At 46.4% G+C, this 287,691-nt stretch overlaps 5 protein-coding genes, 1 long non-coding RNA gene, 1 other non-coding gene and 1 pseudogene across 8 annotated transcripts; 7 read left to right on the forward strand and 1 right to left on the reverse strand.

Annotated features, from left to right (window-relative positions):
• Positions 1-8,775: 8,775 nt before the first annotated feature.
• LOC104974328 (uncharacterized) lies at positions 8,776-17,240 on the forward strand. 2 transcript variants are annotated; one of them, XR_009490724.1, is made up of 3 exons: positions 8,776-15,021; positions 16,325-16,450; positions 16,950-17,240. It is a non-coding gene; the product is annotated as an uncharacterized lncRNA (long non-coding RNA). The 2 variants fall into 2 exon arrangements; XR_001501976.3 differs by lacking the exon at positions 8,776-15,021 and having other exon boundaries at positions 15,028-16,450.
• Positions 17,241-34,893: 17,653 nt separating this feature from the next.
• Positions 34,894-213,034, forward strand: PTPRJ (protein tyrosine phosphatase receptor type J). Its single transcript, XM_059875172.1, has 25 exons — positions 34,894-35,346; positions 156,562-156,583; positions 157,731-157,877; positions 163,766-163,966; positions 166,537-166,779; positions 167,696-167,914; positions 169,596-169,862; positions 173,063-173,320; positions 177,611-177,868; positions 178,630-178,905; positions 182,506-182,796; positions 186,260-186,391; positions 188,232-188,442; positions 188,552-188,676; positions 191,944-192,031; positions 193,208-193,249; positions 193,785-193,793; positions 193,896-193,983; positions 194,732-194,822; positions 196,098-196,171; positions 196,274-196,408; positions 200,526-200,645; positions 205,831-205,991; positions 207,485-207,620; positions 209,373-213,034. Exons 1-25 carry the CDS (start codon positions 34,906-34,908, stop codon positions 209,529-209,531), a joined length of 4,194 nt encoding a protein of 1,397 aa, XP_059731155.1. The 5' UTR covers positions 34,894-34,905; the 3' UTR covers positions 209,532-213,034.
• TRNAG-CCC (transfer RNA glycine (anticodon CCC)) lies at positions 194,302-194,374 on the forward strand. The gene has a single exon. It is a non-coding gene; the product is annotated as a tRNA-Gly (tRNA).
• On the reverse strand, positions 231,580-232,492 carry OR4S16P (olfactory receptor family 4 subfamily S member 16, pseudogene; annotated as a pseudogene).
• Positions 247,667-248,596, forward strand: OR4B1 (olfactory receptor family 4 subfamily B member 1). The gene has a single exon (NM_001389952.1). The coding sequence runs from the start codon at positions 247,667-247,669 to the stop codon at positions 248,594-248,596; it is 930 nt and encodes a 309-aa protein (NP_001376881.1).
• Positions 248,597-262,462: 13,866 nt separating this feature from the next.
• OR4B1H (olfactory receptor family 4 subfamily B member 1H) lies at positions 262,463-266,915 on the forward strand. Its single transcript, XM_002693587.4, has one exon. The coding sequence runs from the start codon at positions 262,514-262,516 to the stop codon at positions 263,471-263,473; it is 960 nt and encodes a 319-aa protein (XP_002693633.2). The 5' UTR covers positions 262,463-262,513; the 3' UTR covers positions 263,474-266,915.
• Positions 266,916-278,342: 11,427 nt separating this feature from the next.
• On the forward strand, positions 278,343-279,272 carry OR4B1F (olfactory receptor family 4 subfamily B member 1F). The gene has a single exon (NM_001390154.1). The coding sequence runs from the start codon at positions 278,343-278,345 to the stop codon at positions 279,270-279,272; it is 930 nt and encodes a 309-aa protein (NP_001377083.1).
• Positions 279,273-286,388: 7,116 nt separating this feature from the next.
• OR4X2 (olfactory receptor family 4 subfamily X member 2) lies at positions 286,389-287,318 on the forward strand. Its single transcript, NM_001390172.1, has one exon. It carries the CDS (start codon positions 286,389-286,391, stop codon positions 287,316-287,318), a length of 930 nt encoding a protein of 309 aa, NP_001377101.1.
• The last annotated feature ends 373 nt before the right edge of the window (positions 287,319-287,691 follow it).

Here is a 287,691-nt window from a genome sequence, read left to right on the forward strand (position 1 = left end):
TTCTCGTTGCAGAGTACAGGCTCTAGGCATTCGGGCTTCAGTAGTGGTGGCGCATGGACCCAGTGGCTCCAGGGCGTTTGGATCGAACAGGTATCCCTTGTATTGTAAGACAGATTCTTAACCACTGGACACCAGGGAACCCTTCTATATATCATTTAAAAATTGGGTCTCAGTCAGGACTCCTCTAGTAGTATAGTGGTTAAGACTATGCCCTTCCAAGGCAGGGGGTGCCCATTTGATCCTTGCAGAGGGGAACTGGATTCCACCTGCCTTGCAATGGCCAAAAAAAAAAAAAATTTGGGTCTCAGTCTGTAACATTACTTCATTATCTTCATGTTGTTTGTTGGAAGAAATTTATAGGCCATTCAAAGTGAGCCCATGAGACTTCATGTAGATCCTTCTCCTGTTGAGAGTCCTTCCTTTCTTTCAATCTATCTTATCTTATAGTATTTATACGGATCTCTGTAATTTGTCTAATATTCTTTTTTGAGTTAGCAGAGTAGAAATCAATGACTCAATCCTGATTCCCCATTAGAAGCACCTGGAGAGTTTTCTAGAAACTTCTATAGTATAGTATGCAAGCAATACCCCAATATAATAAACATGTTTAGGGGTGGGGCTTGGTACTTTTCAAAAGAGCTCAAGTGATTGTTTATGCAGATAAACAAATAAATACACGATTATAATAATTTCTAATATATCATTATTGCATATCCTTCCTAAACGTATTGATTTTTTATTTTTAAAACTCAAAACTACCCCAAACTTTCGTGATGTTATTGCCAAAAATGCATAACCTGAATTTAATTGTTAGGAAACATTTGACAGAACCAGATAGAGGAATGTTCTACGAAATACCCAGCCTGTGGTCTTCAAAAATGTCAATGTCTTGAGAGAGGAAGAAAAATTTTGAAACTATTCCGGAGTAAATAAAACTATAGACAGCACAACCAAAGGTAAAATGGGATGCAAGGTTTTGTTCTGCTCTAAGGAAACTGTTGTGGAGAAGGCAATGGCACCCCGCTCCAGTGTTCTTGCCTGGAAAATCCCATGGATGGAGGAGCCTGGTAGGCTGCAGTCCATGGGGTCTCGAAGAGTCGGACACAACTGAGCGACTTCACTTTCACTTTTCACTTTCCTGCATTGGAGAAGGAAATGGCAAGCCACTCCAGTGTTCTTGCCTGGAGAATCCCAGGGACAGGGGAGCCTGGTGGGCTGCTGTCTATGGGATTGCACAGAGTCGGACACGACTGAAGCGACTTAGCAAGGATACTGTTGAGATAATGAGAAATCTGAACAAAGTCTGAAGATTTTATACTATCACATGATCATCAATAAAGTATTTAGGGATAAAAGGGCTTATCTTGTCTGTAGTTTAAGCTCAAATGATTCAGAAATAATATGTATGTATTACATATATGTGTGTGTGTACATGTGTGTGCGTGTGCAAAGAGAGAGAAAATAATAAGACCAATGTGATCAGTTGTAAATATCTGGGGAATCTGGGTGAAGACATAGTGTATTTCTTGTGTTATCCTTCCAACTTTTTTGTAACTCTGGTATTACCTTAAAATAGATACGTTTTGTTTAAACCCTAAAACTTTTACAAAATCCTAAAAATGGAAGAGAGTAGGGACAGAATTTAAAAATGCAAAGAAACCATTTTTTGTTGTTTTAAAAATAATCCACAGCTATAGGGAAAGAGATCTTCCTTAAGAAGAGGCAGTTGTCAGAATAAAGGCGAAGCGAAGGAGTTCTGGGCTTCTGTTTAAGCATCTGCTGATTTCAGGTTCCAGCAAGTATGCTGGCAGAGTACCTCCAATAGAGGGCGGTGCAACATTATGAAGAATAAATCACATACCACGGGTTTTGGACATTACTTCAAGTGGATTCTCAAGTGTTTCCAAATAGAGGCACCGAGAATCTTAGAGCTAAATCTATCTGCATCCCATTTTACAGATGCATAAACTGAGACTCAAAGAGGGGAAGAAACTTGCCCAAAGTCATAGCCACCAGTAGCCCAAGTGCCTTGCAAATAATAGCCACAGCTATGATTTATGGAAGGCTTACTCTCTGCCAGGCGTGGTAGCTAGTGAGCACTTCACATGCACTATTTATTCAGCCACACCTCCACCCCATCTCTTTCTTTTTTCCCTCCAGCTATGTAGCTGAGGCTCAGAGAAGTCAGTAACTTCCCTGACGGATGGCGCCACTGAAGGGCTGTGCTTGTAGCTAACGTGGCATATTCTGTGCTCCAGTTTTGCTGGTGTACCCACCCTACCCTTGAAGGGGTAGGAGAACTCATAGGGGAAGGAGAACACAGCCATCAGAAGAGGAATTGATCTCAGCTTCTACTGACAGATACACACACACACACACACGGAACCAGAGATCTAGTGAGGAAAGAGTCCTAGGACTGAAGAAAGCAGAAAAGGCAAAAAAGTAAAGAAATTTTAAAATTAAAAAAAAAAAAAAAGAAAGCAGAAAAGGAAGGTGCCATTGAAATAGTGGAGCGTCAGTGGCATGTGGGAATGAGTGGTTTTAGAGATGGTGAAGAGAAAGCAGAGAGTGGTGGCGGAGAGAAAATGAAGGGGATGCACACAGTCTTGCTGGGAAGGCGTGAGTCTAATATGTTGGCTCCTCCTGTCTCTGCTACCCTGCACGCTAAGTCGTTTCAGTGGTGTCCGACTCTTTGTGACCCCGTGGACTGTAGCCCTTTGGGCTCCTCTGTCCATGTGGATTCTCCAGGCAAGAATAATGGAGTGGGTTGCCATGCCCTCCTCAAGAGGATCTTCCGACCCAGGGATCGAACCAATCCTCATCTCTTATGTCTCCTGCATTGGCAGGCAGGTTCTTTACCACTAGTGCCACCTGGAGAGTCCAATGTCCCCTCTAATGAATCTGTCATTAGATGGGTTTAGATGGATGGTGTTAGTTCTACATCCAGAAACATCTGTGGTCCCGCAACTTCGCTCCATCTGCACTGGCTTGCCCTGGCTCAGGCTCCATCACCCCTCACCTTGACTTTTCAAAAGCCTCTGAGCTGGTCCCCTTGCTTCTTCTCTTGTACTATCCACAACTCACACGCCACACTACAGCCAGTCATGCAGCAATCACGTCACTCTCCTATGGACATCTTCTAGCAGCTTCCCATGCACTCAGAATAAAATCCAAAGGTCTCACCAGGCTCTACTTGAAAGGGCCCCTGCCTCCCTCTCTGACCTCATCTCCTGCTAACCTCCTCCTGGCCTCAGGTTACTTTAGCCATACTGGCCTTTGTTCCACCCTGAGCACACGTAAAGTTTGTTGCCACCCGTAGGGCCTTTGCACTTGTTCTCACTTTTGCCTGGAACAGTCTTCACAGGTCTCCACTTGGCTGTCCTTTTCTTCTCCCTCAGTCCAGTTCAGTTCAGTTCAGTCACTCAGTGTCCGACTCTTTGCAACCCCATGAATCGAAGCACGCCAGGCCTCCCTGTCCATCACCAACTCCTAGAGTTCACCCAAACTCGTGTCCATTGAGTCGGTGATGCCATCCAGCCATCTCATCCTCTGTCGTCCCCTTCTCCTCCTGCCCCCAATCCCACCCAGCATCAGGGTGTTTTCCAATGAGTCAACTCTTCACATCAGGTGGCCAAAGTATTGGAGTTTCAGCTTCAACATCAGTCCTTCCAATGAACACCCAGGACTGATCTCCTTTAGGATGGACTGGTTGGATCTCCTTGCAGTCCAAGGGACTCTCAAGAGTCTTCTCCAACACCACAGTTCAAAAGCATCAATTCTGCGCTCAGCTTTCTTCACAGTCCAACTCTCACATCCATACATGACCACTGGAAAAACCATAGCCTTGACTAGACAGATCTTGTTGTTAAAGTAATGTCTCTGCTTTTCAATATGCTACCTAGGTTGGTCATAACTTTCCTTCCAAGGAGTAAGCGTCTTTTAATTTCATGGCTGCAGTCACCATCTGCAGTGATTTTGGAGCCCCTCAAAATGAAGTCTGACACTGTTTCCCCATCTATGTCCCATGAAGTGATGAGACCAGATGCCATGATCTTTGTTTTCTGAATGTTGAGCTTTAAGCCAACTTTTTCACTCTCCTCTTTCACTTTCATCAAGAGGCTTTTGAGTTCCTCTTCACTTTCTGCCATAAGGGTGGTGTCATCTGCATATCTGAGGTTATTGATATTTCTCCTGGCAATCCTGATTCCAGCTTGTGCTTCTTCCAGCCCAGAGTTTCTCGTGATGTACTCTGCATAGAAGTTAAATAAGCAGGGTGACAATATACAGCCTTGACGAACTCCTTTTCCTATTTGGAGCCAGTCTGTTTTCCGTGTCCCTCAAGCCTTCCCTAAATGTGGCCCCACAGGGACCCCTTCCTGATGACAGGATGAAGGGGGTCCCACCGCCTATCACTGCATCCTGCCTTGTTGGCGCTATTATTATCAAAGCATCAGGAACATTATCCTTATCTGAAATAATCTTGTTAACTTGTTTACTTGTCTCTTGTCCCCTTTCCCCGTCTTTCTACGATGTATTCTTGTTCAGCACAGCAGCACCTAGAGTAGTGAGTACCAGACACATGTAGGAATGTAAAACATAGCTATTGAATGAATGAATGAGTTGAATTGGTTGAAGCAGAGAATTCTTGTGCAGTGAAGCAGGGTGGGGTGGAGAGGTCTGTTTGAAAGGGTCAGGATGAGATTGAGGAGCGTCTTGAGTGGTAGACTGACCCTTCTATGCGTGTGCTGTGAGTAGCGGGGAGGCACTGAAGGGTTTTGATTTCCTAAAAGCAGGGTTTACTCATGTAGTCTACAAGCAGCGTGTAAGATGGTCTACCCGGGGGGCCCTGCAGTGCAGCAGACGTAGGAGACACGGGTTCAATCCCTGGATTGCGAAGATCCCTTGGAGGAGGAAATGGCAACCCAGTATTCTTGCCCAGAAAATTCCAGGGACAGAGGAGCCTGGCGGGCTGCAATCCATGTAAGGTGGTTGGAGAGGAGAGCCTGGAGATGACTGAGTTAGGAGACTAGTGCAAACCCAGCCAATTATGGTCTTCTTTTTTTTTTTTAAAACTAAACGAATTGCCTTGACCATATAACACAAATAATTACCAGGACTCATTGTATAGAATTTACTGTGTGCTTTTGTTTGTCTCAGAAGACCCACCTGGAGCATCCCCCAGTGGTGTGAGGTCTGGAAGAAGACTGGAAATGGAATCAGATGGACAGACACATCAATTTCTTCTGATTCTGCAATTATGGATAGCATCATTTAAACGGTTAACAGTCAGGTCATAGGATTTAAGAATTTAAAAGTCTGAGCCCCAGAAAGGACCCAGTTCACATCTTGTCATTTTCACCTATAAGGAAAAATGAGCTTAGAGAAGGGAAGTGACTCGTTCAAGGCCAGGAGACCAGGAGAGCTTGCTTTGTCTTCCAGAGACCCGTCATGTCTACGCCAAGGTCCCTCACCTAGAATATGCAGATCAGATGAACAGGATGAAACGGATCCTGTGTGAGGGCTTTGCAAATTGTGAAGTGAGGGGCTCATGTGATATTTTAGTTTTGCTAAGTCACTTTGGTCATGTCTGACTCTTTGCGACCCTAGGGACTATAGCCCACCAGGCTCTTCTGTCCATGGGATTTTCTAGGCAAGAACACTGGAGTGGGTGTTATTATTATCTGGCCATGACTGCCAGCTTGACTTTAACTCAGGTTCAGATTCTTTCTCCCAGCACATCTTGCTTAGTGCCAGCTAGTGCAGGGTCTGTTCTCAGCAGTGGAGACCCTGCAGTGAACACAACGCTTGCAAGCCCTAATCCCCACAGTGCCTACTTTCCAGGCAACTGCCAGTGTGGGTGTGCTTGCTGTGTGGTGATCAATGCTGTGGAGAAGAGCAGAGCAGAAGGGGGAACGGCAAGTGGCCAGAGGTGGGAAGAGGGGCTAGAATTACACACAGAGGAGGAGGTCAAAGAGGGTCCCTCAGAGAAAGTGACCCAGATCCCGGACTGCACCCAGCACAGTGCGGGGGGGGGACTTTTAAAATTGAAATAAAAATTTTTTTGTGGAAAGAAGTATATTTGTTCTTGGGCAGCAGAGTCTCCAGGGAAAGGCTGACTTTGCTCAGGTCTGTGGCAATGGCCCTCTGACACTGGCCCGGGGCACGGGCTGCAGAAATGAAACCTTTGTCATCAGCATTCTTTTAGACCATCAGATGCAACTTTCTGCTTCCTTCTCACAAACCAAACCCAAGCAGAAACCTTCGGGGGTTAGCAGAAATGATTTGCATGAAGACATCCTCAAATCTTTAGGTAGTTCCGCAAGCAGGCAGGAGCCCACACTGCAGCGCTGTGTGTGCTCAGCAGCGCCTGACTCTTTGCAACCCCGTTGTGTCTGAAGTGCAGTGCTTGGCTCCCATCCACTCCTCCAGGCAGCCCTAGGAGGGAACGTTATCATTCCCATTTTGTAGATGAGGAAACTGAGGTTCGACACTTGCTGAGTGTCGGCATAGCTGAGAAAGGACAGGCCAGAGGTTTAAACACAGGCCAGCCTGGGTGTGTGCCCCGTGCTCTCTCTGCGAGGTCACAGCCCCTTCCCTGGACTGAGGGCTGCAGTGGTTTTGAAAGCAACTTCTGAAACCTTTCCCAGAAGCAATTCAGAAATGATATAGCCCAACCCCTTCATTTTGCAGATCAAACAAGTTAACAATACGAACGTGCGCCTAAGCACCTGGTAGCCATGAATGGATGTTGGTTTCCTGTCTTTGCAGATCAGAAACCAACAGTTTAGAGAAAAGAAGTTACTTCTCTGAGGTTTACAAGGCAGCTTAGTGGCAAAGCTCATAGACTAAGGCAGCCTTGGGACTTCTACATGTTTTCAATTCCCTCCGTGCCCCTTAAGGCCTTAGAGGCGAAACGGTGTAGTGTCAATGACAGAGAGAGAGGAAGAGCTGTCAGGACTGGAGAGCGGTGATCCTTTAAGACTTCTACTGAAATGATGCCTACAGAGGAATGGGTGGGGTGGGTGGAGGTCTGGGGCCAGTAACCGGGAGTAGCAGGGAGCTGGTGGGCTGATGCTCAAAGATAGCCATGCTTTCTCTTATGATGCATAGACTGGCACCTGTCACATTGGACCTGCTCTTCAAAGTGCTTTGCTTTGAGAGGCAGGGTGGTGGCGGGCACTGCCAGCTGACTGTGGGCTGGTTGTCTCGGTTCCACATTCTCATTCACGGGTTGAGCCTAAATAACAGTAATAGTTAATAGCTAACAGTTTCCCGGGTGGCTCAGATGGTAAAGAGTCTGCCTGCAATGCAGGAGACCCAGGTTCAACCCCGGGGTCAGGAAAACCCCCTAGAGAAGGGAATGGCAACCCACTCTGGTATTCTTGCCTGGGACACGGGGCCTCAAAGGCTGAACACCTGCACGACTGCTGCTGCTCTTACTTCAGACACCAAGCCTGACCTGTTCTTCCTCCAAAATAAATAGTTCTTGTAGCTCTACCCAGGTTATCCCCCATGCCAAGGATCTCCAAAGCTTTGGGGACTTCCCTGTAGCTCAGACAGTAAAGAATCTGCTTGTAATGCAGGAGACCAGGGTTCAATCAATGGGTCAAGAAGAGCCTCTGGAGAAGAGAATGGCAACCCACTCTAGTATTCTGCCTGGATAATTCCACGGATAGAAGAGCCTGGTGGGCTACAGTCCATGGGGTCACAAAGAGTCAGACACGACTGAGCGACCAACACTATGGCTGTAACAGTTAATGAGTCTGCGTCAGGGCTGGGGAGCTGGGGTGTATATGTGGGAGGGGGCTGGAGTGTACATGGGGGGAGCTGGGAGAAGGACCACTCACGTCTGGTCAGAGTGTGGGGGGTGGGTTAAAGCTTGGGGGAGGAGGCAGGCTTACGTGTCATTTTCCCCGCATCCAGTCAGGTCATTCGAGTTTTCTTCCTGGTTCACAGACGAGAAGGCAGAGGCTCAGGGAACGTCAAGGTCACATAGCCAGTGAAGGTCAGAACTCTAGTCTGTCTAAGCTCTGTTTCCCAGTTTTACACTGGGTATGTGAATGTGTATGTGTACAGAGGGGCTTAATTCCTTCTTCCACTTTAACAAGAAAATGCCACAGGGTTGGGGGGGGTGTTGGGTGGGGGGACTGGCCGGGGAGGGGAGGCTCCGTCTCCGTTACTAGGAGTAAATGCCCCGAACTTTGGGAGGAGTCTCTCTCTGGGAATTTCACCAGGATGGGGCTTTATACAAATGCGAGGCAAGTCCCCGCCCACTGTCCTCAGGGAGAAGGTGGGGTCGCCCCAGTCTCTACACAGATGGAGTGGAGAGTATTGAGTTCGCTTTCATGATGTGAATCTGTGTCTTTTTAACCACCCTTTACCCTGGAGAAGGAGTGAGGGGGAAAGTCTTCCCAGAGAGAGATCCCAACGGCGGGTTAGGTGCCTCTGTGGGAGGTCTTTGCAGGCTGAATAATGGGGACGAGGAAGCTGCCTCGACCCATGCGACTGGTTTGAGTCATCCAGTCATTCATTAATTCACTGAAGCTCTGCTCGGCTTTGGGAATTTACTGGTGAGTTGCCCTCAGCTGAACTCTGGGAGAGTTAAAAGGGCAGCAAAGCAGCTCAAAATAGGATAGCTAAGATTGGAACTGGCGGGGACTTCCCCGGTGGTCCGCTGGTGAAGAACCCACCTGCCAAATAGAGACTCAGACCTAAAGGACAGACCTCTGGACACAGCGGGGGCAGGAGAGGGTGGGAGGGACTGAGAGAGCAGCACGGAAATGTGTGCATTTCCATAATGTGTACATGTCCGTAGGTACAGTGGACGGCTAAGGGGACCTTGCTGTGTAATACAGGGAGCTCAACAGCCCGGTGCTCTGTGACAACCGAGAGGTGTGGGAAGGGATGGGAGGTGGGAGGGAGCGTCCAGAGGGAGGGGACACATGTACACCTGTGGCTGATTCATGTTGATGGTTGATGGCAGAAACCAATACAACATTGTAAAGCCATTATCCTCTGATCAAAAACAAAACAAAAAAGGATCCACCTGCCAATGCAAGGGATGCTAGTTCTGTTCCCAGGTCGGGGAAGATCCCACCCCACGTGCCTCAGAACCTCTAAGCCTGTGCGCTGCAACTAGGGAGCCCAAACTCTCGAGCCCCCGAGCTGCCGCTCCTGAAGCCTGAGTGCCCTAGGGCCCCCTGGCCGGCAGCAAGAAAAACCACCTTGAGGAGAGGCCCACACACCACACTAGAGGGTAGTCCTCACTCACAGCAACCAGAGAAGAGCCTGCATGCAGCACGGAAGAGCCTGTGCAGCCAAAGAGAAATAAATAAATACAGTTTAAAAAAGAAAAAGATCGGAGCTGACGGTTAGACTTGTGCAGCCCACCTGGAGTCTTGACGTCAGGGAGGTGGGAGAAGGAGGTGCTCTGGGTCATGTCAATATTTGGAGAGTTTGAGATCAGGATGATCTAGTGGGTGATGAGATAAATTTCCAGTTAGAGTCTGGAATCAGGGAAATGCAGTTTAGACATGTGTTTGGTTGTTAGTTGCTCAGTCGTGTCTGACTCTTTGTGACCCCGTGAACTGTAGCCTTGCCAGGCTCCTCTGTCCATGGGATTTCGCAGGCAAAACTACTGGAGTGGATTGCCATTTCCTTCTCCAGGGGATCTTCGTGTTTGGTTAGTAGAGGCTATTTTAAAATTTGAATTTAAATGCCTTTAGGTGAGGATCCCATTCCCAGCTTCCGGGGTTCTCACCACTCCTTATTGGCCACATCAGATTTATGTATTTACATGACCGGCTATCTGCCCAGCCCTGTGGCTAACAGAATTTTCCACCCGAACAGTGGATGTCTCTAAGTTCTGAGAGTCTATTAATTCAAGTAGAAACAAACCAAAGGCAGATTTGCAGAATTTAGTATAGTTTTAAACTCTGAGCTTTTCTCTCATTCTCATCAGAATGAGAATAATGCCAGTCTTTACGGGTGATCTTCATTGATGACAATGATAGTTGGTGATAAATAATAGTGAATAAGTTGGCATCTATTTCCACTCGTTCCACATGTTTATTGAGAGCTGCTCTGTGTTAGCACTTTTCTAGGTCTCGGGAATACAGCAGCGAAGAAAACAGACAAAAATGGAACTTGAATCCCAGTGTGGGTGGAGGGAGACAGACAATAGAGAAGATACATCATTGTATTAGATGGCGATAAGCACCATGGAGAAAAGTTGGGAAAGAAGGTAAGAAGTATTGGAAGAGGACGGGTTAGATGGGGTGGCCATTGTGGGCTGCACTGAGAAAATGAATATTTAGTGAAGATCTTGATTTAGTGTGGGAGCTGCCTTTGGAGCGAAGACCTAGGCAGGAAAAAGCAAGGGCAGAGGGTTAGAGGCGCCCCGTGGGCACACCATGCCCAGCTCTGAGTCACTTCTCTTCCGTGAGGGAGGTGCTGTCATTGTTCCCACTTGCAGATGGGCAGACTGTGGCGGGAGAGCCTAAGAAAGCTCCTGTGGGTTCATAAGAGGTAGAACCAGGCTTCTAACCCAAGCGGCCTAACTCGAGATCTTGTGCCTGTAAATGCTAAGCTGAAGAAATTAGACCCAGGTATGGAGGATTTACACCTCCAGCTATAAGCAGCCTTCCCAGCCCTGGAGGAAAACCCTGGGTGTGGTGGGAGGGGAGCGAGTGACTCGGGCCTTGGCTGGCTTCCTGCTGAGTCACTGCCGATGGGCTGTGAAGGGAGGCGAGGGGCACTCAGGCCTCCCCTCCTCACACTGGTCGGTTCCTGCCTTCCCGGGGAGACCCTCCTGGCAGCACGCCTGAACCACACATCGTCAGTGGGCAAATCCGTCTGACTTTCCTAAGAGCTCTGCTGCAGACTCGTGGGCTCCATTTGCCGGTGTGGCCCCGTGGCCAGCGAGAGGGATGGGCCCTGGAGGTTGACCCTCGGCCCAGCCCAGCCCAGCACCCTCCAGCACGTCCCGGATGGACGCGTTCTGCCTCTCGTCAGACCGGCTGGCTGTCATCTTCAAGAACAGCTGTGTGCTTGCCCCACCGCTACAGACAGCCAGATGCAGAGGGCAGCCACCCACACTGCCCTGGGCCTCGCGAGGCTCACCCTCTTGACATATTCATGCAGGCAGACGGCAAGGAAGGAACCCATAAGTACTGTAAGGTGTATATCAAGTTTGTCAAGATTTCAAAACAGGGACTGACAAATAATAGTAGCTAGCACGGACTGAGCACTGGTAGGTTCGAAACGCTTACCATAGTTTATCTCATCTTCATAGTTCCCTCACCACCTAGCAAGGGAGGTGCTTCCTGTTTTATAGAAAAGAGCCTCAGCGAGGCCTTACCCAAGAAAGGGCCAGGAGGACAGTGGGAATGGAATCCTGGCGTCAGGAAAATACAGGCAGGGGCTTGGTTCCCCGGAGAGCCACAGGTTAAGACTCTGTGTTTCCACTTCAAGGGGCATGGGTTCAGTCCCTGGTTGGGGAACTAAAGACCCCACATGCTACGTGGCACAGCCAAAACCAAAGGACAGAGGAGGACAGTGACAGATGAAGCTGGACAGGACCAATGGGACCAGGGGCTTGAGATCGTGGTGACAGGGAACCACCGAAGATTTTCCACGGCGTTTCTCCTTGGTGCCCCAGAGGTGTTGCATCCTTGTTGCTTTAGTTTAGGGTGACCTTGGAGCTCAGATAATGGAGACTGAACACAGTGGGAAGAACTCAGACTGCCTGTGGGGTGACATCCCTCCCTGGCTCCTTGTTCACCAAGCATCCTCTGTATCTGCTGAACTTCTACAGAATCTCCTTAGGTAAGAATTGTAGGGCTTCCCCGATGGCTCAGTGATAAAGAATCCAAATTGCCAAAGCAGGAGACGCAGGTCCCATCTCTGGTTGGGGAGGATTCCACATGCTGCAGAGCACCTAAGCCCGTGTACCACAACTACTCATCCTGTGCTCCAGAGCCCAGGAACCGCAACTACTGAGCCCACCCGCCACAGGTGCTGAAGCCCACATGTCCCAGGGCCACTGCAATGAGAAGCCTGTGTACTGTGACGAGAGAGTAACCCCCATTTGCAGCAACTAGAGAAAAGCCCATGTAACAAAGAAGACCCAGCAGAGCCAAAAATAAATAGGTAAAAAAAATTTTTTTAAAGAAAAAAGGTGTTGCATTATCTTAAAAAAAAAAAAAAAAAAGAATTGTGTGTTCCAGGAATGTGCTGTGCTGTCCACAGCTGGCTGATCCTCTCCACCCTGGCCATGCCCACCTCCCCTGATTCACCTCTTCTCGTGGCCTTCATCTCCTTCCTCCCCAATTCTGATGTACACTGAAGTTGTTTCTGTTTAGCTAGCATTTCCACCGCTTTTTGCTAAACTTCTCCTCTCTGTGCATCTTATGAGATCTATTCAGGTTGGCTCACAACACCTTGGAGAAGGCAGTGGCACCCCACTCCAGTACTCTTGCCTGGAGAATCCCATGGACGGAGGAGTCTGGTAGGCTGCAGTCCATGTGGTCGCTAAGAGTCAGACACGACTGAGCAACTTCACTGTCACTTTTCACTTTCATGCATTGCAGAAGGAAATGGCAACCCACTCCAGTGTTCTTGCCTGGAGAATCCCAGGGACAGGGGAGCCTGGTGGGCTGCCGTCTATGGGGTCTCACAGAGTCAGACACGACTGACTCGACTTAGCAGCAGTAGCACAACACCTCCTTGCAGTGGACATCATTGGGTTACCTACCCAGTCTAGTCTCCTTCCTGCCTGGCTTAAGAAACCCCAGTTTTCTTCTGGGTGACCACGTGGTCAGCCCCAGGCCATGGGTCTAAACCAAAGACAGCACCGTTTCCCACTTTCCCAGACTCCCTTGCAGCTAGGGTATCCGTGTGACACAGCTATTGACAATAAGACCTGCAGGGAAGTCTGCTCCGAGGCTTCTGAGAAAGTTTCTGGTTTTTTGACAAAGGGAAACGGGCCCTGCCCCAGGGCTCCTGGGGGCAGCCTTTCCCACTGCCCTCAACGTAAATACAGTCATGATGGCTGGAGAGCCCTGCAAGCTGGGGGAGCATGTCAGGTGAGGGTTGACAGCAGCCATTGTCTGGAGAAAGCCTGCCTTCCAAGGTGAGTGCGCCTCAAACATACAGAGAAGAGCAACAGAGCGGCAAGGAAGAGGAAGAAAAGTCAAAGTCTCTTTTTTTGAATGTCTTGATTCACACCTGAAACCAGCACCACTCCTGGAATTCCAAGTTATGTGAACAATACATGCCCTTCTTTGTTTCTTATGTGTGTTGAGATGGGTTTCTATTATTTGTAACCAAAGGCCCAGGTCTTCCATCTTGATAGCACATATTTAACAGGTCTCCCAACCTTCCTCTTTCTGCAACACCTGCGACCTCGATGGGCTGTTAGGATGTGAATAAGGGCTCCAGTCACATGTCATTCTCCTGCCCACCCTCAACCTGAGCACCCCTCCCCATCACACACACACACACACACACACACACACCTCTATCTCTACCCTCTTGGTCAAAACTGGCCCAAAGGAATGAAGAATGGGGAAACCCAGGGTGTCACCACATACCATTCTGAGCTCCACAGTGTGCCCAGAATGCACTATTTTGTAATGCCTTTGTTTGAGAAACACTGGAGTTAAGAAATGGGTGTGAGAGAAAAGTGGTCTGGGTGGGGTGCACGGGGTCTGTGTGATCCGGGAGGGACCTTTGAGAATGTGCGTCTCTTGTCTCACTCATTTGTTATTCAGAAAACACATTAGTGTATATATATACACGCATATGGAGAAGGCAATGGCACCCACTCCAGTGCTCTTGCCTGGAAGATCGCATCGATGGAGGAGCCTGGTAGGCTGCAGTCCATGGGGTCGCTGGGAGTCGGGCATGACTGAGCGACTTTACTTTCACTTTTCACTTTCATGCACTGGAGAAGGAAATGGCAACCCACTCCAGTACTCTTGCCTGGAAAATCCCACGGATGGAGGAGCCTGGTAGGCTGCAGTCCATGGGGTCGCTGAGGTTCGGACACAACTGAGCGACTTCCCTTTCATTTTTCACTTTCCTGCATTGGAGAAGGAAATGGCAACCCACTCCAGTGTTCTTGCCTGGAGAATCCCAGGGACGGGGGAGCCTGGTGGGCTGCCGTCTCTGGGGTCGCACAGAGTCGGACACGACTGAAGTGACTTAGCAGCATACACACATATATTTTGCTACACCTCATTTGGCTTGTGAGGTCTTAGTTCCTCAATCAGGGATTGAACCTCAGCAGTGACAGCGCTGAGTCCTAAGCTCTGGACGACCAGGGAATTCCCTGTGCTGTGCTAAGTCCCTTCATGTCTGACTCTTGAGACCCTGTGGACTGTAGCCCACTGGGTTCCTCTGTCCATGAGCTTCTCTAGGCAGGGATACTGGAGTGGACTGCCATGCCCTCCTCCAGGGGATCTTCCTGACCCAGGGATTGAACCCGAGTCTCTTATGTCTCCTGCACTGGCAGATGGGTTCTTCACCACTAGAGGCACCTGGGAAGCCCGTGGAAGTCCCTACGACAGTATTATTAACTGCAGTCAACATGCTGCACGTTACCTGCTGTGACATTTATTTTCAGAGTGGAAGTTTGTGCCTTTTGGTCTTCTTTCCCCATTTTTGCCCACCCTGCCCCCGACTCCCACGCCCACCCCCCACCTCTGACACCACGCATCTGTTCTCCACACAACACGTTTTTCTTTTGAGCACCCATTTCGTGCCAGAGTCTAAAACCTTCCCTGCTTTCTCTCCGTGGATGAGGAAATGTGAGGTACCCTGTATGAAAGCTGCAAAAGAAAGAAACCAGCTGGTGAGTCTCCACCTTCTCTCCTTCTCAAAACGGAAACGACCTTAAAATGAAACAGACGAAATCCAGATTGGCAAGAGAGCCTTACTATTGAGAGGGATCTGAGATACTAACACAAGGCGTCACGCTGGGAGTGGGAACCTCCTTTCCTGGAAACCTTCAGGATAAAGGTCTGAATCGCTGACTCACTCTTGCTAGGCACGTCCGTGGGGTAACGCAGAGAGCAAGGGCTTCTGAGTGAAGAAACTTGGGTTGGAATCCTGATTCCTTTCTTGAAAAGGGTGGATTTTGACAAATTGCTAAACCTCTGAAGCTCAGTGTTCTCTGAGTTATTGGGAGCATTTTATGAAGATAATAAGTAATTTAAAAAATTGTCTGTGCTGTTCTTAGTTGTGGCACGTGAGATCTTTTGTTGCGGCATGCAGGATCTAGTTCCCTGACCAGGGATCGAACCCGGGCCCCCGCCTTGGGAGTCTCAGCCACTGGACTACTAGGGGAATCCCTATGGAATGTTTTTTTGAGGGCTGACTATATTCTGGCTCCGATCCAAGTGCTGTATGTGTCTTAACTCATTAAACCTTTACAACAAATGAAGAAATTGAGGCTTAGGAAGGTCAGATGCCTTGCCAGTCAGTTGTAAAGCCTGGCTTTGAACTCAGGGAGCCTGGCTCCAAAACTTGTGCATGTAACCAGGTCATTTACTGCCACTCTTCTTGGTAAAATGGAGATGACTCCTTTGTTTCAATCACTAGAAAGGATAAGAAAGTGGTAAGATGCAAGGGCTCTGGAGCCACACTGCTCTGGGGGTTCAAATCCCAGGTTTAGAATCTGCCTGCCAATGCAGGAGACATAAGAGACGTGGGTTCGATCCCTGGATGGGGAAGATCCCCTGGAGGAGGGCATGGCAACCCACTTCTGTGTTCTCGCCTGGGAGATCCTATGGACACAGGAGTGTGGTGGGTTATAGTCCATGGGGTCACAAAGACTGAAGCAACAACAGCTGCAGTTACGAGCAAATCGCTTCACTTCTCTATCCCTGCCTTGATTTCCTCATCTGTGAAATGGAGCTGAAAGTAACACTCTCTGGCCTTTTGTGAGAACTGAGGGAGTTAACCCAATGAACTCTCTTTTTAATTTATTTTTATTTATTTGGCTGTACCAGTTCTCCATTTGCGGCACTCGGGATCTCTCGCTGCGACATGTGAACTCTGAGATGCCGCCTGTGGGATCTAATTCCTCGAGCAGGAATTGAACCCGGCTCCCCTGCAGGGCGAGCACAGAGTCTTAACCACGGGCCCACCAGGAAGTGTCAAAACAATAGACTTGCATCATACCTGCTGCCGGGTGAACACTCAGTACCTGCTGCCTAGTGCTGTGTTTCAAGTCTCTCTGTTTCCTCAGGGAGGCCCCGCTGTCCACCCCCACCCAATGTGAATTATGTCCCCACCTCTGAGCATCCTGCTTCTTTCCCAGACAGCACTTAGGATGACTTGCGATCATGTATAATAGTAGCCACTTCACCGTGTTGTTATGAAGATTAAAGGAGATGATGTGAGGAAAGCACGGAGCTTCGTGGCACATGTTTGGCTCTTGGCAAGGGTAAGCTGCTATATTATTATCACCAGCTATTTACACTGGATGCCTTCCTTGGTTGAAAACACTGATTAGTGACGTACTGACAATTTCACCAAATCTAAGCGTTATTCACTCAGCTGCGTCCGACTCTTTGCGACTCCGTGGACTGTAGCCCGCCAGGCTCCTCTGTCCATGGAATTCTCCAGGCCAGAATACTGGAGTGGGTTGCCATTTTCTACTCCAGGGGTTCTTCCTGACCTAGGGATCAAACCCAGGTCTTCTTCATTGCAGGCAGGTTCTTTACCATCTGAGCCAAAGCACCCATCAATTATAACCCACACCATTACTAATGGATTTCTAAGAAATACAAAATCATGGCATAAAGCTTTCTTATCACTTAGAATTTCCATTTCGTGCATATCGAAAGAGCTCTTTTAAGTCTTATTTAGACACAGATTTTTATTGTATATCAATCTGCTCTGTTTCCCTGCTTTTTAAAAAACACAATAACTTTTCATTTCAGTGCCAAATCAGCATGAAGTCTTTTTGAAGACGTTGTCAGCAGAGATTAAACCAACGCCTGTGGTGCTGACGCTGCCCAAAGCTTAAGGACAAGGATGACAAGATGCGGAACCGTGACCAAGTTCGTGCACACGCACTACATCACCGCCATCTCCCGGCTGCTTGCGATTTGAGATGCCGCCCGTTACTACACACTTGGTAACGGCCTTATTTCGGAGACGTTAAAATTATGTTGAAAAAGGTGTCGTAAGTTTGATGGAGTACAATATGAAAATTTGAATGTCCTCCCTAACAGTTGTGTTGTTTCTTATTTGGTGTTTCAAAAGCCACCGTGGTTTAAGTCAAACCTATGTAGGTTTTCCCTCTAAGTAACGGCTTCATCTTTAGCACTGAGCTTTTTTTAAAAAAAGTTTTATGTATTTATTTGGTGGTGCTGGGTGTTAGTTGCGGCATGCAGGATCTTCAGTCGCAACTTGCTAACTCCTAGTTGCAGCATGTGGGATCTAGTTCCCTGACCAGGGATCGAACCTGGGCCCCCTGCATTGGGAATGCAGAATCTTAGCCACTGGACTGCCCAGGGAAGTCCCCTAGCCTTGAGTTTTGATTCACGCAATGCTAGCTGCTGTAAAAGATAAACCCGAAAACCACATTGGTTAACACTCTAAAGCTTGATATCTTGCATGTATAAAGTCCAAATCAGATGTTCCTCGTTGGCGGCAAGGACTTCATGTCGTCATTCAGGGATCCAGATACATAGATTTTGCCAGTTCCAAGAGATCAAGGCTGCCCTGGGGCTGGAAACATAGAAGGTTTTATGGGCTGAACCTGGAGGAGGCAGGCACAGAATACTTCACATTCCACTGTCAGATCTTGATCATATGGCTGCACCTACGGGAGCCTGGGAAATGTTCTGTGGCTGTGTCACCAGGAAGAAGGGGAACTGAGTTTGGTAATCAGATGCCAGTATCTGCTCTGGGCTTTGTAGGAAGTTCAAGTCCTGTGACGGCCATGCTGTGTAAGTTAATTCATTTCACCCTCACAGCAAACCCCCCAAATGGTTACTATCTTCATTCTACAGGTAAAGAAGCTGAGGCTTGGGATTTCCTTGGCAGTCCAGTGGTTAAGACTCCATGTTTCCAATGCAGGGGTTCGGGTTCAATTCCTAGTCAGGGAACTAAGATCTGACATGCTGTGCAGTGCAGCCAAAAAGTAAAAAGAAAAAAAGAAAAAGAAACTGAGGTTCAAAGAGATAATTTGCCCAAGGCCACATTATTCCATAGTTAGGGAGCAAGTATTGAGGCATTTCTACTTATGTTCTTCCATTAAACCTGCCTCCCTCTTTGAACTATCCAAGAATGGTGAGGGAGAGCGTGTCAATAGTTCTTCTCAGATGGAGCTGATTCACATACAGGGTATAGTTTGTTTTTTTTTTTCTGAGGCCAGTGATTTCACCTTTAGTCAGTCGCCTCTTGGGCTTTCCTGGTGGCTCAGTTGTAAAGAATCCACCTGCTAATGCAGGAGATGTGAGTTGGATCCCTGGGTCATGAAGATCCCCTGGAGAAGGAGATGGTTACCCACTTCAGTACTCTTGCTTGGAGAATTCCATGGACAGAGGAGCTTTGCAGGCTATAGTCCATGAGGTCACAAAGAGATGGATATGGTTTAACGACTAAAGAACAGTCACCTCTTACTAGTGGACAGGAGGCAACAGGGTTTGCTACCCACTAACAGGATCATGTCAGACTCTTTGGGACCTCATGGACTGTAGCCTGCCAGGCTCCTCTGTCCATGGAATTTTCCAGGCAAGAATACTGGAGTGGGCCCACTGGAGTGGGCCATTTCCTACTCTAGGGGATCTTCCTGACCCAGGGATCAAACCTGAGTCTTCTGCATGTCCTGCATTGGCAGGTGGATTCTTTACCAACTGTGTCACCAAAAGTATAGTTGTACTGGGTACATGACTTTTTCAAGCAATCACTTTTTTTGGCTGAGCCTTGAAGCTGGCATGCATGCTCAGTCACTCAGTCATGTCTGACTCTTTTTGAACCCATGGACTGTGGCTCGTCCTCTGTCCATGGGTTTTTTTTTTTTTTTTTTTTCAGGCAAGAATACTGGAGCAGGGTGTCATTTCTTACAGCAGAGGATCTTCGAGACCAAGGTATCAAACCCAAGTCTCCTGTGTTGGCAGGTGGATTCATTACCACTAAGCCACCTGGGAAGCCTTACCTTGCAGGATCTTATTCCCTGGTAGCTCAGCTGGTAAAGAATCTGCCTGCAATGCAGGAGACCCCAGTTCGATTCCTGGGTTGGGAAGATCCCCTAGAGAAGGGATAGGCTACCCACTCCAGTATTCTTAGGCTTCCCTGGTGTCTTAGATGGTAAAGAATCCGCCTGCAATGTGGGAGACCTGGGTTCAATCCCTGGGTTGGGAAGACCCCTGGAGGAGGGCAACCCACTCCAGTATTCTCACCTGGAGAATCCCCATGGATAGAGGAGCCGGTGGGCTCAGTCCATGGGGCTGCAAAGAGCTGGACACGACTGAGTGACTAAGCACACTTCCCTGACCAGGGGTTGAACCCATGGCCTTGGCGGTCAAAGTTTGGAGTCCTAACTACTGCACCGCCAGGGTATTCCTGGGAGTGATCATTTTGACAATAGAGATCTATCTATAGATATAGTCTATCTGTCCTAAGTCACTTCAGTTGTATCCGACTCTTTGCGACCCTATGGACTGCAGCCCTCCAGGCTCCTCTGCCCAGGGGATTTTCCAGGCAAGAATACTGGAGTGGGTTGCCATGCCCTCCTCTGGGGGATCTTCCTGACCCAGAGATCGAACCCGAATCTCTTATGTTTCCTGTACTGGCAGGTAGGTTTTCTACCACTAGCACCACCCGGGAAGACCCTATAGATATAGATGTTGATGTAAATGAGATTGTAGATATAGACATTAAAAGGAGACTTAAAAGTAAAAGCAGTATGGCAAAAACCATCACAATATTGTAAAATAATTAGCCTCTAATTAAAATAAATAAATAAATTAAAAAAAAGTAAAAACAACCAAATGCAATGTGTAAATGCTGATTGAGTCCTAGTTTGAAAAACCAGTATTTAAAAAAATTATAGGAATAAATGTATATATTTGAGCATGGGCAGAGTATCTGGTTCTATGAAGGAATTATTATTGTGTTGGTTGTGATAATCTGTACTTCTCTAGTGGCTCAGATGGTAAAGAGTCTGCCTGCAATGCAGGAGACCCAGGTTTGATCCCTAGGTTGGGAAGATCCCCTGAAGAAGGGCATGGCAACTCACTCCAGTATTCTTGCCTGGAGAATCCCCATGGACAGAGGAGCCTTGTGGGCTGCAGACCATGGGGTCACAAAGAATCGGACACAGCTATGTGACAATCAGATTGTAGCTAGGTAGACAACTGTCTTTAGTTTTTAGAGGTGTACTGAAGGGTGAAATGTCATGATGTTTGTACTTTAAAACAAATCAATGACAAAAACAGTAACAGAAAAATAGATGAACCAAATGTGGCAAAACTTTAAGAACAGTTACATGTTGGTAATAGGTATGAGTGTGTTCATCACATTTTTTCCCCCATGATATTTACTGTTTTTTTTTTTTTTTAATTATTGATTGGTTTGTTTGTATCCCTGGTACACAGTTGGATTTTATTTATTTATTTTTTTTTCCTGCTAAACTCAGTTCTCACTGATGTCGTTGGCTCTTATCCGTCATTGCTGGCCTGAGTTTTGCTGGTTCTGGCTGCATCTCTGGCTTTCTAGGTTCCCCCATTCATAGACCGGCCCTGCCCTTGGTCTGTCTCTGGCCACAGGAAGCAAAAGACTGCTGGTGGCCCTGGTGCTCACCACAGCCTCGGCGTGAGCCTGCAGGGTCTCTCACCCTCCCCTGTGACGTGCTACCATCACACTGTCAACCCCTGGAGGGCAGAGACTTTGCTTGACACTTCCGGCTAGCTGCTAAAGCACTTGCCACCATATGCAATCAGGGCTCTGAAATCATTTGTTGATTGATCCCTTGTATTCATCCCCTTCTTGGCCCCACTTCACACTTTTTTGATGAGAGATATTTTCATGTGTTACTTTCTTTTCTCCTATTACTTTTTAGTTATACAAGTAACACACGGTCATGGTAGAAAACTTAGAAGATAGAAATAAACTAAACAAGGATTAAAATAATCTGAAACCTGGTCTTCCATTGTTATCATTTTCATGCATAATTAGCTTTTCTTCATGCATATGTTGAAATATTTTTCTGGGAATTCCCTAGTGGTCCTGTGGTTAGGACTGTACCTTCACTGCTGAGGGCCCAGGTTCAATTCCTGGCTCGGAAGCTAAGATCCCACAAGCTGTGCAGTGTGGCCAAAAAATAATAATAATAAAGTAAGATGTTTTTCACTCTATAAAATGGCATTATCTTTTCCTTCCTTCCTCAACAGAATATTGAGAGAATATTCTTCCAAATCAGTAGGTACACATCTATGCCATCATTTAAAATATCTGTATTCTGTTATTAGCCTATCCCATGATTTATTTAACTAGTCCCCTGTTGGCAGGCATTTAGGTTCTTTCTAATTTGCTACTGTATTGAAGAGCCCTGCTTGTATCTCTATGCCCATGTCAATCATCTACTGGTTCATTCAGTGGTCTTTTATCAAGCCCCTGCTGGGTGTCAGGCTCTTTTCTAGGCACTGGAGAAACAACCACAGTGGATTTTTGCTGGGGGTAAAATGCCCGTATTTGTTTCCGTTATTATTAAAGACTTTTAATACACATGGGCAAACTGTCTCAAGAGAGGCCGGGCGGGTTTCGTTCCCACTTGCGGTGTGTGCGTGTGTCTAGTGCCCTGTCCACGGTGGTGCTTCTGGCTGGCTCCACATGGCCTCTGCAGGAGGTGCCCAGCAGTGTGGCAGGCTTCCCGGTACTCTGCCCCCCTGCTCGGGGTTCTTTCCTGGGCCACACCCCTGCCTTCCAGAGTCGGCTTCCCTGACTCCCTGTTCTGGCTCCACGACCCTAGTTTCCTGCCTGCCTCTAAGCGGGCCTTTGATTTTGAGGTTCCCTGCAGATACTTCCTCCACCTGCCTTGGCCCCATGCAGTGCTCCCCACAGTCAGCCACCATGCTTAGCCCCTGAATAGAGGGCTCGAGCAACCAGAGGGCAAGAAGCAGGCAGGATTCTGGGGCGTCACTGCTGACGGCAGGTTTTTCCCTTCCTCTGCGTCTCTGTCTTCTTTCAGCAATACCCTCAGAAGCCAATCAGGGGATCTCCCCTCATCTGTGTGCAGAAAGAGCTGGTACTGAATCTTGGCCCTTGACCCAAATCCTTCCAGGAGAGCAGGGGCGTCCCTTGGCATATCCATGGATTAGTGCAGAGTGTGCAGCCGTGTATTTGGACTTGGCCTTGGGGACAGAGGGATCAGTGGTCCTGAGGAGAGGCGTTCTGTCCTGAGAGTCGGGAGACTCAGGCCTGAGCTCTGGCTCTGTGTGTCCTGTGTGACTGTAGTGGACAAGTTGTGGTGTGTCTGCTCAGCTCACCGATACTCCTGTCTGTGCATCAACCACCCAGTGGGGTGGCCTTTGATGGCCATTTTCATATTGGGTTGGCCATAAAGTTCATTTGGGTTTTTCTGTAAGATGTTATGGCTACTATAAGGGCTTCCATCATAGCTCAGCTGGTAAAGAATCCGCCTGCAATGTGAGAGACCTGGGTTTGATCCCTGGGTTGGGAAGATCCCCTGGAGAAGAGAAAGGCTACCCACTCTAGTATTCTGGCCTGGAGAATTCCATGGACTATATAGTCCACGGGGTCACAAAGAGTTAGACGCAACTTTCACTTTTCACTTTCATAATACGACCCTGTCTCCTCAGCTACATTGGTAGGACCTGGGGTGGGCGTGGAGTCCAAGCTGGGCTAATCAGCTGCCCCCTGGAAACTGTGATTTTACATGGTCTAGGAGTCACTGGGGAAGCCATGGGGCTGCCCCAATGGCTCAGCAGTAAAGACTCTGCCTGCAGTGCAGGAGCCACAAGAGACATGGGTTTGATCTCTGGGTCGGGACGGTCCCCTGGAGGAGGAAATGGCTACCCGCTCCAGCATTCTTGCCTGGGAAATCACATGGACGGGGAGCCTGGCGGGCTACTGTCCATGGGGTCGCAAAGAGTGGGACGCAACTGAGTGACTGAGCATGAACACATGCAGGAGTCACTGGAAGAACTGAAACAGAGGTGAGGAAAACTGGAAGGAAGCGCACACAGGCCCGGTGAAGGGCGGCCTGCGGGAGTGGAGCGAGGGCAGAGACCACTGTCCTGGGCTCCCGGTGGCTTTCCAGGTCTCGGTGCCAGGCTGGGGGAGGCGCTGGGTGGGGGCAATGGTCTGTGAGACACCCCGATGCTCTCAGAATAAAAGCCCCCTTTCTGCTAAGCTCTCTCTGTAATGTGCAAACCAGCAAACAAAAGTCTTCCTTAGGATGGTGCATAGGGCTAAACGTCAGTCTTTCTGAGCCTCCCTTTTCTCATCTGTAAGATGGGAACAGGGACAGAGTGCTCTTCTCAGGAATGTTGAGAGGCATTGAGTCTGTGGGGCTGGGGGCCCGCGTGTATCATCAGAACCTGTGCCCGACCGGTTAAACCGTCTTGAGTATCAGCCTTGACTGTGTGTGAAAGAACTTTGGAAACGTTACGACCGCAGAACACCGCATGTATCTGTGTGCATGTACCCGTGTGTGCAGCTCTGTCTACATCAGTCCCTAGTTTAACTTTTCCCTACAAACTTCTCCATGACTTTACTATCTTTTTAAAGGAAGTTTTTGTTAATATTTATTTATTTCGTTTTTATTATTTACTTGGCTGTGCCAGGTCTTGGGCATGCGGGATCTAGTTCCCTGACTAGGGATCGCATCTAGGCCCCCTGGCTGGGAGCACAGCATCTCAGCCATTGGACACCAGAGAAGACCCTCTCCATGGCCTTAGACGGTCACTGACCTCCTTTAGGGGCTTCATTTGTTGTTGTCGTCCAGTCGCTCAGTCCTGTCTGACTCTTTTGCGACCCCATGGACTGCAGCCCGCCATGCTCCTCTGTCCATGGGGTTTCCCAGGCAAGAAGACTGGAGTGGGTTGCCATGCTCTCCTCAAGGGCATCTTCCTGACTCAGGGATCGAGCCTGCGCTTAGTGCATTGGCAGGCAGATTCTTCACCATCGAACCACCAGGGAAGCCCAACGGGTCCTTCGTTTACTTGTAAAATCAGGGGTCAAATGCATGACCTCTAAACCCCCTTCCTGCTCTGGGAGTGGAAGGTTGAGCTGGCTGGTTAACACCTGGGTGTGGTCCAGGCTCACAGAGAACACAGCTGCCTCAGGTCGCTGCTGAAGGCCAGGGGGCCAGGGGCCAGGGATCCTCCCGGGTGACCTGCCAGGGAGAGTCAGGGAGCCAGGCAAGATCCTTTCGCCGATTTGCTCTGTTTATGTTTATGCTTCTGCTACGTGGCTGTCTTGCTCCAGGCCAAATGAGTCTCCCGGTTGTCACTGTGCCAGCAGCGGCCCGAGCAGAGAAAAATCTAGCTTTGCCAGAAAAACCAAGATCTTGAGGACACTGGTTGTAGCCTTACCTCCAATCGGATTATAGCTCGTGTACAAACCCTTTCTTTCTGCTGGATTCTTCTGCTTTGGACTATGGCCAAGTAAGAAACAGGCCCAGGATCAGCCCAGCCCAGTTTGCTTTCCCAGGGCCCGGAGGCTCAAGGCAAAAATACTTCATGTTCTGGGGATTTCCCTCGTGGGCCAGTGGTTAAGACTCTGCGCTCCCAACGTAGGGGGTCGGGGTTCGATCCCTGGTCAGAGAACTAGATCCCGCGTGCCACAACGAAAGATCTGCTACTAAGACCTGGTGCAGTCAAATAAATAAATGCAAATAGATATCAGAAAAATTCTTCATGTTCTGTACCTCCTTGGTAACTGGCAACTTCAAGGCTTCACTAAATCAAGCTTATTGACATTTCTTAACAGCCCAGAAATGAGTGGAGGTCATTTGAGAAGGGTGGAGCCTCAGATTGTTCTGTCGGCCATACAGAGGAGAGGGAGAATGTGAAGAAAGGTGGCAGAACCCAGCCTTTATTGCCGAAGCCCTGCTGATACACAGACCAGCTGTGTTACCATTCACAGGTCACTTAATCTCTCTGAGCCTCAGGTTCTTCTTCAGTTTCTTTATATGTAGAATGAGCAGATTGGACTGGATGGCCTCCGAGCTTCTTTGTTGCATGTTACAATGTTTACAATTGTACCTTTACAATTTACTTACTTCCCCTGATCTCAGAATGAGTAACCCTGAGAGCAGCAATAGCATCTTTCAGTAGAGTGGAAGCAAGTCTCAGGAAATAAAAAACAAAGCCTGATGAAAATAACAACAGAGGAAAATGACAGCAGCAGATGAATAAGAATCAAGGCGGATGAGAAATCTGTCTACAGGTCCCTGTCTTGAAATCCTTCATTTACTGGGTGCGTGCAGGAAATTCAGGAGTATCTGTCTCACACTGTCCTGGGCAAGAGGCTGAAGGTTAAAGGACCATGTGGGAGACACAGGGTAGGGAGTGGATTCTGAAGAAGGACCTCCTTAGGCCAGGGATGTTTGCCCTGGGAAGCAGTCTTGGAGTGGTTAACACAAGCTTTGACTTCAGCCAGGTTTCGTGTGTCTGCTTCTTTTTCTGCCTCCTATGTGTTGTTGAGTAAGTTACTTAAACCACGTGCTGTGGTTTCCTTAACCAGAAAAATGGGAATCATGATAGCACATATGGTACAGGGTGTGGGTTACAAATATTCAGATAAATAAGGATTAAACGAGATAAAATATATCAAGTAGCTTACACATAGCTGGGTACACAGTCAGCTGCCAGTGATGGATGTGATTATTAGGTTTTTTGCCATTTCTTGACCTTGGATTATAGTTTCCAAGTAAGTAAAACAGAATTCTAAACATGCTCTGCTTATGTGTGGTAATCTAGATCTTTTAAAGTTCTTTTTCCTTCATTGAGGGGGGAAAAAAAAATCCCAACAGACTCAGAACAAACTTAGTATTTTTCCCAAACTGGTTGGAGGAAGCTAACTGTCCTGGGTCACCTGTGTGCTTCTTAGTGCCGAGTCCAGAACTCAGAGTCTTTGAGGCAGGCCCAGAAATGAGCATGTGAACAAGTTCACTGATCAAGGTTGAGTCAGCTCTTCTTTTTTCTTCGTTTGGTCTGCCCTGGATCTTCTTGCTGCGAGTGGGCTACTCTCTAGCTGCAGCTCGGGCTTCTCTTGTTGCGGAGCAAGGGCTCTGTAGTTGTAGCACGTGGCCTTGTTGCCTTTAGCGTGGCCATGAACAGGGATTGAACGCTTGAACCTATGTCCTCTGCATTGGCAGGCAGATTCTTTTTTTTTTTTTAATTGGAGGATAATTACTTTACAATATTGTGACTGCTTCTTCCATAGGTCAACATGAATCAGCCGTAGGTATACACTTGTCCCCTCCCGCCCCATCCCGCCCCTCTAGGTTGTCCCAGAGCACCGGCTTTGGGGTCCCTGTGTCCTGCAGCACATTTCCACTGGCTACCTATTTCACATACGGTAGTGTATATGCTTCAGTGCTACTCTCTCAAATCATCCCACCTTCTCCCTCCCCTACTGTGTCCAAATGTCTGTTCTTTATGTCTGCCTCTCCATCGGGCAGCTGGGATTCTTAACCACTTGACCACCAGGGAAGTCTGAGAACCAGCTCTTAAGGAGTATGCTGCCCTGCCAGCCAGCGGACCAGGTCAGTGCTTCTCAAACTTTGAGGTATGTAGGAATTTGCTGGCAGTCTCGTTAAAATGCAGACTCTGATTTAGTAGGTATATTAGTCAGTGTTCTTCTAAGAAAGAGAACCAATAGGAAAAAATTATATGAAAATATATATATTAAAATACACATGTACATGCCTGCTAAGTTGCTTCAGTTATGTCCAACTCTTTGTGACCCCATGAACTTTAGCCCACTAGGCTCCTCTCTCCATGGGGATTCTCCAGGCAAGGATACTGGGCTGGGTTGCTGTGCCCTCCTCCAGGGGATCTTCCCAACCCAGGGATCAAACCTGAGTCTCCTGTGGCTCCTGCATTGTAGGCAGATTCTTTACCACTGAGCCACCAGGGAAGCCCTATACACACACACACACACACACACACACACACACACACATAAAACAAGGTATTGGTTCATGTGATTATGGAGGCTGAGAAGCGTCATCTGAAAACTGGAAACCCAGGAAAGCTGGTGGGTGAAGTTCCAAGGGCCAAGAGCTAATTAATGGTGCAGTTTCCAGTCTGATCCTGAAGGTCTGAGAACCAGGAGCACCAGGGCAGGAGAAGATCACTGTCCCACTCCAACAGTCAGGCAGAGAGAAAATTCAACCCTCCTCCACCTTTTTGTTCTATTCAGGCCCTCAACAGATTGGATGAGACCCTCCCACACGGGGGAGGGCCATCTGCTTTACTCAGCTCATTAATTCCACTGTGAGTCTCTTCCGGGAAGCACCCTCAAAAACAAATCAGAAATAGTGTTTTCCCAGATATCCGGGCCTCCCCGGACCCCCTCATCAAATTAACCATCTCGGCAGGTCTAGGGTGGGACCAGAAATTCTGCATTTCTAACAAGTTCCCAGGGGAATGTCATGCTTCTGCCCAGTGGACCATAGTTTCACTTGCCAGGTTTTCGAGGCTCTGTCACTGTGATGGTCACGAGTACCATTCGCTAGACGTTTCTGACTCTGCTTTCGGGGCACCTGGTAGGATTGTACTTCCTGGCCCCTTTGTAGTTGAGTGGGGCCATATGACTCGTTCTGGCTAATGATCTGTGGGCAAAAGAAGTCAGGGTCACTTTTAGGACAGACTATTTAATTGCCGGTTCGATGGAGAAGGAAATGGCAACCCACTCCAGTTTTCTTGCCTGGAAAATCCCATGGACAGAGGAGCCTGGCAGGTTACAGTCCATGGGGTTGCAAAGAGTGGGACACGACTGAGCGACTTCACTTCTTCGATTCTCCAAAGCTTTTTTTTCTGTTTGCCGCTGCTACTGGCAATGTTTCAGATAGCATCTGTTGGAGCAGACAGCCCCTGGGATGAATGGCATGGAGCCTGGCCCTCAGCAGGCCTGTGAGGACGTGGCCTGAGAAGAAGACACGCGTGTTTGTGGCTTTCAGTCTCCCATATTTGGAGAGGTGTTTGTTACTGCAGCATAACCTAGCCCACCCTGACTGATACACTTATTCTAACCCATGTTGTATAAAACAAGAAACCAAGCCCTTGGGACGTCCCTGGTGGTCCAGTGGCTAAGACTCCGAACTCCCAATGTAGCAGGCCTGGGTTCCATTCCTGGTCAGGGAACCAGATCCCACAGGCCACAACTAAGACCCCATGTAGCCAAATAAATAAATATATATTTAAAAGAAAGAAAGAAACGAAGCCCAAGAAGAATGACTTGTCTGTGCTCTGACACTTGGTCAGTGAAATACTAGGGTTCTGACTCCCTACTTTCCTTCCTTTTTTGTCCCATCAATGACCATGCCTTTACCACTTGGATCTTCTGGAATATGTGCCAGGCACTTTACATGTGACATTTCCTTCTATCTTCACCACAGTGAATTATCATTCCACTCTTCATATTAGGAAACAGAGGCCAAAGTTACACAGCAAACACAGGACTTGAACCTCTGACCATCTGATCCAAAGTACATGTCCCCCTCCCCCATTACATCATCCATCTCAGATCTACCAAAAGGATAACTTTAATAATGGAAAACACCTACATGCTATTTACTTTATTCCAGGCAGTACTATTAGTGATTGAACTATTTTAATGCTTGTAAAAATCCTATGAGGCAGATAATGTCATCAAGAACATCCTCATTTAGATAAGGCTATCAAGGCACAGAGAACTTAGGTAATTTTTCCAGTGTTACACATCTAATATGTGGCAGGACCAGGATATGAAGCCAGGTAGCTGACCTCAGGATCCATACTCATACCCATTAGACTTTATTGCCACGACCAAAGATCAGGCATATATCGGTCTAACATGATATGTATGTGCACGTATATACCATTTATATACATAATGTAACTATATTGCCAAATATGATTTTTGCTTATTTAAATTTAGGGTATTTTCTTCTCTACTGGCTGGACTTCACTGTACAATCGTTCCCACACGAATTGATTTGCTAACTGAAGGGGCCCAGGTGTTGTATACATTGAGCCTAGTGTGATTAAGATTTTCTTTTCAACCCGGAAAAAAAAGAACATTTCTTTTCAAACCTGAAAAAAATTAATTTATTTTTAAAAAGCCTGGAAGAACCCAGCTGCCAGGAAGCCCTGGGACCCTGGGCCTCCTGCTTAGTCTCCCTCTTCTTATCTTTATACCTCTCAGCCCTTTCTTTGTTGGAGGTGATGTTTTCAGCTACAGGCTTGACAGCCTCTTGCCCGCTGCCTGGCACTTCTGGTCTTTGTGTGGAAGTCATTCTCAAGCCCTTGACAAAAGCCTCTTATCCCCTAGGCTCCAAGTCTCCTTGCCAACAGACTCCCTGTGTTCCCAGGTACCCCGGAACCCTGGGTCTTTCTTTAATTTGTTCTGCTAGAATGTGAAGGTACCAGGCTCCCGGGGAGCTTGACTCAAGACCTAACAGCCGAGAGTACAGAAGCCAGTGGGCTCATCCCTGTGGCTACGGAAATGTGGGAAAGGCAGGGGACTCTTGAGAGCAATGACTCTCCTCTCTCCACACTCTGAAATCTGTCACGTGCTACTTTTTCCTTTAACTCAGCTTTGTTTTCTGTCTTAGCATAACACACACACACACACACACACACACACACACACACACGGAATATTACTCAGCCAGAAAAAGGAACAAAATGGGGTCTTTGTAGTCATGTGGGTGGACCTAGAGACTGTTATACAGAGTGAAGTAAGTCAGAAAGAAACAAATATCATTTATTAATACATATACATGCTGCTGCTGCTAAGTCACTTTAGTCGTGTCTAACTCTGTGCGACCCCACAGACAGCAGCCCACCAGGCTCCCCCGTCCCTGGGATTCTCCAGGCAAGAACACTGGAGTGGGTTGCCATTTCCTTCTCCAATGCATGAAAGTGAAAAGTGAAAGTGAAGTCGCTCAGTCATGTCCGACTCTTATCGACCCCATGGACTTCAGCCTACCAGGCTCCTCCATCCATGGGATTTTCCAGGCAAGAGTACTGGAGTGGGGTGCCATACTTCAGCCTACCAGGCTCCTCCATCCACGGGATTTTCCAGGCAAGAGTACTGGAGCGGGGTGCCATTGCCTTCTCCATGCATATACATGGAATCTAGAAAAATGGTACATACAGATGAACCTATTTGTAGGGCAGGAATAGAGAAGCAGATAGAGAGAACGGACCATGTGGACATGGTGCGGGGGAGGGGAGGGTGAGATGACTTGATTAGGACAGATGTACACACACTACCTACCAGCTAGCTGTAAAACAGAGCGCTTGCGGGAGGCTGCTGCACAGCACGGGGGCTCAGCTCGGGGCTCTGTGATGACCTTGAGGGTGGGATGGGGGTGGTGGTGATGGGAGGTTGGCTCAAGAGGGTGGGGACTCACTTCTTTGTACAGCGGAAACCAACACAACATTGTAAAGCAGTCATACTCCAATAATAATAATAATAATGATAATAATAAAAGACATATGAACATGCTTAACGTTGCAAGTACTTGAAGTCAGGAATGAAAAAGGCCTTGCCAAGGCTTGGTGCAGGGCAGGTGATTCAGGCCCTCTTCTGGGAGGAACTGAGGTCTGGTGGACAAACAAGGAGTTCTAACCACAGCCCAGTTATTAGTCCACAGGAAACATCCTGTTACTCTTATAAAGATGAAGTGCTACTTTTTTATTTTTTTTAAAGAACTTTCTAAAAGTCTTCCTTTCCATTCTGATTCAGTTCAAGTCTGTGAGGCAGGAAGGTCTCAGGGCAGCCATGCCTGCAACATTAGCTAATCAGACTCCCAAGAAACATTCCATTCCGCTTAGGAGGGCTTTGGAGAATGGTTTGCTCATCGTGGCTTTTAAAATAAACTGAGGGTTGCCAGGCTGAATGGACTCCCTGTGGGGCCTGTGACCTGGTTCCAGGCCGGTGCCCAGGGTGCTTGCCTCCTGCTAGGTTGGCAGACCTCTCATTAACCATGGTTGCCTTGCCTGTGTCCCATTCTCAGGGGATGAAGTGGAAAGTCTTGTACCTTCTGTCCCTTTCTGTTTTAAAACTGGGGAGACTGAGGCCCAAGAGAGTCAGGAGAAAAGTAATAACAACAGCCAATGCAGAGAACACTTTATATTAACTTACCTACAAAGGTCAAGGCAAGGGTCACCATGGCATAGAGGCAAGTAAGATACAGCTTCAGATCCTGGTTTTGACTCTCTGAAGCTGTGTGATCTTGTGGAAGGAACTAAGCCTCTCTGAGAGGTAGTTTTCTGCTCCTCACATATTGATAATGACACCTATTCTAAAGAGTGGTTGTGAGCAGTAGAAATAATGGCTGTAAAGTACTAGAGTAATGACTGGCACCTAGATAGTACCTGATGAATGGTCTTGATTATTAGTAGGGATGCAATGTGGGCCAGCCACAGGATAAATAGTGTCTTCCAACTCTTCATGGACAGAGAAGCCTGGTGGGCGGGTCAGTCCATGGGGTCACAAAGAGTTGGACATGACTGAGCATAGCACACAGCACAATCCTGCTTCACAACAAGACTGACCTGAGAAGCTGATGGAAAGTACAGATGTAGTCTAAGGAAAGGCACTGGGATGTATAACAAGCTACTGGGTGACTCTTACTGGCCCATTTTGCAACACACCCAGGAAACCTTCCCTCCAACCTCTTGCTTGCTTCAGTCTCTTGTACCTGGCCCCATATTCAGCAAAGATTTTGCTTGAGGGTAGACATGATTAAAAGGTCAAATATCATTATATACTCTCAAAGAGAATGTGCCTTGAACTTTACACAGTATATTTCTTCCTGGAAAGCTGCTTGCAAATAGAATTTGGTGTGTGCGTATGTGTGCATGCGAACAGATGTATATTTAACACCTAAGTTTGCTATTCAAAGGAATGCAATCAATTCAGCTAAATGAATATTATATGTGTGACTTTTAAGTGCTGAGGATTCAGTGACCAATAAGAGGCAGGCCCTGTCTTCAAGGGTCTTACTTAGGGTCCAGAGTGGTAGATACGGTTAGCACAGGGACCACACAGGGAAAAGGGTACCCAATTCAGGGTTGGGGCACCTGGGAAAGTTCTAGGGGAGGTGACATGGGAGGAAGAGACCTCTACACTGGAACCTAGTCTCAAATCCTTCTGGAAAGAGAATGGTCCTTCCCTAACTCATCCCTGCGGAAAAATGGACTTTCACACCATGTTGCCCTGGATTCATTTACACAATCAGGCAGCTGCACAAATACCGGGTTCCTGCCATGGGTAAGGCTCTGAGCGAGGTGTTGTAGGGCAGCTAGGGAGAGAAAGGCCCAGTCCATGCCCTCAGGGAGCTTATACAACACCTGTTTATGACCCAGCAGGATTATTGAGGTCTTAACTCCCTTTCCTGAAAATATTGTGTATTTTCTTTCATCGCCTCGTTGTGGAGAAACGCAGTTCTGGCCAACACAACCATGAACATCATATTTCATCCAGGAGATAATCCAAGTGTGCGCAGGCATCCCCAGGCTGCTTGCAGACTCTCCATGAAGTGGTGGGAGGCTTCTGAGGTGGCCCAGTGGTAAAGAATCTGCCTGCCCATGCAGGAGATACAAGAGATGCGGGTTGGAGTCCTGAATCGGGAAGGTCCTCTGGAGAAGGACGTGGAAACCCACTCCAGTATTCTTGCCTGGAGAATCCCATGGACGGAGGAGCCTGGCAGACTACAGACTGAGTGACTGAGCATGTATACACATGAAGCTGTGGAGGCCTGGATGAATTCTTGGGGTCCACAGGGTCTGTGAGTATATGGGGCAACCTGAAGACCTGGAAGCACCTAGGGTAAGTGATGCTTTCCTCCCCTGCCACCCCCCCCACCCCCCGCCGCTGTCATCAACAGGAATGCTTTTCAAACCACTTGTCTCTGCCCTGAGAAGAGGAAGAGTCAGGAAGGAACAGCATTCCTGGTGAATTACGATCAGTACACCATGTCTAACCAGTCCATCCTAAAGGAGATCAGTCCTGGGTGTTCATTGGAGGGACTGATGTTGAAGCTGAAACTCCAATACTTTGGCCACCTGATGTGAAGAGCTGACTCATTGGAAAAGACCCTGATGCTGGGAAAGATGAGGGCAGGAGGAGAGGGGGACGACAGAGGATGAGATGGTTGGATGGCATCACTGACACAATGGACATGGATTTGGGTGGACTCCGGCAGCTGGTGATGGACAGGGAGGCCTGGTGTGCTGCAGTTCATGGGGTCGCAAAGAGTTGGACACGACTGAGCGACTGAACTGAACTGAACTGGACACCATGTTTACACGAAAGATGGCAAGGTGTTGCAGTAAACATGTGAGGCCCCCTTGCCTTATGCTCTCTGTGTGTGGTGCCCTGGGAGGGAAGATGGGCTCCCATCTCCCAGATGGCAAACTGGAAGCACGAGGGGTGCCTGGAGGCTGTGCTGGCCACCTGGTGCTTTGCACCCAAATCTAGCCCACACTTACCATGTTGCCTTTCAAAGTCTCCTCTCTATATGAACCCCTCAACCTCGCATTCACTGCTTCTCAGAAGGCCAAGCCTGAAGTATCCACCTCCTGTTTTTTGTTTTTTTTTTGCTAAGTTGCTCTCACTTCCTGGGCCCCTGCCCCGCCTCTAACTAGCTGGTGAAATTCAACCCATCCCTCAAAGCCCAGCTCACGTGTCACCTCTCCCTCTGGTTGGAATTCACCTCTGTCTCCCTACACTCCTTGTTTGGCCTTTTCACTCATTACTTTTTCTTGGGCAACAGGCTTAAGTCTCTCAGATCCTCACTTCTCTCCTCTGTGCTCGGGCATAACATCTGCAGTAATCTTGAACCCTTTTCGGGTAGCGGACTTCTTTGAAAATGTGATGAAAGCTGCTGGAAGAGCTACTGTTGACGGAAGCCCACTGCGTGTCAGCGTCAGGCCTGGGGTTTAGGGCTTTTCCGTTCATTATTTCAGGTGATTGTCAAGTCTCTCTAGCCAGGTGCCAGTATTATCCTCACGTTACAGGTGAGGAAAGGAGGCCTAGAGAGGCGAAACGCCTCTCCGCAGGTCACACAGCTAGTACCACTGGCAGAGCCAGGTTTACCCCATGGCAGAGTCGGGTGTTAATCTCTGGATCGGCTCCAACGCCCCGCTTTCAGCCTCCCTGGCCCGGGGATGGGGGCGGGGGCGCGGGTTAAGACAACACACCACATGTCTCCTGCAGTTTACGGGTTCATGCACCTCTAAGCCACCCACTCGTCAGGTCAAGCAGGCCATCGCTGGGGTGCCATCCTAACGCAGGCCTGGCTGCTCCCTAGGGAGGGATCTCGGTCCACATCTGGCGACCCAAACGTGGGGGCCCCGGAGCCGGGGCCGAGGGTACAGGCTCGTGGTTCGGGAGCCGCATCCCGGGTGCCGAGTCCCAGGAATGTGGGAGGGCTGAGCGGAGAGGGCGGGCGAGGCGGGGGCGCTTCCTCTGCCCGCCAGGAGGGGAGCCGCCCGGGCGCGCGCGGGTCGCGCCGCCGCCCCCTCCCAGCGGCCCGGCCGGCCCGGCGGGGGCGGGGGCTGCAGCGGGAGGGCGGCGAGGGGCCGCGGAGCTCGGCAGCCGCCCGGCCGGCCCGGGCGGGAGGAAGCGATGAATATTCAGAGGGGGAGGGGGAAGGGAGGGGGCTGAGCGCTCGCCGCGGCTCCCTGCAGCCGGAGCCGCATGACGCGCGGAGGAGGCAGCGGGAGCCGCCGGGGCCGCGGGAGCCGGGATCCGGGCGCCGCGCGCCAGGGGTGGGCGCCGCTTGCTCCGCCCTGCGAAGCCCCTAGGCGTCCGGGGACGCGTTCCCCCCGCCGCAGCCGCGCCGGGCTCCGCCGTGTGGCCGCCGCCGCCGCCGCTGCCATGTCCCCGGGGAAGCCCGGGGCGGGCGGAGCGGGGACGAGGCGGACCGGCGGGAGGAGGCGGAGGCGGAGGCGGCGGCTGGAGGCGGTGACTCAGGCGCCGGGGCTCGGGCGCACGGCGGGGCCCGGCTCGCGCGTCCCGGGCACGTTCCAGGGCGCGCGGGGCATGAAGCCGGCGGCTCGGGAGGCGCGGCCGCCTCCGCGCTCGCCCGGGCTGCGCTGGGCGCTGCCGCCGCTGCTGCTGCTGTTGCGCTTGGGCCAGGTGAGCTGCCGGGTGGTGGGCGCTCGGGCGGGGGTGGTGGTGGCGGGGGGGGCGCGAGGAGGGGGGGGCGGGACTGGAAGCCCTTGCACCTGCCCGGGTGTGTCCTGATTGCGGGGATCCGGGCAGATGGCCGGGGTAGGGTGGGGGGGGGCTCCGCGTCCCCGGGGCCCTCCCCTCCTGAAGGCCGGGCTGCGCGCCGGCGACCCAGCCCTATCCGCGGCTCCCGCGTCCCCGAAGGAGGGCGGCGGGCTCGGGGATCCCGGAGGGAGGGGTCCGGAGCCTCGCCGTGGCCGCCCCCCGCGCGGGCTGCAGGCAGTCTTTGGCCCGGCCCGGCCCCGAGCTGGTCACATCTGGCTGGCGCGGGCCCGGCTCGCCGGGCCGAGGCGGCCGGAGGGGGCGTGTTTGCGGAGAGCTCCGACCGCGGAGCCGGGCCGGCCTGGCGGAGCGGCGGCCGACCTCCGACCCGGCCTGCGGGGGCCGAGGGGCGGGGCCGAAGGGCCGCGGCCGGGGGGAGCCCGGGCCGGGGCCGGGGCCGGGGCCGCTGCGGGTGGTGGGCGAGGCGCGGGGCCTCCGGGCCGCGGCGCTGCTTCTGGGGAAAGTTGCAGCCCCGGGAGAAGGTGGCCCCTCGCAGGCGTGCCTCCGAGCGACGGTCCTTCTCCCGGAGAAGCTGCCTGCTTTCCCTGGGTGCTTAATTCGTGCATTGTGGGCGCCGGCTTTCCCTACCCCCCCGTGCGCCCTGTTCTCGAGCTTCGCCTTTCAGATAATGCTGTGCCTGGCGTTTTGGCGATCCATCCCCCTGAAAAGCGCCGTTTCCCCTTCATGGTGTTCCCAGGGGGTGAGGCAGGGCAGCTGAGCGATGTCCCCATTTCACAGATAGGGAACTGGAAGGAGAGAAGCGAAAAAGCAGAATCGCCCAGCCCTGCCGCGGCAGCTGAACCAGTGCGTTCGTCCCCTTCTAGGAGCCTGCTACGGTCTTGAACCAGCGATGGAAAGGGCCTTGGCGTTTTTGTGAAGGAAAAAATTCCCGCTAGTAAACTGATTTCAACCAGTATATACTAAAATATGGGGAAAAAAAATGTCTCTTGTTTTATACAGACAGCAGCTCTAAGAACAGGATGTTTGAAACCTGGGAAGCGAGTTATTGACTGGGGAGGGAACCTGGCTTCAGGGAAAGCTACCCCCCCCCCCCCCCCGCCCCATCCCGGGTCCCTTCCTTTTTCTTTCTTTCTTGAAATTGAAGTCTAGTTGATTTTGAATATTGTGTTAATTTCAGGTGTACAGGAAAGTAATTCTGTTATACATATCCACGTATGTATCTTTCTGTATATTTTTGATTCTTTGCCGTTATGGTTTACTACAAGGGAAAACTTTTCAAGCACAAATAAAACGATTGCCTGAGAACAGAAACATCAGCCTTGGGGCAGCAATGCAGCCCAGCAGGCAGGACAGGAAGGTAGCTAGGGCCTGGGGGCTCCAGTAGCTCTCCGCACCCAGAGGGCTCTCTGGTTGTCAATGTCCCTTCAGTTTTCCTGGGCAGGCTTTGGCCAGTCTCTCCGGAGGGCCTAGAAGGCGCAGTGACCTCCTGCAGAGAATGTGTGATGAGGTGTTTCGGAAGACCATCTCCAGGGCCAAGTTCAGTCTCCTCCATTCTCAGTTAATTGCTTTTGTAGGATGGGACCACCTGCCCCATGGGTTTCCCCGGTAGCTCAGTGGTAAGGAACCTGCCTACAATGCAGGAGACGCAAGAGAAGTGGGTTTGATCCTTGGGTTGGGAAGATCCTCTGGAGGAGGAAGTAGCAACCCACTCCAGTATTCTTGCTTCGGAAATTCCATGGACAGAGTGGCCTATAGTCCAGGAGGTCGCAAAGAGTCCAATGAGACTGAACACACACACACACACACCACCTGCCCCATGGGCTTGTCTGAGGGGCTTTCAGTGGCCAGTGTCTGAATTAGCCTTATGAACATGAAAGGGCGTCCAGGTGGGCTTATCATTAAGGTACGGTTTGTATGGACTTGCTCCTTGTCCCTATAAAGAAATTCATGGAGAACAGTATATGAGATTAAAAAAAAAATCACCTTATATTGAAGATCTCTTGTACCAGCTACTTCATTTATTTTTAGTTTACTTTGGTGCAAATGTATCTTACAGTGTTTCTCATTTTGCATGGGCCATAGTGGTTGCTAGCTCTGTTTGGAATCAGCGAAAAGTTTCTTGGGTAAATTTATTTCTTGCCCAATCCTTCCTTGTGTTTCAATAGCATTTTGCCATGCGACACTTGTCCCCTATTCATATATTTCCTTCCTCTCTAATTTGTTCTGTAGAAACTTGAGGAGTCTATTTCTCGTTTTTGGATGCATTATAAAATGGGAAATGTAAAAGGCTTTCTGAAAAAGCATCTTCAAAATCCACATTGGACAGTTCATTTTGATGTTGGATATTTCAGGGAGTCAGTGCATTTTTTAGCTGGACCAGACTTCAAGTTAGCTCAAATTCCTTTTTTTTTCTTTTAAAGATAAGGTTTTTGAGGCCCAGGGAAGACAGTGATTGGACTGAGGCCACCTGGCAAGACAGTAGAGGAGTTGGGATGAGATTGAAACCTGTGTCCCTTGCCTGTGTCTCTGATTTTCATGATTTTGTTATTGTTGTTTTTGCCATTTTCCACTTTGCTCTTAATTTTACTATAGGCACAGCGCTGCCTCACTGTGTACTCCTGAAACTGTGGGTATGAATAGAGTTTTTCATTTTTCCATCTTTTTGTGGGATCTTCCCGGGTCAGGAATCAAATCCATGTCTTCTGCCTTGACAGGTGGATTCTTTACCACCGAGCCGCCAGGGAAGCCCTAGAGTTTTCCAAGTCAAATCATATTTTCCATGTATATGTTTGGCTGATCGCCTTTACTGTCCACCTGAAACTATCACAACATTGTTATCAGCTATTTACTCAAATATAAAATAAAAAGTTAAAGTCAAATCATATTTGAGATGGAAAGTCATATTTGAGGTTTTCAAAGCTTTTACATTTAGGAAATGTGGGTAAAGGGTCTGACTGTCTCCCTAACACTTGGTTGGTTTAGTAAGGCTTGGATTGTGTGTGTGTATGTTTTAAAATGAAATCAACGGTAGCAGGTTGAAAAAATGGGCAAGTTGTGGAAACAATGCACTCTGGGCATTCATGAGGACAGATACAGAAGCAGGAGAGCTGAGATGCTAGAACACTCAGTGTTTAGTAGGGCTGGAGAAGCGATTTTTGAACCTGTTTTCTCATCCCCTTTCTCCGAGGCAGGAAGGATGGCTGGGGTTGATTCCAACATGCGGACTTGACTGGTTGCAATGACTTCACCCGTTCTCCTAGCATTTTTGCACCCTAATTTTGGTTTGTATATATGTTTTAGGCAATGTGACAAAGCTATCCACCCCTCCTCCCTTGGTCTCCTTCTCTTGAGAAAAGTAGTTCTACAGATTCTTTTTGAAATCAGTTTGATCGTGGACTGCTTTAAAATGAAAAACAAAACAAAACCCGAACTGGTGATTGATAGCTGTTTTGTTGGTCTTATGGTGTTTTGGGTTTGCTTTTCTTTTATTTTCTTGTTTCCTGGTGAATAATAACTGTTTGTGTTTATTATCTACTGTAGCTAATCCTTAAGTCTGCTTGCCTACCTGTTTCATCCAGGGTACAAAAAATATTTTGACTCCTTCAAAATTGCTTATTAAATTCTCATAGAGGCAACTTTAAACATTTTTGTTTTGCTTCAGGACAACAATGGAAAAAACCGAATGATTATGTTTTGTTTGCAGGCAATTTAAGAAAACAGAGCAAATTGGTTTATGGTTAGACTGTGGCTTTGAGCTGACTTCAACCTTAGCCCTAGGATAAAGATAACCCTGGAATACCCAAGGTTTCCTAAGCAAAGAGAATCCTGGCTCCCGAGTGAGCAGTTTTGGTCAGCAGAGAGGTTATTTAGCTCCTAAAAGTAATTTTGCTTGGGATTGAGACCCAGGCAAAGTTGCTGGGATTAAGCAGCACATCATCAGCAATTACTTACTTAGTTTATTTACTGCTTGGCTAGGGGAATTATTTTGAGTGCAGGGTAAGAGGCAATTTTCTGTGCACTTCCCTTCTAATAGAATGCTGCTGCTAATACTGTAATTAATAGGTAGCTTTATATGTGGCAGGTGTTGTGCTAAGGGTTTTAATGCACTATCCCGTTTGACCGTATCAGAAATAACTGAGCAGGAGGTGCTGTTCATGGTCCCATCTTATTTTTTAAAATTTTACTTATTTAAAAAAATTTTTGGCTGTACTCTGTGACTTGTAGGATCTTAGTTCCCCAACCAGGGATTGAACCTGGGCCCTGGCACTGAAAGCATTGTGTCCACTGGACTGGACTTCTGGGGATTTCCTGGTCCCATTTTATCTGGGAGAAAACTGAAGTTCTGAACTTACCGAAGATTCATCATAATAGTGTGTGGCAGAGCCGTGTTTGCCGTCTCTGGCACCCCAGTTTACTGTCCCGTGCTGTGAGAATGCGTATTTTACAGAGTCTTCGGTGTTCAACTGGGAGAGGAGGCGACACAATTGAACCTACCTGCAAGAGGGAAGCAGACTCGGAGAGACCAGACTGACCATTGCTGGGCAGGGGCCGGGGCAGAGAGATGGAGTGGGGGTTTGGGGTTAGCAGACACAAGCGATTATATACAGAATGGATAAACAGCAAAGGCCTATTGTAGAGCAGAGCGAGCTATATTCAATATCTTGGGATAAACCATCATGGAAAAGAATTTTAAAAATGTTTATATAGGTATAACTGAATCATTTGGCAATACAGCAGAAATTAATACAACACTGTAAATCAACTATACTTAAAAAAAAGCAAACGGGGGAGGAGGGAGAGGAGGTGACTGACTTGTGAAGGACAGGCTTGTAGGGCCTTCCCCTACCCCTGCTTATGTTTCTTTGGGAGCCTGAATCTGCAAGGTGGGCCTGCCTTAGTGGAGACAGAATGGGATTTGGGATGGAAAGGCCTGGGTTTAGGTTCCCCCTCAGTCACTTAGTAGCTGCATAAACTCGGGCAAGCCACTTAACCTCTGTGACTTCTCATTTCCTTATCTGGAAAATGGGACTAATACTTCCTGCTTTACCCGGTGGTTGAGAGGATCAAGTAAGATAGAAGGGGAACTGCTCCGTGAAATCTAAGGCTCAAGTTCAGTGGGGGCCTCTGCTATTATCTGGGGGAGAGGATGTGAGGCTTCAAGTCATTTATTCATTGAACAGGTATTTATTGTCTCCCATGGTGATGAACTCGGCTCACATAACATTAAAAATAGTAATTATTCATTTTAGGGAGCTTTTAGTAAAAATGTAAGTGAGATGTCAAATCCATGTGTGTCATGGTAAATAAATTTGTGTAAAACTTAATAGAAAGTTGAGCTGAAGGAAAATATTGAGGGGACTTTCCTGGTGGTCGCCTAGTGGCTGGGACTCCTCACTTCCAGTGCTGGGGCTGAGGGAGCAGGATTGATCCCCGGTCGGGGAACTAGATCCTACCTGCTGCAACTAGAGATCCCACATGCCCAAACAAAGATCGAAGATCCCGTGTGCCCCAGCTAAAACCTGGAGCAGCCAAATAAACAAATACTTAAATAATATATTTTCAAGAGAAAAATATTGAGTAAAAATAACGATGTAAATAATGGTGTGGTTATGGCGCCCTTGTAAATGTGATACATTTCTTAAACGGGGGACACACTGCATGGGGCACAGGCAGTCGTGGCGAGCGAGAGAGGCAGCCTGGCTTTGTGTCTCTTACAGGCTGTGGGGCTGGCACGACTCGGATCACCCCCAGCTCACCAGTCACAGTTGTCACACAGGCTGTGCTGGTGGTGTCCTTGCTGCCCCCTGTCCCCTGCCAGAGAAACGGCTGGCCCTGGGTTTGCCAGGGAAGAAGTGGTGTTGAGAGGGACAAAGTGGAGACCCCTGGAAGCTGCAGCTTTGTCAGACCAGAGAAGTCTGCAGCAGTTTTTCACCTCCTCCTATGGCTTTCCAGTGGGTTTTCTGGTGCCCGCTGGGAAGACAGGAGCTGCAGGAAATTTGCTATCGCTTCCTTATCAGCCGTAGGATTCCTTGATAGTCACCCTATTGTTTCAGCCTTTCCATGGCATGTAAATGCCTGGGTGAGGGGTGGTGGTAATGAGACAGCAGATGGGGGCCACTTTGAAAGCCAAGTAGTGTCAGCTCCCACAGAAGGTCTAATTTTAAACATGCAAATAATTTTCAGTTCCACTTTTCCTTCTTCCTGTTAGAGGGAAGCTGTCCCCTGTTGCCTTCTCTGAGGCTTGAGCAGACAATGTTGTTATTATGCCACAAACTATCCCCTTCTCCACAGCAGGGATGGGGTGGTGTTTTTCTGAGTGCCTGTGCTGGCCCCAGCCCAGGGTTATTTCATGGCTTCTGAGAAGAGATGTGAGTGAATATTAAAACTTAGCACCAATACCGGGTCTAACACAGTGGTTCTTAATCTTTCTGGGGAGGGCGAGGTTTACAACCCTAACAGAGTATTTATATGTAAAAGCGGACTCCTCTCCCTAAAAGTAATGCACATATTTACAATTTTGTATCCAATTTCAGGAGTTTTACAGCCCCTTTAAAATAGCCCATGAAGCCTAGGTTAAAAACACTCCAATCTAAAATTGTAACAGTTACAAAAGTATCAGTTCTCTTCAAAGAGCTAATAACCATGGTGTGTATCCTTGTTTTCCTCCTAGGGAAAAAAATGTTTCTATGTAATATATTTAAGTATCTTTATTCATCTTTTAAAAAAGTTACATTAAAGGAAACCTTATATATACATTGTTCTCTACTTTTAGCCTTTTACTTTACTTAGTTATCTTGAAGATTATTTCATATCTGGACCCATAGTTTTAATTGATTCTTTTAAACGCCTAATATTCTGATGTGTGACTTTACCACGGTTTATTTGGCCATTCCGGTCAATGGACACTTTAGTTATTTTCTGACAATCCCCTCCTCCCTTTTTTTTTTTTTTTTTTTACAAATCATGCTTCAGAGAGTGTGTTTGATACATATTTCTTGTAACTTTCAGGAGCCATAGGGTAAATTTCTGATTTTAGGATGGCTGGCTTGGAACCTGCATTTAAAAATTTGATAGCTGTTAAATTTTCCCATTTGTACCTGCACCAATAGGCTTGGAGAGTGTCTGTTATCGCCATACTATAAGCTGAACTGAGGATTGTTAAGTTTTTAAATGTGTGCCTGAGAGGTAAAAAATTATATCCTGTTACTTTTAGTTATATCTTCAATTTTGAGTTAGTTGAGCATTTTTTCGGGCTATTTGCATTTCTTCCTTCCTTTTTTTGGGGTCGGGGGGGAGTTAACTCCCTGTTCATTAAAAAAAGATTGTCTTTTTGTTATTTGTGTGCAAGCTCTTTGGAAATGAAGGAAGTTAGTCCTTTTCTCTCATTTGTGTTTCAAATGCAACAATATGATTCAAATATAAGTATATCTAAAATATGACTATTTTTGCTGCAACCCTTGTCCTTAGGAACTGAAATTTAAATAAGACCTCTGGGTGATAAAGAGAGGATAGACTCTTTGTAGCAAGACTGCCAGGTTGGAATCCTAGCTCCACCATCTAAATAGCTGTGTATTTTGGGCAGGTGCCTTAACCTTTCTGACCCTTGGTGTTCACATTTCTAAATTGCGTATAACAGTAGAACATCTCACAAAGGGTAGTTGGATAAGTTAAATGAGATCACATTATGTTAAAGTTCCTTGTAAACTGATCTCGAAATATAAGAACACTGTTTCATTTATTCAAGGATTAGATTTTTAAAGTTAGAGCAAAAGGACATAATTCTGAATTGTAAAAATTGTGTCACAAAATTTTAAAATTGAATTTGAGATTAAATCCACAATGGATAGTATACATACACACATACATATATATATATGTATGTATCTATATACCTATATATTTGTGTGTGTGTGTGTGTGTGTGTGTGTATATAAATGTATAATGTGAAAAAAATGTATAATGTGAAGTGGTGTAGGCTTCTCTGCTAGGATAATTTAAATTATATTTCTCTTTTGACAAGTTGATATACTTGAATTAATATAGGTTAAATGAGCCAAGATGTGACTGAAGAGTGGCCAGTGTGATCTTTGTCCCCAAAGAGCATAGGACTATTGACTGTGTCCCTTAAAGAAACAGGGTCTTCGTTGAGCATCCTTATCTCTGTGACCTGGCCAGCTCTGACTGTGGCCACCTCCTATCTCTGGGGACATTTTCTCTAGGACCATGAGGAGTTATTTTATGCTGCCAACTGAAAGTTTGAAGGCATTCTTTTTGGCTCTAATTGCAGAAGATGGGAAGTTGAGAGAGTCTGTGCCAACTGGTCCACCTTGTTTCCATGGTGACAAGGTGATGCTGTGGTTCCTGCTGCTGGCTGAGGGGCCACCATGTTTCCATGTCCATCTGTCGTGGGGGTTACTCCTTCCCCACTAAGCACGGACCACACTCATGGTCTTATTTTGCTGAGACACTGGCATACTTTACTATTTATGAAAACTAACATATTATTTTTAACCTATTTGGTTTGCAAGGCCTTCAACATATATGATTCATTCAGTTCTCACAGCATCCCTGTGGATTTCTCATTGTTATTCCCATTTAAGATGTGACTTGGACTGTGCATTTCAGGTGCCATCTGTCTGTTGTGCAATAATAATGTACATTCACTGTATAGCCCAGTTTTTAACATTAGTCAAATTTAGAATTAGCTTTCAAGAGGCTAATTGGCCAGTTGAGTCCTCTAGTTTGGTTCATTCATAATTATTAGGTTGAACCATATGAAATTACTGGTTTTGGTCCTTTGAATCCCGGCAGTTATATATGGTTCCATCTAATATGTTCCAGGAAATGTTCTTTTATAGTGAAGTTTAGAAAACCAAATCATAGACTTGCATGTTGTAAAGTGGTATGTTTGAAACCATGGGACATAAAATCAGTTTAGTGAGTTATGATCAGCATTAAAAAATGATAGAATAGAAAATATTGGCATCTTCTGCAGTGGGATGGACAAGAACTGCTTTATGAAAGCATATATATATATATTTGTGTGTCTGTGTCTGTACTGAATTGCATATAAATTGGTTCATCACGGCTTCAGTCGTTGCCAAGAACACCGGAAGCCACTGTTACAGGGAAAGGAGAGGTGGAAGGTGTTGGTCAGGGAGTGGAGGTGGTTTCTGTCTCTAAAGACAGTGGAGAACTAGTATAATGTCCCCAGATATGCATAATCAGTGCCCATAGATGACTGAAGACCATTGTGCAGTGGCTGGTACAGGAAGGCCCTTAGGAGGGGAGTGGGTTGTCTGGCAGCTGAGGAGGCCTGACCTTAAGTAGCTGCCCTTCTGGAAACTTCGGGGGGACCACCCCAGTGAGACAAGTTATTGGCCATGCCCTGTGTTCTTTGGTGAATGGGTTTGGTTGGGAGCTGACACTCTCTGTCTAGTGTGTTGTGTACTTTGAATAAAAACTTAGGACCTTCTCCGGGGAGCTGAGACTCTGAGGGGTGGTCACTCGTCTGTTGAGTAGTGGGACTCAGACTCACAGCCTGGCCTTTTTTTTTAACCTTCAGGCCATGCTGCCCTCAATCCCCTCATGCTGGTCCCCAGTTGCCTGGAGGACCCTGACCTAGAGTTTGACTTTATTCTCCTATGAGTCAGTTCAGGTTTTTTTTTTAAATATAAAAAATTTGAAAATACAGATAAATAAAAAAAGAAAGCAAGATTATTATCTGTAATCTCCGCTCCCTTGAAATTAACTCCTGGTACTGTTTTCTGATGAGTGATCTTTGTCTTTTTTTTTTTTATGCTCGTTCTATCTATTTCTACTAAAATAGGGTTACCTGCTATACATGCTTTATAATTTATATTTTTCAATTTTTAAAAAATTGGGGTAGATGCATTTGTAGGGTGTATCCCAGGAGCCCACAGCATAAACATGAGGCTTCTTCCTGGAAGCTCACTGTTACTCAGTAGAAAGTCTTTTGAAAAAAAAAAAATTTTTTTTTTTTTAAACAAACATGGTTGCATTAAGAAAATTTTCAGCAAATACAGAAGACAGCAAAAAACATCTCTGTCCCTCTGGGGTATGAGTTTACTTTCCTCTGCTATTCTCAGGGGCGTTTTGTAAAGTACTGATAGTATGTTGCAAACATTTCCCCCTTGAGAGTAAATACTCTTGCCTTTTCTAACTTTTAACTGTTGCATCTCATTGCATTGTATGGCCCTACCTTAGTTTATCTCATTCATCTTGTGATTAGTTGTCTGCTGCTGCTGCTGCTAAGTCGCTTCAGTTGTGTCCGACTCTGTGCGACCCCATAGACGGCAGTCCACCAGGCTCCCCGGTCCCTGGGATTCTCCAGGCAAGAACACTGGAGTGGGCTGCCATTTCCTTCCCCAATGCATGAAAGTGAAAAGTGAAACTGAAGACGCTCAGTCGTGTCCGACTCTTCTCGATCCCACAGACTGCAGCCCACCAGGCTCCTCCATCCGTGGGACTTTCCAGGCAAGAGTATTGGAGTGGGGTGCCATTGCCTTCTCCTGATTATTTGTCTAGTTTGATTCTAACACGTTTTGCCATGATAAAGACTATTTGGATAACTTTGTGGTTAAATCTGAACACATCTGTTGATTTGGGGATACGTGGTGATAATAATAATAGCTACCATAGGTTGAATAGCCATTATGACTTGTCAGCACTCTGTATGTGTTAACTAATACAATCCTGTGATGTAGGTACAGGGAAGGAAACTGAGGCCAGGGAGTTATACTCTGGACCATGGCCACAGCCTGTGCCAGGACCTCAACCAGCTAGTTGTGGGTTTCCTTGAGGACGTAGGGAAATCTGAGGAGCATTGCCTCCAAGCGCCAGGGTGCGATTGAGTCTCCTGGAAGGACAGCTGGGCTTGAGGGCCACTTTCGCAGGTGGGAGAGCCACCTTCCTGGGGTAGGGGGAAAGGCCCATTGACATTTGCTGCTCAAGCCCCATGACTTGGCAGGAATGAAATGCTTCCCAGAACCGCAGAAGGTAAGAGTGTCTTGGCCATGGATTTTAGATCCTGAAGCTCTAAGTGGTAAAGTGAAAGTGAAAGTGAAGTCGCTCAGTCGTGTCCGACTCTTTGCCACCCCATGGATGTAGCCTACCAGGCTTCTCCGTCCATGGGATTCTCCAGGCAAGAATACTGGAGTGGGTTACCATTTCCTTCTCCAGGGGATCTTCCCGACTCAGGGATCGAACCTGGGTCTCCCGCATTGGAGGTAGATACTTTAACCTCTGAGCCACCAGGGAAGCCCCTCTAAGTGGTAAAGGCTACCTGAAACTTTGGGGCCTTGGCTCAGATCAATTGATGACATAATGGCATGGCTTTGGGGCCTTGACCTTCCTTTTGTGAACGAATTTGGATTTCATAGAGCTTGAAATTAGGCATGGATGACATGCCTTTGGGGTGTCCCAGGAGAAGAGCAGCATGGCAAAGGGCATGGGCTTTGGCATTAGCAGAACATGCATCCAAATCCATGTTCGTCTTCTGCAGCCTTGTCTTGGAAACTTGCTACAGCACCTGGAAAATGGGTCATAATTACCAGGCCACATGTTATTAGGGTTAAATGAGGGAAGGTGTGTGAGATTAAACCCCATCCAGATTGTGGCTTAAATGTGTGCTCCCAACTCACCCGTAGTATCACGGTGCTTCCTGACTTTGGGCTATAGTTGCCATGCATCCAAGGAGAAGACCTGCTGTGTAGGTGTTGAGACAGTTTCTGCCTTGGTGCCCGGGAGTAGTATTGTCTAGGAGTGGTCACCAGACCCTACTGCATGGAAAGAAATTGTAGGGGTACAGATGGGAGCTCTTATTTCAGATGACATGTTGGCATGTCTGAAGATGTGGGCATATATTCACTGTGAATCACAGTGATCTCTAAAAGAGAATAATGTTAATTAAGCTGGAGCAGGAGATCATCAGACAGAGGGGTGGAGAGAAAGAGGTCACATACAAGCAGTTAGAGAGAGTCAGCCCTTCCTGGAGGAAAGTAATGGTCCCGTGTGCCTTTTCTCCCTGCTGGTGAGGCCATGCCAGCCCGTTACATCCTTGCTTCAGGCAGGAAACATTTAGCTAGCACTAATCTCACCTTTTAGATCTAGCACCCTGCAGCCCAGCCTGTCTCTCTAGGGTTGCTGTATCCATCCCGGCGACCTATGGCTTGGCTTCATCATCCAGCACCTGTCTTCAGACTTCCTGTCCGAATCCATTCCTCAAGGTCCTCTCCTCCTGCAAACCGCTCTACCTGATACCACCTCTGATTCTGCATTCTCCTTAGAGTTCAGACCTGATGCTGAAATTGTTTCGTAGCTCTGACCGGTGCACCTCTCCAGTCAATCATAACCTCCAATTTAGCTTCCTTGTATCTGGCTTCTGGGAGTCCATCCCTGTGAGAGTAGATGTCAGATGGCTTGAAGTCACTTTGGGGACAGTCTCACCAAACTCTGGGCTTGTTTCTGGAACTGAGAGACAGTGTGTGCAGTTGTTGAGAGCCAGGCTCTTGAGGAAGAAGACTGCATGGGGATTCCATGAGAAAACATGTTTTGTCATGTTGTTTAACCTCCCTGTGCCTCACTTTGCTCATCTATAAAATAGTGGTGGTTGTATGACTCAGCTCTAGGGCTGTTAGAAGAAGCAGGTAAGATAAGGTAGGTATTGCAAAGAATTAGTCACCGTATGTTAAACATCAGTAGAGATTCCCAGGGCGCTCAGTGGTAAAGAATCCGCCTGCCAATGCAGGAGATGCAGGAGACACATGTTTGATCCCTGAGTTGGGAAGATCCCCTGGAGAAGGAAATGGCAACCCAGTCCAGTATTCCTGCCTGAAAAATCCCATGGACAGAGGGCTACAGTCCATGGGGTCACAAAGAGTTGGACATGACTGAGCACCCACACACATGCAACCAAATATCAGTAAATGTTACAAAAAAGAAAAGGGACCATGTGCTGGATGGGGGTAAGACTCAGATGCTCGGCCTCTGTCTGACCATAAAGTCTGTGAGCAGCCGTTTGATTTCCTTTGGAAGAGGCACATGTGGTATTGAGCCTTTGCTGTCCCCTGGAATCTGGCCTTTAGGCTTCGAGGCTGTCTCCCAGGGTCACTGGGGGTGAGTGGGGACAACTACTATTCCTTTAGACCAGGGCTTCTCAACCTCAGGTAATCGCTTATTTGGGGGACTAGTGTATGGACTGTAGGGTGTTTAGCAGCATGCATCCCTGACCTCTGCCCATTGCCTCCCGCAATTTGTGACAATTAAAAAAAAGTCTCCAGCCATTGCCAAATGTCCCCTGGGGGGTAACACTGACTTAGTAGGCGGGCCCAGCTGTCCTTCCATTCCCAGGTGGTGATGTCACTGACTTCATCTCTTCTTTTTTTGACTGGACCCTTTTAAAAGTCTTTATTGAATTTGTTACAATATTGCTTCTGTTTTATGTTTTGGTGTTTTGGCCAAGAGGCATGTGGGATCTTCCCTCCCCGACCAGGGATAGAACTGCACCCTGTGCATTGGAAGGCGAAGTCTTAACCCCTGGACTGCCAGGGAAGTCCCCCACTGACTTCTTCTTGTGAGACAGTAGATCTCAGCTAACAAGTGCATTTACAGATGTGATGAATCGCCGCACCGCTGGGTCTCAGAAGATGACTCCCATTCAACCTCTGCTTGTGCAGTGAGTACCTTTCAGGGGTGCCATGCAGGTCAGGTGCTGTCCTGGGTGTCTCGGCACCCAGGAGTCAAGTCCTATGCCAGGCTCCTCCCTGTGTGCTCAGGCTCACTTTCTTCCTCTGCAAAATGGGAATAACTGACACTCTTCTCACCCTGCCCGGTGGGACAGGAAGCCCATGTTAATGTGGTAAGTGTGGTTCGAAGCTTTACTGCAGGGCATGTGAAGTTGAAGGAAAGGCTTAGTGTTTATTAGGAGTGAAGCCAGATGTGCCAAGTTCCGCACAAGAGATAGACCTGGTCAAAGGGAGATCACATTACACAGAGGCACTGCCAAGTTCCCCCTCCCACCACCTCCCTAGAAGATTTTTCAGCTTTTTGAATGTTTAGCAGCCCCAGAGGTAGGCATAAGCCTAGAGATAATGCCTTCAGAGCCAGTGACAGGGAGACCGGCAGGAACAAGGCTGGAGGAAGAACCCTGGAAAACCCGCTGAGATGGTGGCAGTGCCAGCCCAGGGCAAGGAGGGTGGAAAAGGGTTCGTGCATGGGTGCTCAGTGGTGTCCAGCTCTTTGTGATCCCACAGACTGTGGCTCCCTGTCCCTGAGATTTTTCATGCATGAATACTGGAGTGGGTTGCCATTCCCTTCTTCAGGGGATCTTCCTGACCCGGGGATTGAACCTGCATTCAACGTAACCTGAAAGGTTAGGTTTCTGAAAGTCTGATATTGACGCAGCTGTTTGAGGACACGTCACTTTGTGAAGCCAACAAAAGGCTCCTCCCTCAGTGTCGGTTACACCTGGTCAAGATGTACTCTTTCTAGTGGCTCTAGTCTTGTACCCAGATTCCAGCAAGTTCTCCCGAGGGGCCACTGGATTGCCACATGCAGTGCTGGGCTCCCTCTTCATCCTTTTCATTCTGGCCATTTCAGAGCTGAGGCACAAAGAGGTGAGGGGACTTGCCCAGAGCCAGGGATGGGGCTGTTCAGTAATCTTTCTGTTGCTTTGTGATCAACAGCAATATAAATAGCTTTCAAAACCTGAATTTTCCCGCATTGCCAAATGGGGCTAATAAACACCTCAAAGGATTCTGATTGAGATGCCATGAGAAAATGCATGGGGAGCCCCCAGCCTGGTGCCTGGCTCCAGAAGGTGCTCCATAAATGCCAGCTGCTGTCGCTATTATCATCTCAACTATCAGTGATAACACAGGGCACCAACTTGGATGAGCTTTTCCAGGAATGGGAATGGCTTGCCTGATCTAAGCATATAGTCAGTCTCAGGCCCTGTTCAGTGAATGTTTGGGGGGTGCACCTGTCTGGAGGGGACAGGGGGATGTCATGTAGGGAGGACAGAGAGCCTGAGGTTGAGAGAAGAGAGCAAAGGAAAGCAGAATCTGCTCTCAGGGATGGACTACGCGATCTCCATCAAACCAACTGAGCTCATTGCCATGCTATTTGGTGGTTGAGCATGGCTTATCAGAAGATAAAAAGGATCATCATCTCGAAGAGTGAGAAAGGACCTTAGGGACATTAGGCTAGGACAGATGGGTTCCAGTTTGAGTTCATTTTCAAGTGGTTGATAGCGGTTGTGCCAGCCCTGCATGGCAGGGTTCTTAGACCACTTGGGATGGCCTCGCTCCGCTGGAGAGAGTGCTGGGATCAACTAGTGATGTCTGTCATGGCCACAACAAGGCAAGAGGTAGCACACAGGCCATTTATTTGCTCTCGTTGATTTCAGCTGAGATGCTGAGGCCTAAGTACTCACTAGAGGGTCACCCAGCAAGTTGTAAAACCACAAAAATCTCTTTTGTAAGGGATCTTTTAAGGGTACCTAATTCTTGGGTTTCATCTCTGAGAAAGTGATTTTTTGCTGGACTGTCTTTAGCGAGAAGGAACTTGCTGTCTCAAAAGGTGGCTGGGTCTGTCTTTGGGCACCTCTCCTGCGTGCGTGCTAAGTTGCTTCAGTCGTGTCCGACTCTTTGCCACCCTGTGGACTGTACCCTTCCAGGCTCTCTGTCCATGGGATTCTCCAGCAAGAATACTGGAGTGGGCTGCCATGCCCTCCTCCAGGGGATCTTCCTGACCCAGGGATCGAACCTGCATCTCTTATGTCTCCTGCATTGGTGGGTGGGTTCTTTACCACGAGCGCTACGTGGGAAGCACCTTTCCTGGGTGCACTTCTACCACAGAGGGGGAGAAGGCCTTAGAAGCCACTTCTGGTGGTCTCTTCCCCACCGTGGCTGCATCAGAAAATGCTGATTGGAGGCCCCCTGCTCCGACCTGGGATTTGAGCTTCTGGGCGGGTGGCCACACACCTTCCCCAGCTTTGTTGTTTTGTTATTATTTTTCCAGATGCCTCACGAGGTATTAAAGTGTGGCCAGGGATGAGAACCACTGAGACCAAACCTTTTTGTTTTGGAATCAGAGGCCTGGAAAGCGTATGGTTGTCTAGGTTTAGTGAGGCAGGGGAAGGAAACTAGGGTTTCTTTCTTCACAAAGGGCCAGCCATATGCTAGGCTCTTTTAATGTCCTGCAGAGGCTCTTTTTGTCCCATAGAGGTGCGTAACCCCACTGTTTAAACCCACGTGGCTTCATATTGCTCTTGGTATAAACCCATATGGTGTGTCTGCAAGACCCGAAACCTTGGGTCTGGATGACCAGACCCATCCTTCCTCTCTGACTCACCCTGTTCGCCTGCCCCTTTTTGCTGATTCCATTCATGCTGGTTCTCTTACAGCAGACACTGGTGCCCACCCTGCTTTCTCCCTTGGTGGGTTGGGAGGACAGGCTACAGCGTTCTTCCCCAGATCCTTCTGGTTCCTTCTCAGGCTTTAACTCTGACTTGCCCAGACCCCTCCAGCACTTTGTCCTGCTTCATTTCCTCCCTGCTTACCAGAAACTATCTTACTGGTTTGCTGTTTCTGTCTCTCTTGTGGTTTAGCTGCTGAGTTGTGTCTGACTCTTTGCCACCCCACGGGCTGTAGCCCACCAGGCTCCTCTGCCCATGGAATTACCCAGGCAAGAACTTTGGAGTGGGTTGCCATTTCTGTTTCCCTATTCCCTGGAATAAGAACTTCAGGAGGTAGGGACCCTGTCTGGTTCTCTGCTCCATGTCTCATGACTTGGACAGAACCTGCCTCAAAAAGATGCTTGGCAAATGGATGAATTAAAAGAACAACCTTGACATAGACCTGGTATTAATTATCCCCAAGTTACAACCAACTAGGATCCCAGTTAACTGCCTCTCAGTCTCATGTAATTTCCAGTGATCTCATATTTTTACCTTTAGCCATGACAGCCCAAATGTGTGTGTTTGTGAGAGTGCATGCTCTAGTTAAAAAAAAAAAAAAAAAAAAAAAAAGCCCAGATTTTTAAGTCCTTTGGACTTCAGTTTGAATCCCAGCACTGCGTCTTACTAGCTGTGTGATCTTGGGAGATTATGGCACCTGTCTGAGACCCAGTCTTTCTTGTCTGCAAAATGGAATGACAATCAATATTAATTGATTAATAATTAATTGATAAATTATAAATAATAAATTGCTAAATTAATAAATAATCAATATTAATTGATTAATTAATGTGCTAAGTCGCTTCAGTCGTGTTTGACTCCGTGCGACCCTATGGACTGTAGCCCACCAGGCTCCTCTGTCCATGGGATTCTCCAGGCAAGAATACTGGAGTGGGTTGCTATGTCCTTCTCCAGGGGATCTTCCCGACCCAGGGATCGAACCCGCATCTCTCCCATCTCCTACATTTGCAGGCCGGTCCTTTCCCACTAAGGCCACCTGGGAAGCTCAGTGTTAATGCTTAGTTGGCATTGATTGAATGCTTTCTGTGTGCCAGGCACTGTGCGAAGGGCTTAATGTGTTTGGACTGAGCGAATCCTCATGACCACCTCAGGAGGAGGCTCTCTTCTTGCCTTCATTTTATAGGAAAGGAAAACCGAGACCCAGAGAGGTTAGGCAACCAGCCTGAGGTCACACTGTGAATCCAGCCAGACGCGAGAGTTCAAACTTCGGCAGTTTGCTTCTAGAGTCAGGGTGTTTTGAATCTATGAAACCATATCCGGGTGGCCCAGATGGGTGGTGGTGATGAGTCCCCAAGGCTTGTGCAGGATGTTGAGCCCGGGCACTCAGGGAGTGTGGGCAAATGAGTGCATTTCCTATGAAAAAAACAAAACAAAAAAACTCTTTGCCTCAAATATTTTATCAGGTGCCTACTTTGTGCCTGGCATTGTGACTAGGGCCAGTAAAAAAAAAAATTAGAAAAGGTCTCAATCCTATCACTCCAACTCATCAGCCTTTTATGCCTGATTACTTGCGCACTTTTTGAGGTTGTGATGGTTTTAACTGGACATGTGCTGGGCCTGGGTTGGCATCACCTTGCTGAGGCATTTCCTGGAAGGATTTGCCCTGTTCTGATAAATGGAAGTGTGAACAGCCATGCCTGCATTTCCAGTGGCTGCTACACTTTGGGGTGAGCAGGCCTCAGGGTTGATGTGAGACTGAGAAGCCTCAAGTGAGTTTGGTCTTTTTTTTTTTTTAAATTATTTTTTCCTAATTATATTAGAGTGGCATAACAACATTAAAAGAAGCTGGAGAAAGGGGGAAAAAAAGCCATGTATCTCTCCTTATCACGGAACTACTATATTTTAAAGCAGTTACAGCTATGATTTAGTCCATGTGGCTTCTTGTTTAAAATAATTGTGATGACTGCTATTAATATATTCAAAGTGGATAACCAACAAGAAGCTACTGTATAGCACATGGAACTCTGCTCAACATTATGTGCCAGCCTGGAAGGGAGGGGGCTTGGGGGAGAATGGGTGCATGTGTGTGTATGACTGCATCCCTTCGCTCTTCACCCGAAGCTATCACAGCGTTGTCAACCGGCTACACGCCAATACAAGATAAAAAGTTGAAAGTTTCGAAGAAAATAGATAAAATAATGGTGATCACAGACAGGAACAGTTTCAGACCTCTAATGTCAAAAGGCCAAATGAAGAGCCAAACATTTTTCCTTGGTGATACATGGATGATATAACCATAATTTTTAATAGCTGCCGGATACTGCATGGAGTGGATGTGCTGTAATTCACTTAAGCTCTTTCCTATTTAGAGTTTTAGGCAGCAGCCAATTTCCCCGTTACAAGTAATGTAGGGACGACCGTCTTCACACCTGTCGCTTTTTCTGAGAAACAGAAATGATTTCTTCTGGATTAATTTCCAAGCATCTTTATAATCTTTGACACCACCTGCCAAATGACTTTCCAAAAGGGGTGTATTATTTATATTGCCATTAGAACGCATGAGACTGCCTGCTTCATTACGCCCACACTGGCACTGGGTGTTATCATTTTTTAAAGACAGATTTTAAATTTAATATTTGCATTTGCAGACATGCCAACTGGGCTGTGTGGTGGCTGGCTGCCTCATGCCGCTTTTGACCATGTGTGACTCATATAGAAGCTGTTTTGTGTAATCTTTTAAAAAAATTTGTTAATTTTTTTTTTGTCTAATGCTCAGGGAAAATGTCAGGTCACTGTCTGTGCTTTGTACCAAAGTCTACACTTGTCTGGTTCAGTTCAGTTCAGTCGCTCAATCGTGTCTGACTCTTTGCGACCCCATGAATCGCAGCACGCCAGGCCTCCCTGTCCATCACCAGCTGCCGGAGTTCACCCAAACTCATGTCCCTTGAGTCGGTGATGCCATCCAGCCATCTCATCCTCTGTCATCCCCTTCTCCTCCTGCCCCCAATCCCTCCCAAAATCAGGGTCTTTTCCAATGAGTCAATTCTTCACATGGGGTGGTCAAAGTACTGGAGTTTCAGCCTCAGCATCAGTCCTTCCAATGAACACCCACGACTGGTCTCCTTTAGGATGGACTGGTTGGATCTCCTTGCAGTCCAAGGGACTCTCAAGAGTCTTCTCCAACACCACAGTTGAAAAGCATCAATTCTTCAGCTCTCAGCTTTCTTCACAGTCCAACTCTCACATCCATACATGACCACTGGAAAAACCATAGCCTTGACTAGACGGACCTTTGTTGACATAGTAATATCTCTGCTTTTTAATATGCTATCTAGGTTGGTCATAACTTTCCTTCCAAGGAGTAAGTATCTTTTAATTTCATGGCTGCAGTCACCATCTGCAGTGATTTTGGAGTGGTTAGGTACCTAGAAACTTCTAAGCACAGCCAGAAGCCAGCCGGGCCTAGTTGGGTATTTTCTGATTGGAGAGATGATCAGCTGTATTCATTTCAGTTTTAGAGCTGCCCTTAGAGATGCCTGCTCTGCAATATCTCAACCTTAAACTTGAATTATGTGATTGTCGGGGGGAACATAGGGGAAATGAAATGTTATTGAGTGCTTCCTAGATATCTAGGCGTTCCTGGTTACAGCTTGAAAATGGCAGCACGTGCTAGCATGGCAGGCAGAGAAAGTTGCGTTCAAATCCTCGATGCGCCCCCTGCCTCCTCCCCTCTTCCCCCCCGCCCTGCCCCTCCCTACCTGTAAATCAGTCTGCTAGTGCTGAGGTCCGGAGAAGGCAATGGCAACCCGCTCCAGTACTCTTGCCTGGCAAATCCCATGGACAGAGGAGCCTGGTAAGCTGCAGTCCGTGGGGTCGCTAAGAGTCGGACACGACTGAGCAACTTTACTTTCACTTTTCACTTTCATGCACTGGAGAAGGAAATGGCAACCCACTCCAGTGTTGTTGCCTGGAGAATCCCAGGGACGGGGGAGCCTGGTGGGCTGCCGTCTATGGGGTCGCACAGAGTCAGACATAACTGAAGCGACTTAGCAGCAGCAACAGCAGCAGCAGTGCTGAGGTCAGGATGAAGAGCCCTGTTATCAAGGATTCAGCCCACAGGAAGACTTGGGGATCTCCTTTTGGTGTTGACAGAACAGAGGCCCGAGGGGTGGGGACAGAGCAGAGGGAAGCAGGCCGCCCCAGATGGCTTTCCTTTGGGAGGTTCTGGTTTAGCAGGAGAGATAAGGTGGGCCGCTGGGTCAGCGTCAGGTCACGGATGGGACGGCCCTCAGAATAACGGCCAGGAGCTGAGACAGAAGGGAGGCCGAACAAGTTACCCTGGTCCCTGATCGGGGTTGAAGGTTGGGCACCCAGCCCGGCAGTGGGGAGGACTCCTCCTGGGTCCAGCGAGGGAGTCGTAGTCGGCAAGTTCGGTGTGTTTGTGGCAAGGTGGGCTGGGCCCAGGCTGGAAGGTATCTGGTATCTGAGTCCTTTAGACTCAGACTTGTACAGCCTGAGGCCTTACAGAAGGATTTTCTTACAGATTTTAAATACTAACTGTTGTGTGTGTGTGTGTGTTAGTCGCTCAGTCGTGTCCGACTCTTTGTGACCCCACGGACTGTAGCCCACCAGGCTCCTCTGTCCATGGGATTCTCCAGGCAAGAGTACAGGAGTGGGTTGCCATTCCCTTGTCCAGGGTATCTTCTTGTCCCTTGTCCAGGATCGAACCCTGGTCTCCTGCATTGCAGGCAGATTCTTTACCCTTTGAGCTACAGGGAAGTCCTAACTGTTGTTTTGTTGTTTTTTTTTCATAGTCATTTAAAAATTAACAGCTGTATTGAGATGTAATTCATGTACCACAAGAGCATCCTTTAAAAGTCTCCAACTTGGTTGTTTTTAGTGTATTCAGAGGCAATCGTCTCTGTTACCTAGTTCCAAAATATTTGTATTACCCTGCCCCGCCCCTACAAAATAACCCCATGCCCATTAGCAATCACTCCTGATGCTTCTTCCTCCCAGCGCCTGGCAACCACCAATTTGCTTTCTGTTTCTAAGAATTTGCCTGCTCTGTGTGTTTCATGTAAGAAGAAGTGTACAGTATTTGTCCTCTTGTATCTCTCTGGCTTATTTCACCGAGCATGATGTTTTCAAGGTCCACCCTTCTTTGTTTTTTGGACTGCACCGCACAGCTTGCAGGGTCTTAGTTCCCCAGCCAGGGCCTGAACCTGTGCCCCCTGCATTAGAAGCCCAAAGGCCCAAACACTGGACTGCCAGGGAATTCCTTCAAGGTATTCTGGAGAATAGCAGCACCTCATTCCTTTTCATGGCCAAGTAATGTTCCACCATAGGGACCCCACCCCCACCCCCACCCCAGGTGTTATGTCTGCTTTCATGAATTGATGGGCATTTGCCTTAATCCCTCTTTTCAGCTGTTGTGAATAATGCTTCTGTGAACATTTGGGTGTAGGTTTTCCCGCAGACAGAGGTTTTCATTGTGGGAGGATTATGAACTGGGGAGTGGATTCAGAGCCTTTGAGCAAGATGGTCTGTGAGGAGGCCCGTGTTGTCTCCACCCTTAAGCCAGTCCAGGGCAAGCTTAACGTTCTTCTTTTCTAAGACCCTCCGAAGCAGAGTCCGGTCTTACTCCATTTTGACAGATGAGGATACTCAGGTTCAATGAGGTGAAGTTAAGTAGCCCAGCTAGAAAATGGTAGGTTTAGCTCAGCCGGCCGGCAGGCCACCTGCTCCTGGAGATCAGGTTGTGGCGGTGCAGAGTGGCAGGGAGTGGGATAGAGTGGGGTGTGTGTGTGCACCGGTGTGAGCCAGGTGTGTTGGGAGGGGAGGCCTTGTACAGGCATCAGGGGCAGGACCTGCCGTGCAGCTGCGACAGTGGAGAGAACCCTGAGCTGGAGTCATTGAGAGCCAGTTGGATTCTTGGCACCATCTCTGTGACCTTGGGCAGATCTTGTCTCCTCTGAACTTGAACTTCCTCGTCCGGAACCTGGGGCTCTTCTCCCAGCCTCCTGCCTCCCTGAAGGCTGAAATGAGCAAGAAGCAGGTGGAGGGTGGGGAGAGAAGGGCAGAAGGGAGGCGAGGAGGAGAAAGGAAGAAGGGGGGGACCAGAACCTGCTGGAACATGTCTGGGAGGGAGGCGGCGGGAAGGGACATGCGGCAGGTGCAGGCAGGCTCGGGAGGAGGTCGCCAGCTGGTCTGGGAGGAGGAACATCCCTGACCATCTGGGGGAGTCCCGAACCCTGGAAGAGCTCCTACCCAGAGGTTAATGAGCTGGTTGTCACCCTGGAACTGTTGATTTTTCCTAGTGTTTGAATTGGAGCTTTCGTTTCCAGGAAGAGTCTGGCACTGACCTGCCCTCAGCATCAGTGGCCGCCTCCAGCACGTCCCTTCCTCATTCTGCCTGCACATCACCTTCAAGCCACTGAGGCTTGCCCGGGTCCTTGAGGTCACTCGGGTGGCCTCTCCTATCTGGGCCTGTTTCTGTTCCAGTGGCAGAGCCGGCTGTCCCCTTTATCAGTGACTTGCAGCTTACCGGCGTTTTGTGTAAAGCTTGTCATTGCCAGTTAGAAAATAAAGATAGAAACCTCCCCTTTGGAGTTGGCATTGCACTGACTTGCTCTTGTTCTGACTCCAGTATTTTGCTGGATTGTTATCAATCAGTCACTTTTTTTCCCCCCAAGTGTGACAAGCACATTGGTCTTAAAATGAGAAGCTAGGCTTTTATGTGATGCAAGTCAGATGATTTTTCCTTAGACTAAGAATCCTGCCCTTAACCTCTATCAGAGAATGATCTGATGTGTTCTGTTTTGTCCTGACCTCTGAGGACATAAGAGATGTGGGTTCAGTCCCTGGGTTGGGAAGATCCCCTGGAGGAGGGCATGGAAACCCATGGCAGTATCCTTGCCTCGAGAATCCCATGGACAGAGGAGCCTGGCAGCCTACGGTCCATAGAGTTACAATGAGTTGGACACGACTAAAGTGACGCATGAGGACACAGGGGACTTCGGTGTACTGTCCTTCCTCTGCGTAGTTTCTGCCCCTTTGCCTCCAGGCAGCAGCTGTTGGCTTGGGGCTGCACTTATGAGCTCAGATCATGGGGTCCAGTCACTGTTCATTTATATAATTGGTCAGGCCCAAGGGTCTCCTTCCGAGCAGGAAGGGACCTTAAGGATCACCTCATCCAAACCTTGCCCTTTGCAGATACTGAAAGTGAGGCCCCAAGAAGGGAAGCCATGTGCCCTCGGTCACACAGCTGTTCACAATGTAAGCCTGGCTTCCTGGCTCCCTCAAGACACTGTCTTTCTTCCAAACAGTAAAGCTCCCGACAGTGAGCACGCCGTGGGGCCTTCAGGGAGCATACCTATCTTTGACCCGTTTCTCTAGTAGATGCAGAACTGGTTTTCTGGAGGTGAATTCTGTCACATGCTTGGCGATCTGCTGGGGAGAAGTCCATGTTTTCTGCGGAAGAGTTGGAGGTGTCCACTGGAGTCTGGCGTCTCTGCACTTTTTGCCATCTGGGGAGAGATTGAGCGTGCTTAGATCGTAAAGGTGTTGGCTGCCAGATGGTCCTCACCCATACCCCCAGCTATTGCATTTATATCTAATAGAGCAGGGGTTCCCCAACCTCCAGAGTCAAAGACCTGATGGTCTGAGGTGGAGCTGATGTCATAGTAACAGCAATGAAGTACCCAATATGTGTCATGTGCTTGAATCATTCCAAAACTATCACCCCTCCCAGTGCATGGAAAATATGTCTTCCACGAAACCAAAAAGGTTGGGGACCACTGTAATAGAGAACCCAGCCCAGCAACCAAAACTGGGGGCACTGAGTTGGGAAAGAAAAAGAGTGGTGTTTCTTTTAGAATAAAACTTGCTGATGTCGTTTTGAAAGTCATTGTCTTACTCATCCTTGCTGGAGATAAGTCACATAATGGGTGGTATCTGGGGTGCTGTTTCCCCTGTGAGAGCACAGTGAAGTGAACCTTGTGTGGGCTGGTTGGTTAAAAACCCAGAAGCCATGGGTTGGAAACAACCGAAATGTGAAGCATTGGGGGAGCTGCTGAAACTGTGCGCTGCCCTGAGGTCATCACAGATGTTTTGAAAGAATGCTCTGCGAGCTGGGAAGATGTTCATCACGTAAGATACTTGAAGGTATGAGCTACAAAATAAGGTAAAGCAGAAACATTCAACCCGACTGCAAACTCAAAAACGTGTTTTGCAAGGATACAGCAGTACACCATAGTGTGTTTTTTTTTTTTTTTAAAAGAAAAATACAACAACCAAAAAAGCAAGTTAGGCAGGCCTAGGCCCCTTGGGCAAGTCATCAGACCTTCCAAACTCAGGCTTCTCATCTGTAATTTGGGAGATGTTCCTTGCCTCTGGGTTGTGGGAGGAATTCAGTGAGCTATTCGGGCCTTCAGAGATAGGGCTTGCCTCCGCCTCTGGTCTTGGACCTTAAGTCTTCATGCTGTTGTCGAGTGATTGGACCAGACCCAATTATCTGCTGCTTCAGGCCCATCAGAGCTCCCAGGGCCTTCTGGATCCTGGACCTGCATGCTGGGGGCTCACACCGTCACTTTGCTTGTTGTTTCCTCCACGCGCTGTGCCCTTTCTGGCCACCAGGGCCGTACACGTGCTGAAGTAACTCTTGTGTTTCTGTCTTCCTGAGTAGACTGGCTTCCACCCGGGGCACCGTGTGCACAGGGCCTGGGGCCCAGGAGGTGCTTAGTCCAATGTTTGTCAACTGACTTGAAGAGATGGGACTTGAATTAGGCCTCTAAGTGCAAAGTGGGGCTTGGTGATCGAGGTTGGAGCGTCATCCTAGGAGCCAGGCAGGGCAGAGGGCAGTGGTGGTCATCACTCCTGCCTGTTCAGGGACCAGACCAGCTGGGCACAGCAAGGGATTGACATAGGCACAGCCTGCCTTTTTTTTTTTTTTTTTTTAAAATTTTATTTATTTATTTATTTTTGGCTGTACTGGGTTTTCACTGTTGCATGGACTTTTCTCTAGTTGGGGCCAGCAGGGGCTTCTCTCTAGTTGCGGGCTGCCAGCTTCTCACTGGGGTGGCTCCACTTTGTCGTGGAGCAGAGCTCTGAGGAGTGCGGGCTTCGGTTGTTGTGGCTCCCGGGCTCTAGAGCACTGGCTCAATAGTTGTGGTGCCTGAGCTTAGTTGCCCCGTGGCATGTGGGATCTTCCCAGATCAGGGATGGAACCCATGGATCCTGCATTGGTAGATGGGCTGTTTACCATGGAGCCAGCAGGAAAGCCCCGAGGCACAGCCTGCCTTTACTGTTCATTGTCACTGGGCATCACTGCCCTTTGTAAGACATTCAATGGGTCAGGCTCGATCAGTCTTGCTGGCTTTTGTACCTTGGGGCTGTGTGTGCTTGCTTATAAGAGAGACCCATCAAGACCAAGCCTGTGGGGTGGTCACATATGTATGGAGGCTGCTGACATCCTGCAGAAGGTGAGACCCAGCTGGACCTGGAGGCAGGAGGCAGCCTGGGTTCTCTGTCTCACTTTACCACTTCCCTGGGCTTCTTAGTGGTAAAGAACCCTCCTGCGGATGCAGGAGATACTAGAGACGCGGGTTTGATATCTGGGTCGTGAAGATCCCCTGGAGAAGGGCAAGGCAACCTACTCCAGTATTCTTGCCTGGAGAATCCCATGGACAGAGGAGCCCTGCGGGCAGGCTACGGTCCATAGGGTCACAAAGTCACACATTTCACACAACTGAAATGACTTAACACCCCCACACCCCCTAGTTACTAGATCATGTCTTGAGTGGAGTGACTTCAGGAATGAAAGCAATGCTTGCCAGCATGTCCCGAGTGCCATCTACGCACAGTTATCTCATCTAGTTCTTACGGCAGTGGTGTAATTCCGAACGTGTCCAGTCGCATGTGTGTGGTTGCTGTCCGTGAGGCAGCAGGGAGAAGTGGGGACTCAGAGAATCTGCCCTGTTTGAAGGGGAGCCCTCCCCTTTTTAAGAGGACACATTAAAATGCGTCAGGCAGTTTTTTGGTTTCTTTTGGCCAGACAGCTTATGGGTTGCTAGTTCCCTGACCAGGGATCAAACCCAAGTTCTGCCAGTGGCCAGTGAAAGTGTCACATCGTAACCACTGGACTGCTACAGAATTCCCTTGTTGTTTTTTAAAATTGCAGTAAAACATACGTAACATAAAATTTAGCATTTTAACCATTTAAAAACTTATTTAAAAGTTTGTATTTATTTTGTACGTTTCAGCCGTTTTTAAGTGTACAGTTCAGCTCTGTGGGCACTCACTGTGTTGTGTGCCCTCCACCACCCTCCATTCAGGCCCTGTATTTTGTGCTTTATAAACACCACCCCACTTAATCCTCACTAAACCTGCTGAGATAGCTCCGATTTTTAATCCTCATTTGAGAATTGAGGAATTTGAGCCACGGACGGGTTAAGGCACTGGTCAGTATTGCAACTGGAATTCTAACCCTTAGGGGACCCAGAGTTGTCAGTTACTCTGATTCTTTTTTTTTTCTTTCTTTTTTTCCAGAAAAGCTGGAAATAGCTTTAAATGTTAAAACTCCTGCTTTTAAAAAATATTGACTCAAACTAACCAAACAAAGCACCACGGAGGCCAGACAACAGCCTCTTCGTTACTATCTGGGCAGGGTTCTCCTGGTAACTCATTGACACCCATCCCACCTGCCTCCAGGAGGCATTGGGATGGTCGATGGGCCAGGTGCTTCCGGGGTGACGCTAGTGGTAAAGAATTTGCCTGCCAACACAGGAAATTTAAGACATTGATTTGGTCCCTGGGTCTGGAAGATCCCCTGGAGGAGAGTATGGCAACCCACTCCAGTATTCTTTCCTGGAGAATCCCATGGACAGAGGAGCCTGGTGGGCTACTGTCCATGGGGTTGCAAGAGTTGGACACGACTGAGACGACTAAGCACACACACACACACACACACACACACAAGGAGATAATGTAAGTAAAACTTTGGGTAGCTTGTGAGGAGCAAGCAGGATGTCTGATTTGGGGGTTAGTAAGAGTAGCTAAATACGCATATTGAGTGCTCTGTATGTGTCAAGTCCTGTTCTTTCGAGAGCCCTCCAGGGTCAGGGTATTGTTCCCCTCCTTTTTCAGATGTGGCACAGACAGGTCAGGTACCTCTTCTGAGGTCAGGAGCCGTGGAGTTGGGATCCGAACCCTGGGAGTGGACTCCAGAGTGGGGCTCTGTTACCACTGTGCTTATTGCCTTGGAGCCCAACTCTGAAGAATTACCAGGGAAGGGGAAGTGATGAGCTTCTATTTAAAGCCCAGAGCAGGGCCAGACACTTTGCCAGGCACCTTCTCTCACTTTATTTCATTTCGCTCTCACAACAATCAGGTGGAAACTGAGACTCAGAGAGGTCTAGTCACTCTCCAAGGTCCCATGGGGAGAGAGTGCCAAAGCTGGGATTTGAACTTGGATCTGAGAGACTGCAAAGCCTGCACTATGCTTTCCTCTCCTTGAAAAGTGGAAGTTTAGTCTCAGTCAAGTCTGACTGTTTGCGACCCCATGAACTGTAGCCCGCCAGGCTCCTCTGACCATGGAATTCTCCAGGCAAGAATACTGGAGTGGGTAGCCATTCTCTTCTCCAGGCGATCTTCCTGTCCCAGGGATCAAACCTGGGTCTCTTATGTCTCCAGCATTGCAGGCAGATTCTTTACCATCTGCACCATCAGGAAAGCCTTTCTTCTTCATGGAAAGGTAGTAATCAACTAATTTTCAGATTTAAAAAATGTATCTGCTTAAGGGAAGAGCGCTGAAAAGTGCAGTTAGAAGGTTTAGGGCGGCTCAGGGGAAGCCCCCGAGAGCAGTTTCCCTCACGTGTGTTTAGGTGGCTCCTTGGGGGTCATTCGAGTCCAGATCTGCTGCAGTTTGGGGGCATGGGACAGGGAGCGTGGAGCTGGGGTGAGGGCTCCGCTGGCCCCAGTTTCCTCTTTTTTTTCTTTGTTTGGAATTCCGCTAACAACCCTGTAAATTAGCTTGTTTGGATCCACATCCTCCCTCTAAGTGGTGCTGATTGAAGGAACCACGGCCCCAAGGTGGTGTTTTCAAGGTTGGCATCTCAATGGCTTGGTGGGAAGGTCTTCAGCCACTGTGTTGATGGCCCCTCCTCTTTATTCAGCACGGTCCCTCGAGGCTGGCCCGTACCAAGCCCTGTGCTGAGTCCCCGGGGATTGAAAAGGCGGGGGACGTCCCCGTAGTCAAGGACTGAAGTCAAGGACCTCGTGATCCAACGCAGGAAAGAAGGAGCTGCTGCTCTGCCTGTTGTAACAGCCGATTAGCCATCAGAGAGGACCTTCTAGGCAGCAGGAACCACACGGGCAGATGAGGGACGTGCAGGGCATAGGGGAGAGAGACATGTCGGCCGGGCCTTGGAAGAAGAGAGCTCATGGATCTCACCCACCTTTCTGTCCCTGGCGCTTAGCCCTGGACCTGCTCACCAGGCTTCTGAGAATGAGTCAGGGTTGTATTTGAACTGTCAGGCCCCAGTGGGCAGAAGGTAGATGACAAGAGAGAGATGTTAAACCTTTGGGTTCATGTGCACCTGGCCACTTTGATTTCTTTCAGACCCATGGACTGGGCAGCTAGAAGTAGGAGGACCGTGACTCTGTGGCTATGTGGGTCCACGCTAGGCGAGGACCACAGGCCACAGCCTGCCAGTGGCTCAGAGGGCTCAGAAGGTCAAGGCCAGGGCTCAGTTAGAAGCCTGGGTCGGTACTTGGTCCTCAGTGCTAGGTAGGCCCTTAACAGCTGCTTCTCAAATGAGTGGATGGACACCAGCACCCACCCGGGATGGATCCAAGTCTGGGAGCAGCCCTCTGCTGCCCGGAAGTGCTCAGTAAATGCTCATTAGTCATTTCTTGCCTGGCAAGCCCTGTGGGTGCCCGGGAGAGCCCTGGTTTGCTTGAGGGAAGGGTCATTCAAATGACCTGGCCTCCAGCCCGCCCGGCTCTCTGGGAGCTCAGGGCAGGGTGGCACCTGTGGGCGTGGCGGCGGGAGCAGCAGCCAGGGAAACCTGGTGCCAGGTGGCCTCTCAGCTTAGTGAGCTAAAGGGAAACACGTGACGCACCCTGCAGGCTGTCCCCCGGGACTCCTGGACGGACACCCGCCCTGGCCTCCTCTCCCTGCACCCTCTTCCATGAACGTGCTGCCCGCCCTGGGGGGTTGGGGGATGGTGAGGACCCTTCCCTGGCCCCAGACTCAGATCTTTGCTTTGACATGGGTGTTTCTCTGCAGGCTGGTGACCCTGAGCCAGGAGGCTGGGAGTTGGTCTTGCTGAATAAGCGGGTTCTGGAATGTTCAGGGGGTAGCCAGAGTGTCCATGTGTCCAGACAAGAGGGAGCTGCTTAGGTCTGAAGGATCCATTCAATTCTTAAAAATGCCATGTGTTCCAAAGTCAATAGGTGGTGGTGGTGGAGGGGGTTGGCTTGGAGACCAGGGATGCTCTTTGTTCCCTGGCGGTTATGGGACCATCTCTTATCTCTGGGGTGGCCCGCTTTTCCTTCTTAGGAAAAGTTCGAATCCCCTGGGGTCATGAGAACACTTGTGAATCTATTTCCATTCTGTGGGGGGAAAAGAGGTTTTTGGTTAAGAAAATTTGGAGAACTCTGGGCTAAACAGAATCAAGCAGATATCTTTCTTGCAAGACTTCCAAGAACCTTCTGTGTGCTTCTGACTCTGAGAGAAGAGGGGGATATAAAATGCTTATTTCCCCCAGTTTTTTGTTTTACCTCATATCTGTTTATCTCTGTTATTAGAAATACCTCAGGAGGCTAATGTTTTCAGGAACCTGCTGCAGGAAATGAATCAGTCAATTCAGCAAACGTTTATTGGGTAATTACTATGTGCCAGTGGCCATCATAGATGCTTGTGATAAGTCAAGGGCAAGTCCAGACCTAGAGCCCTGTGCTGGAGGAACTTATCTCCTTGTGGAAGTGATGACGTGATCTCTGTGGAGGACCTGCTGTGTGTCAGCCTGTGAGTTATCACACGTTATCCCGGGTAACCCTCACAACAGCCTGGTTGGGTAGATGGACCACTTTACAGTTTAGGCTGTAACCGAAGCTCCCAAGGGTAAAGTGACCGCCCTGCTTGGGCTGAGTTGCAAGAGGAGCTGGTGAAGTGAGGAACACCGGGCAGAGATTTTGGGGTCTGTGGCGAGGATCTGTTGCTATCCTCTGGTGTTCGTTTTTGAAGGTCTGATGGAGAAACTTTCCCAAGAGTCTCTGAATCTGACAGGGGAAGACGTGCGTCTCCTGAACAACTGGTTTGTTTTTCTCTCTGGGCACTGAGGATCTCATGACTGATCGTGTTTCCTTTTGGCTTTGGTTACTAAGCACCTGAGGGCTAGGTGTGTGACCTGACTTGACACTTGTGCAGAAAGAAACTGACCATACGGTATACTTGTCTACGTGTTGGTCTTGCCTCTGGCTTTATTATTTTCCTTATGCTTATTTTTCTCTTGGCCTGATTCCCTTGACTGTTTATTTTATTCTTTGGTGTTGTTTGTATTGTTTGCTGTAAATACCTGGTGGATGGGTATAACTAAATTTAAAAAATGCTGGTCAGGTGCGTTGTGTCAGATCCTCCAGCTAGCTGGCCAGGGGAGGCAGGCTCCAGCTCTGTCCTCCACACCCTGTGTCTTTCCGGATGAGGATCCACCAAGACACAGTTCTATTTGCTTTTGCAGCCACCGTTCTGTGGGTTTCAGCAGAAACCAGGCTGGCTGAATTGGAGGTCTTGAGTGGCTTGAATTGACCTGCATGTCACACATGTGGCTTGAGCAAGACTCTGGGCCGTGGATCCTTTCTTGAGGAGAGCTCCTGAGCCTTCCCTTCCTGCTTGTGGTTCGGAGAGTTCCCAGGGGGACAGACCCTCTCCCCGCCTTGGACAGACAGATGAGCACCGGATGCTTTCTGCAGCTACCTCTCATTCATTATCCTCATGGCAACTCTGGAGAGCGTCAGGAGGAGCAGGTGGTATTGATGAGAAAACAGGCCTGGAGAGGCTAAAGGACTGCACCCACTGTGAGACACCTGAGCCTGCACCGCGACGTAAAAAAACCACGCGGCCCCCGGGAGAGCTCCCTGAACCCTCCCTGTGTCGGCAGCGTGGGAGTGGGGAAGAGCTTAGGACTTGGGGTTTGGATCACATTGGGCATGAGTCTGGCACACACAGCTGTGCATGCCTATGGGTAAGTCACTTTTCCTGAGCCTCAGAAGCCTCATCTCTAAAGTGGGCACCCTAATTCCTGCCCTGCCAGCCTCACTGGATGAAGGAGGAGGCGAGCATGGAAGCATTTGTCTGGTGTTAGCTACTGTGCGTGCGTGCTCTGCTCCATCTTCACCGCGCTGGTGATGGAGAGGGTGGCGATAACGATGTTGATGGGAATGGCGGACGTCATAAGAATGTTACTTCTTTACTCATACATTATCTTAACCAATGCACAAAGTAAGCAGATGGGTGGGCGATATGAGAGTTTCTTTTTGCTGGTGGAAAAAAATTTGAGTAATTTGTTTAAAAAAAGATTAAGTAATTTGCTTAAAGGCACAGAGCTATTAAGTGGTAAAGCCAAGATTTGAAGCCAAGCAACTGACCCCACAGCTGAACTTATCATCACAATCCTGGGAAAGGGCAGAAGCCTGGGGCCTTTTAGGGTGATGGTATTATTATTTTAGGGTGATGGTATTATTGCACATCAATGTGAGAGGACCAGTAAGGACCACCTGGGGAAGCAGTTGGTGTGGGTGGTCCCTGGAGGGGCAGTGGGACCTGGAACAGCCTTGGGCAACTGAACTCCCCTTGGAGCTTCTTATTTTTCACCTGTAAGATGAGATAATAACACGCTTCATGGTGTTAATGAGGTGTTAATGAAATAGGGGATGCATAGATGCTTGTACCTTGCTATAAAATTGTTTGTGACATGTGAATGACATTTTGCAGACACGGAGAGCAGATGTAAATTAGTCCTCATGGCCCCTTCCGTTTCTTAAAATCATCTCCCTTGCTGAGATGGTGGGATCACCTGTAGTATGCAGATTCTTCCTTCAACCAGTTTGTTGAGAGTCCGTGTTGCAAAGTCTTAGGAAAGTGCTGGCTCAACAGGTAAAGAATTCGCCTGCAGTGCAGGAGAGACAAGAGACGTGGGCTCAGGAAGATTCCACCCCCCCCCTCCCCGCCCCAGAGGAGGAAAGGCAAACCACTCCTGTATTCTTGCCTGGACAGAGGAGCCTGGTGGGTTACAGTGCATGGGGTCGCAGAGAGACAGAACTGAGCAGAGCGCAGCAAAGTGCCAGGCAGGCCCGAGGTACCCACCCAGGGGTGCTGCTGATGCGGGGGGCTGGGGGCAGCGTCGGAAATTGCCCGAAGCCCTCGGTCTGCCTCGGAAGAGGTGGGAAGACCCTTAGCAGTGAAGCCCCTGGGATGAGGCAGTGGGATCCCAGGGTTCTCAGGTGGGAGGGAGAAATCTCTTTTCATTTTGAGATCTTTTCTCTTCCCACCTACAAGTAATAATAACACTTTGGAAAGTTATGTGAAAAGCGGCTAACTGAAAATATAAATACAGGCCCCTAGGAGATTGGAAACAGACGCTGGAGAAACAGGTTCCTTGGGAACAAGGTGGCTTTTGTCCGAGCCAGTCGTGGGGCGGGGCGGGGGCGGGGCTGGCGAGCCACTCCCAGCTTCTGAAGGGGGATTCGGGCGCGCTGTTGAGCTTGATGAACTTTGGCTTTGAGTAAGGGATAGCCCTGTTATTTCCTGCTTTGTTCTGTCCCAGGTATGCAGTGACCACAGCCCTCATTCATGCAAATGGAAGCTGCCCGAAGGGGCGGGCTAGATACTGGGAGGAGAGAACTGAAGCCTTCCTTTTCTCCAGTCTCCAGTTACCTTCTCTCCAAACTTCTGACGGTGGTGGTGGGGGTGTGTCTGTGCGTGTGCGTGTGCGTGCGTGCGTGCGTGTGTGTGTGTGGACAGGGACACCTGGCTTGCTGCAGTCCATGGGGTCACAAAGAGTCGGACTGAGCCACTGAACAAAGGCCCCAGACTGAAGAAAGGCCCCCCGCAGTGGGCCTTTGAGGTCAGGCTGTCCCAGTCTCCCCCGTTCTTTTCCTGCCTTGGGACGACCTCTGTCCAGGAATACGGAGGTGGCGGAGGTGAGGCGGACCCTTGGCCTCGACAGGAACACCGCAGAAGTGCTCTCAGGGGAAAGGAAGCGTCCTTCCTGGTTCACCCTCTCCTGCCTGGCCCCTCTGGACAGATGCACATGGACACACGTGTTTGGACTGGAGACCTCTTCCCAACCCCCCCACCCCCCAGCCCTGAAAGCAAAACTGAGGGCCCACAGCCAAGGAAGCTGCAAACCAGGGGGAGCTTGGCACCCTCATCATAACTGATTCTGGCTTAAGGTGGTGACCCTGTGCTGTGCTGTGCTTAGTTGCTCAGTCGTTTCTGACTCTTTGCGACCCCATCCATGGGCTGCAGCCCACCAGGCTCCTCTGTCCATGGGGATTCTCCCGGCAAGAATACTGGAGGGGGTTACCATGCCCTCCTCCAGGGGATCTTCCCCACCCGGGAATCAAACCGAGATCTCCTGCATTGCAGGCAGATTCTTTACCAGCTGAGTTCCCAGGGAAGGACCCTAAGGAGTGTTATTTTGGGGAAGCATCTTTGGACTTAACTCCCCTCGCCCGCCTCCAAAACGTACCCAGCACCCACCACTTCATTTCTCTGAGACCAGGAAGGGGTCCAGCTCTCTCTTGACCATTCAGCAAACCCATTTGCCCAAGCCTGAAGGTAAAAATTCACTGACCCATGCGATAAGGGTAAAAACATGCTGTGCCAGGAGCTCCAGGAGATAGTGAAGAACAGGGAGGCCTGTGTGATGCAGTTCACGGGGCCGCAGAGGGTCGGACGGGACTTGGCGGCTGAACGCCGATGACAGAGGGAACCCACGGTGTGTTTCTGCTCCCAAGGCCTCAGCCTGAGACACAGGAACATTTGGGTCTCCCCTGCCAGTGTGTTGAATGCTTGTCAGCTTTCCCTTCCTGAGTCTTCATCTTAGTAAATTATTTGAGTAAGGCAGATTTGCTTTGGAACGTCAGCACCTAAGTCTGCGCCATCAGACAGCGTGCAGCTGAGAGACCCATGCAGTTCTTTAGAATTCGCAGCCTGTGTTATGTACACAGCGGCGGACCTGGGTGGTGGTTATGTGTGTAACCCCTGACAAAAAAGGAACCATAAATTTTGCAGGAAAGAATTTGTTTTGGTTCCCTGTTCTTTTTGCTTTATATCACATATTGTTTAAAAGAGGGATTTTTTTTTTTTTTTTTGGCTAAAGGAAAGGGAACTGTGTATATGAGATAAGTAGACTAAAATGAGATAAATAGTTGGGTTCTGTCATGTGCGAATCAAAATGGCATGATTTCTGAGGTCACTCTGGTTCTGTCCTGTTCCAGTATTTCTCTGAAAATTAAAACATAGAAACTATGGGCAGGTCCTGCGATGCTGGTTGGATGGGGATTTATAATGGCATTCCTTTCTGTTCGCTTTACAGAGCTGAGTTTGGTGAACTTTCAGGAGATTGTAGCCAATGGTGATCCAGAGACAATAAATATTGCTTTCTGGGGAGGTCTCTACCTCGTGTCTAATTTGGTGACCGTTAAATGGTGGCCAAATGGCCGAACCCATTTTGCAAATGTGGAAGTGGCTGGATTTGAGTCAGTCATCTCTGCTTGCGGCATGAAATACCCTAATTTTTGGTGGCGGTGGTGGAGGGCGTTGGCACAGAAAGTCAAGATGCTTTCCATTCCCTGCTGCTGTGGGAATGTCTCTCATCTCTTCCAACCCTTCATTTGGTGTGGTCCCCTTTCCTTCTTAGGACATCTGGGGTTCCCTGGGGCGTGGGAACCTGGTCCACATCTGACCCCCACTGAGCTCACGGTTGGAGGTCTAATAACTGGGCTTGGTGCAATCTGGGTGCAGACCAAATACTTGGTGACCGCAGCTGGCCCAGCCCAAGTCCCTGAGGTGGGTCAGAAGCTGAGCAGGCAGAGGTTTCAGAACCCTCTGAAAGTCAAGCTGTGTATTAGTTCCGCCATTGCTTGCTGTCAGCTTGTAGCTTCTGGAGCTACCATTGGCGTGGATGCGCCAGTGAGCTATAAACAGGCTGTGGGCAAGTTCATGAAACAGTAAAGGAGCTGGGGGGGGGGGGGTTTGGACAGTTCACCTCTGGATTATCTGACTTTATTTTATCATGTGCCAGAGTTGACGATAGATCCCCAGATGCAGAGAAAGACCGCAAAGGGCAGGCTGAACACTGATGGCTTATGTTTTAAAGAAACAGCCGGGCATTTTCTTGCATTGAGTGGCATCACCGATTCAATGGACATGAGTTTGAGCAAGCTGCGGGAGATGGTGAAGGACAGGGAAGCCTGGCCTGCTGCAGTCCATGGGGTCGCAAAGAGTCGGAGATGACTGAGTGACTGGACAACAACAGCGAGGCATTTTATTTTTCTGTGGTAGGAGGGTAGTCTGCCCGGAGCCCTTAACAGGAGGGTGGGTTTTGTATGCAAGCCTCAAGCTTTGGGGCATCAGAGGTAGGAATGAAGCCAAGAGCCGTGTGCGAAGGACACATGCATTGTGAATAGACTGAAAGGTTTGGGCTACTGTGGAAGTTACGTGTGACTGCCTCATCCCACCCCTCACAAACAGGGAATGCCCGAGAGAAGAAGCCAGCAGACGTCTTGGAGGGGCGTTCAGCACGGTTAGGCTTCCGTTGCAACCTCCAGTGTTGTGGGTGTTGTTTTAATTTTTTGTTTTTGTGGTTCATTTGCTTCTTAAGGGACACTCTGGGTGTATTTCCTTTGTCAAATGGTTAATAGCCCAGTATTCCCTTTTCTGCCTACTTTTCCTTCTGGCAAAGTGCTTAAGAACCACGCATCTAAAGCCTGGCTCCCTGGGTTCAACCCCCTGGTCCGCCCCTCATCAGCTCTGTGACCTTGCCAAATTCCTAAATCTCTCTGTGTTTCGGTTTCCTACTCTGTGAAATGGAGGGCATAAGAGAACTCGTGTCCTTAAGACTGTTGCGGGGATTAAATGTGTTCACCTGTAAGAGAGGGCGTAGGGAAATGCTGGGCACCTGGTCGGTTTTATGCAAGTGTTGGTTACATGAGCTGATTAAGCTGCCGTGTGGGCAGTGGAAAGTGCTGGTCGGGTGAGTCCAGAAACCTGGCTTCCGGCCTGATTCTGACAGACTGAGGTCCTCCGGCCGGCTGGGCACTTTCCCTCTCTGGGGTTCTGACTTTGCACCTGTCAGATGAAGACATTTGGCTTGACGAGTGCTTTTCTGGGACTCTGTGGTAAGGGGTAAGAGGGGTGGGGGCAGCCCCACAACAGAGTGACAGAGGCTTGTAGATCTCCGTTTTTGCTTCAGCTGGAGCAGGTTGGGTTCATTGCATCTGTGGATTTTGGTTCCTGGGGAGGAAAGGGTTCTTTTGGGGGTTGGTGTGTGTGTGTGTGTGTGTGTGTGTGTATGTATGTGTGTGTGTGTAAGTGTAAGAGAGAGAGACAGGGGGGAAACAAAGAGGTATGGAAGTGGCTGAACTCAAGGGCCCTTCCTGGGGAAAGAGGCAGGGTGAGTGGGCCAGCCAAGGGGAAGTTGTCCAGGGAGGGGTGGGCCTGGTGGGCGTAACAGAGCCTGGGGAGGGCGTCTGAAGGCCTGAGGTCAAGCGGTACAGGATGGGACTAAATACAGAACGGTAGGAAATGCTGCCTATCCAAGTGGTCTGGGCTGGTCTCCTTACTTGGGCGGTACAGATGACTGCTTGTTTATAAGGTGACCAGACTTTGGAGAAGAAATTAAGAGCCAGGAAACCAAGAAAAATGACTATTAGACGTGTAGAAATTCAGTTTTGTTATAGCTTACTAGTTCTTGCTGGAGGTCATCCCAACTTGAACAAAACAGTTGCTGCCTTTTCTAGCATTGAAACCAGAGGGTGTCTGCCAGTCCTTAATACTTCTGTTTCCATCCCCCCCTCTTTCCTTTCCATTCTAATAATCACTAGGAATTTCCCTGATACGAATGCCCATTCATTCCTTTATTATCACTTAGAGACGAGGCGCTATCTTGCCAAGTGGAAAACCCATTCACAGGCTGAATGGGTCTAACTTTCTCGAATGAGAGTTTTCCGTGAGATTTTGAACTTCATTCTTCCTAAAATGGGATTTAATGTTTCCTTTTTTTTTCAATTGTAGTTTTATTAGATCTACAGTATTTTTTTTTTTCAGAGGGAGGTCCTGATGATTAATCCAGCAGAAGTTAGATGATTTATGCCGCCCCGCCCAGGCTACTTCTTTGATTAAAAGCATCTTTCAAAACCCTGCCTTAGGGACGTCCCTGGTGGCCCAGTGGTTAAAGCTCCATACTACCAGTGCAGGGGGCGCAGGTTCAGTTCCTGGTCGGGGAACTAAGATCCCACATGCTGTGGGACCAGAAAATTAAACCCCCCCAAACAACAAAACACCAACAATCCCTCCCACATACCGCCCCCCCCCCCCCCCCAACCCTCCCCAGCACACACACCTCACCCAGCAGGTCTCCTACCTGGAGCCCAGCCTCTGTTCACATTCCTCCTATGTTAGTGACTTCATTAATCTGTGGGGTTCAGTGTTTGAACCCTTGACTAGGCTGTTTACTCACTGAAGACAGGAGTCATAGTTCCATTTCTTTTCTATTAGTATTTTGCTGCCGTGACCAACCTTCTCTCTCTTTCCAGCCTCTCTCACTCTGTCTAAGATGAAAGCAGTGGAGCAGATTTCCTGGAACAGACAGCTGATTCTGATGGGAGTAAGGGCTGGGGACTGAACCCCGACCCTGTCCCGAACAGGCCGTGCCTGCTGCCTCGGTTACTGGCCAGCGAGTGTTGAGCCTCTGCTTGCAGAATGTGCGTGGATTGCTGTGTTTCGTGACTGAGCTGCGTTGTTATTGCCTTCATTCTGAGTGGCATCAGAGCCAGATCCGCCTGGACTTACTGCAGGTTCCCCCCCAACCCCAGACCTGGCAAACGCACGGATCCCACCTTACTCAGATGTTATTCCTGACCTCTGCTTGGAAGGCCTGGCACACAGTGGGTCATCAGGGAGAGATGAGTTGGTAATAGAAGGGAAAATAAAGATACCTTGCGTTTCTTCTGAGCTTGTTGCCCAGCTCTCTGGAGGGCCCTTCTGGTTTCTTTTAGCCGTGCTATCGAGCAGGGCCTGAGAGTGTGTGAGGAGAAGTGAGGTGCCAGCTCTCTGTGGGTCAACTGTGGGCTCTGGGGGCAGGAGTGGTACCTGAGGCTGAAGGAATCAGGAATATCTACTAGGCCCATAAGTCTAGCATAAATGTGGTTGATGTTGCAACTCGGAGGGCTCTGGGGGTGTGGTAGGTGGCCTGGTAAACGATAAGTGGACAGTGGAGGTTTGCCCTCCGTCCTGGAGATTCGAGAGAGGTGACCGTGTGGAAAACGGGTGGCTGTGTGCTCTGCCAGCGGGAGCAGCTGCCAGTCAGCTTCTTTGTCACCGTGTAGAAGTGTCATCCTAGAAAAATTCAGAATTTTTTTTTTTTTTAAACCTATGTCTCCTAATTTTTGAATGTTGGCAACCGTGTCAACCACAGAGTCACGCCTGCTGGCTGGCCTCAGAGTGGGAGGGCCAGGCTGATGAATGCCAGTGGCCCCCAGGGGACACACGTTTGCCAGAGGGTCAGTTTGGGAGGGTGGAAGTCACCATCCAGATGGTGACATACCGTGATGGCCACGGAAATGGACTTGGCATTTGGGGCGGGTGGAGCAGATGCCAAAGGTTGGCATCAAGGAGATGTTAACGACAAAGGCCGAGTTCTTTGCCCACCAGAAAGTCTTCTGGTCCTTGTCTCCTTCCCTGCCCCGTGCCTCCAAGGGCTCCTCCCTGCCCCCTGGAGCCTCAGTCTGCCTTTTCCAGTCTGACCTTCAGGGCCTTCCTTGTGTGGTGTACCTGTAAATGTTGCTCCCGTGTCAGAGAGTGGCCTTGACCAACTGACACGCCCGTGGCGTCCCACTGGGCTCCTCCAGGCTTCCCGGACCGCAGCCGGGCGCTTCCAGGACACGCCCACGGTTTCTTCCCTCCTGGTTTCACTCATGCTGTCCCCTCTGCCGGAATGCTCGTCCCTCCAGTGTATGGGCGAGTCCACGGCCTTCCCCGCTCTGTAAACTGGGAATAAACCGGGTGTTTCCCTTAGCTACCACGGCGTGTGCTTTTCATCTGCACCCCTGTCCATGGATCGCGGATGTTCGAAGCTCTGTCTCCTGTGGTAGATGGTGCAGGCTTTGTGGGAGGGTCCCGGTCTCACTCGTCACTCTGTACCACCCTTGGCGCTTGGCTCAGGACAGCGGTCAACAGGAGTTTATTGAATTAGACGCTTCTCAGTGGGGAAATGGAGATTTCTTAAGAGGAAGCTGCTTCAGGTCTGCAGGGAGCAGAGGGTGGGATACTGCCTCGCGGGCTTTCTGGACTTCAGAGCAGGCCCTGCCTGCAGGACTGTTGGGTTTCGTTCCTTTTTCTCCCCCAAAGCTCTTCTTTAGGGGCGCTCTTAGTTCCCAAGCTCACAGGCGTCCAGGGTCCAGGCATGCAGTGGCAATCAGAGGGGCTCCCCTGGTGAAAGAAAAAGCACCCCACATTAATAGCCCTTCTTCACAGCTGTGCCGGCCTCGCGTCTTGGAGGCGGAGGTCTTTCCAGTTGCTCGGTTGTCTGCTCTCTCACTTTGCTGGAAGCACAGGGTCTTCCTGGTTTCTCTTTCCATTTTGTGCTGCTGACAGAGGCATGGATGCCACAAAATGTTGCTTTTATGGCGGATAAATAAGCTTGGAGGTGGGTGCTGGCCTGAGTGGTGGTGCTGGGAGCAGCCTGGGGACTCCTCTGTGCCCCCTCACACCACCTGTCATCCACCCTCAGCCCAAGGATGGGGACCTGGCACGCCCACATCCCCCAGGTCTTCGCAAAAAAGTGGAAATCTGGGCTTTTAATGGGAAAGCTCTTAATTGTTAGCTTTGTTTCAAAACATTGTGAACCAGACATCCATGGGCCTGATACAGCCACGAGCCCCTCCTGGTCTTTGTTTGGGATCCATGGCAGGGAGGGAAGTTAAAGCTTCATGTGAGGGCTCCTGAAAATAAAGGGTAGTTTGGAAGTGAATAAAAGCAGAGAAGATTTGCAATGATGGATGTGGGATTTCTTACTGTGTTCTGGTGCGTGTGGCAGAGGCTTGTCCCTGCGATGTGTGGGGCCTTTGAGCCCTGTGCTGGCGGTGGCCTTGCTGTGTCTGCCTCAGGTCCTGTGCTGGGAGCTGCCAGTGCTGCTGTGAGCACAGTGGATGCGTCCTGCCTCGTTGGCCACCGCTCCCTGTGCCTCGAGGGTGTGGGCTGCTGCTCATGGGTCAGGGGAGCCTCACACCTGTGTGCATTGCTTAGCCCCTGTGAACTCATGCAGACTGCTCCAATTACTTTTCCGTTTCCAGAGCCATGAACAATAACTTAATTTTTTTTTGAAAGGGAAAAATGTCAATGAGTGCGTGCACATGGTTGTATAAAATTCAGATTATACAGAAAGACCTAAAGAGGAAATTACTTTTTGCCCTTTCCTCTCTTCCTCTCCCAGTTATTTGAATTAAAAAAAAAACTGACTAGTTATGTGACCTCAGACAAATCCTCTAACTCCTCCAAACATAGTTTCCTTATATGTTATGGGATAGTAGTAAAACATGGGCTTCCCTGGTGGCTCAGACAGTAAAGAATCTGTCTGCAATGCAGGAGACCCTGGCTTGATCCCTGGGTTAGGAAGATCCCCTGGAGAAGGGAATGGCTACCCACTCCAGTATTCTTGCCTGGGGAATCCCAAGGACAGAGGAGCCTGGTAGGTCGATGGGATCACAAAGAGTCAGACAAAAACCTAGCTTATAGTATTATTATTTTTCCTTGAGCGTGGATTAAATGAGATGATGTGAAATCCCCCAAATCCTAAGCACACAGATTATTTTTTTTTCTTGTGTTGAGGATTTCTTTGGCAATCTCATTTGTAATTACCACATGTTTGTCTTTGATAAACACACATGTTCAGCTGCATAAGAGAAATAATAAAAATGTTAAAGCTGAGCAGTACCATTTTCAACTTGAAATCCTGTTCCTCCTCTCTTCCCATGAAGGAATCTTAACATTGCTTTCATACCCTTGCATCCTGAAACTCCTGAAGACCTCTGATGACTGGCTGTCAGTAAGACCAGAGGACATTTTTCTCTTAATTAGAACAGGACGTGGGATCTTGATTGTATGTTCCTTGCAGCCAGAAGGTAAATCGTGTGGAGCCATAGAAGGCGCCCAGGCCCTGGTGTCGGAAGACCTGGGTCAACTCCCGGACTCCTCTGACCTCTCTGAGCTCTTCCCATCAGTTAGACGAGGAGTCCCGCCACCTACGGGGCTGCCGAAGCCTGCGGAAGCCTTGGTGGATCTGAAAGCGTGATGTGAATGATTACCCACTGCTGGGCTGAAGTGTTTCCCGCAGGCATATGGGAAGCGCCCCTAGTGTAGCAGATGCCGTGGGTTCAAAGACGTCATAGAAGCGGTCCAGCCTGAGTCTGGCCCAACACGCTGGTGGGGCGCAGTCGGACAACCCACTCCAGTATTCCTGGAAGATCCCATGGACGGAGGAGCCTGGTGGGCTACAGTCCGTGGGGTCGCAAGAGTCGGACACCGCCACCATATATGTGCAGATGTGGCCTGCAGGGCGTGCAGGATTGGAAACACGCGCCTCTTCTCCCTTGTCGGTGTCTTTGTGCCTCTCACAGTGTGGTTATCCTGCCTTGCCAGTGTGCTTCCAGGGATTTAAAAATATATTTTCCATGCAGTGTGGCTCCTTCACGCAGACCATCTGCCTGTCCCTTCATCTGTCCAGCGCTGGAGCGCAGGGACTGCCTTGGTTGGCACATTTCGAGGGTTATTATGCTCATGGTTGGTCCTATCCCCACACCCCGGTGACTTTTGTACCTAGCCCTGTGTTAGAGGGAGCATCCCCATGGCTCTATCATGGCGTTGTCATGAGGATGAGCACCCAGCCAGGTGCCCGGCGCTTGGTCAGGGCTCGGTGAGTGACCACTGCTGCGTCCAGCTGGTCAGAGCAGGCCAGGCGGCAGAGAGTGACTCGGTTCCCCCAGCACCTCTTCCTGCCCCCTGCCAGGATGTTCCCCTGACTTGGTTCCTTTTTTGGGGGTGAGATTCTTGTCCCTCAGCTCTGGATTTCCATGGGCCATCAGTTTCAAAACACGATGAGAAATAAAACACAGAAGGGGGAAGGGAGAGAAGGGAAGCCAAGCAGCCCAACCGAACTGGCCGCTGAGCACCTCCACGAGACTCCTTGGCTGGGCTTCAAGTGCGTCTTAAAAACTTGAAGTTAAGCCCCAGATACGATTTTGTTTTCTGACCCTTTCTTTGTCTACCTTGGCTTCTAATTAGTTAACCAGTTAATGGATTCATTCAGCACACGCCCCGTATTCAGTACCTGCTCTGTGTCAAACCCCGTTTCTGTCCTGGGGATACTGACATGCCCAGAACAGACCACGCCCCTCCCTCATGGAGCTTCCGTCTGCTGGGGAAGACAGGTGGATTTCAGGCTGAGAAGTAAGATAGGGTGATGGGAGGCAGGTACTGTTTTACATATGGCAGCTGGGGCAAGCCTCCACAAAGGGGTTCAGGAAACAGCGAGTACAGATGCTTTGAGGAAAGACGGATTGGCTTGTTTGTGGAACAGCAAGGAGCCAGCTCTTGGGGAGTGGAATGAACCAGGAAGGGGGTGTGGGTTTTCGACTTTTGAGCTTGAGATACTTTTCAACATGAATGTGGAGGTTGAGTAGGGTGTTGGTAGCAGGTTCCTGGAGTTCAGAGGAGCCACGGAGTCTGGGACTGGATCGCGTGAGATTGGTCGCACTGGCCAGGTGGTGCACACGTCCTGTTTTGGTGGATCTTCAAGAGATACAGGTGCCTGTCTGCGTCATTCATTGGCCATGGATTTGCATCTGGACAGAGTGACCAAGGACCAGTCCCTGTGTTGCTCCCCATCTGGTGTGGAAATCCCTCAGAAGGATGAGACGAGTACAGTGGAGAAGTCACTGATGAGTCTGTCCTTGAGGTCTGGCCTCGATAACTGTCTGGTGGGTGACCACTGATGGTGGTGGCCCCACTGGGATTGCTCAGCAGAACAAGAGCATTTGACCTGTACTAGCCAGCTGAGTTTTCAACAAGTGCATTCTTTATTACTAGCCTTCTCTCCAAGGTGAATAGGCCATGTACCAAGCAGGGACTCGGCAGGATTTCCAAGCGTGAACTCTGAAGTGCTGACAGTTAACAGCTGCCAAGTGGCAACAGCTGCCAGTTGTCAGGCCCTTCTTGCTTGGTCAGAAAGCAGCACCCAGACTTGGCGTGGGACTCCCCTTTTCTCCTCCAGTCTGTCCTGTCCTCGTGCTAGACTGGTGTGGACCTTCCTGCTGGCCATTCCCTCAAGGTGGCATGTGAGAAGGATGTGATCTGTTGGGAAGAACTTGGCTGCACAGGCAAAGACTTGAGCTAGAAAAAGAACAAAGGGTCATTCATTTGATGCTTCCCATTAACCAGTTTTTTTTTTTTTTTCTTAAAGGAAACCTTCAAGAAAGGGAGATTCCCAGGCCATCTTTAGAATTTAGGCCCTGATTTCACATCATAGAATTGTTTCTCTTGGGGGAGGTTCAATGAAAGACTTAAAGAACTTAGTGGATATGAAGACATACTGTAGATGTTAGGAACTGCTGCTGTTGCCTTAAAGGATACCCCTTTCCCCAGATCCCTGTTGATTCATCTTATTTATACAACAAATCCGTAGACTAGAGCCTGGCACATATGTATACACTGTGTAAATGCTGTGCATATATTAACTCATTTACCCTAGATACCAGTTGGGAGGTAGGTGCTATTATTTCATCTGTTTTACAGATGAGGAAATAGACACAGAGGTTAAATAAGGTCACCCAACTAGCAAGTGATAGAGCTCAGACATGAACCAGAGGAGCCTGGCTGTGGCTCCAGGCTTTTCACCTTATTGGCTTTTCCGCAAATCTTTAGTAAAGAATAACGACAATGGCCATATCCATAACTGTTGCTCTTTTATACTGTCATGGTGTGGTATATTTCAGAGGCTAAGACTCTTCATCCCCGCATCGTCTTCAAAGCCCATTTTTCAGAGAAGGAAACAAAAGGCTCCGGGTCGTTAGATAACCACTCCGAGTCTAAGGAATGGCGCCAGGATGCCAACTGTGGTCTGTCTGGCTTCCGAATCCTGCTTTTTCCTCAGCACAATGACTGTCCTGCCCTCTGCACATAATACTGTCCTGCCCTGGGTGACTCATGGTCCCCAGTCACCACCTTTCAGACTTTTGTGGCCCACGGCACCAGTCGGGCTGCAGGACGGGACAGTGGCCCGTGTTTCTCCAGGCCTGGCTCCTAGGCCACGTGAACACCCGCCTGCCCCCCGCGCCCCCCCCCACCCCCCCGCCAGCCCCCATCTCCAGGGAGGCTGGTGAAGTCGGAGCTTGGACTTGAAAGCTGTTAATCCAGCTGGGCCCCCTCCATATCCTCTGCTCTGTTTTATTAAGCTCAGGGTTTTCCTAAAGCACCCCAGATCTCCTTTTCCTGTGTGAAGAGATTAGGCCAACACGCACACACCCGGTGTGTGCAAGATTAGGCATCACACCCAGTGTGATATGCAAGTATCTAGTTTCTGGTCAGCACTGGGATGAGCAGTTTCTCTTGACGTGCCCGGCCCTGGAGAAGCCTTGGGAGGGTGGGGACCATCTGTGCTGTCCTGTAAAGGAAATTGTGGTTTCTTTCTTTCCTTTTTTTTTTTTTCTTCTTTTTTTCATTTATGGGAAAGGGAGACTTCTGTCTCAATTGAGTCTTTGTGGCATTGCATTTCAGAGAGTCACAGAAAATGTTCTATGTAAATGACTACGAGCCCTGATGAGGGCCTCAATGGATGCCATTGTGTCATATTGCTATTATTGGCGATTGCAGGATTCTAAATGATATTCTCATCAGGCTGAAAAAGTTCAGTGTTAGCAGCGAAACTCGGGGTTAATTATACTGCTCTGAATTAGAGCATAGAATTAAGTTTCGAGGAGAGCTGGGCTCTTAATCTCTCTCCTCCCCTACCCCCACCCTCTGTCTCTTCAGGGTTGCTGTTGGAGTTTTGATCACAGTATTGTTTAACCCGTGTTCCAAATTTGTACTTACTGGCATTTTGCTCTGCATGAGTGAGTACCCTTTCTGGTGTTGGGAAACACAGGACCAATTTATAGGACGGTTGGAGAGGGGGAGAAGGGGTCAGCTTCCTAGCGCGTCCTTAGTCCCTCTCTGCCTAAGAAAGACCGAAGTGTTAGGGGGCGTGCGGGACCCCCTGGAGAGGCTCCTTTAATTTAGCTCTTGTCTCTCCTGCCTTGGAATTATTGGCTGCTCTGATACCGACTCACCTCTTTGAAGAAATGACACACTGACCTACATCTCAGCTGAAACAGATAGAAGCCTCTTCTCTCTGTTCTGCCCCTTCTTGGCATTCCCTGGGCGACCCGCAAGGGAGGCCTGCGAGGCAGGCCCTCTTGGGTTTCTTGCCCTCTTGGGTTTCTTGCCCTCGACTTCTCTCTTGCCTGTTTGAATTGCAGAGCTTGGCTCTTCTTTGACTCGTTGCTGATTGTAAACTTCCTGCATTCCTTCTGCTCCCTGCTTTTGTCTATAAATTTCATGTTGCCTGCATCTCTTCTGAACCTACATCCCCGTTCTCTTTACTATGTTACATGGGCTATGAATGTAACTGTTACATTAAAAAAAAACTTAGAAAAATGTTTTTTTGTAGCAGTAGCCTCTTAGTTTATTGTCTATATGTATCATTATTTAACCACTTCATCACTTTTCAAAAAATTAATTTTTATTGGAGTATAGTTGCTTTACCGTGGTGTTAGTTTCTGAACCAGCTATACTTACACAGATAGCTCCTCTGTTTTGGACTTCCTTCTATTTAGGTCACCTCGGAGCACAGAGTCGAGTTCCTAGAGCTGTACAGAAGGTTCTCGTTAGCTATTCACCGCTTTAGGTTTCTTTGTTTTTATTTTGGCTGCCCAGCTTGTGGGATCTTAATTCCCTGACCGGGGCTCGAACCCATGCCCATGGTGGTGAAAGCACCCAGTTCTGACCACTGGCTCCCCAGGAACTCCCCACCACATCACCGCTTTTGGATGTTTAGGGTGACTCTTCTCTTTCTTTCTTTTGCTTTTGTCAGTCGTACTATATTGGCAACTCGCCTAGGACCAATTCCTAGAAATGAGCCTACCGAGAGTACGAACAGAAAAGAAGAGAAAGCATTTATAAACCCAGATCCGTCTGCCTCCAAACCTGGTGCTCCTTCTGCCGATCTTGGTTCTCTTCGACCTGCCAGGAGATCCAGAGCCCGCCCAGAGGGGCCAGGCACACGCTGCTGTCCCTGGGGGCCCCACTTCTCACGTGGACGGGTCACAGGCACTGAGCTCTGGAATTCTTTCTCTCTCTCTTATTTTTGGAGTTTGACGGCGGTGAACGGTTCTCTGGGACAGCACCGGCTCCTGTCCTGCACAGCAGGTACCGACAGCACACGTAAGAAGACCACATCATTAACACGTGGCCCTTGAAAGAGTAAAAGATAGGTTTTTTTTTTTTTTAATGGCTATGCTTCACAGCAAGTGGAATCTTACTTCCATGACCACAGCTTGATCGGCAGGACCACGACCCTCTGCACTGGGAGCGAGGAGTCCTAACCATTGCACTATCAGGGATTGCCATATCGAATGTAATTTATTCCTCCCAGTGCAGACCCCTTGCAGAGTGTCCCAGCCCTATTTGGAAACATTAGTTTGCAGTTTTCTCAGTTGGTGTGGTAACATATTTTCTATATTTATAGTATGTAAAACAGACGTTCTGAAGCACAGCCCTGACTGAAATGACTGTCTTTCCCACGCTGTGCATCCTCTCAGGACCTAGAGAGAGTATGAGGGGGGGAAAAGGGGTCCTTTGGTCAAACAAGCTGGGGAAGAGCTCTGTTCTCAAGCGAGCCCTGGGGGACTTCCCTGGTGGTCCAGTGGTTAGGACTTTGCCTTCGAATATAAGGAGTTGTGGGTTCAATCCCTGGTTGGGGAGCGAAGATCCCACATGTCTCGTGGCCAAAAAAATCAAAACATGAAACAGAAACAGCATTGTAACAAATTCAAAAGACTTTAAAGATGGTCCACATCAAAAAAAAATCTTAGAAAAGAAAGAGATTCCTGAAGGAGTCTCTTGGAGACTCTTGGAGCTCAGCTACGCTGCGATTAGGAAGCCTGTTTAGTTCCGTGGAAGCCACTTTGTTCCTCTGGACACCTGTTGATATCTTGTGGCAGAAGCAGCATGTGCAACAACGCTGAGCCAGGGATAAAGTCCAGGCTCCTAGCGTTTCACCTTTTCGCTTCCCATCCTTTTCGCTTCCCATTGTTTTCACTTCCCATCCTTTCTGGCCCCTGTGCATCTACAGACACCATTGTCTCCGCCGTCTGTGCCCTTTCCCTTATCTAAACACAGCCAAGTTCAACCATATCTTCACATGGTCAGATTCAACCCCATTTGCAAGACTCAGTTCAGAGCCTCCTTTTTTTCGCTTTATCCTTAGACATTCTCTGTACACTTTGCCTCTGGGCCCCTGCATCCTTATAGCTCGCTATGCTTTGTACCCGCTGTGTGTCATGACATCCCAGCCGGTACTCCATTTATTTGTGTCCACGTCTTTTTAACTGATGCGTCTCCTTGAAGATAAGACCGGTCTTCCTGTCATGGCTTCAGTGGGACAGTCACATTGTCTTGCATGTAGTAAGCTCTCAGTAAATGCTGAGCGGATGTTCGTCGTGTTGGTTAATGCTTCCGCGGAGGGGGCGCCTGTCAGGGGTGGTCACAGTGGAAATGTCCCACAGCAATGTCTGTGCTGACCTCAAAAAACCGGTCACCGAATGAGACGCAGAATCTGCCTTCTCCATTCAGCATTGCTGAGGAGGACAGCTTCTTTTTTTTAAAAAAATTTTTTATTGTGGTGAAGATCATATAATATAAAACATACTATTTTAACTAATTTAACTGTACCTTTCAGTGGCACCAAGTACATTCACCTTGTGCTGCTCTCATCACCATCTCTCTCTGGCATTTTTTACTTTCCTGAACTGAAACTCTGTCCTCATTAAATACTACCCAGGCCCAGGGATGGAACCTGGCTCTCCCGTCTTGCAGGCAGATTCTTGACCATCTGAGCCACCAGGGAAGCCCCCTTCACTCCCACTCCCCCCACCCCCAGCCCCTGGCATCTATCAATGTACTTTCTTCTTCTTTTTTTTTTAAATAATTTTATTTATTTATTTTTGGCCGTGCTGGGTCTCTGTTGCTAAGTGGGCTTTTTCTAGTTGCGGCGGGCGGGGACTACTCCCTGGTTGCCGTGTGCGGTCTTCTCACTGCGGTGGCTTCTCTTGCGCTGGAGCACCGGCCGCAGGGCATGCGGGCTTCAGTAGCTGCGGGGTGCAGACTCGTAGTTGTGGTGCCGGGCTCTAGAGCGCAGGCTCAATGGTTGCGGAGCGTGAGTTTAGTTGCTCTGCGGAATGTGGGATCTTCCTGGACAGGGATCGAGCCTGTGTCCCCTGCATTGGCAGGCAGATTCTTTACCACTGAACCACCAGGGAAGCCCTACCAATGTACTTTCTGACTCTACGAATTTGACTATTCTAGGTACCTCACACAAGTGGAATCGAACAGTATTTGTTTGCACCTACTGAATATTGGAATGCATGTTTCACGTTAACTTAATGTATGTCCTGCAGATTATATCTTCCCCCCACCCTGTGCTATAGAGTAGGTTCTCATTAGTTACACATTTTTACATAGCTGTGTGTATATGTCAATCCCAATCTCCCAGTTTATCCCCCACCTCCTGCTTCTGTTCCTTTGCACAGCCTTGCTTCTGATTTTTTTTCCCCTGATCAGTTACAATGAAGGTTTCATTTCTAAGACTACTGGTAAATGATCTTCACCTTCTTGAGCAGCACCTAGAGCATAAAGTCGTTAGCACCTAGTTATCTCTATAATCCTTCTACCTAGTGAGTTAGGTAGGGTTACTCAGCTAGTGTCGAAAACTGTACCCCAGAGAGGTTAAAAAATGGGCTCAGGCATGGTCATATGGTAAATGGCAGTGGTGGGAATTAAACTCAGGTGTGACTCCAGAGTGCTTAATACCACATAACTCTATTGCCTTTCACCAGATGCAACAAATACTGTGGTGTGTGATTTATAGATTTATTGAATCGCTCTGGAGCCCTCCCTCCCCTTCCTCTTTTGAATAACACCATTTCTTCTCTCCTGGGCACCATATCTGTGGCTTTAAATGTGGCTAATTTACTCAGTTTTACACAGTTTCTTAATTCTACTTATTCCCTCACCCTTCTTCTTTGTGAAGCTTTATCGAGAAACCAGCTGATGGGAGGATAAAGGGCTCCTAGTGCCAGTTTGACATTAATAGTTGACTCTCTCCCCCAATCTGCCCTTTGCCTTCTCTTGGCATCACCAACACATTCTAACCTCATGCCTCTCCAGATTCTAAGTCTGAGACCTGTTTTCTTTGGATACGGACTGCCCGTAGGTGTTGATTCTTTTGGAAGCTCCCAGATAGCATATGCGTGCACGCTAAGTAGCTTCAGTCGTGCTGACTCTTTGCAGCCCTGTGGACTGTAGCCCAGCAGCCTCCTTTGTGCATGGGATTCTCCAGGCAAGAATACTGGAGTGGGCCTTGCTAAACAACCCAGCGCCAGGAACTGTCACCAGCTCCCTGAGAGGTGTGTGTGCATGTGCACGTGTGTGTGTGCAGGAGCACACACACCTAGTGAGATGTAAACATTTACAAGGAATAAAGGACGTTCTTTCCCCAGAGCTGAAACCTGGAGAGTCTCCAATGTATACAGCGTTGACGGTGATTCCATATGTTTTGTTCATCTCTATGTTTTTGCAGCCTCCACAAATTTATTTTCCACGCTGCTGCCACCAGCAGGAGAGCGTTTCCACGATGCAGATCTGACAATCTGACCATGTCTTTCCATGGTTAAAATCTTTCTTTGCCCCCCGCCCCGCCCCCACCCCCCCTACTCCCCCCCCCCCCCCCCACACACACATGGAGCCCTCAGGGTGATTGGCCTGTTGGTTGCCCACTTTCCAGCCTCTTTTATATGCTTCCTGTAAGTTTGCTCCAGCTGGGATGTATTCCAGGTTGTTTCTGAGTGTATGCGGTTCTCTCTTCTCTAGGCATTCCTGGCTGGCTGAGCCTTCTGTACCTGTCACTCGTCTCCCCCTGGCTAATTCCTATTGGCCACTTCCGGAAATCTATGCCCAATCAGATCCATCCCGGGTCCGCCCTTCTGTTGCGTCACTGGGCTCACTGGGCTCTGTTCCGGTTCGCTTCCTCCACTCAAATGGACCATTCACACCTTGCCTTCTTCATCTCTGTACCTGGCACACAGTCGGAGCTCAGTAACGGTTGAATGGAGAATTAGTCACAAGACTTTATTTCCTGTGAAAATGCAGAGAGGTGGGAAAATCTGAGCGTTCTTGTTCCTTGCGCTTTCCCAGATTTGCTTGATAGTACACTCTGCTGGTTATCCAGTGTGCGCTTTCCCAGCGCTTTGGTTACCCTTGCTGTACCCACGTATATAGTGTTCCTACTGACCCCATCACACACGTGCAGAAGCAGGGGCTCCGTTTCTCAGATGAGAAGTCAGTAGACCATGGCTTCTCAGCATTTCAAGGCACTTTCTGCCTTTAAAGCTGAAGGGCCTCACCACCGAGGCTCAGGGAAATGGTGACAATATTGTGACAATATTTGAAACAGAATCTTGGGTGCTTGGACCCTGAGAGAAGTTGCCAGTTGCCAATCCCTCTGAATGTAAAGGGAGAAAGGGGGATTTTCTTTCTCCAATAATTTGCATTTACATGAAGGCCAAATTGGAGTTGTTTATTGACTCAATAAATACACTATCTCTTTGAATAATTCAGAATCTGATGGGCCTATTAGCCTGAGTTCCCCTTTTGTGAGCGACAGAGGCTGCTGGATGCCACATTGCAGAGCTGGGGGGTTATCTTATAAGGGGTCTCTTCAGTCTGGGTCATATGCATTTTTATTTGCTCAGTAGGACGTGACGGAGGCTCTGAATAGTCAGAGAAAGCATCTCTCTTGTGCTTTTTCTCATGAATAGAACACTCTGTGTCCTGAGCTGTTGCTCCACTGGGGCCAGCACATGGTGTATTTTCCTTATGTTTGAACCAATACACTTTTCCATTTTGGGGCAATCCAGGTAAATTCTGGTGCTCCTGGGTGGCAAGGAAAGCATTTCTTTTCTTTTGTGTTTTTCCCTCCTGTCTTGGTGTTTGAAAAATAGATTTTGAGTTGCATGACTAATCAACATATTTATTAGAAATTAATGTTCTGCCAGTAATCGGAAATTCCTTCCTCTCTTCCATGCTCTCAAATCAGAACAGTGCTGGGGCGGGGCTGGAACTCGGCGGGGGGTACGGGGGGTATTCAGATCCAGAGGACAGCAGTTCAGAACATTGGAGACATTTGCAAGAATAAGTCTATGGCCTTGGGCTCTGATTCTTTTATTTGTGTGTGTGTGTGTGTGTGATGGGGGTAGGGTGAGAAAGAGAGGAAGATTGATTGGGAGGAGACTGTTGCACTGAGTAGAACAAGACTTCCTGAAACATGGGACCCAAAGAGACATCATAGTAACCATGTTTCCCAGCCCTTGTGTCAGGCTCAAGTTCTGGTAGAAGTTTTTCTTATGTCTTGTGAATTTGTTAACGTGAAAAGTCTTCTATAACTGTGGACATGTGGCTGGTAGACTGCTTTATGGAAAAGAATAAACCCCTACAGGGTGGGTCCTGACCTGTGAGCTGGTCTTCAGTCTTTGACCAGTTCCCTTTTGGGTGGAGCCTTCTCTGCCAGCCTGATAGTCATAAGCGGCGGCACGTTTAGTCTGAGGTCTTTTTCTTTTCCAGGAAAAACAGAACCACACCCATCTGACCAGGAAGACCTGGGCCGAGCCCCAGGAAGACTGCCTCTCTGGCTGGAGGGCTGTGGGAACTGAGGCAGACACGTACAGGAAAAAATAACAGTTTCTCATCTTTAGAAAAAAGTTCAGTGCTCACTTGACTAGAACAAGTGCCACCTGTATGACACCGTGGAAGGTCAAAGCAGAATAGGGAAGGAAATGGTTGAATAATTCGGTTTTTTTTTTCCTTTCTTGAGGTCTTCCCCCCCCCCCCCACTCCTTTCCTCCCCGTCTAGAGGGCTGTTTCACAATTGGCAGAGTCCAGTGGATCTTGAGATTATGGGGGTGGGGTCTGGGAGGGGGCTCAGCCATGGCTGAGTCCCAGCTGCGGTTCAGAGTGCTGCTTTGTGCCAGCCCATGCTTCATCCTCAGAATCCTCCTCTGAGCTGAGAAAGTGGGGGCTTAGAGGGTGGGTCCCAGGGTCTCATGGCTGGTATGTGGCTTTCAGATCTGTGCTGGGGTTGGGGTGGGGGTGGCAGGAGAAGCCCCAGACATTCAGAAGGGCATTTGTGCAGCTCCTCTCCCATCTCTCAGAAAGGACGCTCATCACCTCACCTGCTTCGATGCTCTGGAAGGTTCCAGAACCAAGAGATCTGTCTGCTCAGGGGGGCTCCCTGGAGCTTGGCTGCTGTCCTCCTCCACGGGGGACTGGCCATGCAGGAAAGGCAGAGAAATCCGGTGTGCTGGGCTGCGGGAGGCATGGGCCTTGGTGCACACAGCCTTCTTGGGGACGGGGCGGTCCACACTTGTGCTTTTCACTTGTGCTTGTTTTGAGACACGCACGCTTCTTGCTCGAGTGGGGCTGAACTGGCTCCTCGCCCAGCTGGACTTGGGTTGACTTCCTCAGTGGATCCCACCTGGGGGGTGTGCTTTCCAGCGTGGGCTGTGGTTCACAGCTGCTCTGCCGTCAGGCATGATGGCCACTGGGACCCTCAGAGGAACTGGGTGGCCCAGGGGCCAGGCTGGGGCGGGATGGTTGCCTGTCATCTTCAGCCTATGCTCAGAGATCTCCCAAACCAGCTGGCTTGCTAGTGATGCTGGACAGAGGAGTAACTCATTTGAGTAAGGCTTTCATGCGCTTCGGTGGGGTTTCAGTATGCGCTACAGGAACCCGTGAGATGAAGAGGTCGGGTGAGGTGGCTTTCTGCCCACTTCAGACATGAGGACGTGGAGACTTGTTAAAGACCATACAGAAGTTGGAACTCAGCTGCTTTCCTAAGGCTGGGGTTCCTTCCACTACCCTGTCTGAACCAGAGAGAGGACACACGCCAAGTCAGGCCTTCAGTTACCAGAGCTACACTGGAGGAGGTGGCCAGATGGGCTTGACAGTGCCCTGAGACAGTGGGAGCCATCGCTGCTGTGTCCCCAGCCCCTGACAGAGCCTGGCTGACGCGGGTTCTCAGTGTGGTGTTGCTGGGGCCTCGGAGGAGTTCCTAAGCCCTGGGGGAATGACGCTGATGGAGTGATGCTGATTACTCTGCACCTTTCAGATTGTTTCTCTTCCCTCTGTGACCCCCAGATTCTTTCCTGCCCGCTTGTTTCCTCCTTCTTGGGATAGCACCTCTTACCCCCGCAGTGGGATGGTCTCTGAGCAGCACCTTTGAGATTCCCATCCAGCTTTTCCTTTCCCCCACAAATTTTGGGACTTGGGACTGGGAGAGAGAACTTTCAAGCCCAGTGCACGAGCTTGAGGGGGCTTCCCAGGTGATGCTAGTGGTAGAGAACCCGCCTGCAAGTGCAGGAGATGCAAGAGACTTGGGTTGGGAAGATCCTCTGGAGGAGGGCACAGCAACCCGCTCCAGTATTCTTGCCTGGAGAATCCCATGGACAGAGGAGCTTGGCGGGCTACAGTCCATAGGATTTCATAGAGTCAGACACAACTGAAATGACTTAGCGGGCACGCATGAACTTGAGGTCTGGATTTTGTGGCTGGCTTCTGATGCTTATAGACCCCTTTGACCTGGGAGGGTGTCCTTGTAACTTTTTTATTTTATCAGCTTAGGAGAGTGGGTTCCAGGTAAGTTTGGGGAGCTGCCTGGGGCTTCCCACTGAGCAGCGAGAGAGCTGGGCGTGAACTTGAACTTTCACTGCAGTGCTTTCTCTGCGCTAGACTCTTTTGTCCCAGACCCCAGTGAGTGATCTTCGACGTCTTTTACGATTTAAGTCTCTCTGGTTTCTGCTGCTTGGGGCTGAGCAGGGGAACTTCTGTTTAGGGCAGAAGGATGGTGGGATGTCTCTAGGTAAGATCTCGAGGCCACTGGTGCAAGACTCTTGCGGCTCTCAGGTATTTTTCTATTGAGAGTTTGGTTTTCTTCCCTCCCCTTCACCTCTCTTTTCTCCACCCACCTTGTGTTTTGAGCCCCTTGTGGCTTTCCTGGGGTGGAGACAGGTAGAGGCGAGCAGGTGGAATATTTGCGTGTGGAGCTGATCCCCAGACCCCTTGCGTGGGTGTGGCTGGTGGTGGTCCAGCTGGCTTGGCCTCTTTTCTGAGTCTGCAGGCTGTGGCCCACCCACCCACCTCTCCCTGGAGGGCCCAGGGGCCGGCCACCTGGTGCTCACAAGGGCGGCTGTGCATATGTTCTTGTGGCCGAGGAGAGAGGGAGAGTGCCGCCTGATCACGTGCGTACACGTGACCGTTTTACAGCCTCATTCTGTTTGTGATCTCGTGTGCACTGAAGGTGGGGTAGATTGCCACTTACTGGCACCTGTATGGAGGCCCTGCCCTGGGCACTTTCCCATCCATGAGCTCATTTAATCCTCACCATAATGTGGGGTGGGGGGGTGTGTCTCTCACAGAGAAGGAAACAAACAGAGAGCCCTTTGCTTGGAGGTTACTTTCATTCTTCATGCAATCTGTAGTTACGGAGTGTCTGCTGTGTGCAGAGTCCTGGCCTAAACCTGGCCTTGATGCATGAGACCCACAAAGTCCCTGTCCTCGTGGAGCTGGGACTCTGGGGGTGGAGCTCCCTTAGTGAGGTTTGTGAGTGGGGGCAGTGAGACGGGACTGGAGGCTGGCAGAGGGACTTAGGGTTTTAGCCCATTTTGCTTAGACACTTCATATTCCATCACATTACCAGCCTTCTCCCTGGTGTCCTCCCCACTCCCCTTAGATTATTAGCATGGTTTACCTATGTGTGAACCTAGGCTCAGAGAGGCTGGGTAACTCGTCTGAGGCCGCCCAGTAGATGAGCTGGAATCTGAAGACGACCCTGGGTGGATTTCTGCCATCTTACACTGCCTACCTGTGCATACGTGTTTTCATAAAGAGAAACAGTTGGCAGAAGAGCAGCAAGTCCTTCTGTGAGCATTTGGTTAAACTCTCAAACATGTCCACTTCAGAGTTGCTCCTGTGTAAGGGTGAGCTCTGTGTCTTATTTTGTAATCGGGACTCATGGATATGGGGGGTCTGAGGTCTGAGCACGTGGTCTTGGCCGTGTCTCACAATCTCGCTCCAGTGGAGAGTCAGGGTGAAAAACCTCTTCAGATAAAGGCCTCACTTTTGTTGCCAACAGGAGCCCGTGGTAATTTTTAAACCCTGCTCAAACTTTCAGAAAACAGAAGTCTGGAAATTCCATGTTGAGCCACCAGTGACTTCCTGGCACACGTGCGCGTGAGCGTGACACAGGGATCCGGGCAGCTGACGTGGCCGCAGGGCGGACGCCCTGGTGGTTCTCTTCAGAAGCAGGAGTTCCTGGGCATGTGCAGTTCAATCTTCTCAGGAGGCCTCCAAGTTGCTTAGGACCAACTTTATTTGGTTCTGGTTGTCTGTGGCCTTGTTGGGGGTTGCCTTGCAGCGAGCGGACGTTGTGGGGGCCCTGTTTGAAGCCCCCGAACACCGAGTTCTCGCTTCTTCTTGTCACATGAAAGGGCACCCTGATGGGGGGATGGGCTTTGCAGTTCAGTCTGCTGCTTGTTCGCTCGGGGTCTGCAGAGGAAGCCTGACTAATCCTTTCCTTTGCTACCAAATGCCGCTGCCGTGGGACTGTCTGGTCTCGGGCCCCTTCTCCTTCTTGCTTTGCTTACTTAGTCATCACCCCCATCCAGGACGTCTTTGGGGGTACAGGTGACCCCAGGAAACTCTGCTTGGAGACCCCCTGAGCTGCCCCATCTTGCTCAATGTCCCACGGGGCCCTGCCCTGCTTCAGGGAAGCCTTCTGCAGCCTGGCTGCTCCCCAGCTGATGGCGGAGATGGCTCTTGGAGTTTAGAAGACGTCTCAGCTTTGCCGATTGGTCTCTCCTGAAGTTTGTGTTTGTGATGCGTCGGGCACTGGAGTGCTGTGAACCCTTTGTGTGCATAACCTCTCACTGTCTTCACCAAACCTTGGGAGGAGAGTATTTTTATTGTCCCCACTGGATGGCTGAAGAAACAGAGGCTTGCATGGAGGCAGTCACTTATACCAGCTCACACAGCCACCTGTGGAGGACTGCGTCTCACCGGAGGAGCAGAGTTCCACTTAGGAATGTCCTTCGCTTGCACACGCGAGTGCGAAGTGGCTTCAGTTGTGTCCCACTCTTTGCAACTCCTCGGACTGTAGCCCGCCAGGCTCCTCTGTCTATGGGATTCTCCAGGCGAGAATACTGGAGTGCGTTGCCATGCCCTCCTCCAGGGCATCTTCCCCACGCAGGGATCGAGCCCTTGTCTCTGGCATCTCCCTGCATTAGCAGGCGGGTTCTTTACCACTAGTGCTGCTTGGAAAGCCCCGCAGACCTGAGGCAGGAGTTTTATTTTAAGGTTCCTTCAGCTTTTCTCTCTTAAGCCTTCTAGTTAAGATAGGGCCTCTCCGCCTTGGCATTCCTGACATTTGGGGCCAGATCATTCTTTTTTTTATGTTTAACTTTTTGGCCACGCCACGTGGCTTGTGGGATCTTTGTTCCCCAACCAGGGATCGAACCCGAGCCCCCTACATTGGAAGTGTGCCATCTTAGCCCCTGGACTATGGGGGGATGTCCTCTGATCATTCTCTGTTGTGGGGACATCTCTGGCTTCTACCCACTTGATGCCAGGAGCTCCCTGTCCTGCCCCCCCACCTCGCAGCCTCCAGTGTGACCACTCAAAGTGTCTCCAGATGTTGTCACATATCCCCTGGGGCAGGGGTGGGGGTGGGACAAAACTGTGCCCAGTGAGGACCACTGGATTATAGTGACCTCTTCAAACCTTAAACCAGGATGTACATTATTTGGGGATGGAGCAAGATAGAGCATTTAAAATCAGGACTGTCTCAGCAAACTTGAAACTGCAGCTTTAACTATAGCGTTCTGTGTGGGAAGACTGACTGACAGCAGGCTTTATGTGGGGATAACCTTTCAAGATGAAATTTATTTATTTACTTTAAAAATATTTAATTAAATAATTTATTTGACCGGCTTCCCTGGAGGCTCAGTGGTAAAGAATCCGCCTGCAATGCAGGAGCCGCAAGAGACACGGGTTCAATCCCTGTGTCGGGAAGATTCCCTGGAGGAGGGCACAGCAACCTCCTCCGGTATTCTTGCCTGGAGAATCCCATGGACAGAGGAGCCTGGCGGATTACAGTCCATAGGGTTGCGAAGAGGCGGACACGGCTAAAGTGACTTAGCACGCATGCACGCACAGGTCTTAGCTGGTGGCATGTGGGATCTAGTTCCCTGACCATGAATCGAAGCCGGGCTCCCTGCACAGGGAGTGTGGACTCTTAGCCACTGGACCACCAGGGAAGTCCCACGATGAAATTTAAATTACCCTGCATACCTCTTGGAGGCCTTTTATGGAGTTCCCTTTAAGTCTTTTGTCTTTGCTGGTAGCTTGTGGGGGAAAAAATCGTAGTCTTTGATTTATGCAAGTTTTGAGGCTCAAGGCACTTTCTGCTGGAAAGAACGGGCTGAAAACGAGAAGGGCCTCCCTCAGGCCCCGGGACACGGAAAGCGTGCTGTGACGGAGCACTCCTGTGTTCTCCATACGCCCCTGCGTGCTCGCCTGCAGGTCTCATTGGCGCCGGGGTCAGGTGTGCTGTGTGTACGCGAGCCCACGTGAGTTTCTTTTCACACGCACAGCTGGCAGACCTGTCATGTTTTGTCCGGCATGGTTTCTTCTCCTCCGGGTGCAGCTCCTGTGGGTTCACACGTCCATCCTCAGAGGCTCCAAGCTGACCTGTGCCAGGCTGCACCTGAGACCACAGAGCAGCTATTTGCAGGGATCATGGAACAGGGGAGCACGTGGTGTGCCGCGATGCCTCGCACGGAGGAAATTCAGTTTATTAAAACCTCAAATGGAACAGTAACATTGGGAAAGATTATTTTTTCAGATGATGCAATCAGATGATAAATCCCATTTCTGTGGCTCTGTGGAAGACTGCTCTCTCCTGTTAGATCATAAGTAGGGTGCTGTTTGCAACACCCCTTTACACATGCTTTTTTGGAAACACATATATTAGCCAGGTATAGTCTGTCCCTGTGCTGCAGTGGGCAGCCTCCGGGGGCTGTACCAGTGGCCTTGTGTTTAGTACGGCTTACGAGAGTGGCTGGTTTTCAGCAAATGGTTCTCTTGTCAGTCTTGGTAACTCAGGGGAATTTTGCAAAAGCGCCTGGTGCGCATTTCTTTTTGCAGCACTAATATAACACCCCCAGGGGTGATATCTAATTAACTGAGGACATCTTTTTACCCATAAGGACCCATCGTTTTTTATTCCCAGGGCTTAAGTCTCCCCTCCAATAGGAAAAGTCATAATAATAGCTACGGTAGGCGTTCTGCTCTCTTATTAGGAGTGTCATTAACTGGGAAAGTTAACCGCCCAGCACAGGGAGGCACAGCAGAGCTGGGATCCCGGCCCTCAGGGCTTTCCCGCCTCTGACGGCCTTTGTAGATACAGAACCAAGGGAACAAGGAGCGTTTAAAAAAGAAATAGAAATCCCTTCTTTTGCCGTCTTGAGGTCTACATTGTTAGCATTTTACCGTTCCCTTATGACTGAGCCCCCAGAATGCTTACGAGACTGATCATATTGCATGTGTCATTCTTTATTTCGCACGTATAATTTTTGTATCTCATCTGCCTCACTTTGAGTTTTGTTATGAGCACTTTCTCATGTTGACAATTGTTCTTTTATCATTTGCTAGCTGCATAATATTCTAGCGTCTCTTGTATTTTATTTATTCTATTCTGGAGCATTCGGTGTTTATGATGTTTCATGATCCTCAAGGACTGTCACTGCAAGGCTGCTCTGACACTAGGGCTGTGTGTGTGTGTGTGTGTGTGTGTGTGTGTGTGTGTCTCGTGTGTGCGCGCTTATGTGCAAGTTTGTGCAGACTGACTCACAGCGTAAGGCTGTGTGATCGGGCATTGGGTTCCAGGCTCGAGCTGGAAGCTTCTTACATTTGACTCCCAGGCCAAGCTGCTTGTGGTTTTCTCTTTCTTCCTTTTTGGTTTAGAGGAAGTCACTTGGTCATATTCCCCCTCCCCTGCCGGCCACCTCCCACAGAGTAAGGAAAATGGTGTTTCTGATGATTGTGTTTCTCCGTAGTTGTGGAAAAAAAACCTGCTCCTGGTTTTCAGGGAGGTTTTCCAGGTCACTGCGAGGTGGGTCTCAACTAGATGACCAGACTTATTTTAATGACAGCTGAGCGCAGTCAAGCCCTGCCTGGGAGCCGGTTTCTGGCCCAGATTCTTGGCATAAGCAGTTCCGTTTACTGGAGGAGCCCTGAGAAGGAGACACAGTGCTACGTCTGTCTTACAAAGGAGGAGACCGAGGCATATGCTCAGAGGCTGGGCTGGGATTTAAGGCCAGGCTCAAACCCGGGCCCCTCTGCCAGTCCTGTCTCTTCTGTCCCGGGCTGTGCCTTGGTATCCAGTGCAGCTCACAGCTGGGGGCGATTTTGCCTCCCAGGGGACGTTGGGCAGTTATCAGGAGACTTTTTGACGTCATGATTGCGAGGCAGAAGATTTTAAACTTGCTGTTGGACTTCCCTAGTGGCTGAGCGATAAAGAATCGGCCTGCCAATGCAGGAGACACGGGTTTGGTCCCTGGTCTGGGAAGATCCCACAGGCCACGGAGCAACTAAGCTCCTGTTGCCACAACTACTGAGCCTGTGCTTTGCAACTACAGAGCCCACGGGCCCTAGAGCCTGTGCTCTGAAACAAGAGAAGCCACCACAGTGAGAAGCCCGTGCACCACAACTGGAGAGTAAACGCTGCTCTCTGCAGCTAGAGAAGAGCCCGAGCAGCAGCGAACACCCAGCATAGCTGACAATAAATTAAAAAAAAGCTGCTGTTGACAGCCGATGGGTGGAGCCCGGGCAGGCTGGTAAGGACTCTGCCTGCACAGGATGGCTGCCCACATGATGAACCGTCCAGCCTCTGATACCAGCCGTAGGAGCGGGGGCGTTGAGAGGCCCTCCTGTGGGTGGGGGAGGGAAGAAAATACAGGCTTCTCGGGGGGTAACCAGTAGGGGGTGGAAGAAAGTGGGCTTGGGAGAGGGAGCCCTTTTCCTGGTTTTATCATCTTACACAAATTACACAAACTTCTTGAGGCTCAGCTTCCTTATCTGAAAATCAGGAAGTAAGGCTTGACTGGCATGTCCAGCATGGGGTCAGGAGTCAGACTTCCTGGGCCTGAATTCTAGTTCCTTCTGTGAGTTTGAGTGAGTTACTTTAACTTTCCTAAGCCTCAGTTCTCTCATTTGTTGAACAGGCAGATAATAGTCATACCAAAACGGGACGCATGTCTGTGTTCCGTTGCTCAGTCGTGTCTGAGTCTTTGTGACCCCATGGACTATACAGTCCGTGGGATTCTCCAGGCAGGGGTACTGGAGTGGGTAGCCTTTCCCTTCCCAAGGGGATCTTTCTGACCCAGGGATCGAAGCCAAGTCTCCTGCATTGTAGGCGGATTCTTGACTGTCTGAGCTGCCAGGGAATCCCAGCAAAATGTGATAAAGAGAGTGAAATGCATTAACATGCCAGCTGAGACCCAGTGGACATGGGGAACGTTAGTGCCTTGATGGTACTGACAGCGGTGGAGAAGGCACTTGGCCAAGTCTGGGGGTGCAGAGTCTGCTTCCTGAGGGTGGGGTTTTGTCTCACTCTGTGCTGTCTCTCTGGAGTCTGGAATTGCCTGTAGGTCCTCCCCTGGAGCCCATCCTGTGGGGCTGAGTTTAGAAAGACATGAGATATCGCATCTCCAGTGATGTGAGGCTTAGTGTTTATTCTTGGTCTACAAGGTAGCTGAAGAAACTCCAGTCCTTTGGCCACCTGATGTAAAGAGCTGACTCACTGGAAAAGGTGCTGATGCTGGGAAAGATTGAGGGCAGGAGGAGAAGGGGGCAACAGAAGATGAGATGGTTGGATGGCATCATGGACTCAATGGGTATGAGTTTGAGCAAACTGTGGGAGAGAGTGGACAGGGAAGCCTGGTGTGCTGCAGTCCATGGGGTCTCAGAGAGTCAGACACAACTTAGAAACTGGACAGCAACGCAAAGTAGTGGAGTTGTGATTCAGCTGTGAGTGTGCCCTTGGATTGGTGGTGGACGGTCTTCAGGTCCCTCAAATGTAAGAATATGGTTCTGTTGGGGCAGGCACTGGCCCTTTTCTTTCCTCGCCAGGACTTCAGGAGATGCTGGCCATCCTCTGGAGCCCATAGATGGTCTTACTCTTGGCTTCAGCCTGAAACCGAGGTGCTCCCTGTTGCAGCCCTTGGGTCAGTGCCAGCAAGTCCCCCAGCCCTACCATCCACTGAACCTCCCCACCTGGCTTGACAAGGGTTTATGCTTCCTGGGTGGCAGAAGAGCTCCTGAGGCCAGGAGGTGCTGGGGATCTCACGTATCTGCATCCCTTCCCTGATGCTTCTGATGGGAGTGACTTGATCAGGTGGAGTCCAGATCTGAAAGGGTGGGACAGATGCACCCAGGAGGCAGAGAAGAGCTTGGGGGAGCATCACGCATGCTTGCCCAAGAGGGCTGGTTCCACATTACTGCCGTCAATGAAATGTCCTTCATGGATCCCCCAGGTAACAGGGAAGTGGTACCAAAAATCTTACAACCCAGTGAAGACTTGGCAGAATTATAGAAACTGGTGAAGCTGTGTCTCACAACACCTGGCCTTATGCAGTGCTCACTTACGTTAGCAGTGCCGGGCACCAGCCTACAGTGGCCAGGCAGCCATATATACGAGGGAAGTGAGCTGGGGGCACTGGTGTTGAGCTGGAGGGGTTAGGTCTCCCACGGGGCCGCCCCTACTCAGCCCCAGCCCTTGTATGTTGTCATGTGAGAATATGGCTTAGTGTTAGTAGATCTTTTGCTTCTACCCGCCCCCCCCCCCCACTAAGAAAAGCGCATGCTCAGTCCCTAAATCAGTCCCTACGTCTGACTCTGTTTCCCTGTGGACTGTAGCCCACCAGGCGCCTCTGTCCATGGGATTTGCCAGGTGAGAATACTGGAGTGGGTTGCCATTTCCTTCTCCAGGCGATCTTCCCGAGCCAGGGATCAAACGCACATCTCCTGCATTGGCAGACAGATTCTTTACCCCTGAACCACCAGGGAAGCCTGAGAAAAGTAGGAGATTCTGTTTTGATGGAAGATATTCGCTTTCAGCAGATACCCCTCCAGAGTGGTCGGGACCTGTCGTTTGTAGACTGTGGGTTCCTTTGGTCTCAGTGGACTGCATTCTTGCCTGGCCGGTTGCCTGCAGACACGGAGCCTCTGATACAACAGTGATTCTTGGAATGTAAGGGGCCCGAGACGCCCAGCCGATCTCTAGGGTTGACACCCAGTCCACCTCCTGCCTTTATTCCCTGGCCTCTGTCCCCTCCGCCTCCTCCTCCCACCAGTGAGACAGTCACATCCTCTCTAGAATATTTCTGATGAATTCCAGCCCTGGGAGGCTTGAGGGCTGGTCTCATGACCAACATGTGAAGGACAGCGTCACCCCACCCTCCCCACCTCGTATCCATAATCGGGCCTCTGAGCTCCATACTTCAAGGCGGGTTAGCTTCCAAAGCCTGCTGACAAATACCCCTTCTGTTATCCCACGCGCAGGCTGGGGGCACCAGGGTCCCATTCCACCGTTAGGCCTCAGGGCCGGTGGATGAAGGTAGGTCCCTGAAGTCAGGTTCAGTGAAGGCCACCGGGGCAGCTGGCCTTGGTCTGTGATGCTGACCTTAGGACCCAGTGGGATGCTGCTAGCTTGCCTGGCTCAGCTGGGTTGGTGCTGGGAGTAATAAGCAGGGTTGAAAACGTGATGCGTTTCAGTCCCCCTCGCTCCGATCCCTCTCCAGGTGTTGGGAGAATGTTTTTCCAGCTCGGTTACTTGCTGGCACGCATAGGTAAATATCCAAGGTGTTCCCAGAGAAGCTGGGGCTGGATGTTGATTTTGCTCCCTGGGATGTGTTCTGGGGAGGAAGTGGGCTTTTCGGTTGTGGTGGGTATAGGATGTGGTCTAGGGAGATTAGAATCATGCTGCGGATGAAGTTAACAAGAACAGTGCAACTCTTTTCTTTTTCCTTTTATACTTTTGGGCTTAAAAGACTTCTCAAAAGGAGCTTTGTGTATCAGGGAGGTGCCCTTGATTCTGCATGTATTCTAAACATTTGTATGGAAGCTAGAAGCACACTCATTGCTCTATTTCATGCAGTAGATGTATTTCTGGCAGGTCATTTGTAAGACCTGAGTTCAGCTTCTAACTTTGACACTTAGTATAACTTAACCTCACACTGAATTTCAGATTGGGGAGTAAAAAGGGGACAAAACTCATAGAGGTTTCAATGCGTTATTGCATGTAAAGCACTTATTGTACAATTCTTGGCTCAGAGTAAGTATATTTAGTAATGGTAGTTATTATCCTAATTATTAGGCCACGTGGTATGATGATGATGATGATGATAATGGTGATGATGATAGTTATTGTGGGCTTACTATATGTCAGTTATTCTTCCAAGTACTTTGCATCAATTAACACATTTAGTTCTCACAGTAACTCAATGAGGTAGGTGCTGTTACAAATGCTGTTTCATAGGTGATGTAACTCGGGCACAGAGAGGTTGAATAACGTACCCGAAGTCACCCAGCTCATAAATATGAAAAGAGCAAGGACTTAGGAATCAGAAGCCCTTGGCAGCATGTCCTGGTGTGACAGTGTGGTCTTTCGCCAATTGCCTACCTCTGGGTGGCCTTTCTTAGCTATAAAAGCGTGCTCCTATGTCAGACCCCCCTCGCCTCCTCACCCTTCATCACTTTGTGCTTGGTTGTGGGTGCTTAATAATAGATTTGCTGAGTATTCATTTGCTGACTGACCGATGTTAGGGAGGGGTAATGAGGTTCCATTGGTTGTTATTTTAAATGCCCCTACGCGCTTATTGTTGGGGTTTAAACAGCACACCTGTTTTTCAGATTTCTGAACCACTAAAGAGAGATACCAAGTAAAAAAAAAAATATATATCAAAATATCACCTTTCTTACTGAGAAAGGCTTGCTTGGAGGATGTGGCTTAGGTGTGGGATACCATGAGCTTCCTGATAAGAGCTCGATGGTAGACAGACGGACCCACCCAGCCACGAGCAGACTTGAGCAGCCAGGGGCCTCCTCCACGGGCTGATGGTGGTGGCAGCGGCGGCAGTGACTCCTGGGTGGAGGAGCGGACCACCAGGGCGGGATATGTCACTTCTGCATGGGGGTGCGGGTGGGGGGAGGCCTAGAGGGAGAGACAGACTAGATTCAGGAGTTTTGAAGGAACATCTTTCTTTCTGATGTGGACCATTTTAAAAGTCTGTATTAAATTTATTACAACAATGTTGCTTCTGTTTTATGTTTTTGGATTTTTTTTTTTTTTTTTCTGGCTGTGAGGCTTGTGGGAATCTTAGCTCCCTAACCAGGGAATCAAACCAGCACCCCTTGCATTAGCAGGTGAAGCCTTAACCACTAGACTGCCAGGGTAGTCCCAGGAAGATCTTTCTTTTTGGAAACTAGAAGCAGGGAAGAAGGATACTGGCTACAATGACTATTGAAAGAAAAATTCTTCTCCCCCTGCGAAAAGCCCCAGTAACCAAAAACGACCCTTGCTCATGGTTCTAGCCACTTTCTGGCAGCACAGTTCATGTCTGCTCATCTCTGCTTGCTAGACCTAGAGCCTTTGGGTCACCCTTGACATTTCCCTCATACCCTGAATCTGTACCTGCATCGGTCTGTGGGCTCAACCCTCAAAGCAGATCCAGAATGCAAGCCATCATTGTCTCTCACCTGGGTTTTTGCAGGGGCCTCCTTTCTGATCTCCGTATTTCTCCCTTCGTCTCTTTTCCGTCTGCTCTCTGGGAAGCAGCCACAAGGAACTGGGAGCCAGGTCACGACCCTCCCGCTTACCACCTCCAGTAGACTGCATCGCTCCTCTTGCAATGACAGTGTAGGCTCCAGGAGGATTCTGATCTGGTTTCTGGGTGGATTCATCTCCAGCCACCAGGGCAGTGCCCGGCACGTAGTAGGGCCAGAACACGGGCCTGTAGCAGCTACTGGAGTTTTTGCCGTGCGCACTCGGTGTAGAGCAGGTGGCGACGGCGTGCGTTCCATAGCCCTTGCTGTATGCCCCGCACGCCGCCCAGGCTGCTCTGCAGTCACCTGACAAGGCGGCTACTGTTAAAAGTCTCCATTTTGTGGGTGAGGAAACCGAGGATGAGAAGGCAGAAGTGGCTGAGCTCGGGTGATACATCTGGCATGCCATGAAGTGAGTGTCAGCGCTTGGTATCACCTCCGACAGTCTGTGTCCTAACCACTGCCCCGTCTGTCTGCACTGGCAGAAACCTGCAAGCAGCCTAAATCCAGTTTTGACTGAGGCTGAAGGGGAGCTTTGCTCGTGGTTAATGCGGTGCTCTGAGGTCAAGGGGTTCTGGGAAGCCTTCTCCATGGAAGGGATGCTTTGTAAAGTGAAGATGCCTCTGGTAAATGGAATAATCCGCCCCCTCCCCTCAATTAGCTTCATTTTCCAGTTAACTATAATATATCAGGCTTTCTAAAGAGGGCATATGCCTATTTTATTTTTCTCTCTAGGTCTGGGAAGTAGATTTTTGTTATGAGTAAAATTAAAAATGACTGAGTCCTAGGGTTACTGAGAATTCAAGAGATGGACTAATAACTTTATCTTTTGAAAAACATTTTTGAGAAACCCTATTTATAACCACGAGGCAGGCTTCATGAAACTTTTTTTTCCATTAAAGTGTCTATGGCATACCATACACAAAGATTGAGCTCCTGTGAGCTGCTTTTCCATAACTTAAAGAAAAGCTATATATTTTTTTTAAAAGGATCCAAACTCATGTTGCCACACAAACAACAAAATAAACCAGTATGTGCCAAGAACAAACATTTGCTTTACCCACCCACAATCTTGGAAAGATACAGGATGGAAGGAGAAGCCGGAAGCCAGTGGGGTAGTGCCAGATTGTTTTGGGGGCTCCTGTTAATTTTAGCAAGTCTGGAAGAAGCTCTTAAGCTTTTGTTTTTATTAGAACCACCACCTCAACAGAGTTGTCAGAAAAAGTATTTTCGTGAAGATTCGCTGGGCTCCGTGTTCCTTGAGCAACGGCGAGGCCTGGGCCCCTTAACAGGAGGACATTTCTCCCCTGCCTCACTGTCCCATCCCCACTTTACCACAGCAGTGTGGGCAAAGGAGTTTTTGAATCTCCTGTGTGACCAACGGCTTTTCAGGGAGCTTACGTGGAGGTGGTGGGGTGCCGCTCACTGCTCACACCTGCCCCAGGAGCCCCCCTCTGCGGGGTGAGTGCCGTGGGCCACGTGGGGTCCGTCCTGGCCCCACCCCATGGGCACGCTGCTGGGTTCCCACTCAGTGCCCAGTCATTCTGTCTTCCACTTGACAGAAGCCGCTTCTCCCAGTCTCACTTGCCTGGGTAGGCAACCACGTGACCCTGTCCACGGCTGCTTGTTGGGGTACCAGGTGGGGCTCCTGGGAAAGCCCTGAAGGGGGACTCACTCTGGTTTGCTCCTCGACGGTGCCCTTCCGACAGGGGTGTGGATGCTGTGCATGGAGGTGCTGCAGTGATGCTACAAATAAATGCATAATAAATATAATAATACTTATTATTTAATGTAATCATTATTTATATTTATACTTTAGTAACTATAAGCTAAAAATAATGTAAATATTATTATATAATTGTTATATAATAATACTTTTTATATAATATAAAATAATATAATAAATACTGCTGATAAAAAATACAAAGACAGGGAGCCTGTGTGTCAGGAACTTTTCTGAGCCCATTTTATTAACTTGTTTAAGATGGGTAATATAATCTCTGTTGGGTAGAGGAGGAACCTGAGGCTGAGGAGGGCTAACGCTCCCCGCCTCCCACCGGGCTACAGACTAGGTGGCAGAGCTGGGACCCTGGTACCGGATTTTGTATCCATCCCCTCTCTGATGCGCTGCCTGTCACAGCGGTGCAAATTCTGGCCTGAAGAACGGAAGCAAGAAAGAGCCTTGAGCAGCTGCCTGTGTCCTGGGCTGCCTGCTCTGCACTGCTCCCACTTGGGGCACTTGCTGTTTGGGAAACATAAACGTCTTACTTGTTACCAAGGGCCGATGCTTTATAAAACTGATGGAAACACTCCAAGTTGTGTGCCTGTGGATGTGCTTCTTAACCTTTCTTGTCTGTGCTTAGTCACTCAGTCATGTCCGACTCGTTGTGACCCTATGGACGGTAGCCCGCCAGGCTCCTCTCTCCAAGGGATTTATCCAGACAAGAGTACTGGAGTGGGTTGCCAGCTTCTTCTCCAGGGGTCTTCAGCCTTTGTTGGTCTCAGTCTTTCATCTGTAAGTTGTGGATGAAAATGGTGCCAACTCTTAAGTTGTTTAGAATAGCGCCTGGCACGTGTTCATGCCCTGCTGTTACGTCATCGTCGTCAATGGCGTTGGCAGTGATCCCTATTGCTGTACCAGCCTCAGCAATAGGGGGATAGAAATAGCCCATGAGGGGCGATGGTCAAGGTGCTGGAGAGGCATTGAGGAAGAGGGCTGAGCACTGAGTGACAGGACCCCTTGGCTGGCTCGTGGACACCGTTGCTTCTGAAGCACTTTCTCATATCTTTTCCTATTTAATCGCCTCCTGCCTGCCAACTTTGCCCACAGAGCCATCCCTAGGTGGAGCTAGCTCTCCCTTATCAGTCTGGGGCTGAGATGTGCCCCTGAGCAGGTCTCTGTGTCCACACCTGGATGGATGCAGGGGCCACAGGTGGGCATGGATTCCAGGCTACAATGCAGCAACAGGAGACAGGTCAGCGCGGACTTACGGGCAGGGATGAGGGTGTGGGGCAGCGTCTTCAATGTTTCCACTGTACAAGACAGAGAACGGGTTCCTTTACTTTAAAGTCCACCTTTGGAGACGTCAGCTTTCTCCACGCCCCGCCGCCCCTGCAAAGCGGGAGGTTTTGTGTGTTTTGTTTGGGGTCTCCTGCATGGCAGGCGGGTTCTTTACCGTCTGAGCCATCAGGGAAACCCTCTGTTTTGTTTATGGCTCTAAAATAGCAACTGGCACGGCAGTGTAGGTGCTCGGTGCATATTTGTCGAATGAGTAATGAGAGGAATTGCTTTCCTTGCTCAGTTCTCATTGAAAATTCAGTTTTCACATAAAGGGCAGTGTCATGGACAGGCTGACGCAGGGGGCCTGTTTGCGATAGCCTCAGTCTTTCCCGATGGAGGGAAGTGCACATTTTTTAGCTGCTTTTGCTCTGACCGATACACTTGGCTGCCTAACAAAAAGCCAGAGAAGAACCAGGATTTTTAGCATCGTTCAACATGCTTGCCATTCCTCCCGCTTTGCGAAATCATGAGCTAGTTATTTCGAGTTCACATGAAGGTCAGAACTTGATCTGCAGGAAGGAGGTTCCCCTTGGTTTATGCTAAGAGAACTTTTTCCCCCTTCTGTTTATTTTACCCAAAGGCTTCTGTTTCTCTCCCAAGCTAAAAATCTGCCATTTGTTGTAGAAAGTTCTCAGCTTATGTATTTTTTTTTCTTAAAAAAGCTCATATTTTGGCTTTAGTTTTGATTCTTAGTGAATTTTTTTTACCGCCTTAGTTGATTTTTATGCTTCTTGCAAGGCCAGCTCATAAGTGGGCGCCTGAAGTTCCCTTTCAGTTTTAGAGGTGACTTAGAAACCATTTTCCGAGGCCTTCTAAGGGCTGCTGCCAGCTCGCGTGGCTCTTCTGGTTTTAGCTGTTCTAAGAGCACACAGGGACAGGGTCTCGCGAAGCCCGTGGGCTCTCCTGCCTTCCCCTCCACCCGTTTTGTTTCTAGTGACTGAGACAAATGAATTCTCTTTCTCCTCCATGTGTACTTTTTTTTGGCCGGAGGGGAAGCCGGTGAAGTCCCTTGAGCCCTTGCACTGCCACAGTCTGTCTCCTGGGGACTAGAGGTCTGGGGCTGGGTTGGCTCAGAAAGAGGGGGGCGTTGGAACTTTGGGGGAGACTGCTGTAGGGGCCGTGCGGCGGGGCGGAGCCTGGGCCACAAGGCTGCCTCAGCCCTTTCTGCTCATCCAGGATCCTCAGAGTGTTTTCCTACTGAGCAGGGGGGGAGAATCAACCCCAGGGGTCAGCGAAGACAGGAACTGGGGGAGGGGGTTCTCCCCATTCTGGGGGGGCTTTGGCCTGCGTCCTCCAGCGGGCTTGGTCACTGAGCCCTGCCGGCTCCTCCAAGGCCCCTCCTGGGGGAAGGCGTCCTTCCCGGGAACCCATGCTTTCCTCTGGACTCTCAGGTCTTCATTCTTTCTTCCTGTGGTGCCCGTCAGCTTTTCCCCATCACACAGCTTTGCATTATATTCTGGAAACTTCTGCAAGTCTTTCTTCCTGTTTGTAAATTGTCTGTCTTCTGTTGGATTTTAAAACTTTTGAAAGTAAGTGTCCTTCTGTGTTGTCTGCTTTGTTTGTAGGGCTCAGATGACCAAGTGTGTTCAGGCCTTCTCTTACTTATGAACAGTAACCAGGGCGGACCCTGCCATGGTGCTTCCTAAGAGCCAGGCTCTGTTCTAAGCCCTTTGGACCTACTAACTTACCCTCACCCCATGCACTGTGCTCTTATCAGCCCTGATATATCGAGGGGAGAACTAAGCCAGAGAGAGGTTAAACCCAGGCGGCCACACACTTGCCAAATGCAGAGCTTGGATTTGAACTCAGGCAGGTGAGCACCTTAAATCAGGTGTTTAAACCACTGCACCGCACTAGCCTTTGTATTAGCAGCAGGATTTGGACTTACCATTCTTATTTCTCAAAAATGAAAGCTCCTGGGAACTTCCCTCATGGTCCTGTGGCTAGGACCCCGTGCTCCCAATGCAGGGGACCTGGGTTCGATCCCTGGTCCGGGAGCTGGATCCCACATGCCACACTCCACTAAAGATCCTGCGTGCCACAAGGAAGACAAGTGCACCAAATACAGGCCCACTGGAAAAGACCCTGATGCTGGGAGAGACTGAGGGCAGGAGGCGAAGGGGGCAACAGAGGATGAGATGGTCGGGTGTCCTCATGACTCAATGGACGTGTTTGAGCAAACTCCGGGAGACGGTGAAGGACAGGGAAGCCTGATGTGCTGCAGTTCGTGGGGTCGCAAAGAATTGGACACGACTTAGCGACTGAACAATAAAAAAAGAAAAAATAAACTGTCCTTTTCCTAAAAGATTCAAAAGTAATACCACAGGAAAAACCTAAGTGATGCGTATGAAGGGAAAGTGAGTGCTCTCCCACCCCCTGGCGCTCTTGAGGTGGACCGAACTGCTGACGGGATGCTGTCCATACAGACTCCCCATTTGGGATCCTTTGTGTATTTCATACATCGAGTGTAACATACATAATCATGCTGATGGGCCCCACCGTCCTCCCACAGGTGGTAGGAAGGCAGCTCAGGTGTTGAGTCCACTCCAGGCACTCTCTGATGCCGAGGAAGAGTCTGAGTTTGAACCGGATGATCTTCCATACAGACCTGTGGGCGCCTCCCGGGGTCATAAGTAAAAGGGGAATAGGTTTCAAGCAAAGACAGTAAAATGCAAATCTGCAGTTTCGGTTCAAAAAACCTGAAACTTGCGGTGGGGACATAGAAAATAAGGAAGTAGAATGATTGTCTTTCCCCCACCTCTCCCTTTTTTCCCTCTTCCAGAGAGTAGGGGTTGGGAGGCCTCCTGGAAAAGACTCCAGGAGAATCCTTTCCTGCGATAAAACCAGCCCCTTCCCCTCCCCCAGGGCAATTACGGAGCATCTGGCCTGGAACCCTGGAAGCATCCTCACCAACCTGGAGGAGATACCATTCTGCAAACAATGGGGGGAAGGAAAGGAAAGCAATGCGTTTGCCAATGCTGCAGATGACTTCCTCAATGCGAGACTGGCTTGTGCTCAGGGAATCCCTAATGGGAGGTCCCGCGCTTATGGCCTTTGCTTTCACTCTCCACATCCTTCAGTCCAGGAAAGTACATTTCGAGGCGGTAGGGATGGGCCCTCTGGCTGTGAATTCAGATGGAAACTTGAAATGGAAGGGAACCTTATCCTAGGAAGCCTCTCTCTCTTTCTGGATTGGACTGGTCAGGCAACAGCAATTATCCAAACCACAGCTCAGCACCAAGAGGGAGACCACAGGAGAAAGAAATGTGAGCAAGCGGTTCGTGTTTTTCTCAGAGGAGAGTTTTTTATTCACGGTTTTAAGGACTGGTCCAGTAAGCGTGCTTCTTCTGGTTTTCTATCCCATAGCAGATAAGCAGGAAATTGAAAGGAATAGGAGAAGCCTATAGGGTATCTCCAGGGTGGAAATGGGAGAAACTGGGGAAAGGTGAAGTATGTGCTTAAACACCTCTACAGCCCCTGGGGACCCTTAGTGCTTGATTTCTAATCAGAGTGTGGAAGGCCCTATCTCAGCTCCCCTAGGAAACATTAACCCAGCACAGGCAGGGACAGGCTGCTGATAAGATGACTTGTCATCCTCCAACGGTGAAGTGATGACTGAGGTGATATTATTATATCAGAGTTCAGTTCAGTTCAGTTGTTCAGTCGTGTCCAACTCTTTGTGACCCCATGAATCGCAGCACGCCAGGCCTCCCTGTCCATCACCAACTCCCGGAGTTCACTCAGACTCACGTCCATCGAGTCGGTGATGCCATCCAGCCATCTCATCCTCTGTCATCCGCTTCTCCTCCCACCTTCAATCTTTCCCAGCATCAGGGTCTTTTCCAATGAGTCAACTCTTTGCATCAGGTGGCCAAAGTACTGGAGTTTCAGCTTTAGCATAAGTCCTTCCAAAGAACACCCAGGACCGATCTCCTTTAGAATGGACTGGCTGGATCTCCTTGCAGTCCAAGGGACTCTCAAGAGTCTTCTCCAACACCACAGTTGAAAAGCATCAATTCTTCGGCTCTCAGCTTTCTTCATAGTCCAACTCTCACATCCATACATGACCACTGGAAAAACCATAGCCTTGACTAGACGGACCTTTGTTGGCAAAGTAATATCTCTGCTTTTCAATATGCTATCTAGGTTGGTCATAACTTTCCTTCCAAGGAGTAAGCATCTTTTAATTTCATGGCTGCAATTACCATCTGCAGTCCAAAAAAATAAAGTCAGCCACTGTTTCCACTATTTTCCCATCTATTTCCCATGAAGTGATGGGACTAGATGCCATGATCTTCGTTTTCTGAATGTTGAGCTTTAAGCCAACTTTTTCACTCTCCTCTTTCACTTTCATCAAGAGGCTTTTTAGTTCCTCTTCACTTTCTGCCATAAGGGTGGTGTCATCTGCATATCTGAGGTTATTGATATCAGGGTACTCAGTTTAAGAAGGCGAGATGGGGGAGTTCAGAGGTTAGCATTCAGTGCTTTCACTGCCGTGGGCCCGGGTTCAATCCCTGGGAACTGAGATCCTGCAAGCCACATGGCTGGGCCCCTCCCCCAAAAAACATGTGATACATAGATACAGACTTCCATCATTTCTTCTATTCCTCCTTTGGAGAAGCAGAACAATTGAAATAGATGTGTGAGTGACAGCAGTTGGATACTGGCCTGCTCTAGGCAGTGGCAACGGAGTCAGCATTCCTCAGTCAGCTGGGATAGGTGCAGAAGTGTTACAGAGTCAGCATTCCTCAGTCAGCTGGGATAGGTGCAGAAGTGTTACCGAGTCAGCATTCCTCAGTCAGCTGGGATAGGTGCAGAAGTGTTCAGGTTGCTGGGAATAGCCATGGACTTGTCAACAAGGGGTTGTGCTTTCCTGGCCCTGTGAGAGCCCTGTGATCAGAACGGAGGTGGGAGGAGAGCCCGCTTGAGCCAGGCATTAAAGCCGGCTCTGCGCATGTGCATGCTCAGTCGCGTCTGATTCTTTGCAGCCGCCATGGACTGTAACCCACTAGGCTTCTCTGTCCATGGAATCTTCCAGGCAAGAATGTTGGAGTTGGTTGCCATTTCCTACTGCAGAGTGTCTTCCTGACCCAGGGATTGAAACCATGTCTCCTGCATCTCCTGTGTTATTAGCAGGCAGATTCTTTACCCCTGAGCCACCTGGGAAGCCCTGAAGCCCCGCTGCTTGCTGTATTGATTGGCTGCATCCCTCCCCTTTCTGATCTTCAGTTTGCTCATGCATGGAGTGAAGACTATAAAAGTTCTACCCTCAGAGATCTCCTGGGAAGATGAAATGAGAAAAAGTATGGAAACTACCTTTGCAGACTGCCCGGCATAGTCTGATAGCTGCTCTTCTTATCTGATTCTCCTTCACAATCGAAATCTGCCCTGGGTGATGGTGGGGAATTCCAGGGTGGCTTTGGACGGGAAGTGATCTTTGAATCCAGTCTTGAAGTCCTCTAGTAGGTACAAGGGAATAATTCTCAATGGCTGTGATAAAAAGGACAGTGAATTTTTTACCGGGCCACATTGCCCGATGATGGTGGGAACAATACAACTTGACTGTGTAATACTTTGGTTTTGGACTGCGGTCGTCGTGGGTGAGGCCAAGTGAAATAGAATCTCATTTGGAGCGTGGGTTCCTGATGGAAAGTCAGGGCTGTGGCAGACCTGCTGTTTGGTTAGGATCACAAGTGAAAGTCATCATCCCTTGAGTTGTTCCCAAATAGTGTCCAAGGTGGTATTTATCTGCCACACTAGGGACATATGCCATCTTTCGCTCTCTTTTTTTTGGCCATACTTGCGGCATGCAGGATCTTAGTTCCCTGACCAGGGGTCAGTCCTGTGCCCCTTGCATTGGGAGCTCAGGATCTTAACCACTGGACCACTGGAGATGCCATTTCTTAGTAAGTTTCCTCCATGGTTGAAAAAAGTGCCATCTGTGGTTGAGCATCAGATTTAGGGGCTGCTGCTGCTGCTGCTAAGTCACTCTAGTCGTGTCCGACTCTGTGTGACCCCATAGACGGCAGCCCACCAGGCTCTGCCATCCCTGGGATTCTCCAGGCAAGAACACTGGAGTGGGCTGCCATTTCCTTCTCCAGTGCATGAAAGTGAAAAGTGAAAAGTGAAAGTGAAGTCGCTCAGTCATGTCTGACTCTTAGGGACCCCATGGACTGCAGCCTACCAGGCTCCTCCGTCCATGGGATTTTCCAGGCTGTATGAAAACTCTATATCCTTACGTTTTAAATGAGGATGGTGAGAAATGGTGCGTGGGAATTGGGCTTCGCTAGTGGCTCAGGGCTTCCCTGGTGGCTCAGATGGAAAAGAATCTGCCTGTAATGTAAGAGACTGGGGTTTGATCCCTGGGTTGGGAAGATCCTCTGGAGAAGGGCATGGCATCCCCCTCCAGTATTCTTGCCTGGAGAATCCCATGGACAGAGGAGCCTGGCAGGCTACAGACCATGAGGTCGAGAAGAGTCGGACACGACTGAGCAGCCGAACAGCAGCTTGGGACTCACTGAGGCTACAGTTGATTTGGGTTTCACAACAGATGATGGGTGGAATAGCTGCTACCATTTAAATTATGTCTTTTACTTCTCCCCTCCTGTCAAGATGTAGTTTAATTCACCCCAATGATATCGTTATATGATGGAACATCAACATGGGCTTTTTGTTTTTGCTACTGCTGGTGGTCTAATTTTAACTATGAATACGTCAGTGATAAGAGTTTTTGTTTTGTGTATTATTCTCTGTGGAAAATTTCTTAACGTATACTTCATTGTTTTATTCCTTGGCAGTTTCCCAATAGCAGCAAATATCATTCATTCTTATTGTTCAGAGGAGTGGACTATTTTTATATTTTTCCATCTGAAGTGCTGTGACCTTTTCAACCATAAAGGGAACTTTGATGATTTAGTGTTTTATGAGGGCTGTCACCTGACTGTGCTCATTGCCTTAGACGTATATTATCACCTGTTTTCTGAGAGGTGGGGGGACTTGGTTTTCCTGGGTTTGCATAGTTGTTGGTTCACTGGAATTGCAGATATATGAGAAGAAGGATTACAGACCATCGGGTTCATTCTCCTTCTAGCGCAGGGAACCTTCCACAGAATTCTGAATAGATTGAATAGGTCATGATATCAATGACTAGAGCTCAGTGAAGCTCTTCTGCAAAACAGTATGAAAAGTACATAAATGTAAAAAGCATCTGGTAAAGCTGGTAAAGAATCTGCCTGCAATGCCGGAGACCCCAGTTTGATTCCTGGGTCAAGAAGATCTGGAGAAGGAATAGGCTACCCACTCCGGTATTCTTGGGCTTCCCTTGTGGCTCAGCTGGTGAAGAATCTGCCTGCAGTGCAGGAGACCTGGATTCCATCCCTGGGTCGGGAAGATCCTCTGGAGAAGGGAACGGCTACCCACTCCAATATTCTGCCCTCGAGAATTCCGTGGACTGTATAGTCCATGGGGTCGCAAAATGTTGGACACAACTGAGCGATTTTCACTTCACTTCACAAGTATCAAGAAGTATAAAGCTACTATTAATATGTCCTTGGCACTGTGGTGGTTAGTACTGGGTGTATTTTTTTTAATGATCTCAACAACCACCCTAATGGAAATAGCACCATATCATATCCATTTGCAGGTAAGGAAATACACAGCTAAAGTCAGGAGTTTTAACCTAAAACTATCTAACCCAAAAGTCACTGGTCTTTTGTTCTGCTTGACTCTTTTTGATCTGTAGTTGGTGGGCCTTCAGCTCCTGGGATGTGAGATGATGTTAGATGCTACCCAGATGAATATTTATTTCAGTAGCCATCTCTTTTAAAATGTATTAGGGAAGAAAACCCAGAGCACAGTGAATGTCATGGTTTCTTGAATAGCATTACATAGGGTGAAGCTACATTTATTTCAGTAAAATCTGTAGATTAATTCACAGAGAAATATTCGATAAAAATGTGAGTGGCTTGTGACTGTGGCAGAAATGATGGTGACGGTACTTGAACGAGTGAAGCAATTTCAGTGATGCATTTGGAAATTAGAGACTGTTCCACTCTTACTGTGGTTCTGCTGGTCGGAAAGTTCTTACAGCGGGGTGGTCTGCATGCCGGCACCTTTTGCCTACGAGTTCTGTCTGGTTCCCCTAGCTGCTAAGTCACTTCAGTCGTGTCCTACTCTGTGCGACCCCATAGATGGCAGCCCACCAGGCCCCGCCGTCCCTGGGATTTTCTAGGCAAGAACACTGGAGTGGGTTGCCATTTCCTCCTCCAATGCATGAAAGTGAAAAGTGAAAGTGAAGTCGCTCAGTCGTGTCCGACTCTTAGTGACCCCATGGACTGCAGCCCACCAGGCTCCTCTGTCCATGGGATTTTCCAGGCAAGAGTACTGGAGTGGGGTGCCATTGCATTCTCCCAGAGCCCCCCACAAAGAACCTGCATCCACTTTCCTCACTCCTTGTAGTATTTTCTTCTCTGGATTAAGCATTCCCAGCCATCTGCGTCCCTGTGCGCCTCGGTCATTCGTGCCCCAGGACAGCATTTCAAAACTGCGGGTGTCCCGCTTGAGATCAGGCCACCTCCTGGGACTTCTAGAAATGCTGCTTCTGCGATGGTGACCTTCTACAGCAGGTGCTCCAGGGCAGTCTGACCTCTTACGCATCGACTCGCCTCTTGATATTTTCCTTGTGAACCACTCACCTCAGCTTTCTCATCTGTGAAATGGACAGACAGCATGTAAAGTGCTTGGCACAGTGTTTACTATACAAAGACTACTGTTGGTACTGCCAAGTCACTTTGCTGCTCATGGATAACTTTCTTTGATCATGCCTTCTTCAATATGAATGAGTTAACTGTAACTGAAAATGTACAGCTTTAAGACTTTTGGCCTCGTGGTGGAAGGACCCCTTCCTGATTCCCTTTTATCAGATTTTCCTTTCAAAAAAAAAAAAAAAAAAAGGGATGTTTAACATCTTTTCACTTTCGAGTTCAGTTTCTCTCTTCTCCTTTTTTCTGGCTGATGGTTGAAGTTATTATTTAAAAAAAAACGTTACATACATGTGACATAAAATAACCCAATGTAGCTGAAAGTGTCCAAAGGTGTTTCTTGCATTCTTAATAGACCCATTTACTTTATAAGTCCTTAGGGTGTTATATTTGAGACCGCTTGCAACCTTTATGTATACTTTAAAGAGCAAAATTATGCTCACAAACATATTAACCTCTTTTTAAACCACAGGGGGGAAATTCATTTCTAAATTTAAAAAACTAGGAAAAAAAAGTGTTTGTGTTAAGTCGCTTCATTTGTGTCTGATTCTTTTCGACTCTATGGACTGTAGCCCACCAGGTTCCTCTGTCCATGGGATTCTCCAGGCAAGAGTGGGCAGGAGTGGGTTGCCATGCTCACCTCCAGGGGCTCTTCCTGACCCAGGGATCGAACCCATGTCTCTTATGTCTCCTGCATTGGCAGGTAGGTTCTTTACCACTAGCACCACCAGGGAAACAAAAAAACAAAAAAAGGGTTTAAAGTACTTTAAACTTGAGAACTTCAAGTTTCTGTTCTATGCTGCCAATTTATTTTTGCAATAGTAATTATTTCAGCTGCCTGTAGTATTAGCATATAGGAACATTAGACTAATTTGTTCATGAGTATATTTAGAGCCTTTTACTTGATAAGAATCGTATATATCATGCCTGAATTTGTAATTACCCAGCATGCTGTGCTTAGTTGCTCAGTCGTGCCTGATTCTTTGTGACCCTTGAACTGTAGCCCACCAGGCTCTTCTGTCCATGGGGATTCTCCAGGCAAGAATACTGGAGTGGGTTGCCATGCCCTCCTTCAGGGGATCTTCCCAACACAGGGATCAAACCCATGTCTCCTGCATTGTAGGCAGATTCTTTACAATCTGAGCCATCAGGGAAGCTCAGAACCAAATTAATATACAGTATTTAGATTCTGGGAAATAATGCCTAAAAAGACTAGCATTATTTAAGTTGTGCCAGAGTCTCTTCCCACCTGTTCTGTGAACCTGGGCAAGGTATGTAACCTTTCTGAGCCTCACTTCCTTACTTATCACATGTAAGTAACTCACGATGCAGTTTGGGCGAAAATCAAAGCCCAGTGTGACAGTCATGGAGGCTTTGAACCTTAGTTCAAAGTTTGGACCTTAGTTCTTAGGTCAGTGCTTCAGAGGACTTTTGACTTTCTTGTTTGGTGTTGTCTAAAGTGCAGTGTGCCATCATTTTTAGGTATTTTTGAAAATACTAAAGCACTTACTGGAATAATTGATACGAGTATGGAATTTTACCAAATTAGGGCCAGGAGTCAGTGCTCTCAACACGGGAGAATCTCACCCTGCATATATTTTAATGTAGGTTTTGCATGTTCAGCAAGAGCTGTAAAGGTACAGCGAGGGCAACAGTACTTGCCCCCAGCCTGGAGTTTTCTTTGCAAAGAGAGGAGTGAGTGGGCCCATATCAGTTTCAGGAAAACATAAGGAATACTTGGAACTTAACTGGATTTCCAAGATTCTCTGGTTTTGGTTTACAACCTGCAGCTGTGTTCCGGCCTCTTCCATCTCTTCTAGAGAACTCCAGGAGGATATTTTGATGTATGGTCATGTCCCTTACCTGCTCCAAAGCCCTTGTTTCCTGCCTCACTCCCCTAGACAGAGGCCAGGTTCTGGTTGAAGCAGCCTGATTGTTGTTTTCTGTCTAAATGGCAAGTGCTGGGCCTTCAGTGTGGGATGCGCTGCCTTCCCAGCTGTGTCTACTCAAGTCCCGGTTGTCTGGTCTCCATCTCGAAGGTCCCTTGTTCCTAAACTCTCCCATGGTTTCCCCGCCCCAACAAGGCATATGTTCCCTTTTCGGGGGACTGTCCTCGGAAGAATGTGGCAGGTTGACCTGTCTTCACATTACCACCTGTGTGTTTACATAGGGAGTGACCTTAGGTGGGTCCATTCATGTCCTTAGAGCTTTAGGTGAGAGCCTGACTCCCATGAGGAAGCACAGCTAGGACTCCTAACATAGCTTCTCTCCATGCATTGCTGTCTGACCTCTTCTGTTACCCTAATGGCTTTTATGTTTGCTGTTAAGAGTTTTGTTTTTGTGTTGTTGTCATCCAGTCACTAAGTCATTTCCCACAAGCCAAACCACCGCCCTACTAATTGCCCCCGCACTGACAGAGAACAGAGAATGGGCTGGAAAAGAAAGTCCACAGCGCCTGGAGTCAGTTCTGGATTTGAATCCTGGTGTGTTTAATTGCTAAGTTGTATCCGACTCTTTGTGAGCTTATGGACTGCAGCGCACCAGGCTTCCTTGTTCTTCACCATCTCCTGGAGCTTGCTCAAATCCATGCCCAATGATTAGTCAGTGATGCCATCCAACCATCTCATCCTCTGTCAACGCTTTCTCCTCTGCCCTCAATCTTTCCCAGCATCAGGGTCTTTTCCAGTGAGTCAGCTCTTCACATCTGGTGGCCAAAGTATTGGAGCTTCAGCTTCAGCATCAGGGCTTCCAATGGATATTCAGGGTTGGTTTCCTTTAGGATTGACTGGTTTGATCTCTCTGCAGTCCAAGGGACTCTCAAGAGTCTTCTCCAGCACCACAGTTCAAAAGCATCAGTTCTTTGGTGCTCAGCCATCTTTATGGTCCAGCTCTCAACATCCATACATGACTACTGGAAAAACTACAGCTTTGACTATATGGACATTTGTTATCAGCGTGATGTCTCTGCTTTTTAATATGCTGTTTAGGTCTGTCATAGCTTTTCTTTCAAGGAGACATGTCTTATAATTTCATGGTGACAGTCACCATCTGCAGTGATTTTGGAGCCCCAGAAAATAAAATCTGTCATTGCTTGCACTTTCCCCCCATCTGTTTGCCATGAAGTGATGGACTGGATACCATGATCTTTGTTTTTTTGAATGTTGAGTTTCAAGCCAGCTTTTTCATACTCCTCTTTCACCCTCGTCAAGAGGTTCTATGGTTCCTCTTCACTTTCTGTAATTAAAGTGGTATCTCTTATTGTTTTTGTCTTATTTTATTTTAATAAGTTATAATCTTGTGAAAGAAAACTGTCCTTTCTTTGTTTTCCCAATAGTGCCTAGCATAATGCTTTTACATAGATACTCTGTTGATGCCAGTTTCCATAGAATCAAGTTGGTCTGGAGTTATTCCAGTTAAGGGATAAAATTGGAGAGCGCTTGTGTTCAAAAGGGCCTTCTTCTCCCTTTTCATCCTTTATTTCTGTCTTCTCCCCATCTTTTAGCTTCCATTTTTACTTCTTTAGTACTGAGAAAGTGCCAGGCTCACTTCAAAGAGTTGACTTCAAAGCCCGCCTTGGCCGAGAACTGCTTGCCACTGACGCCTATAGGGGTTGGCGTCAATGGAAGACCTTGTGTTGGTTGCATTTGAGAGTTTTTTGAGACTTCTATTTTTATAATCCTTTTAAAGAGATGCTATAGAAACATCTGCTTCTTAAAAAAAAAAGGCACAAGCCAGTGTAATTCTAAAAAAAGTTAAGATGTCTTAAAAAAAAAAAAGCTATTTTACAGTTGGTGAAAAAAACCAAATCTTTTTCTTTAAAAAATTACTTTTTTTGGTCTGTCCTACTTTTATAAGGCTGAGGACGGAAATAGTCTTATGTGCAACGTTTTCCAAGATGGCTAAGCAGGGCTGCAGGTTGCAGACCAGAAAGCGGGGCTCAGGCCTGGTGAGACCTCATACTCAGTTGTCCTTGGGGCTGTGGGTGTGGGCTGGACAAGGAGAGGCAGAGACCAGGGATCTCCTGCCATCGAGCCTTTGATGCGCTTGTATGTTGACTTTTTGAGGCTTGGAGTAACTGACTCTTGCAGGAATGAGAAATGGAATCCTCCCAGCTTCTACGGTAGTCCCCCAACATGCTTCCTGAAGGCCTACTGTGTGTCCACACTGCTGAGCCTCCCGCAGCAGCCCTAGTGAGTGTCTGCCTGGGCCAAGAAGCGCTTTGCGACCTGACGTTTGCCCCCTGCTCCCCCCTTGCCTTTGCAGGACTCTCTGCAGCCTAGAATGGCGCTTTTCCTGCCCTCAAACCCTTATGTCTTATCGGCTTGCTCACCCTTGGAGACCTGGATTAAGGGGTTTGCCTTTTATAGAGACTTCCTCCATTTTCTCCTGAGCTGGTTGCTCCCCCTACTCCCCTTAAAACAGTTTGGCCACACCGGGTCTTAGTTGCGGTGTGTGGTCTTTAGTCCCCTGATCAGGGATTGAACACAGGCCCCCCAACCTTGGGAGCACAGAGTCTTAACCAACGGGCCACCAGGGGAGTCCCACAGCTGGTGGCTTTGTTCTCCACTGTAGCGCTGTGAACACCAATTAGAATGTCCATTTTATTCTTTGGTAATTATCTGTTTGTACTTTTATCCCTGCTAATTGTAAGCCATTTGGTTTCCCTGGTAGCTCAGTTGGTAAAGAATCTGCCTTAAGTGCAGGAGACCCCGGTTTGATTCCTCGATTGGGAAGATCCCCTGGAGAAGGGAATGGCTACCCACGCCAGTATTCTGGCCTGGAGAATTCCGTGGACTGTATAGTCCATGGGGTCACAAAGAGTCGGACACGGCTGCGTGACTTTCACTTTCACTGAGGGCTGGATGAATGGCATAGTGAATGCTATATGAATGGAGACTCAGTTGAGGTTAGGTGATCAGGGGAAGTTTTGAGGACAATCTCAGAGTCTAATCTATAAAGATGGATGCAATTTATTTGCCAAATTGAAAAGGACAGCCTTAGGTAGTTTAGGCTCTTAGGAGACAATGTGAAAGATATCTGGGAACCTGAATGAGCCAGGCCTCACGTGCCAGCAAAGATGTTTGGCCATTTACAGGAGGGGAATGAGATGACTACAGTGGAACTTGTCGGAAGATCTGCCCAGGTAGGAGCAAGCAGGATGCGATTAAGGTGTAGTCAGATGTGCTAGGGAGGCCCAGTGAAGAGTGTTGGTGAGGTCTGGGGGTGAGGTGTCAAGGGTGTAGACCAGGCCTGCCACCTGTTTTTGCATGGCCAGGGAGTTAAGAAAATATGCCGTGGCATGGGGAAGTTATGTGGGCGTCAGTATCCATAAGTCAAGTTCTTTTGGAACACAGACCTATCCATTTGTGTATTTTCTGTGGTTGCTTTCACACAAGCATGTCAGCCTTGAGTTTGCGACAGAGATCACGTGGCCCATGATGGCTAAACTAAGTACCATCCAGCCTGTGACAGGATAAGCTTTTTGACCCCTGGAGTAGACCAGCCGGGGTGAGTGAGAGGGAGTGGAAAGGAGAGGAAAGGTCAGGATCAAGGGACGTTTTAGAGGAAGATGCAACAGAGTTAAGTAGTTGTGCTTCCCTCCTTCTGGAACTCCGTGTCTTAGTGGTGGTGCCTAGATGTGGGCTTCGCCAGGGGCAGGGGGCAGAGGGCAGGGAAAGGTAAAAGGATTGTGCTTTCACAGTGGGGGGCCGGGGTTAGTCTTAGAGTAAACCCAAATCACTGGGTGGCTTCAAGTCCTCCAGACCGAGGACAGCTTGCTGGCTGCTGGTGGGGCCGGATAAAAAAAGAGCGAAGCTGGGACTTCCCTGGCGCTCCAGTGGTTAGGACCCTGTGCTTCCAGTGGCAGGAGGTGCTGGTTCCATCCCTGGTTAGGGAACTAAGATCCCACGTGTCACACAACCAAGAGTGAAGCTGAGCAGCCCACACTTGACTGATTGGGGGGCTTTTGGGGTAACAGTTCTTCTGAGAGGTCGGGAGAGCTGTGGAAGGGGAGCAGCCCCCTGAGGCTCCTTTCTTCCCAAGCTGCAACTTCTCAAGGGTGTGTCTGTGTGAGACCTAAGTGATTGGAGCTCTTTGTCTCTGTCTGGCTGCTGTTGACGCTTCTTTTCCCTGCCTTTGGGGATGAGAGAGGAAGCTGATGACTCCCTTTAGCCTTGGGTGCGGACGAGGCTGGGAGGTCAAGTTCCCTACTGTCCCGTGCCTGCCTGCTTGCAGGGGGAGGGTCACCCACAGAGCTTTTTGAGGATAAAAAGATACAAAGAAGCCAGGGTGGGAAGGGAGACTCAAGAGGGAAGCACAGGGTTCCGAGGCATATCCCTCATCAGGGAAAAGGCATGACTTCCAGCCAGCCTTAGGGGTGCTGAAAACCATGAGTCAGAGGGGACATGCACACCAGTCCAGGGAAGACCCTGAGGACTTAAAGTCTCTTTCCATTGTTAGAAAAATGGAGTCGTTGCTCAGGAGATGTTAGGGTCAGGTGTAAGCCTCTGGTTTGCAGGGGAGAAACTTGAGCCCAAGATGGATGTATTATATTTACAAAGCTGGTTGGTGATGGGTGGTGGTGTTCAGTTGCTCAGTGGTGTCCGGCTCTTTGCAACCCCATGGATTGCAGCACACTAGGCTCCTCTTTCTTGCATTATCTGCCCAAACTCATGACCATTGAGTTGGTGATGCTGTCTCACCATCTCATCCTCTACTGCTGCCTTCTCCTTTTGCCTTCCATCTTTCCCGGCATCAGGGTCTTACGTTTAATTGCAAACCTTTCATTATTATCGTTACTAAATAACTCTTAACCATTTGAACCTGTACCACATGCCAGGGGCTCCACGTGTAGACTTACCTTTCACTGCAACCTTGGGAAGAGCTGTTGTCTCTGCTTTACCGATGAGGAAAGCAAGGCTTGGAAAGGCTCGTGGCCTGCAGCCTGGTAACTAGAAATGGTCCGCTGACCCCAGTCCGTCTCACTGCAGGGGCTGAGCAGCTTCCTGTTCTCGTCATGTTCAACCCATCCTCCTTTTTTTTTTTTTTGGATTGGACCATTTAAAAAGTCTTTATTGAAGACTTTGTTACAGTATTGCTTCTGTTTTATGCTTTGGTTTTTTTGGCCCTAAGTCATACGGGATCTTAGCTTCCCAACCGGGGATCAAACCCATGTCCCTCACACTGGACCGCCAGGGAAGTCCCCATCCTCCATTTGTATTCATTCATCAATGTGTACTGAGTGCCTTTAAGAAGTCAGGAGGGTACTGGGGCTAAGTGAGGATGGGTGGGGTGCCATCTTGGTTTTGGCTAAGCCCAGGGGAATGCCAAAGGCCAGCCAAGGTGGGGAATGATGGTTCCATAGCAGCCTCCTCCCCACTCTCTGGGCCTCGGCTCCAAGATCCCATCTTCTGTGATGCTGCTTGTAACCATCCCCTCCCGGCAGAGCTGATTTCTCCCACCTTTGAGCACCCTTCACGCTCTGTCTTCAGCACATCACACTGTATCGTGTCTCCTTTGGATGCTTAGACTGGGAGCATGTGCATTTTTTGTTTTTAGAAAAAATTTTTTTAAATTATTTTTTTAACTGCACTGGGTCTCCGTTGCTGTGTACAGGCTTTCTCCTCTCAGTGAGCAGGGCTACTCTACCCTGCAGTACCCAGGCTTCTCATTACTGTGGCTTCCTTTATCGAGGCTTGTGGGCCCTAGAGCGCAGGCTTAGTAGTACATGGGCTGAGTTGCTCTGTGGCATCTTCCTGGACCAGGGATCGAACCCCTGTCCGCCGCATTGCAAGGCAGATTCTTAACCACTGGGCCACCAGGGAAGGCAAGGAGCGCGTGCATTTATCTTTGCATTCCTGTATCACAGGTGGCAAATGTTGAGTGAATGAATGAATATGGATCCGGATCGTCCCTGGTTCTCAGACTTGATTTTGCAAATGAGTCACTTGAGGAGCTTGCGAAAGATTCACGCTCCTGAGTTCTCCCCCTGCTGGCTCCTGCTAGGTTGGTGGAACCCAGAGTCTGACTTTCCCTGTAGCACCAGGTGTTTCGGATGTGGGTGGTCCGCAAGCCGTGCGTGGAGCAACTCTGGCACAGGTGCCGAGCCTTCTGGAAGAAAGACAGGAACCGCACGTTAAAAATAGCACGCCATTCATTTGCTTCTGTTGGGATGCCAAGTGTCCCCTCCTGCCAGCGACAGGTCCGGATGTGGGCCAGTTCGCTGCCCAGGGAAAATGAACAGTGTCTTCTTCGCAGTGCCCAGAACGGTCTGAGTCAGTGGAATGTGCCGCCAGCCAGGCAAGCAGAAGGGAACTTCTACTTCTTTTTTAAACCTTGGTGGGAATGGTGCTGGCCAGGCGGACCGGGAGGAGAGGAAGCTCGATGTGGGCTTTGGGGTTGGCTGGCCTCGCAGGGCTGGCTGTACTTTGGGTGGCCGCCGAGGACCACTGCTATATATGCCCCTTTCCTCTTGAAATAGTCACTTCCCTGCCAGGGTGATGTGTTGCTTGGCCGCCTCAAATGTGTGGCTGTTATTCAAGGGGGCCTCCTGGGATGTTAAAAAGAGCAAATTAGGCCAGGCCGCAGCCAGGGCTTCTCAGGAAGACGAGCGAGTGGGCTGTGGCCCCTGTCACACCTCTGACTCATCGTGAGGTTCAGAAGCAGTGGCTTCTGGGTCCTGGGCTTGCTTTTCCATCTGTAAAATGGGTGGAGTGAAGGGGCAGAGCAATAAAGCTCATTTCTTCTCCTGAAAGGCATGTTTCACGGCTAAGACTGAACACAGGGCTCTGTTGTTAATCTGATGCCATTGATTGAGGCTCAGGAGGCTTGCAGTTAACCCTTCTGGGGAACATGTGGTCAACAGGCTCAGCCTCTGAGTTGGTGTTGTGCTGGTGACGGTCCTCCAGGATGGAAGCTCCAGAAGGGCAGGCCCTTGCTCTTTCTTCTTCATCTCTGTACCCTCACTGCCTCATACTGGCCCTGGCATCCTAGGTCTCCACGAACACTTGGAGAGCTCGTGGCTCCAAATATGGGTGCCTACTGAGCATCAGGCTCTGTCTATCTGTCTTCTTCATAAGTTCAACTTGCTGTCTGAGAAGGAGGATTATGATGATCCAGGACACTTTTGGGGGAAGACACTAAGCTGCTATCGTTGCTCTAAATGTCTCATCCATTTTCTTTTCCTTACTTGAAGGAGTATCAGAGGTGAAGGAAACGGTGGTGGTCTGTCTGGTGAAATGAAGCGTGCAGGGTGGGTCAGGGGACTTGGGTTCAAGTTCTGAGTTCATTATGTAACAGGCACGTTATCGCATGTTAACCTCTGCTGGGCTCAGTTTCCTCATCTGAAAAAGCGATGAATAATACCCGCCCCAGATCACTCTCATGGAGTCATGTGAGGCTCAGGCTAGATGGCCAATGTGCCGTACAGGCGGGGGAAGGGATCCTGTGTGTCAGCAGGGAGGCTGTGGTCAGCCCGCTGGAGGGGCAGAAGCCGCTCTGAGAGGTAACTGCTGAGGTTTAGCCCTCCTGGAGCCACTGGAAGGGAATCCAGCCCCAGTGGTGAGCTCTCAGCACTTCTAGGGCACGTCACCCCCACCTCCCCGCCCCCGCCCATGTCCGCAAGTATTTTTGTATTTAAAAAAAAACAACAACACAGCAACCCATATTTTATTGTGAAACCCTTAAATTAGCAAATCCCAAGCTGGCTGAATTAGGCCTCCCAGGGAACCCACATGCCCATGTGCAAATATATGGTATGGGGTTTCATTTCCCTCTGGCACTTAGCGTTACCTGACATTATTATGTGCCTTTACTGGTTTGCTTGTGTGCGGTCTGCCCTCCCCACGAGATTGTGAGCTACACGAGGGCAGGGCTCTGCCTCGTTCACTGCGGAATTCCCAGCACCTGAAACAGATGTAGTGGGTGCCCAGTAAATAGTTGTGGAATGAACGAAGAGATACAGACCCACATTCACGGGGTGTGAGCTTCTTTGGTTCTCAAAAAGTGGTCCTGGGACCTCTGGGCTTCCCTGAGACCCTTTCAGTGGATCAGCGTGGTCAAAACCATTTCTGTAGTAGTGTTGAACTGTGGTCTTTTCATTCTCATTCTCTCTCGGGTACAAATCTCAGTGAACTAATATTTTCCAAATAACCGATGCACGATGGCACAAAGCCATGCAGGGTAAAAAGGACCATGCAAAGTGCAGTGAGTACAAAGAGCGATTGATTTTCATGTAACGGAAGATGAACAGTCACTGACAGAGTTTCAGATTCCACGTCACGGCTGACTTTAAACAGCTACCTGTCACTTGTCGAGTTTTGGTGTAGCGTCAAAGAAAAATATCCACGATTACCGAGAAGGCTGAGAAAATACTCCCTGTCCCAACGACAGGTTTGTGTCAGGCCAGGGTTTCTTCATCGACTTCAGCTCCCAAAACCATACTATAATAGACTGAACGCAGAAGTACATGTGAGAATCCAGCCTCTCTTACGCTACCAGACGTGAGACACTTGCAACAATCTAAAATAATGCCACTCCTCCCATGAATTTTTTTTCATGTTGGAAAATACCGTTTCCATAATGATTTTTATACAGGTAATAGAGACTATATTATAAACATATATAATATTATAAACAAAAAGTCATTAATAAAAGGGGTCCCAAGACCAAACAGATTAAGAAGCTCTGGTCCAGATGGAGGCCCCCATGGGCTGCTGAAGGCACTGCGCTCATCCGGTAGCTCCCACAGGGATGCTCGCCCAGGTGGGTGATTGGGTTTATGGAGCATCCCTTACGTCAGGCATGCCTGTCTGAATGATGTGCTTGCCTTCTACCCATGTGGCCTTGGGGAAGTTGCTCTCTCTCGGGGCCTTGCTTTTCTCGTTTGTTGAAGACTGGGACTAGGAGCAGGTGAAGAGACCGTGTTGGGTCTCTTTCAGGTTCTCTTCATGTTAGCTCTGCTCACCCCTTGCAAAGAGATGGTGAGGGAATTGAAATGGGGAGAGAAGGTTTCAAGGAGAAGAGGAGGCTTCAAGCTGAGCAAGGTTTGCCTATGAGGCTGGGAGGGATTCAGACGAGGGGGATATCGCATCCGGCTGATGGGCAAACGCAGGCTCTCTGTCTGAGCCCCGAGTCACGTGGTCTGGGTGGAGGCACAGTTACTTTGATTCTGGGCCCCGAGCCTGTGTCCATCCAGTAACCTGGAGCTTTTCGTTCTTTTCCCCCAAGAATTCCCTGGCCTCACATGGGGCCTTTCCTGGGTTTACAGAGCAACCGAGGTCAGTGGCCTGAGACCACCTGGCCTTTGTAACCGATCAGCTAGTGTGCAGGAAGACACCGAACGTGTGTGTTCATTTTAATTGCCTTTCTATAACTTCCTGCTGCTCTTCTCAGGGCAACAGTGCTTTTTAAAATAGGCTGTGAATATGTTTCTTCATGTTGAGCCTTGAAATAAGTTGCAATCTGTTTTTTTTTTTTTTTCAGTCTGAATATATTTCCTTATCATGGTGCCCCTGGAGACTTGCATGTTGTTACTATTGAGTCACTCAGTTGTGTCTGACTCTTTGTGACCCTGTGGACTATAGCCCAGTAGACTCCTCTGTTTTCCCAGGAAAGAATACTGGAGTGGGTTACCACTTCCTTCTCCAGGGAATCTTCCCTACCCAGGGATCGAACCCATGTCTCCTGCATTGACAGGCTTATTATTATTTTACCAGTGAGCCACCAGGTAAGCCTGGAGAACTGCATATCTTGATGGAAAATGGACAAAAATTGGATATGGAGAATTAAATGACTCAATCCATGCAAAGCACTGAGCATCTTGCCTGCCTCAACAACAACAAGAAATAAAATTAAAGTAATACATTATGATTGGTACAGTTTCTCTTTAGCAATCTTGGTAATTGACTTCCGCAACTCACGTTATATCACTTTATTCTGCAGCTAAAATGCATCGAGGTCTTCCAGCATGCCAGGCAAAGCAATTAATTTTATGCCCTAAGATGAATGTGGCTATAAATGCATCTGACAGTGATTCCCATACACTGGTCTGCAGACCAGTGCACAGCCTGTGCAAAGTTTTCAGGGGCCTGTGTTAAAAAGAGAAGAACAAGGACAGCATACTGAGATTCTCATGACCCTACCTCAGTTCAAAGGAACATTCTTTCATCAGAATATGTCCTCCCTATATTTTTTGGGGAAACTATTTCTTTTCGTGAAACAAGAATGACAGACAGTAGGTGGTAAGTACCCCTAGGCAAAATAAAGAGCTGTGACTCTCAGGTTGACCCTTAAGGTTTTGTGTGTTTAATGTTCGAAACTGCATTGGTCTGTGAAGTCCAAAACCCTGGTAGATAAATCCATAAAATGTCAGAGCTAGAAGGGACCTTAGAAACCAGTCAAGGAATGTTCTCCACTCAAGTAAGGAACCTGAGACTCAGAGGAAGTACATGACCTGCCCAAGGTCACACAGCAAATCTCAGGTGAGTCAGGGCTAAAACCCAGAGAGGATGACTGTGAGCACCGGTTTTGAGTTAACCACACCTGTGTTCAAATTCTGCCTCTGATCTCTTCCCTGTGAGATTGGGGTATCCTCCCAAGAAGTTAGCTAACATGCAGACTTAGATGACTGGGTTTAGGAGAGATTTCTGGGTCAAAAGCAAAGGAAACCCTGTTTCTCTCCCTTCCCCCTCCTTAGTAAAATAGGTTCTTATGTTGTCAGTGAGTGACATCAGAGTTTTATTTTTAGCCTGGTTCCTGCATTTACTGTTTGTGATTCTAAGTAACATCAGCTTCTAGTTGGGTTGGTTTCTTAGCCCTCTCTTGATGATCTTTCAACTGTGGATGGACTTCAAAGATCTAATTTGAGTCTTCCTGCCCCTAGTTTCAGCCCAGGTCCTAGGAGGACGGGATAAAAGGGCTTTCCCTGGATTCTATGCTGTGTACACAGATCAGGCATTCTTCTCTTTCTTGAGAGGTCCTGCCTTCCTCTCCTAAGATGATTGACAAGTGTTTTCTCTCTCATCTGGGGCCTTACCAGGCAGCCTTTTAACAAAGATACCACAGAGTAGCGAGCATGGAGAAATTCTCATGACATCCTGTCAGATTTAAAGACCAAAGAGCATCCCATGCTCCTTCCTGAAGCCTTGTAATAACTGACGTAAATGATCTGTGGGAAAGGAGCGGCCCTGGCCTCGGCTGAGCTGTACCGTGCTCTCCCAGTGACAGCTTAGTGACTCCATGTGTTCACAGATGAAGGGAGCACAGCGACTTGGCCAGTGGCCCCCTGTGCCCCTGGCTCGCTGCCATAGGCGCCTCCTCGAGGCCAAGTGATGTTTGCAAAATGCCCACCTTCGCTCTTGGTGTGCGGTGGGTGCCGCATAGGCGGTGGCTATCGTGGCTGGGATCCTGGATCCAGATAGCCCTGCGGGCTCCTCTCTACCTGTCATTTGAGCATCGTGGTCTGCAGGCCCTCGTGTCCTTCAGGGTGGATGAATGAGACACCTCTGATGGGCCCATCTGTGCACCAGCTCAAGGCTCACATGTGGCTTCTATACTCAGGCTTGTTATGCTTGGCTGGGGGCGAGCTTAGCGAATGAAGTTTCCAGCCTGGTGTGTCATATTAAGAAAATTTATGTTGTGTTGGTGTCAGCCAAACCAGCCGACGTGCTTTGCTTTAGTAACTTTGCGTAGGGTTTATCCTCTATTCTGTATTCAGCTGACACACGGAGTCTCTTAATTTCAGAGCTGCTCCGTTCGTTGTCCCTGGCCAGCGTGTTCTACAGCCAGGGGGGCTGTTCCTTGCATCGGAGACCGCTTTGAACATTTTTAGTTTGGTGGTTATTATTCCCCACTGTGTTCTGCATGGAGTTAAAGTCCTGTGTTTTTTAAAAATTGTGAAAGGAAGCCCTGCCCTGTGTGCAAAGGATGCTAACTACAGAAGCGTATTGAAAAGAAGCCTCCTGTTACTGACCACCTGAGGAGACCGCTGTTAATGACTGGGTGTGTGTGTTCTCAGCACTTTTTTTTCATGCAAAAAGATACTTTAGTTGATGTCATCCTGTACGCATATAAACTCTTAAACAGAGATGGTGTATTTTATTAGAGAGCTGCTGTGAGGTTTTAGTAAGATAACAAATGTGAAATGCCTTAGCACAGGGCTGGCATCTAGTTCAGTTCAGTCACTCAGTCGTGTCCGGCTCTTTGCCACCCCATGGACTGCAGCACGCCAGGCCTACCTGTCCATCACCAACTCCCGGAGCTTACTCAAACTCATGTCCATTGAGTCGGTGATGCCATCCAATCATCTCATCCTCTGTCGTCCCCTTCTCCCGCCTTCAATTTTTCCCAGCATCAAAGTCTTTTCTAGTGGGTCAGTTCTTTGCATCAGGTGGCCAAAGAATTAGAGTATGAGCTTCAGCATCAGTCCTTCCAATGAATATTCAGGACTGATTTCCTTTCGGATGGACAGGTTGGATCTCGTTGCAGTCCACGGGACTCTCAAGAGTCTTCTGCAACACCATAGTTCAAAAGCATCAATTCTTCGGCGCTCAGCTTTCTGTATAGTCCAACTCTCACATTCATACATGACCACTGGAAAAACTATAGCTTTGACTAGATGGACCATTGTTGGCAAAGTCATGTCTCTGCTTTTTTAATATGCTGTCTAGGTTGGTCATAGCTTCTTCCAAGGAGCAAGTATCTTTTAATTTCATGGCTGCAGTCACCATCTGCAGTGATTTTGGAGCCCCCCAAAATAAAGTCTGTCACTGTTTCCACTGTTTCCCCATCTATTTGCCATGAAGTGATGGCACCTAGTAACCATCAGTAAATGAAAGGAGTCTGTATGGGGGACACCGAGTGGAGGGGGCTCCAGGCCTAGTTCTGTTACATCCTAGCTCCAGGACCTTGTACCACCAGCCACTGGAGCCCTGGCTGCAGTCCATTTCCCCATGTGGGAAATGGGGCTAACCACAGCGTACCCCCGGATAGCACATACTAGATCCTTGGAGCAGTGCTGTCTCACAGCCAGCTCACAGTAAATGTTGGCTGTTATTAATCAAGAGTAGCGTAGGAAAACCCATTTTTAGACGTAGCAGGAGTTCAGTCCCCTGCTCTCTAGCCGCCTGGACGTAGCGGGTCAGAGGAAGCTCTGTCACTGCGCCTGTTGAGTGGCTCAGGGTCAGCCGGGAGCCGCCCGTGAGGACAGACGGTCCATCACCTCCTCTGTACCCCAGGCCCCCCACGGAGCCAGCGGCCTGGGCCCACCTCCATCCTTTAGCCCCCAGTGGAGGCCCACAGCCCCGATGCTTCTTCCTCTTCTTCCTGACACACCCTTTCCTCTGCCTGGTCCGCTTGTTACCTGAGCTTCAGGGAGGAGGAAGGAAAAATGGCCTCTTCTTCCCAGAACCCAGCCCACACTGGCTTCCCTTCTTGAAGCTCCTGGCCGGCCGACTCTCCCTTCTGTGTCGTCCTCTCGGGTCAGCCGTCGAGAGAGGCTTTGCTGTTATGGTGTCTCTGACCAGAGCTGGCACGTTAGCCCCTGCAGAGGCAGGCCTGGGCCTCCGGGCTGGCCTTGTGAATCCCCATGTCCTCACTGACTGTGACCAGCGCGCACTGGTACCCCGACCCACCCCGATCTGCCTGGCCTGGCTGGTGGTTTTACTGAGTGCCTGAGAGTTGCCGTTGCCTCTGCTCCATCACACGGCGGTGTCTGGAAGTCAGTTCACGTGGCCGGGGATGCTGCGTGCGGCACGGCCTGGGGCCGGGTTTGCCTGGCTGGGTTTCCTCTGCTGCAGTCCTGCTACCTGGGCTCGGCTTGGCTGTGGTTATGCGGCTGGGTCTTTGTATTTTGAGTGAGGCCTCTGTCCTGCTGGTGCATTCTCCCCAGGTCTTCCAGCATTTGAGGAAGTCCACCCAGACTGCCTTAGTCTCGAGGCGAGTGTCTGGGGGGTGGTGGTGAAGTGCTGCCCAGCTAGAGGTTGCCTAGGAGACCGTATTCTGCAGGTTGACCCAAAAGTGCTCAGGGGAGGGTGCTTACCTGTTTGCCTCAGAAGATTTCTTCAATCTGCAGCTAAACAAACTCCTCCTTGATAGAAGGTGGGAGGATGGGGAGGACTTGGCGGGGAGAGCTGGAGGAAACATCCTACAGGCTAATGACATGGCCTTGGGCGATTCACTTCCTGTGTTCCAACCTTGATTTCCCAATTTGTGAAATGCAGATAAGAGCATCCCTTATCTCATAGGAGTTACTAGTATGCCATGGATGAGTTTCCCAATGTATGGGAAGAACTCAGTGAATGCCTGCTGCTGCCATGATATTGTTGACATTATCAGAAATTTGCATTTTATGACTTCCCCATGAGGAGTTGTGTGTATGTGTATTTAAGAGGTTAGGCTACCAAATAAAACTCTTTCTAAACCTCAGGACAGGATGGGTCTTACTTAGTTAGACTCCATAGTGGTGTTTGACAATGAGGGGAAAGCCAGAGACCCTGCTCATGTGTTAAGGGCGGGTCTGGACTGGCCTCTTTGAAGTGAAAAATATAGTTGTTCATGTGACTTTTCTTCTCCCTTTCTGCTCCAGATTTGACTTTTTTTTAAAAAAATTATTTTTTAATTAGAGGAAAATTGCTTTGCAATGTTGTGATGGTTTCTGCCGTACGACAATGCAAATCAGCTGTGATTATACATATATCCCCTCTTAAGCCTCCCTCTCCTCGCTGCCTCCCACCCCTCTGGATGATCACAGAGCCTGGCTGGGCTCCCTGTGTTATATAGCAGCTTCTCACCAGTACATGGAAGTGTATATATGTTGATGCTAGTGCCTTCATTCTTTCCTTCACATGATTGAAAACTTGCTGAAAGGCACCTGCTTCCTTAGGGCTGCTGTCAACAGGCAGTGATGTAACCAGGTGAAGTCTGTTTCAAGAGATTTTGCTGTTTGCTTGTGGTTGTTATTTCAATCAGAGGGTGGTGTCCCCTCCCCCAACCGCGGGACAGGGCCAGGCTTGTGTGCTGCTGCTCAGGGCCGACAGAGGTGGCTGAGGATTGGAGCGGAGCCCGGAGAACCGCTGGTCTGTGGGGTCGAATCGCGTCTCCCCTGTGAAGCGAGCATGTAGGTTGTCATCTTTGGCAGCAAACAGCGTTATTTTGGGAGTCCCCCGAGGTGCTGTTCAGACATGCAGGTGCTTCTAGAAAGCCACTGCTGTGGGAGACAGAAGTAGTTGTCAGAGTGATCAGGGAGTTCTGATAAACTGGCTTAAGTGTGTGCTTTTGCAGACAGGAGAAATCTGAAGTCTGCCAAGGGCTGGTTGGATCGTTGAAGAGTTTCTGTGCAGTTAGAAGGCAGGGGTGACAATATCACTTTATGGGCAAAAGAGCAGAGGCCTGAACAAGGTGAGGTGTCTTGACACCAGGGATGGAGTAAGTCTGGATCCAGGACTCCAGACGCACAGAAATAGTGTCCCCCTCCCTTTAGATCAGTTTGGGTGGGTGGTGGGAGGGTAGGTGGCTTCTGATGTGATCTGTTCCCAGGAACCTCCTGCACTGTCTTGCGGTGGTCCCATCAGACAAACCACCTGAGCCAGCCAGCCAGGCATGACCAGCCAGCTCCTGACTTTCTCTATTCCTCTCTCTTCTCACTCCCCTTCTTTTTCTCCCTCCTCTCTCACTTCCCTTTTTCCCTCTGTTTCCTTCAAGGCCAGTGGTGGTCCTCAGGACCTTCCCACCTCCATGCTGAGCACAGGCTGAGGCTCTAAGCTGGCTCTAAACTTCTTTTCATATGCTTTTTTTTTTTTTTTAATGTGAACCATTTTAAAAGTCTTTATTGAATTTGTTACAGTATTGCTTCCCTGGTGGCTCAGCTGGTAAAAAATCTGCCTGCCATGCCAGAGAACCCGGTTTGATCCCTGGGTTGGGAAGATCCCCTGAAGAAGGGAAAAGCTACCCACTCCAGTATTCTGGCCTGGAGAATTCTATGGACTGTATAGTCCATGGGGTAGCAAAGAATCAGACTCAACTGAGCGACTTTCACTTTTACAATATTGCTGTTTTATATTTTGTATTTTTTTTTGGCTACAAGGCATGTAGTTCCCTGACCAGGAATCGAACCCACACCCCTTGCATTGGAAAGCAAAGTCCTAACCACTGGCCCACCAGGAAAGTCCCCTAAACTTGCCCTGTTGACTCCTAGTGAAGAGGGTCTGCTAAATCCTGTAGATGATGGCTGTTAGGAGAAAGCTTTGGATTTGCTTTGACAAGATACCAACCATTTGTATGCTCCTTAGTAACAAATGATGGGCAATATTTCTTATGACAGAGGGCCACCCACCTTTCTGTTGCCACCTTGTCAGGTGAGAACCTCTCTTCTAGAAGCTAATGGTTTTAGCTGCCATTCAGGTAAAGCAATTGGTTCTAAAGTGCCCATGAATGTGCATGGGTCAGCTTATAATGATTTACCAAGCATGATAAATGACCAAGCATGTTATTCTGGTAATTACCTTATTATATAATATGGCTGGATGGCATCACTGACTCGATGGACGTGAGTCTCAGTGAACTCCGGGAGTTGGTGATGGACAGGGAGGCCTGGTGTGCTGCGATTCATGGGGTCGCAAAGAGTCGGACACGACTGAGCGGCTGATCTGATCTGATTTGATATTTCATTTATGTATCCAGCCAATGGGTATTTATTGGGCACCTGCTAGGTGCTAGGCACTCAGAGGGGAACACAGGAACTGGCAAGGAGTGCCCATTAACCTACACTGTGGTTGGGGAAATGAGGCAAACACCAGATACCCACAGGCGGGTGCTGACGTGTGGCCTTGGGCGCCTTCCTCCTGGCCAAGGGCGAGGCGGCCTGGCTTTGTCTTCCGGTTCTGACCTCCCACCTGGCAGGGCTCCCTCTCTAGTTCTCCTGTGTGATTGGAGAAGTGCCCGGCCTCCAGTGATCGCCTGATAAGTGTTGGCTGCTGTCAGCCTCAGTGGTGGCGGTGGATTGTGTCAGTGGTTTAATCATTGTTATCATGTAATATATGATAATTTGAAAGAATTACAAGCTGAGTTACAAGCACAGGCATAGAGTGCACTGGGAGTAACCACCCAGTTATTTCATTTACCTGTGTTCCTTTTGAGGCCGTCACTTGCCTCCCCTGCAGCCAGATCACTGCTGTCCTGAATGACGTTGATCACGTTTCAGCATTAGAAAATATTTAAACATATGTTGTTGTTCAGTTGCTAAGTCATGTCCAACTCTTTGCAACCCCATGGACTGCACCATACCAGGCTTCCCTGTGCTTCACTATCTCCTGGAGCTTGCTCAAACCCATGTCCATTGAGTCAGTGATGCCATCCAACCATCTCCTCCTCTATCGTCCCCTTCTCCTCCTGCCCTCAATCTTTTCCAGCATCAGGGTCTTTTCTAATGAGTCAGTTGTTCGCATTAGGTGGCCAAAGTATTGGAGTTTCAGCTTCAGCATCAGTCCTTCCAATGAATATTCAGGACTGATTTCCTTTAGGATGGACTGGTTGGATCTCCTTGCAGTCCAAGAGACTCTCAAGAGTCTTCAACACCACAGTTCAAAAGCATCAATTCTTTGGCGCTCGGCTTTCTTCACAGTCCAACTCTCACATCCATACGTGACCACTGGAAAAACCATAGCCTTGATTAGATGGACCTTTGTTGGCAAAGTAATGTCTCTGCTTTTCAATATGCTGTCTAGGTTGGTCATAACTTTTCTTCCAAGGAGTAAGCATCTTTTAATTTCATGGCTGCAGTCACCATCTGCAGTGATTTTGGAGCCCCCCAAAATAAAGTCTGACACTGTTTCCACTGTTTCCCCATTTATTTCCCATGCAGTGATGGGACCAGATGCCATGATCTTTGTTTTCTGAATGTTGAGCTTTAAGCCAACTTTTTCACTCTCCTCTTTCACTTTCCTCAAGAGGCTTTTTAGTTCCTCTTCACTTTCTGCCATAAGGGTGGTGTCATCTGCATATCTGAGGTTATTGATACTATATGTCAGTTACCTCAGTAAAGCTGGGGGAAATAAAAACAACTTTCAACCTTGTAGGCTACTCATGTTTCTTTGTACTGCCAGCTTAACTTTTTTTTTTTTTTAATTTATTGATGCTGTTAGGAATAAAACCTCTGCTCTCTATTTAATTTGGATGAATTGTTAAACTTGCACCATTTGCAGCTACACAGCTCTGTGAATCAGAATTGTGTTGATTTTTGTGCAACCAAATGAAACCCAGAAATGGATGAGATGTAACACGTGATTTCAGATTTTTGTGTTTGCCCAAGTTGCCATTAAAAAAAAAAAAAGATGAATACTTAGTAATAAGTAAGTGAGTGATATACATATGAACTATAAAAATAATTAAGGCTTCCTAATAATATTACCCACCTTATCTGGTTTTATTTGGGTGTTAATTTGTCAAGAGGGTTTTGCTGTTCTAAAATAATAAAAAGAGGAGCCACTGATTGCCAATGGCTCCGGCAATGATGATGGTCCATGATGAAGTGTTCTTTGATTAAGTGTCAAGATGAATGGAGCAAACCTTTGACAGGCAAGGCTGCAACCGGAGAGAGCCCAGCGTTAACTGCTGACCTTGCCATCTCAAGTGAGCAGGTGCTGAATGAGTTGAGTTCTCTCTCAGCCCTTCTTTTTCCCTGGTGGGTCATTGGCTTTTGAGTAAGATAGATGCATGCAATAGAAGAACTGTTAATAGCATTTACTCTGTCTTAATCCTTTTTAATCCCATTCATATTTCAGTGTCTGAAACTTGGCAGGATGTCAGAAGCCACAATGCAGGCAGAGAAATTTTTCTTTGAACAGCAAGGACCAAGTAAAATTGTTTTCCTGGTATTTAATTTGTTAAAACGTGTGAGACTGGAATATGCCCTCTAAGATCCCAAAGAAAGGCAGCCAAAAGATCTTGTCAGTATGACCTTCCTGGAGTTTCTTCTTATCTTCATTTAAGAAATTGCCATAAAATCATTTTATCAGGCTTACCAAATATCACAAGATATTCCTGGCATATTAAATTTACTTCATAACTTTGACAAACGTTGACAGACAAGCATTGTCGGTCTGATGTCAAACCTGTTGGGAATTTGGATCTTTTAACTTGTTACTGATAAGACTTTAGCCTCTGTTTGGGCTTGTTGGCCCAAATTTTTCCCCCTTCTTCTTTTCCCCCAACTTGATTGAAATATAATTGATAATATAACATTGTATAAGCTTAATCTGTGCAACAGGTTACTTTGATGCAAAATAATTACCATCATAGCATTAGCTAATATTTCAATCCCATCACATAATTACCATTTCTTGATATAAATTTTTTTTAATTGAAATAGAGTTGATGTACAATGTTTGCTAAGTCTCAGTTGTGCAGCAAAGTGAGTCAGTTCCGCTTATCTATCAAGTCTTTTTCAGATTCTCTTCCCTTATAGGTTATTATAAGATGCTGAGTGTAGTTCCTTGTGCTGTACAGTAGATCTTTGTTGGTTATCTGTTTTATATACAATAGTGTGGATATTTTAATCCCAGAGTCATAACTCATCTCCCCCTACCCCATTCCCTTTTGGTGACCATAAGTTTGTTTTCTGTGTCTGTGAGTCCGTTTCTACTTTATAAAAAAGACTCACATGTATCATTTTTTTTTTGGATTCCACATATAAGCAATACCGTATGATGTTTGTCTTTCTCTGTCTGACTTCAGTTAGTGTGATAATCTCGAGGTCCATCTGTGTTGCTGAAAATGGCCTTATTTTAACTTTTTCATTAGTAGGACTTGGCTGCTTCCTTAAATATCTTATGTAAAGAATTTGGAGACCCCCATTAAGACACCAGGAAGACTGAGACACCCGTCTCCATCGTAACTTGTCAAAGCTGAGATTGGGTGTGCTGGGGTTTGCTGTCTGCTGTGCTGCGTGTGTATCTTAAATCTGTATTGTGGCCCTTACGGATGATTTGGGGGTGTAGAAACTCTTGGTAACACAACAGCTCCTCAAAGGCTAGATTCTGGATCCGACTTGGGGTCAATGTCAGGATAGCAGGAGGACGGATGCCCAGGACATGCTGTCTTCGCCTTCCAAATGGCCTTCCGCTTCTCATGCTGGCCTTTCCTGGGCGGAGACGGGTCTTGTCTGCCCTCTGAGTTCCTGCCGAGCCCCGGGGTGAGGGCTGACGGGGTGCTGGCAGGGGGACGTCCAGCCCATTGTGGGAGAGAAGGCTGAGGGCTCCGAGAGGAGCATTTGGGCTTTGAGTCAGTTGTGTCTTTGAAAAAAACTTACCCATTTTTGGACTTGTCTGTGGAAGCAATTAGGGGGATCACAGGACCGTTTCTGACTCCTGCTTCTGAACAGTGTCTGTTCAGAAAAGTAGAGAACAGTCAACTGGAACAGGATTATCTGAGCACACACAGAGTCCTGTTGTCTCAGAGGCATGCCCTCAGACAATTTGCCTTTTAGTGAAGTTTTAAGCCCATGAAAGGAAATAAAAAGTGTTTTATTTGATGGCAAAGAAAGATGGACTGGACTTATGAGACTTTGAGCATTTTAGCTTTTTCTTTGTTAATGCAAACTTTGGAAGAGAGTAACTTTTTATAGAATGCAATTTATTTGTACAATGTGATAATTAATTGCTAATAGTTAATAATTATCTTCAACTGGGTAAAATACCAGTGTGTGTGTGTGTGTGTGTGTGTGGTGTATCTTTTGTTTAAAGCTAAACATTTCCACTCTGAAGATAAGTGTACCTCAGGGACGTAACCAGCTAACAGTTATTAAGCATCTATTTTTTTCCCCGAGACCTTACAGCGGTTCCTCCTTGTCACCACTGCGGGAGGTCAGGCAGCATTATTTGCCACCTGAACATGTGGACACTGAAGCTTCAAGAGAACTGGTGACTCCCCCAGTGCCGTACGCCTAGTTGGTGGTAGAGTGGGGATTTGAACCTGAGTCTGACTTGCAAAAACCATTCTTGTAAAAGGCTGACTCACTAACTTTAGGCCTGGCTGGAACCCAGCCCAGTTCATTGCAGTTTACAGAATTTGTTTACATCCACTGTGTCTCTTGAGCATTGCATCTCATTTCCTGAAAGCTCATAAGGAAAGTCAGGGGCTCCATGAATGGGACCTGTGATGTACTATATGAACAGGTGGTGCCAGTCAGTGGGCAGGAAAAGGACTTTTTGAGTGCTGAGTGGCAGAGCCTGGGTCTTCTGACCTTGGTAGGAAAATGGTTCCAGTTCTTGGTCAGTGAGGAAAATGAGCTCTTCGTCCCAATTCCTACCTAGACCGTTGGGATTACGCACTAAGGTTTGTTGGGTGGCTGGATTTGTTAGAGGCAGAACTGGAGGAAGCTGGTGAAAGTTTGCTGTGCATCTGAGAAAAACCCTCCCTTTGATGCACCTTCTCTGCCAAGTACAGTTTGGTTTTAGCCCAGTTAGAACCTATGGGGTGACCTCAGTCTGAGTTCCAGAAGACCTGGCCCCTTTCTTGCTTAAAGACCATTAAAGGATGTCTTCAGTTTATTCTGGATTGAATTTTCCTCAAACCGGACCAGTGCACCCAACTCCCTCCCTGGAGTGAGCCTTCAGGGTTTTCCTGGGAGATCGTGGGCTGTGGCTGCTTCAGACCAGAGGGGGCTCTCTGGGCTGGATCATCTTTTCTCAGTGTCCCTTTAAAATGATGTAAGCTGGTGGCTCTCAAGGGCTTCCCAAGTGGTGCTAGTGGTAAAGAACCCACGTGCCAAAGCAGGAGACATAAGAGACACAGGTTCCATCCCTGGGTCGGGAAGATCCCCTGGAGGAGGGCATCTCAACCCACACCAGTGTTCTTGCTGGAGAATCCCATGGACAGAGGAGTCTGGCAGGCCACAGCTCATGGGGTCACAGAGAGTCAGACATGACATGACTGAAGCGATGTAGCAGCAGCAGCAGCAGTGGCTCTCATAAAAGTCACCTAGAGAGCTGGTTTAGAACACAGAGCCCCAGGCTGCTTGAAGTAGGACAGGAATGGACCCTTTGTGTTTTTCACTAAGTTCCCTGGACGGTCCTGAACCAGAGTGTGAGAATCACATCCACAGGCTTTCTTGTCACTTTTTTTTTTCTCACTCTATCCTTGGCTTCAAATGCTGTCTTCCCTACTTTTCTGCTGCCCAAATCAAATCGGATTTCCATGCCTGGACCCTCTCCCCACTGTCATCCTTTCAGCTACTAAACTTTAATTTTTAAAATGAAAAAATACCAAAGTATAGTTGGTTTACAATGTTGTGTTCGTTTTGGCTGTACAGCAAGGTGATTCAGTTATGCATATCTGTACCTGTATCTGTATCTATTCTTTTTCAGATTCTTTTCCACTGTAGGTTATTACAAGGTATAGAATACAGTTCCCCGTTCTACATGGCAGGTCCTTGTTTCCTCTGTGTAAACTTCTTACCATCCAAATGTCTGGTGGTCGGCCGGGTCAGGCGCTGTGCTGGCCATGAGTTAGAGTCCCCAGTGTCATGGAGTTTCCAGGCCAGATGGACAGTTATGATAACAGTAAGCGGAAAGGCGGGGTGCCAAGCATCCCACGGAGGAGAGCTCAACTGTGCTGGGGGAGGGAGTTTGGCCAAGTTGTCCTGGTACGAGGATGAGCAGGAATGAGTCGGGTGGAGGAGAGAGTGAGACAGCTCTTGCCTTCTAGGGTGTGGGGTCAGCACAAGTCAAAGTAGGGGATGACAGCACAGCTTAACAGGGGATTTGAGGTATGTTGACACATGGGAAAATGTACATGCAATGTGAATCCTGCTTTTATGACTCATACTTTCCTTTACAGAAGGCATGGGCTACGTCATTAAAAAAAAAAAAGTATGTTGAAAAGTTCAGAAGAAGACGTGAAGTGGAAGAAGTAGAAGGTTGAAATCCTTACCAAATGAAGTGGTTTCCACCTAAAGGGAGGAGAACAAGACCGTTGTTTATTTCTTTGTCTCCCTTGCTAGTCTTTGGAAAGAGATGTGTGTTTTATTGGGCTGTGTTGGGTCTTAGTTGGGCATGTGGTATCTTTGCCGCCAGGTGTGGGCTCTAGCTTCCTGACCAGGGATCGAACCCAGGACCCCTGTGTTGGGAGCATGGAGTCTTAACCACTGGACCACCAGGGAAGTCCTTCCCCTTGCTGGTCTATAAGCAACTTGAGACCGAGGGACTTTCATCTCTGTGTCCCTAGAATGATCGTGCGGCCTGGCGTAGAGAACTCAGTCAGTGAACAGTGGGTGAATGAAGGAGTTTCAGATGCAGGAACAGATGCAGGCCCTCTCTGGGCCTCTGTTGCCTCAACTCCAAGTAAAGGTTTTATCCAATATTTGTGACTGATGGCCCATATTCCAGCTGCTTGCTCTTGGGGCCCTGAAGTTCACACCCATGCATCCGAGTTTACCCACTAGTGGCCAGGCCAGCTCTGTTCTGGGCATTGGAGATCCAGTTAAAACCCACCAATCAGCCAATGTGGAATGAGCGTGGAAGGCCCTATGTTGGGCATGGGTGGGTGTCCGTGTGTGAGTCCCCCTCATTGTAGAGATGTGGATGAACCTAGAGCCTGCCATACAGAGTGAAGTAAGTCAGAAAGAGAAAAACAAATATTATGTATTAACACACACACATATATGTAGAATCTGGAAAAACTGTGCTGATGAGCTCTTTGCAGGGCAGGAATAGAGATGCAGAGGGAAGGGGAGGGCGGGACGAACTGAGAGAGTATTGACATGTATATACCAATATGTGCTTCCCTGGTGGCTCAGGCGGTAAAGCGTCCGCCTGCAGTGCAGGAAACCTGGGTTCCATCCCTGGGTTGGAAAGATCCCCTGGAGAAGGAAATGGCAACCCATTCAGTATCCTTGCCTGGAAAATCCCAACGACAGAAGAGCCTGGCGGGCTGTACAGTCCATGGGGTCGCAAAGAGTCGGACACGACTGAGAGACTAACACACACACATGTAAAATAGCTAGGGAGAAGCCACCGTGTAACGCAGGGAGCTCAGCTTGGTGCTCTGTGGTGACCTAGAGGGATGGGATGGGGGTGTGGGAGGGAGGCTCGAGAGTGAGGGATGTATGTATACACACAGCTGATTCACTTGGTTGTATAGCAGAAACGAACACAGTGTTGTAAAGAAGTTACCATCCGATTTGAAACAGAGTTTATTGTCTGTTAAGATAAACTGGCTTCCGATTAAGTGCCGAAAGTCAGGATCAGTTTGCAGATGTACAGGCTACCAGAGGGGCTTCTCCAAGAAAGCAGTCCTGTAGCCAGTGTGTTTTGACCATCAGCCACCATCCTCTGTCGCCAGGGGACCCGTGTGTGCTGTGCTTAGTCGCTTCAGTCGTGTCTGACTCTGCAATGCTGGGGACTGGAGCCTGCCAGTCTCCTCTGTTCATGGGATTCCCAGGCAAGAATACTGGAGAGGGTTGCCATGCCCTCCTCCAGGGGATCTTCCTGACCCAGAGATCAAACTCGTGTTTCACGTCTCCTGCAGTAGCCGGCGGGCTCTTTACCACTAGCACCACCCGGGAAACCCCCATGGACTCATACTGCAGGGTATTCCATCTCTCAGATACCCCGTTTTCATGAAGAAGAGTTTTGCTCCTTCCCATGTCTTATCAGCCAGTTGGAAATTCTGGCCAGCACCGAGAGATCCTGTGTTCTTAAGCCATGCTGGTTGATCTCTAGCCAAAAACCAAGAAACAATGGCAATAATGATAGAATTGTCCTCTCTCGAACATATGCCTTATGCCAGACATTATTTCATTTAATTAGCTTAATTCTTTAGGAGGGGACTGTTGTAATCTCTATTTTCAGAGGAGAAGGTTAAACTTCAGCTTAGTACTCAAGCTAGTAATTGTCAGAACCAGGACCAAAACCCAGACCACAGGCTCATGCTCTGACCTTGCTGCAGGCCTGTGCCGACGGCCTGTCCCGCGTAAATATGTGATTTAGGGCAGTGGTCGGCCAGCCTCGCTCCCACAGCCCAGGTCCAGCCACTGTCTGTTTTGGGGTGGCCTGGGAGCCAAGGGTGGTTTTTTACACTTTTAAGCGGTTAAAAAAAAATCAAAGAGAAGAATAATATTTGATGACAGGCAAAAATTATTTGAAATACAAATTGAATACTCATAACTAAAGTTGTAATGGAACAGAGCCGTGGTCGTTACTCTGCATGCTGTCAGTGGCTGATTTCCCGGTACAACAGCAGAGCTGGAAGACCTGCAAAAGCCTAAAATATATACTGTCTGGCCTTTTACTGACACAGTTTGCCAACCTCTGATTGAGGGCATTCATCAGGCTTTAGGAGATGTTGAAAATCGGTCACCTCCCACTGTCTTCACCCTCACCATTTGTGGGTAGGCTGTGCTGATAATGATTCCTCATTCTCTTTTCACTGCTTGGGTATTAAATGAAGGTGTTTACTCTGTGACCTCACTGGCTTGATAGTACCTGCCCTGGGGGATTCGCCCAGGTGCTGGTTTATCAAAGATCTGTCTTTTAGAGAAGACAGTGGTATGACTTTGCCTTGAAAAATCTTTTTTGTGGTGGTGGTGGTTGTATTTTGGTTACTGTTAAAAACTGATTTGGAGAACAGTTGTCTCCAAATGCAACAAACAGGTGTTCCAGAGATGGATGCACTTTTTAATTGAAGGAGAATATGGTAGGCAGGAAAATCTCTGTAAGAACTCTTATCACCACCACCTGTGATTATGTGAAGGCCACCCTGAGACTGTCCTGGTGGGTGGGGAGGACCCGGGCTGGGTCCTGTGCTCTCATTTTGCTGGCCTCGTGGGGAGTGGGGTGGACGGTGGGTTTGCTGACAGCATCTTTCTCCTCTGGCGGAGGCAGGATGGTCTTGGTGCCGCTCTGGCCGTGATGGCCGGCGAGAGTTGAGACTGCAGTCGGTCTGAGAATTTCAGCCCGAGTTCTTCCTAACGTGCACCAGAATCCTGGACTCCGGCTTGCTCTCTCTGCTGTCCTTCTTTCTGCGTTAGCTGCAACACTCCCTGGTTCTGCTTTTTCTTATGCTTTGTTGCAACAGCTCACCCCTCCCCACGCAACACCTCTTGAACCTTCCCTTCCCAGCTCCTGCTCGGCGCTGATAATGGTAATACTAGCTAATATTTATCGGGCCCCCGCTGTATGTTAAGTGCTTCGCATGGATTGTATCATTTAAGGCTTGTCAAAGTCATCCTGCGCGGTAAATACTGTTTAAACCATTTATTTTTTAAGTTATGAAAGTTATCAAACACACACAGATGAACTCCAGGCACCCCTCTCTCGGGTTCTGCAGACTCTTTCGCCCCTTCCCTTGCTCAGGAAGGTGGTTACTGTAGTCACTGAAAGAGGATAGGGAGCTGGCTCAGGTGCGTGCAGCTGGTCAGCTGGATGCCAAAGTATCTTCTCTCAATTCCTGTGCCCTCCCACTTGCTGACTGATCTTTGCTGCTGTTTAGGGAGTGCCTACTGTGTGCTACTTAACCCCCACGTCAAGCCTATAGAGTAGACGATAACTTACAGGTGAAAGAGTTCCAAGAGGTGAGCCCCCTGGCTCCAGACTCCTTACTGATAGCTAGCAAGACCAGGATTCAAACCAGTCAATCCTAAAGGAAATCCACCCTGAGTGTTCATTGGAAGGACACGTGCTGAAGCTGAAGCTCCAATGTTTTGGCCACCTGATGTGAAGAATTGACTCATTGGAAAAGACCCTGATGCTGGGAAAGATTGAAGGCAGGAGGAGAAGGGGGCAGCAGAGGATGAGATGGTTGGATGGCATCACCGACTCAATGGACATGAATTGGAGCAAACGCTGGGAGCTAGTAGTGAAGGATGGGGAAGCCTGGCGTGCTGCAGTCCGCAGGGTCACAAAGAGTTGCACGTGACTTGACAACCAAACACACCAGGATTCAAATCCAGAACTGACTCCAGGCCCTGTGCATTTTCTTCCCCACCCATTCTCTGCCCTCCTCTCTTGGGCAAGTGCAGGCGGAATCAGTGGGGTGGTGGTTTGGCTTGTGGGAACCTCTTGCTGCAAACTTGCTAGAACACAGGGTTACTTCAGAATGAACTCTAGAAGGGTGTGAGGAGCTTCTGGGCCTGTTGAAATCTCTGTTGGTCCTTGTGGCCTCGGAGACAGAATCCACCCTTGACCTTTTGGCCGTTTTTCATAGATAATGAGAGACCCCTTAACATCTGTGGTCAGTTGAAGGCAGAGCTCGCCAGGCTAGCACTTGGGAGTCCCAATGGTCAGTGCTCCTCTGGGAGAGAGGGGGAGAGGTGAGGGGGGCTGGGGAGCTGGGAAGGATGGGCTGTGGATGCACCCAGGTAGGGGGCAGTGTGGGGATGGGGAGGTGTCCACGAGAAGCTGGCCCTGAACACAGCGGGCCCTTAGTCAAGGCTGAAAAGAAGTGTTAGTTGCTCAGTCATGTCTGACTCTTCGCGACCTCATGGACTGTGGCCCACCAGGCTCCTCTGTCCATGGGGTTCTCCAGGCAAGAATACTAGAGTGGGTTGCCATGCCCTTCTTCCAGGGGATCTTCCCGACTCAGGGATTGAACTCCAGTCTCCTGGATTGCAGACAGATCCTTTACTGTCTGAGCTACCAGGAAAGCCCTAGTAAATGGTGGCTCTTAGCTATTTTTATCAGTGCTCTAAGGTGGATGGGTGGTGCTGGAGGGAACCGGTGGGATTTATGCAGTGGTTTTATTCAGATTCAAGAGTAGGAAGTGAAAATCTTCAACTGAGAGATGAACTCCCTACTCTGTTTTTCTCCTTTGGGCGGGTGGTAGTGGCATGGGGGAGCAGGTCAGGGGACGAGCGGAGAATTTGTTGTCGTTTTGTGTCTCAGGGTCTCCGACTCTTTGCAACCCCATGGACTGTAACCCGCCAGGCTCCTCTGTCCATGGGATTTCTCAGGCAAGAACACTGAAGTAGGTTGCCATTTCCTCCTCCAGGAGATCTTCCGGACCCAGGGATCGAAACCCTGTCTCTGGCATTGGGAGGATGAATTCTTTACCACTGAGCTGCCAGGAAAGCCTGAACAGAGAATTTAGGGGCAGGCAAAATGGTCTATTTTGCATCTGACATTGGCCAGAGGTCTCTTCCTAAGAGAGAAAGTTAGAAAGTAAATATCATGAATAATTGCAACCCATGAATTTTACAAACTGCACTCCAGTTAGTAGTCAGAAACTCACATGTGGTGGACCTGTGGGGAATACAAATGAATGGAATGTGCCAGTCCCTGAGAAGTCCCGGTGCCTCTCCATCTCTTATATGCTCTTGTGTGATAGAGAAAATGAGGCGTGTGAGCGCCATGTTGCTTGGCCACTGCCGCGAGCCCTCAGCATTGAGGTGACGATGCTAGGGGGCGGCGGGGAACTCCATGCACTTACCCCAGTGAGGGGGGCTGATGCGCAGAGACAACTCTTTCCTTTTGTTGTTTAGTCACTCAGTCGGGTCCGACTCTTCTGCGGCCCCCATGGGCGGTAGCCCACCAGGCTCCTCTGTCCATGGGATTCCCTAGACAAGGACGCTGCAGTGCACCGCCATTCCCTCCTCCAGGGGATCTTCTCTACCCAGGGATCGAACTTGCATCTCCTGCATTGGCAGGTGGCTTCTTTACCGCTGAACTACCAGGGAATCCTGACTCGTTGCTTACATGTGGCCAGATCTTCTTTGCCTTGTTTTTTTCCCTTTGAGAAGCTAAAAATCAGTACTTGAAAACATGCTGTCTCCTAATTTTAAAGTATTCACTTAAGATTTTAAGAAACACTGTGGCAAAGCATTATGTCTTATACCATAAATATATATAATCTTTTTTTGGACAATTATATCAAAGTTGGAAAAAAGGACAATGGGGGAAATAGAACAGTGTTCTAATGGAGGTAAATTAAAAAAAAAAAAGCAACAACCCTGTAGATTAGATAAAACATGTCAGCGAGCTAGATTTGAACCGTGGAGTTGTAACTTCAGACTCCGGGATTTAGCATGTGATGTGGGGAAAAGGTTCAGACGGGGGCCTGGATCTTGCCAGCTCTGATGCTCTCGTGAGGTGGGGAGGTGAGTCCTGCTTTGTGCTTTAGTCTTAGGGCTGGGTTATGTTCGTTTGGCCTCCATCATGAAGTCGAAGGGGAGATTGATTACTCGTTTACAAACCGTGTCCCTTGAGGCCCATCGGGGAATCCATAAGTGTTTCCTGTGAGATTCCTTAAAAAAACACGCCCCACCCCATCTCCAACCCCTTCCAATAAACTGTAATGCAAACACTTGTGTGTTACACCAACTTTTAATACGTTGGGGAATACAGGGTTTCGATTATGCATCTATTATATTGAAAATAGGAACAAGGTAACTTGAACTTTGAATGTATAATGAAAAGATTGCTTTTACCCGAGGGCACATAGATACACATGGACATTTATACCTTCATAGATATATATGATATGTGGAACTCTATGCATGTAGTTCTTCATAAGATTCTTTGTAAAATAAATAGTTCTGCTGCTAAAAATACCCATGGAAACTTCTGGCCTGGGGTTTCCAAGTTCATCTTCAGCTCTGCATCTCAGAGTTCACATAGCCTCACCAAAATAGCCCCTCTAGTTACTTTTTCCTCTCTGCTTTGGAAGGGAAATGTTCATCATGCCTTCAGCTGCCCCAAGAGGCAAAAGATGAGCCAGCTGGTGTTTGCCAGGGTAGTTGTCGCTGACTCCTTGTGTCAAAGCCTCACCTGACTTTTTTTAGGGCACAAAATTATGGATTATGCTGACCCTTCTCCGCAGTCTCTCTCGATGACAGTGTCAAGTTCAGAGAGTCAATATTTGCCTATGAGGCAGAGTGAGCCAGCCCACTCTCATCTGGCTTTGCCCGATGTCTTGTACTGTGGGGACCGCTTGCCATGTTGCCTGTTGGACTGCCTCTCCCCACTTGGGACTCTAGGATGGAAATGGATGCCAGGTGTTAAGGTTGCCCTACAATGTCACACCTGTCTTCTGGGAAGTTTCCCATAAAGATGTTTATTGCCTGGCTTCTGGGTTCGGAGGGAGTGTTCCGCCTTTCCAGCTTTTCTGTCTGATTTACCGTCTTCTTTAAGTGAAGGCAGTACAGATTTGTAAAGCTTTACTCAGATATAATTGATGTACACAGTTGCATACTGGGCCGCGTGGCACGTGGGACCTTAGTTCCCCTGCCAGGGATGGGGCTTGTGCCCTCCTGCAGTGGAGTCTTAACCACAGGACCACCAGGGACCGGGGAAGTGCCAGTGATTGACCTTTTTATCCCACTTTTAAAGGGAGATAAACGGAAGATAAATTATCAATCCTGATAATCCGTCAGGATTGGAATGTGTGCCTGCACCGAATCCCATAAAATGCTGTTTGATTTTGAAAAGCGCTTGACGCAGTTCGCAGTTTGGTTAATTACGTCAGTGGGTAAAAATAACTATTGTCATATGGTGTGCGGGCTTGGTGTTAGAAGGATAAAGAATCTATTGTTACCCATTGTGTTATTCAGTCACTTATTACCCACCCTGAAACTCTGAACGTGTGTAATAGAAAACCTGAAGCTCTGTCACTTGCTGAAATCCAGGCTCTGTGAATTTATCCTCAGACTCTGCTCCTTTTGAGAATAGTGCAGAATCCTTCTTCATGCAGCCCATTTAAATAGATGGATGGGACCTGACCACAGGGTCTGTGACAGGCAGGGTTTGTGGCGTGCAGCCCTGGAAGTGCCTTTGGGTTCTGTGGCCTCAGGTGAGATTTGTCCAGGGTACGAACCAGCTTAGGGCTCCCTGGAGTCCTTAAGGTCAAGAGCTTCAGAGTCAGACAGACCTGAGCGGGAACCTTAGTCTTCCTAGCTGTAGGATTCTGGGTCAGGAACTTAGCTTTTCCAAGGCTTAGTTTCTTCATCTGTATAACAGGGATCAACACAGCTCCTGCCTCCCAGGTCCTTGTCATAAGCCTCCTAAAGGCGATGATGAATGTGATACCTGTAGCGCAGTTGTCGGCCAGTGGTCAAGGGCTTAGTCAATATTGTTGGAAGTCGACTCCACTGGCGTGAAGTTCCCGCGTGGGATCACTCTCAAACCACCCATGTGCCTCCCTCTGTATCTCCCCTCCCTCAGCGCCCCCGCCTTCCGCTGGGGGGCTCCTGGCTCCCTCTCAGTGTTGCATGGTCATTGTCTTTGATGTTGGTCCTGCCCGTGGCTCTTGGTGAGTCCGAACCACCTTATGTGCCCTGGTATCATCCAGCCCAGGGCCTGGTGCTGTGCCAGGCCTCCAGGAAAGGGCACAAATGGCTGGGACTGAAAGGGACTCAGAGCCTGGGGAGATCCTGGGGCTGGAGGGGTCATAGAAGGTCATCCAGTAGCCTGGATGTCCCGTAGCCTCTTTGGAGTTTGTTGAGGCAGGAGGAAGGCTATGACATTGGGCCTTTAGCAACCTGGTTTCATTAGAGCCTCAGGAGAATACCGAGGTGGGCTGTGGATCGCATATGTCCTTCTGTGGCTTTTCAGCGGATGAAATGGATGGCTCGGTGAGACCCAGCCAAGTCCCTGAGCTCACAAGTGCCAGGGGAAGTGGAACCTAAACCTCTTGATCACCTCTCTGGGCCGTGCCTGCGACGTTCACAGTGGTGAACCTCCACGGTGATGTGACATGATCTCTGCTTCAGCCCTTCTGTGTGCAGCTGCGGGCCCCTGCCTCCTCCCCCCGCCCACCTCCACCCTGCTCCGCCTGCCAGGAGGAGGCTGCCCTCCTCGGGCTGTACCATGAGTGCCCTCAGTCTGCCGCTTCCTGCTGGGCTGGCCCCTCAGCCCCTTACCTTGTTTGGTCCCACGGCTGCTAAAACTCTCACCCAGCCCTTGCTGGGTTCCCATCACACCCTTGTAAACAGACCCTTTGAAACTCTCCTCAGTTACCCTGGTAGCGTGTCATCTGTCCCCACCAGGCTCCCCATGAACACTGGCATGTTTTAGAAAGGGTAATCTAGCAGTTCTATATTAACTTTCCACTATGCATTGAAAGGAGAGACGGAGAGAAGCAGCCAGGTGTGTGGATGAAGGAATAGGGCTGGTTGTGCACAAAGAGCTTTAATTTAGCTATTGGGCTTTTATATTCAAATGAGGGATTGTAGATACTGCAGCAGATAGAATCCTTTGCAGGCACTTCTTAATGTGTGTGTGTGTGTGTGTCTACTGAGAGCTTCAAGATATAAAAGGGGAAATGGTTTGTTTCAGCCCAAGGACAGTGCTGTCTTCTGTTCGGGCTGAGGGTTATGAGGTTTGTTTTTGGGTGGCCACAGTGTGGAAGTGGGAAGTCCAGGTGCATTCAACACCCAAGCATCGTCAGGCCATGACCGCTGAGTGTACCCACAAAGGATGCAGGGAGGGAGCGGGGAGACAGGTGTGATGGGGCAGTCACAGAGGTATTGGGTTGGCCAAAAAGTTCATTCCAACCCAGTACTTGGAGAGGGGGAAGAGAACACGTCCAGGTCTGTTTTGCTGTGTATCTAGGAGGAGCGTTTACCTGAAGAGGAGCTGGGGGGCATTTAGAAACTTTAGGTGAATGTAGCTAGTGAGATTCCTGTGATTTAGCTGCTTGGCAGGAAGAATCCAGAGTTCAACGTGGACCACTGATGGGACCACTGTAGCTTTGGCTGAGTTGGGATGGTACCGAGGGCGGTGTTAGCAGTTTTGTTTTCTCTGGGCATGGAGGAAGACCCTTGTGACTGGAACCAAAGTTTCAGGACTGGGTGTGGTTCCCAAAGAGGGTTCGGCTCATCAGCCTGACCAGAGGAGGCTGTGAAGGAAGAACACATCCCCGGGGCAGGGGGATGATGAAAAAGGCTGGATGTCTCGACAGTGAGGGTCTGCTCCTTAGAAAAGAAGCAGAAGACTGGCGTGCAGTGCTGGGTGTTCTTGGGTGTCGTTAATGCTCGGCCATCTGGTTGGCCAGTGGGTGGACCATTGTCTGCTGTCCCTGGGGTAGCTCCATAGTCCTTGGCAGACTGAGGACAGTCTTAGAGTCTTTTCTCGTATGTTGGTATGTCTTCCTCCTTGGACAGTGAGCGTAGTCTCTCTTCTCTCTGGGCCCCTTTAGCCCAGTTTTGGGGGCCTGCAGAAGCCTTGGGCCACCTCTATGGGTGACTTTGCAGGGGGAAAGCGGGAACATGGGCGGGCTATGTGTACTCCATCCAGGTCTGCCTCCCAGGAGAGAAGGCTCTGGGGAGTCTTGACTGGAGTGGCTGAGGTCAAAACCTGGGTTGTTTCTGGTACTTCCTCACTGCTGTGTGTCCTTGGGTAAGCCCCTGAGTGCCTCTGGACCTCCCTGCCCACCTCTGTAACTGGGTTCTTCAGCTATTTATACACTTTGGAAAGGATGTGTTTCAAATTGCCTATTGGTTATGTCAGTGGAGTCTGAGCTTTGGTGTCATCTGTAAAATAGAGATAAAATACCTTGCAGAGTTGCTGTGAAGATTCCAGGTAATGATGGTAGTAATAGTGGCTAAAGAGATCGTTTTATTTCATTTCATCCCTGTTCATAGATGTGGACCAAGGGACAGAGAGGTTAAGCTACCTGCCCAAAGTCACACTGCCAGTAAGCGGTGGCCCTGAATGACTTCACCCAGGTGGTTGGTCTGGTTCCAGAGCCCTGGCTCTTAACCAAGATTCCATGAGTCTGGGCTCGGACAAAGGTCACAGCAAGCCCAGCTCAGTGCCTGGCATGCTGTGGCCGCTCAGTAAACTTGAGTTCCTTCCTTTTTATCCTCAGAATGCATCTGGAAGTGGAGGTCCCCACTGTGCTTCTGATCAGACGCTTCACCTCATGTTTTCTTTTTTATTTTCTCCTGATTCTGGAGGTTAGCAGTGCCAGATCAAGGTGTGCATGGCGTGCATGCTAAGTTCCTTTGGTCATTTCTGACTCTTTGCGACCCCATGGACTGTAGCCTGCCAGGCTCCTCTGTCCATGGGATTCTCCAGGCAAGAATACTGGAGTGGGCTGCCATGCCCTCCTCCAGGGATCTTCCTGACCCAGGGATTGACCCTGCATCTCTCAGGTCTCCTGGATTGGCAGGTGGGTTCTTTACCACTAGCGCCACCTGGGAAGCCCTGCCTAGCTCATGCTATCTAATGTCTGGTTCAGGGAGGTTCATTCCCCCTTTTCCAACTGTCCAAATCCACCTTTCAAAACCTTCCTATTTTACCTTCATCTTCTCCTCCCTCCCCCACCCTCGTCCTGCTAGAAGCCACCTTTAACTCTTCCTTCCCAGCGGCTCAGCTTGATGATAGTCACCTACTCACTGCCTTTTTTTTTTTTTTTAATTGGGGTGATATTCACATAACATAAAATTAGCCATTATAAGGTGTGCAGTTCAGTGACATTTAGTACACTGACCATGTTGTGTAACCACCACTCCATCGATTATGGTTTCAGAACATTTTTGTCCACCCACAGAAAAGCCAGTACCTGTGAACAGTCACTCTCCCTTCCCATCTTCTGTCCCCTGGCAACCGCTAGTTCTGCCTTCTGTTTCTGTGGATTTCCCTCTTCTGGACATTTTGTATAAATGGAACCACAGTCTGTTTGCTTCTGTGTCTGACTTCCTTCATTTGGTGTCATGTTTTTGCATCCATCCTCATTGTAGCATAAATCAGAGTTTCCTTCCTTCTTAAGGCTGAACAGTGTCCCTTGCACATGTATACACATTCCGCTCATCTGCCAGTGGATGGTGGGTTGTCTCCACCTTCAAGCTATTGAGAGTGGTGTGGCTGTTAACCCCCAATGTCTTTTATGCAAACACTGCCCCCCTTTTCTGTTTGAGCACCGGGACTGTGACTTCTGGTGTCCCCTGAGTCCTTGCCACAGGGTGGGCTCATTCATCACTCCCTGCTGGATCTCCTTAAGCCAGGAGGGAGAAGACTGGGAGCAAGAGGTGCCCCTCGCTCGTGGGCTGGCTCAACACACTTTATCTGGTTTAATTTCTTCCCAGAGGAAGGTAGCAAGTGGAAAGTGCCTTTTTTTCTTCACCGTGAAGCACTTCTCACTCCAGTGCCTGGGGCAAGTTCGTAACAGCCAGCCAGGGAATTTCTGAGCTCTGTGACCTAAGGCATTCTCTGGCCTCAGTGTTCTCATCTGCACAATGGGAATGCTCATTCCTTTTTCACAGACTCGTGTGAGGGTTAAATGAGATGGAGCCTCTGGAATGCTTGCTTCTTTCCCTACCTGGAATTGGAGCTCTGGGTGAGGGCCATTCAGGTATGACCTGAATCAAGTCCCTCATGATTTTACAGTGCAGGTGACCACGAGATTCAAGAGATTAGGTCTGGTAGACAAAGTGCCTAAAGAACTATGGATGGAGGTTTGTAACATTGCACAGGAAGCAGTGTCCAAAACCATTCCAAAGAAAAAGAAATGAGAAAGGTGAAATGGTTGTCTGAGGAGGCCTTACAAATAGCTGAGAAAAGAAGAGAATCAAAAGGCAAAGGAGAAAGGGGAAAGATATATCAAACCGAATGCAGAGTTCCAGAGAATAGCAAGGAGAGATCAGAAAGCCTTCTTAGGTGGACAACATAAGAAATAGAGGAAAACAGTACAATGAGAAAGACTAGAGATCTCTTCAAGAAAATTAGAGATACCAAGGGAACATTTCATGCAAGAATGGACACAATAAAGGACAGAAATAGTCTGGACCTATCAGAAGCAGAAGAGATTAAGAAGTTGCAAAAATCTACAGAACTATACAAAAAAGGTCTTAGTGACCCAGATAACTACGATGGTGTGGTCACTCACCTAGAGCCAGACATCCTGGAGTGTGAAGTGAAGTGGGCCTTAGGAAGCATACTACAAACAAAGCTAGTGGAGGTGATGGGATTCCAGTGGAGCTCTTTCAATTCCTAAAAGATGATGCTTTGAAAGTGCTGCATTCACCATGCCAGCGAATTTGGAAACCTTAGCAGTGGCTACAGGACTGGAAAAAGTCAGTTTTCATTCCAGTCTCAAAGAAAGGCAAGGCCAAAGAATGTTCAAACTACCACAGGCTAGCAAGGTAATGCTCAAAATTCTTCAAATTAGCCTTCCACAGTATGTGAACCAAGAACTTCCAGGTGTACAAGCTGAATTTAGAAAAGGCAGAGGAACCAGATATCAAACTGCCAACATCCATTGGATCATAGAAAAATCAAGGGAATTCCATAAAAACATCTATTTCTGCTTCCTTGACTATGCTAAAGCCTTTGACTGTATGGATCACGACAAACTGTGGAAAATTCTTAAAGAGATGGGGATGCCTACCTTACCTGCCTCCTGAGAAAGCTGTATGCAGGCCAAGAAGCAACAATTATAACTGGACATGAAACAATGAATTGGTTCAAAATTGGGAAAGGAGTATGTCAAGACTGTGTACTATCTCCCTGATTATTTAACTTCTATGCAGAGTACATCATGCAAAATTTCAGGCTGGATGAAGCACAAGTTGGAATCAAGATTGCCGGGAGAAATATCAACAACCTCAGATATGCAGATGATACCACTCTAGTGGCAGAAAGTAAAGAGGAACTAAAGAGCCTCTTGATGAGGGTGAAAGAGGAGAGTGAAAAAAACTGACTTAAAACTCAGCATTCAAAAAACTAAGATCATGGAACCCGATTCCATCACTTCATGGCAAATGAAACGGGAAAAAGTGGAAGCAGTGACAGAGTTTATTTTCTTGGGCTCCAAAATCACTGTGGAAGGTGACTGCAGCCATGAAATTAAAAGATGCTTTCCTTGGAAGACAAGCTATGACTTAATATACCTAGATAGCATATTAAAAAGCAGAGACATCACTTTGCTGACAAAGGTCTGTCTAGTCAAAGCTATGGTTTTTCCAGTAGTCATGTACAGATGTGCAAGTTAGACCATAAAGAAGGCTTAAGAATTGATTCTTTCAAATTGTGATGCTGGAGGAGAATCTTGAGAGTTCCTTGAACTGCAAGGGGATCCAACCAGTCAATCCTAAAGAAATTCAACCCTGAATATCCACTGGAAGGACTGATGCTAAAGCTTCAATACTTTGGGCATCTGATACGAAGAGTCAACTCTTTGGAAAACACCCTGATGCTAGAAAAGACTGAGGGCAGGAGGAGAAGGGGGCGACAGAGGATGACTTGGTTAGAGAGCATCACTGACTCAGTGGACATGAGTTTGAGCAAACTCCATAGTGAAGAATAGGGAAGCCTGGCGTGCTGCAGTTTGTGGGTCACAAAGAGTCGGACATGACTTAGTAACTAAGAACAGCAACTTGCAGGCAGGGCGGTTTCTATGCAGTCCTTCCTGACGAGCGACCACCGGTGCCTCCGGGTGTCCCCTTAGAAGGGGAAGGAGCTGCAGTCATTCTCGTCACCATGCTTAGTTGTCACTGCCGGAAAGTTGTCCCCACTTCCCTTTTCTGCAGTTAACTCTGGTGCTCAGCGTAGGAATCTGTGGAAACTGGCTTTTTCCCGTCTCACCCCAGGCACAGCTGTGCTCTAAGTTTAGAAAGGTGAGCTTTCTGTTGATTGAATGACTGGAATGAGAGGGACTGCGCTCTGTTGTGTCCGACTCTTTGTCACCCTTTGGACTGTAGCCCGCTAGGCTCCTCCGTCCATGGAATTTCCCAGGCAAGAAGACTGGAGGAGGTTGCCATTTCCTTCTCCAGGGCATCTTTGCAACCAGGGATTAGACCGCATCTCCTGCGCCTCCTGCATTGCAGATGAATTCTTTATCCGCTAAGCCAACGGGGAAGCCCTTTCTGTTGTATTCTTTTAAAAAGTACTCATAAGGTGTCCCCCAGGCCATGCACCTTGTGGGGTGTTGTTTGCAAGGGTCTTTTTGCCCTGTGGTCACTGGAAGAGTTTGGGGGCCTGGCAGACCTAACTGGCCTCCTGTGTCTGCCTCTCACTGACCAGCTCGGTAGCCCTGGAGGACAGGTCACTGACCTTTCACTTTCTTTATCTATAAAAATGAAGGTTACTATGAAAATTAGTCATCTAGCTTTGTGCTCATTATAGTGTCAACTAGTGTTCCAAGTAGTGTTCTTTTGGTTGCAAACCTTAGACAACCCAAACAAAAGTAGTTAAATTAAATGGGGTATTACATCTCCCCAGCCAAGAAGTCTGGAAGTAGAATCTAGAATTGCTTGATTTGGAAGTGCAAGAAGGATCTAAGTGTTTTCTCTCTTTCCACATCAGCCATCCTCAGCTGGTGGGTGAGTTCTTCCTTCCTTGTCACACAGTGGCCGCAGAAGCGCCAGGCATCATGGGCAGATCTGCTGAAGTCCAGCAAAGCAGGATGGTATTTCCTTCCATGAATTTCCTTTTTATTAGAGAAGAAGTATTCCCCCAAGAGACTCCTTGCAGATTTCTCTTAGGTACCCTACCCTTGTCCTTCGTTTTAGTTTGCATCCTTTAGATTCCCTGAGTCCTAAGGCAAGGACTAAGCTGCTGATGCTTCATTTGGGAAGTCAAGGCCCATTGAGGTCAAGATGAGGGAATGAAGCCGGGAAAGATGTGAAGCCACGTGAGCTAGGGTGACGTCACTCTAGCTACTGTTTCATCATGAGCCTCGAAGAGATGCCAGCTGGTGTGTACACCTGGTGTATAAGGTCTTCTTTGGGAGGGTTGCCAGGAGAAACTGTACCTGGCTCTGTTAAAGAGGCACATTGAGAATATCTTTTGAAGTTAATGTTTAAACCTTCCCTTACTTCTAGTACATTTCTTGCCAGTTGCTTTATGTTGGAAGCTAGTGGTTTAGGACAGACTGGAGTCAGACTGCCTGGGTTCAGACCCTGGTGCTATGGCTCAGTAGGGACCTGAGCCTCCCATTTAGGGCAGTTTGGAAGAGGGAGTGAGTTAGTATCTGAAAGCGCTCTGTGCATATTGGGCCAAGGGCGTTGAGAATGCAGAGTCAAAGCACGATTCTAATCTTGGGAAACTTGTGTTTGGCCATGACTGATTCTGGGAATTTCATCTATAGAACTCAGAGCTCTTTGACACGTTTTCCTGTGTCGTGACCAGCAGCCAGTCAGTGTTTGCCGAGTCTCGGACTGCAGAGGACCCAGATTGACATGCACAGACACTCTTCCCCTTTCCGTGCGCCTCCCTGACTTCCCTTGGCAGGTGGTACCGACCCCAGGGCACACTCCATCTGTCCCCCTCCCTCCCTCGCTCCACCATGGCCCCGTGACTCGGGGCCTGTCTGCTTTAGTTCTGAGGTTTTAGCCCAGCACTTGGCACACACAGGCGCTCAAGAGTTGCTTGTTAAATTCAGTACTTTCTACCTTGATGGACTGATTTACAGATGTGTCTCATTTCCCTTACTTTTCTGTAAATAGTTTGAAGACAGAGCCCAGATCTTTATTGCTTTAGGCAATATTTGGTGGGATGGATGGATGGTTGCATGGCTTCCAGGTGAGGACACAGCACACAGATGCCCAGGCAGAGAGAGAGTAACATTGTAAAGGGCTGGGACGTGCCATCCTAGGGTCACAAGGTGATGTAGTTTAATGGTTTCCAACGCGGGAGCAAAAAAAAAAGTTTACTGCCCTGTGCTGCTTACCTAGTGACCTATTCCTCCTTTTTCTCCCTCGTGTGGTCCATCCTGGATGATGTGGGATGCAGAGCATAGAGTGAGGGCGAGGGCTGGAGGGAGGACTGTGAGCTGGAAACGCTGAGGCCTGAGATGAGGCGGGCTGAAGGGTACATGGCGGCGGTGGAAATGGAAAGTATGAGAGTGGTGTGTGAGCACGAAGGGAAGTCAACAGGGCTCGCCCACCCCTTGCCTCCCCCCTCCGCCCCCTGGCACCCCATCCCGCAGGTTGGCAGGGAGTGAGGAGGGGAGGAGTGCTGGATTCCTTTGAGTACTGGTGCCTGGGTCCCTGGGAGACAGGGCTGGGGCTAGGACCCCTTCTGACCACCTATCTCATGAGACGAGAACAAACGTTCTTGTTTTCTCCATTTGATAAGTGCAAACTTGTGTGATAAGTGGGAGGAATATGGGGCTGAGTAAATCGGGCTCCTGGGACCTGACCGGCTTTGGCCTTGTCCTTGCTGTTGAACTTTGGGGAAATCTTTTCCTTCACTGGGCCTTAGAGGTTGGCTCCTCTGCAAAATGAGAGGCTCGTTCTTTCCTTCCGTGACACGTATTGAGTGCCTACTGTGTGTAATATTCTAGGCGTGGGCACAGACGCAGTTTCTGTTCTCCTGGAGTGTGCATTTCTGTCGGAGGAGACTGACGATGATTGAGGTGAAGGCTGGGAGAAAACGCACCAGTCAAGCAGTGTGAATGGGGCTCATTTCCATCGGCTGGTGGCACCATCTGGGAAGGTCTGGATGGCGGGGTAGGGGGTGAGGGCAGTGTTTTTGGAGAAGGGAATCAGTGCATAAAGGCTCCTGTGGAGAACCAGCTTCAAGAACATTGCAAAGGGCATGAGAGGTGATAACAGAGGGAACCTGTGGTTAAGAGTTTGCATTTTATTCTAAGTGTGATGGGAGGTTTGAGGACATTTTTTCCACTGGAGTCTCTTTTGATTATTTTCCACTTTACAAGGGCCGTAATTGGAAATATCCCATTAACAAGAAAGATGTGATTTTACTAAACAACAGATTAAACAATCTTGAATTTTTTTTAGGCTTTTTAAATGTGGGGAAATAATAGGGGCTTGATAAATATCTTTGAGAATCCTCAGGGATCTTTACAGATGGCAGATGGAGACACCCTCTGGTTCAAACATTTATTCTTCACAAAGCCGTTTGCCGAATGATTTTTAAAAAGATTCCTGCCACCTCCTGATAGAAGGTGAACTTTTGCACGATGAACATCTCTAACGCGGTGGATTTCTGCTGCCACACGTCTCTCTTCATATCCTCCGTTCCTCGACCCAAAGTGGCTCTGGGGAAGGGGCGATGGGGGTGGGGATGGCCCTGCTTGCTTTCTTTTGGTCCAGAGAATCTCAACTCCTGTTGCGATGTCCTTTTGCCTCAAAGTGCAGCGTACTGACGGGAAGGAGCGCGGACCTGGGGAGTTGCTCTTATTGAGTGTTTCCGGGGGAAGAAACGCTGGACAGCCAACAGCCGTTTGGTCTCCCTGTAACTGAGTTCTTCCATTGTTTGCAGATGGATGCGCTTACCCTGGATTCTCACATTCAGTGGCCTCACGCCCTAGCCCTGGCCGGCAGGCCTTTGCCTAATGCATTTCTTAACACCCCACCCCAGTCATTAAATTTTCATCTGCTTTATTTCTGATTTGCAGTTTGCCCAGGCTGAAGGAATCTACTGACTTCCGTTTTCTTTTTCTGTTACAGATCCTGTGCGCAGATAACTGTAGTAAGTACCACTTCCCACTCTGCGCTTGTGTTGTTCGCTACTGCCCCCTACTGGACGCATCAATATTAACAGGACAGTGAGAAATCACAGAACATGATAATTTGCTAAAACTCGCTTAGTTCCAATATTTCTTTGGAAGTGGGGTAAGGGTGGAAACAGCAAATGAAAGAAAAAATTTTATCAGTTGTGCAACCCTGACAAATACAATTTTTTTTCCTGTGATTTTTTTTTTCCTACCCTACATTTGTGGGTGATTTTTTTTTAAAGACAACTTAGTTTTCATAATGCAGTATGATGTATATTTATTTCATGCACTGTTAGCCTGTAAGTATTTTCTTGTGTTGCTGCATCACCCCATGATTTTTTAAATGATGTACAGGTTTTGTATGATCTTTGGAAAACCAGACGTAGCCTCCTGTATATTGTGCTTCAACTGTGCTGAGTCTCAGTTGCTAATTAGTTCCTGATCCATTGAAGTCCTCCCTGGTCTATAGTAAAATGAGAAAAATGGGGTTGCTATAGTAAATTTTTAATGGAACTTAACATATTTAGTTGAAAGCATTATTTACTCTGGGGTTATGTCCTCACTAATTTTTTGATCATTATTCACTTCTATAAGAAATAAAATGAATAATATTTAGTAATTTTTAAATGTACCTCTTTGAAAAATGAAAATAGGTGGCTTTTGTCTGTTATCAAAATTCAAGGACTACTTCCCCCCCGCCCCCTGCCGGTTGGTAAAATCTCAGCCTGTGAACCATAGAGATAAAATTCTTAGAATATTCTTACAGTGTCATGCAAAGGGCGCAGCCTTGCTGAAACCTTCTAATAAAGAGAATCTCACTTAATAACAGTAATTATGCAAAGCCTGTGCAAACAATAGGAAGAGTTCTGTAATTGCTTTCTCTTCCTTGTTAATCAGTTTGGTAAATAAGCTGGTAGGTTCCTTGCATAGGCTCAAATCACTGGTGCAAAAGAAAATATGTGTGTGTAAAGGCCATATTGGAAGGTGGGGGAGGGGAGATGAAAGAACTGTGATACATTTAAAAAATTATAGTTAAAAGTCTGTTGAATGGCCTGTATGTGGTGGTGGTGGGGGGTGCTGCTTTATTAGCTTGCATTTTGTTTTTCTTTCCTGTGTTCTAGGCCACCAGCTGCAATGTGACTACATTCTCATCTGTAGCCAGTAAGAGTCCATGGACCGCAGCCCCAGAAAACCTTGTAACAACTGTAATGCATTCGAATGGCCAGTTTACTCAGGCGGACAGTAGGACATTTTCACCCCTGGATCCTGGTATGCACTATCTATTCACCCTTTAAAATGGCTCCAGTCAGTTCAGTCGCTCAGTTGTGTCTGACTCTTTGTGATCCCATGGACCATAGCACGCCCCGTTTCCTGTCCTGTCACCAACTCCTGGAGCTTGCTCAAACTCATGTCCATTGAGTCGGTGATGCCATCCAACCATCTCATCCTCTGTCGTCCCCTTCTCCTCCCACCTTCAATATTTCCCAGCATCAGGGTCTTTTCAAATGAGTCAGTTCTTCCCATCAAGTGGCCAAAGTATTGGAGTTTCAGCTTCAGCGTCAGTCCTTCCAATGAATATTCAGGACTGACTTCCTTTAGGATGGACTTGTTGGATCTCCTTGCAGTCCAAGGGACTCTCAAGAGTCTTCTCCAACACCACAGTTCAAAAGCATCAATTCTTTGGCGCTCAGCTTTCTTTATAGTCCAACTCCCACATCCATACATGACTACTGGAAAAACCATAGCTTTGACTATATGAACCTTTGTTGGCAAAGTAATGTCTCTGCTTTTTAATATGCTGTCTAGGTTAGTCATAACTTTCCTTCCAAGGAGTAAGCGTCTTTTAATTTCATGGCTGCAGTCACCTTCTTCAGTGAATTTGGTGCCCAAGAAAATAAAGTCTGTCAGTGTTTCCACTGTTTCCCCATCTATTGGCCATGAAGTGATGGGACCAGATGTCATGATCTTAGTTTTCTGAATGTTGAGTTTTAAGCCAGCTTTTTCATTTTCCTCTTTCACTTTCATCAAGAGGCTCTTTAATTCTTTTTCACTTTTTGCCATAAGGGTGGTGTCATCTGCGTATCTGAGCAATCTTGATTCCAGCTTGTGCTTCATGCAGGCTGGCATTTCTCATCATGTACTCTGCATATAAGTTAAATAAGCAGGGTGACAACATACAGCCTTGACCTATTCCTTTCCCAGTTTGGAACTGATTTGTTGTTCCATGTCCATTTTTAACTGTTGTTTCTAGACCTGCATTTAAATTTCTCAGGAGGCAGGTAAGGTGGTCTCGTATTCCCATCTCTTCAAGAATTTTCCACAGTTTGTTGTGATCCACACAGTCAAAGGCTTTGGCGTAGTCAATAAAGCAGAAGTAGATGTTTTTCTGGAACTCTTGTGTTGTTTCAGTGATCCAGTGGATGTTGGCAATTTGATCTCTGGTTCCTCTGCCTTTTCAAAATCCAGCTTGAACATCTGGAATTTCACGGTTCGTGTACTGCTGAAGCCTGGCTTGGAGAATTTTAAGCACTGTTTTACTAGTGTGTGAAATGAGTGCAATTGTGCGGTAGTTTGAGCATTCTTTGGCATTGCCTTTCTTTGGGATTGGAATGAAAACTGACCTTTTCCAGTCCTGTGGCCACTGCTGAGTTTTCCAAATTTGCTGGCATGTTGAGTGCAGCACTTTAACAGTGTCATCTTTTAGGATTTGAAATAGCTCAAATGGAATTCTATCACATCCACTAGCCTTGTTCATAGTGATGCTTCTGAAGGCCCACTTTACTTCACATTCCAGGATGTCTGGCTCTAGGTGAGTGATCACACCATCGTGATTATCTGGGTCGTGAAGATCTTTTTTGTACAGTTCTTCTGTGTATTCTTGCCACCTCTTCTTAATATCTTCTGCCTTTTTAGGTCCATACCATTTCTGTCCTTTATTGAGCCCATCTTTGCATGAAACGTTCCCTTAGTATCTCTAATTTTCTTGAAGAGATCTCTAGTCTTTTCCATTGTAATGTTTTCCTCTATTTCTTTGCTTTGATCGCTGAGGAAGGCTTTCTTACCTCTCACTGCTATTCTTTGGAACTCTGCATTCAAATGGGTATATCTTTCCCTTTCTCCTTTGCCTTTAGCTTCTCTTCTTTTCTCAGCTATTTGTAAGGCCTCCTCAGACAACCATTTTGCCTTTTTGCATTTCTTTTTCTTGGCTGCCTCCTGTACAGTGTCACAAACCTCCATCCAAAGTTCTTCAGGGACTCTGTGTATCAGATCCAATCCCTTGAATCTATTTGTCACTTCCACTGTATAATCATAAGGGATTTGATTTAGGTCATACTTGAATGGTCTAGTGGTTTTCCCTACTTTCTTCAATTTAAGTCTGAATTTAGCAATAAGGAGCTCATGATCTGCACCATAGTCAACTCCCGGTCTTATTTTTGCTGACTGTATAGAACTTCTCCATCTTTGGCTGCAAAGAATATATTCACTCTGATTTCAGTATTGACCATCTGGTGATGTCCATGTGTAGAGAGTTCTCTTGTGTTGTTGGAAGAGGGTGTTTGCTATGACCAGTGCGTTCTCTTGGCAAAGCTCTATTAGCCTTTGCCCTGCTTCATTTTGTACTCCAAGGCCAAATTTGCCTGTTACTCTAGGTATCTCTTGACTTCCTACTTTTGCATTCCAGTCCCCAATAATGAAAAATACACTTTTTTGGGGTGTTAGTTCTGGAAAGTCTTGTAGGTCTTCATTGAACCATTCAACTTCAGCTTCTTTAGCATTACTGGTTGGGGCATAGACTTGGATTACTGTGATATTGAATGGTTTGCCTTGGAAATGAAGAGAGATCATTCTGTCGTTTTTGAGATTGCATCCAAGTACTGCATTTCGGACTCTTTTGTTGACTATGATGGCTACTCCATTTCTTCTAAGAGATTCTTGCCCACAGTAGTAGGTATAATGGTCATCTGAGTTAAATTCGTCCATTCCAGTCCATTTTTGTTCACTGATTCCTAAAATGTACCTGCTGCCAAAAAGTGCAAACACGTGAGCAAGACCTTTGGGGTAGGTTGTGGGTTTTGGAGAATGCCAATATCTTCATATGTGCACTATATTCAAGATCACTTCATCTAGGCTTCAATAGGAGAATGCAACTAATATCTCTTTGCTCCCTATTCTTGGCCTCGTAGCCTGGCTCCCCTGGGAGCTGTTTTAACACTTGTCTTTCTGTCTGCTCTCTGAGCAGCACTCCAGTGGTGTCGTGGTTAAGAGCCCAGACTGAAAATCAGAGTCCCAGCTTTGCTTCCTGGATCTGTCACTGTCTCACTATGTGATCCAGGGCTAGTTTTCCTTAGTTTATTGATTTATGTTTTTGCCCTCACCATACAGCCTGTGGGATCTTAGTTCCTCAAGAAAGTGAAAGTGAAGTCGCTCAGTTGTGTCCGACTCTTTGCGACCCCATGGACTGTAGCCCACCAGGCTCCTCCGTCCATGGGATTCTCCAGGCAAGAATACTGGAGTGGGTTGCCATTTCCTTCTCCAGGGGATCTTCCGGACCCAGCGATCGAACCTGGGTCTCCTGCATTGTAGGCAGACGCTTTTTACCATCTGAGCCACCAGGGAAGTCCCTAAAAGAAATACTAAGTAATTTATTGAGGTTGGTTGGGCTTGAAGGGAACCTAGGAATTGAACCGGCGTCTCCTGCATTAGCAGGTGGAGTCTTTACCACTAAACCACCAGGGAAGCCCCTGGCCCTTCCAGCCAGGAATCGAACCTGTGGCTCCTGCCATGGGAGCCCAGAGTCTTGACCACTGGACCACTGGGTAAGTCCCTCATTGATCTTCTTAGATCTCAGATTCTTCATCTTTATCACCAGAAATACATACATATACACACATATTTTTAAAAGATACTTTAAGATGTACTTTGCTGAACTATTGAAAGTTCAGGACTTGCTTTTCAGGAATTCCCTGGCGGTCCAGTGGTTAGGACTCCACACTTCTACTGTAGAGGGCACAAGTTTGATCCCTGGTCCGGGAACCTAAGGTTCCACATGCCATGTGGCACGGCCAAAAGAAAAAAAAAAAAACTTGCTTTTCTAAAATCTTCCCAGAATCCTTATGCGAATCAAAATTGAGGTCTTAACACAGTTCTTTGCCTTCTTAAAATGGTGCCGTCGCCTCCTTCGTGAAGTTGTTATGACGCACATGTGGGAAAATGTGTGCACAGCACCGTGGCGTGGTCCTTGTGACCCGGCCAGCACCCAGAATAGGACTGCAGCTGTTCTTGCTGCCTGCGTGCTGTAACCGTGCCCCCTGTTTTATCATTCTCCTCCTCGCCATCATCATCACTGACTGCAAATGGCATCACAGTGATAACCTGCAAAAATGCTGCTCTGACGCTGTGAGTGGTTACGTGATAAAGAGGAGCTTCACGTCTGGAGGGGCTTCCTAACCTGCAGTTTATTGAAGTGAGGGCCACTAGATTTTTCTGTGCCTGGTCCCTTTCTCTTGTTTCCTCTCCTGCCCTTCTTCTTCCACTGGGTCGATGTTTGCGTCTCCCTGGCTCCCGATGGGGCACGCCCCCCGTGCTGTCATTTGAAGGGCACGTCCATGCAGCACCCCCTTTATTCTCCTCGGATCCAGCCCTGGGTCCTTGAGAAAGGCCTTACTGCTTGTGCTTACGCTTCTGTTTCGAGTTGTTGCTGTAATTAGGATACACCCATCTTGAAGTTTTAATTCCTGTTAGTAACCAGCATGGCTTCCATTGTGTTAAGATCCCATACATCTGCAATTTGACAGAGGAGGAAGTAACGTTCAGAGCGGTGAATTTTACTCTGAGTAAAATCTCATGCCAGTGACTGGCAGGATTGGACTCTGAGCCCTGACTTTTGAATGTCCAAATTTAGTGATGGTGTTTACAATGTCATGGTGTCTTAATGATAATCCTTTATGTTTAAATATAACATTCTTGAGCTGTCAGCAGAGGAAACCGAGACTGAGATATTTTCAGGAGTTACTTCCAGGTCACACAGCTAAGGGGCAGAACAGGTCCTTACCTCCAAGCTTGGATTCCAAGGCTGACCCTTTCTTCTTTATGCTCTTCTGTTCTGTGCCATCTTTATGCCAGAGAGCTGTGGCGCTTCCTCCTAAGATCTGAGTTTGGAAAAAAGGCTATCACACGCACAACGTTTAGGTCTTAACACAGTTTTTTCCTTCTTAAAATGGTGCCGTAGCCTCCTTCATGACATTGTTACGAAGCATACGTGGGAGGATGTGTGCACGGCACCTTGGCAGGGTCCTGGGGACCGTGTAGTGTACACTCCTCTCCATACGCAGCGTTTTCTGAACATCAGGGATGGACGCATTTAGCATCTCAGGTCTGTACAGATTTAACTCCATGTTCAAGTTGTAGCCAGCAAGGCCAAACTCTATTATTTTTATCTTTTAAAAAACCTTTTTATTTTGTATTGGGGTATATCTTTGATTAACAAACAATGTTGTGACAATTTCAGGTGAACAGCAAAGAGACTCAGCCATGTATCTGTTCTCCCCCAAACTCCCCTCCCATCCAAGCCACCACTTAACATTGAGCAGAGTTCCCTGTGCTGCACAGTGGGTCCTTATTGGTTATTCCTTTTAAATACATCCTGTGTATGTGTCCATCCTAACCCCCTCAACTATCCCTTTTCCCCATTCCTTTCCCTGCCAACCATAAGTGTGTCCTCCAGGTCTGTGGATCGCTTTCTGTTTTGTAGATTCCACACATAAGGGATGTCATACAGTATTTTTCCTCTGTCTGACTTTCTTCATTCAGTGTGATTATCTAGGTCCATGCTTGTTTTTATCTTTATTTGGTAGCCTTCTGTTTCACATATGTATGTATTATATACACACATGTATGCATGTATTATATACACACACATGTATGTATTATATACACACATGTATGCATGTATGTGTATATATCTATCTATCTAAATACATGGAAATCTAAATGTATTTTGTTGGAGGGAAGTCCAGGAGGCAAATAAAGAGAAATGAAATTTTATAGTTGCAAAACTCACTTCTGGAAAGTAGACATACAGAACAGCCTTTACTCTTACATTTCTTCTTGAAAAATAATTTTTTCTGTCCTTTTTTTTGGAAACAACATTAAAATAGAATCCAGTCCAGTGAAAGCGGTTACCACCAGTCCATCCAGTGTGACCGCAACTTGGAAAAACAGCACAACTGCTTCTGATTCCATGGGTGGCATAAAGAGTACGAATGAGAATCTGCACACGAGCTTTGCAAATCAGACAGGTGATAACAGCATGGACTCGGGTCCAGGAGGCAATGGGACTTCAGGAGATACCACAGTAGGTAAGACGAGTGGCTCCCAGGGCGGATCATGAACTTCCTTCTCATCCTGTACCCTAGAGCCTTGCCCATTCAAGTTGCCTGTTGGAAAGAGATTGATTTTTGTTGACTCTGGAAGATGAGGGAAGATTCTGTGTGGTTTCACGCCCAGGAGTTCAGGTGGCAGGATCATTTAATACTAAGGTCCTGTGTGTTTTGGGATATTTTAACTGCTTCCAACTGTTTGGTTTTTAAAAAATCTCTCATTATTATTGGTGAATAGTTACTTTTCTGCTAAGACTTGTGAACAGAGACCCTGTTAGAAATGTGTCTTGATGCTGTTGGTGACTACTAGGCTTCTTTTAAGCTCCCCAGGAAAGTTGATGCTGTGTTTGTATTCCCAGAAGCTTCTGTTGGGCATGAAAATTTGGATACTTTATAGAGGAGTATATGCTTCAAATGCAATAAGAGCCCAGTGACATTGGATTAAGCTTAGATTTTTATTTAGCTTAGGTATCAATACCCTGAACCACCTGTTATAACTGCAAATAACAGCTTTTTTTTTTTTTAAAGCTGAAAAGAACCAAAAGCATAAAAAAGAGTTGAGATGCCTTTTTTTTAAGCTCAGAAAAATACAGAATTCAAAAAAAGAGGTCCTGTGTTGGTTTTCTGATCTGGAGGGGCGGTGATGTCATTGGCTGGTGGGAGCCACGGGAAGCTGACCTCTCGAGCCCGGGGCTTGAAGTGACCACCTGGCATAGCAGCTTCCGCACACAAAGCAAGCCAGTGCTAGACCAGTGGTTTTGAACATGGCTTTTCTCCAAGCCAGGAAATTATTTCTGTAAATAAAATGTTGCCCAGGTGCCCAGAAACTGCAAAGAGCTGGAGAAAGAGGAGCTACAGGGATGCAATGTCACAGGCACCTTCAAAAACTCCTGGAGGTCCTCAGAGCACAGTTTTAGAGAAAACAAAACCTGCAGGAAAGCTTCACCGTATTGTGAGAGAGACAGGAAAAGAAGGACAGGGCAGAGGAGATGGAAGGGAACGGAGGAGGAAGAAGAAAGCAGAATTTAGAGTTGGTAATGGGACAAGGTGACACAGAATTGGTGACTATAGGAACGGGGAGGTGACCAGGTGACCTGAAGCACCCAGCTCAGGGGCTGAGGCTCCTCACTGCAGCTTAAGGCACCCGAGGCCAAGGCTGTGTTCATCAGCTGCTGTTTACTGAGCATGTACTATGTGCTTCAGATCAGTTCAGTCGCTCAGTCGTGTCCGACTCTTTGCGACCCCATGGACTGCAGCACGCCAGGCCTCCCTGTCCATCACCAACGCCCAGAGCTTGCTCAAACTCATGTCCATCGAGTCGGTGATGCCATCCAACCATCTCATTCTCTGTCGCCCCCTTCTCCTCCTGCCTTCAATCTTTCCCAACATCAGGGTCTTTCCCAGTGAGTCTTTTCAATTTGCTTAGCTGCCCCTAATACATCAGAGTGCCCTCACAGTAACCCTGAGGGCTACAGAGGAGGAATCTGTAACGCTGAGAAGCTAAGTTTCTTCTGCGCTCCTGGGGTCATTGAGCACCATGTGGAGGGAACCCAGGAGCCTGGTTCCAGAGCACTGTGGTACAGCAGTGTCCATAGCGGCCATCCAGATCACTGAGCTGGCTGGTTTATTCACATTCTGTTTCTTTAAAAAAGACAACTGCATGACCCAGTTTAGAAATCTTGGCCTCAGATATGGTTTGACATGAAGAATAAAGTCATAGAATGGATCAGCTGGCCTAGAGCTGGATGGGGCCTGATGGGCATCTGTGCCAGTGTCTTTGAGTTGAGCCTCCTCAAGCAGGGTTGTGGCTTCATCTGCAGTGCTGTTGCTGTGGTTACTGTCTAGTTTCTAAGTCATGTTTGACTCTTTGCGACCCCACGCTTAAAGCTAGAGCCCTGGGTTCTAGTTCCCCGATGCTCCAAGTATGCTGTGTGTTCTTGAGCAAGTCACCCTGCCGTTCTGAATTTCCGTACTCTCATCTCAAGACTGAAGGATATGGGTGTCATTTTGGCCAAAGTGGTTTGGTTTTGGTCACAATCAGCCAAATAAAGTGACAGAAAGGATGGCAGAGGGATAGTATAGATTGGAAGTCTTCAGAAAATTCCCCTTGGGGTTGGAATACAGGGATGAGCGTCTCAGTTGAAATGTCTCGGTACTATGACATATTTGTATTATCTGGAATTGAGACTTTTAGATATAGCAGATGGTCACTATTTTGGATGCTTCTTCCTGATAACCTAAAACAAATATTAAAAGCTGCTGTTTAAAAGGGCAATTTAAAGAGTGGCAAATCACTGTAGAAGTTGACTGTCTTGGAGAATAGTTCTGATCCTAAAAAGTTATGGCTTTAAGGTTCATCCTTTTCTCCTTTTTCCTGCATGATGGTAAGTTTTCTCCCCACTGTGAAGCGACAGAATTGCACTGGACTCTGACATAAAGGAAGTGTCTGTAGTGGGCCCCAATGAATCATCGGTGCCCCCAGTCATTCATAATGAAGGGGACTGCAGGCATCTCGTTCCATCAGTGCCCACTCTGTGCTTTTCAAATAGAACCTCATCCAGTAATGGATCTGCGTGCTGCCTTCGTGGGTGTGACGCACGTGACTCTTACCTGGAAGACTGATAACATCACGGACACCTGCCGGATGCTCCTTGAAGGAAGCCAGGAGTTGACTACAAACTTAACGGTCAATATTTTTGACCTGAAGCCGGGGAGTCAGTACACGGTCACCCTGTATCCTTTAGGATTAAATGAGACCCAGGGAAGCCCCCTGTCGACAGAAAATGGCTTGGGTGAGTCACAGCGGTGGGCTTCTGACCCATAAGGCCTTGAAGGAAGAGATGAGGTGACGCTGGTCTCTCTTCCTGCTTCTTTTAACCGACCTTCACCCTGGTCCAGGAGTTCTGCCTGTTTCACCCTCTCTCTGCAGGGGTATGGTCCAGGGAAAGAATGCCTTGAGTGGGGCTCTGCTTAGCCCAGTGCGAATCATGGGGTTGTCCCTGGAAATCCATGTTTGGAGTTGGGTGGGAGAAGATGGGTTCTTGGAAGAAGTTGGGGTTGATGCAAGTAGCTGCTTTGGAGAGAAAAGCACGTATATCTGTGGTGCTACCTGGTCTTCCCTGGTGGCTCAGATGGTAGAGTCTACCTGCAAGGCAGGGGAAGACCCGGGTTCAATCCCTGGGTTGGGAAGATCCCCTGGAGAAGGAAATGGCAACCCACTCTGGTATTCTTGCTGGGAGAATCCCATAGACAGAGGAGCCTGGCGGGCTACAGTCCATAGGGTCACAAAGATGCAACTTTGTGACTTTAGCACACCTGTGCTAAAAGTACAATGCAAAATACCTGCCAAAGATGAGGCTCCTGGGACTTCCCTGGCAGGTCAGTGGTTAGGAAGCCACCTGGCAACACTGGGCAGCGTGAGTTCAGTTCCTGATTGTTAAACTAAGATCCCACGTGTGTCACACAATGAATGAATCAGTCAATACACACACGCACACACACACCCCTAAACCATTGCTTAACAATATCAGGCTCCTTTCAGGAGCATGGATCTCTTTCTGGGTGAGAAAGGGAACAGGTGTTCGTAGAATCCCAGCTGTGGGCACTGTCTGATGTGGCATCCTTCGGTGGAGAGGGCAGCGGCGCTGAAAGCAGACAGGAATGCACTTCAGTCTCAGGTCATGTCTTTGCCTTTTGTGTTTCAAACAGATGCCGGCAACACAGACAGCTTGCCTGGGGGTCCCGCGGCCCCTGGGTCCAAATACCGACTGGAACGTGCCGGCCCGTCGTCTGACGCTTCCCTGGCCCCGCACACCATGGAAGTCTTGCTTCTCAGGTTAAAGCCTGGCACACAGTACAAGGCCACGGTCTATCCCCAGGCTGATAAAGGTGCCGAAGGACAGCCCCAGGCTACAGAGTTCAAAACAAGTATGTGGAATTTTGTAAAATGGCTTCAGCCAGAGTTTCCTAGCGCAAAGTTTGTCTCCTGTGATTCTGGTCCTGAGTTATCTCTTGCTTCATAAGTCAGCTTGTGGTTGGAGGGAATTTTCTGGAAGAGATTTTGGACAGAGCAGGTCCAGTGAGTTTCTTCTGAGCTCTGTGGCCAAGGCTCTTCTTTCCTTGACCCCATCACAGCATATTCAGCAGCTACTGTGTGCGGATGCGAGGGGCTCCCTTGCCCTTTCTTTTATAGCTCTGCATACTGGCCAGGGAGGCACACTGGTGTAAGGTTTTTCTCTTGAAAGTTGATATTCATTTTGTCCACGTTGGTTAAGTATTTTCCCCCTGAGAAGAGACAATGAGTCTTCTTTTTTGACCTAAACTTGAAAGGCATACTGACCTTCCTGTGTCCCTTGCTGACATGCACGCTGCTGCTTTTTACCTAGAATCTGTCAGCGTTCTTACTCTGTAAATTGAACAGTTTTGGAGACTTTTTGGATCAGTGCTAATGAGGGTGTAAAGAAATGCATGGTTCCTACGCTCAGGAAATTTCAGAACAGAAGGGGAATCGAGGGAAAATACACGCAAAAGCACACAGCCATGCTCAGTGAGTTCAGAAACGAATGCTGTAGCCTTGTAGCCTTCGGGGGCTTGCTTGCAGGCAATACAGACCAATTTGGGTTATCTTATCCAAAAAGATATCTATTTTGCATGGCAGTCTCTCTGCTGCACAGCAGAAACTAACACCTTATAGGTCAAATATATTCCAATAAAAACTAAAACAAGCAAACAAACACCCCCTCTCCTCCAAATATATCTATTCTGGAAGGATGTCATAGATCCATAGAACAGGGGGAGGAGAGTGGAGGCTGGAGGACCAAGGTCGGAACACCGAGTAGCAGCCAGAAAACTGGCGCTGGACCTGGCGACCCAGAACGGGAGGTGGTGAGGAGAAGGCTCCAGTTGCTTTCTCCTCCAGCCCCACAGGAGCCTGTGTTTCACTCACTGGTGGAACCTGTCACCCAGCAGAGTGCCCCAGTGATGCAGGGTGCTGGGGTCAGCATTGTGGGGACACAGCGCAGGCGGGAGAGGACAGAGGGTGGACTGGGAGGGTGGGGTGGACAAGTGATGAATGACCAGCGCTCTCGTGTTTCCTTTCCTGGAGTTACGGTTGTTATCTTGATTTTTTTTTTTTTTATAGATGAGGAAACTGAGCTCAGTGATTTTCCTAAGATCTACCAGGCTCTTCAGTAGAGCTCACCTGGGAACCCAGACCTGCCTCGTGCAAAAGTCTGTGATCTTTACTTAATTGTGTAGATAGTGTTAATTCTTGGATGGATAGATGCCTGAGACCTTTTGGGGTCACCCAGCACTTAGACGGGCATGTGTAGAGTCCATGTTGTGGTTTGAGACATGTATTGGCATCCCTAGGATTAGTCAACTTAGCAGGGAGAATGAAGGGTAAACTATGCAGTTGCAATTAGCCAGGCTGTTTCTTCACTGAAGATGCTGTCTGACTTTTGCTGGGACCCTGTCTACACTTGGGTCTGCTGTGTTAAATGGTGTAGAACAGGAAGAAGAATTGCTGAGTGTTTCTTGGATGAGATGCCTTGATGACAGCATCTCTCTCCCTGTCTGGTGGTGGTGAACTCCTCTTGTGTCTTCACAGATTCCAGTCAGGTTTTTGACATCAAATTTGTGAACATCAGTGCCACCAGCTTGACCATGACCTGGAAGATCAATGATAATGAGTCATCTTCAGTCTATACCTACAAGATACAAGTTGTGGATGAGACAGATTCCTTCAATCTCATAGTCAATGAGACTCATGCCGTCATCACTGAACTGAGCTCAGGCACCTTGTACAACATCACGGTGTATCCTGTCCTTGAGGATGGTTCCGAGGGCACGCCGGGCTTCATCCAAGTTTACACCCGTGAGTCCGCTCGTGGCTTTGCTAACCTTTCTTCCTGCCGGCCGTGTGCCCGGCCCAGATACGAGACAAACCCTGTTCCTTTTTCGAGGAACGCACAGTTCAGCATGTGGGTCCACAGGGACTCTTACCACCTTCAAGATTTTCAGTCCTGTAATGGTGACCATTGACTGACCTGCCCACACGTCCAGCCTCGTGTGACATGTTTTCCTTGTACCGTCTCCTTTAATGTTCACACATCTGTGACATGGTTGGCATTGACCTCATTTTATGGATGAGGAATTCCAGGCTGAGAGAGATGCTGTGGGCAGGTATCACATCTTGTAAGTGTCTGAGGTGGGATCAGACAGCTGGGCTCTCTCAGCTCCAGCCTGAGCTGGTGACAACCACCCTAGCAAGGTGGAGACAGGGAGCAAATTGGTATGTGGAGATGAAAAGAACCCGGATATTCACATGCCTTTGTCCTTTGAATGTTGACAAAATATGAAGCAGGATGCAGCTATCTCTCTTTTTTTTTTTTTCCTTCTCATTTGAGTCTCTCTTAAAGATAAGGTGTTTGGCAGCAAATAAAAACCTTTCTGTTCCAAAGAAGGTCCAATAATTAAAACAATAATGGTCTACCAGTAATGTAATAATATAGTGTATTAATATTACATAATGATATTGGTGTCACTCTGTGCCAGGAGCTTTGCATGTATCGCAGGGGTCTTCATGGTAGCTGTTAGGATCCCTGTTTTTGTTTATTTAATTTTATTTTTTACCTTTTTATTTTGTATTGGGGTATAGCTGATTAACAATGCTCTGACTGTTTCAGGTGAGCAGCGAAGGGACTCAGCCATACCTATATATGTATCCATTCTTCCCCAAACAGGACCCCTGTTTTACAGGTGAAAAACCTACAGCCCAACACGGCTGAGGAATTTGCCTAAAACCAGAGAGCTGGCAAGCGGCAGGGCAGGGACTTGAATCCAGGGGCGCCTGGCTCTGGACCCAGGGCTCATCTCATGAGAATGCTTTATTCGAGTGTCTGATGCTTCCTGCAAGGCGCCTTAGGCATTCTTACAGATGTCTTCTGACTGGGTCTGTGGAGTAAATGAAATCTGCTTCCTTTTCTTCACCTTCTACTTAAAAAAAAAAAAAAATTAATCTCTCTGTTAAGATTAGGTTCACTGTGAGTAACAAATGCCCCAAGTATCCAAGACAGGAGTTTGTTTCTCTCTCACTGTAAAAGCAGCCCAGTACTAAGCCCAGGACTATGGATGGGATGGTAGAGTCTTAGCTGCGGCTCAGAGCAAGAAACAGGAACCGTGAGCTCACTGCAGTGTTTTTGTTTTTTATTTTAACTTGTGGAAAATTGCTTTTCAGTGTTGTGTTGGTTTCTGCTGTACAATGACAAAAGTTAGTCGTAGTTATATGTATATCCCTTGCCTCTTGAGTCTCCCTCTCCTCCCCTCATCCCACCCTTCTAGGCCATTCCCGGGTGCCAGGCTGGCTGGGCTCCTTGTGTTATATGACGGTTCCCCACTAACTAACTATTTCACACACGATAGTATATATATGTCAGCGCTACTTTCTCAATCTGTCCCACCCTCACCTTCCCCCGCTGTGTGCACAAGTCCGTTTTCTACTAGGGTCATCAGTACCGTTTTTCCAGATTCCATATACATGTGTTAATGTACGACACTTGCTTTTCTGACTTCACTTCAGCCTCTATGACAGGCTCTAGGTTCACTCACCTCACTACAACGGACTCAGATTCATTCCTTTTTATGGCTGAGAGACTATGAGCTATTTGAAGCTGAGAAGGATCTAATCTTGGGAACTGAGAGTTTATAGAATCATTGGAAGGGCTGATGTGTTAATTTGCTAGGGCTGCCGTAACAAGCACCGCAGATTGGGAGGCTTTAACAGCAGAAATCTGCTCTCTCACAGTCTGGAGGCAAATAGTCTGAGATCAAGTGGTTCAGGGTTGGTTTCTTCTGAGATCTGCCTTCTTGGTTTTGTGATGGCCAGCTTCTCCCCGTGTCTTCACATGACTGTCCTTTGGTCTGTGCATGCCTGTGTCCCAGTCACCTCTTTATTTTATTTTATTGAAATACTGTTGATTTACCATGTTGTATTTCTGCTGTATAGCAAAGTGATTCAGTTAAACATGTTTATATTCTTTTTTTACATTCTTTTCCATTATGGCTTATCACAGGATATTGAATATAGTTCCTTCCAATTTCTTCTTATAAGGATACTAATTGTTGTAATTTAGGACCTACCTTAATGGCCTCCTTTTACCTTAAACACTTCTTTAAAAACCCTGTCTCCAAGTATAGTCAGATTCTGAGGTACTGTGGGTTGGGACTTCAATATAAGAATTTTGAGGGGACATAATTCAGCTCATAACATGTGAGGTGCAGGGTCTAGGCTGGGACCCAGAAATGACTCCCAGTCTAAGGGTGCAGAACTCCCCACCCTGGATGGCCCCAGCAGTGTCACAGTCAGTACCCGGCTGTAGTTGTTGGCTCTTGGAATGTATGGAGTTGCTTGCTGGGCATCAGGAGGCTGCAGCCACTGCCACATTGTTGGTTCTAGAGCCAGGTAGCCTGAGTCCAGGGATGACACCCACAGTTCAGCTACAAGGAGGAGAAAATACTGCTTCCCCCTTTAAGGTTGTTTCTTAGGAGCCATATTGTTCTTATACTCACATCCCATTGGCCAGAACTTAGTAATCACATGACTAGTTGCAAGGGAGGCTGGGAAATGTAGTTTTTTAAATCTCCAAGAGTCATGTACATTGCTAAAAATCTGGGAGTGTATGTTTAAAGAAAATGGAGGGGGATGAATTTTGGGGGTCAACAGCACCTTCTGCTGTACATCGTTAAAAAAAGACTCTGGGTGGCTAAGTGTTGTATGCAAGATAAGACTGCTGTCAGTGGCCAAGGTCCCACTCCAGAGTCTGAGCCCCGAACCCTCGGGAATTCACTCACCCCTTTTCTCATTTCCTTTGAATGACTTTGTACAACTTAACCGGTGTCTGAACTCCTGTGGCCAATTGTTCTCTTGATGGTTAGAAACATGAGTTCCTAAGGGGCTTGTGTTGTAGGTGTACCAAGTGTGCATTTAATCTCTGTGTAAATATTTTGTGAGATTCAGTCACCCTTGTCTTCTGGAGAAATAGATTCTTAATCTAGTCATTTGCTTTCTTCACACAGCCCCCAGTCCAGTTTCTGACTTTAGAGTGACAAGTGTCAGCACAAGGGAAGTTGGCTTAGCATGGAACAGCAATGACACTCATTCCTTTGAGATACATATCACACCTCATGAAGCTGGAGAACCTCGAATCATCACCACCACCGAACAAAGTATTGTCTTTGGTGGCTTATACCCTGGAACCATGTATCGTTTTGATATATATCCACAAGGACCAAATGGGACTAAAGGGGATTCCCAAACAGTTTCCACTACAACTGGTAAGCAAATAGGCTGTATTTTCTGTGAATTAGTTATGTTTCTTAAGGGAAATCAGTATAAACCTTACCTGTCAAAATTTCCAAATATTGCTTTTCTTTTAATTATCTAAGAAAGACCTTTTAAAAAATTGTTAATGACAGCAATGCATATTCATTATCTAAAATACAGATAAGCAAAAAGAAAAATCACCTGTAGACCAACAGCCAGAGATAATCACTAATAGCTTTTGATGCATGATGTTTTAGAACAGGGGTCCCCAACCCCTGGGCCACAGACTGGTACTGATCTGTGGCTTGTTAGGAACCAGGCTGCACAGCAGGAGGTGAGTGGTGGGTGAAGGAGTCACTCCCCATCGCTTGCATTTACCGCCTGAACTCCACCTTCTGTCAGATTGGCCATGGCATCAGATTCTCATAGGAGTGTGAGCCCTACTGTGAACTGCGCATGCGGGGGGTGTAGGTTGCGTGCTCTTTATGAAAATCATCCCCAAACCACCCGTCTACCCTGTGTGTGGAAAAATATCTTCCATGAAACCAGTCTGTGGTGCCAAAAAGGTTGCAGACTGCTCTTCTAGAATTTTAAGATTATATAAAGGTGTATGTATGTATGTGTGCATGTATATTTTAACAAGTATTAAAATCCTCTACACATGTGGTTTTAAATCTGCTTTTTGTTCTATTCAAGTTTATTATGATTCTTCTTCCCTATCAGCATAAATATCCCTGCAGATTAATTTTAATATCTGCCTGGCATTCCGTTGTCTGAATCAGGAGTCAGCAGACAATAAAGGTCCATGGGTCAAATCTGGCTCACTGCCTGTTTTTTTTTTTATAAGTAAAGCTTTATTCAAGCCTAGCCATGCTCATTTCTTTATATAAAGTCTATGACTTCTTTCGTGCTAGAAACAAATAGTTTCAACAGAGAATACATGGCCTGCAAAGCCTAGGATATTTGTTCTGTGGTCCATATAGAAAAAGTTTGCTGACCCTTGGTTAGATCTACTACTATTACTACTACTACTACTAAGTCGCTTCAGTCGTGTCCGACTCTGTGCGACCCCATAGACGGCAGCCCACAAGGCTCCCCCATCCCTGGGATTTTCCAGGCAAGAATACTGGAGTGGTTAGATCAGTGGTTCTCCAAGTGTGGTCCGGGGATCTCTGGGGCGGTCCCCTAGACTCTTTGAAGGGGGTCTGTGACGTATTAGTATTATCATAATACTACTAGAATACTATTTGGCTTTTTCACTCTCATTCTCTCATGATAAGTGTACAGTGGAGTTTTCCAGATGCAGTGTGACATGGGATGGCATCATTCTTCTGTTGGCTCATGGAATGTATGATTTGTATTCTTACATTTTAAGCATTTCCTCATTAAAAATGTTCTGTTACAGCATACATAAATATAACCTAAATAAATAAAAATTCTCTGAGAGCCTCAATAATTTTCAGAAGGTAAAGGAGTCTATACTGCTGGTCTGGATGTATTATAAATTGCTTGACCATTTGCCTGTTGTTGGACAGGTAGATCATTGACAGTCTTTCATGAACAATATTGTGATGCAATGGTCTTGTTAGTTCTATGAGGCTGATTGATGTTGATAAAAGTATTTCATGAAAACAATCCATTGTTCGTTATTGTTACCTTTGAAATTTGAAATGAAATTTTTTGGGAAAGCTTGGAGAACATCCAGTATCCTTGATCTTTGATTGCACGGGACTTGAAATCCTTTCTACAGAAGGAAAGAGTAAATAAATGGGACTGATTCCTTGAGCCATGTGTGAAGTCAGTTGGGTTTTTGAGATTCTCCTTGTGTGGGTTTTCTCAACTTTGTTGGTTAGGTTAAGCATTGATGGTTATTTGGAAGATCTGCCTCCACAATAAGGGAACTGCTAAAATGTATCCCTCAGATGAAGTGCATAGTTCCTTTTCAAGTCTGATTTTCAGGTTAGACTTTTGAGATCAGGTTATAGTATCAACATATATATTTTTTCTCTCTTTTTGAGAATGTAGCTAATGGTAAGGGGATCACAATTTGGGTCCCTTTGATGTTGTGTGACTTGCCAATTCCCAGGATTTACTGCAATAATAACATTATGTAGTGGGGGTCTACAAAGCGCTGGGCTCTCAGCCTTTGTATTTAAACATTTTGAACACAACTCTATGAGGTAGGTACTATTATCATCTCTATTTTATAGAGTAGGAAACGGGGACTCTGTGAACTTAAGTAACTGACCCAGGGTGACAAGGGAGTGAACTGGCCTCTGTCTGCCTTTGGAGACTGAGGTCTTAACCACAGTGTGGACTGCACTGCGATATGGAGCAACTGCAGAAGTAATTTAGGACTATTCATAAGGAGAAGGCATCTCTTGTACTATTGCCTATAATTGTCCCAATGAATGGAAATCAAGAAGAGTTATAATAAGGCACTAGGCTCTTAGGACATCACCAATTCTATTATTGACCAATGTTTGCTGTTATTGGGGGAGAATCAATGTAACAGCATTAAAGGTGATTTTGAAAAAGGGAAGCAAGTACTGGATGACCCAGCAATTCCACTCTTACATGTATACATATTTCTAAAAGAATTGAAATCAGGGACTTGAACATATTTCTCTACACCAACATTCACAGTAGCATGATTCACAATAGCTAGAAGGTGGAGGCAGCCAAGTGTCCATCAGCAGGTGAAATGTGGTATATCCATACAATAGAATGCTGCTGCTGCTGCTAAGTCGCTTCAGTCGTGTCCGACTCTGTGCGACCCCATAGACGGCATCCCACCAGGCTCCCCCGTCCCTGGGATTCTCCAGACAAGAACACTGGAGTGGGTTACCATCTCCTTCTCTGATGCATGAAAGTGAAAAGTTAAAGTGAAGTCGCTCAGTCATGTCCGACTCTTAGCGACCCCATGGACTGCAGCCCACCAGGCTCCTCCGTCCATGGGATTTTCCAGGCAAGAGTACTGGAGTGGGGTGCCATTGCCTTCTCCATATAATAGAATAGTTGTTGTTATTTAGTTGCTAAGTCATGCCCGACTCTTTTGTGACCCCATGGACTGTAGTCCACCAGCCTCCTCTGTCCATGGGATTCTGCAGGCAAGAATCCGAGAGCGGGTTGCCCTTTCCTCCTGCAGGGTATCTTCCTGTCCTAGAGATTGAACCTGCGTCTCCTGCATGGCAGGTGGATTCTTTACCATTGAGCCACTAGGGAAGCCCCACACTAGAATATTATTTAGCCACACAAGGAATGATGTACCAAGGCATGCTACAGTGTGAATAAACCTTGAAAGCATTATGCTAGGTGAAAAAAGCCCACCATAGAAGAACAACTGCCATGTACATCCACTTATGTGAGGTGCCTAGAATTGGCACATTCGTAGAGACAGAAGATAGTGGGGAGAAGGGAGGAATGAGAAGTTCTTACTTCAAGGGAACAGAGTTTGTGTTGGGCATCATGAAACGCTTTGTGTTTAGCCAGTGATGATGGTGATACCCCACTGTGAACATACTTAACACTTACAAATGGTTCAGACGATAACTATTGCATTCTGTTTATTTTACTACCACAAAATTCAATAAAGACTTTAAAGATGGTCCTTGTTAAAAAAAATCTTAAAAGAAAGAGATTCTGTGCAGTTATATTGCAGCTGGTTCAGTGTGTAGAGGTGAGATGGTGAGTGCAGAACCCAGAGCCCTGTGGGTAGTTTCGCTTCTGACTCCTCGATGTGAGGATGCGGCTCCGTGTGCTTTTTCCCCTTCCGCACTCCAGCCTCAAGTGCCCATTTCAGTGTCAACTCTCCATTTCTGTCTTTCTCTTCAGTATGCCTGCCTGTGTTATAGAAAGATGTTTTCTTCTGAGGGACTGGTTTTTAAAAAACTTTGCTGAGATATAATACATACGTTGAAACTCACACGCACCCTAAGTGCGTAATTTGATGCATCTTTACAAACTGAACCCATCTGGTCACTAGCGCTCAGATCAAGAAAACCTGAGCATGGTTTCCACTCTAGAAGACCCCCTCCCAACCAACCCCAGACCAAGGGGATGTCTCTATGACAGAAGCAAAAGGCCAGAGAACAGATAGGACAGGCTGGTAAATTCATCGGTGTTGCAGAAGAGCCAAGATTCTTGAAAGAAACTGTTTCTCACCTAAGTGTTAGAGTTTGCCCTTAGTGAACTCATTTGATGACAGAAGAGCAAGTTCTCTGGGCAGGTGCTTTAGAATAAAGCTGGACATTGCGATGGTCATTGACAGACTTCCTTTTTTCTTCCTTTCCTCTGCCCAGACTGCAGCGCAGTGTTTGACATCCGCGTCATTAACGTCACCACCACCGACATGCAGCTGGCGTGGCAGAACACAGACAACGCTTCCGAATACATCTACAGTGTAGAAATACAGTCTGAACACAGCTCTGATCGGAAGAACAGTTCTCACACGGGGATCGCTTTCCACGACCTGACCCCGGGCACCTTATACAAGATCACAGTCACCCCCCAGATGGACTTTGTCCAGGGGCTGGCCAACTCCACCCTACAGTACACACGTAAGTGTTTCAGGACACCCTCCTAAGGAAGCATTTTCCCAGCCTTTCAGCCGGAGGAGGGGAAATGAGCATGGGTTCAGTGATGAGGCAAGAGGCCCTTGTGTTTCTGGGCTCCAGGTAGAATGTGAAACCGAGGAAGCTGAAGACGTTGGGCTCAGCCAACGTTCTGCCCTGCCCTGGCGGCACTGGTGCTGAGCCATGTGAACTTGGAATTGTCTTCCGAAGCAGAGAGGCATCCCATGAGCATGGGAAGCATCACCATTCATTCCTTGGGAATACAGACTGGAGGAGGGGTCACCCGGTCATGTTGGCATGGAAGATGCTGCCCAAAGGAAGCAGTTTTGCATGCACCAGTAAGGGACATGCTTTGCTAATATTTGACCTAAATATATGGTAGAGATGGAAGTTTATAATGTCTTTTTTGTATATTTTTGTTTCATTAATCATATTTCAAAAACAAGTAGGAAATTACATCTTAAAAATAGATTTCAGATAAAGTATTAAAAGAAGTCTGAAAAGTTTCAATTCTTTTGAGATTTAATCTGTATAATTATTTTCTAAATGTCTTTTTGGGGAAGCCTCCTCTTTTTTGATCCCAGCAAGTATTAGCTTTATTTATTCTTTACCCAAAGGAGCCAGGCTATTTTTATTTTAAATTTAATGAAAAAAAAAAGAAAAAAAAAGTCCAGGCTATTTTTAGATGCAGTCAGTAAAATGGCTCAAGTTAATCCATCCTTTTTTTTTTTCCCCTAAAACTTAAGGGCCCAGCAAGGTGTCCAGCATTGAGATAATGACCAATACCACAGCAGCAACCTTAAATTGGCAGAATGTTGACGAAGCCTCTTCAAACTACACCTACTGCCTTCTTATTAGGCAGGACGGAAGTTCCAGCAACTTCCCGCCAATAGTCACAGACGTCGGCGTTACCCATGCTACGGTCACCAACTTAATACCTGGTTCCTCCTACACCGTAGAGATCTTCACGCGGATGGGGGATGTCAAGTCACTTGGGCCCAGCAGGCAGTCATTCTGTACAGGTGGGTAGTCTCAGGGGACTCTTGGATTCCATCTGGTGTCATGCTGACCTTGCATGTAGGTCCTTGCAATAAACTCCAGTTGATTAGTTTTTTTTCCCGATCACCATGGCATCTTAGTTTTCCAACCAGGGATAGAACCTTCGCCCCGCTGCAGTGGCCCACCAGGGAAGCCCCTCGAGTTGGTTAGCGTCTGTGTGGTGTGTGAGCATCCTAGTAGCTCATTAGCGCTGTCTTGCTGCCCTTGTTGTTTGTTCATTCAGCAGATACATTCTGAGCATTTACTGTGCGTCAGGTACCGTCTAAGGTCACAGATGAGTCCCTGCCTTTCTGAAACTTCTGTTCTGGTGGCGGAAGACCCAATAAGCCAGAAACACAGGTTATTAGGTGATGATTACTGCTGAGGAAAGATAAGTAAAAAGGATAGGAGAAATGAGATGTTTATCTTGGGGAAGGCTTTGTCGAAAAGGTGACTTTTGAGCAAAGACTTGCAGGAAGTGAAGCCAGTCGTGTGGACAGGAGAGACGGGCAGCCCCAGTGTGGAGGTCCTGGGCCTGGAGTGTGCCTGCTGTGTTGGAGGAAGAGCAGGAGGTCAGGATGGCAGAGGGCAGCAAGAGGGGGAGGTGGAGGAGGTGAGGCCAATGGGGTGAGGGGCCAGGGCACGGCTGACGTCAGGCCTTGCAGCTCATAGTTTGGCTTTTACCCTGAAGAAGACAGAAAGGATATAGTTAAAAGGGATGCTCAGCATTTTCACTTTTCTTGATCCTTATCTCTCAATGCAAAAAGTGTGAGCGTTTAAAGAGAAGAACCCTGTGTTTAACTGAAGGAGCTTTCAGAGAGTGAGTGGGGGGATGTTTGGTGAACGGCTGTGAGTCCTTCTGCTCACAGTTCTGATGGCGGGGCTTTATCCCTCTGGACCTGTGGGCCACCTTGTCCCCTACCGCCTTTGCACTTGCTTCCTTTCTTCCTTAGACTAAGCCCTTCAGGTGTGTTCAGGCTGATCTGGAAGTCGGGCAGGGATCTCAGCAGATCAGCCTCCCTGGTAGTGTAGGGGCTGGGACCTCGATGACCTCTGACCTTTCACGTGGAGTGGCAAAAGAGATCCTGGCAGCTCTGAGCCCCCTGTGTTAACTCAAACTCTGTTCACCCGGTCTAGACTCTGATCTTTGGCGTGCGGGTGGCTTCCATTGCTAATATTTATCTTAGCTGCAGTCATGGCTCCCTGTAGCAAGAGAAAGATATCTGTGAGCATTTATGAGTGGGGGGTGGATGGACAGGACTGTGGGAGGGGGATCGTATCGGGCAGGTTGTCCTTCCAGGCCTCAGGTGGAGAATGTGGGCGCTGTGCGTGGGTGCCTCTTTAAAACTTTTTCTGCTTTAAAACACCACAGTGTTCAAGTCATGATAATATCCCCGCCCCCAGTACATTAACACAGAGTTTTCCATTTATTTATTTTTGGAGGCACCCCTGGGATCTGAAAGAGTTTTCCATTTATGTCAGCTTTTTGTGGACACTTAATAAAATCCTGCTGCTGCTGCTTAGCTGACTTGGGCGTGTCTGAGTCTGTGAGACCCCATGGACTGCAGCCCTCCAGGCTTCTCTGTCCATGGGATTCTCTTGGCAAGAGTACTGGAGCGGGTGGCCATGTCCTCCAGGGGAGCTTCCTGGCCCTGGGACTGAACCTGGGTCTCCTGCATTGCAGGCAGATTCTTTACCGCGGAGTGTGGTACTCCGCCCGTGACAAAGGTCATGAGGAAGGAGGCTCGACATACGCAAAGGCGGGATCGAGCCTCAGGAGTCCCCCTGGAACTCCTCGAGCATCTACCCCCATAACCAGAGCCTGCCTACTTTACTACTTTGTGCTCACCTACACCTCTGACTTTACGGGGGGCTGTCCCCCACCACCTCTTTTGGAGAAGGAGTTAACTTAGAGCTCCAGTTTATAATAATTCCTGGGCGTGATAAGAGTGTTTTAACCTACAAACTCCTCTGAAGGTTCTCTAGCCTGCCTGACAGGCTCGTCCAGCCACATGTGATTGCTCACAGCCTCCCAACCGTGAGAGGCACAAGATGCTTTAAACCCTCTAAAAACAGGTTCTTTAGAGAAGTTAGAAAACTATTAGTATAAGTATAATAGGCTGATTAGAAATTGTGTTGGTGAAGGGTTTTTCATTTGTTGAGCCAATGTTTGTTGCTAAGTCTCCACATCCCCTGCCCTTACACACATTAATGAATATATAGAATTAACCTTTGATATTAATCATGTTAGACCTTAGGCTAAGTAAATTCTTTCCTTAACTAAAACCCACTACACCCTCACCCTGTAGGAATGTAACTTTATTTGGGTGGCGTCTGTTTTGAGAATAATCAGCCCTGGAGAAATAAGTGTCCTGATTGACTGACCGCTGTCACAAGGAGAGGGTCGTAAATTGTCAGCAGGCCCCCCTGGCCAGAAGATGATGTAACACCCCTAAGACCTCTGTATACATTTGTGTGAAGCACCTGACTTTAATAAAAGTCAGGACTGCTGTCCCCACGTGACTTTTGTGTAACATCTTAGTGTATAAAAACAGACTCTGGAAAATAAAGAATTGGGATCAGTTTCTCGAAATACTGGTCTCCCCATGTCGCTCTCTCTCTCACTCTGGTTGAGTCTCCATCTGGAGCATGGAACCCACCATGCTTACTAATTATGCCTGGGCTTCTAAGATCCGACCGGGGAGGCCTCAGTGTTTCCTCTCCTTCGGGAGAACAGAAGGACGCCTGCCTTCCTACGTAAGTGGTGCAAACTTCTTGTCTTGAAGTTTTATTGGTCTCCCGCGTAAACCAAGCTACTCAGCCTCTTTTCTCCACTGAATTTTCCTACTGAGCTATCCTTATTCTATTACTCTTTATATCTTTAATTAATATCTAATTGAAGCTATTGTATCCTGATCCTCGCCTATGCCGTCTCTCCTTCGAATACCCTGGATCAGCTGGGGCTGGTCCCCGGCAGCGGAGCTACCAGGGAAGCCCTAATAATATCCTACTGGCCCTTCAAATGGGTAGAGACAAATAACACCCCATATTAAAGATGAAGAAATTGGTACCATTTACCATTGGTTATTCAGCCTCTTGTGTATGTAGAAAACACCCTGGACTTGGATTTAGAAAACCCAAGATCCAGTTTTGGCTTTGCCACTGGCCAGCCATGTCATTTGAGCAAATTACTTAATCTAAGTCTCAGTTGATTCAGCTGCAAAGTGGGACAGTATTAACCCTGCCTGTTCCAGAACGATGGTCAAGAGGGTGCCCAGAAGAGGGGACACAGGTGGAGAAATTGCTACCACTCCCCGCATAAAGTAGCTATGTCTCACGGGCCCTTGTGCTCTTCCAGCCTGGAGCCCGACGGCCACCGTTTCATTTAATCCTCGGGTCTTCCTGCAGCTGGGGCTGACCCAAGGTCACAAAGTTCAGTAAGGCCTGATTCAAGGTCAGCCTCTGCCTCTTCTGACATTCCCCACTGCTGTCTCCTCATCACCAATGGGCCAGGCATCCCAAGTTTAAGTGTTTGCAAAGGCAAGCGTCCAAGAATCTCATGCTGTGCTGTGCTTGCCTTGCAGACCCTGAGTCGGTGGCCTCCTTCGACTGTGAAGCAGTCCCCAAGAAGGCCACCTTGGTCCTTAGGTGGGCCTGCCCTTTAGGCACCAGCACAGGCTTTGAGCTGGAGGTCAGCCATGGATACTGGAAAAATAAAACGACCTTGGAGGGCTGCTCTTTGAACAACGGCTCTGAGTTCATGACGGAAGTCACGCATTTGAATTTTTCTACCTTGTACGACATCAGCATTGCTACCCACTCCTGTAACAAGACGGCACCGCCCGCCCAAAACACCTGCCTCTCTGGCATCACAGGTGAGCTTCCCAGAGGGCAGGGTAGCCAGCAGGTCATTTGATCACTCCTGGAAAGCTGACCCAGTGGCTCTGCCAAGTGTGCTCGGAAACCTGTTTCTAAAAAAAAATTATCCAAAATATTTGTTTTTGTTAACCCAGTTCTGTAGAAATGTAGTCTATGTAGTCTATAGAAACCATAGTGAGTGAGTGAAAGTCGCTCAGTCGTGTCCGACTCTTTGCGACCCCATGGACATACAGTCCATGGAATTCTCCAGGCCAGAATACTGGAGTGGGTAGCCTTTCCTTTCTCCAGAGGATCTTCCCAACCCAGAGGTCGAACCCAGGTCTCCCACATTACAGGCAGATCCTTTACCAGCCTAATTACAAGGGAGGCATAGAAACTGTATAATCTATAGGAATTTAATGAGTGAGAATTATCTTTTACATTCCCAAAGTTGCCTTTGTTTTATGCAACAATTTGTTGCCACATATTCTTTTAAGTGGTAAGTTCCTCTACTGCATTAAAACAAAGTATTTTTATAGAAATGTTCAGACAGACACGAAAGCAAAGGACAGTGTAATGGGACCCACGTACCATCATCACTCATTTGTGGGCATTTGATGGCATTTGTGTTGACCATTTGTGGGCATTTGATCAATCTTGTTTCATTTATATCCCCTCCCCTCTTATTGGATTTCTTTGAGACCAGTCCTGGTTATTCTATAATTTTATTTGTATGTTTTCCACATGTATTGATGCAAGAGAGGGACTCCTTTCCCCCTTTTTTTCAAACATAACTACATTACTATTCGGTTCAGTTCAGTTGCTCAGTTGTGTCTGACTCTTTGTGACCCAAAGGACTGCAGCACTCTGGGCCTCCCTGTCCATCACCAACTCCCGGAGTCCACCCAAACTCATGTCCATTGAGTGAGTGGTGCCATCCAAGCATCTCATCCTCTGTCAGCCCCTTCTCCTCCTGCCCTCAATCTTTCCCAGCATCATGGTCTTTTCAAATGGGTCAGCTCTTTGCATCAGGTGGCCAAAGTATTGGAGTTTCAGCCTCAGTCCTTCCAATGAATATTCAGGACTGATCTCCTTCAGAATGGACTGGTTGGATCTCCTTGCAGTCCAAGGGACTCTCAAGAGTCTTCTCCAGCACCACAGTTCAAAAGCATCAATTCTTTCGCATTCCTATTACCATTACATTAAAAAATTTAACAATCCTTTTTTTTTTTGGCCATGCTGCACAAATTGAACCCAGGTTACAGCAGTGAAAGCACTAAATCCTAACCACTAGGTCACCAGGGAACTCCCAGCAATCTTTTTTTTTTTTTTTTCTTTAAACTATTACGAGATACTCAGTCAAGATTCAAATTTCGCTAGAATCTGGGTCAACAAATTCCCCAGCTGTTTTGGGGTCATTCACAAGAGATTCCTCCTAGTGAATGTTCTCATGTTGTTGCCTAGTTGCTCAGTCGTGTCTGACTCTTTTGCAACCTCCTGGACCGTAGTGCTCCAGGCTCCTCTGCCCATGGGATTTCCCAGGCAAGAATACTGGAGTGAGTTGTCCTTTCCTTCTCCAGGGGATCTTCCCAATGCAGGCAGGCAGGGCCCCTTGAGTGTAGGACTGAGAAAAGCACTGAGAAGGAAAGAATTTCCAGGCTTGGAGGTGAATGCTGTCTTGGGGTAGGGAGCTGGGGACTCCCAGCTGGCCGGCTAGAAGGCAAAGAGCGATGGGCAGTGTGGGAGCGGGTGTTACAGTGTCTGATGAGGCAGTTGACACCAAGCCGTGGGAACAGCACCTCCAAGTGGCCACTGCTGTCAGTTACTTGAGAGGTTGCCGGAGGATGGTTTAGAGCTGTGCCTTCCAGTAGGAAATCATATGAGCCTCTTGTATAATAAAAAATTTTCTAGGCACCACATTAGGAAACTAAAAAGAGCAGCTGAAATGAAGTTTTTTTTTTTTCCTGCTCTCTGTGGCATATGGGATCTTAGTTCCCTGACCAGGGATTGAACCCTTGCATTGGAAGTGTGGACCACTCGACTGCCAGGGAAGTCCCTGAAATGAGTTTTGATCATATTTTATTTAACCCAGTATATTAAAAATGTTATCATTTCAGCATTTAATTTCACTTAATTTGTATAAAGTAAGTTATTAATGGGGCTTCCCTGGTAGCTCAGCTGGTAAAGAAGCTACCTGCAATGCAGGAGACCTGGGTTCGATCCCTGGGTTGGGAAAGATCCCCTGGAGGAGGGCATGGCAACCCAGTCCAGTATTCTTGCCTGGAGAATCCCATGGACAGAAGAGCCCGGTGGGCTACAGTCCACGGGGTCACAGAGTTGGACACGACTGAGCGACTAAGCGCACATGTGCATGCACACACACACACACACACACACACACGTTATTAATGAGACACTCTACGTCCAGAGTTGGACTAGTTACTTTTCAGAGTGGTTTATTGTTGCTTAGTCTCTCAGTCGTGTCTGACTCTTGTGACCCCATGGACTGTAGCCCGCCAGGCTCCCCTGTCTGTGGGATTTCCCCGGTGAGAATCCTGGAGTGGGTTGCCATTTCAGTGGCTGCCATATTGGACAGCATATGTTTGGAGAATTGGGTTGTGGGCTTTGTCTTTTTGGAGTTCACTTTTCTGAGTCTCTCTTGATTATAATAGCAAAGACACTCACACTGTACCTGGGAGACACAGGTAGGTAGAGAGTGTGTATGAGGAGAGGGACCATCTTTAATTCAGCTTTTCTTTCCTTTTGTGTCAATTCAGAGAGTGGCTTTATGAGCTTAGCTCGGGAAGCTGAGGCACGAGATTTTGAAGGCCTCTTTCAGAATGTTTCCGTGTGGGCTTTTCTGATTTCCAGGAGGAGGGTCAGCTGGGTTTCTCTAGTGGAGTTTTAAACCATCCCTAGCAAACAATGAGGACTTTGGTGTGAAGGGCAGAGTAGGACTGCAGTCAGGTCTCAGGAGGAAGCGTGTTCTCTCCACGTCGTCCTTGCTTCCCCCTGGGTTCCTGCTCCGTCATTGTTCTCAGCTGACCGACCAGTCCTGGGGCCAAGTCCAGCTCCCAGGTCCCCACCTGGACGTTCCACCTACACAGCCTCTGTCTCGCTCTCCTCCTTCTGCACCCCTTCTCAGGGTGCGCAACCTGGCCTTTCTGGGTCAGGAAGGACTGGTGGAAAACAGGAACGATGTAGTACCTTCTAGAAACGAGGTTGCCAGGAGGCCCCCTTGGGAATGTGGTTGGACCCACTGAAGGGGTGCTTGTCAGCTAGGCAGGCTCCCCGAGGACCCCCCACCTCTGTCCCCACCAGTTCGCCTCCTCACCCTTCGCTTCTGGATTTGCTTTGCGTGAGCCCAACATGCAGCATGCAGAACCAGGGGGGATCTTGAGGGGGGCACTACGGTAAATCCTCTCCTTAATAATATTGTTCCTTCTTTGGTTTTAAGTGTTTTGTGTTGTCCTGTTTCAGACCCCCCTCTTCCGGATGGGTCCCCTAATATCACATCTGTCAGTCACAATTCGGTGAAGGTCAAATTCAGTGGGTTCGAAGCCAGCCATGGACCTATCAAAGCCTACGCACTCGTTCTCACCACTGTGGATGGTAAGCAGGGGTCCTGATGGGTTCCGTAGCTGGCGGGTGATACGTGACTGGGCGCCACTTCCGTGCCCACTGAGGCACATTAGTGAGACAGACATATGTCGGGTTTGACACTGTGGCCCACAATTTGGCACTCACCCGGGGATGGGTAGGTGTAATTCTGATGAGCTCAGTCAGAGGTTGACAGATTTCCTGTAAAGGGCCAGACGGCAAACCATTTTAAACTTCGCAGGCTCTGCTGTCTCCTTCTCAGCTGTTCGACTTTGCGGCTGTCACATGAAAGAAACCATAGAAGATACAGAAAGAGTGAGAGTGACTATTCCAGAATTTACCAAAAATGGATGGCTGGCTGGCTGTGGCCCTTGGATTTGACTTGTTTACCTGTAATCTAGGTTCTTCATCTCTTTCGCAACACAGGGTCTTTTAGGTGGCAGATTAGTAGTTTTAACCAACTTTGTCTCTTGCACGTGTGCATACACACATGTGCACACATGCACACACACACACCCCCAAATGATCCTCAAAGGGTGACTTTTTCTTGGAAGAAAACAACAAAAAAATTTGCATTTGCAGTGGGAACTGGCAAAGAGCATCGCCATAGCTGAGAGAGGAGGTGGATTAAATGCCGCCTTTCCTTAAAGGGCTCTATTACGTTCCTTGGAAGTAAGAAGGGAAGGCTTCGAGGATGGGTGGGTGGGTCTGGGTGCTTTGTTCAAGGCTTGGTTTAAAGGTCTGAGTTTTGGAACTTCCCTGAGGGTCCAGTGCTTAGGACTCTGGGCTTTCAAGGCCACGTGCCTGAGTTCAATCGTGGTTCGGGAACTAAGCTCCTGCAAGTTACGTGGCATGGCCAAAAAACAAAAAAGTGCAGGGTTTTGCTTTTTGCTGATTCTTTAACTGTGAACAATGCAGTGCTGTCCCTGCCCAGGCATGCAGCCTGTGATTCTGCCCTCATCTCCCCGAGGAAGACAGAGATCAAACCCACTGTTAGGGCAGTGGGCATCTGGGAAGACAAGGGATTTGCTGGTGTCGTCAACCTGTGGCTTGATTTCAAAAAGAGACGTTGAGATCTTGCTCTTTCTCTTTCTGTCTTTTGTTTTGAGTCTGTTTCAGACACCTAGTCATTTTGCTGTGAAGGTTTACAGCGGATCCCAAGCTCAGATTTTTGCTGAATGGGGGAGGTGAGGGTGCATACTGAGCAGCCTGATCAGGAGCAGCCTGGGGTGGGTGAGGTCGCACACACCCCCGTCGGATGGTCTGGGTTAGGAATACAAGTCCACCACCTTTGGCCCAGTCTCTTTTAGCCATGCCATGCAACTTGCAGGAGCTTGGTTCCTGACAGGGATTGAACCTGGGTACATGGCCTTGAAAGCTCAGAGTCCTAACCGCTGGACCCTCAGGGAAGTTCCAAAACTCAGACCTTTTTACTGTACAGATGTATCCCCATCTGTACAGTGGGGACAGTCAGCCTGTGCAGCGAGATTATTGTGGGGATTAAATGGGTAAGTAAAGCTCTTAGAACTTAATAGAAGGAAAACCTGGCAGAGAGAGCATACCTAAGGGATGGCAGGGGTTACCACCACTACCCAGTGTCAAGGTCATTATTTAGAAATGCTGGAGACACATTGAACCTCTGTGATCACTTTCTTTCTCTTTAAAAAAGATTTATTCAATGTTTAAAGATTACAGTCCATTTACACTTGTTACACAATATTGGCTGCACCCTCTGTGCTGCAGAAGGCATCCTGGAGCCTGTCTTACACCAGCACTTTGGACCTCCCTCCCCACTCCACGTGCGATCCCTTTCTCCCTTTCTTATGCCTTCCCTTCTGTGTGCCTTTCTTAGCTGATCGGCCATCGGCAGATGTTTTGAGATTCACATATGGTGACTTCAAAAGGGGGGCCTCGAATACTTATGTGACATACCTCATAACGACAGAAGCAAAGAGACGTGCTCAGGGCTTGTCTGAAGTCTTGAAATACGAAGTTGATGTTGGCAACGAGTCCACCACGCACGGCTACTACAACGGGAAGCTGGAACCCCTGGGCTCCTATCGGTAATGCCTCATGGTTCTTGCTCTTGGGGGCCGGGCCTCTGAGTGCAGAGCTCTCTGTGCCTGGGACATCAGGTCTCAGTCACCTCTTTTTTCCATTGTCACCCCACAGGGCTTGTGTGGCCGGCTTCACCAATATTGCCTTCAACCCTCGCAACGCGGGACTCATAGACGGGAACGAGAGCTACGTGTCCTTCAGTCCCTGTTCAGAGGCCGTTTTCTTGCCACAGGATCCAGGTAGAGGGGCAGGAGTACTGTTAGCAGCTCATTGAGGCTTTGCTTCCAGTATCCACAGAAGGACGGGTGTCTGCACCCCTCCCTGGGTCCCCAAGAGGCTTGGAAAGTCTCGTCTCTTTTCGCAGAAGCTGAGCTGTCACTTGGCCATCAGGACCCAGCTCAGCTTCCTCTTCTGGCGTCCCCCCAGCCCCCGCCCGCCACGTCCCTCCTCCGAAGGCCCGTCGCACGTCCAGTCTGCACGCACTGTTTGCGCCTTTCTCTTCAGTGTAGTGGTTTGTGTGACCGTGTGCCGGACACACGCGCCCCTTTCAGCGCATGGAACTCTTGACTATTAGGATCAGAAGGAGCCATGGAAATCATCTTGTCGGATCCTCGTTTTATTTTTTAAAAATTTTATTGAAGTATAGTTGATGTACAGTGTTGTGTTAGTCTCTGGAGTACGGCAGAGTGATTCAGACACACACACAGACCACACACACACACTCTTGTTTATGTTCTTTTCCTGTATTTATCACAGGGTGTTGAGTGCAGCTCCCTCTGCTATGTACACCAGGCCTTGTTGTTATCCGCCCCGTATATGATAGTCTGCCTCTGCGAGCCCCAAACTCTCAGTCCTTTCCTCCCCCCGCCCGCCGGCCCTTTGGCAACCAGAAGTCTGTTCTGTCTGTGCAATTCCCGTGTTAGAAATGAGGGCGTTAAGGCCCAGGGAGGGGCAGTGACTGGCCCCAGGTTGCACAGTGCCTTTAGGGGCCGGCCCGACATTCTGGGCTTGGACTCCTTGTCAAGTGCTCCTGTCCTTTATCACAGAGCGAAGTGATTTAGGAGCTTCAAGGACTCCAGGGGGCAGGGTGCATCCCCTCCGCTCAGGCCAGAGACCGACTGACCAGCCAGTTTGTTCTTTGTCTGTACTTGGGAGCCGTTGGCTTCAGCAAAGAAGCCCAGGAGCCAAGTTCAGGGATCCCCAAAGCCTCCCCAGCAAGCACACGGGTTTTATGTCACCGGGCGTGTGGGCGTTAGTGTCAAAAAGTCAACGGGGGAACAGGCGTGTCCAGGAATTTTCAAACTGCGGTTGCTCCGCCCCACGGCCCATTCCCCGGGGGCTCCTGCCCGACTCCGACCTCACCAAGAGCGTTTCTGCCCGCTTTGTGTCTTGTGCTCTGGGGGGCTGTACACACTTCCCTGTGAGGAAAGGAAGCGGTGGGTGAGGACAACCCAAAAGTCACCCAAAAGTAGCTCAGCTGCCTCAGTTTGCAGCTGGGACCCCAGGACCACTCCCAGACGCCTAGGCTAGGTTATGCCCAGAGCTGCCTACTTGCCCTCTGCCGCACACACACAAACACACGCACACGTGCAGAGACACAGAAACAGAGACACACACACACACACACACCACACACAGACACAGACACAGACACACACACGCCACACAGACACACACAGACACACACACAGACACACACATAGATACACACACCACACACAGACACAGAGACACACACACACAGACACACACCACACACAGATACACATACACAAACACATACACAGAGACACAGACACATACCACACACAAACACCCACAGACACACACACACAAACACACACACTACACACAGACATATCACACACACACACATACCACACACAGACAGATACACACAGACAGACACAGAAACAGAGACACACACACATAGACATGCACAGACACACACACACACACACACACACACAGACACAGACACACACCACACACACGCACAGACACACACACGCCACACAGACACACACACAGACACACACAGACACACACATAGATACACACACCACACACAGACACAGAGACACACACACACAGACACACACCACACACAGATACACATACACAAACACATACACAGAGACACAGACACATACCACACACAAACACCCACAGACACACACACACACAGACACACACACTACACACAGACATATCACACACACACACATACCACACACAGACAGACACACACACACATCACACACACAGACAGACACAGAAACAGACACATACCACCCACACGCACAGACACACGGACACAGACACAGACATACACACCACATACATACACACAGACACACACATAGATACACACACCACACACACACACACCACAGACACACACACACAGACACACACAGAGAGACACACAGACACACACCACACAGACACAGACACACACACCACACACACACACACACAGACACACACACCACACAGACATACACACACATGCACAGACACACACAGACAGACAGACACAGAAACAGACACAGACACCCCCCACACACACGCACAGACACACACACTGCACACATAGACACACCACACACACACACCACACACACCACACACACAGGCACACACACACGTTTTATGTCCAGAGCTATTTACCTGTCCTCTGCCCCCCACCCCACACACACACACCACACACAGACACACACACATCACACACACACACAGACATACACACAGACATACCACACACACACACACACACACACACCACACACACACAGACACACACATTTTATGTCCAGAGCCATTTACCCATCCTCTGCCACACACACAGACACACACACACCACACAGACACACACACCACACACCACACACACACAGACACATACACAGGTTTTATGTCCAGAGCTATTTACCTATCCTCTGACACACACACACACCACACAGACACACACACCACACACACACACAGACACACACACCACACACACACACAGACACACACACACACACACACCACACACACACACAGACACACACACCACACACCACACACACACAGACACACACACATGTTTTATGTCCAGAGCTATTTACCTATCCTTTGACACACACACACACCATACAGACACACACACCACACACACACAGACACACACACCACACACACACAGACACACACACCACACACACACACACCACACACACACAGACACACACACACACAGACACACACACCACACACACACAGACACATACACCACACACACACAGACACACACACCACACACACACACACCACACACACACACACAGACACACACACACAGACACACACACCGCAGACCACACACAGACACACACACACACGCTTTCTGTCCAGAGCTATTACCCCTCCTCCGCCAGCCCCCACCCCCACCACACACACGCTCTGTCTGTCTGGCTGTGAACACCTGTTGACGTGCCTCCCGTGTGGACTCTCCCCAGGTGTCATCTGTGGAGCAGTCTTTGGATGTATCTTTGGTGCCTTGGTCATCGTGGCCGTGGGAGGCTTCATCTTCTGGAGGAGGAGAAGGTGACTGCTGCTTGTGCTGATGATAATGCGCTGCATGTATTATTAATTAATTGAAGCAAGAGCCCGAGTAGACACGTTGCGGTGCGTCCATACCCCAGGTTTCCTCCCGGCCCAGAGCTTCTGATGCGTCCTACCCCTGGTTTTCTCTACTGCCTTGCCCTCCTGGGTTGATAGGCAGTGCCTGTGTTCCAGCTTTTTGCATTAGATTCTATTTTTTTTTTTTTTGAGGGAGGCGTCAAAAACAGCTTTATCGTTTCTTGTTAAAGTAAACTTATACATACTTATGACAAAAAGAAGCAACAAGAAAAAACAGAAAGACAAGAAATAGCCCATACTTACAGCATGGAAAACTACTCTTAACATGGATGTGATTACAAAACTCACATATGTACACACACCACACCCACAAACAGGATCATATTATACATGTTATTTTATGGCTTGCTTTGTTCTTAAGACATTGTGGACAGCTTCAGATCTTCATTTTAAGTGGCTATTGCGTGTTCAGCTGTGTGGAAATTATTCAACCAACTTTCTGACGTTTTTGTGTCCTTATTTGCCACTGTTACTTATCCTTGTGTGTAAATCTGGGCACAATCATAGTTATTCCCTTAGGCCAGATTCCAAGCGGGGTAGTTGCTGGGTCAGTGCGTATGCATGTTTTTAATTTTAGTACATACTGCAAAATTGCCTTCCAGAGTTTTATCTTTTTTTTTTTTTTTTTAATACCAATATGGGGTTTAGTCAGCAATACAGAAGAGTTCCAGGTCCCTCCCCCCCCGCCCCCCCCACCCTCCGGTCTCTGGTCCCTCACCAACACTGGATATGTTTTCTGGTTTAGTACATTAACTTTTTCAGAAAGGCTTACTCAAAAAACAGAAACAAAAATCAGAGCACGAAGGAGTGAGCTTGACTGTGTGATAGCGCGGTGCTGCTGATCTGTATTTGCTCAGAGAAAGTCCTGCAAGTTGCTTCAGTAGGATCCTGTGATACTTTTAGACGGTATAGAAGCGAGGAACTTCACGGGTTTAGACCGTTAAGCTTCAGTGTTTGTGAACAGGATCTGATGCGCTGTATGAACTAAGGCCCAGGGAAGAAGCGTCTTGTAGATACACACAGGGAAGGCACAGTATTAAGCCGTTTTGATCTAATGCGTCTGTTTTTCTTTCAAAGTAGGAAAGGTGTAAAGAACAATGACGTGACCTTTTCTCAGATTAAGTAAGTCTCTACATTTATGAGCCTTAAGACATTTAATCCCCCATCTGTTCAGTGACTGTTTTGAGATTTTTTTTTTTGATGGGAACCGCTGCCATTTTTCCAGATTGACACGTTTGGACCTGATCACCCAGAAATGCTTATTAGCGTTGTTATCCTGCAAGGACCCATGTGGCTTGTCTCCTGAAGCTGGCTTCCTTGCCACGTTCTACCATGTCAAGTAGAACTATACTTGCCGTATTCTATCAATAAATATATATTTTGTGATTCAAAACATGGTTATTCAAGGTCTAGGAGGAGAGAACTTGCTCAGAGTCACGAAGCCACTCAGTTATATAACAGGGTCTAGAAGTCAGATTTCCTGATTCACATTTCAGTGTTTTGTGAATTACATTACAGTGAACCTCCCCCAACCACCCCCTGCCATTGGACTATAGGTTTTCTTCTTTGGGGAAAAATCTCTGGAGTTATGGTCGAGTCATTTTTTGTTTTTTCTAATTGTCTTTTTTTTTTTTCCCTTTGCTTTTCTATGGTGAAGACCTAAAAAGTGAGTACACATTTTGCTTTTTAAAAAATAACTTGCATGTTTCTATCTTGAGTGTGAACTTGACTGAATGCAGCCAATCCTGACACGTTGTTTTTTCCCTAGATCCAAGTTAATCAAAGTGGAGAATTTTGAGGCCTACTTCAAGAAACAGCAAGCTGACTCCAACTGTGGGTTTGCAGAAGAATATGAAGTATGTGGTTGTTGAATGTTGTCGTTTTGTTTGCTTTGTTTTTCCTGAAAGTTGGGAAACTGTTTCTGTTTTATGGTGAAGCTTTGGGTAAGAGGTAGCCTCTTCGAGGGAAGAGAGAAGGGTTTTTTTTTGGCCATGCTGCATGGCCCACAGGACCTTAGTTCCCCAATCAGGGATTGAACCCACACCTCCTGCAGCGGAAGCGCCGGAGTCTTAACCACGGGACTGCCGGGGACGTCTCCTGCCTCCATCTTTACGTGTCTCCTTATGTGTCTCTATCTCAGTGTCTTTTCTCCTCTTATAAAGGTATCAGGGACTTCCCTGGTGGTCCAGTGGCTAGGACTCTGCGCTCCCGGTGCGGGGGGCCCAGGTTCAATCCCTGGTCAGGGAAGTAGGTCCCACGTGCTGCAACTAGGAGTTTACATGCCGCAAATAAAAACAGACCCTGTGTGCTGCAACTAAGACCTAGAATAACCAAGAAAAAAAAAAAAGACCCCAGTGATAGTGGATTAAGGGCCCCGCCCTCTGCAGTATGACCTCATCTTATCTTGATTACATCCACAAAAGCTGTAATTTCCAGCCAGGTTGTGTGCACAGGTACCAGGGCTTAGAACTGCTGTGTCTTTTTGGGGATGCAGTGTTAGCCATAACATCTCTGCATTCCCACGTTATCCTGCTATACTCTTTGTGCCGTATAAATACTATCTGGACACGGAGTGAATGAACAATTCTTATGGTCTGCTTTCAGGATCTGAAGCTTGTTGGAATTAACCTCCCTAAATATGCAGCTGAACTGGCTGAGAACAGAGGAAAGAATCGCTATAACAACGTTCTGCCCTGTGAGTAGTTTTTCCCGCATCTTCCCTTTTTCACCCCGTCTTGGACATCACGTCTCTGGGAGCAGGGGGCAGAGGAATGTGGGTACTACCCAGCCACTCCCACAGCCATCCATCAGTCACCTGCTGTGTGCTCAGCACTGCGTTTAGGCGTAAGCCGTTGGATTCACCTCACAATAGCCTTACAGAGTAGGTAGTAGGATATTCTGCAAAAAAAAAAAAAAAAAAAAGCGGCACAGAGTGGCTGAGCGATTTGTCCGAAGTCACACTGATGGTCACGGTGGGACCAGACTTGGACTGGATCTGGCCGTTTCCTGCAGGGTCCTGCGACTCCTCCAGAGTCCGAGCTTTGAGCCCCTTTGCTCTCACAGCCCGTCGATGCCCCTTTATTCCAACATAAACACAGTTCTGGAACAAAAGGGGAGCCGGTGGAGGACAAGCGGGGAGTGATGCCTTCTGCTTGAACAGACATGTCTCTGGTCGGCTGAGTACATTCCATGGGTAGATGTGAATTATATTTGGATTCATTCCTGTTTTTGAGGATTGACAATGTCTGTAGCCTGACAGGAACAACACATTGAGTGTACTCTGTGAATTGTTTCTGTTTGTAAATAAGTTCATTTGTATCATAATTGAGATTCCACACATACCACTTATAGTATTCTTACACACTCAGTTTATTCTTGCATTTGGGACTGTCTTTTTATAACAACTTTTTAATGAGAATAGGGCAAGAGTGAAAGGCTTAACTTTTTACCCTGAGGATCTACCCTGCCATAGGGGAAAGGGCACTGGATTTGAATTCTGGCTGCCACTCACCAGATGAAAGAGCTTGGAAAAATCACTTAACCTCTCTGACCCTCAGTTTTCTCATCTGTAAAATGGGCACAGAAGCTCATCGGATGGTTATGAGGGATAAATAACTGTGGAGGGCCTTCCCTGGCTTGTGGCATACACCCAAGGAAGGAAGTAGTTGGTTTCATCTAGAAGGTAGTCTGGAGTGGTTCAGAGCTTGTGCACCGGTGCCAGACTGTCAAGGTTCGAACCCTGGCTCTGCCACTTAACTAGCTCTGCCCAGGGACTCATGCAACTTCTCTGCCACGGTCATATCTGGTGACGGCGGGAATGCAATAAGGCCGTGGATCTAAAACATGGAGCCAGGCAGCGTCAAGGTGTGACGGAGCCCCTGCGTTGCCGTTTTGCACTTGTTTCTCTGTTCTGAGATGAAATATTCTGTTCCGTATCCTAATGTGGAACTCTTCTCTTTGAATGTCACAGATGACGTTTCCCGTGTCAAACTTTCAGTTCAGACCCATTCGACTGACGACTACATCAACGCCAACTACATGCCTGTGAGTGGGGAGCGGGGCTCGCCGTTGGCTGGCTGGAGGAGGTCCTCGGGGCTCCTCCTCCGTCTCTTTGAGATTGACTCTGTGCTGCTTTCCGTTTTCTAGGGCTACCATTCCAAAGAAGATTTCATTGCCACGCAAGGACCTTTACCCAACACTCTGAAAGATTTTTGGCGTATGGTTTGGGAGAAAAATGTCTATGCCGTTGTCATGCTGACCAAATGTGTTGAACAGGGAAGGGTATGTAATTTTTATTTTTATTGTTATTCAGTTCAGTTCATTCATTCATAGTTACTGTGGTGGAGGGTATTTTAAAACCTATTTTTTAAAAAAGACACTCCCCCAAGCATTAGCACTTCTATTCTTAGAAATGTGTTTTTTGTCTTTTTCTCCTCTAAAAGTTTAAAAAAAATGCTAAAAAAAAAATCTGTTATTGTTACCTTCTGTGCGACCCCATGACGGCAGCCCATCAGGTTCCACTGTCCCTGGGATTCTCCAGGCAAGAACACTGGAGCGGGTTGCCATTTCCTTCTCCAATGCATGAAAGTGAAAAGTGAAAGTGAAGTCGCTCAGTCATGTCCGACTCTTAGTGACCCCAAGGACTGCAGCCCACCAGGCTCCTCCATCCATGGGATTTTCCAGGCAAGAGTACTGGAGTGGGTGCCATCGCCTTCTCCAGAAGCGACTTAGCAGTAGCAGTTATGGAGAGAAGAATGTTCTCTATACATTAAGTCACTGCTGCTGGAGTTAATAGACATCAAGATTTGGGTTAGTGCAACAAAAGAACTTCGTGTGACTCCATCCTTCATCAGATCTGTGTTAACGCATTTTTTTGGTCATGCCCCGTGGCACGTGGCATCTTAGTTCCTTGACCAGGGATTGAACCCACGCCCCCTGCATTGGAAGCACAGAGTCATAACCACTGGACCACAGGGAAGTCCCCATCAGCTCTGTGAATGGGTGCAAGCCTGTCTTGTCCCTGAGCAACCAGCTGCACCTGTGAGATGACCAACTTGAGTGATTCAGTGATTTTCAAACTGAGTTTTTAGCATCAGAACCATTTCTTTCCGCAAAATTTCCAACTTATCCCCTGATAAGTCTCAGCAGTTCCCTCTCCCCTATGATGGCCTGGAATCCCCCCATCAAACACAAGATTTCTTCTAGTGATAAAATCCCTTGTCTTCCCTAGTGGCTCAGATGGTGAAGAATCTGCCTGAAATGCAGCAGACCTAGGTTCAATTCCTGGGTTGGGAAGACTCCCTGGAGAAGGGAATGGCAACCTATTCCAGTGTCCTCGCTTGGAAAATCCCATGGACAGAGGAGCGTGGCAGGCTACAGTCCATGGGGTTGCAAAGAGTCGGATACCACTGAGTGACTTTCACTTTCACCTTTCCACAAATAAACCAAGGGGAATTGAAAACCATGGGCTAAATTCAGAAAAGTCTGTGCCTGAGGAATAGGACCTCGTGTGCTCTGTAAATCTTTTCATGTAGGTCTGTTACTTGAAGAATAGGGTGGGAGTCAAGTCCCTAAGCCTGTGGTTCTGAAATATTAACGTGCCTCGGGGTCACCTGGAAGGTTTCCAGTTTTTCTGGAGGGTTTCCGCCTGCAGGGTCTCTGGTGGACCCCAGAGCTGCGTTTCTGCCAATTCCTGGTGCTGCTGCTCCAGGGCGCTTGCACTATCCTGGGGAGAGTGGGAACCTGACAGGCATCATTTCTTTCCGTGTTCTTTTCTTTCACTTTAATTGAGCAGATGTGTGTCTGGCCCCAGTTGTGTGTGTAAGGTGGAGAAGGCAAGGGCAACCCACTCCGGTACTCTTGCCTGGAAAATCCCATGAATGGAGGAGCCTGGTGGGCTGCAGTCCATGGGGTCGCTAAGAGTCGGACATGACTGAAGTGACTTAGCGGCAGCAGCAGCAGTGTGTGTAAGGCCGTGTGCTGGGGGCCGGGGATGGAGGAGGCAGAGGTAACAAAGAGCAATCAGGGATGGTTCCTGTCTTCGCTTTATTTGTGACGCAGAAGGTTGGGTTTTGTACCTGCTTCTGACATTAGAGCAGGTCATTATGCAAACAAAAGGCTACTGCTTATTGTGTGCAGATAAACTTTATGGTGTTGTTGAACCCAAGGCTTCACACATGGAATGTTCTCCTAAATATCCGTTAGATAAATGAAAACAACATAGTTAATGGAGAGCAAGACAAATTTAAATGGGCTCTTGTTCATTTTTAAAGAAAAAACTAATTAATTTTTGGCTGTGCTGGGTCTTCGTTGTGGCTCATGGGCTCAGTAGTTTCGGCTCGAGGGCCCTCGTTCATCTTACATCGGGAGGGAAGTGGATGTTAATGACTAAGTGAGAGGAGAGAGGAGCCTGTGTTGTTGTTGTTCAGATGCCAGGTTGTGCCTGAGTCTTTGCGACCCCGTGAACTGCAGCATGCCTGGTTTCCCCTGTCTTTCCCTATTTCCCAGAGTTTGCTCAAACTCATGTCCATTGAGTCGATGTGTGAAAAGTGTGAAAGTGAAAGTTGCTCAGTCGTGTCCAACTCTTTAGCGACCCCATGGACTGTAGCCCACCAGGCTCCTCTGTCCATGGAATTCTCCAGCCCAGAATGCTGGAGTGGGTAGCCTATCCCTTTTCCAGGGGATCTTCCCAACCCAGGAGTTGAACTGGGGTCTCCTGCATTGCAGGCGAATTCTTTACCAGCTGAATGAGTTGATGATACCATCCAACTGTCTCATCCTCTGTCACCCACTTCTCTTCCTGTCCTCAATCTTTCCCAGTGTCAGGGTCTTCCCCAGTGAGTTGGCTCTTCACATCAGGTGGCCAAAGTTTTGGAGCTTCAGCATCAGTCCTTCCAATGAATAGTCAGGGTTGATTTCCTTTAGAATTGACTGATTACCTGTACCAGATTCTCCATATATGTTATTTTTTCCTCTAACAACCCTGGGAGATGTTACTATTTTATAGATGGGGAAACTGAAGCTTAGAGTTTAAGAACTTGCCCACAAGTTAGCAACGTAAATCCAGCTGGTAAGAGACTAACTTAGGCAAAAACTCCATGCCAGTGTATGCCTCAGTCCTGTGTTCTTTCTTGGAGCAGTGGTCCAGAAGCTGGGATTTTTTTTGGCATCAACCAATAAAATTTATTTAGTGTATCATGTGGCAAAGTTACTAACATCATGAACAACTTAAATAATTGGTTTTCAATTGGTTTCAACAAAGAGAAAAATTACATCAAAATCAATATAACTTTTTACATGAATTAACTAAAAAAATGTCAGAGGTTAACCTTACTCTTTCATGCAGAAAATGAAATGGCATAGTTTAGTGTTACCTTCTTCCCAGCTTTCACCAAGTGCTAACATCAAGTACCATTTAAGTCCGTCTCTTATTTGAGCATGAGGTGTTTATGTGCTATGCTATGCTTAGTTGCTCAGTCATGTCCGACTCTTTGTGACCCCATGGACTGCAGACCCCCAGGCTCCTCTGTGGGGATTCTCCAGGCAAGAATACTGGAGTGAGTTGCCATGCCCTCCTCCAGGGGATCTTTCCGACCCAGAGATCGAACCCAGGTCTCCTGCATTGCAGGCGTATTCTTTACCGTCTGAGCCAGCAGGGAAGCCCATGAGGTGTTTCTGGTTTTCTACAAATTAAGATTTTTTAAAAAGCAGAAGCTGGAATCGTTTAATAAATACAGATCTCTGGGCCAGAGTTAGCATCTCTGGAGTTGAGAAGCAGGCATCTGTTTTTAAAGCAAAACAAACCTCTCATTTTTAAAAAAGTCAGTTACCAAGTAGGGATTCAGATAACTTTCAGAGAGCGGTTGTCTCTTGATTTTTATTTCTGTTCACATCTGCCCACTGGCTGTCAAAATCAAAGACCCCAAAATGATTTAATCTGATTTTCTTTTTTTTTTTTGGTGTCCATAGTTGTGTTGGCGTTAGTGTGTATCTAAAAGTCTTGAGAAAAGCTCTCATTTCTTCTGCACGTGGAGTTTAGTTCAGTGAACAGTTGGTGGAAGGGCTGCTGTAGGGCTGGGGAGCCAGGTGGGCACAGGGTCCCCTGTGAAGGAACAGTGGCTGCCCAGCTGTAAGTCAGTTTCTGTGCAGAAATGGGGGCTCAGTGTTGGATAGGTCTTCTGATTTCTCAAGAGAAACCAGAAATCTAGATTTTTATGGGAAGACTCCCAAATTTATAAAGTTAGTAGGAATTGAAAATTAAAATACAAAATTCCAAGGGTCAGGCAGAACCCACGTAAGGCCTGGATTCAGACTCTGATGCTCAGTTTTAAGATCTCATCTCCTGTGAGGTTTCAGTGATGGCAGACAGTGTGATCTGAGTGTTTGCATTTCATTCTAGACCAAATGTGAGGAGTACTGGCCCTCCAAGCAGGCTCAGGACTACGGGGACATAACTGTGGCAATGACGTCCGAAATTGTTCTTCCAGAATGGACCATCAGAGACTTCACAGTGAAAAATGTAAGTAAGGAGTCAAGACGCATAGATCTCATATAAAATTAGTATCCATTACTTTTGGGGTGACACTTTTAGGTTGATATTGATGTAAATCATTTTTTTTGTATGCATCAGGAAAATATTTTCTCTTTCTTCTTTATAGAATGTAACAATCTGTATCTGCATATACCCTAATGCAACCTGTTGGCTTTGCTTGCTTGAGAGTTTCATAAGTTATTCATAAATGAATCTTAGGAGCATGGCTCAGCATCTTTAACTTCTTTTTCTTTTTAGCATATGCTTTTTATTGCATTAAAATATACATCACATAAAATTTACTGTTTCAATCATTTTAAATGTACAATTCAGTGACATTAAGTAATTCACAATTTTGTGCAACCATCTCTACTATCCATTTCCAGAACATCTGCATCACCCCAAACTGAGGTTCTGTACCCGTTAACCACTAATTCCCCATTTCTTCCTCTCCTCTGGTGACTGCTACTCTACTCTCTGTTACTATGAATTTGTCTATTCTAGGTACCTCTTATAAGTGGAATCTACAATACTTGTCCTTTTGTGTCAGCCTTACTTCACTCAGCCTAAGGTTTTCTTTTTTTTTTTTAATTTAATTTAATTTTTTTTATTTTTAAATTTTATTTTATTTTTAAACTTTACATGATTGTATTAGTTTTGCCAAATATCAAAATGAATCCACCACAGGTATACATGTGTTCCCCATCCTGAACCCTCCTCCCTCCTCCCTCCCCATACCATCCCTCTGGGTCGTCCCAGTGCACCAGCCCCAAGCATCCAGTATCGTGCATCGAACCTGGACTGGCAAATCGTTTCTTACATGATATTTTACATGTTTTAATGTTGTTCTCCCAAATCTTCCCACCCTCTCCCTCTCCCACAGAGTCCATAAGACTGTTCTATACATCAGTGTCTCTTTTGCTGTCTCGTACACCGGCTTATTGTTACCATCTTTCTAAATTCCATATATATGCATTAATATAATATATTGGTGTTTTTCCTTCTGGCTTACTTCACTCTGTATAATAGGCTCCAGTTTCATCCACCTCATTAGAACTGATTCAAATGTATTCTTTTTAATGGCTGAGTAATACTCCATTGTGTATATGTACCATAGCTTTCTTATCCATTCATCTGCTGATGGACATCTAGGTTGCTTCCATGTCCTGGCTGTTATAAACAGTGCTGCGATGAACATTGGGGTACACGTGTCTCTTTCCCTTCTGGTTTCCTCAGTGTGTATGCCCAGCAGTGGGATTGCTGGATCATAAGGCAGTTCTATTTCCAGTTTTTTAAGGAATCTCCACACTGTTCTCCATAGTGGCTGTACTAGTTTGCATTCCCACCAACAGTGTAAGGGGGTTCCCTTTTCTCCACACCCTCTCCACCATTTATTACTTGTAGACTTTTGGATCGCAGCCATTCTGACTGGTGTGAAATGGTACCTCATAGTGGTTTTGATTTGCATTTCTCTGATAATGAGTGATGTTGAGCATCTTTTCATGTGTTTGTTAGCCATCTGTATGTCTTCTTTGGAGAAATGTCTATTTAGTTCTTCGGCCCATTTTTTGATTGGGTCGTTTATTTTTCTGGAGTTGAGCTGTAGGAGTTGCTTGTATATTTTTGAGATTAGTTGTTTGTCGGTTGCTTCATTTGCTATTATTTTCTCCCATTCTGAAGGCTGTCTTTTCACCTTGCTAATAGTTTCCTTTGATGTGCAGAAGCTTTTAAGGTTAATTAGGTCCCATTTGTTTATTTTTGCTTTTATTTCCGATATTCTGGGAGGTGGGTCATAGAGGATCCTGCTGTGATGTATGTCAGAGAGTGTTTTGCCTATGTTCTCCTCTAGGAATTTTATAGTTTCTGGTCTTACGTTTAGATCTTTAATCCATTTTGAGTTTATTTTTGTGTATGGTGTTAGATCATACACCATGACCAAGTGGGCTTTATCCCAGGGATGCAAGGATTCTTCAATGTCCGCAAATCAATCAATGTAATACACCACATTAACAAATTGAAAAATAAAAACCATATGATTATCTCAATAGATGCAGAGAAAGCCTTTGACAAAATTCAACATCCATTTATGATAAACTCTCCAGAAAGCAGGAATAGAAGGAACATACCTCAATATAATAAAAGCTATATATGACAAACCCACAGCAAACATTATCCTCAATGGTGAAAAATTGAAAGCCTTTCCTCTAAAGTCAGGAACAAGACAAGGGTGCCCACTTTCACCATTACTATTCAACATAGTTTTGGAAGTTTTGGCCATAGCAATCAGAGCAGAAAAAGAAATAAAAGGAATCCAAATTGGAAAAGAAGAAGTAAAACTCTCACTATTTGCAGATGACATGATCCTCTACATAGAAAACCCTAAAGACTCCACCAGAAAATTACTAGAAATAATCAATGACTATAGTAAAGTTGCAGGATATAAAATCAACACACAGAAATCCCTTGCATTCCTATACACTAATAATGAGAAAACTGAAAGAGAAATTAAGGAAACAATTCCATTCACCATTGCAATGGAAAGAATAAAATACTTAGGAATATATCTACCTAAAGAAACTAAAGACCTATATATAGAAAACTATAAAACACTGGTGAAAGAAATCAAAGAGGACATTAATAGATAGAGAAATATACCATGTTCATGGATTGGAAGAATCAATATAGTGAAAATGAGTATACTACCCCAAGCAATTTATAGATTCAGTGCAATCCCTATTAAGCTACCAACAGTATTCTTCACAGAGCTAGAACAAATAATTTCACAATTTGTATGGAAATACAAAAAACCTCGAATAGCCAAAGCGGTCTTGAGAAAGAAGAATGGAACTGGAGGAATCAACCTACCTGACTTCAGGCTCTATTTCAAAGCCACAGTTATCAAGACAGTATGGTACTGGCACAAAGACAGAAATATAGATCAATGGAACAAAATAGAAAGCCCAGAGATAAATCCACGCACATATGGACACCTTATCTTTGACAAAGGAGGCAAGAATATACAATGGATTAAAGACAATCTCTTTAACAAGTGGTGCTGGGAAATCTGGTCAACCACTTGTAAAAGAATGAAACTAGAACATCTTTAACTTCTTTACTTTCCCTTCCAGGTGATCTGCTTATAGAGTTTTTCTTACAGGTCAAGGCCCTTTTGAATTGTTTGGTTGGAAATTTGACATCAGGAGTGTCCGTTTGCTGTTGAAATAGTTTATGATGACAGTTATGTTAATAGGAGTCCAGGACATATCCATATGGCCTCCTTTCCTCTCAAAAGTTATGAAAATAAATGCAACTAAATTGTGTAGGCATTCTAAGAAGTCAGTATGTGTCCTTTTTATTTTTAAACGGTATTTAAAAATTGAATCACTGTCATGGGTGACTCTGATATCTTTTGATGGCTGTGTAAATCGGTATAGCCCTCTTTACTACTACTACTAAGTCACTTCAGTCGTGTCCGACTCTGTGTGACCCCATAGACGGCAACCCACTAGGCTCTGCCGTCCCTGGGATTCTTCAGGCAAGAACACTGGAGTGGGCTGCCATTTCCTTCTCCAATGCATAAAAGTGAAAGTGAAGTCGCTCAGTCGTGTCCGACTCTTAGTGACCCCACAGACTGTAGCCCACCAGGCTCCTCCATCCATGGGATTTTCCAGGCAAGAGTACTGGAGTAGGGTGCCGCTGCCTTCTCCATAGCCCTCTATAGTTTATATCAAAGGCATAAAAATATCTGTTCCCCTTTGATCTGGTTTCAAGCTTGAGAATCTGTCCTAGAGAATTAATCTGAAATCTAGGAGAAGCATTCTTCTTTTTTAAAACATTTATTTATTTATGCAGCTGCACTGGGTCTGAGTTGCGGAATGTGGGATCTAGTTCCCTGACCAGGGGTCGAAACCCAGGCCCACTGCATTGGAAGCACGGAGTCTTAGCCACTGAACCACCAGGGAGTCCCTGATATATATCCATTAAAAAAGAAAATAAATATGCTTCAAAGGGTAGCTGTCACTGAGCAAACACCTGCCATCCAGGTGTAGTACACACAGATGAGGTCAGTCCCCAGGTGTAGGCATAGCGAGTGTAGTTGACTCAGGGATGGGCATGGTTCAGCCAGGGCAGAGTTCTGATAATTAAAGGTATGTGCTTTGGTCCACTGTAGGAAGGCAGTCTGTGTCGTAACTAACTCTGTTATAATGACCTTCACTTTCTATTGTCTGTCTGAAGTTGAAATAGATGTTTTTTTTTTTTTTTTTGGAGGGAGTCCTTTCTCAAACTCCTACAGTTCTAAATAGTTTCTCGGTGCTTGCTGATTGCTTATCACTTTATTAAATTCTTTAGAAAGTCAAAGTTGCTCAGTCATGTCCAAGTCTTGGCAACCCCATGGACTATACAGTCCATGGAATTCTCCAAGCCAGAATACTGGAGTGGGTAGCCTTTCCCTTCTCCAGAGGATCTTCCCAACCCAGGGATTGAATCCAGGTCTCCCACATTGCAAGTGGATTCTTTACCATCTGAGCCACAGGGGAAGCCTAAGAATACTAGAGTGGGTAGCCTATCCCTTCTCCAGTGGATCTTCCTGACTCAGGATTTGAACCAGGGTCTCCTGCATTGCAGGCAGATTCTTTACCAACTGAGCTATCAGGGAAGCCAAAATTCTTTGGAAGACATGTGAATTATGAGACAGTTCTTGCCCTGAAGGCACTGGTTATCATAGTTATACTTGCATAAATTTATTTCTGGCTGGTGACATTCCCCCTTGGGTTCAGGGATGGGGGTTTATGAAGCTCTGAGGAGGTGTAGGTATAAGAATGTGAGTGCACTATTGGCAGGGGCCTGTGATAAAAAGGGAAGATTCTGAACTCAAAACTGAAGGATACGAGATTTCTGCCTCTGAGCTGAGTGTTGAGACTGTCACTTCACAACTTGGAAAGTTTGTTTCCCCTTCTTAAAAGGGAGACAGTAAACCCTCCTGCTTGGCATGTTATATGGATTTGCAGTCTGCGCAAGCACTTTATTAGCTATTTTACCAGCATATAATTCTAATTTGTAGTCATAACCATGTCTGAGCTGCTTTTCAGCTGTACCATGCAGTCAGCCTTCAGGTATGGCTTGATCTAGCTTGCCTTTCTCTCTGGCTCTAACCTTGTTTCTTGGTTTTTAGACTCCGACAAGTGAGAGTCACCCTCTGCGTCAGTTCCATTTCACCTCCTGGCCTGACCATGGTGTTCCTGACACCACTGATCTACTCATCAACTTCCGCTACCTTGTTCGTGACTACATGAAGCAGAGTCCTCCTGAGTCGCCAATACTGGTGCATTGCAGGTATGCATATGTGACAGATTTCAAATGTAATCATCAATATGGACATTTTTGAAAAAAGAAAAAAGTCCGAGAGGGGATGCAGTAGGTATTTATAAATTCAAGAAGGTTTGGATATGGGACAATGGATTTATTCCCTAAACCTTGAGACTTTAGAACAGGGATTGGCAAACGATAGCCGATGGGTCAGGTTTGGTTAGCTAACTGTATTTTAAAAAACATCATAACCTATTTTATTTCTTATTTATAATATTTCCCTTTGAGATATTTCAACCTTACAAAAATGCGGAAAATAATTTAACAAAGCTCAGCATGACACCATATATGTTTCTTTTTGTTAATAATACATTACAGGTATAATTAAAATCTCTACTTACTAGCCTCCTATCCCATTCTCTTTCTTACACATTTGGTCCTAAAGTTGATCTGTATTATTCCCTTGCATGCTTTTATATTTTATTGCATGTGTAGGTAACTCTATTGTTTTATATAGCTTTAAACCTTTACTAGATTTTATAATGTATAAGTCATTCTGCAGCCTGTTTTCTTTAGCATTTTGGTTTGCTGTTTAACAGTGTTGAGATACATAATTCTAGTTCATTTTATTTACTTAAAAATATCTTTTCCACATACAAAAACTGTCTGTAAATGAATGTATACAACCTGATAAGTTTGGAGATGAGTATACCTCCATGAAGCCATCACCACAATCTATTTGGCTGCCTGTTTTCATCAATAAAGTTTTATTGGAACACAGCTGTGTCCCTTTGGTTGTATAGTGTCTGTGGTTACTTCCACGCTGCCATGGCAGGATGAGTCTGCAAAGCTGATGATGTTTTACTTTCTGGTCCTTAAGAGAAAACTTTGCCACCTCCTCCTGCAGAACAACAATCGATTAGCTTTGGAGCTAAAGGAATTGATTTTGGGACGGAAGACAGGAGGGACTTTGTTACCCTTTGAGAGTAACAGATTGAAATGGATGAAACGTGCCATCCTAGACACAGTGGCAACTTCGATGGGACTGAGATTAAAGACCTCTAACAAGGTGTTTTATTTGTGGCATCTGATTTGAAAGTAACTTTAGGACTTGGGTCCCAGTTCCAAGCTAGTACAGTCTGACTTGCTGAGGTTTTAATTAAGCCAATGGTTAATGGTCCTGGCCTTGACCCTCAAAGCCTGGTAGCTGGGGAGAGCAGGATATATGTACAAATAGGGAAGTGGGACTTTTATAGTAGAGGGGACCCATGCTAGGTGGTGCTAGTGGTTAAGAACCTGCCTTCCAACGCAGGAGATATAGGAGACTCAGGTTCGATCCCTGGGTCAGGAAGATTCCCTGGAGGAGGGCATGGCAAGCCACTCCAGTACTCTTGTCTGGAGAATCCCATGGACAGAGGAGCCTGGTGGGCTACAGTCCCTGGGATCACAGAGTCGGACATGACTGGAGTGACTTAGCACACTCAACCCGTGCTGACGTGCTCCTTTCCCCTGTTTTTCAGTGCCGGGGTGGGAAGGACGGGCACCTTCGTGGCCATCGACCGTCTTATCTATCAGATAGAGAACGAGAACACTGTGGACGTGTACGGCATCGTGTACGACCTTCGCATGCACAGGCCTTTAATGGTGCAGACAGAGGTGAGGCCAGCGTCTGTGTGTGACAGTTCTCCCTTCCTGTCTGTGTGTGTTTTTTTGTTGTTGTTAATTTTATTTATTTATTTAAATTGGAGTATAATTGCTTTACAGTGTAAGTTTCTGGTGTATGATAATGTGAACCAGCTCTATGTATTCCCTGAAATGTTCCAGATAAACAGCATGCTCAAGGCGTGTTCTCAACAAGGGAACTGGGAAATAGCCCTCCTCAAAGCTGTCAGGGTGAAGGCATCCTGACCAGGATAGAGCGGAATATTAATCTAGTGTCAGGCCGTCACCCTGAACTAGTTTAGGACTCTGTGAAGAGATGCTGTGTTTCTGAGTCCAGCAGACAATGTTCTAGAGGCCTGGGTGCTTTGGGGTGAGCAGGTGGCTGGGGTGGGAAGAGTGGAGTCGCCTCCTGTGTTGGTTGGTAGAGAGATATTCTTTTTTCTGCTCTAATTATATGGAGTCATAGTTCTTCATCTTTTAGATTTTGGGTAACACAGAAATCTTACGCCTGCTTACAGATGTTCTCGTCCCTTTTTAAAATATTTTGAAAATTGCATAAATTTGTTCATATCAAAAACCTTAGTGCAGGATTATACAGAGGACATTTTTCCTCTTTTGCCTTTTCTTTTCCAATTCCATGCCCTAGAGGTAGTTAGTGTTTACAGTCTGCAGAGATGCAGTCCTTCGGCCAGCTGACGTGAAGAGCTGACTCACTGGAAAAGACCCTGATGCTGGGGAAGATTGAAGGCGGGAGGAGAAGGGGACGACAGAGGATGAGATGGTTGGATGGTGTCACTGACTCAATGGACATGAGTTTGAGCAAGCTCTGGGAGATGGTGAAGGAGAGAGAAGCCTGGGGTGTGCAGTCCATGGGGGTGCAAAGTGTCAGCATTACTTAGCAACTGAGCAACAGCAACAATATATCTTTATAGGCTTCTTTATGTACTTCTGTTAAAAAAAAAAAAAAACAAAAACGTGTACAGACATGGAGCGTATTTTATTTTTTTGAGAAGAATTTATAATTAGCTTTTTTTTTTTTTTGCCTTTTAGTGACTTGGTTGTTTCATTTAGTATAATGTCCTCAAGTTCATTTATGTTTTAGGATATTGCAGATGTTCCTTCCTAGAGCATGTTTGAAAAATTGGAAACTATTTTATATATAATTGCTGTCCTATGATTTTTTCCCCCTCTTAAAGTTTGTAGATGTCTTTCAGCAAACACCTCTTCTTCTTTTTAATGGCTACCTGCAGATTTTGATGTGCTTGTCTGAAGGGTGGGAATCCTGATCATAACCCCAATCTCTACACACCCCCCACTGAAGGATAGGAGCCCCAAGCTCAGCCCTGACCAGCCACCTTTATTTCACCCCTTTCGCTGAGAATCACAGCTTACTCCTTATTCTTCATTCACATCCTCCGTAGCCAAGAAAACTGCTGGGCATTTTGCTGATTGAATATGCACGTGCCTTAGCTCCTCCACGTATTCTCTTTGCCCTTCCTTAAGATTCTGGTACTTCTGGAGGAGCCGAGCTGTGTGTGGGGTGCACCCCTCTGGTTGATACTCGTTAGTGACGAGAACCTTGCTACCTCTACTTTCAGAGTTCCCCATTATATAATTGCTCCTTGACCATGTGAACTTGGAGTGTTCGCTTGTGGTGAGTGGGATTGGAGGGTGGAAATCTGAGAAAACCTTGGGTGCTAATCTTTGGTGCTTCTCTTTTTTTTTTCTTCTTTCTTTTTCTAACAGGACCAGTATGTTTTCCTCAATCAGTGTGTTTTGGATATTATCAGATCCCAGAAGGACTCAAAGGTGGATCTTATCTACCAGAACACAACTGCAATGACAATCTATGAGAACCTTTCACCCATAACCACGTTTGGAAAGACAAACGGTTACATTGCCTAATTCCAAAGGAGAACCTTTCTGGAGTTAACCAGACCATCACACCCACAGCAAAGGAAAATGCCCCGATGTTGACATGTTTTTATATGTCTCATATCCTAATTCTTTGTTCTGTTTTGTTAGAACTAATTTGAGAGTGTGAAGCTGCATGTGTAAAGCATGAGAAATGAGAGGCTGGGGCTATCAGGGGCTGTGGATGGCTGGCGAGCAAATCAACTACATTCCTGATTACCAATGGGATGAGTTCACTTTTTTTTTTTTTCTCTTGAGAATTACAGAATACCAGGAAAAGTGAGCTATGATTTTTTTTTTTTTCCTTTTACAAGACATTCTTTTTTAAAAAGACTATTTTATATGATTCACACGCTAAAGCCAGGATTGTGTTGGGTTGAATATATTTTAAGTATCAGAGGTCTATTTTTACCTACTGTATCTTGGAATCTAGCTGATGGAAAATACATAATTGTGGATGATTATCACGTAGGGAGGGGTATGTGGTACCTCTTCCACCTGTGTTTTCTATTTGAACATGTGCCTTTTCTGAATTATGCTTCCACAGGCAAAACTCAGTAGATATCTCTATTTTTGTACTGAATCTCATAATTGGACTATGTGGAATATTTAAACAGTAGTTTAGTATTGGAGGTTCAGACTTCTCAGTAACATTCCTATTCTCATTTGATTAGAGAAGATCTCGCCTCCACCCCACACTTCCCCATCTCCTGTTTTGTGCTCTGTTCTTTCATTCCTTTTCCCTCCTATTTTTCCCCAAAGACATTTCTGATGACCACACTTTCTGCCCACTGGTTGAGCAAGAGTGGAAACTAAATTATCATCTTGAAAATTTTGGGGGTGGGAGTCGGGTGAGCAGAGGAACCAACCCTTCAGTGACACAATAATCTTTTATTGTCCCTGTTTTATCTTTTTTTCTTTCTCATTTCTGTGTTTGGTAAGAAGGATTATTTAAAGGTGCAATATGTGACTTAGTGATTCATGATGCTCTAGGTTTTTAGTAACGTTTTACTCAGGTTGGCATTTTATGTGTCTGTGTGTCCGTGTATGTGTGTGTGTGTGTGTTTCTAAAAGTGTGGCAGTCTGTGAACACTTCCGTGTGAAAACGGTGTCAGATGAATCCCTTCTTAAAGTCTACTGGCTTTGGTCTGTACGTGCAGTGACGCATATCCATATCTACTGTATATATATATACTAAACTCTTAGAACAGTCATTCCTTGAAATTGAGGTGTACAAAGTTTGAATTTGTATCAAAGATGTAATTATTATTTTTAAAACCTCTTTTTCACTATACTGCTGCTGTAATTACTTTGATTTTTTTAAAAAAATGTAGATTAATTTTTTGTTTATTGTTATTTGGCTTTCAGGTGTGTATCCACTGAGAGTTTCCAAATCTATGTGGATTTATTTTATTGGTACATAATCTGTAAACTTCTCAAGGCATTAATTAACACGAAAGGATTTGTTTCTTTGTTTTGTTTTGTTTTATTTTATATTGTGGCTCAGGTTCTATTCTGAAGATGTATTAAGTTTCTCCTCCAATAAGCAATGAAGTGTTCGAGGTCTTATGAAGGATTGATCAAGTCCCGCAAGTCCTGTGGCTGTTTCCCACAGGGATAAATCCTGCTGTAAGTGTAGGCGATGTGTCCTGTTGGAAATGGGAGTGGGGTCTTCTCTGAGCGCCCCGGTCTCCCTGGGCCTGTGGGAGCCCGTCTCCTGGCCCTGCGCCCCGGCTCGCTGGGCCTTTGAGCACTCATGGGGCACTCCGGAGGGGAAACCACAGCGTACGGAGAACCCCTGGGTCAGTGCCGGGGTCGAGGGCCATACGTCTTTTGTCTCCCTTTCCCTTTGAGGTACTGAAAGGAAGAGAGGAGAGGTGATGATGGTGTTGTGTTTTGGGAGAACCTTACTTCCCAAGTGGAAATTGCACTTTTGGCTGTGTCCTTTGCTCTCTCTGTGGCGGAAAGCACTTCATTCCGTGTCAGGCGCTTCGAGGAGCGGGCGGGCTGGGCTGGGTCCTCTTTGGTCCTTATCAGGGAAGCCCTGCCATCCTGGGCTGCTGAGTGAAGCTGGGTTTGGGCGACGGCTTCCAAGTCTTTCACGCGGGTCTGCCCCTCGCGCCTGTCTTGGAGAGCTCCCTAACTTCTTCAGGGGTCCCGGTCCAGGCGGCAGTTCTGGGGTCCCACCCCTCCCCACTCCAGTTGCCAGGAAGCCATGCTGGTGGTGCCAAGGTACCGTCAGGCCCCACGTAGGCATACACCCTGCGTGCGTCACTGCTGCTGTCCTGGGGAAGTCAGGGGGAAGGACTTGACTCCAGAAATTCCTTTAAAAGATGAAAGCCACAATAATTAGAAACATATGGGTGTAAAAAATGCAAAGATCAGAAACCCTCCTCCCTTCCGCCTGGGATGAGCTTGGGAAATGGGCCATAGCCTGGTCAGCCTCACTCAGACGTCACCCCCAGTCCCGGGAGGAAGGCTTGCGGTGGCCAGGTCTGGCTTCCAAATGGGCAGGTCACACGAAGGTCATTCATGATGCTTCTCTGCATCCTGAAGAGGCCTGGCGAGGGGCCAGGGGGTAGGGGAGGGGGGTGGGGGTGGGTGGTGAGGGTATTTATAGCACAGTGATTGAAAAGGGAAGATTAATGTGTAAATATAGAGGACAGGCAGGCTGAGGGCTAGTCACAGGAGAGAGAGAGCGCTTTTGAGCTCCTGCCCCAAACCGTCACTCCTGGGATTAGGGTTAGGGTTCGTCCCAGGAGCAACGAGCTAAAACTGAGTCCAGTGGGGTCATGGGGAGGGCGTGATTGCCCCTGCTTAGCATTTGACAAGTGCAGAAGTACACCAGCCAGCGTGGGTTGAGCTGGTTTGGGGGATTTCGGCCTCTTTCTTCCAAGAGCAAGGACGTTTTTGTCTGCAAAGTTAAATCTAGTGATGGTTGGCAGCAGTGTGAAATGAGATGCAGGTTGCTTCCCTGTGGCCACGTGACAACCACCAGCTGGATTTGGGCACACTTGACCACTGGACGTGGGCATCGCAGAGTCGGAGGCTCCTGGGGCTTGGGCCCGACTATGCAGCTGATTCACGATTGCTTTTCATCTGGGGGTGAAAAAGCCTGGTTTCCTTTTGAAATGCTTGATTGCACTTGCTGAGCTAAACAAGCCTTGGTGACTGATGTTGATTTGCCTCCAAAGTTCAAGTTCTGAATTTGCAGACTCTGTGTAGCAGTCGAGTATTCAATATACTGTAGCTTTTTATCCCCTCGGGGGCACCTGTGAAGAAGATGTGTTGATGTGGACTCTAAACCTGTAATTTTCTTGTAACTATTTTGGAATGACGCATATTTCTAATGTTTGTTATACTTGTACAGAGTATTGCTGTTGGTTGCTTTTTTTCCCCCTCTTTGGTTTGTTTTTTAAGGAAAAACATGGCCTGAAAAAAAATTTTTTAAAAAGACTTATAAATACCAAATATAAAAAAATGTCAACACATCATGCCTCTGTTTGCTTGTCTTTCTGCCTCCTTACTTTACATCCCCATCATATGGTTTATGGAGCAGTTTACTGGCCTCTGTTCAGCTGGGGGATCCTTAACAAAAGCATGTTTCCCTTGGGATTTTTCCACATTGTTTTGGTTTGCTAGGGGCTGCTGTAACAAAGTACAGCACGCTGAGGGGCTTAAACATTAAAAACGGACCATCTCCCAGTCCTGGAGGCTAGACGTCTGAGATTGAGGTGTCGGTAGGTTGGTTTCCTCTGAGGCCACTCTGGCTGGTGGATGACCATCTTGCCCCCATGTGTTCTAATCTCCTCTTCTTACAAGGACACCAGTCACTGGGGATCACAGCCCATGCTAATGACCTCACATGACCTGAGTTACCTCTGGAGACTCTTATCTCCAAATACAGTTGCATTGGGAGGCACTGGAGGTTAGGATTTTAGCATATAAACCTTGGGGGCACATAAGTCAGCCCAAAGGGCTTCCCTGGTGGCTCAGTGGTAAAGAATCCACCTGCAATGCAGGAGATGTGGGTTCAGTCCCTGGGTCGGGAAGATCCCCTGGAGGAGGAAATGGCTACCCACTCCAGTATTCTTGCCTGGGAAACCCCATGGACAGAGGAGTCTGGTGGGCTACAGTCCATGGGGTCACGAAAGAGTTGGACCACGACTGAGCGACTAAACAGCAGCAGGAACAACAAAAGCCAGCCCAGAACACACACGGAGGGTGATAAAGTGGGGCCTGGGGGGTGAGGGCGCCTCCAAAGTGAGGTGGCCTGTGTTCCCAGAGGGTGGGAGGCAGGGGTCTGCAGGTGGACAGACACCCACTTGGGGGGACTCACATGCCTTAGGCAAGCCTCCAGGATCTTTAGAGGCTTTCTGGTTGATGGATTTGGGGAATCTCAAAATTTCCAGGGGACGGTAGCACTTTGGGGGGTTTTTCTTTCATCTCACTCCCTTATGCCTTGATGCAAACTCTTAAGTGGACTGAGATGATTTTAAGATATCTCTTGCTCCTCTTTCCGGAAGTAAATCAAGCCATTCAACAGTGATGTACTGAGTACCTACTGTCCACCAGCAACTATACCTTGGTGGCTGAGGGTTCAACTGTGAACAAGATAGAAATCTCTGCCCTCGTGGAAAGTGAAAGTCACTCAGTCATGTCCGGACTCTTTGCAACCCCGTGGGTATACAGTCCATGGAATTCTCCAGGCCAGAATACTGGAGTGGGTAGCCATTCCCTTCTCCAAGGGATCTTCCCAACCCAGGGATCGAACCCAGGTCTCCAGCACTGCAAGCAGATTCTTTACCAGCAGAGTGAGAGGAGGTGGACAAACGTATGTAAACTAAATCCTTAGTATGTTAGAATCTAACAGATGATGAACATATGGAGAAAAATAGTGTATCACACCTGGATGCACCAGCTCATTTTCACTAAGGCAGTGCAGCCACAGTGTGTCAAGGAGAAAGTGTCGCTACAAGCTCATCACTCAACCCCTGCGTCAAGCCCGTCAGGAAGATAAAGGTGAACACCGCACAAGTCCTGCCTGGAAGAAGTGGACAGTCCAGACGGCCAGAGGCATGAGGGACGCAAATGCAAAATGAACCCGAAAAATACCAGAAGCGATTTAAAGGAGCAGGAGACAGGAATCCCAGGAGCGTGAGAGAGGGGATGGCAGGTGAGCTGAATCTTGAGCAGGATTTTAGGAGGAGGATACAAGGGGGAAGGCAGAGGGTGAATGTGCCCGCGTGGAGGCTGGTGAGATGTGAGCTTGCAGGGAGGGTGGGGCAAGGTGAGGTGAGGTGGTGGCTGATGGCCCTGGCAGGGAAGAACCCTGGGACTGTAAGCCTGGTTGACGGAAACGGCCTCACCTTTAAGATGCTGACCAGTCCTGTGTGTGTGTACATACATAAATAAGTTAACTTACTGAGACGTGGGCTTCCCTGGTGGCTCAGACGGTAAAGGATCTGCCTGCAGTGTGGGACTCCTGGGTTCGATCCCTGGGTCGAGAAGATCCCCTGGAGAAGGGAATGGCAACCCTTTCCAGTATTCTTGCCTGGAGAATACCATGGATGGAGGAGTCTGGCAGGCTTCAGCCCAGGTTGCAAAGGATCGGGCACGACTGAATGACTAACACACACACACACACACACACACACACACACACTCTACTTTGTCTTCACTATTTTCTTTGCGTGGAAAGCGCATGGTGGTCACAAAGGTGAGTAACCACAGTAAGATGGACGCAGGGGGCGCACCAGACTCTTGGCTGGTTAGTGGGAGTGAACGGTGTACTTTCCCACACAGAAGAGACCACGCTGGAGCGTGCTCAGCTGGAGCCTCCAGGTCTCATGAGGTCCTCCGTGGTCTTCGCCGTTGGGTCCTAGCAGGTCCTTCGTTTGCTTTGCTGATCGCACCCCCTCCGTCCTTGTCTCTCTCCCCACTTCCCTTTCTCTATTTCTCATCCTCCTCGCCTGCGCCAGCCATCTGGAGATAACAGCTAAATGCTGGCCTGCTTGCCAAGTCAAAACAACTCCTGAGAGTTCCAGCACATTCCTGAGTTGTTTGTTTGAAACACTGGGTGGAATCAGGTAGTTTTCCGGGCACGGATTCCTGTAGTGTGTCCAGGTCTGCCCGGAGCCTGTTGCTGTAATTACTTTTCTGATTAGGTAGAGAGCACAGGTCTGGAGCATATGACAATGTAATTGTTCCAGATGTGACTACTTGCCTCAGTGAGGATAGGAAATCTTTTGCTTTTAAAAAGAGGCTTCCAGACGTATGGTGGTAAGAAGGACGTTGCAGGCCCAAAGTTCAGAGGCCTGAGCACAGAGTTCCCTGTGCTACATGGTAGATCCTTGTTGGTTATCCATTTTCAACGTAGCAGTGTGTACTCGTCAGGGGGACTTCCAAGTTGACTCAGCGGTAAGGAATCTGCCTGCCAGTTTATGAGACACAAGAGATGAGGGTTTGATCCCTGGGTCAGGACGATGCCCTGGAGGAGGAAATGGCAACCCACTCCAGTATTCTTGTCTGGAAAATCCCATGGACAGAGGAACCTGGTGGGCTATGTATGTATAGTCCATGGGGTTGCAAAGAGACATGACTGAGCACACACTCACACCCACCCACTCTCTCTCACACACACACACACACACAAACACACACTCACACAGGTCAATACCAAACTCCCTAGCTATCCCTCCTCTGAAATGCTTACTCTCTGGTAACCATCAATTTGTTGTCTTAAAAAAAAGATGGGAAGCACTAGGTGGCAGAGAGCTGAAGTTTGCCTGGGGAGTTTGGAGAGCAACATCTGTGGCTTGTTGAGTCCACAGCCTCAAGGGCCTGAGTCGACTTGGGCCCGGGTGGGCGTCTTCTCGTTAAATCCTAAGTGGTCTAGAGACTCAGTTTCTTCGGAGGGCATCGTCCTGCGTGTATTTTGAATCCATCCACATGTCTTGAATGGTCCCCTGACCATTACCGCTTCAACTGGGAAGCTTCCAGGGCCTACTTTCATGTCCCGGCAGGGGAACTTGAGGGTTAGTTCAGAAAGAAGGAAGACGGAGGAGTGTGGTGACGGGTGACGCTGTGATGTGCCGAGACAGTCAGCGTATTGCCTAGGACATCTGAAACACCAGGTAGGTGCAGCTGTTTTTTTAAATCAACTTAGATTTGTTTTGATCAAGTACTGTGGGCTGGCAGTGGGCCCTTGGTATGTACCTTTGTGGGGGGAGATAAAAAGGCATGATCATTGCCCCTGTGGAATTTAAGGGCCTACAGAGAGGCAGGAAGTGAAGAAGCAATTGAACACGTACCTGTTGATCCCTTCCAGCTGGAATGAGAGAGCAAGCCCCGAGGGAGTGGGCGGGGGCAGCCTCGGACAAACTGCGGCAGGAGTGGGTTTGGCATTTGAAGAGCGGTGTGGTCTCTGGGGCCTTGTTGGTAAAGGAGCTAAGGCGCGATATGAAGCCAGAGCGGAAGTCAGGGCCCATCGAGTGGAGCTTCGTGAGCCGAGGTCCGGAGAGGCTACAAGCCCTGGGAGGCCATCAGAGTTTCCAGAGCAGAGTCCTGACACGCTGGTCTCTGCATGGAGCTCGGGCTGCCGGGAGCCCGGAAGCAGGGAAGTCTGTTAGAGCCTCTGGTGTAGCAATGCTTTTGGAAACAGATGAATGTGTAGCCCGTGAGGCCTTCCCGTGAGGCTCAGACGGTAAAGAATCCACCTGCAGTGAGGGAGACGCGGGTTCGATCCCTGGGTTGGGAAGATCCCCTGGAGAAGGGAATGGCTGCCCACTCCAGGATTCTTGCCTGGAGAACTCCAGGGACGGAGGAGCCTGGCGGCCTACAGTCCACGTGGCTGCAGTAGAGTCGGTTATGACTTTCACTTTGACTTCACAGCCCTTGAAGAGGAACTAAATGTTCTTGGCTTTAAAGGCTAAACTGCTCTTATTTTGTCCGGTTTGGCTGCTTCTCTTCGGCGTTCTGTCACTTCTCTGATTAAATGCATCCTGTTTCTGGCTGTGTTGGGTCTTACTGCTGTGTGGAGGCTGTCTCTAGTTGCGGCGATCGGGGGCTGCTCTCCTGTGGTGGAGCGTGGGCCCTCGGGTGTAGGGGCTTCAGTGGTTGGAGCCCCCAGGCTCTATGGTTGTGGCGTACGGGTTTAGTTGCTCCATGGCGTGTGGGATCTTCCCAGACCAGGGATGGAACCCATATCCCCTGCCTTGGCAGGAGGATTCTTAACCACTGGACCACCATGGAAGTCCCTAAGTTTATTCCTCGGCTAAAATTTTTCTGCAGACAAGAGGCAGGCAGAGGGCACGGTGGGGAGGGTGGGGGAGGTCTGTCCTGGGAAGGGCCCAGAGGGTCCAGCTTGCTTACAACAGGAAATAAAAATCAAGTGCTGAAGTGAGAAAAGCAGTTTATACAACCATAAGAAAATAATTCCAGGAAGCAGTTAGGTAAGCATATAAGAAGACAAGAAAGATAACGCCACAGGGAAGTAATGGTGTGGTTATAATTTTTAAAAAATGTATTTATTTTTGGCTATGCTGGTCTTTGTTGCTCTGAGGACTCTTCTCTAGGTGCGGTGAGTGGGGCCTGCTCTCTAGCTGCAGGGGGCAGGCTTCTCATCTCAGCAGCCTCTCCTGGTGCAGAGCCCAGGCTCTAGGGCCAGGAGGCTCAGTGTTGCGGTTCCCCGGCTCTAGAGCACAGGCTCTGTAGGTGGGTCTTAGCTGCTCCGTGGCCTGTGGGATGTTCCCAGACCAGGGATCAAACCCATGTCCTCTGCATTGGCGGGAGGATTCTGTACCACTGAGCCTCCAGGGAAGCTCCCATTGGTGGGGGGCTATGAGTGGCTTTTATTTTTACTTTCCTAAAATTTATAATTTTCCCCACTGAGTATGGAGTTCTTGTTGAGACTACTTTAAAACTTTAGCATTTTTCTTCTTGACTTAGAAAAGTAAGCTGTAACATATTTCAAGATATACTTGTCCAAATTTACCAAGTTCTTCAAAATGAGTGTGAATCCAAGGCTTTTTTGAGTACCTCCAGTTGCAGGGAGTTTGTTAAAAAGTGAAAGTTAAATTTACGGTATTAGATTCTGAGCTGTTAAGCTGGAGAGAACGGGGCCCACCTTCTTGGTTCTGGTTGAGTGTGTGTCTGCCAGGGTGGAGGGCCTGGTGGGGACCTGGGGGACAGGGGGAGGAGGCAGGGGCAAAAGGCAGGGGGAGAAGAGGATGAGCCCTGCTCCTCAAAGTTCTTACAGCTCTCCCACCCCATCTGGGGTTCCACAGCTCCCTTGCTGGGTGGTCCCTGGGCCCTCTGAAGAAAAACAGAAGAGCCTAGGCGTTACCCTATAAATGGTGTGTGTGCTCAGTCATTGTGTTCAACTCTGCCGCTCTGTCCACGCAACTGCTATTTTCTACAGGGGATCTTCCCGACGTAGGGATTTCCCAGCATCTGTAGACACAGCCTAACTTAACTTTCTTGCAGGCAGTTGAGGCCCGGCAGCTATTTTGCATATCGCCACTAGATGGCGCCAAAGGACTGAGCTGAGAAAGCAATTCAGGTTGTCAGATGGCAATGGAGGAAAACAGGTTTGCAAAAAATAAAGTCAGAGAGCTGGCTGGCTTTGAAGGGAGCACGGGTCATATTGTCCCCGAGGGTGTACAAGCAGCTACCACCTTGGTGGGAGGTAGGGGCGGAGGTGGAGGAGCTGGAGTCAGGGCCAGGAATTTCTGGTGCTCAGTAGCAGTCACCACTCTACTGGGAGCGTGGACAGGGCCCGAGGTGTAGGAGCAGAAACCCTGAGGATCAGGTCTGAGCTGGTTCATGGATCCCTTGCAGGCGAGTGCGCATTCCTCGGCCGTGGCACTTCTGTCGAGAACAGAACCAGGAGCAAGAGTGGCTGCAGTGGCCTCCCTGTGTGGGTGGGGTGCGTACTGGGGCAGTATTGAGAACCCAGTCAGAGCCGCAGACAGTTTTCAGTCTCTTTCTCTGCGCTCTTCCCAGGAATAAGCAAACATACGTGTACAATCTTCACAAGTGAAGTCTTGGTTACCTTTAGCCCTCCTGTATGTCTCTGGTTTTAGAACCAGCTAAGGGGACTCTTGGGTCTCTAGGAGTCGGACACAACTGAGCGATTTCACTTTCTCTTTTCACTTCCATGCATTGGAGAAGGAAATGGCAACCCACTCCAGTGTTCTTGCCTGGAGAATCCCAGGGACAGGGGAAGAGCAAAACCCAACTCCACATTGGATCTGTTTCTTTGACTTTAACCTTTGCTTTTCATTGCTTTTGTTATTATAATCGGTAACAGGAGGTTGTCTATAGCTGTGGCACCCCACTCCAGTACTCTCGCCTGGAGAATCCCATGGACGGAGGAGCCTGGTAGGCTGCAGTCCATGGGGTCGCTAAGAGTTGGACACGACTGAGCGACTTCACTTTCACTTTTCTCTTTCATGCATTGGAGAAGGAAATGGCAACCCACTCCAGTGTTCTTGCCTGGAGAATCCCAGGGATGGAGGAGCCTGGTTGGCTGCCGTCTATGGGGTCGCAGAGTTGGACACGACTGAAGTGACTTAGCAGCAGCAGCAGTTCAGTCGCTCAGTCGTGTCCGACTCTTTGTGACCCCATGGACTGCAGCACGCCAGGCCTCCCTGTCCATCACCAACTCCTGGAGTTTACCCAAACTCGTCCATTGAGTCAGTGATGCCATCCAACCATCTCCTCCTCTGTCGTCCCCTTCTCCTCCTGCCTTCAATCTTTCCCAGCATCAGAGTCTTTTCCAGTGAGTCAGTTCTTGGCATCAGGTGGCCAAAGTATTGGAGTTTCAGCTTCAGCATCAGTCCTTCCAGTGAATATTCAGGACTGATTTCCTTTAGGATGGACTGGTCTATAGCTGAAAGCATATGTAATGGCCTGCCTCCGGGAACCTGCCCCTCTGCCTGAATGTCAAACTAAAGTGCCTTTGTTCAACTCTCAGGGAGACCTTCTGACCCTGTCCACCTGCGAATGGTGGCAGGAAAGAGGAAATTAATATATTCCATTCCTGCACCACCCCATGCTGGCCAAGCCAAGAGATGTTTTCAAGATTTATTCCCTCTTTGGGCTTCCCAGGTGGCGCTAGTGGTAAAGAACCTGCCTGCCAATGGAGGAGATATAAAGAGTTGCAGGTTCAATCCCTGGGCCAGGAAGAGCCCCTGGAGAAGGAAATGGCAACCCACTCCAGTGTTCTTGCCTGGAGAATCCCTTGGATAGAGGAGCCTGGTGGGCTACAGTCCGTGGGGTGGCAAAGAGTTTTTTAGTGACTAAAGAGCAACAATGGCCTTTTCACTTCCTGCCCTTCTCCTCCCCTCTCTGTTCTATAAAAGAAACTGGCATCCAGACCCCAGAAGATGTCTATGGCACTAGCCTGCCATCAGATACCAGGCCTCAACACCTCCTCTCTTGATTACTGGCCTGTCCTGCAGCGAGCAGACTGAGCTTTGATTTGGAAACAGTCTTCCCAGTGTCAGACCCTGGGCCTGGGGTACCCAGTAGAAGTAGAAACAGACTTTATTTTCATGGGCTCCAAAGCCACTGTGGACAGTGGCTGCAAGCCATGAAATTCAAGACGCTTACTCCTTGGAAGGAAAGCTGTGACAAATCTAGACCTTGTATTAAAAAACAGAGACATTACTTTGCCGACAAAGGTCCATAAGATCAAGCTATGGTCTTTCTAGGAGTCATGTACAGATGTGAGAGTTGGACCATAAAGAAGGCTGAGTGCTGAAGAATTGATGCTTTTGAATTGTGGGGCTGGAGAAGACTTTTGAGAGTCCCTTGGACTGCAAGGAGATCAAACAAGTCAATCCTAAAGGAAATCTACTCTGAATATTCATTGGAAGAACTGATGCTGAGGCCGAAGCTCCAATGCTTTGGCCACGTGATGCAAAGAGCTAATTCACTGGAAAAGACCCTGATGCTGGGAAAGATTGAAGGCGGGAGGAGAAGGGGCAACCGAGGATGAGGTGGTTGGATGGCATCACCGACTTTGATGAGTCAGAGTTTGAGCAAACTCTGGGAAATTGTGAAGGACAGGGAAGCCTGGCGTGCTGCAGCTCAGGGGGTCTCAAAGAGTTGGAGACAACTTAGTGACTGAACAACAACAACTTCACTCCAGGAGGATCCACAAAACCACGATAGCCCCTCCTCTTCTGTGTGTGCTCCGCTAAGGCATGTTCTGAGCTGACCACTTCATCTCATCCCCAACTCATTATTGATCTCTCTTTACAGTCTTGTAATTATTGTTAATATTCCCTTGTGAAATCTGTGACAAGGTTAGTTGAAAACATCATTTCGGTAATCAAAGAAGAGATTTGGTGAAAGGAAGATACAGTTTAACTGTTTATTTTCTAGTATCTTTTGGTCTTTATCTTTCAATGATGACCAAAGATAGATTTCATCAATCTGTGGTTTGTCAAGGGACATAATTTAAAAACAAATAAAAGTTATTGATGATGATGATAAAAAAAGAAAAGGAACTCAGAAGTTGATATTCTGAGAAGAGATGGTATCCATCATTATGTGAGAGATAAAGGACTTCTGCTATTAAGGCAGAGGTGGCCTTGAGCCATTAGTTGGGTAAATAAATGATGTGATTTAATTTGTGAAGTGAAAAATGGTGAAATAGATTGAGTGGTGAGATTTCACCAGATGGTGAAATAGATCGAATGAGTTAGCTAAAAGAACTGGTTTTATAAGGAATAACCCCCAGATCTCAATGGTTTAATGCCTATGTCACAGTTTAATGTGGCTGGCACTATTCAAGGCTTCCCCAGCTTTAACCCCAGCTTGTCGAGGTCATCCAGGGGTCACCATCCAGCTGGCAGATGAGGAAGAGAACTCAGGAGTCCGTGCGAGGGAGGATTCTATGGTCCAGGTGTGTACGTGACATGTACCGCTTATGTCCACCTTCCACTGGTGGGGAACAGCATTTGGCCGGGTTCCCCGGAAGAAGAGAGTTGTGGGTCCTGCTGAGCATGTGCGTCCTGTGCCTCTGATGTCAGACCAGTGGATAAAATGTTCAGCATAGTGCCTGGCACCTTGCAGGGATTCCATGAATGGTGGTCTCCTCCTCCCTTCCAGAGCCACCTGTCTAGGGAAGAAGTAGATGGGAAAGAAATGGCTTCTGTTCTGCATTGGCATGGCAACCCAGCTGCTTCTAAAATGTATGATTCTGTGGACCTAACGGGGATACTGGGAGATGCTGTGTCCTGGTTGAGGTCTACAGTACGCTTACAGGTGTTGGGAGCTGTGAGCTCATTAGTGACTTGCACATTAGTGGGGATGTGTTCTTGAAGCTTCCAACCATGCCTGTAATTACTTACCTGAAGCTCCTGGGGATCTCAAGGAGGGAAAGAAACTTCTTCGTTCTGAAGAACCCCCAAGGGATGGCATTAATTTGCTCCTTCGCAAACTTTTCCTAACTCTTTGCCTCAGCTCCTGAGGGCATAATTAATTGCCTGAAGTTGTCATCATGCCAGAAAACCTGAGTGTGGCCTCCAGAAAGTGGAGGAGTAACTGATCACTGTAGTCACAGAACGGAAAACTAATTGGCTCTTTTTCTTCCCTTGATGATCCTTGTAGCAGCAGAGAACTTTTTCTATTAAATGCGAAGAGGCTAACATCTGAGTTGTGGAGTGTTAGTGGAAACTGCTGAGAATACATGGATTTGGTCAACAGTTTTCTTTTTTACATTTACATTGTATTACACACATGTTTTTTCAACTTTTAAAAAAGTTTCATAATACATTTTAGAGCTCTTTCAATATCAGTGTATGTAGATATGCTCACCTGTATTAGGCCTGGTTGCCATAGAAAAATATCAAATGGGGTGGCTTAAGCAACGGGAATGTAATTCTCGTAGTTCTGGAGACCAGCAGCCCAAGATCAAGCTGCTGGTGGATTTGGTTCCCTGGTAAGGACATGCTTCCTGGCTTGCAGAATCTGCCTTCCGGCTGTGTCCTGACGTGGCAGAGAGAAATAGAGAGAGAGAGGGTTCTTCTGCTAATTCCATCATCAAGGTTCTACCCTCATTACCTCTTGTAACTCTAATTACTTCCCAAAGACTCCATCTCAAATGCCATCACAATAAGGGTTAGAACTTCAACACATGAATTTTTGGCAGACACAGTTAGTCCATGGGCTTCCCTCGTAGCTCAGATGGTAAAGAATCTGCCTGCAATGCAGAAGACCCAGGTTTGATTCCTGGGTTGGGAAGATCCCCTGGAGAAGGAAATGGCAACCCACTCCAGTATTCTTGCCTAGAGAATCCCATGGACAGAGGAGCCTGGTGGGCTACAGTCCATGGGGTCTCACAAGAGTCGGACATGATTTAGTGATGAAACCACCACCAGTTAGTCCATAGCATCGTTCTTTATTTTCTATTTTATTTTTAATTTCAGCTTTGTTGAGGGATTGACAAATGAAATCATGAGATAGTTAAAGTATATGTGGTAGTGATTTGATATATATATATATACACACACACACATACATTGTAAAAGGACTCCCCCATCTAGTGATGGCACATCCATCACTCTGCAAACTCACATATTTACCTTTTTTGGTGAGAATATTTAAGGTCTACTCTTTTAGTGAATTTCGATTATACAGTATGGTGTTGTCAACTTTAGTCCCCATGCTGGACGTTAAATCCTCTGACCTTATTCATCTTATAACTGAAAGTTTGTACCTTTCACCAACTTTCCCTATTTCCCCCGCCCTCCAGTGCCTAGAAACTACTTTTCTACTCTCTCTTTCTGAGTTTGACCTTTTATTTTAGATTCCACGTATTAACTTCTTTATTACTATATCACAATGTGCTTTTTCTCTTGTTACATTCTTTTTTTTAAAATCTGTGTATTTATTTGGCTGCAACAGGCCTTAGTTGCAGCATGTGGGGTCTTCACTGAATCGTGTGGAATCTTTCCTTGAAGCACATGGACTCTCTAGCTGTGGCTGAAATAGTGCAAGGGCTCAGAAGTCGCGGTGTGTGGGCTTAGTTGCTCGGTGGCATGTGGGATCTTACGTCTCTGACCAGGGATCGAACCTGAGTCCCTTGCTTCAGAAGGCAGATTCTTAACCACTGGGCCACCAGGGAAGTCCCTCTTACTACATTCTTTGACGAAAAGTCTATTTTTTTCTCATATAAGAGCAGCAACTCCTGCTCTGTTTTGGTTTCTATTTGCATGGAATGTCTTTCTTCATTACTTCACTTTCTGTCTATGCCTTAAAGTTGAAGGGGTTATAGGCAACGTATAGTTGGATCTTATCTTTTTAACTCACTGAGATACTCTGTGTCTTTTGATTGGAGAATGTGTTCATTCACATTTAAAGTAACTGTTAATTGGCATGGACTTACTATTGCCATTTTAATTTAATTGTTTTCTAGCTGTTTTATAATTCCTTTGCTTCTTTCTTCCTCTTGGTCTCTTCCTTTGTGATTTGATGATTTTCTGTAGTGGTATGCCTAGATTCCTTTCTTTTTTTATCTTTTCGGAGAAGGCAATGGCGACCCACTCCAGTACTCTTGCCTGGAAAATCCCATGGGTGGAGGAGCCTGGTGGGCTGCAGTCCATGGGGTCGCAAAGAGTCGGACACGACTGAGCAACCTCACTTTCACTTTTCACTTTCATGCACTGGAGAAGGAAATGGCAACCCACTATGGCTTTTTGTTTGTGTTTACCTTGAGGCTTACATGAAACATATTTATAATAGTCTATTTTAAGCTGATGACAACTTAAGTTCAAATGCATACTAAAGCTCCACATTTTTACTACCCCAAACGTTTGTGTTTTTGACGTCACAATTTATGTCTTTTTACTATGTGTGTCTGTTAACAAACTATTGTAGTTATAGTTATTTTTATGCTTTTAACGTTTAGTCATAAACTAGAGCTATAAGTCATTTACTCACCACTGTTACAACACTGGAATATTTTGAATTCAACTATATATTTAACTTTATCAGTGAGATTTATATTTTCATATGTTTTGCTGTTACTAATTAGAGTCCTTTCACTTTAGCTTGAACAATTTCCTTTAACACGTCTTATAGGACCAGTCTAATGGTGATCAATTCCTTCACCTCTTGCTTGTCTGGGAAACTCTTGCTCTTGCCTTCAGTTCTGGAGGACAGCTTTGCTGGGTAGAGTATGCTGGGCGGCACTTCCCACCCTTTGCACATTGTCTCCTGGACCACAAAGCTTCTGCTGAGAAACCTGTTGATAGTCTTATGGGGGTTCCCTTTTACATAAGAAGTTGGTTTTCTCTTATTGCTTTTAAAGATTCTCTCCTTGGCGTTAACTTTGCCTGTTGAATGGTAATATGTCTTGGTGTGAGGCTTTTTGCACTCATCTTACGTGTAACTTCCTGGGCTTCTTGGATCTGGATATCTGTTTCTTTCTCCAGGTCAGGGAAATTTCCAGCCATCATTTCTTTTTCATAAATTTAAAGATTGTTTATTTATTTATTGGCTATTCAGGACCTGGGTGTTCACTGGAAGGACTGATGTTGAAGCTGAAACTCCAATACTTTGGCCACCTGATGAGGAGAGCTAACTCATTTGAGGGTTCAGGATGGGGAACACATGTATACCTGTGGTGGATTCATGTTGATATATGGCAAAACCAATACAATATTGTAAAGTTAAAAAATAAAATAAAATAAATTAAAAAAAAAAAAGAAAAGACCCTGATGCTGGGAAAGATTGAGGGCAGGAGGAGAAGGGGATGACAGAGGATGAGATGGTTGGATGGCATCACCGACTCAGTGGACATGGGTTTGGGTGGACTCCGGGAGTTGGTGATGGACAGGGAGGCCTGGTGTGCTGTGGTTCATGGGATCGCAAAGAGTCGGACACGACTGAGTGAGTGAACTGAACTGAACTGAACAGGACCTCAATGGATTGGATGATATATTGTCATGGGGGAGGGAAATATTTCCCTACTAGTAGACTACTCAGTCTACTGAGTCAAATGCTAATCTTTTCCAGAAACATCTTCATGGGCACACACAGAAATAATGTTTAACCAGATATTTGGCATCATGTGGCTCAGTCAAGTTGACACATACAATTAATCATCATAGACATCTACTGAGACTCCGTATTATCTGAATCCAGACAGTGGCAGAGGAAAGAGTGTGGGGCATGTTCATGCGAGGCTTCCTGTGGTCAGGGCTGAAAGTGGTCCATGTCACTCCTCACCTTCCATTGGACGGATCTTATTTACGTTCACTCCTGACTACAGCAGTGGTCAGCAGTGTGAGATAGCTGTGTGCCTATGGGAGGGAAGAGCAGATCAGTGAGAGATATTTCCTATTGATTTGTGAGATATTATATAGCATGGGTAGCGATTTCTCATTCTCCTTTGCGGCTTTGGGCTCATCTTGGCTCATCTGAATCGCAGCCATCTCCTCCAGATGGCCTCTGTGTTAGGCTATTGGTCCCACAGCCCCTGTTGCAGGGTTATCTCCTCACTGAAGCCCCCAAAGAAGATCCCCCGACTTCCAGCCACCTTTCACCTCCTTCATGGGACTAGCAGGAACCCCTATATTTTCATACCACACAAAAGATCTATACACTAAAATTTTTATTTTGCTGTACTTTACGCTTATTCATGTACCAAAGATTTCCTAATTTCATTATTTAAAGTTTCAGTATGTTTTGATATTTGTGTATAATGTTTAACCACTAAAAATAAGGTTTGTGAAGGTGTGACTTTCAGAATAGATGACTAAGTAGCTCACAAAACCTATCTCCAAGAAGCAACAACAAAACTGGACAAAACTGTCAAAAAGAATGATTCAAAACCCCTGGATATTGACCAGAAGCATACAACAAACTGGGAAGTGCTTATTCAAGAAAACTTACCCAGCCTTGGAAAGAAGAGCGGGAATCTTTGGGCATTTTATTTTGAGGCTGTCCCCATCCACTCACCTACTAGTTACGTGGTGTAGACATTCTATTGGGGCGGAGCATCAGTCTGTAAGGACAGGGATCTATACTTCTAGACAGGGTTGACTATTTGGAGCAGAGTGAAGACAATTTCAGGTCCAGGGTCATTGTTGAAAGCGATAGTGATCTCAGTGACTGAAAATCAGAGACACTCAGCATTGTATCTCTCCTATGGTCTTGAGACTTTTTTGAGGCAAGCGACAGTTTGGCAGAGAAATGAAAAATATGACAGGAAGATCTGGGGAATTATATCTCTTCTCAGTTTTCTTTTTATTCATTACAGTAGAAAAACTCACCGAAGCAGTCCATGAAGGCCACTGCAGAGGACCTTCACTGCACAGTGAATCAGAGTGGAGAGTGGTTCTGAAGCACAAATAGAAGGGTTCGTGAGTCCACCATGAGGGCTCTCAGCATCTGCTCTCAACCTCATTTGGTCTATGGTTTATGTTCTCTACAAAGGAAATTAGTCATGGTTCTGTGGGATGCTGTCAGTTCAATCAGGATCTCATCTGAATCCTAAAATGTTAGCTATTACTGTGCTCTTGATATAAGGTAGGGGAAAAAAGGAAGGATAGCATACAACAATTGGAGAAGGAAATGGCAACCCACTCCAGTGTTCTTGCCTGGAGGATCCCATGGGCGGAGGAGCCTGGTGGGCTGCAGTTCGTGGGGTTGCTAGAGTCGGACACGAGTGAGCGACTTCACTTTCACTTTTCACTTTCATGCATTGAAGAAGGAAATGGAAACCCACTCCAGTGTTCTTGCCTGGAGAATCCCAGGGACGGGGGAGCCTGGTGGGCTGCCGTCTATGGGGTCGCACAGAGTCAGACACGACTGAAGCGACCTAGCAGCAGCATACAACAATTACTACATGCGTACATACAACAATTAGCGTACAACAACGGTTATAGTTCCTGCTTCTGCAGCCAGTCAGTAGTCATCAACCGGCCCCTAGCCTGTACTGCCCTTAGACACAGGCGTGTGGGATCCCAACACCAGGTGCTATGCCCCAGGAGGTCAGCTTTTCAGAACACCTTTCTCGAAATTTTAAAAGTCTCCATTTAGTGCTCAAAGGATAGCGCTAAATGGAAAAGTATCTGGGATAAGGATACTTCCTTATCCCGCAGGAGATTTTTTAATCTCCTGAAAGATAAAGAAGCTCACTACTCAGAACTGTTCAAACTTCTTGGGTTTCAGTGATGAGAGATTGAAGGTGCTAGGCCGTCATGTAAAATTCACATGCTGTTTATTGCACTGCTGCTGCTGCTAAGTCGCTTCAGGTGTGTCCGACTCTGTGCGACCCCGTAGACGGCAGCCCACCAGGCTCCCCCGTCCCTGGGATTCTCCAGGCAAGAACACTGAAGTGGGTTGCCATTTCCTTTTCCAATGCATGAAAGTGAAAAGTGAAAGTGAAGTCGCTCAGTCGTGTCCAACTCTTATCGACCCCATGGACTGCAGCCCACCAGGCTTCTCCGTCCATGGGATTTTCCAGGCAAGAGTACTGGAGTGGGGTGCCATAGCCTTCTCTGATTGCACTACTTCAAGATTTAAACTGTACATTTTGATCTGTTCTGGCTATTGTTTAAACAAGTTAGTAAACCTGCTCAGAAAGTAGAACTCTCTTCTCTTCAAGACATGCAAACTGAATTGAAATTATTTTAATATTTGTGTATATTTCCCCCTTTTACTGTAAACCTATGTCAATGGTTGAACTCCCTAGGCAACATCTCTCAGGTTGAGTTTGTGTGTAAACATTTATTGGAAAGTGCTCCCAGTATTAAGTTCTGTATAACAATGAAGAGGGCAGAATTGGGCAGAGGGGGATGTCAAACCATGATATAGGGACAAAAAGATCTGGGAGGGTCCCCCAAGAGCCTTAGAGCTGGGACGGCCCTTTGGAGTTGTCTCAAGTTGAGGCAGGAGGCCCAGGTCTTCTCACCATCCACTGACCATTCTTGCGTGCAGTCTGCGGAGGACGAGGGTGTGATTCTGGTGCTGCCCTGGGGGATGGCAGTGTCTAGAGAGGAACGAGGACTCAGACATGAGCAGCCATCCCTCCAGGCAGCTGAGGGAATGAAGGGGCCTGTGGGTGGCTCACCACAGCATCCACTAAAACCCTTTCCTTGACCCAGATAGTCCAATGGCAAGCATGTTTTTAAACATTCTGAATCCAGTATCGCTTGTACTACAGCTTCTACAGAAACAATTCCTATTGATGAACTGTTTAAAGAAAGCTATGTGAGAGAAACTCCTTAACCTCAAATTAAATTCTTAAAACGAGAGTTGCCTAGGTGTCTGGAGTTGCCAAGTTAATGGTAAGAACAGTAAGCTTCACGAATGCAGTTCTTATCACAGAAACATTGGTTTCACCTGCAGTTCCATCTCATTTGATTCTCTGCATAACCCTGGGAAGTGGTTGGAACAGTAGCATCAATCCATTTAACAAATCAAGAAACATGCAAAGCAAAGGAGAGTGAAATCCATTTCAGCATTTGGTTTTGGTATCATCCCTTTATTAGAAAACCTGGACAGCGCATCAAAAAGCAGAGACATTCCTTTACCGACAAAGATCCATCTAGTGAAGGCTATGGTTTTTCTAGTAGTCATGTATGGATGCGAGAGTTGGACCATAAAGAAAGCTGAGGACCGAAGAATTGATGCTTTTGAACTGTGATGTTGGAGGAGACTCTTGAGAGTCCTTTGGACTGCAAGGAGATTCAACCAGTCCATCCTAAAGGAAATCGGTTCTGAATATTCATTGGAAGGACTGATGCTGAAGGTGAAACTCCAATACTTTGGCCACCTGATGGGAAGAACTGACTTATTGGAAAAGACCCTGATGCTGGGAAAGATTGAGGGCAGGAGGAGAAGGGGATGACAGAGGATGAGATGGTTGGATGGCATCACTGACTCAATGGACATGAGTCTGAGCAAGCTCTGGGAATTGGTGGTGGACAGGAAAGGCTGGTGTGCTGCAGTCCATGGGGTTGCAAAGAGTCGGACATGACTGAGTGACTGAACTGATATACCTGACATCAGTTCAGTTCAGTTCAATCACTCAGTCGTGTCTGACTCTTTGTGACCCCATGGACTGCAGCACACCAGGCTTCCCTGTCCATCACCAGCTCCCTGAGCTTGCTCAGACCTGAGGTACCTGACATGTCTTGTGACTTAGAGGCATTGCCCAGAGACAACAATACTATCTGCTATGAAACACACTATGTTTGGTGTCAGAATTCTCTGTACAAATGTTTAATCCACTCAGGGCTCCCAGTAGGGAATATCTCTCTCTCTTTTTTTTAATATAAATTTATTTATTTTAATTGGAGGCTAATTACTTTACAATATTGTATTGGTTTTGCCATACATCAACATGAATCCGCCATGGGTGTACATGAATATCTCTTATCAGATATTTGAATATCACTAAAGCTGAGCGACGAAGAATTGATGCTTTTGAGCTCTGGTGTTGGAGAAGACTCTTAAGAGTCCCTTGGACTGCAAGGAGCTCTAACCAGTCCATTCTGAAGGATGTCAGCCCTGGGATTTCTTTGGAAGGAATGATGCTGAAGCTGAAACTCCAGTACTTTGGCCACCTCATGCGAAGAGTTGACTCATTGAAGAAAACTCTGATGCTGGGAGGGATTGGGGGCAGGAAGAGAAGGGGACGACAGAGGATGAGATGGCTGGATGGCATCACTGACTCGGTGGACTTGAGTCTCAGTGAATTCCGGGAATTGGTGATGGACAGGGAGGCCTGGCGTGCTGCGATTCATGGGGTCGAAGAGTCAGACACGACTGAGTGACTGAAATGAACTGAACTGAACTGAACTGAAAGTCAAACCACTAGTGACTAGTAAGGTTGGTCCTCCAAAGTAGGTCTTTAGACTTCAAATCCAAGACTCTTTATATTGGATTAATATTAAATTGCTTATTTGTGTGATGAGATTAAGGGCTGATTACTGACTATTCTCAGCAACCATTTTTGGAAACTGGTACAACTGAGGCTGTTCCAGTACCATCGAACTTCCTATCAGGGTCTCTCCTATTTCTGCCCAACAACCTCTTGATCCAGTCTCTTCATGGCATTTTCCACCTCCATGTTTCTCAGGGTGTAGGTCAGAGGATTCGACTTGAATGTGATGATGGTGTAAAATACAGCCACTATCTTGTCTTCAGGGAAAGTGGTGGAAGGTCTCAGGTACATGAAGAGGCAGGAGACGAACAGCAAGATGACTGCAATGATACGGGAAGCACATGTGGACAGGGTCTTGTGCCTTCCCTCTGATGAGCAGGTCTTTAAAGAAAGCAAGATGACAGTGTAAGAACCGGCAAGAATGACAAAGGAGCTCAGTGAAATCACGCCACTGTTGGCCACCACAATGAGCCCTACCACATATGCGTCTGTGCAAGCCAGCTTCAGTAAAGGGTGGACATCACAGAAGTAGTGGTCGATCAGGTTGGGGCCACAGGAAGGCAGTTGTACAGTGAGCATGGTCTGGACCACAGTATGCACAAACCCTCCTAGCCAGCAGAACGCCAGCAAGATGGAGAAGAATTTCCAGTCCATGATGGTCAAATAGTGCAGAGGCTTACAGATGGCTGCAGACCTGTCATAGGCCATCACTGTGAGGATAAGGATTTCTGTGCAGCCAAACAGGTGGGAGAAAAAGAGCTGGAGCATACAGCCAACAAGAGACTCTTTTGTCCTTGACTTGAAAGTCAATAATCAGCTTGGGGGCTGTGACAGAGGAATAGCAGATGTCAACAAAGGATAGGAAGCTGAGGAAGAAGTACATAGGAGAGCTGAGATTTGGGTTCCTTAGAACAGTCATTATGAAAAAATTTCCTGTCATGAGGATTATATAAAAGAGTAGGAACAAAATGAAGCATAGTTGCTGTACTTCCTTATTTTGGGAAAGACCCATGAGGATAAATTCAGTAACATTATTTCCCATGAAACCTGGAAGTTCATAAGAGAGAAATGCTTTGTGATTTACCTGTTGGAAAAAGGATAAAGGGCAATTAGATTGGGGCACATGATATAACAGTATTGCTTTTATTTTTTAGCAGTTATTCACGAAGTTCCTCCCTTAAAGGTTTTGGTTTCATTATACTTTGTTTCTTAAAATTACTTGAGACTAAGGGTGGGACGGAGGGAGCAAGAGGAGAGAAAAGAAAAGCTGATGGGTTTTAAATATATTTAGGCATGGAGTCTAGGTTCTCCACTTGGCAGTTGTCTGAATCATAGTTGCTTGAGAATTTAAATCATATCTTCTTTTTAAATCAAGTTTACAAGTGATGAAGTCCACTCTCCTATTTCAGGATGCTTTCCCCCATGTTCCAGTTGATATGTGGAATGTGAAGTGAAGTGAAAGTTGTTCAGTCATATCTGACTGTTTGCAACCCCTATATAGTGGACTATATAGTCCATGGAATTCTCTAGGCCAGAATACTGAAGTGGGTAGCCTTTTTCTTCTTCAGGGGACCTTCCCAGCCCAGGGATTGAACCCAGGTCTCCTGCATTGCAGGTGGATTCTTTACCAGCTGAGCCACAAGGGAAATATGGAATCTATGTAAATATACACACACATTTGTGATCATAAGTATTGATACATGTCTTCAAATGTACAACTTTGAGCCAGACCTGGGATGTAATGAGCCTTCTGTGTAGCTCTTTGGCCTCCCAAATTACTTTCAACCTGATTGTCTTTATCACATTCAGTTCAGTTCAGTCACTCAGTCATGTCCGACTCTTTGCGGCCCCATGGACTGCAGCACACCAGGCTTCCCTGTCCACCACCAATTCCCAGAGCTTGCTCAAACTCATGTTCATTGAGTTGGTGATGTAATCCAACCATCCCATCCTCTGTCATCCCCTTCTCCTCCTGCCTTCAATCTTTTCCAGCATCAGGGTCTTTTTTTTTTTTAATTTAATTTTATTTTTAAACTTTACATAATTGTATTAGTTTTGCCAAATATCAAAATGAATCCATCACATGTATGCATGTGTTCCCGATCCTGAACCCTCCTCCCTCCTGCCTCCCCATACCATCCCTCTGGGTCGTCCCCGTGCACTAGCCCCAAGCATCCAGTATCGTGCATTGAACCTGGACTGGCATCTCGTTTCATACATGATATTTTACATGTTTCAGTGAGTCAGTTCATCACATCAGGTGGCCAAAGTATTGGAATTTCAGCTTCATCATCAGTCCTTCCAATGAATATTCAGGACTGATTTCCTTTAGGATGAACTGGTTGGATCTCCTTGCTGTCCAATGGACTCTCAAGAGTCTTCTCCAACACCGCAGTTCAAAGGCATCAATTATTCAGTCCTCAGCTTTCTTTATGGTCCAACTCTCACATCCGTACATGACTACTAGAAAAACCATAGCTTTGATTAAATGGACCTTTGTCAGCAAAGTAATGTCTCTGCTTTATAATATGCTGTCTAGGTTGGTCATATCTTTTCTCCCAAGGAGCAAGTGTCTTTTAATTTCATGGCTGCAACCACCATCTGCAGTTGTTTTGGAGCCCAGGAAAATGAAGTCTGTCACTATTTCCATTGTTTCCCCATCTATTTGCCATGAAGGGATGGGACCGGATGCCATCATCTCAGTGTTTTGAATGCTGAGTTTTAAGCTGGCCAGCTTTTTGAATGATGAGTTTTTATCACATTAGATTATTATATTATTCTGGGACTTCACTTTTTGTCTCTTCTCATCTGTTTAGAAGTTGCAGAAAGCGCATAGAGGCTTCACAAAATGGAAATACCATTTGCAAGATACTCAAATCTTCAGATTCTACTTGACATTAATTGTTACAGGATTTGGGGAGGTACCAGTTCTCAATTAGGTTTAGTAGTGCCTCTGACAATGACCAACTGTGAGATCTGGGTAAGTTATTTGTCTTCACTGAGACCTAATTTCTTTCATCAAAGGATTGACTCTAGAAGGTCAATCCCTCTAGAGAACACCAGGGTCTCCTCCAGTTAATGTTATATCATGAAATTTAGGGTTATCTCCCCAATACAAAGAATCATTATCATTGAATATGATTTCTTTCTTTTACTGTTTTTGTGTCTCTTTGAACCAAAGATGAATAAAGGTGGGGACAATGTGTATTTATTTTTGTATTGGTTTATTAGTTTGGCAAGTGATTTAAGCTTTTTTAAACTTCATCTTTCAAAGGGAAAGCTACTAACTACTTCAGAGAATTATTTCAAGTACCAAACCTAGTCCAGCATATTGAAAGTGCTCATTGAATTATGCCTTTTGATTTTCCAACTCGATTTCCAGTACTTACATTTTGTTATGAAACTTTCCAAATATACACAGAATAGAGATAATAAGTGCTCACATACTTGCTGTTTAGTCACTAGGTCCTGTCTGACTCTTTGTAACCCCATGAACTTGCAGCACCCCAGGCTTCCCTGTTCTTCAGTATCTCTCAGAGTTTTGCTCAGTCTCATGTCCACTGAGTCAGTGATGCTATCTAACCATCTCATTACTCAGATTAAAAAATGATTTTACCATTTTTAGCACAATAATTCTGTGGTAAAGTTATTTTATCACATTTGTTTCATGGGTCTCTCTTTTCCTTACTTTTTTGTTCCAAATTATTTTAGTGGAAATCTGTAATCACATCACTGCAACTTCAGTATCCAAGTCTCTGAAATTAAGGCATTAAAAAAAGTAAGCATGAGGCCTTAATCACATCTAATAATATTACCAGTAGTTTCCCGGTATCTGGTCTGCTGTAGCCATGTTTTCTTCCCACCTCTCCTTATAGTAATGAGTTGAGCGCCTGCTTTGCCTGCTGTGTGGAATAGGGTCACTCACTATGAGTAACTGAATACCTGCCGTATGGACAGTGTGATTAAAAAAGTGAACTTTCAATTTTATTTAAATTTAATTTTTAGAAGTAAAGTGATATAAAATGTTTGACATCATAAAAATTTGTATAATTGAGTTAAACAAGATTTTAACATTACAAAAATCAGTTCAGTATAGTTCGGTCACTCAGTCATGTCCGACTCTTTGCAACCCCATGGACTGCAGCATGCCAGGCCTCCCTGTCCATCACCAACTCCCAGAGCTTACTCAAACTCATCTCCATTGAGTCGGTGATGCCATCCAACCATCTCATCCTCTGTCATCCCCTTCTCCTCCTGCCTTCAATCTTTCCCAGCATCAGGGTCTCTTCCAGTGAGTCAGTTCCTCACATCAGGTAGCCAAAGTATTGGAGTTTCAGTTTTAGCATCAGTCCTTCCAATGAATATTTCAGACCGATTTCTTTTAGGATGGACTGGTTGGATCTCCTTGCAGTCCAAGGGACTCTCAAGAGTCTTCTCCAACACCACAGTTCAAAAGCATCAGTTCTTTGGTGCTCAGCTTTCTTCATGGCCCAACTCTCACATCTATACAAGACTACTGGAAAAACCATAGCTTTGACTAGATGAACCTTTATCTGCAAAGTAATGTCTCTGCTTTTTAATATGCTGTCTAGGTTGGTCATAGCTTTTCTTCCAAGGAGTAAACATCTTTTAATTTCATGGCTTCAGTCACCATCTGCAGTGATTTTGAAGCCCAAGAAAATGAAGTCTGCTACTGTTTCCACTGTTTTCCCATCGATTTGCCATGAAGGGATGGGACCGGATGCCATGATCTCAGTTTTTTGGATGTTGAGTTTTAAGCCAGCTTTTTCACTCTCCTCTTTCACTTTTTTCATGAGGCTCTTTAGTTCTTCAATTTCTGCCATAAGGTTGGTGTCATCTGTGTATCTGAGGTTATTGATATTTCTCCCAGCAATCTTGATTCCAGCTTATGCTTCATCCAGTCCAGCATTTTGCATGAAGTGCTCTGCATGTAAGTTAAATAAGCAGGGTGACAATATACAGCCTCAACGTACTCCTTTTCCTATTTGGAACCAGTCTGTTGTTCCATGTCCGGTTCTAACTGTTGTTTCTTTCACCAGAGTGCAGGTTTCTCAGGAGGCAGGTGAGATGGCCTGGTATTCCCATCTATTTAAGAATTTTCCACAGTTTGTTGTGATCCACACAGTCAAAGGCTTTGGCATAGTCAATAAACCAGAAGTAGAATTTTTTCTGGAACTCTCTTGCTTTTTCTATGATCCAGCAGATGTTGGTAATTTGGTTTCTGGTTCCTCTGACTTTTCTAAATCCAGCTTGAACATCTGGAAGTTCTCAGTTCATGTACTATTGAAGCCTTGCTTAGAGAATTTTGAGTATTACTTTGCTAGCGTTGTGTGATGAGTGCAATTATGTGGTAGTTTGAATATCCTTTGTCATTGCCTTTCTTTGGGATTGGAATGAAAACTTAACCTTTTTCAGTCCTGTGCCCACTGCTGAGTTTTCCAAATTTGCTGGCATATTGAGTGCAGCACTTTAAAAGCATCATCTTTGAGGACTTGAAATAGCTCAGCTGGAATTCCATCACCTCCAATAACTTTGTGATGCTGTTGGTGCTTCCTAAGGCCCACTTGACTTTGCACTTTAGGTTGTCTGGATCTAGGTGAGTGACACCACCATGGTTATCTGGGTCATTAAGGTCTTTTTTGTATAGTTCTGTGTATTCTTGCCACTTTTTCTTAATATCTTCTGCTTCTGTTAGGTCCATACCATTTCTGTCCGTTATTGAGCCTATCTTTGCATGAAATGGTCCCTTGGCATCTCTAATTTTCTTGAAGAGATCTCTATTCTATTCTATTCTATTGGTTTCCTCTATTTCTTTGCACTGACCACTAAAGAAGGCTTTCTTTCCTCTCCTTGCTCTTCTTTGGAACTCTGCACTCAGATGGGTATATCTTTCCTTTTCTCCCTTGTCTTTCACTGCTTTTCTCAGCTATTTGTAAGCCCCCTCAGACAACCATTTTGCCTTCTTGCATTTCTTTTTCTTTGGGATGGCCTTGATCACTTCCTCCTGTACAATGTCACTAACCCTTGTCCATAGTTCTTCAGGTACTCTCTCTATCAAATTATAAAAATAAATTCTATCCAGTGCGCCAGCCCCAAGCATTCAGTATCGTGCATCAAACCTGGACTGGCGACTCGTTTCATATATGATATTATACATGTTTCAATGCCATTCTCCAAAATCATCCCACCCTCTCCCTCTCCCACAGAGTCCAAAAGACTGTTTTATACATCAGTGTCTCTTTTGCTGTCTCGTATACAAGATGGTACGGGGAGGGAGGAGGGAGGAGGGTTCAGGATGGGGAACATGTGTATACCTGTGGCGGATTCATGTTGATATATGGCAAAACCAATACCATATTGTAAAGTTAAAAAATAAAATAAAATAAAAATAATAAAAAATATAAAAATATATATATAAAAATAAAAGTAATAAAGTACGTACTCCAGAAAAAAAATAAATTCTATCTATTTTTTTTGCTTTTATTATGTGGTTACAAAAGTATTTAAAATGACAATGTGGCTTGTATTCTGTTTCTTTTCCACAGTGCTGTACTGAGAATTAGGCTCTGGTGTGTGACCATAATATCTAATTTAGTTGTTGTAACACTCTGAAGTATGTAGAACTAAATAATAGGTTTGCTGCTGCTGCTAAGTCACTTCAGTCGTGTCCGACTCTGTGTGACCCCATAGATGGCAGCCCACAGGCTCGGCCGTCCTTGGGATTCTCCAGGCAAGAACACTGGAGTGGGTTTCCATTTCCTTCTCCAATGCATGAAAGTGAAAATAGGTTTGAGGTCTTCTTAATAGGGAAGTTCATATTTTTTTTTAAAATTTTATTTTATTTTTAAACTTTACATAATTGTTATATGTTTTTGCCAAATATCAAATGAATCCAAGTACAGTGTTATCTGATCCTATAATGTATGCACAGCCCAAGCTAAAGGCACAATTTAATTAAGGAATAATGTAGCACAGGCTAAGACAATATTTTATAACAATTCAATCTTCATTCTACCAATGACCAGCTATGACTGTGGATAAACTTAGTTTTCCTTACTGGGTTTTATTTCTTATGCAAATAGTGGGACGAGTTCTACGTACTCCACAGTGTCACTACAATTAAATTAGATATTATGGTCATGTTTGAGGGCTTCTTGGGCTTCCCTGGTAGCCAACTTGGTAAAGAATCCACCTGCAATGCAGAAGACCCCAGTTTGATTCCTGGCTTGGGAAGATCTGCTGGAGAAGGGATAGGCTACCCACCCCAGTATTCTTGGGCTTCCCTGGTGGCTCAGCTGGTAAAGAATCTGCCTGCAATGCGAGAGACCTGGGTTTGATCCCTGGGTTGGGAAGATCCCCTGGAGAAGGGAAAGGCTACCCACCCCAGTATTCTTACTTGGAGAATTCCATGGACTGTATAGTCCATGGGGTCTCAAAGACTCAGACACGACTGGGTGACCTTCACTTTTGAGGTCTTCTTTATTCTTCTAGGGTCTCTGGGAGAGAACTGCCATGTTAATTAACTTAAATAAAATGTAATTAACCAAGTGGACACCAGTACTCTGTGATAAGTTAGTGGAGTCCTGATATCTGTGCCCTTGGTAGACCCACCGGCTTATAACTAAACAGTCGTTTTGACTGTGGGACAGGCAGAGTCTTAGAAAAGGGTTCTGATCATGGAGAAGCATATTCAAGCTCCCCCATTATCCTGCCAGAGTCTCAGACTCAGCAGGATCCTTTTACCCATCTTCCCTCCCCACACCGTTACCTGCCGCGTGCTGCTGCAACGAGGCGTGGGTTTTTCCACATATGCCAGAAGCTTTCAATCAGTGGATGAACACAGATTGAAGCAAAATCTAACGAATGAGACTTTCAGTTCAGTTCAGTTCAGTCTCTCAGTCGTGTCCGACTCTTTGCGACCCCATGAATCGCAGCACGCCAGGCCTCCCTGTCCATCACCAACTCCCGGAGTTCACTCAGACTCACGTCCATTGAGTCAGTGATGCCATCCAGCCATCTCATCCTCCATCATCCCCTTCTCCTCCTGCCCCCAATCCCTCCAGCATCAGAGTCTTTTCCAATGAGTCAACTCTTTGCATGAGGTGGCCAAAGTACTGGAGTTTCAGGATGAGACTTTAGGCTTCTCCAAATGCTGTCTCCACTGCCTGACTAGATGATCAATCCCTGAGAAAATCTATCATCACACTTGTCCTGAAAGAGGTGGCTTTCCAAAAGTCTGGTGTAGATGCATTTTTGACCCCTTTAGGTATCTTATGTTTATTAAAACCATCATCTTTGAGATTACTTGGTGTCTCCTGAAAAATAGTCCCCCATTTATTACTTAGAATTGCTGCCTTGGTCACAAAGCAAGGTCATTTGTTTTGATGCCTAGCGCAAAGCTAAGTTTTTACATTGTTAAGATCTTGGCAGGTTTTCAGTAAACAGGAAGGACAGAGGATAAATATAGAATAGAAATATGTGACTGAGAACATTTGAAAGTTAACTTACTTTCTCACCGGGATCCAGAGTTGCTCGTCATTTCAGTATAAATTTGGTCAAGGGTCCCAGTTTAAGGCTCTTTCAAGTCCAAATGCTATGGCTTGAGAAGGAGAAAGAAAAGCCCCTTGATACCCCTGGATGCCATGCTGTCACCATCCTGAGTAATTAGCTCCCTTGAGCCTTCCAAGCTGCTTTCCCTGTTGAAAATTCTGACTAAAGATACACAAAACTTTCCCCGCTGCATTGGTCAATGTGGGAACCCTCTTGGGACATGACTGCTTTTTATGGTCCCTGGATGTGGATCGCCATGGATACTCATCCTTTAATTTAACTGTAATGGATTCCACTGGTTAAATACTTACTATGTGTTCTGCATTATTATAAGCACTTTACAGACATTGCATGGCTTCTTGTTTTGTGTTTAGGGCCTCAGATGAACTGAATGGATGGAATCAGGATTCTTGTTTTGAGGCTTCCATGCACAACCTGTTCAGTATTATTTTAATAAGTAAATGCCTGTAAGCCATAATGTAGTCCAAGTGTTGAGCATTATGAATAACTTAAATCCGCGTGCTTATTTGCTAGCCTATCCCATTGTCTATCCTTGAACTCCAAGGAGTAACTTTATTTTAAAGTCTGTGTCTTTTATTGTTTTGATTTAGGATATTTTAAGATTGAATGCTGTTTCTTGACTTTCATGCCATTTTGATAGTTTTGTAAAAGGCCCCTACTTTTTTTTTTTTTTCATTTTTAGGTTAGTTATCTTTTTTATTGATCTTAGAAGTCCTTTTTATATAATTTGGATTTTACCAGACACTGAATCCTTTGGTGCCTTCATCTTGGACTTTCCAGCCTTCAGATCTGTAAAATTTCTGTTATTTGTAACTTACCCTGTCTTACAGGGCAGGAAACTGAAGATATAAGCCTGGATGAGGAGAATAGGAGGCATGTGGGAAAAGCACAAACCCTCAAACAGACCCCCCTCTATTATGGAACAAAATAGTAAACAAAACAGGTGACCAAGCATAGCAAAGCAGAAGCAGAGTCATAGGTCCAGAGAACAAACCGATGGTTGCCAGAGGGGAGAGGTGAGAAGGAGGAGGCAGGTGAGGGAGGTTGAGAACAAGCTTCCACTTCCTTGTTGTCTGTTAACATTTGCTTTATGTATTTAGGTGCTCCTCTGTCGGGTGCATATATGTTTATAATTTCATATCTTCTTGGATTGACCTCTTATCATTGTGTATTTTCCTTTTTTGTCTCTTATGACAGTCTTTAAAGCATATTTTGTCTGATATAAACATTGCTATACACATTTTCCTTTGATTTCCATTTTCATAGAATATTTTTTTCCATTCCCTCACTTTCAGCCTGTGTGTCTTTAGATCTGAAGGGAATCTCCTATCAGCAGTCTGTATATTCATCTTGCTTTTTCTATTTACTTAGCCATGTTATTATGCCTTTAGATTGAAACATTCAGTCCATTTATATTAAAGTAATTATTGATAGTTATGTACTTATTAACATTTTGTTAATTGTCTTGTGGTTGTTTTTATAGTTATTTTTCATTCCTTTTTCTTTCTTTTGTGCTCTTCTCTTATGATTTGATGACTATAGTGTTATGTTTGAATTATATTCTCTGTTTCAGTGTATGTCTATTGTAGATTTTTGGTTTGTGATTACCATGAGCTTATACATAATGGTATATATATGTACCTAGTTGCTTCAGTCGTGTCTGACTCTTTGCAACTCTATGGACTGTAGCCCACCAGGCTCCTCTGTCCATGGGGATTCTCCAGGCAAGAATACTGGAGTGGGTTGCTGTGCCCTCCTCCAGTGGGTCTTCCCAACCCAGGGATTGAACCCAGGTTTCCTGCATTGCAGGTGGATTCTTTACTGTCTGAGCCACCAGGGAAGCCCAAGAATACTGGAGTGGGTAGCCTATCCCTTCTCTGGGGATCTTTCCTACCCAGGAATTGAACCAGGGTCTCCTGCATTGCAGGCAGATTCTTTACCAGCTGAACTACCAGAGAAGCCCCATATACACACTGCTGCTGCTGCTGCTGCTAAGTCGCTTCAGTAGTGTCCGACTCTGTGCGACCCCATAGACGGCAGCCCACCAGGCTCCCCTGTCCCTGGGATTCTCCAGGCAAGAACACTGGAGTGGGTTTCCATTTCCTTCTCCAATGCATGAAAGTGAAAAGTGAAAGTGAAGTCGCTCAGTTGTGTCCGACTCTAGCGACCCCATGGACTGCAGCCTACCAGGCTCCTCCGCCCATGGGATCCTCCAGGCAAGAGTACTGGAGTGGGGTGCCATCGCCTTCTCTGATATACACACTACTTTATATAAAATAGGTAACTGATAAGAACCTTGTTTATAGCACAGGGAACTCTACTCAATATTCCCATAGGCTAGATGAGAAAAGAATTGAGGAAACAAACAACCCTAAAATGAGTGGCTACATGTATACATGCAACTCATTTACTTTGCTGTTGAAACTAACACAGCAATGTAAATCAACTATATTCCAATAAAAGTTTTAAAAAAAGAAGTGTCAATCTGTACACTTAAAAAAAAATAAAAAGAGAGAAAATTTGCCCTGTAGGACTGCTGTGACTATAAGAGATAAGGGTCACAAAATGTCTGGTATAGTGCCTGGTACCTGGTAGGTCCTCAATAAATGGCAATTATTATTATTATTTTGATCATGATCATCATTTTTGCTTGTGTTGTATTTAAGTCTAAGTGACCTTGAAGCACAGGTTGTTAGAGTGAGAAGGGACATGAAAGAAATCTCGTCCAATTCTGTCGTTTTATGTCTGTAGAACTGCAACCCATAGAGATGAAGGAACTTGCCTAAAGTGATCCAGTTTGTAGTCCCTTCCCCTGGGCTAGTCCTCTTTTCTCCCTGCAGACTCATACTCCCATGGTAGCTCAGAAAGTTGGGGCAAAAACTCTCCTGATGTCGTATTTTTAGTTTTTTTCTCACAGAGCATAATTAATGGATGTTTGTGAACTTCTTGAAGTTCTCTAAATTAATTGACACACATTTTGAACTTTTTCTTAACTCTGTTTCTTGGAAAAGTTTCATGCTAGAGACAAAAAGCCATGGGGAAATTTGGTCCCTTGATCACAGCATGTGGCTCAATTTGTTTTAAATAGTTCAAGCATCTCCATATTGAAAAACCATCTTTGGTTTTCTAGAGAGCGAGTAGGTTTCCTAAACCAGCAGCAGGACCTAAAGCTTACTGGTTAGCTGTTTTTGGTAGCTATTTTCCTGTTTCTAAATGGTTGATCTAAAGATTGGCTAAGGGACCAATTTCCTAAATCTTTCCCTTTGTGATTTATCCTCATCACCATAGGCTGTTCATTTTCTAAAAGATCACAGGGCCTGTGGGGTTTTGTCATATGATAGCAAAATTGACACTGTTATTGGCAATAACCATCACAAAGCCAAAATTTCTAGAGACAATCCCAGTATTTCAGAAACAGTGCCTCAGCAACTTGACCAAAAATTAGCTATCTGACTTTGAGAAGTCAGTTAAACTCTCTGGCCCTCAGTTGCTCCATGGGTAAATTGAGAAGGTTAACAGTCTACAGATTTCCTTTCAGCTCTAAAATTTCTTCAGTCGCACCTGGCGCCTTGGCTGAGATGAAGTGGATTAACTCACTAGGGGCCTTCAGTGCAGAGAAAGAAGCCCAGTGGAAGGCTTTTGCTGTGAAGAGAGCCTTCTCTCCTCAGCCCAGGACATCTGTTTGAGTGAAGAGTTCTTGCAGTAGAAGGAGAAATACTCCTTGCTCTAATACTGAACATTAACCGTACCAGGTAGGTAATGGCGTGCCTGGAGGTTTTCACAGGTTGACAGAATGCGAGAGGCTCCGAATCCCTGTGTGATCTGGGGTGAGTCACTCTTCTCTCTGGATCTTGGGTTCTCCTTCTATAAAAAGGAGAGGACTGGACAGGATGTTTCCTAAAGGCTTTTATTTTTATTTTTTGGCTTTCACATCATGGGATTCCATGAAATACCACTTGGAAGTCCAAAGTGGGAAGGAGGCTCTCGTGATGTGATTTGAGCTCATAGCAATAAGTCTTCAGCCTATCACTTTATTATCGTGTCCTTATTAGATTTCTCTCATTGGGACTCTATGCTCATTCTTGTGTGTGTGTTCAGCCGTGTCCGACTCTTTGTAACCCCACAGCTGTGGCCAGCCAGGCTCCTCTGTCCATGGGATTATCCCGGCATGAATACTGCAGTGGGTTATAGGTTCCTTCTAGGGATCTTCCTGACACAGGGATCAAACCCAAGCCTCTGGTGTCTCCTGCATTGGCAGGCAGATTCTTTACCCCTGAGCCACCTGGAAAGCCTCGAAGTTAGAGGAGAAAATTCTAACTAGTTAGGGTCTAGACCATCATTTACCTATCTAGGTTTTTACATGCAACCCATGGATTATTTTGTAATACTTAATTCCACAGTAAGGGTTTTATTTGGAGAAGTGACAGAGGGAAGAAGAGGTAATTAGTCATGGACTGTCTTTCTCTTGGGCCAGGGGGAAAGAGAAACCAGAGAGATCTAAATAAATACCAGGAAGTCTGAGCTAATAATAGCTCCTATTAATTGAGAACTTCCTATTTGCCAGGCAACCCTCTTAAGTGCTTTATATATTTTATCTCATGTCTAATTCATGCAACAAATATGTCACATAGGAATTGTTACCCCATTCTAAGAGAATGAGAAAAGCTGTTCCCAAGGACACGTGATATGTGGTGACAGAGCTGAGAATTGGCTGCCAGCTGCAGTACTTGCTCTTATGACCACTTCTCTAGATCGATCTGGGAGGAGAGTGTAAGCCTGCTCAACCAGATGTCCTTACTGTATTTTCTTTCCTTCTGTCCAGCAATCCATGAACCTGGAACTATTCCCTCCACCAAAAGATCACAATGGCATAAATCCTAGCTATCAAAATGGAAATATCAAGTCAAACCTTATAACAAGAAGCTGATCACTTTTAGCTCTAGTTTACTGACAGTTTTATCCTATGCCATGACATTACATGTCAGTCAGGACCCTAGAATGAGTCTGGACAGTCCCTACTGTGTCCTACATCCTGTGGTTGAAAAACACTGAGGAAATGGAAGAGTGATGGGGTCAGTGCCCAGGGAAAGAGTGGGAACCACATAACAGTCTGCGGGAGGGACTCTGTAGCTTTTTTTTCCCCTGTGGGAGCCAGGAAAGACTTTGGTAGGGATGTTGTTTTTCCTTTTTTGAGGATGTATGTGTGATACACAATCTGACTGATCTTTCAAGAGGGGTGGAAGCAGCAAGAGCAGTTAGGGGCATATGGTAGTAATCCAGCCATGAGATAGTGGTAGCTTGGACTAGGTTAAACAGACATACAAGGCACCTGGGAATGTGTCACTTTGTACAAAACCTGAGTGTTGCTTTTCTCTCTTAAAAGTTGGCTTTCTTTACTCCTGGGGGCAAGTAAGATGATTGATGTTGCTTATTTTACAATTTTTTGTCCATTGCCCATGAATCAGAGGCTCCAGGAACTCCCCCTGAGGCATTAATATTGCCTTTCTATCTGTTCCTCCAACTTTGTTGAATACATGCCCCTTTTGACGACCTTGTTCTGTTTCAGAGCTCACTACACCAGACTCTGATGTCTACTCTGGAATCTAAGGTATATAGACATATTTCTTCACCTAAGGATCAGGTACTCCTGTAAGAATATTGTGGCATCAGAGACTGAACCAATAGCTAAGGCTATGCTTTTCTTTGAGCCACAAGAGGGAGGGTACTATAGTACTTTTATCTTCGCTAGAAAAGCGTCGTTTGTGTATTACGCTCTTTCCTTGTTAGCTCTCGTCCCTCAGGTTCATCTGTTGCCCATGGTGAAGGAGGCTCTTCCTCCCTCTTCTAGACTGACCTGGGTTTCAGCCTTGACTTGACCACTCATAAACTGTGTTTCTTTGGGTGAGTAACTTAACCTCTCTGAGTCACAGTTTCCTCACCTTTCCATTCACTACCTCAAACTGGTAGGAAGATTTACACGAGGAGAGGATTGTAACACGTTTACCACAATCCAGCACACAGCAGAAGCTGAATAAAGGGCAATAGTATCTGATGCTTAGCTTGGCGATGAAAATGGTGAACATCCGGTAGCCACGTGCTTTAGTCTCCTTAAGGAACCAAACTATTTCACAGCCTCTTTGGGTTGTTTTTAACACCTTCCTTCTTTCTATTTCCCTGAATCAGTAAGGGAGCCCCATCATTTTTTTAAAATTTACTTTTTTATTTGGAGGGAAATTGCTTTACAATGTTGTGTTGGTTTCTGCCATATGACAACACAAATCAGCCATAATTATACATATATCCCCTCCCCTCCTCTCCTCCATCCCATCCTTCTACATCATTGCAGAGCCCCAGGCTTGACTAAGGGAACTCCATCTTGCTTCATCTCTCCTGCTCAGCTGTGTTTTCTCGGTGCTCCCCCCACCTTTTTTTTTACCCTTCAATGTCCCATTTCTTCCCCAGTTTTAGCCAAGTAACTTATTGAGGATTCTCTTAGCATATTTTCACTTTGTATATGTCTTCAAATTCTCATCAAGAGAAAAACTGGGGAGAAAGGAGGTGATCAATCTATTTCACTATGGATGCACAAGAGACAGAAGGAAAAAATAAGAGGAATGAGCTATTTCAAAGTAGTTTCAAAAGCAGAGGAATTTTGACGGTTTTCTCTGCCTCATTAATAAATGTGCCATTTAATTGCATGAAGTTGCAAGCTTCCTAAGAGTGAGAGCCATCTTCTTTCATACATCCTGGATCTCTGAGGCACATGGGAGGTCCTTAATAAAATATTTGGTCAAAGAATTGAATTAAAATAAATCCTTACCTCCTGCTGGCAAAAATGTTTCTCAATGGCAGGGAAATTGGAAGACAGAAAATAGCAAACTGGTGAATCTCCACGTGTTATATTTAAACTGTCTTTGATAGTGAGTTATATTCTCAACAGCTCCTAGAGTTTTACCTTGGTCTCCAGTGCCAAAAATTTCAAAAAATGTTGGTAAAAATTCATGAAGCTGTGGGATTGAGTGAAAGCATAGGTCTAAAATAATTCAGAAACTTGTCTAACTTATACAAAGAAAATATTAAAGGGATTCTTTAGAAAGGGAGGATTATCAATGGGATTGGCATTTTTGGGGAACAAAAGGAGAAAACAAGAGAGTAACTGATGAGAGTAACTAAAGCATCTATATATAGATGCTATTAATATATATTAATTAACATATATATTAATGACTAACAATTATCCCATTCTCAAATGTTGGAGATAGTAATTATTTTTTTCAGTGTGGTTTCCTTGAAATAACATGTTAGAATAAAACAATTTGGTTCTTGTTCTGAATCCATTTCTTACTGGAAGGCTTGGTTAATTTTCCACCTCTCTGAGCCTCAGTTTTCTCACTTAGGATATGGAGATTATAGTTTTTGTGAGATATATTGAATCACATCTTGCATAAACTGGGCTACTGGACAAACATTTACTATATTAGTGATCAAATAAATGAACCAGTCAGATATGTGTGAGAGTTCCATCAACAGGCAAGTGCTAAGTAAGCATGAACGACTGGGTGTTATGACTGTTTGTTTTATCACAGGTCTCTTCTCTTAAATCCATCTTCTTCGAGTGGATTCCATGGCGAGTACAAATAATGTGACTGAGTTAATTATCAGCGGTCTTTCCCAGGATCCAGAGGTGCAGAGAGGGTGCTTTGTGGTGTTTCTTCCCATGTACTTGGCCACGGTGGTGGGCAATGGCCTCATTGTTCTGATGGTTAGAGTCAGTAAGAGCCTGCGTTCCCCCATGTACTTCTTCCTTAGTCATCTGTCGCTGGTGGAGATCAGTTACTCCTCTACTGTTGTCCCTAAATTCATCACAGACTTACTTTCCAAGATTAAGACCATCTCCCTGGAGGGTTGTCTGGCTCAGATATTCTTCTTTCACTTCTTGGGGGTCGCTGAGATCCTCTTGCTCGTGGTGATGGCTTATGACCGCTATGTCGCCATCTGCAAACCTCTTCATTATATGAGCATTATGAACCGTCAGCTGTGTCACATACTAGTAGCTGGTTCCTGGTTTGGGGGCTTTCTTCACTCCATAATTCAGATTCTCATCACCATCCAATTGCCCTTCTGCGGTCCCAATGTGATTGATCACTACTTCTGTGACCTCCAGCCATTATTCAAGCTTGCCTGCACTGACACCTCTGTGGAGGGGGTCGTTGTGTTGGCCAACAGTGGCTTAATTGCTCTGTGCTCCTTCCTCCTCTTGGTGTCCTCCTATATTGTCATCCTGGTCAACTTGAGGAACCATTCAGCAGAGGGGAGACGCAAAGCCCTCTCCACCTGTGCCTCTCACGTCACGGTGGTCATCTTGTTCTTTGGACCCGCCATCTTCCTCTACATGCGGCCCTCCTCCACCTTCACTGAGGACAAGCTGGTGGCCGTGTTCTACACGGTGGTCACCCCCATGCTGAACCCCATCATCTACACACTCAGAAATGCAGAGGTGAAAGTTGCCATGAGGAGGTTGTGGGGCAAAAAGAAGAACTCAGGGCTGGAGTGAAAATGGGAAAGTGATTTATAAAAGTGTGCCTCATTATTATCTTTTCTTGATATGGATTTTGATTTTATTTTATTTTTAACCATTTATCATTATTATTATTTTTTACTTTATAATATTGTATTGGTTTTGCCATACATCAACATGAATCCGCCACAGGTGTACACGTGTTCCCCATCCTGAACCCCCCTCCCACCTCCCTTCCCATATCATCCCTCTGGGTCATCCCAGTGCACCAGCCCCAAGCATTCTGTATCCTGCATTGAACCTGGACTGGCGATTCATTTCTTATATGATATTATACATGTTTCAATGCCATTCTCCCAAATCATCCCACCCTCTCCCTCTCCCACAGAGTCCAAAAGACTGTTCTATACATCTGTGTCTCTTTTGCTCTCTCGCATACAGGATTTTGATTTTAGTGACATACACAAATGGCAGAAACAAATGTAAGGACTTAATGTTACTGCGACTATGATTCTCCCTAAGTAAGCAAGAGCTTCCCTGATGGCTCAGCTGGTAAAGAATCCCCCTGCAATGTGGGAGACATGAGTTCAATCCCTGGGTTGGGAAGATCCCCTGGAGAAGGGAACAGCTACCCACTCCAGTAGTCTGGCCTGGAGAATTCCATGGACTGTATAGTCCATGGGGTTGCAAGTAAGCAAAGATTCCCCACTAATCCAGTGTAATGATCAAAGGGCAGAGGTCAGATTGGCTTCATGATATCCAACAACATCACAAGATTAGAAAATATTAAGACTCAAACTAAGTGCAAATGCAAAGGAGAATAGTTTAACAAGTGTTTTAGGGGATAAATCACTTATTTTATGATCACCTTCCTTCTTTCTCTTCTTGCCTCCCTTCTTTCTTTCCTTCATTTTTTCCCACCCCTTCCTTCTTCATTGTCCCTTCTTGGTTCAACCTCCCTAGTGAAGACAACCAACACTTAGTTAAATATGGACACAAAGTAGAAGAATTACCATGGGATATTTGGGGAGGAGAGTAAAAAATCTGATCTACTCTTCTGACATGGATGTCTGCTAAGTTACTCAATCGTGTCCAACTCCTTGTGACCCCATGGATTGTAGCCTGCCAGGCTCTTCTGTCCATGGGATTTTCCAGGCAAGCATATTGGAGTGGGTTGCCATTTCCTCCTCCACGGGACCTTCCCAACCCAGGGACTGAACCCTTGACTCCTGCATCTTCTGCATTGGCAGGTGGATTCTTTACCTGCTGAACCACCTGGGAAGCCCAACATGGATAAGCGTGTCTTTGAAAATTGCATGCAGGGATTTTTCTGTTCTTCTGGTTGTTTTAGCATCTTGTACCATAGATCATTACCAGACCACCTGACCTGCCTCTTGAATAACCTATATGCAGGTCAGGAAGCAACAGTTAGAACTGGACTTGGAACAACAGACTGGTTCCAAATAGGAAAAGGAGTACGTCAAGGCTGTATATTGTCACTCTACTTATTGAACTTATATGCAGAGTACATCATGAGAAGCGCTGGGCTGGAAGAAGCACAAGCTGGAATCAAGATTGCTGGGAGAAATATCAATAACCTCAGATATGCAGATGACACCACCCTTATGGCAGAAAGTGAAGAGGAACTAAAAGGCCTCTTGATGAAAGTGAAAGAGGAGAGTAAAAAAGTTGGCTTAAAGCTCAACATTCAGAAAACTAAGATCATGGCATCTGGTCCCATCACTTCATGGGAAATAGATGGGGAAACAGTGGAAACAGTGTCAGACTTTATTTTTTGGGCTTCAAAATCAGTGCAGATGGTGATTGCAGCCATGAAATTAAAAGATGCTTACTCCTTGGAAGGAAAGTTATGACCAACCTAGATAGCATATTGAAAAGCAGAGACAGTACTTTGCCAACAAAGGTTCATATAGTCAAGGCTATGGTTTTTCCAGTGGTCATGTATGGGTGTGAGAGTTAGACTGTGAAGAAAGCTGAGCACTGAAGAATTGATACTTTTGAACTGTGGTGTTGGAGAAGACTCTTGAGAGTCCCTTGGACTGCAAGGAGATCCAACCAGTCCATCCTAAAGGAGATCAGTCCTGGGTGTTCATTGGAAGGACTGACGCTGAAGCTGAAACTCCAATATTTTGGCCACCTTATGTGAAGAGTTGACTCATTGGAAAAGACCCTGATGCTGGGAGGGATTGGGAGCAGGAGGAGTAGGGGACGACAGAGGATGAGATGGCTGGACGGCGTCACCGACTTGATGTACGTGAGTTTGAGTGAACTCCGGGAGTTGGTGATGGACAGGGAGGCCTGGCGTGCTGCGATTCATGGGGTCACAAAGAGTCGGACATGACTGAGCAACTGAACTGAACTGAACTGAACCATAGATCATTTGAGCAGAAGTATCAGAAAAGCCCCTGGAGAAATTTCAGTTCCTGTGACATGTTCACACAAAAGATAGCCCTTTAATCTCCTCTCACAATGTTTACCATCAATAAATTGAAAAAAATCAAAATGTCATAAATTCTAGCTATCAATAGGGACAGGTCAACTCAAACATTTAAACAAAGCTTTGTCCACAGTAAATAAATATAGAATGTAGACATTTCTTATTAGTTCTAACTTGAAGAATAAATGAGAGGCAAGTAATGTCCACGTATGTTTCTACTCCATACTCTGTCCTTTATTCTGATTCTTGTGTTGCAGCTTCTTTGGGGTAAGCATCCTCTGTTGCTTAATTGCTTTAGGCGCCTAGCACAGTAACTGCACGTGGCAGACACTCAATAAATATTTGTTAGGTGGATGTTGACTGTCATGCGGCTTCCCGATTCATCTTTCATGTGAGTGCACTTCATTTAATGTGTATCTGAAAGCATCTGATCCAGAGCGAAAGTTAGTGCAGCCCCCTTTCCCTTGATGCCTGGCTAGGAATGTAGGGTGCAGGCTGTGAGAGGAACTTCTCACTCACGTGCAGCTTTAGTGTCCTCACTGGGAGCTACAGAAAACACCATCAGTGAACACTGCATGGGCAGATGGTATCTACTCCAAACGTGTTGCCATGATTCTCAGAGACTACCTCACCTATTGAGGGTTGAGACTTGGTGGGTCTGTTGAGAATTAATTACTCGCTTTATTCTTGTCTCACTGGAAAAGCACAAGAAGCAAAGGAAAGCATTGTTTTCATTGTTTGAAGAGACAGAGAGCGTTGTGAAGTTTTACAGATGCCTACTCAATTCACAGAAGCAACAGTCTAATTGTACCATTTAGTGTCACTGATCATATAATTAGTTCTCAATTCTTGATGCTGTCTCAGCATTAAAAAATACTTTAAAGACAATAAATAAAAAAAATTTACTAAAGAAAATTTGCTTGGGGCTGGTGCACTGGGACGACCCAGAGGGATGGTACAGGGAGGCAGGAGGGAGGAGGGTTCAGGATGGGGAACACGTGTATACCTGTGGCGGATTCATGTTGATATATGGCAAAACCAATACAATATTGTAAAGTTAAAAAATAAAAAAATTAAAAAAAGAAAATTTGATAGCATGCTGCAAACCACTTTGCAAGTACTACATTTCCCCCATTTATTATTTGTGTTGTTTTTGGTATAGGTTTGACTACATATAATAGAAAGTAAGGGCAGCTTATGAGATAGAACTACAGAAGTACAGAGGGAGAAAATCCAGCTTGATTGTGGCGGTCCAACAATATTATCAGAAATTGAGACTGAGTATTTATTCTGAATGTATTCAGCAGGTAGCTTCAGCCTGTGACCTCAGGGGACTGCTGAGACTCCATATGTGTGCTGTTCAGTAGAACTCATGCTGTGCTGATGATGCCTTCTGTTGGTCCTGTCTAATATGATAGTAATTTCTTGCTTTTAAAAGGTATTTTTGTTTACTTATTCGGCTGCACCAGGTCTTCACTGTGGCATGCAGGATCTAGTCCCTAGCTACAGACTGACCCTGGCAGTGACGGATTTTATTTTCTTGGGCTCCAGAGTCACTGTGGATGGTGACTGCAGCCACAAAATTAAAAGATCGTTTTCTCTTTTGGGAGACTTCCCAAAGTCCACACAGAAAATTTGCTTTCATCTTATTCCACTGACGTTAATCACATGGTGACCCTTAATTGCCAGGGAGCCTGGAAACTATAATCTTTTATTCTGTGTGGAACTGCTTTAGCTAAAATTAGCATTCTTTTCTAGTCTCAAAGAGGAAGAAGAGAATGGATACAAGGTTTAGCCCATATTCTCAGGCACTCAGTTACACATCAATTTCCCAAGCAATTAAAATTTTTTCATAAAAGTTATTTATGATGGGTTGGTAATATCACAAAGTCTAATTGTAGCACAATTTACTTAATAGCCACTTCTTTCAGGGCTTTTAGATTCATTTAAGAATTTATTCAACAAGACTTAAAGACCATGTACTACATGCCAGACATTGGTCTAAGTGCTGGAGGTGTATAACGAAACACAGGAGGGAGAAGGTCTTGCCTGCATGGAGCTTATGTCCTTGGAAAATATTCTGTTTTTTTTCTGAAGCAGCTGTGGTCTAGATCCATGTTCTATGAGAAGGCTCAGTGATGATGGAAATGTTCTAAACCTGTGCTCATGCATGGTAGTGCCTAGCCATGTGGCTAATCAGCATCTTAAATATGACTTTAATGATGGGAGAATTGAATTTTAAATTTTATTTAATTGTAGTGAACTAGAATTTAAATAGCTACATGTGGCTGGTGACTACCACGTTGTATACACAAGTCTACACACTTCAGAGCTTACTTTGCTACAAACTTGTACCTATTTTTCTGAATCAGGGCAAAATTGCTCCTTGGCCCACTACCCTGATAGGTGTGTGGTGACGCCTGGGAGCTTGCACCTTTTAACCCCCTCCATCCATTTTTGCCTCCTCCTAACCCTCAGCCTCAGGCAACTGCCAATCTGTTCTCTATATCTGTGAGCTCAGTTTTGTTTGTTTTGTTTGAGATTCCACATATATGTGAGAGCACATGGTATTTATCATTTTCTGTCTGACTTATTTCACTCTGCTTGCTCTAGTCTAAACCCTTAGAGGTATCTGAGATTGCTCTACTTCTTTGCTTTTCTAAATCAAAACATTGGCATAATTTATGAGTTGTACCTTCAAAATATGTGCAGAATCCAAAAACTTCCTAAAACCTTTACTGCTACTGTCCTGGCCTGAAACACAAGCATCTTTGGCCAGGTTACTGTGATGTTCTCCTAACAGGTTTCCTTGGTTTTCCCACTCCTATATTTCCCACTCTTCTTCTCAAGATAGCAGACAGAGATCTTGGCAAGAGATAACCTTTCCTTACTACCTATAGTAATATAATAATAACCACTAGGTTTCCTATCATCAACCTGTTTTATTTTTCTTGATAGGACTTTGTTATTGCTGTTCAGTCGCTCAGTCGTGTCTGACTCTTTGCGACCCCATGGGCTGCAACGCTCCAGGCTTCCCTGTCCATCACCAACTCCTGGAGTGTGCTCAAACTCATGTCCATTGAGCCGGTGATACCATCCAACCATCTCACCCTCTGTCGTCCCCTTCTCCTCCTGCCTTCAATCTTCCCAGCATCAGGGTCTTTTCCAATGGGTTGGTTCTTCACATCACGTAGTCAAAGTATTGGAGCTTCAGTTTCAGCATCAGTCTTTCCAATGAATATTCAGGATTGATTTCCTTTAGGATTGACTGGTTGGGTCTCTTTGCTGTCCAAGGGACTATCAGAAGTCTTTTCCAATACCACAGTTCAAAAGCACCAAATCTTTGGTGCTCAGCCTTCTTTATGGTTCAACTCTTACATCCATACATAACTACTGGAAAAATCATAGCTTTAAGTAAATCGATCTTTGTTGGCAAAATAATTTCTCTGATTTTTAATATGCTATCTAGGTTTGTTATAGCTTTTCTGCCTATAAAAAGGAACACATGTCTTTTAATTTCATGGCTGCAATCCCAGACCACAGTGATTTTGGAGCCCCCCCCCACCCCCGCCAAATAAAGTCTGTCACTGTTTCCATTGTTTCCCCATCTATTTGCCATGAAGTGATGGGACCAGATGCCATGATCTTAGTTTTTTGAATGTTGAATTTTAACCCAGCTTTTCCAGTCTCCTCTTTCACCTTCATGAAGAGGCTCTTTAGTTCCTCTTTAGAGGAAGAGGGTGGGGAGATTTGGGAGAATGTCATTGAAACATGTATAATATCATGTATGAAACGAGTCGCCAGTCCAGGTTCCATGCACGATACTGAATGCTTGGGGCTGGTGCACTGGGACAGCCCAGAGGGAGGGTATGAGGAGGGAGGAGGGTTCAGGATGGGGAACACAGGTATACCTGTGGCGGATTCATTTTGATATTTGGCAAAACTAATACAATATTGTAAAGTTTAAAAAAAAAAAAAAAAAGAACACTCTTTGACATGAATCACAGCAAGGTCTTTTTGATCCGTCTCCTAGAGTAATGGAAATAAAAACAGAAACAAACAAATGAAACCTAATTAAACACAAAAGCCTTTCACAGCAAAGGAAATTATAAACAAAATGAAAAGACAGTTTACTGAATGAGAGAAAATATTTGTAAAAAAAAAAAAAGTGGTGTCATCCGCATAACTGAGGTTATTGATATTTCTCCCAGCGGTCTTGCTTCTAGCTTGTGCTTCATCCAGGCTGGCATTTCGCATGATGTGCTCTACATATAAGTTAAATAAGCAGGGTGAAAATATACAGCCTTGATGTACTCCTTTCCCAATTTGGAACCAGCCTGTTGTTCCATGTCCAGTCCTAACTGTTGTTTTGCCACCTGCATACAGGTTTCTCAAAAGGCAGGTGAGATGACCTGGTATCCCATCTCTTTCAGAATTTTCCACAGTTTGTTGTGATCCACACAGTCAAAGGCTTTAGTGTAGTCAATGAAGCAGAAGTAGATGTTTTTCTGGAATTCCCTTGCTTTTTCTATGTTCCAATGGATGTTGGCACTTTGATATCTGGTTCCTCTGCCTTTTCTAAATCCAACTCAAATATCTGTAAGTTCTCAGTTCATGTACTACTGAAGCCTAGCTTGGAGAATTTTGAGCATTACTTTGCTAGCATATGAAATGAGTGCAACTGTGTGGTAGTTTGAACATTCTTTGGCATTGCCTTTCTTTGGGATTGGAATGAAAACCGACCTTTTCCAGTTCTGTGGCCACTGCTGAGTTTTCTGAATTTGTTGGCATATTGAGTGCAGCACTTTCACAGCATCATCTTTTAGGACTTGAAATAGCTCAGCTAGAATTCTATCTCCTCCACTAGCTTTGTTCGTAGTGATGCTTCCTAAGGCCCACTTGACTTTGCACTTCAGGATATCTGGCTCTAGGTGAGTAATCACGCCATCGTGGTTATCTGAGTCATTAAGATCTTTTTTTTTGTATAGTTATTCTGTGTATTCTTGCTACCTCTTCTTAATATCTTCTGCTTCTGTTAGGTCCATAACATTCCGCCCTTTATTGTACCGATCTTTGCATGAAATTTTCCCTTGGTATCTCTAATTTTCTTGAAGAGGTCTTTAGTCTTTCCCATTCTATTGTTTTCCTCTATTTCTTTGCATTGATCAATGAAGAAGGCTTTCTTATCTCTCCTTGCTATCCCTTGGAACTCTGCATTCAGATAGGTATCTTTTTTTCCCCTCCTTTGCCTTTCACTTCTCTTCTTTTCTCAGCTATTTGTAGGGCCTCCTCAGACAACCATTCTGTCTTTTTGCATTTCCTTTTCTTGGGGATGGTTTTGATAGGATTGCTGCTATCTAATTTTCATATCAAGTTTTATTTATTTATCATCTGTCTCTGTTTTCATTATGCCCTGATATGTATATGAAAGATATAACCTCAATGAAGGGGGCTTTCCTGGTGTCTCAGTGGTAAAGAATCTGCCTGCCAATGCAAGAGACAAAGATTCAGTCCTTGGATCAGGAAGATCCACTGGAGTAGGAAATGGCAACCGACTCCAGTATTCTTGACTGGAAAATTCAATGGACAGAGGAGCCTGGTGTGCAATCCATGGGATCTCAGAGTTGGACACCACTTAGTGATTGAATAACAAAACCTCAATGAACCGAGAGACTTTGCTTTGTTACTAGCAAATTCCCAGCACCTAGAAGAGTGTTTAGCACATAATAAGACTAGATACTATTTGTTAAATAAATGGATGAATGAATGATGCATTTTTTCCTGAGGAAATTCTCACTATACTACATTATTATTAGTGCTATTTAATTGATGGGGAGGCTTAGCACAAGGAAACTAAGAAACTTAGACCTGAATCCATGAATGTTAGAACAAGGAGGTACAGTGGAGCTCGTCTAGCCCAATTTTGTCAATTGATATAGAAGTAGAAACAGGGGGAGAAGGCGATGGCACCCCACTCCAGTACTCTTGCCTGGAAAATCCGTGGACGGAGGAGCCTGGTGGGCTGAAGTTCATGGGGTCGCTGGAGTCAGACACGACTGAGCGACTTCACTTTCACTTTTCACTTTCATGCATTGGAGAAGGAAATGGCAACCCACTCCAGTGTTCTTGCCTGGAGAATCCCAGGGATGGGAAGCCTGCTTGGCTGCCGTCTATGGGGTCGCACAGAGTCGGACACGACTGAAGCGACACAGCAGCAGCAGCAGCAGAAACAGGGGAGAGTGAGAAGTGGAGGGGTGAGATGACATGGCTTAATTTAGGTAGTTAATTCCGGAACTGGAGCTAGTGCCCAGGCGTCTTGGCTCCGTGTCCAGTCCTCTTTCTTCTCTATTTATTCTCTTTTTCATTCTCAGCAGTCCAGTCTGGAAAAACATTGTTTTTATGATTTACTCTCAAGCTCCCTTTAAAAAATTTTTTTATTGGCTTTACAATAAAAAGTTTTATTGGCTTTGAAAAAGCTTTGCAATGTTGTGCTGGTTTATACTGAACAATGAAGTGAATCAGCAATTCGTATACACGTTTCTTCTCTTACTACCTTATTCTTGGGTACAAAAGTTTTATAGAAACATCATCAAACTAACTGAAACAGATTCCAAACCCTTCCTCAGTCATAGTTTAATTGACAAAGTTTCACCCAAGAGAAAGGAAATTCCACTGGGAAGGTTTCCCGTTGATTATTGTGTATGGCTTAAATTATTTAAAATAGTCCAAAGATCTAACCATTTATTCAGAACTCTTGGACTTTCAGTGGTTGGGTAGTTTTTCTTTACAAAAAGAAGGATCTTAAAAATCTTTGAATCTGATGCTTTCTGTGGCATTTGTTCATTTCCTATATATTATAATACAGTTATCAACCTGGATCCAGAGCCCCTGAATTTTCCTCTCTTTTTGATGATTCGTCTTAGACATCATTGACTTTGCTTTCTAAAAGCTCACAGGTATGTTGGTGATTTGTTGTTGGAGAAGAACCTAATCTTTAATTTGCAGAGAGGAGGTGGAAATGGACGGGAGAGGGTATCAAAGAGAGGAATAATTACAGAAAAGGCATAGACTACAGAATAGGAAATGGTGGTTTTCCACAAAGAAACTATCAGGTATTCCTTCTCTGAGCAATAAAGACTGGAAATATTGGACTCTAAAGAGTTCTGAGTGATCTCTCAGATTGGCCCTAGAATATTTAAATTTAACTTTTTATGTATGTGTTATGTACCCAGAAATTGTAAAGGGTATTGGTTAGAGCATAGAATCTGTGCTCAGGTTCTGTTGGTGGTGGTGCTTTAGTTGCTCAGTCTTGTCTGACTCTTTGCAGTTCTACTGACTGTAGCCCGCCAGGCTCCTCTGAACATGGGATTTTTCAGGCAAGAATACTGGAGTGGGTTGCCATTTCCTTCTCCAGTGGTCAGACTAGTTGGGTTGAAATCCTGGCTTCACTGCTGTGTAGTCTTAGACTGGTTAATTCACTTACCTGGATTCCTTTCTCCTCATATGTAAAAAAGGAATGATAATAATGATACCTATATCACAGATATGTTCTGAGAATTGATTGAAATAATGTGTAAGGACACCTATAAAGTGTTTGGTACATGGTACTGTTGAAATGCTTACTATTATTATCAACCAGAATGTAATTAACAAGAATAAAGCTTTAAGAAAATTTTAAACAGATAATTTTGAATACAAAGAGTGTATTTCTAAGTAGAAGATATAGACATAGAGGCTACAGTTACAAAATATATTTTAATTGCTATAAAAGAAGTATGTAAAGTAAAATATATCATAAAGAAGAGAATTTATTATTGCGTTTCTCTCTCCTATAGAAACAAGGTTCTCCCGAAACCTAGGAAGAAGGATTAGTAAACGCAGAGAAGAGAGAAAGGACACTCTGGGTTAGCAAACAGCTGTATGAGGTTCATTCGGGGGATGAAAATAAGGTTGTGAAAATATGTAGTAGCCAATTCAAGAAGGACCTGGAATCCATGCTAAGAATGTTACAGTTTATGCCATGGGCAATGGGGCATGCGTGTATGATCAGTCATGTCTAACTCTTTGCGATCCCATGGATTGTAGCCCTCCACGCTCCTCTGTCCATGGAATTTCCCAGGCAAGAATATTGGAGTGGATTGTCATTTCCTTCTCTGGGCAGTGGAGAGGTGATGCTAGATTCTAGGTAGAGAAGGAACATGGTCAGATTTACATCTAAGGATAATCGCCAAAGGATTTGCAGTGCTCAGAGGAGATACATATAAGTTGGAGTGTTAATTGAAAGATTCATTGAACACACAGGACAGGAATTGGGGCTGGAAGGTTGGTAAGTTTGGGACGGACACGGAGAGGGTATTTCCGGTGAAGGGTGTCTCTGTGGTGGGAGTGAGCAGAGTGGGCTTGTGGGAGAGAGAGATGACCTTGAGTTAGCAGAGATGAGTTGAAGTTTAGTGGGTAAAGCGGTGACCTTTGAGATGACTCCATCTGTGAAAATCTTTAAAAGTAAGTCCAGGCACTCAGGCTTTCACTGGTTATTCCCAAGCAGAGGAGGATCCAAGGTAGGAAGGGTCTAGGAAACAATCTTCTGGTGGGAGTGTGCAGGATGGATGGGGTGGGAGGCTGTGGAGACTAAGAGGCTTTGGTGACTTAAGCATCAGCTGACAGTGAGTACGGAGGTGGTGGGAGCAAGGTTGGAGAGAAAGTGCACAGGAGAGATGGTTTAAAGGTAAAATTAACGGGATGTGGTGACTGACTGGGTATGGGAATGAAAGGGAGGCATGGATCACATAGGACACAGCAAAAAGCTAGGGCATCTCTGAGGCTGATGCTGGCATTGAAGTGTCTTTCGGGTCACACTGTTATTCTTAGTGTCCTCAACTTCAACTCTAATCTCTGTTCCAATCCTTTTTTGAGCTCCTGAATGAGAATGTGTTAATAAGAGCTTCTTGAGAAGTTTCACAATCTTATTTTGTAACATTTCAGCTACTTGGTTTTCCAAAATCCTGAGATGATGCCAGATATTCTGAGTACTTTGTTTTCACATCACCGTTATTACTGAAAAAGGACCCCATTATGATGAATTTCTCAATATTGCTTGTGTTTGACATGAGTATCAATATAATTTCTCTGCCACAACTATCATCCTGGAAACCTTTATTTCTTGGGTAGACAGTTTCTCTTTCCATGGATGGCTGATCCCTTTTTCTTCTGCAAATGGCCATTCCTCTTCTTTTGTCTCATAGCAGTAATTCTTTCCAAGAAATTTGAAAGCTGTAGCTCCTGTTTGGATAGACAGTTAGTTCTACTGTGGCTTTGACAGATATTTAGGTTGTAACAGTTTTTTTTTTTTTTCCTCTTATAAAGTGATTGTCAGATATCATTTGGAACTTTGACAAAACTTGATCTATCTTTTCCCTCTATTAAGGTTGAACTAATTCAGAAACAAAGCAAAGAAAGAAGAAATTTGGGGAAAATGTTACTGTTGCTATTAGAAAAGGTGATGACAGAGACTGAGGTTTAAGATTTGGTACCAAGTGGCCTTTCTCAAACTGAGCTCTAGATTTAGGTAAAAGTCCATACCCAGCCATGGCAGCATTGGATCTACCCTACAGAGTAGCCTGGAATTCCCAGGTGGCTCAAGTGGTAAAGAATCTGTCTGCTAATGCAGGAGATGCAAGAGACACAGGTTTGATCCCTGGGTTGGGAAGATCCCCTTGAGTAGGAAATTACAACTCATTTGAGAATTCTTGGCTGGAGAATCCCATGAACAGAGGAGCCTGGTGGGCTACAGTCCCTGGGTTTGCAAAGAGTAGAACAGGACTGAGTGAGCACACACAGTAACCTGTTTCCACCCCATAGAGACAGAGGCTGCCCCAGGGCAGTATAGGTACTGCGCTCTCTACAGCATTTTGCAGAAAGAGAGAGGAAGGGCCCATCATTGCGTTTCTAGTTTCTCCTTCCCAAATCACTCCACCTCCCCTGTGGGAGGATGGGGCAAGGAGTGGTTATCCTCTGTAGCTTCTTGATTATGACATTGTTAGCATGAGGGGTGTATCATAATCTGTATTTCTTTAGTCTAGCCTGAGACTGTATAGATGTGTAAGAGGTGTTGGTAAATATCTTCTCCAGAGGAGTAACTCATGGAGGAATCTTCACTTTAGTTATCATATACTTCGCTGTTGACTTCCAGCCTGTCCAATTCTTTGAGACCCCATGGACTATAGCCCACCAGGCTCCTCTGTCCATGGGATTCTCCAGGCAAGAATTCTGGAGTGGGTTGCCATTTCCTCCTTGAGGAGATCTTCCCCATCCAGGGATCAACCTTGGGTCTCCTGTATTGCAGGTGGATTCTTTACTGTCCGAGCCGCTAGGAAAGCCCCAGGTGGCACTAGTGGTAAAGAATCTCCTTGCCAATACAGGGAGATGTAAGAAATGTGGATTTGACTCCTGGGTTGGGAAGCTCCCCTGGAGGAAGGCATGGCAACCCACTCCAGTATTCTTGTCTGGAGAATTCCATGGACAGAAGAGCCTGGTGGGCTATAGTCTGTGGGGTTGCAAAGAGACGGACATGACTGAAATGACTTAGCATGCACCGACCAACCTGGAACCAGGACAAGCAAGGCTGGTCAGCCACAACTCTCAGAGGATAAGCTCTTTGATTTCAGGATCTGTCAGCAGTTTGAGCAGTGGGGCAAGAGGCAAGAAAGTAATAGTAAAATGATGGAGACAAACTAGGGGGTGGAATTCTCTCTAGAGTGTTCAAACATTTGTCATATAAACACAGGTATTGAAGCTGCAAGTCTGGTGAAGGACTCTGACGTGAGTAGGTTGAAGACTGGCAGAGTAAAGAGAACAATACTGAGGACATTTTGGAAGGGAAGGATTATCAGTGGGAAGACGATTCCTTGCCATGGAGATGAAAGAAAGAAGGATTCAGGATAGAGTGATGAAAATGCAATGAACATGGTTAAAACGTAGGTGCTGAACTTGACCGGCTGCCAAAAATTCAGACTATCTTAAGGTGAGTTAGAAAGAACCCTGGACTCCTTTCAGAAAGTCTGATCTTGAGTTCCAGAATTTGCTACTTTCTGTGTGCTTAGTCGCTTCATTCATGTCTGACTCCTTGAGACCCCATGGACTGTAGCCCACCAGGCTCCTCTGTCCATGGGATTCTCCAGGCAAGAATCCTGGAGTGGGTTGCCATGCCCTCCTCCAGGGGAATCTTCCCAACCTGAGGATTGAACCCAGGTCTCTCTCATTGCAGATGGATTCTTTACTGTCTGAGTCACCAGGGTAGCTTTCAGGTAAATAACCATTTCTCTGAGCCTAAATTTTGTTTATATAAAGTGTTATTACATTGACCATATTGAAAATTGAATGAATACATATTGACTGAAAGAATGAGTTCATAATAAGTTTGTATTGTAAAGCGGTTTATGCTAACTTGCCATAAATGAGGCAAATTAGTTATAATCAGTGTTTGTTTTATTGCAGGAATGGATTCCATGGCGAGGACTGATAATGTGACTGAGTTAATTGTCACCGGTCTTTTCCAGGACCCAGAGGTGCAGAGAGGGTGCTTTGCGGTGTTTCTGCCCATGTACTTGGCCACGGTGGTGGGCAATGGCCTCATTGTTCTGACGGTTAGAGTCAGTAAGAGCCTGCGTTCCCCCATGTACTTCTTCCTTAGTCACCTGTCGCTGGTGGAGATCAGTTACTCCTCTACTATTGTCCCTAAATTCATCACAGACTTACTTGTCAAGATTAAGACCATCTCTCTGAAAGGCTGTCTGGCTCAGATATTCTTCTCCCATTTTTTGGGGGTCACTGAGATCTTTTTGCTTGTGGTGATGGCTTATGACCACTATGTAGCCATCTGCAAACCTCTTCATTATATGAATATTATGAGCCATCGACTGTGTCATGCGCTGGTGGCTAGTTCCTGGCTTGGAGGCTTTTTTCACTCCATAATTCAGATTCTCATCACCATCCAATTGCCCTTCTGTGGTCCCAATGTGATTGACCACTACTTCTGTGACCTCCATCCCTTGTTCAAGCTTGCCTGCACTGACACCTCTGTGGAGGGGGTCGTTGTGTTGGCCAACAGTGGATTAATCTCTGTCTTCTCCTTCCTCCTCTTGGTGTCCTCATACATTGTCATCCTGGTCAACTTGAGGAACCATTCAGCAGATGGAAGACGCAAAGCCCTCTCCACCTGTGCCTCTCACGTCACGGTGGTCATCTTGTTCTTTGGACCCGCCATCTTCCTCTACATGCGGCCCTCCTCCACCTTCACTGAGGACAAGCTGGTGGCCATGTTCTACACGGTGGTCACCCCCATGCTGAACCCCATCATCTACACACTCAGAAATGCAGAGGTGAAAGTTGCCATGAGGAGGTTGTGGGGCAAAAAGAAGAACTCAGGGATGGAGCGAAAATGGGAAAGTGATTTATAAAAGTGTGCCTGATTATTACCTTGAAATGGATTTTAATTTTAGTAGGACATACAGGAATGGCAGAAACAAATGCAAGGACTTAGCATTACTGTACTGTGACTCTCCTTAGCAACCAAAGTCTTTGTAGTACCCTAGTGTCACGTTCCAAGGACTGAGGTCAGCTAGTCTTGTTGATCTTAGAGAACTTAATTGGCTCCGTGATGTTCAGCAGTTTCATGGGACTCGTTAACACTGAGACTCAAATTAAGTACGAATGAAAAGGAGCACTCTTGGACAAATATTCTGTATGTTAAAGTGATTCTGTCACTCCCTTCCTACACTCCCTTCCACCTTCCTTCTTTCCCCTTTTTCTTCATTTCTTCTTCATGCTTCCCTCTTTATTTAACCTCCCTAATAATAACAACCCATATTTCAATATAAAGGAAACCAAACAGAGAAATTATCATGGGATATTTGGGGAGAAGGGTACCAATCTTATCTACTCTTCCAGCGTGGACAATTGTGTTTTTGAAAATTGCACCCAGGGATTTTTCTATTCTTCTGCTTGTTTTAGCATCTTGTACCATAGACTTTTTGAGCACAAGTAATAGAAAAGACCCTGGAGCAGTTTCAGTTCTTGTGACATGTTGACACAAAAGATTGTCCTTAAATCTCTTCTCATAATGTCCTGCATCCAAAATTTTAAAGATGATCAAACATGGCAATAGATCCTGGCTGCCAGTAGGGAAAGATCAAGACACACATTTTAACAAAAAAGATCACTTTTAGCTTTATACAGATGTAAATCAATACAGAATATAAAAAACTTCTTGAGCCTAACTTGAAGAATGAAGGAGAGGGAAATAATGTCCAAGTGTGTTTCTGCTCCTCATTCTGTCCTTCATTCTAACTGATCAGCCAAGTCCATTTCTTGTCAATCCTATTAGTGTTTCTTGGTGGAGCAGGATGAGAGAGTTTGTCTTTGCATTATTAGTTCATCTCTCAGAAACTCCTTTAACTCAACTGACTCTTATCATTGTGAATATAGAGAGAATTTAATAAAATTTGTTTCTATTGGCTTTGGAATAACATGGATTTTCTTGCATTTGCCCTCCATTCTTCCAGCCCTCCTTGTGGATCAGGGGAAGTAATGCAGGCAGCTAGCTTCCTTGCAGAGGGATGGAGCATCCATCATATTATGTTATGGGCCTTAAAAGTTTTTCTTTTTCTCCTCAGAAGCTGGTTAAGTATGCAGATGAACAGTGATTTTAAAGGTACCGGGAAATCTTCCCCACTTGCTTGTCATCCTCACTAATCATTGACATGGGTGACTATTCATAATGCCTGCAGAAATACCACTTCTTTCTGGAATGACTTTATCACACTTTTCCCCGTGACAAACTCCTATATATCCTTTAAGACCTACGTTAAAATCACTTTCCTATGAGTTCTTATCTCACCTTGCTCCTCCTTGAGTTGAACTTTTGTTTTCCATCCATAGTTATTTTTACATAATTTTATCATTGTCCTTATCACTTTGGAGGTATTATTTTGTATGTTTTTCTCTCTGACTAGAATGCAAGTTCTCAGGGGCAGGGCTATTCACTATACTTCTTTGCAACTCTAAGTGTCATGTGTGAGCTGGTGCTTTGTCAGTGCTTATTGAAAAAGAAAAAAACAAACAAACAAACCATTTAGGCCTATGAACAATCCTTTCTAGATCATATTTTGCAGATTATTTTTTTAAAGTTTTCTTTTACATTTATTTAATAGTTTAAGGAGGGCTTCCCCAGTGGCTCAGTGGTAAAGAATATGCCTGCCAATGCATGAGACCTAAGAGATTCAGGTTTGATCCCTGGGTCAAGAAGATCCCCTGGAGAAGGATGGCAACCCACCCCAGCATTCTTGCCCGGGAAATCCCATGGACAGAAGAGCCTGGCAGGCTACAGTCCTTGAAGTCACAATGAGTCAGACATAACTTAGCAGCTGAACAACAATAGTGTTAAGTAACAGTTGTATACATTTACTATTTACACAATATTTTATTGAGACAAAATTTACAGAACATAAATTTTGCCAGTTTGACCATTTTAAGTTGGACAATTCAGTCATTTTTAGTACATTTTGCAACCATCACCACTAATTGCAGAACATTTTCAACACCTAGAAAACAAACCCCAGATCCATTAAGGAATTTTTAATGGGCATGTCTCATGGTGGGGTGCTAGCTTTTCCTGCTAAAGTTGGAAGAACTCAGGCTCTGAAATCCATCAGGCTCTTTCAAGTGCCCCTCTCTCATAACTCATGATCCAAGTACTACTTCACTCACCACCTGTTTTTCATAAATACAAGAAGATTAACAATAATATGAACTTCAGAAGTATTCTGAATATTAGAATAGTTAATATACATTAAATTAAAGTTTTTTATTTTTTTCCCCATTTAAAAAAATTCAAAAAAAAAAAATCTGCAATATCGTGTTGGTTTCTGCCATGCAACAAAGCAAATCAGCTGTAATTATACATACACCCGCTCTGTCCCTGTTTATTTATTTTTGGCTGTGCTGTGCCTTTGTTGCTGCCCTGAGCTTGCTCTGGTTGTGGTGCTCGGGCTTCCCCTTGTGGTGGCTTCTCTTGCTGCAGAACATGGGCTCTAGAGCATTCAGGCTTCAGTAGCTGCAGCACATGGGCTCGGTAGTGGTGGCTCATGGGCGTAGTTGCTCCCTGGCATGTGCAATCTTCCTCGACCAGGGATCAAACCCATGTCCCCTGCATTGGCAGGTGGATTCTTAACCACTGGACCACCAGGGAAGTCTCCAGTATACATCAAAGTTTTAGAAAAGAACATGGTATAGATTTATTCTATAGACTCAGTAAATATTAGCTATCATAATCATTCTTATAATTAGTGCTGGTCATTAATTTTATTTGTTTGATGACTACATGACTATTCACAAATTGGACTTCTTTCCTGGGAATCTACTCAAATAGTCTTTGATTTCATCCTAAAAAAGTGTTAGGTATTTGAGAGCCATTAAGTACTTTTGTTTTGCAGCTTCTTTGGGCTACATGTTCTCTGTTGTTCCATCACTTTTGAGTATATAGCATGGTCCCTTGTATATTGTAGGTGTTCAATGAATATTTGTTAAGTAAATGTTAACTTCACATGGCCTCATTAGCTTTTATGCTGAATGCATTTATATTTTGTTAATGTATATTTTAAAGCATTTGTTTCAGAACCAAAGTCAGTGGGGCTACCTCCCTTTCTCTCTCTTTTTTTAAATTTTTTAAAATATAAATTTATTTATTTTAATTGGAGGCTAATTACTTTACAAAATTGTATTGGTTTGCCATACATCAACATGAATCCGCCACGTGTATACACGTGTTCCCCATCCTGAACCACCACCTCCCTCCCCGTACTATCCCTCTGGGTTGTTCCGGTGCACCAGACCTGGAGGCCTTGATTGTACCATGGCAGACCGGGACTTCAGGATGTAGGCTGTGAAAGAAGCATCTTACTCATGTGTACCTTTGGTTTTCCTCACTGAGAGCTACAGAAAGAACATCATCAGTACACTCATGTACAGATAATATCTCCTCTAACCGGATTGTCAGTTTTCTAGGGGACTACCTTACCTACTGAGGGTAAGTCTATTGAGGGCTAGTTATTCCCTTTGTTTTGATTCCACTGGAAAAATCATAGGAGACAAAGGAAAGCATCTTTTCAATTGTGTTAAGAGCCAACTATTGTTGTGACATTTAGAAAATGCTTACTTAATTCACAGAAGTAGTAATAGTCTATAATTATACCACTTAGCATTGGAGACCATGCAGTTAGTTCTCAGTTATTGATTCTGCTGCAACATCAACAAAGAAAAAAAAATCCCCAAATGTATTTTTTTTAGATAATAAATAGAAAATTTTATTCAGGACAAATTGGTAGAGGGCTGCCAACTACTCTGCATATACAATTTTGTATTCTTTTCCTATTTATTATTTATATATATTTTAGGTATGGGTTTGACTGCATATAATAGAAAAATGGCAATCTAATGAGAGAACTACAGAAATACAGAAAAGTCCAACATTGTTGGGAGTTCCAAAAATATTATTAGAAATGCAGAGTCAGCCATCTAGTAGACTCAACCTCATGACCTTAAAGAGCTTCTAATTCTGCATATCAAGGCTGTCCAGCAGAATATATGTTACGCAGCTGATGCTCCATATCTGTGAGGTCCAGTATGGTAGTGGCTGCTGAGCTATAGAGATGTGGTTAGTGAGACCAAAGAACTGAATTTTAATGTTATTAATTTTAACAGTTTAATTGAAAAAGCTAAATGTGGCTTGTGGATATGATATTAGACAGTACAGCTCTAGTATTAAATTTGTATTTTAGGAGACCATAAAGGGGAATAGGGGAGGATAAGCTGATACCTATCTATTTAGGAGCTGTTTCAAAAGCTGTTTGAAACACTTTTGCTTTCATTTTGTTCAACAGAAATATGACACATGGTCACCCTTAATTACAAGGGAGGCTAGAATGTATAACCTTTTTTTTTTCTATGTGAAATTGTGTTCTGTTAAAAAAATCAAGGTTTTATTGTGCTCTTCTCCTAAAGAAGAAAGGGAGAATGGATGTAAGGATTGGCATATTGTCTGAGGCATTCTATTATATGTGTATACAGTTTGTTTTGTAATTTCAAAACCTGTGGGATACAACAAAAGGAATTCTAAGAGGGACGTTCATAACAATAGATGCCTACATCAAGAAGCAAGAAAGATCTCAAATAGAAAACCCAACCCTATACCTAAAGAAACTAGAAGAAGAAGAACAAATTAAGCCCAGAATTAGTAAAAGGAATGAAATAAGAATGAGCAGAAATAAGTGACTGGAGACTAAGAGGGGAATAGAAAACATTAATGAAACTAAGAGCTGTTTCTTTTCTCAAAAGATAAACAAAACCAAAAATCCTTTAGCTAAACTCACCAAGAAAATAAAGAGGACACAAATAAGTAAAAGAAATCAAAGAGGAGATATTACCTCATTACCACATTCTGTGATATTAACTAATAGGATCATAATAGACTAAGCTATATACTACTATAGTTTATAGCTTATACTATAAACTACTATAATATAAATTATATTTTAACAAACTTCTAGGATAATCTAGAAGAAATGAATAGATTCTAAGAAATATACAGCCTAACAGACTGAATTGGTAAGAATTTAGTCTGGTAAGAAACCTGAACAGACAGATTACCAGTTGGAAGGCAAAGTTTGTGATCAACAACTTCCCCAAACAAACAAAAGTCTGGGACCAGGTGACTTCACTGGTAGATTTTGCCTAACATTTAAGAAACTAGATGTATTCTTTTTAATGGCTGAGTAATACTCCATTGTGTATATGTACCACAGCTTTCTTATCCATTCATCTGCTGATGGGCATCTAGGTTGCTTCCATGTCCTGGCTATTATAAACAGTGCTGTGATGAACATTGGGGTACACGTGTCTCTTTCCCTTCTGGTTTCCTCAGTGTGTATGCCCAGCAGTGGGATTGCTGGATCATAAGGCAGTTCTATTTCCAGTTTTTTAAGGAATCTCCTATACAGAGTGAAGTAAACCAGAAAGAAAAACACCAATACAGTATACTAACGCATATATATGGAATTTAGAAAGATGGTAACAATAACCCTGTGTACGAGACAGCAAAAGAGACACTGATGTATAGATCAGTCTTATGGACTCTGTGGGAGAGGGAGAGGGTGGGGAGATTTGGGAGAATGGCACTGAAACATGTATAATATCATGTATGAAACGAGTCGCCAGTCCAGGTTCGATGCACGATACTGGATGCTTGGGGCTGGTGCACTGGGACGACCCAGAGGGAGGGTATGGGGAGGGATGAGGGAGGAGGGTTCAGGATGGGGAACACAGGTATACCTGTGGCGGATTCATTTCGATATTTGGCAAAACTAATACAATACTGTAAAGTTTAAAAATAAAATAAAAAAACAGAAACTAGATGACTTTTATACACAAAAATAACTCAAAATGGATTTCAAACTAGAAAGCCTATGTGGATCAAAGGAAACCATAAACAAAAAGGCAATCACTGAATGAGAGAAAATGCTTGCAGATCATATATCTGATAAGGTGTTAATTCCAAAATATATCAAGAATTCATATAACTCAGTAGCAAACCCCCAAACAATTAGATTAAAAATGGATCAGTTCAGTTCAGTTCACTTCAGTCGCTCATTTGTGTCCGACTCTTTGCGACCCCATGAATTGCAGCACACCAGGCCTCCCTGTCCATCACCATCAGTGTGATGGTGTTGACCCATCAGAGTTCACCCAAACTCACGTCCATCGAGTCAGCGATGCCATCCAGCCATCTCATCGTCTGTCGTCCCCTTTTCCTCTTGCCCCCAATCCCTCCCACCATCAGAGTATGATCTGATTACACATCGCCCCCCCCCCGCAAAGAAAACATACAAATGGTCAACAGGTACATGAAGGGATGCTCAACATAACTAATTATCGAGGAAATGCCAATCAAAACTATCATGAGCTATTCCTTACACATTTTATAAAAAAAAAAAAATGACAAGAAAAAAAACATCAGTAAGAATGCAAAAACAAGTGAACCTTTGTACACTGTTGGTGGTAAATGGTTACTGCCATTATGGAAAATAGTATAGAGGTTCCTCAGAAAATTAAAAATAAAGCTACCATATGATCCAGCAATTTCATTTGTGGATATTTATCTGAAGGAAACCAAGCATTAACTCAAAAATATACATACACCTCAATGTTCATTGCAGAATTATTCACAAGAACTAATACACAGAGGTGACTTAAGTGTCTGTTGATGAGTGAGTGGATACAGAAAATGTGGTAGATGTATCAGTTCAGTTCAGTCACTCAGTCGTGTCCGACTCTTTGCGACCCCATGAATCGCAGCACGCCAGGCCTCCCTGTCCATCACCAACTCCCAGAGTTCACTGAGACTCACGTCCATCGAGTCAGTGATGCCATCCAGCCATCTCATCCTCTGTCGTCCCCTTCTCCTCCTGACCCCAATCCCTCCCAGCATCAGAGTCTTTTCCAATGAGTCAACTCTTCGCATGAGGTGGCCATGTATACAATGGGATATTATTCAGCTGTAAAAAGGAAGGAAATCTTGCCATTTGTAATAATGTGGATGGACCTAAAGGACATTATGCTAAATGAAATAAATCAGACAGAAGATGACAAATATCATATGATCTCATTTATATGTGGAATCTAAAAACGAACGAACCAGTGAACCAACCAACCAACCAAAGAACTGAATTCATAGATAGAGAAAACAGATTGGTGGTTGCCAGAGGCATTGGGTAGCGGGTAGGTTTTTCCCACTGAAGGATTTTATTCTAGCTGCAGATTTTTTCCCCTTTGTCTCTTTTCAGGGGCTTTTTCCTTATTCATCTTCTAGATGCCACTTTGTCTAACCACCATCCTGGACTCATTCTTCTTTACTCTGCCTCGTGAACATGTCCAGATCCACACTCTGAATCTGCTTCCATGCATTTCTTACAGTAACTCCAATCTCAATAATGGTAACTCCATTTTCCTCGCTCAAATCTACTTTTCAGGTATCCTTGAATTGTCTCTCTCCTCTCATCAAAACCTCAGCAAATCTTCTATCTTTAGGATGTCTAGACTCTGACCACTTCCTAAAACCTTCAGTGCTACCATCCTGGTAAAGACAAGCAACTATTGGCTGGATTATTGCAACTGATATTCACCTAATTGGTTTCCTTATATTTCCCACTTCCCCTTGCTGGGAATATGACAGATATAACTGCTTTGAGTTAGGGACGATGTTTCCTCACGGCCAAATCTTTAGCACCCATGCTTGACACATTAAAGGGCACAATGCTATTTCTTGAATAAATGCATGAATGAAGGGATGGATGAATGACATCTCTTGCTGAGGAAATTCTTACTCTCTTACATTATTATCACTGTTATTGGAGAGGCTGAAACACAAGAAGTCAAAGTGGCTTATATGTGTGTGTTAGTCACTCAGTTGTGTCTGATTCTTTGCAACCCCACAGACTGTAGCCCTACAGGCTCCTCTGTCCATGGGATTCTCCAGGCAAGAAAACTGGAGTGGCTTGCCATTCCCTTCTCCAAGTGGCTTATATAGACATGTTAGTATTGGAAGGTACAGTGGGGATAATCTAGCCAATTCTGTCATTTTACTTAGAAGTGGGAACAGGGAGAGTGAGAGGTTAAGGTGAAATGACCTGGTTAAGATAGAAGTGAGTCAGTTACTGAACATCAGCCAGTGCCCAGCTGTCCTGGTTCCCTGGCCAGTCCTCACTGTTCCTGTATTCAGTTGTCCTTTTCATTCTCAGCAGTTCAGTCTGGAAAAGTATTCCCCTGATGTCTTAACTTCAGCTTTTTTCTTTTATTACTTTGTTTTTGGGTACAAACTTTACGGACATCTCCCTAAGCTAATTGAAAAGATTTTGAATCTCTCCTAAGTCAAGGTTAGTTGACAAAGTTTCACCTGAGAGAAAGGAAATTCCATGGGGAAGTTGTTCCCTTGACTAGAGTGTGTGGATTAATTTATTTAAAGGATCTTAACTTATGCAAGGAACTAATTACAGCCATTGGGGTTTTGGTGGGTGTGTAAGTTCATGAAAACCAAGGTCTTAAAATCTCTTTTCTGCTTTCTGTGGCATTTGTTTATTTCCTAGCTATTATAAATCAACTCCGATCCAGATCCCCTGAATTTTCCATTTTTTTTTTTTGGTGATTCATCTTAGACATCATCTGCTTTGTGTTCTAAAAGCTCCCAGGGACACTGGTGCTTTTCTTCAGGGCAAGATTTGATCCTTGAGTAGCAGTAATAACCACCCTCCAGTCCTCAGTGCAGAAAGAATACTGATTTCTGAATTAGGTACCTGAGAAATAACTGGTGTGCAGCTTGGGAATCCAATTACCCTCTCTCTGCCTCATTCATCTCATCTATAAACAGAAGAGATTAGAGTAAAAGGTCTCCAAATGTTTTCAACTCTAGTCAGAGTGACTGAGCTGGGTATGAACTGAGCTTTGTTCAGGGAGACTTGAGTGAAAAAGCGACTGAGCTGATGGTATTAGCAAAGGCACCTGTCTTGTCAGGATTTAGGATTTCAAGGGGGGATTTCAATTCTCTATCCTATTCTAGTTTCTCCAAACCAGATCATCTCCTTGAGTAATGATCAATTCTAGCAGAGTGGCCAACTTCATGATGACTTGGATGTGCTCAGCTGCATTTGAGATCCATCTGACTCAATTCTTTGTTCTGAGATAGAACTAACTACACCAGCTATTTTGACTCAAAGGTAGGTGATATGACTGGAAGTGCAGAGTCTCTAAACAGCCATAGGATGTTGGGTGAGTCAGTTTCTCTCTTAGAGCCTCAGTGTTCATTTGCTAAATGAGCTCAGTTCAGCCCAGTCGCTCAGTTGTGTCCGACTCTTTGTGACCCCAGGGACTGCAGCACGCCAGGCCTCCCTGTCCATCACCAACTCCCAGAGCTTACTCAAAATAAGCTGGTTGGATTTAAAGTATTTGCTTTTTTTGGTGGGGGTAGTGAATTCAATTTATTTAATTTACTTTTATTGTGGTAAATTATACAAAACATAAATTTGATGAATTTTAAGTCCTTTACAATTTTGGGATTCTGTGAGGTACCATTTGGGAATTATGAAGTGGAAAACTGTGATTGGGATGGAGCTTCCATTGCCTCACTCTGCGATCAGCCCCATTGGCACATGAAGATTCCTATTATATCTCCTTCGGGCATTGTCTCCATTCTATCATTATGCTCTGGTCCAGAGTCCAGCAGTTTACCTGATGTAGAGTCTATGTGTTCAAAGACGGATTTGGGCTTTTATATGCTGATCACTCCCCCCACCCCCCATGCTTCCAGGTGAGGCAACACTGTGTTCAGAGAGGAGGCATGTTTTACCAGCTCAGTGGGGGAGATGGTGGAGGTGGCTGAAGGGTGGGTAGCAGAGACAGGAATAGATACTGAAAGGCAAAGATGACAGAAAAGGAAAACGTAGTTTTCCAAGTTAACAGTTATCCCTTCTACTAAGGATGAAGACTGGAAAAACTGGACTCTTGCTGATTTTTCTCTTATCTCTGAGTGAGCTCTCAGATTGGCCCTAGAATACTGTTCTTAGTTTCTCTAGTGAATCAAAAAACATTGAGTTCATACTCAAACAATAAACATTTGTGTTGGGGAATCAATATACATTGGATTTCTTATAGAAGAAAACATTTAATTTTAACACTTCAGTATGTGTTTATGTGTCTAGAAATTGTATAGGGTAGGGATGAAAGAACGTATGATCTGGAGTTAAATTGCTTGGGTTGAAATCCTGGCTCCACTGCTGTGTAAACTTAGGTCAGTGAATTCACTTACCTGTGCTTCTTTTTTTTCCCCTCATATGTGAAAAATGGGGTGATAAAAATATGCACATCACGGGTTTGTTCTGGAAATTGAGTTAATTAACATATATAGAATAAAAAGCCCAAACACAAACAGACTAGTAGATACGGAGAACAAAATGCTGGTTGCCAGAGGGGAAGGGTGTTGGGGCAAGGATGAAACAGGTGAAAGGGATTAAGAGATACAAACTTCTAGCTACAAAATAAACAAGGCGTAGGCATGTAATGTGTACATAGGGAATATAATAAGTAATATTGTGACAACTTTGTATGGTGACTGATGGTAACTGTTCTTATTGTATATTGAGTCACTATATTGTATACCTAAAACCAATACAATATTGTATGTTAATTGCAACTAAAAAAAAACTGTGACATATGATGCCATTGAAATACTAGCTATTATTGTCAACCAAAATGCAATTAATAAAAATATAATAAAAACATTAAACAGATAATTTTGAATACTAGGATATGTATTTCTTGGTAGAGATAAAGAAACAGTATTATAAAGAATCTATTAAATGCTAAAAAAAAGCAGTACAATGAACTACTTACTGTAAGAGTGCAAAGGTAAGACTATATTATTTCTACAGTAATCAGATTCTTCATGCAATCTAAAAAGAAGGGAATACTAAACACTGTGAAGGAAGAAAGGACATTTTGGATTAGGAAATAGCTGTATAATGTTCATTTTGGGGATGACAGTTGCAGAAATAGGCAATGGCCAGTTCAAGAAGAACCTGGAATCCATGCTAAGAATATTGGAATTTGTGCTGTAGACAATATGGAGGTGTTGATATATTTTAGGTAGAGTAGTAGCCTGATTTGCTATGCATTTAATATAAATCACCAAAGTATTCTTTCAGTGCTTAGAGAAGATACATATGAGTTGGAGTGTTAATCATGAGAGGGCTTCCCAGTGGCTCAATGGTAAAGAATCTGCCTGCCAATGCAAGAGATGCAGAGACTTGGCTTCCATCTCTAGGTTGGGAAGATCCCTTGGAGGAGGGCATGGCAACTCAATGCAGTATTCTTGCCTGGAAAATCCCATAGACAGAGGAATCTGGAAGGCTACAGTCCATGAGGTCACAAAGAGTCGGACATGACTGAATGAGCATACACACACACATATTTCACAAGATTCATTGAATGCACAGGACTGGAATTAGGGTTAGAAGGTGGATAGGATTGAAAGGGAAAAGGAGAGGGCATTTCGGATGAAGGCGGCTCCATGGTGGGAATGAACAGTGTGGGCTTGTGGGAGGAGAGGACCCTGAGTTGAATAGAGGTGAGTTGAAGTTTAGTTGGCTAAGAAGGTGATGGTTGAGATGGCTCAGTCTGTGAAAGACTTTGAAAGTGAGCCAGAGGCGTCCAGGGTTTTCCCTGGTTATTCCCAAGCAGTGGACGATCTGAGGAAGGAAGGGTCCAGGAAACAATCTTCTGGCTGTAGTCTGCAGGGTGGATGGAGTGGGAGGTTGTAGAGACTAAGAGGCTTTGCTGACTTAGGCATCAGCAACAGCAGGTGTGAAGGTGAGGGTGGCAAGGTTGGAGAGAAAGTGCACAGGAGAGATGATTAAAGATAAAATTAACGGACTGTGGTGACTGACTGGATATGGGAATGAGAGGCACGAATCACATATGACCTCAAAGCTACAAGCCTGGGAATCTTGGAGGCTGCTGGTGTCATCACAGTTGCTGGAAGGTCTCCTGTTATTCCATAGCTCAGTCTGACCAGCTTCAGTCTATCACTGTCCCAATCTTTTCCTTTGTTTCAAGTGAGGATGTGCTAAAAGGAGATTTTTGCGATGTCTCACAATCTTATCTTTTAACCATTCAGCGACTGGATTTTCCAAGGTGTTGTGATGCTGACAGGCATTCCTGATTCTGAGAGCCTCGTGTCCACCACAGTTACCGATGGAAAGGGCACTGTGCTATGATGAATTTATCAATGTTGCTTGCATTTGGTCATGAGTACCAATGTTGTTTCTATACTGCGTGCATCAATATCTTCCAGGAAACTGTCTCTTGACTAGGAAATTTCTTTTTGTTTCCATAAGTGACTGAGCCCCCCCTCCCTTTTTTAACCTCTGCAGAAGAAGTTTAGAGTAGTCATACAAATGACAAAGAAAAATTTCATTGGATTTTAATTGAGGTTGCCTAAATTTGTATATAAAGTTAGGGATAGTCAAAATTATTATGTTAACTTTTATTATTTAAATATAATATGTAAGAATTTGGGGAGATGGATATGTTTTCCATTTGAAATATATATTTTCTTGTGTTCTTGTGGTAGTTTTATGGTTTTCTCTGCATAATTGTATTACATTTTAAAGTACTTAATATTTTTTCCCTTGGCTATCATAAAAAGAATATTTTTGAGCTGTGTTTTAATTAGTAATTGTATTTTAAAATTTTTTGTTGTGTTAGCGATGTTCAGATTTATGTATGCATTTATTTACTTTTATTTATCAATTTCTTAGGTTTATGTATTAGGAGGTTTTGCTTGCAAGAAACAGAAACCCATTAAACTAGCCTAAGCTGAGAGGAGAATTTACTTGAGGAATAAGGGGCATTCTCAGGTACACAGGACTGAATTAGGAATGGAAAAGTCAAGGATCATGGATGCTTTCTGCCATAATTTTTTTTTCAGGTTTAGTGACTTTACATAATCCTAAAATTTTTTTTTAAATATTAAAAACTTTAAAAATAGTAAATAGTCCAGTAAATATACAGTAAATATATTTACTGTATATTTAGTGTATATATTTCATATTTATAACTTGGTATTTGATGGTCATATACATAATGAAATGATGACAACTGTTAAGCCAATTAACATATTCATCTCCTCCTGTGGTTACTCTTGGTGTATGTGGGTGTCAGTGCAAAAACTTGTAATCTGCTCTCAGGAAATTTTGAAGTTCAGCGTACATCCTGGTGTGAGGAATTCTGACACTTATGACTTTGTTTCCATCTGTCTATATCGTTGACTTCTGTTTTCTCTGTTGGTTCTGGTCCTTATTGATCAGGTGCAGCTTTACTTTTCCAAAAGTATATTTCTTGAAAATTTCAGTGTGAAATCAGAGATAAGGGGAAAAGCAATGGGTAAAATTTAAAGCAGAGAATCAAGGTCTTCATACTGTTTCTTCCTTACGTCTCATGGATCCTATGTGGTGAAAATATGCCTAACACGGCACCTTAATCTAGAGAGTATTGTTTTGAATCCGATGTTGGGATCCGTATTTCTCTTGTATTCTCTGAGGGAGTGTGTGTGTGTGTGTGTGTGTGTGTGTGTGTGTGTGTGACTTAGTAGTGTCTACTCTTTGTGACCCAGTGGACTGTAGACTGTCAGGCTCCTCTCTCCATGGAATTTTCCAGGCAAGAATACTGAAGTGGGTTGCCATTTCCTACTTCAGGGGATCTTTGAGACCCAGGAATCAAACCCATGTCTCTGGCATCTCTTACATTGGCAGGTGGGTTCTTTACTACTGTAGCACCCTGGAAGCCCATCTGAGGGTGTATAGATGTATAAAAGGTGCTCGGGTAAGTATCTGCTCAGGGAAATAACTCGCAGAGAAATCTTCATCTTGTTATCATATACTTTGCTGCTGGCTACCAACTGGGAACCGGGACAGGCGGTCTGGTCAGGCACAACAGTGCTCTCAGAGGACCAGCTCTGCGAGTTTAGGATCTGTGAGCCTTTTGAGCAGTGTGCCAAGTGTTGTGAGAGTGCAATGATGGAGACATACTACTGAGCGGAACTCTCTACAGTGTTTGAGCACTTGTTCTATAAGCTCAGTTATTAAAGCTGCAAGACTGGTGAAAGACTCTGACCTGAGTGAGCTGAGGATTAGACTGGAGTGAAGAAAACGATACAGAGGACCTTTTGGAAAGGGAAGGGTTAACAATGGGAAGATGGTTCCCTGAAGAGAAGATGAGGGACATAAGGAATTCAGAATTTAGGAGTAGCAGTGTGTCATGGGGATTTCCCAATAAGACAGATCCATCAAAATGCAATGAAGATGGTAAAAATATAAGAGCTGAACTTGAATGACTCCCTAAATTCAGAATATCCTGTGGTGGGTTGGAAGAAGCCCTATGAATTCAACCTGATTCTGAGTCCTACAGTGGGCTATTTTCTGTGTGATCCTGGGTGAATAACCATTTCTCTGAGCCCTCATTTTCTAATATATAAACTATTGTTAGATTGGTCATATTTAATGCTCAATGAGCTCATATTGCCTAAATAAATGAGTTCATGATAAATTTTTGTTGTAAACTGATTTATGCTGTCCAACTTGTGATAAATAAGGTGAATTTGTTATAATCAGTGTTTATTTTATTGCAGACTTCTGATTATCTCCAGTCCAGTGCATATGAATCAACTCCATGGCAAGGACCAATAATGTGACTGAGTTAATTATCAGCGGTCTTTTCCAGGACCCAGAGGTGCAGAGAGCGTGCTTTGTGGTGTTTCTGCCCATGTACTTGGCCACGGTGGTGGGCAATGGCCTCATTGTTCTGACGGTCAGAGTCGGTAAGAGCCTGCATTCCCCCATGTACTTCTTACTTAGCCACCTGTCACTGGTGGAGATCAGTTACTCCTCCACTGTTGTCCCTAAATTCATCACAGACTTACTTTCCAAGATTAAAACCATCTCCCTGGAGGGCTGTGTGGCTCAGATATTCTTCTTTCACTTCTTTGGGGTTACTGAGATCTTCCTGCTCACGGTGATGGCCTATGACCGCTATGTGGCCATCTGCAAGCCCCTTCACTACACAACCATCATGAGCCGGTCTCTGTGTCACCAACTGGTGGCTGCTTCCTGGCTGGGGGGGTTTGTTCACTCCATGGTTCAGATCATTATTACTCTCCAGTTATCCTTCTGTGGTCCCAATGTGATTGACCACTACTTCTGTGACCTCCATCCCTTGTTCAAGCTTGCCTGCACTGACACCTCTGTGGAGGGGGTCGTTGTGTTGGCCAACAGTGGATTATTCTCCATCTTCTCCTTCCTCCTCTTGGTGTCCTCATACGTTGTCATCCTGGTCAACTTGAGGAACCATTCAGCAGAGGGGAGACGCAAAGCCCTCTCCACCTGTGCCTCTCACATCACGGTGGTCGTCCTGTTCTTTGGACCCACCATCTTCCTCTACATGCGGCCCCCCTCCACCTTCACTGAGGACAAGCTGGTGGCCGTGTTCTACACGGTGGTCACCCCCATGCTGAACCCCATCATCTACACACTCAGAAATACAGAGGTGAAAATTGCCATGAGGAGGTTGTGGGGCAGGAAAGTAAACTCAGGGTTGCAATAGAAATGAAAATATTAAAAAAATTAGTATGTATCAGTTTAGTTCAGTTGCTCAGTCATGTCCAACTCTTTGCGACCCCATGAATCGTAGCACGCCAGGCCTCCCTGTCCATCACCAACTCCCGGAGTTCACCCAGACTCACGACCATCGAGTCAGTGATGCCATCCAGCCATCTCATCCTCTGTCGTCCCCTTCTCCTTCTGCCCCCAATCCCTCCCAGCATCAGAGTCTTTTCCAATGAGTCAACTCTTTGCATGAGGTGGCCAAAGTACTGGAGTTTCAGCTTCAGCATCATTCCTTCCAAAGAACACCCAGGGCTGATCTCCTTCAGAATGGACTGGTTGGATCTCCTTGCAGTCCAAGGGACTCTCAAGAGTCTTCTCCAGCACCACAGTTCAAAAGCAGCAATTCTTCGGCATTCAGCTTTCTTCACAGTCCAACTCTCACCTCCATACATGACCACAGGAAAAACCATAGTCTTGACTAGATGGACCTTTTTTGGCAAAGTAATGTCTCTGCTTTTGAATATGCTATCTAGGTTGGTCGTAACTTTCCTTCCAAGGAGTAAGCGTTTTTTAATTTCATGGCTGCAGTCACCATCTGCAGTGATTTTGGAGCCCCCAAAAATAAAGTGTTAGGGTTAATATGTATAGAGTGACTAGATATGCATTCTGACTTTAGTGAATATAAGCAAGAGAGGAAAAGTTAACCTGTTCATGTTTTCTTGTTGTATTTTATTTTATTAGTTTTTACAACACTGCCCTATGATGATGAGAATTTAATTTTCCTTTTCCTTTAGACACCACCAGAAAATTCCAAACTTCCCTTGTACTTCAGTGCTGCCATCATTAAATCCAAATTCCCCACAGAATTCACGCTTGTAAATTTGTGTCAGCTTTCTTTTATTCTATCTTCATTGTCATTAAACAATAAAATATATAATTATTTAGGTACTCTAGATATGTGTGGTTCTTTAATTTCTATAAAGCTTATTTTATAAATAAAGATTTGTTGTTGGTGATTTAGTTGCTAAGTGGTGTCTGACTTTTTTGCAACTCCGTAGGCAATAGCCTGCCAGGCTCTTCTGTCCATGGGATTTCCCAGTCAAGAATACTGGAAAGGATTGCCATTTTCTTCTCCAGGGGGTCTTCCTGACCCAGGAATTGAAATCAGGTCACCTGCATTGGTAGGTGGATTCTTTACTGCCTACCCACCTGGCAAGCTCAAATGAAGATCTAGGTCCCACTAATAAATTTACCAAATGACTGAAAAAGCTTGTTTGCAAAATAGTATCTGACTTGTTCTGAGAATCCAACCAAGCTTGTCTGTCTATTTTGAGTGATGGCATAAAGGGACCCTTTTATCAGCCTATGTGGCCTCAGACTTCCCTGGCAATTCCAGAAGACCTTGGCTCCTGCTCTGTCTAAACATATCTAAGCCTTCACTATCTAAGTCTGGTCAGAACCGGGCCTCAAAATTCTTTCAGATACCATTCTTTTCATAAAATCTGTGCCAGTTTCCTTGGGTTGGGAAGACTTAACTTCCTCTGAAAACTAATTGCCCTTTGCTTATATGGACAGCTTTTTGGGTATTTAAGCCTGTGTGTCTTATACTATTTCTATTTCTGGATGTGTATACCTTGAAGTCTACTTGAGGGCTGAATATTACTTACCTTTATGCTCTACTTCAGTGTTAGCATAATTTTATGCACATACTATGTCCTCAGCAAAGTTGAATAAATGAATACAAAATTAAATAGATTAATGGATAACAGAATATGTGAATGGCATGTAAACTCTGGTGTCAAGGTTCATACACAGTGATGTGAAGAATAAAGAATGTCCTATGGCCTCAGCATCCAATTCTAAGCTTCAATTTCTAGAGTATACTTTTAAAATTATTTTCTTTGCATAGAAATGGTGAAATTTTCACTTGGCATTATAGAATCACTCCAATTAACAAACAATCCACATTTACCGTCTTAATGTTAACAGGTGTGCTATCATTCACTTTAGTTCAGTTCAGTCATTCAGTTGCGTCCAGCTCTGTGACGCTGTGGACTGCAGCACGCCAGGCTTCCCTGTCCATCACCAACTCCCAGAGCTTACTCAAATTCATGTCCATTGAGCCGGTGATGCCATCCAACCATCTCATCCTCTGTCGTCCACTTCTCCCCGCCTTCAATCTTTCCCAGCATCAGGGTCTTTTCAAATGAGTCAGTTCTTCCCATCAGGTGGGCAAAGTATTGTAGTTTCAGTTTCGGCATCAGTCCTTCCAATGGATATTCAGGACTGATTTCCTTTAGGATGGACTGTTTGGGTCTCCTAGATGTCCAAGGGACTCTCAAGAGTAGCACTGATGCTATCATTAGAGAGTAAAACTTGTTAATATGGTTGAATAATGATGACAGAAGAAATATTGCTTCAAGTCATGATTTGGGTGAGATTAAGATAGAATCGCCACTTTGTTAACTTTCTGTATGGAGCATCTGAGATTGTGTTTTCACCCAAAATATTTTTGGTTTCTCATACACCGTCTTTTCCCACCAAGACCTGAGTAGTTCATGTCATGTTGTGCTTTAGATAAGCTCCTTGTACTGCTTGGTATCAGTCATAGCTCTTTCTGAGCTGTCCTTATTTAAATGCGTTCTCTTCTTTGGAGATCCATTAGGCAGAGTGCACAGATTTTAGGGAGGAACACCTGGACTTAAATTCCCAGCCTGTCGTCTTCTACCTGTACAACATTGGCTTCATTCACTTTTTCTCTTGGTGTCAGCATGCTGGGATTTGTGGAAAGATTGTGGCATGTGGAGAGAGATTATAATTACATTTATTTATGGCTGTGCTGGGTCTTTATTGCTGTGCGGATTTTCTCAAGCTGTGGTGAGCAAAGCGCCACTCTCTGCTTGCAGTGTTCGGGCTTCTCATTGCGGAAGCTTCTCTTGTTGCGGAGCATGGGCTCGAGTGCACGGGCTTCAGTGGTTGCATCGCGTGGGCTCCTCAGCTGCGGCTCCTGGGCTCTAGAGCACAGGCTAGTTGTGGTGCATGGGCTCAGTTTCTCTGTGCATGTGGGATCTTTCTGGATCAGGGATTGAATCTGGAAAGAGAAGATTATATTTTTGTATTATCCCTCCCTTTCAATGTGATAACATAGGAGTGCCCAGAAGGCTTTTCTAACTTCCTTGGTGCCCTCATCCCCTTAATATCATTCTAATATCTGAAATTCCCCAGTAGGAGCTTTGTTTCAGGGCAGTAGGGCTTTGCTAGAAGGGAAACTATTGTTAATCACTAATATCTTAATTTGGATAATTTTACAAGATGGTTTTCTTTTCTTTGTGGATGGTTGTGTCTGGCCACTGAAATACGGTTCAATCCAAATCCAGTCCATTGTCTGTTTTTGCTGGGAGCTAAGAGTTGTTTTTACATATTAAATGTTTGAAAAAAAATCAAAGTAGGGTAATACGTTGTGATACATGAAACTTACACATAATTCAAATGTTAGTGACCACAAATAAGGTTTCACTGGACTATAGTTGTACCCAGTATTTCACTTCTTATTTATGGCAGTCTTTGTGTTAGATTGCCGTGAGTGGCTGTGACACAGTGTGGTCTACATAGCCTAAAATACTTACCATGTAACCCTTTAGAGAAATTTGCCCGTCCCTGGCGTAAGCCATAATGATGTTTCTTACTTACTCAACAAGAAGTTGGGAGGTCAGCGGTCCCGGGGTTGTTTTGCTATTCCTATGATGCCCAAGCATCTGGCTGGTGCCCCTTTGATTCTGTAGTCTGTCCCGTCACGGCTGCTAGATGTGTATAGCAGCTCTTGGTGTTATCTGCTCCCATGCAGGGAGGGAGAGGCTCTCATTTTATTGTGGGAAATATTTCCCAGAAATTCCCCAGAGGAACTCTGGCTCCTATTGACTAGAACTAGGTCATATGTCTATGCCAAGATGCAGAGGAGGCTGGAATAGTAAGTAGTGAAAATAGGAATGGGATTATAATATTAGACCAAATATTGTGTTTCCTCTGAACTGGTCACACTGGTGTTCAATAATGCCAGAGTTCTTTCATTAAATAAGGGAAGTCTCCACAGGGAGTTTTGGTAGAGGGAACCCTGGGGGATAGTGATGTGGGCACAGTGAGGTTGTTAAAGGATTTGAGTCTGGTGCCAGAGTCTTCAACTGAAATTGAGTTTACCCTCTTAGAGACTGTGCAACCCCAAGTGACTAAAACCGTAATTCAGTTTCCTTAATTAGCATGAAAGTTTGGGCCAAGTGCAAGAAGCATTTTATTTTTTTGGCCATGCTACACAGAGTGTGGGATCTTAGTTCTCTAACCAGAGATTGAACCTGTGCCCCCTGCATTGGAAGCATGAAGTCTTACGCACTGGACCACCAGAGAAGTCCCAAGAACCATTTTCCTAGCAACACTGTTTTGCTGACAGCACACCCTGATTTTTTTCCCTGACGAATGATAAAGGATTGAGGCCCTGGGATGTGAGTTCTTTTGTGAAATTTAAAACATCTCTTGTTACAAGAAATTTAGACCATATGCAGTTGTTATCATAGCATGGTTCCTAGACTCGCCTGTAGCAGATACCTAGTTTCAATAACGATCAATTTAGGAGAAATCTTGCTAGGTCTCTATCAGGGTATCTCAATGGCAGCATTATTGAGATTTGGGTTCAGATACGTTTGGGTGGCTGTCCTGTTCATGTGGGATGTGTCCTGGAATCCCAGGCTTTGACCTATTAGATGCCAGTAGGAACATTTTCCACCCAAATTGTGACAAGGACAAGTGTCTCCAGATATTGCCAGATGTCCTCTTGGAGGAAAATTGCCCCCAGTTAAGAACCACTGATTTGTACCAGTTTCTCCTTCTATCTAAAATCAAGAGTGTTCCTGGAACGTCCCTGGTGGCCCAGTGGTTAAGAATCCACTTTCCTACGCTGCTGATGCGATTCCATCCCTGGTTGGGAACTAAGATCCTTCATGCCTGAGGGTGACTAAGCCCGGGGCCAAAACTGGAGAGAAGCCCAGGCACTGGAGATGGCCCACGTGCTGCAGGGGAAGATCTCGTGTGCCGCAGCTAAGGCCTGGCACAGCCAAGGAAGTAAATAAAAACAGGAAACACCCCAAATTCCCAAAACAAAACAAACAAAAAAAACTAGTGTTCCTATATGATCCTCGGGAAACCGAAATGAGGTAAAGCGAAGTGGCAGTCACCTTAGGATGTGTCTTGCTAACAGACACACAAAACAAATCAAGGTGAACCACCGGTGCTCATGGACACAGCTGGGAGGTATGGAGCTGGATGCTGAAGTGCTTGGCAATGCCCGTTGCTCGGGGTGTGTGCTGCCTCTATAACGCTCACTTGTTAAGACAAACGCTGCTATTTCCCCCTTTTATCTTTTTCTGTAAAAGGAAAAATCCTCTTCAGGAGGCAGGTATCAGTGGAAAATAGTGATGGTGTAAAGTGAACCTTTGACAAGTGGGGGGATGCCTGTAACCTCATCCAAACCAAAGGCCAGGAGAAGTGCCATCTGTTTTCTGACATACCACCCATATTCCTTGGACCCATCCTTTGAATGGTGTCTTGTCATGCGAAGTCACATGACTGAGTTCATGATAAGCAAAAGCTGGATCTAACTGACCTCTGCTTGGTATAGGGACCCACAGCCTAAGTGCCCTGTGAACACTGGGTGAAATGACTTTAATATATGCCCTACTGATTTCTGAAGTTATGTTACCTACAAGGAAGTTTGGGATGTTAGTACCCAGGTCCTGCTTCCCATGGGGCAGGTGCCTGATGAGGAAGGGGAAAGCACAGCTCTCTGGGGACCAATCTTCTCTCACTTGATCACCATGCCTTCCCCTTGTATCCTTTAGCAGGGTGAATTCAAGGTTGAGTGCCCAGAATTATTCTTCTCTGTGGAACATGGAGAGACAAGAGTTCTGTGTTCTTCTTTTTAATCAGGTGGAGTAGACTTAGGCTTAGTAGAATCAGGCTTAGTCTTAACATCCCCAAGCCTAACGCTGGAAGGGGAACCAATTTCCCATCTGGCAACTCCTGAGCTGTATGAGCTCTGGTTGTGAGCTTGGCCTGACTGCTTTGAAATTGTACACCTCTGAAACCTGCAATAGGTGAGGGATGTTCTTGGGGTGTTATTTGCCTGTCTGTGATCAGAGTAGAAAAAAGATCTGGGGTAAGACATCAAAGACACAGAAACTCTGGGGTGAGTTTTGTTTTGTGAGCATGTGGTGATTACAATTCCACTTTGAAAGTAAAGGGGATGCTACCAGGAAGGCCATGGTATTTTACAAAGCGCTCTCACATTGGTCTGGTCTTTGCCTGAGGCAAGCCCTGCACTAGACGTGGGATTCAGGGATGGAGCAGATGTGGCCTTGGTCCTTGGCGACCTTTGTTCTTTCAGTATTTGCTGAACATCTGTGATGTACCAAATGCTGCGCTAGGAAGGCCAGGATGATCTGTATGCACTGTTCCTCCATCCTATGTCCATTCAGTGAGTGTGATTTTGTGCAGGTGCTTCAGTTAGCACTGGAGATGGAGTGTAGTAAGAAATAATACCTGCTCTACAAAGTTCAGTTTGGTGGGGCAGATGGTCACGTAAAACAATTACAGTAAATTCAATGTGTGTGTGCAAGCTAAGTCACTTTAGTTGTGTCTGACTCTCTGTGACCCCATGGACTGTAGCCCACCAGGCTCCTCTCCATGGGATTCTCCAGGCAAGAACACACTAGTGTGTTGCCATGCCCTCCTCCAGGGGATCTTCCCAACCCAGGATCAAACCCACATCTCTTGCATCTCCCGCATTGGCAGGGTGATTCTTTACTATTAGTGCCATCCGGGAAGCCCTACAGTTCAATGTGCAAAGTGCTGTATTTCCAAAATGTTCTAAGAGAGGAGGGTCACTAAGCCTAGGGTTCTGTGGATTGCAGAGATGGATTTCCTATTTCTGAGAAGGTTCCAAGGTTGCAGAGTTTGAATGGTAGCATTTCAGGTATGCAAGGGCCTTAAGGGACGCCTTAAGGAAGGAGTCTTGTTTTGTATCATTTAAGATCACACACCCAAATTCCTGCCTCCTGGTGGCTGCGTCATGGCTAACACACATAATGTGACAGAATTCATTTTCCTGGGACTTTCTTCCAATCCAGAGGTGCAGAAAGTCTGCTTTGTGATGTTTCTGCTCCTGTACACAGCCATTGTGCTGGGGAATTTCCTCATCGTCCTCACTGTCATAAGCAGCAGAAGCCTTGGCTCCCCCATGTACTTCTTCCTGAGCTACCTGTCCTTTGCAGAGATCTGTTACGCCTCGACGACAGCCCCCAGACTCATCTCAGATCTGCTGGCTGAGAGGAAAGCCATACCTCTGTGGGGCTGCATGTCACAAGTTTTCTTTATCCACTTGTTTGGTGGCACTGAGATTTTCCTGCTCACTGTGATGGCCTATGACCGCTACGTGGCCATCTGCAAGCCCCTCAGCTACACCACCATCATTAGCCGGCAGGCATGTGCCCTCCTGGTGGGAGCAGCATGGGTGGGGGGCTTTGTACATTCCTTGGCCCAAATCCTTCTCATCTTCCGCTTGCCCTTCTGTGGCCCCAATGTGATCGACCACTATTTCTGTGACGTGCTTCCCCTGCTCAAACTTGCCTGCTCTGACACCGTCCTCATTGGTCTTCTGATCGTTGCCAACGGGGGGACCCTATCTGTGATCAGCTTCGTGGTCCTCTTAGCCTCCTATGTGGTCATCTTGCTCCATTTGAGGACTCGGAGCTCCGCGGGGCGGCGCAAGGCCCTGTCCACCTGTGGGGCCCACGTCACGGTGGTCACCTTGTTCTTTGGGCCCTGCATCTTCATCTATCTGAGACCTTCTACCACACTGTCTGCGGACAAGACGGTGGCCGTGTTCTACACGGTGATCACCCCACTGCTCAACCCAGTCATCTACTCCCTGAGAAATGCTGAAGTGAAGAAGGCCATGAGGAGGCTGTGGGTCAGAGCAATGAAGCTAGAAGAGAGGTAGAGGCTGAGCCTTGGTCTTGATCCTCGGGCTTAGAACGATGCTAAGACCAGCATTTAAAAATCCTATTATAGAGGAAAATAAAAACAGAGAAATGCTAACAATAAACATTTTAATAAAAATATGTATATTGTTGCATTCATTAAAAATGTAAAAGATTATGTCTAAGTAGATGTAAAGACTGGAAGGAAATCTCCTCCATCTTTTCAGTAGTCAAAAAAAAAAAAAAAAAAGATGCCTAGTCCAAACTGAAGGAGCAGAATGGGAAGAAGTTCAGTTCACAGGACTTGTTAGTTCTAGAGTATTCTAACTGGTTTCCATGCTAACACCTGTTGGGGTCCTTTAATGGACTGGGACCTGGTGGTCTGGAGGCGAT

This window comes from Bos taurus, chromosome 15 (genome assembly GCF_002263795.3).
Source record: "Bos taurus isolate L1 Dominette 01449 registration number 42190680 breed Hereford chromosome 15, ARS-UCD2.0, whole genome shotgun sequence".
In the NCBI taxonomy this organism is placed as follows: Eukaryota; Metazoa; Chordata; class Mammalia; order Artiodactyla; family Bovidae; genus Bos; species Bos taurus.

Bases quoted from the DNA above. Each gene is read 5' to 3' on its own strand.
- PTPRJ (XM_059875172.1), top strand. From the start codon at position 34,906: ATGACGCGCGGAGGAGGCAGCGGGAGCCGCCGGGGCCGCGGGAGCCGG. The intron at 157,878-163,765 runs GTATGCACTATC...ACATTAAAATAG, and splicing joins ATTTTCACCCCTGGATCCTG to AATCCAGTCCAGTGAAAGCG. The intron at 182,797-186,259 runs GTGAGCTTCCCA...GTCCTGTTTCAG, and splicing joins CTGCCTCTCTGGCATCACAG to ACCCCCCTCTTCCGGATGGG.
- OR4B1 (NM_001389952.1), top strand. From the start codon at position 247,667: ATGGCGAGTACAAATAATGTGACTGAGTTAATTATCAGCGGTCTTTCC.
- OR4B1H (XM_002693587.4), top strand. From the start codon at position 262,514: ATGGATTCCATGGCGAGGACTGATAATGTGACTGAGTTAATTGTCACC.
- OR4B1F (NM_001390154.1), top strand. From the start codon at position 278,343: ATGGCAAGGACCAATAATGTGACTGAGTTAATTATCAGCGGTCTTTTC.
- OR4X2 (NM_001390172.1), top strand. From the start codon at position 286,389: ATGGCTAACACACATAATGTGACAGAATTCATTTTCCTGGGACTTTCT.